The sequence below is a fragment of the Leptosomus discolor genome, chromosome 7 (genome assembly GCF_034619465.1).
Source record: "Leptosomus discolor isolate bLepDis1 chromosome 7, bLepDis1.hap2, whole genome shotgun sequence".
Classification (NCBI taxonomy): domain Eukaryota; kingdom Metazoa; phylum Chordata; class Aves; order Leptosomiformes; family Leptosomidae; genus Leptosomus; species Leptosomus discolor.
This window is the reverse complement of record NC_141397.1, coordinates 26,356,121-26,644,478: the sequence shown is the minus strand read 5'-3', so window position 1 is coordinate 26,644,478 and position 288,358 is coordinate 26,356,121. Positions and strand designations below refer to the sequence as shown.

Here is a 288,358-nt window from a genome sequence, read left to right as displayed (position 1 = left end):
CGTGGCCCATGCACGTCCGCCTGAGCAGCCGGGCTGAACGTGCACCCCAGGGTGCAGAGAGGGCTGGCCACTGTCTTTGCAAAACCACTGTGTGTCACCTTTGGAAGGTCCTGGAGATCAGGGGAGGTCCCAGTGACTGCAGAAAGGCAAATGGCACACCTGGCTTCAAAAAATGCTGAAAGGATCCTTATGCAATTCAGTGAGGACAAGTGCTGCAAGTGGGAAGGATTAACCCCTGACAGTGATGCTGGGGAGCAGCTCTGCAGGAAAGGCCTGGGGGTGGTGGGACAGGAGCTGAGTGTGAGCCCCTGGCGTGTCCTGGCAGCGATGGAGACCAGCAGGATCCCAGCCCTACAGGCAGGATCATGGCCCGTAAGTCAAGGGAAGGGGTTACCTTCCTCCACTCGGCGCTCGCCAGATCACACGTGAATGCTGCGGCCCCCCCAGTACCTGATGGATGTCAATGGACGGCAGCGAGTCCAGGGGAGGCCCCAGGGTGGCTGTGCAGGTTCCCAGGAGCTGCGCGGGCTCCGTCCCTGGAGGTTTTGCAGCCCGGCTGGGTACAGCCCTGAGCACCCTGCTCTGAGCTTTGAGTGGGAGGACAGACCAGAGAACCCTCCACAGTCCCTTCCCACCTGAATCATTCTGTGCCCCTTGGGCAGCTCCAGTGGCAGTGGCAGATTCAGTTTGAATCCACAGCCACGTGGAGCACCCCAGACTGGTGACAGCATCACAAAACACCAAGAAGGGAACACCTGACTGGTGTTGCTGCTGCCCCTGTGTGACTTAAATAAAAACCACGCAGAAAATGTAATTGCCTTATCAAGGTATCTCGCAACTCAGAAACAAGAATTTTTAATGCTGCTTAAATTGCTAATTGAGACCAGCGTCTCCAAAACAACAAGTTGTTCTGTATGTCTTCATTTATATGAGATTTTATGGAGACACTGTGTGCTTATATATGGGATATAAAAAGCTGGCCCTGGTTTTGCACAGTGAATGGGAATGTGACTCGGCAGCCGGTGTCCCCTCTGGCCGTGGGCTCATCCCATGACTGAGATGGGTTTCTTGAGCTCCTGGGGTAGCTCTCAGCCTTTTCGGATAATTGCCTCATTACTGGCAGCTTCTCCTGGTTTCCTGGGGGAGATTTGCTCGATTTCACTGCTGCAATTCCTCCCACGCCGCCACAATGCCTTGCAGGTGACTGGCCCAGCAGCCACCCCTTGGGAAGGCAATGCCCTCTGGGGAGGCCGGGGCTGTGGCCGAGAGAGGAGCGTGGGACGGGTCACCTCAGGCTGCCTCCTCACCGGGCCCTGGAGCAGGCCCTGAGCCCCTTGGCAGCAGCAAGAGCACAGATGTTCAGACCCTACAGTGTCCATGAGCCGCATTTCAGGGTACTTACATCACAGCGTCTGAGCAGCACTTGTGCCTAATCCCCCCGGAAAGGCAGCTACGTTGCCAGATGTTAGAACTCCACTGACCTAATTGGGTATCTGGGGGCTGGCGCCCGCCATCCCTGCAGTGTCTCCCAGAGTCCTGGAGCAGCAGCTGCCGAGGCAGGAGAAACACCTCGTCTTTGGGCCTCTGCAGAGCACCTTGTGGCCAGGCACTGCCGTGCCCAAATTTGCAGCCGGCAGCATCCCGCCTGCGGTGTCAGCTATGGTCTGGCCCTGGCCGAGCACCAGAGAGCAGGCACACGACTTGGTTTTCAGCATGCTGAGCTGATTTGCTTTGTGCTGTGAAAGGATGGCATGCTGGGTTTTCATTGAGGGCTTCTTTCCCAGAGGAGGGTTTGCTGTCAGGGTTATTAAATCCCTGCTAGTTCAAGCTGCGTACTTCGAGTGGCTCTCACTGATGTCTTAAAAATAGGGATATCCTAATGAATGCATCCTAAAGACTGAAAGGTCCTTGTTCTTCAGCAAAATACGTCATCACCCACGCACCAAGCACCATCCTTCCTACCATTTGGCCTTGTCCAAAGGAGAGCCAGGAGGTTGCATCCTCTTCCTCAGAACCATTACTTTGTCAAAGAAGAGTTTGGGCTCTTTGAAAACCCAGGGAATTTCACACACCTTTGGTTTATTTCAATGCCTCTCAAGGAAGACAAGGAGTTACGTCCCTCTGCTCTCCTGTGCATCAGTCAGAATGGGCTGGTGGCCAGCCGGGGCCAGGCAGCACCCATGGGGGTGTGCAGGTGGACTCTCAGACTTGGGCTACTTACAGACAGAAGAAGTGGATGAATAAACTATGCATAAAGCGCTACCTACCTTCTCATGCCCAAATTGCATCCACAATAATCAGTTCAAGCTCTGAGGTGCTGCCAGGGTGCAGTGGGCCCAGGGAGGACTGTCACTGGCACCGAAGGGGCAGAAGTGCCAGTGACATTCAGGTTGCTCCGGACCTTCAGATGTCTCCTCTGACACTGAGCTGAACCAATGCATGGAAATTAAGTCTCTGTCACATGCAAAATCACCTGTTGAGTGAAAAGCTAAAGGCCCTGCTTGCTCTTGCCTCTTATATGACTGCAGTTCATTTAATTTTCTCAGGAGAAAAGAAAGGAACTAGTGCCTTGGCCCAATCGCAGTCTTAACAGTGTCTCTTCTGCCTGTGTAGGGAGTCAGCTGAAGGTATTTTTTCCTTCTGTACTAAGGCAGGATACTGCTGCCATGTGTCTCACTCTGTTTCAATTTCCTCCTTTTCTGTGTCACCAGAGCAAGTTATTTCAGACCAGATTTTCCAGGTCCAGAAAAGCCAGTGGATGAAAACACTCAGTGTGATTTTCACCAAAGGCTTGGCCAAATCAGGTCATGGATTGTCACTGGAAGGTGTAGTAACTTCCACACATGCCCGCCTGCCTCTTCTAGGTATGCAAAACCCTGCTGCCCCCTGAATATTGATGCCAGCATGCCAGGGATGCTCATGGAGATATTTCTGCACGAAAACCGACTTGGACAAGGTAAATGCATGTGAGGGTCCCAGCGGTTGTCTAGGAAAGATTGGTCCTGTAGTGACCCCCCACCCCCAAGGCATGATTTTCTCTGTCATCTGAGGGAGGGCAGCAGCACAGGGACAGGGAGGCTGGGTTCGGGGTGCGGAGCGCAGCCAGAGGTCCATGTCCCTGTCTATCATTCACTGTTTTTTTGGTCGGCTCTGCATCTGGCTGGGTCCTCAAGAGCGCATTTCTGGGTGTGGGGGCTTGGGCATACGTGGGAAAGGGCTCTAGACAGCAGAAGAGCTGTGGCCAGCCTTCACGTACTGTTTATCTGAAAAAAAGCCTCATGATTTTGCATTTTTGCCCTCAATCCACACTTGCTGTCCTTACTAATCTTCTCTGCTGTTTACAGAAGCGCTGGGGGGGCGGTGGAGGGGGGGGGGGGGGGGGGAGGCGTGTGTGGGAGTGGATTTCAAGCACCCAGCTGTGGCTCTGACTCCGAAGACTGAACCCCGTAGAGATACACCGTGGTGGTTCAGCCACGAGGTTCCTGGGCGTCAGGAGCTGGAAATTGGCAATCCTGGCAGCGGGCCCAGCTGCTGTTCCCGGCTCATGGCAGCCCCCAGTGACCTGCTCATGCTGTGGAGGCAGCAGCTATCCTGCCTGGAATGCTGAGGGAGGAAGGTAAAAATACCTCCTTGGTCACATGCTTGCGAGATTCCTGGATAGAAGATGCTAAAAATGGCACGTTGGTTTTTGACAGGTCAGGTTTCTTGGCAATGCTGTTGGCAACTAGTCTGCCTCCTGGCTTTGCACCGAAATGGAGGTGTGGGGTTAGGGCTGGGGGAAAGCAGTGCTGGCCTGGGCCTGTGTGCTGGGACCTGCACGGGGAGATGTACCTTTTTCCAGTTTTCTTCCTGCCGTAACACATTCTGTCAGGAGATCTTTGTGGCCAAAAAGGGTGCCCTGAAATCATGAGGCTGGCTGGGAGCAGAGCAGAGGCAGGCTGGACAAGCTCCTGCTGATCTAGGACACCAATGCTCCACATGAGACAGGGCATTTTAATGGTCAGAAATGGTCTGAACAGACTCGCCCCATATATATAATAAAAGGAAACTACCAAGACAATAATATAGCAGGGAAAAAGCTATTCTTTTTTCCCCACAGGGCAGGGGAGGGAGTCTCTGCCTTCCCAGAGCTGCTGGTGCTTTGCACTTTTCTGAAGCAGCACATCAGCTTGGGAGCCCCCCAGGAGATGCTAGGGAGTGAGGTGGAGCTTGCCCTGCCCCGGAGGAAAGCTGCTTGGCCAACACAGAGGCTGCACATCTCTGGAATTTTCCTTAAAATGAGGAAAAATGAGAGATGCCATGGTCATTATCACAGGCAATCTCAAAGTAAAAGTTTGGACAAATCTTTTACATGGGAAACTGAGAAAGCCATGGAATTTCCTTCCTGTGGTATAAACAGTCTTTTGTAAAACACGAGCTTCATTCATGTCTATTTCTGTTGTGACTCCTTTCTAACAATACTAAAATGAAGATGTCAGGAGAAGGAAAGCCAGTCTGCAAAATAAACAGGGGGTAAGAGCAGGCAGACAGGCTTGCATGATCCCACTCTGATGAGCTGCAGGAGCTGCCGTAGGCAAATGGGCCGTCCCGCAGCCCCCATCCCCAGGCGCAGCTCCTCGGGACCCCCACGCGTGCCTGCGCAGGGGGGCTTGCAGGAGGCTGGCCGTGGGCAGTGCCTCCAGGCAGCTGCCTTCAGGCCCAGGGCTGGACGTGGCGGGGAGGCTGGGCACCTGCGTTGAGTAGGATGAGTCCTGTAAATAAAGCAGAAACCCCATTGTGGCCTTGGCTTTGCTTAACCCCAGCTTCCTGCAAATGCTTCCTCTGGCTGCTCAGAGCCCTGCAGTGGCCGTGTGCTTCTCCCCAGTATAAATGCAAATGGATTCGGTAGGTGCTTGGCCAGATAAGTGCTGAAGCAGTTGGATTGTGCTGAGACCTCAGAGGCTTGGCCGTCAGTGAGAGGCATTGTCTGCCCCAAACCAGTAATGGCTGTTGAACCCCCTCAGTGATGCTTGTGCATCTTCTGTGGTCCCTTCCCCAGGCCCAACAGGGAGCACGAAGCAAAAAGAAGCATTGGGAGGCTGGTTTATTAGTAGTCAGCTTCTCGTTAACTCCTGGAAGAGAAGCTTGGCCCCTTCTGCAGCCAGGGAAGGCAGCAGGGCTGCAGCCAAGGGAACAACACGATGAGCACTGTGTCCTTGGCAGCTCTGGATTATGAGTTACTACCTCAGGGAGGCATCAGCCTGCGAAAACATGTTTGAAATCCAGTCGCCAGATAACCATTGGGCAAAGCAAGACATAGCTTGGGTCGCCTGCCTTGGGCTTGAGCACCAGGGCTGCTCTGCACCGCTGACCCTCACCCAGCAGGCATGCAGCTCCTCTTTGGTGAGCTGGTGGTGTAGCCGGTGCTGCTGCGGGGTGCACAGCTCCCAGCAGCGCTGCTGCTCTCCTGCCTCCACCACCTCCTCATGAGCCAAGCTGGCTGCTCCTCACGCAGGGAAAAAGGTGTCTTCTCCCAGCCAAGGTGGCTGAGATACCCATAATGGGGCAGGGAGGAAGAGAGCACCCCAACCCTGCCGCGTGCTTAGATGTGAGGTCTCTTGGCAGTGCTCGCCCCTGTTATCTTCACTATCATGCAAGGACAGAGAAGCCAAATAACTTCAAAAATATCTGTCTACATGCCGTGCAATGTCAGCTTGCCGCTCTTTGGGAACAGCTGCTGCGGAAAGCTGTCCTTCCCAGGGAGCTGCACTCACAGCGCAGGCGTGAGCCCAGTGGATGGGAAATCACAGGAAGGAATAGTAAATTAGGAACCAGCACCCTTCCCATCTAATTTTAGCAGCAGCCAGTGGTGTTTACAGGAATTTCTTCTTCTTCCTCTGTGTTCCTGTTGACTTCCTTCTTGGTGATGTGACAGCTTTGGTCAGCATGAGCTGTGGGTAGATGAAAAGCAACGAACAAGCCCTTGCCTTGCCATGGGGAGGTGTGGCACAAGGGTCTCTGGTGTGGTTACTCACGTGGGATGCTTTGGTCTTTTGGGTGCTCACACTTAGCCTGAAGGGCTTAATCCTCAGTGAGGCTAATCACAGCTTCCTCAAATCAGACCTCACTAAGAGCTTAAATTGTCCCCCCAAAACTGTAAATGTCCCCAGTTCTTTATCCTCACCTGGCTGTGAGAGGCAGCGAGCCAAAGCAAGTGCTGGCTGCAGGAGCTGGCCCTCGGTCACTGGTGGCAGGCAGCAGCAGGGATGCTCTGTGAGGATGCTCTCTCCAGGCACAAGTGGAAAAGCAATCACAATTTTCTGATGCATTGGGGCTCACCGGAAGGCTATTATGCTGCTCCAGACTGGCCATCTTCATTACCGTTTAATGGCACAGACTGTTTATTAACCTCCCTGCTCAACAGTGGGAAAGGGATGGCATTCCCAAGCCTCATACATTCCTTTTCCCAATCTGAGTGGGGCAGGGGCTCTGCAGAGCCTTCAGACAAAAGAGCTGGCAGTGTCCCACTCTCTGTCCCATGGCAGGATAACGTTCCTGCTTTCCCTTCAGCGGCAGGCAATAGTAAGCCTTGCCTTCCCCCTCTGCCAGCCCCCCCAGCTTCCCCTCTCCCTTCTCTTTCTTGGGAAGCCTTGACCCAATAGAAAACCCCCATACACCCATCCCTGGCACAATAAGGTATTCAAGCCCCTTCTCAGAGTCAGAGGGCACAAACCCTTCAGCAGGGCCACGACAGAGAGGAGGAGGCTGCTCTGGGAGCACACCCAGGGCCGCCCTGTATCTGCCCACAGGCCTGGCTGGTGCAGGCAGGGGCATGGGGCAGCCACTGCATGCAGGCAGGGCGAGGAGGGCAGCACAGCAGCCCTGCTCCCAACCCAGCACGCAGATCTCTGTACAGGGCTGGTCATGATTTGCCATCACATCTACCTTATTTTACAGATCAGCTGACACAGGCTCTTACTTCCTGCTGGGCTTTGCTCCAGGTGCTACAGAGGGGATAGGCAGAGCTACGGCAAGGAGAAATCCCATCCCATCCCACCAGGGTGCTCCCATACTGCTTTCTGGCTCAGAGCATCTCCTCCCGGCAGAGAGATCCCAGCACCTTTCTGGGGTGGTAATTGTGAATTACTGCTGACCTCCATCAGCTGGGACTTAATCTCCAGTAGCTGTCAGTTGTTGGGTCAGGTTATGTGTCTGTATATATATATATATATATATATATATATATATATATATATATATATATATATATATATGGACCTGACAAATCCTCTCTATATATGGACCTGACAAATTCTCTCCCAAGTAAGAGGGAGAGTTGGAAGTTGTTTTAGTGCTATGGGAAAGTTTTCAGTCTGCTCAGCATGCTGTTGTACTGAGAAAGTCAGAAAAGATATCTCAGTATCCAAGAGCAGTGATATCAGGTAAGTCATGCTGCAGCAAGGTGGGAGAGAAGAGGAAGGTTTTAGACCAAAAATGTTTCTCATGTTTTTTCCCTATAGACTAAACCCTAAAATGTTTATGCTCTTGTTTTAAACACTTTTTGTGAAAGATTTGAATCTAAGTTGTTGTGCTAAATCTCCTCATGCAATATATTTTACCTCCTAAATACACCTGGGAGTTGTTATCCTTGCAATAAAAACCAAAACACAAGTAGGTTTTGGGGCTTGGTGGCAAAATGAAGAAGCAAGGTCTAAGGTTTTAAATCCCCTGCCATGCGGTAGCTGGTACATAGCTCTGTGCCTGGCCTGTGGGGAGCAAAAGCGTTTGTCTGGGCACCTATTTGTGGGGAGGGGTGGAGGGTGTGATGGGGTGCTTTGTGGCTCACCAGGAAACCATTTCAGACAGATGTAAAGAGTACCTGCAAGAGGGGCTAAAAAGAATTGCTCAGAAAACAGCCTTTGGGGATGGATGGGAGGTTTCTTCATGTGCCAAACCACCCATAGGAACGCAGTGTGGCTGGAGGAGCATTTGAAGAGGGTTTGGAAGTACTCCCAAGCGAGGGGTGTGCAAGAAACTACATACCTGGATGTATATTGCTGTGCAGCTGAACTTGGGAAGCCACCAGTTCAGCTGCTCTGACAACCTGGCCCAGCTAGTTCATGTGGCTGTGCAAGTTCCTTGTGGCTTTCTGTCCCCTAGAGGCTTCTTTCTTTTTTTTTTTTTCTTGCCACCCCAGTAAAAGAACAGCTTCCAGCATAGTAGTTTGATTAGTGAAAGGTGGGTGAGGGGTCCTAGGTGGGATTTTGGGGTGAAAGTCATCTGTGCTCCTTGTCTCTTATCTCTGGATAGGTTGTATGGGGAAGGCATGGTCATGCCTTCATGCCACGGATGACATGACAGTTGTGTAAATCACAGGGTGTACCTGCAGTGTTCAGCACAAAAGATCCTCTTGCTGATTTGAGCTTTTGAATTCAAGCAGTTGTGTTGGTGTTGACGGCTATTGAGGATTTAATTCATTAGGCTTGCGTACAGCTCCTAGATGCTGGTTTTGGGTAATGGTTTTAAGTTTCTTTTGGAATAGCAACAGCTACCAACTCTTTCGGTATTACGCAGAGTGAAAAAAAAATATCCTATTGCCCAGCCTTCAAGGAGAGAAAAGGGAGCAGCAGTTTGTGTTTTATTCAAATGGCAAAGCTCACCACTGTGGTAGGTGATGCTTGTGTGCCTGGCCTGCTCCCTGGGGGACAAGGGCACATAAGAATTGTTTTGGTGGGACATGTTGGCCAAGATGCTTACATTCCTTAAAGCCGTGTGGGATCATCATGTGGGAAGTTGCTGCTGATTTGAGGATGAGGGATTTTGAAAGCCCCCATGCTGAGATGAGTCCCCTCCTGACCGAGTGGATGATCGAACGAGCTGCCCTCAAGCCTGCTTGGGGGGGCTGTGATCAAACACTGCCTCACCTGCTGTGCCCAGGGGACTGCTGCTGTCCCCCTCCCCACAAAGAAGTGCAGGGCTCCAGGTGACCTCACATCTTTTCTTAGAAACAATAATGGCAAAACAAGCCCTTCTGCCAAAAGTCTTGTCTGAGCAAGAACTGGAGTCTTTCCTCATCTGCCCCGCTCACCAGCTCCTGGCATATTGTCACCTTTCTCTCAAGCGAGCTGCACAGGCTTGTTTTTTGCAAAACACTGGCTTTTTGTAATTTTTTGGCAAGTGAGACAAGTTCTTTGCAGTCGTCTGAACTTTGCACTTGTTTAAGCAATTTACAGCAGTGTCCCTCACAGGGGTCATTTGTCCAAACCTGTGGGGTCAGGGAATAGCTGTTGGCCTCTCCACTTTTGTCTCCACCCGGGTATTGGCTGTCTGTGGGTGATGTGAGATGAGCTTAGCGTCACCCTATTTGCTTAATGAGTCAATGAACCTCATATCTCTCCTGACTTCTGGGGCAACCTTTAAAATGGAGGCTGGTCTCCCCAGCCTGCCATGGCCCCGTGTCCCCCCCTGAAGCAGTGGGGTAAACAGAGAGCTTGGTCCTGTGGTCCCAGGGAGGGACAAGGTTGTGTGATGACCTGTCCCTAGAGGCCCTGTAACAGTTGGTTTTTTTATTCTAAATAAAGCTGCTTTGGAGATGGCAACAAACAACACTGCTGGGCACTTGCAGGCAGAAGAGGCTTGTGCTAGAGCCAGGACCAAAGCATCTTTCTCCTTATTCCCATGGCCATGGCTGCTTTCCTATGGGTCTTGTGACCCTCCTTGTCTCACCCAGCAGCCTTTAAAATCTGGAAGAAATCTCTCTTATCCCATCCTCCAGGACAGAAATAAAACCTCTGCCAAGTGCATAGGGATACTTGGAATGGAGGGCTTTTTCTGAGACCTCGGGTGAGAGACTAGGTGAAACATCTTTATCTGTGAGATGGAAAGATCATCAGCTAGCACAGGGGTGTTCACTATTTATAGATATATAAACAATTGCTAGTCTTGCTGAGCACTATTAGTACTTCCTAGAGGTCAGGCAGCTTTAGGACTGGTGAAGTGTCCTGCTGTTTCACCCCAAAAAGTGCTGCCTGAGCTCAACAGCATCTCTCGGAGCACGCAGGCAAGACTCCAATTTGCTTGCAGTCTACAATTAGTGGAGCGATGATGATGATAACTTCTGGGCTTAAAATAAAAGGGAACCACCTGAAGCTAGCAGGCTGTGCTGGGCGGTGAGCCCTGCAGCTTTGATGGTGCAATATACCTCACTGGCTGGCGAGAGACGAGTTTGCTGGGTTGGCAGCCCCTGTGCACCCAAGCCCCACTGCAGAGCCCGATTTGGGGGTTATGTTCTGTGGCTACAAAGTGAAAGACTGTCCGCCCTGACCATTGCTGGGCTGCTCAGCCGATTTGCATGCCAAGGGGAGGTTGGCCTTCCCAAAAATACCTCCAGTGCATCTCTCAGCAGCCACCGCAGGGAAATGAAACCTTTCTCAGACACCTACGCTTCCACATGTCTGTGTACGCACACACACGTGCATCTCCTGCCTGCCACAACGGTGAGCACCCCAGCAGCCCATGCTGTGTGAAATCTGGAGCTGGGCCTCTTGCTTTCTGCCAGGGAAAGCCCAAATTTCTACTTTGCACCATGTCAGGTAGCACTGCTCCCCACCTGGGGACTCAAATGCTGCAATGCATGGCAGGGGAGAAACAAACCCAAAGCCTGTAAAACCCTTCCAGCTGGCTGACACTTTGCTCACAGTTCAGCTCATTTCTGGGTTCATGAAGTAGCATGGTAGCAGCATCTCTGTAAGTGCCTCTGCTGGGGCTGTGTGCCATCTGCAGTGTTTTTGGTTTCCCACATGAAGCGGCACAAAAGCAGAGGCACAATTTCATTATGGATGTGCTAAAACACAGCAGGAGCAGCACAAGCCATTTTTCTCTCTGTAAGTGCCTGCAAGATGCCTGTGATGGGCAAAGAGGAATTTGGAAGGCGTTGCTGGCTCTTGTGGGATGGTCACAACTGTGCCAGGGAGCAGACAGAGCTCCCCGTGCTGCTGGCAGCAGGATCAGAGCCTCCAGTGTGACTCGGGGCCATGGATATAGCCCAAACCACTGGCTGGGTGGGAGCTCAGACTATGCTGCGTCTTGCTGGGGCAAGAAGGAAACAACATGAATGCTCACCTCATTAAAACCCCCAGAAAAAGTCCCGGACTTTTTTTTTCTAGCAAGACTGAAACCCCAATATGCAGAGCACAACCCCAGCCTGGCATGTTGCCCAGCGGTGCATTTGTGAGCTCTGAACTGGCAGGAGAGCCCCAATCCCCCAAAGCATCTCTCTGTGCAGGGGAGCAGTCCAGCCAGGCAGCCTTTCTGCAGCCTCTGTACCATCGACATCTGCCTGCACCACCTGACTCCAGACCTCCAGCCTCCCACACGCCACAAACAGGAGCCCTTGGCTTTGCCAAAAGAAAAATGATGTTCTGCTTTTGCATGTGGTAAACTGCAGTTTCTGTTCCAGCCCTGATGGGGCTGGTGACTCATGATCCTGCTTTGAAAACTGTGGCTGGATTAGCAGCAACAGGCTGGTCATTCTCACTTGTCCTTTGTGCCTCATTTACCATTTTATTGTCCACCCTAAGGCTTTCTCTCTTTTTTCCCCTACTCTTTTACCCCATCCTGATTCCTGCAGAGCTCTTTGCCCCATCTTCCTGCCTTGGCTTTGCCTTGAACATCTTGTTTACTCCTTTCACTGTCATTTGTTGACTCTTTCACGTCATGCCCTGGATCATTCCGGTCAAAACCCGCTTTTGGGGCTTCTAGAAACCCTTCTAGGAAAAGAGAGAGGGAGCCAGGGTGCATCTGTCCACCTCCAGCCCCATGCAGGGACACCCACACACCACCCCACAGACAGTCCTGGCAGGGAGCGTGGGGCGGTGTATGGGGTGATGTACTGGCAGGGCTCCTGGAGAGGCTGAGGCTGGTTTGCTTGTGTGATCACCACCCTGGTGCCCCCAGAGACAGCAGAAAGAGCCAGGCCACATCGTCCCATCTCTCCAGGACCAAAGCCTCCGCGTGCTGGGGCATGTTCCCTGTCAATGGCTGAGGCAAGGAGCGTGGAGGTGGTTGCTCCGGCTATCATTGAGACCATGGGGCTTGCAGGGAATGTGCTTCCTACCTCGTATGTACCCATGCCTGTGGTCCACTACAGTGACCAGAGAATTGATACACTTTGCAGTAACTTGGGAGGTTCTTGCCCTTGGCCTGAAGCAGAGTCACTGGTCAGCTGCAGATGATGAATGAGTTGTTCAGGAGATAAACATGCCATTTGGTGACTGGCCAGTGTATTATTTAGCATTTATGAGGGGAAAGTTCAGCCCTGCAGAAGGTGGTGCATGACTGGCATAACCAAAAGCACAGGGACAGCCAGACCTGAAAATCATGGCTGCTGGCTCTGTCTGCAGGAGGGTTTTCTCCGAGTGCAGCTGGCAGAGCTCAGACAGCTCATGCTTCCTGAAGGACTGGATCAGAAGTGGTGAGAGACTGGATCTGCAAACATGAAAGCAGGAGGGCTGGTGCTCAAGGGTCGCTAAACTCATCCCTTCTATGTCTGTATCCTCTGCTCTGCCTGATGGGCCCCTTTGCTGGCTGCTGCTCCAAAGCAAGAGCAGCTGTTGCCTGTCATGGGAGCAGGAAAGTGGGGCAGGGTATTGATGCTTCTTAATTAACAGAATTGTCAGAGTTTCTTTGCTGGCATTGGAATTTATTCTTCACATAGCTGTGCTCTCTGCATTGCAAGATGGTCGCTGCAGATATTTTTATATCTGTTTTCCCAACTGTTCTTCATTTTTCTGTGCATCTGCTTATCACCTGATCTTGCTGGGTAGCCAGGAGCAAGGATGAAGTAAGAAAAGTGAAAGTGCTGCAGTTTTCCATTTGGGCAGCTGTCTGCTGGCTTTCTCAAAACATTAGTCACTCCCTGAAACTTTGATTATTTTTTTTTTGCAGCGTTTATGGTGGGCACCCCCCAAAATGGCATCACCTTAACTCATGGCTCTCTTTAGAAAGTGAAGGCCAAGCTGTGGTGTCTAGCAGAGGTGGCTGGCAGCAGGCACGGTAACAGCACAAACTTCCCTCCAGAGCCCCCACTGCCCCTCTGCTTCTCCCACTTTCTCCTTGCTCTTCTCTATCAGCTGCTGCATGGACAAGTGGAGGCAGGGGAAATTAGATGTAACCCGTTTAATCTTGCCTTCTTGCTCAGAGTGACTCTCCAATGCAACAACTTGCTCTTGGCAAAAGGAAGAGCTGTGCGATGAAGGGCCTTTCTGTCTGCAAGCTGTTTTCCCTGTAAGGTGGGAACCAGGCTTGTGTCGGGCAGGAGGTGTCACCTTGCAAAGCCCTTGAGCCGTTGCTCATGGGGAAAAGCAGCCCTAGGAGTGAGGCTGTGCTACCTCTTTCATAGCAGAGTGACAAAACCCGGGGCCTTCTCCCTCCCTCTTGTTATTTTTCCTCATAAGGGATTTCGATTTCTTGGGAGCAAACAGTATATGGTATTTCTTCTGTCTAATGGCCCTGATGTGTTTTGTGGCTTGCAAATCTTAACACCTTATATGTGTGAGCGAATCTACCTGTTGCTCATCCCATGCAAACATTTCCCAGTCAAATGTTTTCATCACAGGCTGCCTTCAGGCATGGGACATGCCTGACTTCCCTCTATAGCTGATGGAGAGATGTTCTTCCTGAGCATGATTCCTGCTCAAAATCATGCTCTGATCTTTTTTCCTCTTCACAAATTATCTTTAATAATAATGACTAAAAATAATCTCTAACAAGAATGATTAAATCATTGCCTTGATCTCCTAGGCTAAATTCAGCCTCCATATATCCAGGAGGTGCCCTTTAGTAATCCAGTCCTGACAAAGCGCTGGTGGGAAGCCGTCACAGCAGATGCCGCAGCACAGAGCAGAGCCACTTGGCTCCTTCTGGTACAGGGTGGCAGAGATGCCTATGTGCAGATAAAATGATGTAGCAAAAAAGGCTGATGAAGCTGGAGGTGGAGATTGGTCATGTGGCAGTAGGTAACTCTGAAAATCTGTGGAGTGCAGGGACGCTTTTTTTTAGGCAGCAGTGATGAAACCTGGAAAGAAAGTGCTGGATTCTTCTGTGCAACTCTGTCACTGACATCTGAGGAAGCTATTTCTTCACCCAGCCTATATTAGCATCCAGGATGACTTCAAACTTAATTCAGAGCAAGGAGGAAACATACAAAATGCTGAGAGGCTCCTTAGCATAACCCCTGTCTTGGGCGAGCTCAGAGATGGACTTTTTCACCCTTCTCTGTCTTAGGGCTTTTGTACTCCCTAGGGGCAGAACACCAGCATGCACAGGTTGCATTCTTCCCTTGTCTGTTCAGAGCTGTGCACAAAGCCTGATTTGTTCCTTTCAAAAAAAAAAAAGACAAAGAAACTCAATTTCCTCATCCACAGACCATATATAGTGTCTGTCAAACTCAGCTTTTCCCTTGCTGGTATTTCCAGTACTGGGTTTGGGCTGGTTCACAGCTTTGGCCCACAGGACATCAGCTGTTTAATGTCTCACGGCCTTAGAGGAAGAGAATAAACCACTGTCCCCTGAGTGCCAAGCTGTGCGGAGCTCCCCTTATTTGGGGTGTAAAGACAGGAGGGTAGCACGTTTCTAAACTCAAGGAAGGAGTTTGGAAAGCACAAAGCATTGGTTTGACTCTGATCCCACCAGTCAGGTGTAAAACTCCAGCTGACCTTCCTGGAAATGGTGTTAGGCCAATGCCCAGCAGTTCAGAAAAATCCCACTCCTTTAAAACAGTCTTCACTGTGGGCATCTCTGGTCATCAAAGAAAGTAATTTGAGCCTTTCCAGTCTCAGAGTGGTGAGCAACGTGTCATCCCCATAGCCATGGGAATGCTTGAGGCTGGTGGGCTTATGTGCTTGTCTTCATGCAGCATGGCAAGAGCTCAGCCCTGGATACCACGTGGCTGATGGGGCTGAACGGGCTCTGTACAGAATCGCTGCTGAGGCTTTCTGAGTCCGAAAGGGCATGGAGAGCTTGCTGAATGGTGAAAATGTTCCAAATAAATATCAGGCTCTCATGGTAGTGGGTTGTCCTGCACTGTTGTTGAACTTGCCCGCTTTCACGTGGGACAGGGATGGTCTGAACGTGTCCTTCAACATGGTACTTCTGTTGGTAGCAAACCAACCCAGGAACACAACATCTAGAGCAGGAAGGGGAAAATGAGAAACTCTGCTTATTTGAAAAGAAAGGCAGAGTTTTACAGGGCTTTATTTAATTGGAAATTATTAATATTGCCCTGCTGCTATGGCTCCTCTGGGGCTATTCCTCCCTGCCTTGATTTTTGTTTGGCATGTTTTTAATGCACTCTTTTTATATTTGCTATCCACATCAGAAAGGCACCTCTGCAATATATAACAAACAGGCGACTGAATGAGGAGAGGAGGAGGAGGATGGAGAGGTGTGAGCACAGGTGCCTTTTCAGTGCGCACCAGGTGGCTGGCTCTGCTGGAGAGGACTGGCTGGCAGGTAGAGCTGGGAAGCTGGCAAAAGGCTTGCTGCATGGCACCATGTGCCGTAAGCCAGCAGGCAGGGAACTGGGAGGATGGCAGGCATTTTGGCATGTCCCAGCTGACATCTGGTGCAGGGAAAGAGTGGGAGGGGAGGAGGCAGAAAGGCAGCTTGATTTCTTAGAGTTAGCTGCCGGCAGCTTCTTTGCCTTCGCTGCCTTGCCAGCTCCTAGAATTCAAAGTCATGAGGCAGCCCATCCTTTGCCTGAAACCACGAGATGTTTTTACACCATAAAAACATCCTAATCTCCTCGGGGAAAAAAAAAAATAGTAAATGCTTGGGCCTTTCTGGGGTGGGGGTAAGGGCATGTTTTCAAGTGCTGCTTTGCAAGCAGGATGGCCAAAAATAAAGGGGTGAATAGTGAGAGCTGATGCCCTCCCAGAGCAGTTGTGCGGGCCAAGCCCCTGCTGCCGGGATGCTGCCTGTCAGCTGGGGAGGCAGCACAGATTTAGGCAGAATGTGTTGCACTGGTGTCCAGATCCTCCATATTTCCTTTGTATTGGGTTTGGATAGCCCCAACCCAAAAGTCTGACACAGTAAAACTCCTGTCATGTATAGATGTACTCCAAGCTGGGCTGAGTAGGAGAAATGTGGCCTCACTTCTGTGCTAGTAACACCAATGCAAGTTCTGACTGGATTGGGGGGGGGGGGTTGTATTAAAATTTCTCTTTGCTGTTAATGAAAGCTAAAGAGAAGAGGATTTGGGTTTTCATGTGTTTGGGCCTATCTACCCTGTTGTATTTTGTTTCTTAGTAATAAACACTGTGCTTGGGCCACTGTTCCTGCCTGCCACTGCCGCCTCCTCATCTTATGTTTCTAGCACCTGCCAGCTCAGCCCAAATCTGTCAGCAGAAGTCCAAGTGCATTTCCTGACCCACCAGTCCACCCAAAACATCCTAGCCATGCCAGCTGGCTTTCCTCAGCCTTCACCCAGGGCTTACTGGAGCAGATAAATCTCTCTTCATTGGTCAGGGGGTATCTATGTCTATATGGGATGCCTGTGTGTGCCTTGTATTTTTTTTTTTTTCCCTAATAATTTTATGTTGGCCACAGGGAGAAGAGGGGTTTCTTGGTAGTTCCAGGAACAGTCCAATGTTGCAATGCTCTCCATTTGGAAAAGACATCAATGGTCAAATCTGTGCCCCCAGCACAGGGTTGTTAACAGTGTGTCTCATATCCCTTTCCTACTCCCTGCCAGCAGAGACAAGACAAGATGGTTTTCAAGCCACAAGTGCAATCTAGGTCCCACCTGCACCTACATATTCGTCGATGTTATAGCAGTTTCTCTATGGGTTTTGTTTCTCTATGGGTTTTGTTCCTCTTAACCTCCTACACGTGCTGTCTTTCAGCAGATGCATGTGTATGTTACAGACCACCTTTGTATACAGAACTGAGCTGCAGACAATATAACAGATCCATTATGCAGACGCTCATGCCACTAGAGTATAAGGCAGCTTTTGAGAGGAAAGACATCAAGACTATCTTGGTGATAAACCTATTTTGTAAAGGATTTGCAGCCGCCTGTGAGAAAATCAGTGGCAGCCTTAGATTCCTCATTGATTTCCAGACTGAAATACCAAGAGCAAAGATTTAATTCAAGGGACCATGATGTTTATAGCTGTTGGCTACATACTGAAAAGAAAGCCTATTTGGTAATTCCTTAACTAGAAAGGAGCCAACAAAACAGAAGTTCTTTCATTCAAGAGGTAGTTTATGCTCACAGAGTTGAAGCAAATGTCTTTAATTTTGTGAAGTAATTTTCTAAGCAATTAGTTTCATCCTTAGCCCTTGTAGTCATGATATGCTGACAAATATTTTTTCCACAGCCCAGGTAATAGCAAATGGCTTTTCCATAAAACTCTGCCTGGTCTTCTGGGAATCTTGTTTTGTGAAGAGATGACAGTTGAGAGAAATGTGCTTCCCTGAGCCCCTTTTCCAGTTTCAGCTTGGTTGGACAACATCACTGGAGACAAGGAATTTGTTCATCAGAGTTTTAAGAATCCCTGCAGACACATGAGCCTCTGGGATAATGAGTAATTCCGTTTAATGTGGTTGCACCCACCAGAGCTACCTATTGCTATTCTTGTCAGACCTTTGGGATGTGGGAAAAGATTTGGGGTTTGTTAATCTGTATGTAACTCGTGCACTGAGTAAGGTCTTGGAGCACTGAAGTGCTTGACCACATTCTTTGACCCAAGTCTTATTAGTCAAAATACACAAGGCTGTGTTTAATGTCAAACTGAGCTCCAAGAAACATTTATTTCTAAGAAATCTGATTAGGGACCTTTGGAAACCCAGCGTCCTGGGAGTGTCTACAGGGAGGCCACTGCCGTCCTCTTGGTTTTGCTGTGATCCCAGGCATCCTTAAATGATGTGCTCAAGTGCTGCGTTGGATCAGGGCTCAGGAAAACACAGAAGAAAGAACATTTTTATTACTGAAGACATGTTGCAGTAGCTTTTACAGGGAGGGTGCTTACACTGTGGAATGTGTATTGTACGAAGCTTATGGGTGTGGTAAAGAAAATGTTAGCTCTTGCAGGCCAGACATCAGTGTCACCTATGGTACAGTGGCCTTCTCACAGGCAGTCTGTTGACTATCGATTGTGTCATAGCAGAGGCTTCTTGTAGATCACACATATCTGTCTCTTAAGAAGATTAAGTGTGGGCAACGCTTGACGGAGGAAAGCAGAAGAGAAAGGGTTGGATCCAGCACTAGCAATATTTCACTGTGTAAATTTTGATTTAGTTGATCCTGGGAAACTACCAGTGTTTTAACTGCTGCCTAGAGGCTGGCAAAGATGGTGTTTGTGCCTGAGAGGTTTGCAGGATTCCTGCCTTACTTTTTTTAATGGAGAAAAATTAATGAATAAGAGAGTACCTAGCTATTCCTTAAGTTTGTACTGATATGAGCAGCAGCTGAAGACAAAAGTCTCGGTCTCCTCCTGACATTTGTGGTGACAAGTCACCTAAGGAACAGACCTGCCTTATGTCAGCTAACTCTGCACAGGCAGCCAGGTACTGCTGACCGCTGGGAGCCAGCCAGGATGGGTTTAATCTGAAGGCACAGGGAGGGGAGGTAAGGACCCCCTCCCACACAGGTTGGCTCTGGCTGTGCATCCCCCAGACTTTGCCTTCAGTCCCGCTAACTGTGACCATAGTCACCCATCCCCATGTTCTCCCATGCCCAGCAAGCTGAAATCAGGTGACGATGACTCTGTAAGGGTAACGGAGATCTATTTTGGGGAAGCAGGTCAGATTTGAGTGTGAGTGTGTTGGTTCCCTGCACGCGTCTGCTGCGGCAGAGCCCACGGATGGGCTGACATTTCAGTGCATCCTGTTTACACTGCAGCCCAGACAGCAGGAGGATTATTTTTAAACAAAAATGCAGATCTTGCTGTAATCACCCTGTGTTAAGGAAACAAATAGTTTTGCCACAATGCAAAACCAAACATTTGCTTGACTGAGGATTCCTTTCCCTTAAACTATCTGCAAAACATAAACTATGACTTTTTCCCTCTTCCACTGATTTCCTCACCACAGTCCTATGACACATCTGATGGAGAAATGTTTGCCATAGGTAACAGTTTCAAATATTTGCATTTTATAGCACGCCAGGAATTAGAGCGTTTCTTGTTTTGAAATGTCAGGCATGTCTGTCTGAATCCACTGCTGCTTGCACTGTGAGCAATGCCTGTATTTTGATAACATCTTTACACCAGAAAAGGGGAAAAAAAAAAGGCAGTCTAAAAATGACCCTGGTTGCTAAAAATACTGTGGACAGGAATAGAGAATTCACCACACTGTTTTGCAGACTCACGTGTGCTTTGGGTTTATTATAGGATTAGAGCTGCCAAACTATGCCGAAGGCTGCAGTTGAGTATCCATTATAAGCCTGCTTTTTAGCTTCTCCCCCAAACTGTGAAAGACTTCACAGATGCTGCAAAATCCATAGGTACGCAGCCTTTTGCATGAAGGGGTGGGTATGTGGGAGATGCTTTGCTTTCTGTAGCTAAATTGTGAGGTGCAGTGCCTGGAGCAGCCTGGCTATGGGGAGCATCACACCCTGGTGTGTGCTGGGCTGGGGGCTAACTGCTGCCAGCCACCTTGGCTGGGAAGAGCTGCTTGTCACAGAACAAAGGGTGGGGTTTGCCCATCCCATGTTACACCCCTCACTGTGCAGAACCGCAATGGGAGAAAAACTCTGAAAATTGGGCTTTGTCCTACCAAAGCTTTTTGTTCTACCTTTGTCCTCCTAATGCTGGTGAAGGAGACTAAGAGGCAGGTGGGCCAAAAGACCCTTTTTCAGAAAACACTTAATTGAGAAGTCAATGACAGCATTAGCATTTAATCAAAAGCATAGAGCAAAAAAAACAACTAAACAAAAAAATAAAACCCAAAACCAAACAAAACCCAACCCTTTGTTGCCTTTCATGTGACAGAAAGTTGAAGGAGTAAAAGTTTCAGGACTGCACCTCAGGGTACTGTATTGGGCTGATGCTGCCTCATCATCATTCCTGCTTTCCCTTTTTTTTTAATGTGGTTTTAGTCTTCAACATGCAGAATACATTATTTTGCAAGAGCTTAATCTATAAAAAGCAACAAGTATGCTGAAGCCTTGCCTCAGCTGGGAATGGGTCTGCCACTCCGAGTTATCAAACTCCATTTGCGGAGCATGTGCCAGGAAGGGAAGCAGAAATACCTGAGGGGACTAACCCAGATAATTTGAACAGCACGATCTCTTTTGCTACTGGCAATGAAAAATAGCTGCTGCAGGTCATTACTGTAAAGAGCCAAGCAGGCAGACAGGTGCCATCAGCTTTCCAAGTGCTAAAACTACACAAAGAGGCCAGCTCATCAGCCTTGCTTGCACCATCGTGTCTCTTGGTCAGCCTACATCTGCAATGCACAAGGGATTCGAAACACCTTGCAGTTGGTGGTAACGATAATAAGGCTAATAAATAGACTGGTTGCTTGCGAAATGATCATTTGTTCCAAAATAGTCCTTATTAATAGCACAGGGATGGCAGTGGCCATCTGGGGCCTCAGCTATGCAGACTGCTACAAGAATTTGCTCAGGCTTTGCTTTGCTCTGGGGCTGATAGGGAGCTGCGGCTGCTGCTGGTTTTGTCCTAAGTCAAAGGGGTGCTGAAATTGGGGAATGTTTCCTTGGTGAAATCTATTTCTAGTCAAAACATCTATTTGTTGCTCTGCATATTTCATAACATGACCATGAAAAGCATGAAGGAGAGTATTGACCCCTCGAGTAACACAGCTGACTCCAGGACACTTACCCCCTTGATGAACTTGGCCTGCTTTATTTCTTAAAGGCACTTCAGAGCTAATTAAAACCCTCCCATGCAGATAAGAAAGAAGAAGAAAAAAAAAAAAAAAAAGAAAGAAAAATCCCTCAAGCCTCCCCCAAAGGACGAGAGATGCCACAAGCTGTGATAAATGTGTCCATTTGTCACCTTGGGCACGAGGCTATCCAGAACTGTGACATTTCCTTGGTAAAAGTCAATAGCAAGTCCTAGGTTTTTAATGTAGTGTGCAATTTGCCTGCATTTTCTTTTCCCTTCTCCCATTTCCCCTTCAAGGACTTGGTGGTCTGCAGCAGTCCCTATCTCTGTACCAATGATGTCAGTTGGTCTCGTGTGGGGGGTGCGGAGAGATGCAGGACCATGGCAACGAGACCTGCTCTGTCAGGGAGATGGGGGGTGGGACCCAGGAGCTGGGAGAGAGCAGATCTGTTCCTGCAGTTTAAGTGTGGGTGCAGGCGCTGTTACCTGCCCGTGCTGCTTGTTAGCAACAGGACAGAGCCAGGGCCGCTGACTTTGTGCTTGACTCTCCTTTTCCTGCAGCGCAGAGATGCAAGCCTGAGAGCCAAGGGCTGAACTGCTTTGCCTCCTGCTCGCCCTGTGGTTCAGAGCAGTCGTGTGTTGGGATGCAAGTGCTGGATGTGCCAGTGGGGTGTTTTGGCATACATGACCCAGGCGCCTGGGGAGGAAACCAAACCAGAAACTGCCTCTGTGCACATCAAAATCCATCTGGCCCCAGCTGGGGTGGCCCAGACCAATTCTCAGTCCTTGTGGCAGGGACACCCAGTCTGGGGGACCAGACTGGATCTCATCTGAAATAAAACCTCTGAACCGCTTATAGCATGGGGGCACCAGCTGCTTTGGTCCATTGACCCATTCCTATCATGCTGAAATACTTCCTAATTATAGCTGAGAGGCAGGCCTTTCCCCCCACCCTGGCCCTGCTGAGCTATGCCAGTCCTCCCAGAGAGCCACTGGTCAGGCTTACTAGCATCTGTTTATCACCAAGTGTCAGGACTTCGTCCTAGCACACAGCTGTCTCCAGCTTCACAATGCCAGTGAGGGCCTGTTACACTTAAATCTTGCCAAGTTTTCGTTTCAAAAGCAAAGACTGAGGCTCTGTTGCCTTTCTACATACCCTGCTTCTCCCTGGGATGTGGCTTTCGGGGTGCCTGAAGAGCTTCGCAGGGAAGCGATGGCAGAAGGGTAGACCACATGTGTGCACCCCCACAGGTACAGGAGGGGGCAAGTGAGTCATGTGTGAGCAACTCCAGAGCTGTTTCACTGCCCCCCTTCTCTGCACCCTCGGTGACTGTTTCGCGAGATGTTAAGAAGAGACACAAGCTCTTCTATAGTTGAAGTCAAAGATGCCTGCCAATAATAGACATGTTCTTTTTCTTTAGTTCACCCACGCAGGTTGATCTGTGATTTTTATTAAAAACCATGAAAGGCATTTTAAAGTTACAATGATTGGGGAAAAAAGATATAACTATTCCTTATGTTGTTGTTGGGTTTGGGTTTATTTGGCTTAACAATCGTTTTTGCTTGTCTTAAAGTCCACACTTCTCTGGTCTGCTTTTGTTGGCCTTTTCTGAGACTATATGCTTGGTACACAGGGGGAAAAAATCAATAGCAAAATGTAGTTTTCCCTAGGGTTTCTGAACAAGGCGGGAGAGTCTGTGCTTCAACCTGACTGGGGAGAAGCAGGCTAGCTGCTGCAGTGAGCTGGCAGGAGGCAAGATCTTTATTTATTTTCCTTCCTTCTGTGGCTGCTGCCTCTGCCAGGAGTGTAGGGAGCTGCTTTTGGGCACAAAACATCACTGAGGGTTCTATGCAAAGGGGTACGAGAGGTGAATAGACAGGAGCTTAGGCTGGGATGAAGAGGATGAGAAAAACTGGGGGATGAGGACAGGCAGCTGAAGTAAAAAGGAAGGAGATGTGGGTGGGAGGATAATGAAATGGGAACCTCAGAACTGCATACCACGCTTCTAAGAAAAGGCTAATGGAGGTGCCAAGTAGACAGATATATGCGGATAACTATATATAGACATACCTACAGAGACATGGATAAATATGTCTCTTAAGAGTTTATAAATGATACGAGCAAAATGCAGCTATATACACAATTGCCATCTAACAGCAATGACTTCTGAAATCGGTAGTTGTTAGTGCTTAGTACTGATCTATAAATCCAGCACAACAGATCTGTTGTTCTTTAAATAGCCTCTTACTTTGGCCTTGTATAACGTTTGCAGAAGTGTAACGTAGGTAAGTGAAGCAAATTGCATGGGAAGAGATGAATGATGCCCTACAGGGCACGTGCTGGAGGAAATTCAGCACTTGCAACTCTTTATCTCTGGATGCTCTGAAGATGAGGTCTCTAATTGCACTAAACACTTTGACGGAAGGATCAATTTGGGACATTAGCTGGGCACTTTAGTCTTCCCCACTGAAGTTTGTTCTCTGGCAGCACACCTTGTTCACCTGAGCATGCCCAGGGATTAGACAAATTAATCTGGGGGAAAAATAGCAATAAAAAGAGAAAAGCGTTAAAGTGCTAGCTAGGCTGTATGCACTTTTCACGTATTCTGTTTTTTGCTGGCAAGGAGTTACGTTAGAAAAAGGTGAAACAAGGGGCCCCAATACTGGTGTGGGGCATGTTCTCTGCAGAGAGATCCTGCAGCAGAGGCGAAGGCATCCCTCACAGGCAGACGTGCCGCACACATCCATTTGTAATCAAAGGACAGCAAATGGAGCAGGTTTTGAGGCCTTTTCACAGGATCTGAGGAAACTCCCAAGTCAGTACTAAATTACTACTTAAATATTCAAAGGCTTATTATTTATAAATAATAGGATGTTGGAACTGTGCCAAGGCCCTCAGCAAGCTGAAGAAAAAGATGGCTTATACCTCCAAGAGCTTATCTGGGGGTAAAAAATTATTGGTATATGAGATGTGACCTGCAGAGAGCCATGAACTCCCAGAGAAGTTTAATGCCAGTGTGTACAGAGTAAGATGCTGTAGGAAATGGGAAGTTTTTACATAAGTTTTCTGTAAGTCCCACTTTCTGGACTACGGAAATTACGTGCCTTGGGGACTTGGATGCTTGGTCTTGACCAAATGGTTTCAATAGCAGTGCCTGTAGCAGGGGCTGTGGTGCAGGGGATGCCCCACACCAGGCTCCCCTGCAGAAGAAGCAGCCTGTACCAGGGCACAGGTATCAGCTGCAGCAGAGTATGCACTACAATTTGACTTGTTTTTGCTTTGTCAGCTTTATTTCTTTATGAAGAAATATTCTGATTGAGCACTTTTCTTTTTGTTACAAACCTGGGTTCTGATAATATATTTGCTTCTGCAGAGAAGTATCCCAGTGCTTGGCTGATGCTTTTATCTCTTTACCAGCTGAAGGCAGCAATAAAACATTGAAATTAAACTAGAAATCTCTGGGTAATCCTGACCCAACATCTGCCTGTTTGTCACTGAGATAATACGGAAGCACTTCAATCAACCATAAAAGCCCCCTGGTCTCTTTACTCCAGTAGTGTAAGATTATTTTAAATTATTTTGGTTTTAATGCCTGTCCAAAACAATCTGTCCCTCCTGTTTTTGCTTTTTGGCTATGGGTCAGCATTTCCCTCCTGGCTCGAGAAAGGCTGATAAGACATCAAAAGCTGGGCTCCAGCCAGGTAATCAGGTCACAGAGGCAAAATTCAATCAAATGTCTTTTTGGTCAGTGTCACTCTGGCCCGAACAGCCCCTAGAGCCACAGCTGCCTGGCAGCTCATCCCCCTGATAAGCTCAGGGCTGATCTGCACACAGCTTTAGCATCCATTTAACCATTTATGTCTTGCTGTGTGTGTTTCGGTGACGGGTTTGTCTTGCTGCTCTTGCGCCCACGGCAGTGGCTGGCTGCCAGCATGGTCCCCATTTGCGCTGCTCCATCTCTGGCGTGACTGCCCATCAGCAAGTCTGATAGAGCACGCACAGGCGTTTTCTGTGTAGTTCACAGCTCTTAACTGATCTGTCTCATGGGCTCTCTAGCCACCCCTTGAGTCCTTGATGGGGTCTGTACCCTTAGGCACCAAGAGGCAATGTAGCCTGATGTGGCTTTGCATGAAGGGACCACTGCTTTTTCTTCGTTTTAAACCTGCTACCTTCACTTAACATCCAGAAAAGTAGCAAAGGGGCTGGACGGCTCATGTGGCTCAACAGATTTCAAAGTGATGCTTTCTTCTGCTGTCAGTGACTGACTTTTGCTCTCTAGACTGGCCCTGTCAGGAAAACTAGCTTCTCCTGCTAATGCCTAATTCAGAGCCAAAGCTGAAAGATGAGACAAGTCAATTTTCTGCTGGGTGCATCGTAGTATTTCATTGCCAACACTTCACAAGCCATGCTTCCCTGCATTATAGAATAGCATAAGGATGCAGATCTCAGAAACAGGCGTTGTTAATTTACATCTCACAACTATTGTTTGTTGAATACAACTGTAGTAATTGCTTGTTTTCCATTCCTAAAATGTGCCAGCAATAAACTGAAAATATAATAGGATACACGTATTTGGCAAGCTCTTTCCAAGGTTTTGTATCGGTCCCGCTGCTGCATTCAGTTACAGTCAATTTGAATTTTTCATACAGTGTGCTGCTTCTTAAAAATGTCTCCTTTCAAAATCAAAAACCCCAAAATAATTTGTGAAAACACTCAAGGTGTTTCAAGTTTTCTTCCAAAATTTTTTTATGTAGTGTGAAATTGAATTTTTTTTGGTAAGCAAAAAATGTTGCTCTTGTTGGATTAAAACATCTCCAACATTTCTGGTTAAGCAGATGTATACTGAGCCAGGGCAAAATGGAATTAATTTCTTAACATCCTTCTCCTCTAGTACATTGGAATAAAATAGCCAGTCGGTATCCAGCTGCTCTGCCCATCGCAGCTTGAGCACCATCTAGACAGATACTTTCCCAAATTAATTCTCGCAGCACCCAAAGGTGAAGAGAGAAAACCAGGAGCCTGTGATTAAAGGACAGCTTCTCTAAGGCTTGAGGATCTTGCACTTGCAAAAAAAAAAAAAAAAAAAAGTGGCTGCTGGGATTGTCAAAGGCATTGTAACTTCTACTGAAATACACAGTACCACTGGGAATCATGCACGGGGCCACGTGGCTGTTTACTTCAATTCCCTGAGTGTGGCTTGGAGGATATCACAAGCATTGCGGTCTGCCTATCCTTCTGGTTTTCCTCCTTAGGCTATGAGTTAAATGTCTTTCCTACAAGATGTTGTTTTAAATGAGTGGAGCAGTTGTTGCTCACCCTAATTGATTGTAGCAAAAGTTAACAGTGCTAATTACCTCTCATGCCTCCTTCCTATTTTTATCTGCTGCTGTTGAACACAGTGGAGAAGCCATAGGATGAAAGTGCTGCAACATGGTAGATTTCTCTGCTAAAACCTCTCCTGCGCAGCAAGGGGATTAGTAGTAGGTGATGTTATTAGCTGTGAATCCAGGTCCCTAGGTTGGCTCTGCTTTGATACGTGACTGACTGTTCCTTCTTCCCGCTTGGTAATTTCTGACTAATGCCACCCCACCCATTGCTGATCCTCTTTTATAACGGGCTGTCGATCAAGGCAGGTCTGACTGGCGACCTACATAACGTGGAAGGCAGCGAGGGTGTTTGTACTCTGCACCCTCAGGGTCTGTGTCAGGGTGTCTCTCCAGCTGTTGGCATGCAGCACAGCTGTTCTTATCGCTTATCTTAGCAGCCCTTCCATGCTTGGTCGCCACCATGTATGCCTCACAAAGGTCGTGCTGCTATGAAAATCTGTGCTTAACTTGAACATGTTTCTCCTTTACCTGTTTCCCATCACTGGCAAGTTATATTTTTAAAGGTCATGCAGGCACAGAGTGAAATACGAGCATCCTGCCTATTGCAGCTCTGGGCTGCTGCTGGAGACATGTAATTTCTCTCTGGGAAAGGCAAGAAGAGGTGTGGGCTGGGGGAGGGCTGCAAACTTCCCTGCTAGAAGGACAACTGCTTGGGAGAGAAAATGCAGGAAGACAAAAAGAAAAATAACATCGCAGCATTGAAAAATATAACAGTCCAATAGAGACAGTGACTACTTGTTCAGCCTTCATTTGCTGATTGATTCTATGATATCGCTAGTGCCTCCCTAATGTGATATTTAAGTTTCCTACAGCATTCTACGTTCATATGCCATGCATTTCTTTGGCATTCATCTTCGCAGATGTGGACACAGAAGCAGTAAAAGGTGAAATGCCTTTGCTAAGGTCACAGAGCAGATGTAGGAATAGGGAACAGAAGGCAGTTTCTCTGATACCTTCTCCTTTGAAGTAGGACAAGGCAATGAGTTTTGGCCAAGGCCCTCCAGATGGTTTTAGTGGGGCCAACCCAGCAGCTCCAGCTCTGTTAGATGCTTCCCACTTCCATTGTGCAACTTTCTGAGAGTAATGACAGTCCCACAGACACAAAAAGAGTTATCACATGCATCTGGAAAATATAACCTTGGGACAAATGTTGCAGGGCTTACCGGTCCCACCTGAGCCTTCATGCCAGGCAGGACATAGCATCCCACACAGTACACGGAGTCTCTGGATGTGGGATGCATGCAACATACACCAAAATACTCCAACAGACAGATTTGGAGAGAAAAATCTTTGAGATTTCAGCCTGGTAACAGCAGCAGTTTACCACATCACAGGCTTGGTCCTTGCACTTACTCTCCAGTAATTTGGAAAGTCGGTGCTTTAAGGAGCTAAAGTGTCAGGTGTGATCTTTTTGCTGCCAAAATTCAGGGAGAAGGAGCACTCCATCAGCCCAAACAGGGTAATCTGACAGCTGTTATGAACTGTGGTTGAGGAGAAGGATTCAGGTTTGCTAGGGTGGAAAGTGAGCTGTTATGGGGTGAGCAAGATTAATTAAAAACAAAAAAATAAAATGAGCATGTTTTTTTACAAAATCTTTGAAGAATTGAAGAAAGGTCCTAATGAAAAACAAAACAAGGGAAATGAAAATTAAATATTCAAGGAATTAATAAACATTGAACAAAAATTGAAAGGTCTCTGGTCTTCCTTTAAAAAAAGCACAGATGAGTGTGAGGTGGGCAAAATAAACATGCCCTAAGGGGAGGGAGCCCTAAAGCCTGTCCCCCTGCAGCCCTGGGCAGTGCTGGACCCACCACTGCAGGAGGCTGAGTCGTCTTCCTCTTGCTTTAGCTCGAGAGGGAGGGAAAGGCACCCCAGCACCAGGGTGGCCTGGGATGCCTTTACGGCCAGCTGAATCATGAAATACGCCTTGGTTTTTGCGACAGGGAAATTACTGTTAAAACTTACCTGGCTGACCCACTGGATCAAATCTCTTGTGTACACAGTTACTGTTACTTCAGCTCCAGGGGAGTCTTGTCAGTTTATGCAAGCAATGAATTAGGCTTGAAGTGTGTACTTATTGTGTGCTTTTGTCCCAAGTCCTACACGATCCAAAACTTTTCATCCACTCGTGTTCCATAAGCTTTGCACTTTCTTCCTGGACCTTATCTAGTACATTTCTCAGGTTTCGTCTTCAGAGGGAACTTACATAGGTACCTATGTAGGTTTCTTTGGTATGTAGAGACTGCTTTTTTTTCTGGTCAGTGGTGTTTTGGAAGGGGATTAAGATAAATCAGAACTAGGCTGCTCTAAAACACATAGAATAAGCATTCTTCCACAGTTACACTTTAAGATAAAACTGTAACTTTTATCACTTTTATCCATAAAACTAAACATATTTAATGTGGCAAAACTTTCCCAGAAAGCTGAGCTTTTGGTGTATTCCTCCATGAGTATGCCCTTCAGTTTGGTTGGGGGGGGGGGGTATTTTGTTGGGGTTTGGGGTTTGGTTGTTGGTTTTTTTTTTTAATTCAAAGCTGACACACGAATGTTTTGGGCCACCAGGGAAACTACAATGAAAAGAAGAACATGGAGAAACTCTGTTATCAGACTGACTTTTCCTGGCAGAGACTGAGTGACAGAGGCTGGAAGGACTGACCCATGGCTTTGAGCAGTCAACCTCAACGGCCTGAAACTAGGTTCTTTTTTTGGCACAAATTATAGGAGTAAACTTGAGCACAGGGAAGCTAGCGTTCAGGTGTCCTATTAAGTGCAGGGATATTTTTTGTGTAGTTTCTGTCAGATGTAAGGGAATTTGTAAAATCTAGTTCATGGCTGCACAGGGCAGTACTCAGGAGATTAAAACCCCCCAAAAAATAAAGTAGTCTTCTTGCTCTGCATCTCTTGTGGTTATAAAAATGTTCAAAGGAGAGCAGGGAGAGAGCTGAAAAATGCACCCAGGGCTGTGGGGATGGTCCCACAGCATCCGCCCCACAACATTGACATCAATGACCAAATTACTTTCCCCTTTCTTGTCTGGCTGCTGTAGTTGCACAACAGGACCAGCATCTGCCTGGGACATCACTTGATGTGGCTTCATAGAAAAAGGACTGCAAAGACATCAACGGTGTAGGGCTTTCTACCTTTTGGCATGTTTCTTAGTCTGGTCCTTGGTTGCAGGAGGGAGGGATGTGTGGCTGGAAATCCTAACCTGTCCATATCTCTGGGTTGTCTTTGATTCCTTTAAGATGCACCATGATGTTAAAGTCTACAGGCTGAACATGAGTCTTAAAATGGGCTGAGATTCCATGGTCTGTAGATCAGATTCCCTTTAAAACAGTGTAAGCTATAAAGAGTTTTAAAAAAGGAGAGAATCTACCAGATCAGGCAAAGACAGCACAGATTTATAACCCAGTGATTTTTTTAATTTCCCTTTGTTCCTCTGTTAAACGTTTTCCCTTCCAGCCACTTTCACTGGACTACCAGTGCCAAACAAAAGGAATAGGAGCACTCCACAGGAATAACCGGCAGTGGTTTGGGTATTCTTTCACCTTACACATGCTGAGCTTAAGAAGTGGTGACTTTCCACCATGGACCTCCCGGGTCTTTCAGTTGAGTTCAGAAACGTGTGTAGAGCTCAAAGATGAATGTGGGTCTGGAAAATATAAAGTAGGCTGTGGAAAAATGGGAGTGAGGTGGAAGTTACCCAGCTTCCTATATTTGGAAATCAGAGTATGTGCACTCCCAGCAGCTGTAAGTAATTATATTATAAGGGGGAAAAACCGACCTAATGGGTTCCAGCCTGCCTATGGTGGCACCACACTTTTGAACAGCCAGGGTATGAATCGCAGCAGCTCTGAAATTTCATTCACAGCCCAGGGGCCAGCTGGAAATTCGCAGGATATGCTGATAATGTACAGCCACGTGCTGCCAAAAGTGTCTACCACCCCCACAATGAATCGCTGTCGGAAAGTCTCTGTTCGCCTCTGGAGCAGGGACATTGGCAGCTTTTGCCGCTGCTGGAGTTCTGTGCTGTGCACATTCTCACATCTGCAATTAATGAATTTCAGGACAACTTCAGTGGTGTTGAGTTTTTTCCCCTCTTGGAAAAGCAAGATTTCTGTTCCTGCTGTGAACTGCCATACCTTAAAAGTTCAGGAGGCAAAATACTAACAAGAAAAGGAGCTATGTATATGTTGGAGATGTCAATCTGGCAGGTTGAGGTGCTGCTCGTGGTGCCAGGTCTGCAGTGATCTTGACACCTACTATGCCTGAGATGACAGTGAGCCCTGGGATGCTGAATGGTGTTAGGAGCCCATGACCTCTGAGGAGCCAAACCGTAGTTACAAAGGAATGGTTCTGGGGACAGGAGGAAATCATTTTTAAAAATCCCATCTAGCAGATCACCAGCTGCAAAAAAGTCAGTGCTGAATTTTATAACTGCCTATCAAAAAAATCGCTTAAAACATGATAAATTGTTTGAGTAGGATCTGTATGATGAAAACAATCTGTCCAGTTTGCCCAAAAGCTGGAAGCAAGCCCACGGCCCCATGCAGCAGCAGCCTCTGCTCCTGCTTTTGTGCTCTCCTGCCTTCCCAATCCTGTCATGACAAGTGATGGGCAGCATCAGCCCCATCTCCATCTAGCTACCAGACATCAATAATAAAGGGCTTTATTTTATTTAGTGTGAAGTGAACATTTCTGGCATTGAGGACATTAAAGCAAACTCAAATGTAGCTCATCCCTTGCATAGGGGGATGATGTGCCCTCAGCCTCCATCGGTAATGCTGCCTGCACTTTTTGGACTGCATTATCTGCACAGAGCCTCACATCATCCTTTTGCTCAGAGCTTATCATCATCACAATCCAGGTGATCAGGTGCTGGAGAGAGATGTGCTAACAGATCACCCTGGCCCCAGAGAACCTGGTCCTGCTCTTTGGATCTTTGGTGAGCTCCCCAAGTCTTAATCCAACACCTACAGCCCCTCAGAGCCTGTAGCCAGAGGCAGGTTTTCTTCTTGGACTCCCTGTAGGAGCTGCTGGGCATCATGCCCACATAGGAGGAAGGCAGCCTGTGGTTCTGCTCCATCCCTGGGGCTGGAGCAGTGGTAGGAGCCCTTGGGCCAAGCATAATGCTATGGGTGGCTGCAGGAGGACATTTTTAGCCATCAGAGCACCATGGGTCATTAGAAAAGCAAGTAGGACTTCAAATATAATGGAGCACAAATGTACGGCTTAAAATTAAAAGGTATGTTTTTACCTAGGAAAAGGGTAAGCCCCAGGGAAATTAACTGGGTGAAAAGGGAGGTATTTAGGACAGTCAGTGCTGGGAGGTAATCTGGAGAGGAGAATTTCCTACCTGTCTAATGAAACTTTATACACTGCTATCTGCCTAGGTAGACCCATATTTCAAGGAAGTGTTAGACCAGACAGATCTCCCTTTTAACTTCAATTTCTTTTATCAGACATACAAGTCTCTAACAAAATGTATTTTAGAGAAAAAGATCTCTGGCATGGCAGAACTGAAGCAAAATTACTTCAATTTTTTATGGCTTATGTTTCTAAAAATATAGATGACTAATAGAAATCATAAAATATTCACAAAGTCAGTAATCCATGTTTACAGATAATGCTGAATTACATTCAAAGACACTTTAAAATGGGAATTTAATGGATGTCTTTGAACAGAACGAGCAGGTTTCTTCTCCTCAGCTTCAGTCCTCAGATGAGGAGCTTTGGGGAACTACTAAAGCCCATCGTTGTAACCTCGCTGTAAGCCGCCATGCAGTCCTGAGCAGTGCATCCCACTAGAGCCGTGGAGCATCTCCTGTGACAGGAGCTGGCTGCCTACTTAGCTGGTGCTGTACCACGCTGGTGATTTTGTCAGCGTGTGAATTTCCTACTATCCAGGAATGTAAAACATCATTTTTCTTTTCCGCATCTGTGGATGAGAGGGTCTTTATGCCAGGGTGTCACTGGCTTTGGAAGAGAGAAGCAGCTCTGAGGTCCCTGCATGGGCTGTCCAGGGTATGGTATGAGATGGGAAGGGTCCCAAGCAGAGGGAGGCATGCAGCTGGCTCTCCCAAAGCAAGCTCCATCTCGGAGCAGAAAGCACTGGCCTAGACTTGAAAAGCCTGGGATGTGACATCCAGTTCTGTCCCTGACCAGCTGTGCATCTTTAGGCAAGCGGTTTCACTTCCCCATAACTCAGTTTTCCACCTGCAAAACCTACCTGACAGAGTTTTGCATCCCCTGGTGGGGGTGAAGAACTGCCCAGAAGGTGCCTGCAACTTGAGATCAGCCAAGGACTGATCAGGACACTGTGGGGAAGCAGGCTGGCCCCGGACTACAGGTGTTGCTGGGGAATAGTCTCAGGAAGACTGATTTTAAAATGACGTTAAAAAAGAGGAGTAAGTCTTCTGTGGTGACAGCATGGTTTCATCTGCTGCGGTCTCCCAAAATCCTGGCACTCAATGTAGATATTTAGGAACACAGGGCTTTACAAACTGCTCAATGTGCTTTTTGAAGAAGTTTGCAAATGTACCTAGCTTTCAAAATGTTTTATTTTAGGGTTTCTATGGTGGTCCATTAATCTAGATTGAAAGCGTGCTCTAGCTAGAGGACAGATGATAATCAAGGCACGAAATAACTTTCCTTTTTTCTTCTAGGAGACAATATGTTTCCCACAAAGCACAGGCTGTTGGGGGTTTATTAGGCTGTTTCTCTTTCCCCTCTCGGCTTCCAATTTCACAGTCATTTTTAGATTGTTTTCTTCATAGGCTGAGTACCATTTCCCTCTGCATTCTTCCCTCCTTGTTTACTTTTTTTATTCTGCATCTAGAAATGCAGGAATCTGAGCTGAACTTTCCAATCCATCATACCTGAGGGGACCTGAAATGAGGTCAGACAAGTTCACCCATCCCTACAGGATAATCCTGCTGCTCTACAGCATTGCTGGCTGTACTGCAAATGCTACAGGCTCCTGTGGGAGAGGAGGGACACTGGTAGGACTGACAATTGCGGATGTACTAAACGGAGATAGACCATGCATGGGAAAATCAGCAGCAGTCCTACTGCTGGGGGTGCATGTTTTAGCCATCCTCTCTTTGGGAAAGATGCTGTGTTGGACTTTTCTGATTTCTTTTCAGTACATCTGGAAATGACATTGCTGTAGCAAACTAGTCATCCAAGACTTAATGGTTGTCACACTGCTGCATGCCAAGGTCATTTGGAAAGTCACTGGTGACAGATAGGGAAAGGGAGCTCTCCCTGCTTCAAAGGCACAGGCTGCTGCCATTGGAGCTAGTTTCTTCATGCTGGGCTTCAGTGCTTGCTGCCAAGCATGAAGGAAAATCTGCAAACTAAGTCAGCATTTGTGGTTTCAGAACATGAAGAATAATTTCCTTCACTGTTGCCAAGGCAGGACTGATGGCAAGGAGCTGAATGGCACTGACTGCCCCCAACCAAGGACAGCAGCAGGCTCTTGCCCCTCTTGTTCCTTTGGAAGATAAGCCCTTCCCTTTCCTGATGCTGGGTGTTAACTTCTTCCGGAAATGCAGTGCCAAAGGACCATCACAATACACTAACAAGGTCTAGTCCTTCCCTTAAGAAAATACGTAGCACTGAGGAGCGCTTCATATTGCACCTGAAGCAATGGGCAATAAGACACATTCACTGGCTGGAACAGACCTCGATGTTGGATGCAGATGTGCAGAGTTAGGGCTGAGGCTGTCTCAGAGGGTCCTGGTAGTTTCCAAATACTCTCTTAAAGAGGCATTTCCTTCCCCTTTTGGACACCTCTCCTGGTGGTCCAGCCTGCTTAGGCCAGGATCAGCAGAATCCACCATTCCCACTTCCTCTTCTGGGTTACACTTCCCCCGTGCCCTCTTGGTGGGACTGGTAACACTGCTTGCGAGGATGTGGGTTACCCATTAGTAACAGTGATGGGAGTTAAAAATAACCCCCCAGAAAAGCCTTTGGGGAGAGGGAGGCTAATGGAAGATTTGGCACTGAGACTGATTATTGTAAACCAGTTCTCACTCACTCCTGGGAGCTAGAGAGGCTTCCCAGCCTTCTTTTTTCCCCCCAATTTTCCCCTATCTTTTCCTCCTTCTTCTACCCCTTTGGATCTGGAGTGTTTATGAGAGTTAAGACAGTCACTGTCTGGCAAATCAGAAAGCCTTGATGGGCCACCAAAATGCATGTTCCTGACCCAGTGAGATCAGATAGGAAGTTGCCCCTTCTTGTGCACTTCACAAAACATCCTGGCTTCTCTGAGAAGGGCCATGCTGATGAACAAGGTAAATGCATGGATGTTTTGAGAAACTCAAGTAAAGTTCACAGCGCCTTACATGCAGCTAGTCTGGGTGAAGCCAGAGCTATTTTCCCCATTTTGGAGCTGATCCATGGACCCTGATGCTCTATCTGCGCTGGTGCCTTGCCCTTCGCAGGTTAAATCTCAGCACCTTGCTGTTGTGGTGGGCTCAGGCATGCACAGAGGTCACTGAAGCTTGCCAAAGGGTAACTTAAGTTACACAGATTTTAGCATCAAGCAGAGGAAGGATGGTGGCTGCCATTTGGTTGAAAAAGCAAGATTTTGGCATGGCAGTTCCACAGACGAAGTGTAATTGAGAGTGCACATGTCAAGAGGAGGAATAAACAATTCTTTCCTGAGTAAGAAAAGCTCCTTAAGCTCTGAAATGCACTTCTGGGTCAAGCAGTGGAAGGATTAATAATTTTAGCCTTACAATTGAGCTAAGATACATTCTAAACCAGTTCGGTCCAACATATTCTGGCTGAGGAAATGGCATCAACCAAGTTTAGACTGAAACTTGCTTTTTAAAAAAGGAGGAGCTGTATTTAAACACCCCACACACCCCTTCCTAGTAGCAGTATAAAGTTACCTTTCTTCACCCAAATCTGGTTTTGGATCTGTCAGTAAAACGAGATCCCCTTAGCAAATTAACTGGGTGACATTCAGTCTTTGGAGATGATCCAACTTGGTGAAGCTGAACGGAGAAAAAATGACAGCCTTTTGAGCCTGGGAACGCTGTGGGTGACAGAAAAACACCCTGTTGTGGATGACAACTGTGTTTTCACAACCAAGCCGAAGCCTTGGTGTTATGGGAGAGGATGGCTGAGACATCATGGTGGACCTGCAGTGAAGAAGAGCTCTGTGCTCTCTTCCTCAGAGGTGCCACTGTGGTGGTACCTCTGGTCACAGCAAAACCATGAAGGTGGCAGGTGATGTTTGGCCTAAAAAACTGCACCTCTGTGGAGCAGCCCAGGTTGTCTGTTCATCTCACCCAGTGAGTACAATCCCCAAGTAGAAGGAAGCTGGTCCCATCCAGAAACTCCAGGTGTGAATATTTTGCACCGTTCATACCTCTGACAGGAAGACTTGTACACATGGGATCTACATTTCTGCCTTCTACTTCTATTGCTACAGTTAAGAGCATCAAAAGCTGGTAGATAGTTCAAAGCATTTGCTTTGGTGCAGTCTGGAGTCTTCACAGAATTGGGTATTAAAGTATCTTAGTTTTCAGTAATAGGTCACACCATGTTTACAGACTTTGTTAACTTGAATAAAGTAAGATAAATCTTATTTAGCTTTCACAATGTACCCACTGTGCAAATGCCAAACAATCTGGGTTTAAAAACAACAAAAACCTACAAAAAAGAAAGGAAGATAAGTATTTTTAACTCTGATTCAATGCACAGCAGCAAGCCCCCCAAATACCATAACTAGGAGGGAGGAGTGATGCAGAGGCAGGGATGAACAGCCTGGGAGAAAAGAGCAAAACAGAAAAAAAGAGAAGAGGAACTTCTTAAGCTATTATTACTGCTCCAGTCTTCTTATCTTGAACAGAGTACAAGAAACAATTGAATTACAGTGAAATAATTACTGAGCTAATGAGGGCAGACAGGCAATTGCAGTATTCCCAGAGTTTTCTTCCTTCCCTTTCCTGAAAATACTTACCATAATGGGTAAACAAAGTGGGTTATTTATAAATACAGACAGACTATACAACCCAAACCAAGGAGAATGGAAACAATTATTTGCCTGGGATTTGGAGTCATTTAAAGGAAAATCTTCCCTGATGCTCTATACCATCAGACCTAACTTCACAGCTTGTTGTTAAACACCCAAGCTGCTTTAAAAATCTACTTGAAGATCCTGAATATATAGTTTTAACACCTAATGAGGTGTTAGGTGGCTTAGTAATTTATTTCCTTCCCAGGGGCTAACTATCATGTTAGAAGGGAAAGGGCAGCTACCAGCCTTGACATTTCGGTGATCCCTATCAGGACTGGAAGAGTTATTATCGCCTTGTTTGCCACAAGGCAATGAGCTCTCCTAGAGTCAGCAGCACAGTGGGATCTTTTTTTTTTTTATTCATATGATAGCAGCCTCTGTTATTCCTAGCCAGTGCTAAACACCACAGGAAGGATGACAAAGTAGTCTGTGCTTGGGGAAGTTTGTCAGGCAATTTTGGCAAGATGAGGAGCTCCCAACAAAAGCCAACGCTGTGCCAGCTCATTAGGCACTATGGGAAAACATCTAATGATATGGGATACTAGCTATTGCTGCCTCTTTTAGGCATCAGGTTTCTAACTCAGCACAGGCCATCTCTAATCAATGTGGTTTTTAAGCCTCAGCGGTCAGCTGCTTTTGAGCTGAGCCTTTGAGAGCAAAGCTGGGAATGGTCTGCAAAGGCTGTTTTAGCACAGACTAGACTGAAGTCAGGAGGAGGCAAGTATTTCATTCTGTTTTGTTTGTCTTACGCCTATGTAGGTGCTGCTTTGCTGAGGCACAGTCTATTGTGTCAAGCAGCAGTTTGCAGCCTGGTGTGGCCACAGAGCTCTAGCTTAATTTCTGTGCTAGAGCTGCTCATTTGGCAAGATGAGGCTGAATGTTAACAATTTCCACAATGAGGGCAACACAAGAAGTCAGCCTGTGTGCAAGGTGGGAAGCACTATGAAAAAGTTACTCCTAAAGCAAACTAATAATGATGAAGTACAGACAAGTTCTTTTGGGTATTGCTTGGCTCAGTAAAGATGAGCTGTGTGGGCTATTGTATACTTTCTTCTTCGGTGACAAAGTAAAGGGATGAATGCACCCCATTATGCTGACACCTAATGCCCCATGTGCTCTGAAGATGTGCAGCTGTGTATGGCCAGGCCTGTGGGTGGAATTGTGAAGGGGAATGTGAGAACAGAAGCCAGCCGCCTAGGGCAGACACTTACCGAAAGGTGAATACTTAGATCAGAAATATGTCTTTTTTTTTTCATTGCTTGTGTCTTCTGTTTATAACTGGTTTCTAGGGAATTGCCAGCATGAAACATCACTGCAGTTCTTGAGCCTTACAATGAGGTAGCTTTGGTGGGACTGGTATTAGCTTCAGAGAAAGAAAAATGCAGCCTCCTGATTCCCCTGGGTTAAGTAGGTTTTCTCCATGCTGTGTTGTTTGGCAGAGCCCTGTTTTTCATCCTCTCCTACAACAAAGTCTCCGTCTTGGTGAAGATAACATCACAGTAAAGGCTTGTCATACCTGTTGTCCAATTATGTCAGTCTGCAAAAACAGCTCCAAGTGAACAAAAATAGCTTTGACAGTATGAATTATAGTGCTCTGTTCTATGACTAATTTCAGTGCCTTGGTGTGATAACTTAGATGCTGTCACAGTTAAGACTATACAATGCCTTAATAACAGGTACAAAACTCGGAGTAAGGCCTATCTTAGCTCTTTGTCTCTGTGTTTCTGAAATGGCCTTTGCCAAAAGTCTTTTCCACCCTGCAGTCTAAACTAGAGGAGATTTAACATTTTCCATGCTCTGTCATCATGGCCATTTGAAAACTATTATTTAATTATTTTAATCCATCTGTCCCACAGTTCTCACTGCCTTTTGTAGCTGTAGCATAGACCATCTTTCCCAGAGGACAGTGCTAACAACTGTTGCGTGCATTGCTTGGCTTAAAGTACGCTGGTGAAAATCCCAGCTCCTGCAACTCAGTAGGTCACGCAGCCTCTTAAAATCCAGGCAAATGGAGACATCTGAAGAGGACTTCTTCCAGCAAAAGAAACACAAGTGTGCATACAGGACTACTAAGCCAGTAAAGCCAATGGGACTATGGACATGCTGGAAGATAAGCAGCTGCTTGAAAACTTTATTGCGCGCAGAGTGGTGTCTCATCTAAGACTAGGTCTTCCAACTTATTCAGCTGCACTGCATGATCTTGAGTGACTTCAAGGATAATGGTGCAGGAAGGGAAGGCTGTTGTATAGAGGGTCCCTTTGTGCTGTACAGAAAAATAACCACTGCCACAGAACTACGCCAAAGTTCTCATTTGGATTACCCTCCCCACCCCCCCATGCTCTGCACTATGGTTGAATGTGAACAGCATACTGCATAAATTTCGCTGAGGATGCTGGCATTCACTTGGTTGCTTGCCTACTTAGTCATGGGTTTATAGGGCGCCAACTTCTAGGGGTATATTCCTTTTTTAATTGCCTCTGTGTTACTCAGTTGTACTCTGCCATTTATCACACTGTGGGAGGCCATTTTCCAGTGTTTATGCTCCATTCTGTTGCATGTCACCTAATCTGAAATTAAACTCCAGAATAAAATAAATGTTATCCTATCTGTTAAGCATTAACCATTGAATATGAGTTTTAGCTGAAGAGATGCTACAATTCACTCTGACATAGTGAAGGATAAAAAGGATAATAGGAAGCCCTTGCATAGCTAAGCTCTTTATCTAAGAAGCCTTACAGTACACAGTTTTATCTTGTTAATATATTAATCTAAGAGTCAGGTGGCCAAGATTTCACAGTTCAGAAATAAAAACATCATCATCAGTGATTCAAATGCAATACATGTCCACGCCAAAAGCCATTACAGTACAGTAATGTTTCATTTTCATGCCCATGCAGAAATTCCAGTCTATGGATATTGCCTTGGAAAACTGGGGAGCTGGTAGGAGGGGGTACTGAAGGAAGAAAATATTTGCTTTGACTCATGCAGGATAAATGCAGTGTCTCAATGATGTTTCTCAAAACAGATTACTCTCCCAGTTTTCTGTCCTGTCTGGCTTGACTTTACAGGATCGTCTGTATGTTGCATATGCCATGGAGTTGTTCCAGGGGCAACGAGAAAGCCTGGGACAGATCAGGAGCTACGATTTCAGGCATTTCATTTTATTCCCTAGTTTTTCAATTGTGAAGATAGGTTAATGACACTTCCAGCTGCAACAAAGATGCTATGAGGAAAGATTTCTGTGATGTTCCTGAGGTGTTTTGATTAGAAGACTGGGGAAAGAACCTCAGTAGATAACTTCCAATCCCATATCTTTAGTTTTTAATTTTTCAGACCTGCTTCTTTTAAAATGTGGCAGAGCAAGTATCCCTGAGCTTTTTGTCTGTGGCCTAGGACCAACAGAAGCCTCCAGGGAAATATAATCAATGGTATTTTCCCAAAGAGTTTCCTCCCCACATGTCCTATCCTGGAAGTACAGGAGACTTATGTAGTAGGTCTGATCCTTGCTGTTAGGAGAAAGGAGAGGAGTTGAAATGCTCTGTGTGACACTGTATTTTCAGAGATCCACCATCCCTTGCTACATGTGCCTAACCCACCTGGCCACTGCCCTGCTTGCCACAGTGTGAGAGATCCTTCTTGGGGCTTTCTGTATGGTGAGGAGACTCATCAAAGCCATACAGTCCTCAGCCCTGCTCATACAAACATTTATTCTCAAATCTTCCAGGCAGTTTAGTTTCATTATTATCCATTACTGTCAAATAATTTATGTGAAGAGACTGAAAGACTGGAATCTCGCTAGCAGAGAGACACTGAGACACCTCTGTTCTTCCAAGGCTGGGGGGCTTATTACTGATGCAGTAGGCTGGGCACCGAAGTGAAGAGACAAAGTTCTGAGTGTTTAATGTCTTCATTAAAAATGAATGTATTTTATGAATGTTCTCTTCTATGTGTAATTTCACTTTGCTGTGAAATCCCAAGTTCTCCACAATGTGATTCTGCTGGAGTATCATTGCCCAAGCAACACAAAGGCACAGGCTTTTACTGGGCGTTCTAGGACTGCACAGCTTATACTTTGTAGGAATCCCCACTGAGATTTGAGGGGATAATAATAATTTTTTAAGGAAAAAAAAAAAAACCACAACCAAAAACTTCCTTCAGAAGAGCCATGAAAAATACTCCATCTGGCCTTTATGTAGGAGATAACCCAGGACCAGAGTCTTCTGTACAGCTGCTGCTTGGAGAAGTCTCCCAATTAAAAGGATGACTGCATGTGTCTTCTTCCATTAGCAGCGACTGTCCATGTATCCAGCTTCTGTATTCTCTCAGCTGGATGCACTGACTATATGCCTAGTCTCTCCTCAGCCTGATAGATCACTGGTCTCCTGAAGGTGCAAGTTTCTGAGCTACGTGGCTCAAGAAACAAGGTGCTGAACATGAGCAGCAGCTCTCTAGAGTCGCTCCTTGTTGTGCAGGCACAGCATTTGTTGCTACATCAGCCCCAAGTGCATCTACTCCCCGCAAAAGATTGAAGCTCCTGCTCAGACAAGTGCTAAGTTTAAATAGAGCATGGCTGATAGTCCTGAGACCTTAAAAGAGCATTTATCCCTATTATGATTTTCATTATCAAATAACATTCCAGGAAATAAAATTAATTGGAAGCAGTAGTTAAATTTTGTTAGCTTCAACTAGTTTAGAAAGCTGGTGGTGGGGGCTTTTTAAGATCGAGCACACTAAATTTTTGTTTACAGTATGGCATAAGGCAAGAAAAATGGAGACTGTTCTTCATTGGGAATCCAAATCCAGCATTTAAACTTGTGTGCGTCTCATCTGTCTCTACTCTGAGTTCTGATTTTTTTTTTTCCCCAGTCCTTTCCTGACATTTTTAAGCATTAAATGTTAATGTAATTAAATGCTAATTTGACTGCAGCCTCCAACAAATGCAGCATGCATTTTTCTCATACTCAGAAAGCCTCACAGGCGTGTGGGAGTTTACTTCTTTTCCTTCAATTTCCTCAACTTTTGGAACCTCTGTTTCCAAAACTGATGCCAGGAACCAGTACATGTGTCCCCAGCCCGTGACACGACATAAAAGTGAAGAAGAGCATAGCCATGGAATAAACTGTGGACATTTTAAACCTGAAAACCTGGACAGAGTGTTATATCGTATCATGTGCGTTGATCCCTGGGCTATCCCATTAATGCAGTTAGTCATAATCTGATTATTTATTACAGATGCTACCAAATACAATGACCACAAGCTAGCAAGGACTGTCATTCAGTACTGAGCAAAATCTTAATGTGACTTTAGTATTTGACGTCTGTCTTCTGAGCGATGGCAGATCCAGTTTACTGTGGGAGATGGAGATCCATTTGTGTTACTTTTCTTCTGGGTTGTGCTCCCAAATAAAGAAAGGGTCCCTTTGCTGAAGCAGAGGTAATTGTCCCTTTCTGTGCCAACGTAGTATATCACACAATGACTATGCACACCTCATGGTATCTGTGTTTAGTCCTTAAGAGAAGTTAAGGGAAAACAGTCTTGTTGTCAATTATAGTAATTTTTACAAAGTAGTTGACTGAAGTTAACCTACTATAACTGCTAGGACTCCTAAGCACACACATCCAATTTGCATAGTAATCATAGCAACAAAACTCCTCTCAAACTTTTTAGTAAGGAAATGTTCTATTGTTTCAACTTGCTGTAATTAAAGCCTGTTCTTTGCATTAGAAAATCAAATTCCATTTACAAGATTTATAATTCCTTTGAGTTCTCTTTGCTTCCATTGTTCTGAGGTGATCGAACTTCTCCCTATTTGGCAAAAAAAAGCTCACCAGTTTTTTCTCTCTTAAAATTAACTCCATATATCATGCACAGTGACAGCAGAATAAAAGCTCTGTTGAATATTGCTGGTTGAAAGCTGCCTTGTTTCTCCTTCTCCAGAGAAGGCACCTCTCCTTGACTAGGGAGTCTCTCTGCTAGACCATTTCAACAGAGCTTTGACTCAGGACTCGTGGATTTACTTGTGCAGTATTAACGAACCACTATCTCCATTCCTGCGGAATCAGAAAAAAAATCTTAATTATTTGAGAGCAGATGGATGAGGATTTTTTGTTTGGTTGGTTGGATTTTTAATCTACTTCAGATCACATATCTTCTTTAACTACCAAAAATAACATACAACTGTAAGCTACTTCAACAGTTTAAAATGGGATGGTTATTGCCACAGGTCTGCCAAGAATGGATATGAAACTACTAGTCCCATACTACCCATCCTCTATTCTCTTTCTCTCCCTCTCATAGCTGTGCTATTTGCAGCTCACCAAATCCTCCCCCAGCTGCTGTTTACCAAGGCAACAAGTCCAAGACCACCATCTCCTAGAAAGCTGCAGAACAATTTAGATTGGAAGGGAGATCATGTAGTCTGACCTCATGGTCAAAGTTGCTCAAGACCGCATACACATGAGTGTTAAACACCTCCAAGAACAACTATTCCTCAGCTTCTCTGGACTCCTGCCCCAGGGCTGCTCCAATCTCATGGGGATATTTAGGGGGAAAGATTGCTCAGAATTTTCTGCTGAAAATGAATACGTCTCAAGAGTTTATTAAAATTAGTTTTACTAGTGTTAATAATAATAAGGCCATGGTTAGGAATGACAGATTTTCTCAAATCCAGATGTGAGTGTCCCTCTTCTATCTTGGCAATCCTAGAACTGAGTTCGCCTCTTCACACAGCTTTAACATTTCAGAGGCATGGGCAAGGGTCTCTTGGTTGATAGGGAGAACAAAAAAATCCACAGCAGTGGGCTGGCAGAGCCTTTCAAGCAGAGCTGTGAAGAATAGATAAAACTGTGAGGATGCTGGGCTGCTGAGAGAAACCCTTGTGCCATCCTGTGCTTCGTCACTCAGCTCAGCCTTTGCTGCTGCTCCTCTGCCACTGCTAGCTCCAAGTCATAAACAGCTCTGAAGAGCAGGAGTGGACGGCAAGAGAAAGGCAAGTAGGTGTCACAGAAGGTGGGAAGCAAAGAAAATAGCTTATCCTGAATATTTTGCTCCTGGATCTTAAATGCCTCTCAGCGGGCCTGACTATAAGCCTCTTGCAATGGCATCATATGAGTCAGGGAGCTGTTAAGTGAAGCCGTAGGCAACTTAGAAGACAGCACGGAGTGTTAGATATCTTACCTGTGGGCAGCCCCCATGCTTTATCCAAAAATTAAAATATGAGAGCACTAAATATCTGATCCTACAAAGTGACACAGTATAGTGAGGTGAACTCCTTTACAGCTGGTTCCTTCAACAACGTAGATCAGTCAAATATTTCAGATTTTTCAAGCCTTTTTGAAAAAAAATCCTTAAAAGCTTGGGGGTTGGTTTGGTTTGGTTTGGTTTTGACTGAGCTTGTAATAATTGTTTGGCATCACAAATGTCTAAAACTTTTAGCAAGAGAGCCTTTTCTAACCAAGGAAATTTTGTGGGATATTCCATTTTTCTAAGAATTTTTTTCAAAGCTTAATTCAACATTTAAAATCAATATTATAGTTGGCTTTTTATTGAATGTTCCAGTTCTGGAAAGTGAAACTACTTGATACAATATTTTTGAACATTTTGATTTAAAAATGTGAGCTAGAGAATGCACTGAGAACTTCCTGCATCATGGGAGAGAGACCTGTTTTGGTCTTCATATAACCAGATGTTGGGTTTTTGGTTTTTTTTTTTTTGGTTGTTTTTTTTTTCCCCACTTGATATGCCTTTTTGTTTTCATGCAGCACACCTAGCCTGGTCTCCTGGGAATCTCTAACCCTTCCTGAAATCCCAGGGGAAGAACGCTCTTGGCACTGCTGAGGGACTCGCAAACACCTTGGAGAACTTGTCTCTGAGTATTTACTTTGGCTTATGATCCTGCAGTACGTTGGTGGAATGTTTCTGCTGGGCAGTGCACCCCACGTTACACCAGCCAGAGCCTCTGCCTGTCAAAACTAAATTAAATTCAGAGCTTAATGAAGGAGAAAATACAGTGCCTTCCCTGATTCGAGGGATTTCTTCTCTAACAATGTATCTTTCATGATTTGTGATACAGAGTCATCGTTGTGCCTTAAACAATTAGCAGCTTAAATCCAAAGGGAATCTGCAAATTTCTGTCACCTTATCTAAAAGCAGTGAGAACAAAAGAATACAGATGGAGCAAAACTCCTTCACTGCTTCTTTTTAATCTACCTCAAAGACAGCAAGAACCCTTGAGTGTTTGCCTTTGGCAGAATTAGCCCTTTTGGAACCAGATGGTATCAAGATCAATTGATGTGAACGCAATTTAGTGTCCCTGCCAACTGTGAGTGTGCATGGCTGCCTATCTCAAACGCACCCTGTGAAGGCCACATGCTGATACCTTTCCTCATGTTGGGCAATCCCCTAGTCTCCAGCTAGTCGTAATCACTCTGGAGAAACTGGATTCAATGAAGGCAGTGCAGACGGCAGATCCTCATGCACGGCATGCAATGGCAGGCTCAGATCCAAATACCTTGCAGAGCTGGGCCAGCCACCATTAGAAACCTGCAAACCCTTATTGATATGATAATGACTATATTGAAGTTATCTAAAATAAATGGAGACCATTCTGGGTTCTCTTTTAACCTGCCTCTCTAAAACCCTATGCTATTAGGAGTAATGTCTCCAAGCAGTGAAACCCACTGGAAAAAGCTGCAGGGAATAAAGATAAATAGTATGAGTGATGCCTTTGTTTGCTGAAAATCAGTGTCTCCCTCCCTGTGCAGCATGAAGGTGATAGTGCACCTAATAACAACTGCTTGCTTAGTTTGGGTAATTCATACCTGGCAAATCTAACAGTCTGAGAGCTGAACTGTGGGCAGCCTGACGACTTTGCCTAGGAGTGCTGGATATCAGGCAGGCATACGCAAAAGAGCTACCTGACACCCTGAAACCCAAGGCACAAAAGTCACCATGTAGTCAGCCCTATATTAAGTGTGAAGTGAGTTCACATCCAGTTTGGGATGGCACTATGGTATCTGTACTGAAGGAGCAGCGTTTGTCTTCCCAGAGGTATTTGACTGCCACAACTTGCATGTGTGTGCACATGAGAAACAGTCAGATTCAACAGTCACCTTTGGGATGGGTCCTTAGTCAGTTTAAGTGAGTCACATATCCAACCATTTCTCTGAGCTTATTGTCCCCACTGAGTGTCCCATCTTCCTTCTGTCCTATCTTAGGAGTCATGCCGGTGAGACGCCAGCATCCCCTGACATCACTTGGTAGGTGGCAGGATAGGGACGCCTGGCACCTTGCAGCATCAGGAGACAAGACCGCCTCCCAAATCATGGGAGGAGCACCCTGTGTCCCATAATTGTCTGCCACTGTGTAGGTTAAAGGCAGACAGGCTCCGTGACTAACATGGGAAGAATGTGGCTTGTGTATTGGCTGGCAAGGGTGTGTGTGCGTGTGACATGTCTATCTGTGGCATGAAATCAGAATTAATCAACTGTATGCTTCAGGACACTTGGGAGATGGATTAAAACCTGATTTCAGGATACGTAGTGGGATTGTCTTTGAAGTAGGAGCCATTCCTGAACCACAGCAAAGTCTGAGAATCCGTCACAAGAAAAACAGAAGTTCCACAATATTCAGGACAATGTTTGTATAGAAATTACAGCCAACCAATATCTGCTGTATTGTTTTCGTGTTGAGTCATGGTAACAAACACACCAGGTGAACAGGAATGAACATCCTGCAGAGCGCGGGGAGCTCGTGCTGCTGACATCACACAAAAGCTTGTGTAAGATGGTGACAGCTATTTTTCCCCATGGTTCTTCAAACTTTGGAAAAGCCTCTGCAAAGCAGATGATATTTGGCTAGAATAAGGTTTGGAGCTGTGGATATGACCTCAGCCATAACGTCACATACAGTAAAAAGAACACTCTGGTATCTTATGTAATTTAAGAATTTATTTAGGCAGCAAACTCTTCACCCCAGGCTATGCAAGCTTTATTCCTGTCCAACAGTACTTCATAGTCCCTGTGATTCCAGCTAGGCTGTTTCTCAGAGCGTATATTACTTGGCATAAGCAAGGACTAGGATCTAGGCTTAAAACAGTAAGCACTTCAGAGATGTGGGGTTTGTTTTGAGGGAACTGTTTGGTTCTTGCAACTTGTACAACATCTGGCAGTAATTCATCAATACTTTGGTATGATGGCTCGAAGCATCATGTTCTTAACTGTAATTGTGTCATTGCATAGCTATCTTCCTAATCATGTTGTTAGGATTCATGACATCAGCTAGAAACAGGCTTTGGTCTCTACCTAATGGGTCACTCTGCTCATTCCTGTTTACGTTGTTGAGCCTCTCCTGAACCATCTGTGGCTCAGTTATTCCTCAGTTTGAATGGATGCTGTGGGCTTCTCCTCCCTAGGTCTCTACCAAAACTCACCTTGTCAGTTTTGGAATGTCCCTCTGATCTACGAAGACTAATTTGAATTTTGATCTCACCCGCCCAAGTCCTTGCAGGCCCTCCAGCTCAGTGCCACCCACAAGCTTTGTAAGTATACTCTGTTCCACGCCCTCTGTCATTAATCAGCTGTTTCTGTCCTATCCCTCAAGCCAGTCTGCCTATCAAAGAAAAAAGTGAGTTTAGTAAAGTCGGTGGTGGTGGGTGGGTTTGGCTGGTGGGTTTTTTGAACTCCTAAATATCTTCCAAGAACTTAAATCCCTTATTTACACCAGGGTCTTTCCAGGGATCAAAGCTAGGTTTAATGTGTCCTTCATTTTCAGTTTTAAATAGCTCAGTGCTGTTCATCTCCAGGCTCTTAGGGACTTGCCTGTCCTCCGCTGGCCCAGTATTGCTCAGATGTTCTGCTGCCCATTTGCTCAGATGCTGCTGACTTGAGCTTGCCTTTCTCCTCCAAGCAGCCATCCTACAGGACATGGTTCTAGAGGAAGACCTCTAGACTGTCTTGCTTTCCTACCTCCTTTATGCTTTCATTTGAACAAACCTGGCTTTCAGATGGACAACCATGCAAGGCAATTCCATCAACAGCACAGGTCTGCCTGCTCGCATAAATCAGAAGAGCACCCTTTCAAATCATTCTGGACATCCTTCCTCTGTCTTTATGGGAATTGAAACAAACTCTCACAGAAGATGTTGTAATAATTAGGCTGCCAGGTGTTGCTTCTCAAGGAGGTTCCTCAGAAAAGTTCAAAGTCTGCTAGGAGTGGTTGAGGTCATGAAACCATTTTAATCGTTGGTGCAGGACTTGAAACGTGAGAGACAGATTTTCTCAAGAGAGTAGTGCAGAGATGCTCATTTATGCAAGATGCTATGTTTTGTGTGAAAAGTCTTAAACAAAACATTGTTTCATAAACCAATGACCTGATCCTCTACAGAGCTCTGGCTTTATACTGAGGCTCTGTCCTCTGCAGATCTCCTCTGTGAATTTGAGGCTAAGGGAAAATTTGACTCTACTTTGTGGTTTATTTTCTTCTTAACAAACAGAAGTTTATACATGAAGAGGAAATGAACGAACCTCAGCATAAGTCAACAATGCAGAGACCTGACTGACCTCTCCTTACATCTGATAAAATTAGGAAAACTGAGTCCAGGTCTTGCTTCTTTGAATAATTTCAGGTTCTAAAGCACAACTGTTCATATGAATGAGAAGTAGAGATGGAGCTCTTAAGTTTTAATACCAAAAAAACCCCAAAAGCAAAACCCCCAAATAGTAGAAGTTGTAAGTAATATATAAGTTGGGGCAGAATTGCATTGGCTGCTACAGTAACTGCAGAATCACTTTGAGTTAAAAAGCTGTATGCGTGAGTTAACTAATGTTCATGAAACTCTTTGAAAAGTCAAAAGTAAACATGAAATTATGTTTTTTTAACATTTCTTTAAAATTTGTTAACAAGAATATTAATTATGTTTAACTCTTCATGTAGTACAAGGTAACCTAATAACTACATGTAAGGTATAAATGACAAGCAATGCAAAATAATAATTTATTCAGTGAAACACCAGAATGATCAGGAGATAGGCCTCAATATTTATTTCTGGAACTAAACATCAATAAGTTATACTGCTTTTGAAAAGCATATGTTGAGAAAGGACTAAAGAAACACACTCCCTGTGAAGTCCATGGTTCACTATAAATTAGCAAGCTGACTTGCTTGCATTTTAAAACCCTATCTGCCACTAAGAGGGACATTTGAAAGGTAAGAGGTCTATATGAGAGGCAATGTTTGAGGCTGGCTGCCCAAATGTTGATAACCAAAGCACTGTGTCAAGTGCTGAATGCTATATTGAACTTTCCAGCACATTGGCTTACCTTCCCTCTCCTCTTGTGTGGCTCTCAAGGTGCCTAAAATCTCATTGCCTGTACGTTTTTCACAAAAATCCACTTGATACTTGCTTCTGGGTGGAACCACAGAAAGCCTGCCCAGGGCGGGAGCTTAGACACCCAGCTCACAAGTCACAAACTCTGACTCTCTCCCACTGCTTACTAGAGGCTTGCCAGACTAGGCCTCAACAGAAATATGAGTTGTGACACAGGTCCACTGTATCCCATGTTTCTCATCTGAGATGTTCAGGAGGTGCCACCACTGGAGGCCTGGAGCAGGCAAGCTTCTGTAAGCATGGCCTCAGTGACTCTGGCTGGGGTGAAGGAAGGACTAGATTTTTTAATTCCTTTCCAGCCCTGTGACCCAAGGGATATCCGAGTAATTAAGTGTCACCTCAGATGAGAATTAAATCCCCCTGCTGTCTAAGGAAACTGGAAACCACATCCCAAGCTCTGCTGAAGGACATCTTCTGCGGTGTGAGTTCCTCTCGTTTCCCTCCAGGATGAGCTGTCCCACCACGCACTGATGAGAGAGAATGGTGGAACAGTGGTTGGGATCTCCTGTGGGTGGTAGAGGTCTGGGTTTCAGACCCAACATCAACCAAAATCAAGGTATAAGGATGAGTCACTTCTGCTCACCCTTCTGACTGTATTTTTCTGTAGGATGTGACGCTTGTAACTTGGCAACCCAGCACCGGTGACATCACTTGATCTTTTTGCAACAAGTTTGGCAGCCATATAAAATGCCTTACAGGAAAAAGAGCTCGCACAATAGACATTAGATTCCTAAGAAAAAACTCATGCAATTGTGTGCTCTGCTGTTCTGCTCATCATCCCCTCCCCAGGGACTTTATTAGTGTGTGGGCTAATTTCAAGTAAATTTGACAGAGGTTAAATATCTTAAAAATACAGAGTTCCTACGAGTGCCGCAAAAAATGATGGCCATGTAGAACAGAGACATCCAAATTAATGACCCCACTGAGAAACTAATGGATACTCAGCATTATTATTATACATTAGAAAATCAACAGAGGAAAGAGCCATCAGAAATCAGACTTCGTATGTCCCACCGCTCATGAAATTACTAACTCCTACTTGTTATTACTTGTCTTCATAAAAACACTGCCTGTCTTCTGCCTCAGGCATCTGTTACAAGTGTTACTGAAGATGTCCTCTCAGAAGGAAAACAATTATTTTAGTAGCTCCTTTAAATAAAAATACAGGCACTGCAGTTAATCAGCTGCCTCTTTGAGTCCTTGCCCATTAAGAGCCCAGCGCAGCAGGTCTGAAAAGGTAGTCTCCAGGACCGTGACTGCTCCTTAGTGCCAAGACCCCTGCTCCCAAAGGCTGTGTAAGCGACAGCTGGGAAAGGTGCTGCTGTCACATGGTGGGCTGGTAGGAATTGCAATTGCTGCCTTCAGCCTGAAGACTGAAGGCAAACTCTGTGGTATTCTGTTGAGCAACATCTCCTGGCTCCTTCCAGCCCTCATCATGAAACAGAGTTTATTTTTTTAGAGTCTCTGCAATGTAGTTGGTGCATTTTGGAAAATGTGAAAATAGATTAATAGATTGTTTTAAAGACCATCTCAAAATGCTGAGAAGTTATACCCTTAAAATGTAGCGGCTTCTAGGCTGATTCTTTGCATGAATTAAGCCAAAAGACATTGCTCAGCAGTATTGGCATCCATGCCGTTTTGACCGGTTCAAGCATTCCATACCATCCTTAAACATTGTATTTCAAGGCTTTAAGTGCTGCAGAATCTCCTTCCTATGGAAAAAGCTTAGTTTTGTTCTTTCCTCTTTAAACAATTCCCCCAGGGAAGAAAGGTTCAAGACTTCCAGAGCTGGCAAGCAGATGACACTACCCAACCCCTGCATTTCTCCTATGGCCGGCTGCTTGTCCTGGTGCCACTCAGCTGTCCAGGAACCTGTTTCGCTAGCTATTTAGAGGGGCAGGGTGTGAGTTATTCAGCCCAGGAGGGCTCTAGACAGTGACAAAGCAAGTCCAAGCTCAACAAATGGCTGCTAGGCAGTGATAAAACCATTGTTCCCTAGTTGCTTGCTTCGAAACGCTATCCAGTGATACAAAAAAACCACTGCATGATGGGCAATGGCTGTTCCCGAGGGCCTTTTGCAAGTGTCCTCTCTTTTCTTCTCGCCGCTGAAGCCTGACTGGCCCTGTGAGGTCCTCCCCAGATTCACAGCCTCAGAGCAGCAAACCTCAATTTTGCCTTTGCTGAGAGGCTTTTAAGCCAGCTGTGGCAGGCAGCCAGCTGCTCAGTAGGCAGAGAGCTGCAGATCCTGAGGAATAAGCCACCCACAGTGTCTCAGAGCCCTCTAACCTGTTGGGGCTGATGGAGATCCAGGAATCCCAGATTTGTGGCCACTTGCCACATTAGGTGTTGAGCAGCCCAGGGAGGCTACCTGCCAGTCAGTGAGCACCAGCAGATCACAATCAGTCACTTCTTGGATAAATGTAAATACGCTGAGCTTGGGACCAGATGGAAGATAAAATCTAGTATCTACCTGGGTTTCACAAGATTTATTTTCTTTTGCCTACACGAGCTGTCAATAATTTTGCCATTGTTTTTTCAATCCTTTACTGACTGCACCCCATTTTTAGCTTTCTCATGTTAATAGATGCCCAACACTGATGTAAAACCAGCTGACTCATCTTTTTTTTTTTTTTTTAACTTTTAAAAGTGTAAACCAAACCTGTACCTTTTCACATCTCTTGGCATTTCCCAATAATACCAAGATGTGTCAAAAGTTGACCCACAGCTCAATAGGTTCCCTGTAACTGTCATTTTCAGTGTTACCAAAAAAAAATAAGGGCAAGAGGCTAATGGAGTGATAACCCCTCTTCTTCACCCTGCACCTCACATTAGCATGAGTCATACTTGGGATTAGGTGATGCGACACTTATTGCATCCCTCTGAGCTCTGCCTCCTCAGCTGCATCGAGTCTCACAAGTTATCTTGGAGCTGCAGATTCAAAAAATGTTGAGTAGTTGCTGACATTAGAAAGTGCTGGATGAGAGGGACATCTGTTATTTTCTTTCTGGAGATGCTCCTGCCTTCTCCCTGACACATGGAAAACCTAGGGCTGCCTGCAACGTAGATGATGCCTCAGACAGATTTTGGTGCTTTTCAGCTTCAAAACTTATTTAATAAGCCTGGATCAGTTTGAAACAACCTGCTGTAGAAAGCAGAAGAGTATGTTCTCCATTGAGATAACAGCTTGTGGAGCTATTACCATAATAATATCGCCTCGCAAAGAATACTCGTTTCAATGGTTAATTGTTTCCAGCTCTGAGCTGGTATCATCCCAGCAGGATTAGGCCCAGCATGACTCCTGCTGCATTGGCCGCTGATATTGCAGGGCACAGAGCACTTTCCAGTAGACGTGGAAGCATTTAATCATCTAAGTGAGCACTTTCTCCACTCCAACAGTCAGCAAAGAGCCAATACCCTAATGCAGCCAGTACTCATTCCCGTAATGATAATTTGCTAACTCTATCGCTCAGGCGAACAGAAGAGAAATGTGTGATCCGCAGCAGATGTTAAAGCTGCAGTGCCCCTGTGCAATCTGAAAGCCCGGTGCAGCCTGCACTCCCTTACGCACATCACATTCTCCTTTCCCAAGAAGCTGAACAAATTCAACCTTTTATTTTAGGTGAACTCAAATAATTTCCATTAACTTGTCATGAAAAATTCATGTATAAGCCAGTATTACAAGCTGTTTCATTTTCATTAGAGGGCTAACCAAGAGTCTTGATGTTCAAAATACATGTGCACCATGTTCTGTCTGGCTAAAAAAAATGTATGTATACTGTCAGCATCAGGGTGCGTAGCTGGCATCTGCAAGCATATGTTGCTCTTTCTTTCACTTTTCCTCCCCCTTCCTTTCAATTACACCCACCAATTATATTTTGGATTCATTGACATTGCAGTCACTTCTGTGTGGGCACAGTCGAACTAGTCGCAAATGAGCTAATTTGGCTACAGATAGCATTGCAGACAGAGCAGCATGGGACTCGATGCAGTAGAAGCCGGGTAAATACTTCAGCAGCTCTACCAACATGGACTGCGGTGGGCTGGTGTGGCTCTCAGGACACGAACAAACTCTGTTAAAGCCAGCTCAGGCACACGGGTGACACACAGCCACGATTTCAGTGCAGAATGGTGGTACACTGTCTTAGGGAAAGGCTATGTGTGCAGTAGGCCAGGGGCCATGGGCCGAGGCAGACCCAGGATGCAGATCTAATAGGTCCAAAAGCGTCGTTCTGTGGGGAGTTTCAGCTTGCTGAGCGTGCTCACGATTGCTTGAGATGTGAAAAGAAAAAAAAAAAAAAAAAAAAGCCGACTTTACCTAGATGTATGAAAGCACAGTGCCTGCAACAGCAAAAAAAAAGCCAGTGGAGATGACTGATGAGGCTTTCATGGAGTCTGAAAACACAGTTATGCCCTGCCAGCTGCGGAGAGGCGAGCCCAGGGAACTTCAGGGATGGGAATGCTGCAGAGAGCGTCTGAGCACCTGAGGCCCTGGCGTCCCGTTCACACGGAGGAAGAGGAAAGCCTGTCCTTAACGGCAAGATGACAGCAGTGGGGCCATTTTGGGTCCCCCTGGGCCCTGCGAGCCCGACCCCGCCTTTCGGGGTTGAGTGCCCGTGCGGGGAAGGAGCAGGCCACCCCTCCTCACCCTCCGCCGCCCCGTGCAGGCGCTCGGGCCGGAGCCAGGGCCAGGATCCCGCCGGCAGCCTGCCCGGGCTCACGCCCCTCCCTCCGTCCCGGCCGGTCCCCGCGGCCGCCGGGCGGGCGGCGGGCGCGGCCCGAGTGACGCCCCGGGAGGCGGTGCGGCGGCGCCCGGCCCCGCCTCGCCCGGCTGAGGGGGCGGGAGCTCCCGCCGAGCTACTACTACCGCCGGCGGGGCGCGGGGCAGCGGCAGGAACTGCCGTGAGTGCCGGGGGCTGGAGCGGAGCGGCGGGCTGGGACCGGGACCGGGCGGGCAGCGTCTGCGGCGCCGAGGGAGCGGCGGTGCCCCCCGGACGGAGGGCGGGAAGGAGGAGGAAGGGCGCGGGGGGCCCCTCCGCGGTGGTGCCGGGGTCCAGCTGATCGAGCGTGTGGTGTCGGGTCTGTCCGCAGGGTGCCCTGCAGCCGCCGCGGTCCGTCGTCCCCTGGCGCGGAGCCGCGGGGCGTCGCCGGCCTCCCGCGGGGGTCCATGAGTCGCGGGCGGGCAGCCCCGGCAGCGCCCCTCGCCCGCTCCCCCGGCTCCGGCGGCGGCCCCGCCCGGCGGCGGTGAGATGGGGGGCAGCCTGGGCTGCCACCGCTCCATCCCCCGCGACCCGGCGGACCTGTGCCACAGCCGCAAGTTCAGCGCGGCGTGCAACTTCAGCAACATCCTCGTCAACCAGGAGAGGCTCAACATCAACACGGCCACAGAGGAGGAGCTGATGACCCTCCCCGGGGTCACCCGAGTGGTGGCCCAGAACATCGTGGAGTACCGGGAGTACATCGGCGGCTTCAAGAAAGTGGAGGACCTGGCGCTGGTGAGCGGGGTGGGGGCGGCCAAGCTGGAGCAGGTGAAGTTCGAGATCTGCGTGAGCAGCAAGGGCAGCTCAGCGCAGCACTCGCCCAGCTCCCTGCGCAAGGACCCGGCCTCTGAGCACCACCTCTCCGCCACCAAGATCAACATTAACACTGCCACGCCAGCCCAGCTCATGAGCATCCGTGGCATCACTGAGAAGATCGCCAACAGCATCGTGGAGTACCGGAAAGAGCATGGGCCCTTCAAAAGTATCGAGGACTTGGTGAGGATGGACTGTATCAATTCCTCCTTTCTAGACAAAATCAGGCATCAGATTTTTGCGGAGCGGTCCCGGCCCCCTTCGACGAATACCAATGGTGGCCTCAACTTCACTGCCAAGCCTCACCCCAGCCCCACTTCTCTAAGCCTCCAGAGCGAGGACTTGGACTTTCCTCCTGGGGGTCCAACCCAAATCATATCCACTCGCCCCTCAGTGGAGATGTTCGGGGGGGTGAGAGATGGCAGACCCGTCCTGAGGGTGGCTACCTGGAACCTGCAAAGCTGCTCCACTGAGAAAGCCAACAACCCAGGCGTGCGGGAGGTCGTGTGTATGACGCTGCTGGAGAACAGGTAAGAGGCAGCACTTGAGCTGTAGGCCCAGCTCCATGGAAGATTGCAGTTTAATGCCTTTGGGGTTTGGGGGCTCTAGATGTGATCCTAGTGGGAGTTGCTCCTTCCCAGGATTATTAAATGTTTCCCACTTCTTGCACAGAACCCTGATTGAGTCTTAACACTGGGACTGTAGTGACTGTCCCTCAATAAAGCTGCTATAGTCCTTGAAATGTGGTGGACCTCCTGAGGAGGTATGTGTGTACATGTGTGTACATGTGTGCGGGGATGACCGAGTCATGTTTGGCCTGTTAATAGTTGGTCAAGGATTGTTTCTCCATCAAGAGCCTTTTGAAGAAGTCACAGAGGACCGTCTTTTCTGCCAGAAGCTGTGGGGAATAGCAGGGGAAGGTCTGCTCTGTATGTACCCTGTTTCTTACCCTGTTCCCCAGAGCATCTTACTGCCACATTGGGAGGCAGGATGCAGTGCTACATCCACGTCTTGGAGCTGCTAAGCTGAGACCTGCTAGTACCTCTTCTCAAAGTCTTGTTTGGGTGGCGACCTCCTTAATGTCAGCATTAGGGCTGTAGTCTGCTCTCCCTCAGATCTACTCTTCAAATCAAAAAGGCTTGAGAGCACAGTCAGGATGGTTTGGGCTGTGTAAGAAGCATGGAATGCCATGGCTTGTCCCGCAGGGGTGACACAGCTCGTTGATGAGTGGTCATGGGGCATCTGCTGAGCTGGAGGGACTGCTCATCCTTGGGGGTGCGAGACGTGGAGGCAGCTACCTGGAGAGGTTGTGGTGTCCCTGTGCTAGGCAGGCACCTGATTTCACTGAGCTACTGGACGTGGAGCAAGATCTGTTTGTGGTGTGGTTAAGTGGGATGGTGCTGCTGGTTTTAAAGCCTGAGAAGCTGAGAGATGTGAGGTTGTTTTGGTTTTTTTGTTTGTTTTCTTTTTTGGAGTAAGGTAATCAGGCAACAGTGCTGGAGATATCTCTCTTGCTAAACTTTCTGCTTGGTACAGAAATATAAGAATGCAGGAAGGATTTTGAAATAACCCTTGCCCTTTCCTTTCCACATGTGAAACTTATCTCAGCTGATCTGGCAGTTAGTTTACAGCACTGGGAAACTAACTTTTCTCTCTGGCTGCCACTCAGTCTTCCAGCTGAAAATGAATAAGGGCAGGGGACTCCTGGACTTCTGCAAAAGGGATATGGTGGGGAGGGGAAGTGCTCTCTGGTAGTGCCAAGAGCGCTGTCCTTTTCCAGTAATATGCTGAATAATGGCTCTTGCTGGTGCGGTTGCATAGGTCAGGCGTGCTAGAAGGACGGTGACAGCGATGAGGCATCCTGCGCTGCGGTGCAGTATTTGTGGTTGAGGATACCTCTGCTGTGCACTGCTTGGGAGCCTGATGTTCCCACATAGGAAACATCTCTTGTCTCACAGCCATCGCTGTTTGATAGCCAAAATGGAGATGATAGCCCAGCGGGGGTATTCAGATGTTACACTGATGGCTTCAGCCTAACATCTTTCAGTATTCCTTGGCTACTGTGCTAGTTCAGGTATCCTGTGCCTCTGCCTTCACCACTGCTTTCATGAGCAGTTGGTTCGCTGGAGCAGGATGAAGACTGGTGGGGTTGGGCATCAGGGTAGGGGGTAGAGGTGGACAGACCTGCTGAGGAAGGAAACATCTCTGACTATCACTAGCCTTAGGATTGTTCTAATAATCCAATTTTGGAAGAAAAGTCACTTTGGTGATTTATTTTTCTTTATTTGCATATATATATATATATTTTTTTTAAAAGGACCTCATCCAGTAGAGTGTTAACTATCTGTCACTTCTTCATCATTTTAGGGGAAAAAAACAAACAACCCAACAAAACAGTCCACCTATTAAAAAAAGCTAGGCAGATAAAATGACTTAGAAATAAGCCTCTGTTAGCCCAATTTGGCCACTATGTATTGCAGAGACCGGTCCTAGCAGTTTGTTTTATTTTTGCTCTTAAACTGCATGGTACTTTGTTTCCATCTGGCTTAGCAAACAGTTCTCAGTTGTACTGAGTGGTGTGAAACGTTTGTCTGATACTTTGAAATTTAAAAGGAGCATGATATAAGTACTTGTTTTTGTTCTGTTTTATTGCACGTATGTGTGCCATCGATCACACAGGGAGAGTACGATGCAATTGTTTTCTGTACTTGATCCTATTTGTGATAACATGAGAAGCTGGAAAGTAATGAGAGTAATGTGCATCCACAGGCAAGCCTTTCCTGGGAAAATAAATGTGATAACAGAAAAAAAATCAACATGATGCAGGAAAAAAGTGTACATTGGGAAAAGTCATACTCAGCACCTCAGGGAGGGATTTCCTCTTGCTTGTGCTAGCATTGCTGAGGCCAGTAGAGCTTTGCAGCTGTAAAACAGCCTCAGCTGAGGCTAGAAACTGCCTTATTTCTGTGTGTGAACTCCATGGTCTCCCTTCTGGCTCTGGTCATGTACCCTGGGAACTGATAACATGCCTTGCAACCTAATCTTTGCCCAGGTAAATCAACTTCAGTTGATAATCAGCTGGAGAAATTATTCACTTGCTTCTGCAAGCAAGAATACACTGCTGCATGGGGCTTACCAGTGCTTCAGCCTCACGAAATCTGTGGGGTGTGTTTTCAAGGCACACTGCGTGCTCAGTGGATGTCCTGCATGTGTTTCTGATGTCTCCAGCTATGACCCAAGCTGTTGCTCGGTGGATCTGAAGGCTATTTAGTCCAACAGTAGGCAGATGCTCTCATGAGCTACTATGATGGGCACCTGCTTGCTGATGTACTTTAAGCACAGCCACTCTCATGTACATAAGTGTGCTCCTGCATGCCTGTCCCTTGTAGTCCGTGGTGGTCTCTGGTAGTCTGGGGTGTTCTGAGGAGCCGAAGTACTGCCTTGTTGCAGTACTCCTGTGGTGTTGGAGGACCTGCCTTACCTAGCTTTTTAAGTCCGGGAATAAAGCACAGCAAGTCAAGACAACTGTATTAAAACTGTGTAAAGAGCACTAAAGAGTCTTAATTTGAGATCTGGGGGACTTTGATACCAGTTGAAGGGCTGGTTTGGGGTTTGCTTTGGATTTTGGTTTGTTGGTGTTTTTGTTTTTTTTTTTTCATGACCAGTTCACAGCAAGCAGCTTTGAGACCCCTTGTGCCTGTTCTTTCAGGCATTAACAACGGGGAAAATTACTGCTCATTTCCAGGTAAGGCTAGAAGATGAAGGTCCTCCTGTCTTCCAGCACTGCATAGCCTTTGCACTGAAGGAGCAGTTGTGCAGGAAGGAAAGAGGACCATACCTTCATTCAAAACAAACAAAAAGCAAGAAAATGTCATCTTGTGGAGTAATCTGCTGAAGGAGGGAGGTTAAAAAACAACCTAAAACCTTCATACTCATGCCCAGAAGTGATAAATTTCTGAAAAGCAGCATGATATGTATCTCTCTATATATATATACCAAATCAGTAAGTATGACTACTACTGCTAAGCTATTTTGGAATTCATCGCTGCAGTACAAAAATAATGAAATACAGCAAGGTCCTCACCCTCCTTCTCGTATTACAAGGATCTATGTTTATCACAGTGTTTGGAGTGGAGGAGCGAGGTGTTTTCATTCAGACTAGAGGGTAATTTTAGAAGAGATTAACATGATGAACGTGGAGGCGAGTGTGATGCTTAATTAGATTAAAGTATCAAATGCGGGGTGAATTTGCCCAAACCTGAGATTTTTCTTGCAGGCATGGTTTGGAAAATCTGGTTTTTGTTCACGGGGGGTCAGAGCTGGCCTGTCTCTGGGTATGCAGGTCATGGAGCTGTTTTCCATGTCCTCCCCATTCTTGGGGGGATGAAGAAACCAAGAGCTGCTTCTCACAAAAAAAAAAAAAAAAAAGAAAAGTGTAGGGTTAGGGTATTATGATTGAAAGGGTGAGCAGGTTCAGGTCAAAACCTCAAGTGTTTTTATGGGAAGGAGAAGTAGCCCCAGTGGAGATGTTTCCTCTGGCCAAGGTCGGTGGAGGTACCCAAGAACTGTCCCATACCCCAGGTCTGTAGGGAAGGCCACTCTTTCCACTCCCCATCCATACCTGCCTCAGGCCTGTCCCTCTTGGCCATAAACCGAGCTCATGACTCCCAGGACACACCATAACCGCTCTCTCTGACTGTTTTGTGCTGGGGCGCCCACTGGGTGACCACATCAAGAACCGTAACGCAGGTGTGTGCAACACTGGTGGATGCACAGAGCGTGCTAAAGGTGCATCCTCTAGTTTAATTGCTTGCTTGAGAGTTTGCCAGTAGCCGAGGGCAGTGATGAGTTGTCTACCTTTCCCAGCACGGTTTGCAGTGGAGGTTTTCCAATTGGTTTTTGTTATGCTTTACAATACTGAGCAGTAACTTTGTGAGTATCTCTCAATATTTTTTTTTTTTCTTGTAAGCTCACTTTGCAGTTGAGTAAATGAAAATTGATAGAGGGTCTGAAAGCCAGAACTTGCACTCTCAAAAAAAAAAAAAAAAATTAAAAAAAAAAAAAGGGAGGGAGGGAAGAGATGTGTGGCAGTACGATGGTGGGGTACCAAGGCTGAGGCTCAGGTCCACAAAGCCTAGCTGTGGACCTGATGTCAAGCAGTTCAGGCTGCCCTTTTCCCTTTGCTCCTTGCTTTGGTCAGCTTCTTGGTGCAGTTATATCTTCTAGATGCAAAAAGTGTAAGTAATACAGCCTTAACACCTGTTGCAAAAATCACAGAAGTATAGAAGAGCCCAGGTTGTCAGGGAACCCAGAAGATCATCTGGCCCAACCTTTCATGGGAAAGGGAGCCTAGATGAAATTATCTAGCACCCTGTCCAGTCGCACCTTGAAAACCTCCAGCAGTGGGGGCTCTTCAGCATCCCTGGGGAGGTTGTTCCAATGATTGACTGTTCTCAATGTAAAAAAAATTCTCTTGCACATCTGTACAGTAACAAATACAAGTACCAATATAAGGTTTGTACTTAGTACTGATGAATTTTTGTGTCTTCTTGGCCTAGTTTCTCGGGCAGCAAGTCTCTGTGCTTACCCTTTAGGAGCATGCCAGCCCTTCTTCCTCCTCCAGCTTTGTAACCGATTAGCTGTTTTCACTTTGGTTAGAAAGAAGCTTAGAGGTTTCTCAAAGGTAAGAAGTTAACCTCCATTTCTGTGGCTCAGAGACCCAAATCAGTGTTCCTGCTTGGGGAAGGATAGGTAAGTCTCTGACCAAAATTGCCTCCTGGGAGGAAGTGGGTGGACAGGCAGTCCCTGGGTAACCCTCACTGTGCCACCATACTTGGAAGGAAGGTCTTCTTCCTAGTCCTACCTATGCTGGGTGGGTGTCCCAGGGGAGCGGTCACCCTAAGCGCATCCTCTTGTCAATGGAGGAAAAAAAAAAAAGGCAAGCTCCTGAACCACCCTCTGGAGGAGCCTCTTTCTATTAAGAGGTGAGGAAAAAACATCTCATTCAGGTCCCTGCATTAGGCGCTGGAGGCAGGAGAACCACTTTCCCATTGCTCCCCTATGTTAAATAATAGGGTGGGAGTTTTGTTTTCCTCTCCAGTCTGTTAGTCTGGACTAAGAGGTGGCATCATTGCAAGGGGCAATTATTTACCACTGGGGCTTGATGCTTTGTTTGAGAAGGAGTGTGCTGTTGTACCTTGCCTACTGGCTTGTAGCTGTGCTTCCTGGCAGGACAACAGAAAAGGATTGCATCCCCCAAAATGGACATCGTAGTAGTGTATCGTAGTAGTAGTGATGGTTGTACTTGCATGCTTTGGAGGCTCAGCACCAGCTTATATTTGTTATTTCTACTCTGTTGCTGCAGCTTTCGGTGGCCTGGCAAAGCCCAGAGGTGTGTCTGTTTTATGTCTCTTTCTTTAGAGAGCCACTTGATTTTTCTCCATTGGGTTAATACTAGGCTGGAGTCTTGCCAAGAATAATTCCCCTGAAAGAAAAGATCAGGAAAGAGGGCCTGGCTCGAGTAACCTGACCGTGCTAATAAGTCTTAAATGGCAAAAGAACAAATACACCCTCATCTCCTTATGTAATAGGGAGGAAATCCTGCCTTCTGCGACTTCAGGAAAAACTTGAGAAAAAAGGAATTGTTAGATGATATCTTCTATATGCGCTTCACAAAGGGATTTTTATGAGTAATAGAAATATGGATGCATGTAAAGTCACCATTAATTTGCACTTTCTACTACCTCTGAGGACAAAAAAATGGGGTGATGGAAGAGCTGTTGTGTCTGGGATTTATGGGGTTGGCTTTTTAATGTTTTTTTTGCAGGGTATTTTTTGACCTCCGCCTATATAAGATCAACAATATTTCACTTGCTGGAGATTAGTGGAAGACCAAAACTGCCTTCTGCATACCATCTGGCAGGGAAAAGCAGCAAGATCTTCTCAGGTCAGACCTGAGTTACAGCATTTTCCAGTGAAATGAAACTCTACTGATTTACTCCTGTTCAGGATTTGGCCCATTCCTTTGTCTATGTCAAATCACATGAAGGCTGCAGAGCTCAGTGCTAAAATGCACAACTGTGTCCCTGGGGGTTAGGGCTCCTCTGCAGTACTGCTTCCATCTTTCAGGATTGCTGCTGGGGGAACAGGTGATTTCAATTAATTAAATTAAATTAATTTAATTGCCTTTCCAAACCTCTGCTTCATGTGGATGCAGTACTGAGACCCTTTATATGGGCATAGCCTGCTCTTCCTGTAGGAGGTGGGTTGCTCGCTCAAAATACTTTGCTACTTCAGAGTCTTTGCAGGAGAGACCAAAAGCAGTGGGTGGACTTTGAGCAAAATCATGAATGGTGTACACCATCCCTCTGTCCAGAGTCTTGGAGAAGGCATCTGGAACCATGCGCCCAACTAGAGATCTCAGAGGTGGATGCAGTGAGCTGTCTGATCCTGCTTGGTCTCTGTCAAAAGCTGTGGATTGGGTGGGTTTGCCACAGCCCCCACAGCTTTCTTCCCTTGGATGTGACACAGTAATGTAGGACAGGCCCTTGACATCACCCATGAGTAATTTTTCCAGGGATTTTCTCTTTTAAAGGTAGATCTGGTTATCTTGTTGGCTTTGAACAACTGCCTCAGTGTATTCCTTGAACATCTGAGAGGCTGTATCTAACAAGCCATTTTTACCTGCTTTGAAGTTGAGAATGTGACTGGAAAAATGGTGTAGTTAAAGGCCAGTTTATCCAGATAAAATAAACCTTATTTTTCTCCTTTTAAAAATTATAATCATAGCCTGCCATTCTTACTTGTGCCATAAAGCCTGACTGAAATGGAACAGATCAGTGGGGAAAGAGTTTGTTCATATATTATTTTTTCTCCCAACATGCATACTTGATACATCTGGCAGCACTTAATGGCTGCGTAGTTTCAATCCATGCCTTCTGGGCATTTTTTTCATGTCACTGGATTCATGTTGCAGATCACAGATATTTTGGTAAACCAGAGCTGCCGGTTTACTCCTGTGGATCCTGCAGGTTTTGCTGTATTCTACATGGCAAAGATTAAATGGGTTGGCTGATTTATGGTAATAAATTGGAGAATTAGTAAGTGATGCTTTACTGCCTGCTCCTGAATCATGAGCAGAGGCCACAAGGCTATAACCTCATCCTGCTAGACTTCTCAGAAAGCTTGTGCCACATGACTAGGTATCTACGCATAGGGCTCCATCCTGTAAACAGTAGTCTGTAATGCTCTGTGATTCTTCTGTGGTTTGGGAGCTCACAGTACAGCTGCAGGAAGGGTGGTTTTTTAGCTTTGGCTTTAAAAAGAGCAATAGGACTGTTCCTGAAGACAAAAGATGCTGCTGCTGCTGTTCTCATCAGGAAAGAAAGACCAAGGGACTATAAACGTGGGAATTAAATAATCCAAGTTCCTGAGAAGCTGTATGCGGATATTTGGTCAGTCCCTCATAACCAGAGGAAAACACTGTCTCTGCAAGCAAGTGCTGGTCTGGCTCATTGTGAACACAGGTCTCCAGCTGTGTTAAACAAGGACATTTAAGGGAGAATCTGGTTTTACAGATTTACTCCATGCACCCTTCTTGATGAGGTTGGTCTTCAGTGTGTTTGCTGCAGCTGTGTTGTTACGAGGACCCTGCTTCTTCAGTCTCTAATTAGTGTTTCTCTGGGAGTCTTGCCCAAGTAATGATTTCAAGGCTTGGCTGGATGAGCAGAGAAAAGTTGATATGACACAGGCTACAGCGTGCATGTAACTTATTTTTATAAGTCGCATTGTTCTTCACTGTGATGCAGGTGTAAGCTGACAGACAGAGACACAGTGTCCTTACTGAAATAATTACAATATGCTGCAGTAATTTCTCAACACTATTGTATGGTGTGGTGATGGAGACAAGAACCATGGCAAATTATTAATAACAGTGCTTAAAAAATAGGACCTCGGTAGCTTCTTCATTTCAAGATTCTTTATTATCTATTATTTTAAATGAGGGACTTGGCTTTGTTTGAATAGTAGCTGGCAATCCCCACCAATTTATTGGAGAATAAAAGTGCATGGTGGCTTTGCTGAGGGGAGGATGAGACCTACTGGAGACCTCCTCTCCTTTGTTGGAGATGTGGATGTGCTGTCCACCAGGCTTTGGTCTGGTCCCCTCCCTTGTCTGGGGCCTGGGTGATTCATGGTGGGTTCTGAACTGCCCCATAAGGTGCTGAGAGGAGGAGGGTGGGCATCATGTCAACAGCAGGTGAACATCAAAGGGAATATATAGCTGTGGTGAAATGGATGTTTTCTGTTGAGAAACCGTTTCATCTCGCCCTCGGCATGTGCAGCATATCCACATCCCAGTCAAGCTATGTGGCATTTTCAAATGGCACGAGTGTTTTAAACTGCTCGGTCACCGTCGGGGAGGATCCATGCTGCTGACCTCCTTTCCATCCCTGCTTCTGGGGGTTTGTGCAGGCAGGAGCCTGGTGTCAGTGCCAGGCTGTTATTTTCAGTGCCTGTGGTAAAATTATCGGAGGCCAGTGAGTAAGAGAAATACATTTATCCTGCTTGTGCTCCACACACGTACATGTTCTAGAAGTTGAACTGTGTAAAAAAATATAATATAAAAAAAATTAATTCCTATGGGAAAATACATTTGGGATTATATTGTGATCTATGCTAAGGATGGCTGGGAATACTGTGGTTACTAAATGCGCTGTGTTTGCAGTGGAATAAGTGCAGCCAGCTTGTGCAGAGTGGGTTGGAATCCCTCTGTCTGATGCTGCCTGGCACCTCCTGGTCTGGAAGGGAGCCTCATGCCTGTGCAGGCTGTCTGTCCGTCCTGTCTCTGTGCCTGTCACAGAGTGGCAGGGAGAGCACAGGAATGCTCTCCTGCTCTTTGTGGGGAACATCCCACGGGGCAAAGCTATTCCTGGGAGCCGTTCATGCTGTAGGTTTACAGATACGGATGAGGAGGAACTGGAAGATTTCCTTTTCCTTCTGCATGGCTATTTTTTGATGTGTTTTTACAGGCGTTTCAGGTAACGTGCTGGAGCTCCTGTGCAAATTTAGCTACGACAGCTGTCCAAGCTGTTCACAGCTGAACGGGTTTTTAATGGGTTACTGAACAGCTAATTGATCAACAAGGCTTTTGCTGTGTGCTGTGGCAGCAGCCTTTCTGCCCTAAATCCTTTGTGCTCGCGACACGCAGCCAGTCCTGCAAAACCGTCGTGCCCTTTGCTTAACAAGGGGGGGACAGCATAAACCTTGTCCAGCTACAGCATAAAGAGGCCATTGCTTTTGTTTTCAGACTTATCCTTTGATTCCTTTATATTTATAGCTCTGTTTTTCCCCTCCACTTCCTTGTTGGTCCACCCGTCGCAAGCCTGTGGGTGCGGAGGCGCAGGCGCTGGCCTGTGGGCTGCCAAGGGCTTGCTCCAGCCTTGCTCAGGGTAATTGCCGGTCAGTGCCCTCCTTTCCTCCCTCCCTCACCCAGGCTTGGCTGGCATAAAGGTTAGCCAGCTTTCTGTCGAAGTGGAACCGGCATGCTGTTGGATATGCACTGGATGTTAACTTAGAAATCTTGTGTTTGTTTTCTTTATTCATTCTCTTTAAGCAAATAAGACCAAGTGTGGCTCCAGCTCAATGCCACTGAATTGCAGGGTGTTGTGGCAGAAGCAACTTAAATTTGGTATTCAAAAATGAACTGGAAAATAGGAAAGTTTCTTGCTGTTATACATGCAAGGTCAGTTCCATAGGTTTGCTGTCAAACCTCTACTGCTCATAGCGTGGAAAATGATTACCTTACTCTTCTTTTCTCTCCTCCTAAGCAGATGAAAATATGGAAAAGTGTGAACCCCTATCAGGGAGGATATTCTTAACTGGGAAGGACCCATATTACTTGATTTAATACAGTCTGCTTTTTAAATAAGGAAGCAATTTTCCAGTGGTAATACCATTTTAAGCCTATGTGGCTCTTCCACTGGAGGCAGTGATGGGGTCCCACCTGCATGAGGATCAACGCGGGGAAATCTTTGAGTTGTTCCCCTCTCATGGCATATGTGGCTGGTGGTGGTGAGGCACATACTGGCACCACAGCACATGGGAGAGGAAGTACACTGTGTCTGCAAGAGATCCCCACCACATGTAAAACGTCAGAGCTGCCACTGAATTGTTAAACTAAATGTTATTGGCAGGGAAATGCCGCAGCATTAACTACGCTTTGCAACCTTTATACTGACCAGCCCAAGTTTACCTATGGTTTTGGTGGCAGTGGTAGTGCAATTTTTGGCTATCTATCTGTCCATCTCTATCTTCCTGGTAGTCCTTTGTACAGCTCCTTCCCTTATCTCTAGCTGTGTTTACACTCCTCGTTCATAATCAATGGAGACTGTGCTACCAGCGCTGCCTGGTGTCCTCCGGCTAGCCCCCCTCCTGAAAACACAGCATTGACCATGTGTCCTGGCTGAGAGCGAAGGTATTGGTACTACTGGCACATAGCTCAGCCTTATTTCCAACACACGTCAGAGGGATCTTTTGGTAAAGATTACCCTTTGGTTACCAAAATAACCCCCATGATTTCTTGTTGTAATTGCTTCTGAGTTCTCTAGTGCAAAGCAGCACCACAGAAAAGGAAACTGTGGCTTAAAGGACAAGATAAAGATTCAGTGACTGAACAGTCCTCAGTCAGCAGCTCATGGATTTAATAGGTATTTGGACAATTTCCATGCAGAGCTGTTGGCATTAAAAATTCTGAAAGCATTGCTGGTAGATGAAGGTTGTGCTGCACAAGCAAAAGCCACCTCTAAGCATGTGGTGTTTCCTATTTCTTTTTTAAAGCAAGACCACTTGTAGTTGGTTGTGGCTTGACTTGCTTCTTCATTTTTGACTTTTTTTGTGTGTGTGTGTAGAATACAGCAGCTCTTTTTGGTGACCTGTGTGCAAAGTTGATGGTGGCCCTCTATATTGCCCAGCTGTGCGCTCAGATTTGGCAAAAAGAAAGTGCAAGTAAGAAGACTGGCAGATTCCTGTATATTGATTATCCATAGGTTCAAAGGAAATTGCCTGATAAACCTGCCTCTATCTTTGATCTGGCCTTTGAAGCTTGCTCTCATAACCTGAACATGACCCCCATCCTTGTCCTCTTTCCAGTTCTACGGAACCTAAAGCCTTTTCACTGGCTTTGCTTGGCTTTTAAATTGTCATGCCACACCTTGAGCACTTCCAATTGTTGCATGTGCTTCTTGATCAAGCCTTTGCTTTCACACCGTGAGGGTTGAATGGTATCAACTCCCACCTACAAGGCTGAGGACTTCAGTTTCCTTGGATAATCTGTGATATTTCCCCCAAAATTATTGTAATGTTTTCTTCTCGTTCTAAGGTGTGCTGCAGCATTTCTTTCTCCTCCACTGAAGCCTCTTGCCAGCCAGTTTGAAAATCAGTACATTTTAAGATATGTCAAGTTTCAGGCAAAACTTGCTTGAAAATTTTAGCCTTGCTTTTTATTTCAGGGGGTGTTATGAATTCTTGCAAATAGAGGAGGCTCCTGTACCGTTGCTTTAAAGGAAAAAAAGTATTTATGTTTTTGATTTTTGTTCCTCAGAGGTACTTAAAACTCTGCAGAAAAATACCTTGTTAACTTCCTGATGTGTTGGATGTGGAATTACTTTTAACTTGCAAGAGCAGTTAAAAGGCGTTTGTATGTATGTTAGGAGCTTAGCAGCACAAGCGCTCAGCATTTTTTTCCTATTTCAGTTGAGCCTATCTGATTATTCTGTACGGGTGCATGCTGCACTGACAGTTTAGGATTCCTCTTCCATATGCATCTGGTCTTCCTAAAGATAGCGTCTGGAGACATCAGCTTTGTAAGGAAAGACTGATGAATTTGTATCAGAGGAATCTTTTTGCGTAGCAGCTCTTCAACACAGTATGCTGTTCAGAATGTCTCTTAAACAGAAAGTACTGGAGGAATATCAGCTTTGTCATGGTGGTGGTGTTTGCCTTTAGTGCCTAGGTGCAGCTTGATTTGGCTAAACCCTGGTATTTGTAGGAGAAAGCCTGAGTTTTCCATGCAAGACCCCCTGTGCCCCAGTTTTTAAAGTACTTAGTGGTACATTTTGGGAGATTGTTTGGAGTCTACAGCCGGATCAGCACTAAGAGTGGGTACTCTTCTAGTACATAAGTGTGTGTTTTCTCTAGGAATGTAAGTATGATGGTCTGAAAACTTTAGTTCTTCTGGAGCAGAGATTTGTCAGATGACTACACTGACATTCTGAGGTTTTGAGGATTTTTTTTTTTTCATTTTTTTTCCTGCTCATGAGATCTTCCTAGGGTCATTATAACCTAAAGACTTGATTAAATATTGTCCACAAACTTTGCACATGTATTTATCTGCTGCAGGGCAATTTCATGTTATTGAGGAGCAAGGGTCATACAACAGCTTGAATCTACCACCCAAAGAAAGTGCAGATTGTTGCTTCCATTTTTTTATTATTCCCAGTGCTTGGCTCAAGTTTCACCTCCCAGGTCTGCTCCTCAAAACTGGGGTGCTCTTGGAAATGCTGCCAAATCCAGAAGTTTGTTCCTATTGAGTTGATGCTTAAATTTGGGGCAGTTTGCTTCCTTGTTTCCATCCTCCTGGATGCTGCATCCAATCAAACACTTCTGCATGTTTCCCTGTGAGCCTATTTTTACATCCTGTTTTCCATACTGCCATTATGCCTTATGGGTGCAATGAATGGCAAGCTTGATATTTTAGTATTGTATTATTGTCTAGAGGTATTAAATCATTGGTTTGATTGTTTTTATAGATTGTTTCTTCAGCACAACTGGAGGCAGTCGTGCTAACAAAACCTGTGTGAGGCACACCTCTTCAAATAATCTGAAATGCTTTCCATGGAGCGATGATTACTTTATCCTTAGACTAATCAAGAAATGGGAATGAGATCAGTGTTGTGAAAGGGTTGTAATTTCTGCACCATGGACTTTGTAGGCCTGCACGGGCATAAGCACAATTGAGAAGAATCACTGGAGCCCTCTCTATGTTGTTTTATGTCCAATATTGAAGCCAATAAAATAGTCACCAGGACTCAGAATGCAGTATTCTCGCTCCTGCTCCCTGGGGGTGCCTGCATTTCCACGTTCACAGTTTCTCCACTGTTTGGGGGGGGGGGTGTATCACCTGTTCAAGCTGGAGAAGGTCTGTGGCAGACTGGAGGAAGGCACAGCATCGCAGTGGCTGGCAGGGCATCAGGGCGAACCGATGGGGAACGTCTTCATGAGCAGCTGCATGATCCTGTTTCATGTCCTGCATGTCGTTTAAGAGCTACTTTATCTGCCTTGGAGCTTGTTACAAAACGTATGAATCATGTGTAAAGCTGGACGAGGCCTAATTTTGTACTACTATGTGTGGCCCATCAAACACGATCTCCTCCTGTCATCCCTTTCTAACATACAATTGCACTTCAGCTCCAATATTTGGAGAGCTCTGGGTCTGGACAAGCAGGCTTTCTCATTCCCACAGAGGACTGGCATTTCTAAGACTGTTTTGTGTTGAAGCCTCTGACCCACATAAGGTTAAGGATCTGGACTACACAATTACCCCCCAAATGCCAGGAAAAAAAAAAAAAGCTAAGCTCGAGCCACTATTCCCCCCTTTGCCAGAGCCAGTCTGCATGCAGGGCTCTGCAGTCCTCTTGCATCCTTATGCTTTAAAGGCCATTCTTATGTCCAGACATCTCTGAGGCTGGCACGCAAGGATACTCTGTGACTGGGAAGCTTTCAAAACTCCTTCCTGTGTGTCATTGTGCAGCTGGAAGCTGGGATTGCTTCCAGCTCACTGAAGACACTCTGACATTGTTCCCTCCTAATCCCCTCCTCCTTGCAGAGTATGTTTTTTTGGGAAGCTAGCATGTTCCCTTCTTGGCTTTCCATGCAGGAAGACAAGCAGCGGTTCATGGGAACAACGTAACCCTGAATTAGCGATGAGCCAAGGCGGAGGGCAGCTATATGGCGTGATAGTGGTGCGAGTGCTCAGCTCTATGGTGCACTGGCGAGGATGCTTAGCTAGCCAGGCTGGCTCATGGCGGTGCTTGCTGGCCTGCTGTCAAGAAGCACAAGTGTTCAGCGCGGTGGGGCTCCCAGGTTTCAGCAGGAAGAAACGATGCCTCCCTCTCGACCCTGCTTGCAGTCACTGGGGGGGTGATTTGCTACTGGTTTGCTGTAGCAAAAATTCTTTTTATGTGTAGGTAGCCAGGGGAAATAAAAGCAGGTTAATGGGACGGGGAGGAGGGTACTTTCTACTGAACTGGCCTTTTTTCTTCCCAAACCCAGGTAACAAGGATAGAGAGATACAGTAATGAATATATTCAAATGCCTTTACAAGGACATCTTTCAGTGCAGGGATTTGACCTTGGAGGTTTGAATTGCATCATTTATAAGATGGTGGCCTTGAGGTCAACCCACCTGATACCTGAAGGTGCTGCTCCAGAAGGCTTTGTGCAGCTCTTGGGGCATTTGCAGACCTAAGGAGACAGAGCAAATAAAGAACAAAAAGGAAATTTATTCTGGCTAAGTTATTTCACCTTTTCCTGCTTTCTAGCAGGTGAGGAGCTCAGGTGAAGTGAGAACTTCTCCCGGTACACCCAACTGTGCTTCTCTTTGCTCTGCTGCCTCTTCTGACATTATTAGCTGTGGGTGTTTGGAGTGCTAAAGAAGTTGGCTTGGGAAGTGGGAAGCTGGGGCAGAATTAAAGCTCTGGTCTGAGGTGTGCAGAGGTGTGCTAGAGGAGCTCATATGCACAGTTTTATAGCTTGATTTTTCTCCTTCTAATTATGAGAACCTGTAAACAGCTTTACCCGTGAGTACCAGCCAGCTCAACTGGGATCCCTAAATTGATGGCATATAGATGTAGGAGTCCCCTTTGCAGGGTCAAGTCCTACCTTCAAGTGTTGTCTGTTCTGAATGTTCAAAAAATCATGAAGATAGTCTCTAAAAAAATAACAGGATTAACTCTGAGCTACGCTTATAAATTTTGTAATCCATAATCTCACATCTTTTGCATTCATCCTTCAGAGCTGTGCTTTGTGGCAAAGGCTGCATTCTGAACAGGAGAAAGGAAAGCTAAAGTGGGAGATGGGTAGTACGCTTCACAGCCAGGTCCCACCTTAGTGTGCAAGATCTGCTGCTGTCTGCTGTGAGCTTTGGGGCACGTCCTGGTGCGATTTGAGGGGCACAGCAGTTGGAGGAGTGTTGATGCACCTCCTCCAGCTAACCCACATCCCTTTCACCTCTCACATCCTGTAGACGCGATGGGTGTTCCCCTTCTTGAAAGAGCATTTTGGGGCGTTATTGTGTTTTGGGATGGGGGTGGGGGAGAGAGGAAAGGAAAAGTTCAATAGCCTGGCTCTGCTGGCTTAGGAAATCAGATGGTTTTCCTGCCACGTGAGAGATTTCTTCAGCGTGGAGCTGGCGGTGAGGTGGTTTGTGGCAATGTTGACTAATTTGTGATAGCAGTGTTTTCCTGCTGCGGGGGCGTTTGATCCCAACAAAGTATTGGCTGATCTCGTGGTGTTACCCAACTCCCTTTGCGCGCTGTCTTTGTGTCTGTGTAGGCACGTGTCAGCCCCACTTCCTCGTCGGAAGAGGTTGTCTCCCTGGCACTAGCTTTCTTGGTATGTGTCAGGGTAACGTGCATTTATTTGGGTGTTTTGTGACTGAGCAGAAATTCTACCATCGTTACCATGTATACACGTGGACAATAGTTTCTTACAGGGCTGGAAAAAAAAACAGGTTGTCTTTTTCTTTCATAAAGTATCAACTGATATCCAATAGCCTGGGTTTCTTTGCATGGGCAGAAGGTATGCCATTTACTGATAATTCTGTGTGTCTGCTCCTCCTGCATGGTCTGTCAGTCTTCAGACTTTGACCAGTGGGAGGGTGGGAGGTTTTGTAGTGATCATCGCTCTGCTTTTCTGGGCTATGGGAAAGGAGGACCCTGCCAGACAGCCCAGGGCCCTCCCTTTGCAGTGAAGGGGGGAGCTTCTCTGCTGAGGATCTGCTCCAGCGATCGCTCATCCTCTTTTTCCGTGCACTGCTCTATCTGTCCATCCTGAATATTAAATTGTGCTTCAGCCATAACAGTACAGTTTTTGCCTGAATTGTTCATGCTCTTCTCTGAAGAAGGGAAGGAAAATTTGAAATTCTCCTTTCTGCTCCTTTATTTAACCCTGCGTTTCTGGGAACGCTCTCCTTAGCATTTTTCTGTGTGGTTGTGTCATGCGATGTTACATATGTTGTTGTCCCCCTCCTGTGCTCTCCTAAGAGAGACCCACCTGGCATAGTGCAGCTTGTGCGAATGACCATGTAATGACAAGGAGGATGAGGAAAGCGGTATACTTGGAGAGGGAAGGCTACAAACAGGAAGAGGTAGCAGTCATCCCTTCCTCTTTTAAGAGAGCATGGGGAGGAGATGACAATGTTTGTAACACCTCATGACACAACCACACAGAAAAATGCTAAGGAGAGCGTTCCCAGAAATGCAGGGTAGAAGAAAAGAGCAGAAAGGAGAATTTCAAATTTTCCTTCCCTTCTTCAGAGAAGAGCATGAACAATTCAGGCAAACTATACTGTTAGGGCTGAAGCACAATTTAATAGTCAGGATGGACAGATAGAGCAGTGCATGGAAAAAGAGAATGAGCAATTGCCGGATCGCCCAGGCTCATGCATGGCCAGGGAGCTTACTTTCGTGGCCTCCCTGAGCACCCTGGAGACTTGATAACAGATTGACTTTGCTCTGCAGTGTCACCCAGAGACCAGTCATACTCCTCCACTCTGTTAGGACTCCCTTTTTCTTTTCTTGAGCTCATTCCCTTGAGGATGCTGCTGCTTCACAGTGACCTTATTGAGCGTGAGATACCAAATTGCAATCTTGCACTAGCTTTTTCTTCAGTGAAGTGCTGGTTAATACTGCTGTACCTGCTTTCTTTTCATCATCTGCAACATGGCTGGTCTTTTACTGAGTATTGGGGTTTGAGGCATAGAGGAGGGGATGATTTTCTTTGTCTTGTATGTATATGCCATAGTAGAGGTGTTATTTGAACAGCATTTGATTGCTTAAACTAGTGAAAGATTGATGGGCATCCAAGGGGCCATAGGCAGGTCTGTTGTAGGACAAAGCTGCTTCCGTGTTCTGGAAGACCCAGATGCCTGGCTGACACCATGCTGGGAAAGCAGCCAGCCTGGCCAGGAGGGACAGGCGCCTTCTGAGATGCTGCTTCATGGACTCCCCTTCATCAGGAGAAGGTGTGGAGGCCAGCCTTCTCACTGGATATCCTGGCCACCTGGATTGCAAGCCAGAATCAGTCCCATTGGAGGAATTAATGTGGTGCTATATCTATAAGCTCCAATAGTACCCTTATGTGTGCTGCACAACTGCCTAAAACCGCTCCCCTTTGCCAGGACAAATGGCGAGGGGTATTGGACATTGGCTCAGAAAGGAGAATGGGCTTGGAGCGAAAGGCCTTGAGTTTAGTCATGGAGGAATAAACAAGAAAACAAATTAAATCACCTTTTTGATGCACATGGGCTGTGAAGAAATGCTAGAGTTATCACCTATTAGAAGTCCAATAAACTCTATTAACCTTTCTTACACTGCTAGGACTTGCATAATGTTAGGGACTTTTTCTTTTCCCCTTTTACACTGGTACAGAGGCTGTGTGGTGGTGCTATTTTTCTCTTTTCTCTGTAAAGCTGAAAAGACTTTTTTTTTTGCCTAACCAAGGCAGATAAGAGAACTTCCTCTTATTAAATGCAATCCCAACCACATAATATCCGACTGAATTTAAGCACGCAGAGACATCTGCCTTTGGCAATTTTTATTTTTATTAGCGAGAGAGAGAGTCAGTGTTTCTCCTCTTTAAACGTGAATCCTAGTAACCCCTGAGAAGTCTGGCTGGATCCCTGCCCGCACAGGGTTACTTCAGTTCAGGAGTTCACGCTGCCCGCAGCTCGTGCCAGGCTGCGTCCACTCGCAGGCAAAGCACCTTAAATCTTCGCCCTACTCACACTGTGCAGCACAAATAAGAAGGTGGTGAAAATCATGTGTTTAACAAAATCTCCTTTTTATGGCTCTTTAAAAGGCTTTTAAGTTTGTTTGTTTGTTGGTTTTTTGTGTTGTTTTTTTTTTAAATCCTGAACAAGCTTATAGTCTTTTAAAATTAGAAGGATTTGGGGTTTTGCTTTTAAGTTTACCTGTGTCCTCGCTAAAGGAAAACCTTTGGTGACAGAGCTGACACAGCAGAATGTTGTTTATTGTCCCCTATTATGCATCTGATGAAGCAGAGATAACAAGTCCTCCTTGCTTTAGACCTTAAATCTTGCTTTAGAGCTTAGTGGATACTAGCAGGCTCGTTAAAGAAGGTTCTTCCATAGATGCAGCCCTCTGCAATTTATGTAATGGTCATTTCTATAACTTTCTGTAGTAACTGGTTACGTACTTGTGTGCTGGCTGTGTGCTGCAATGGTTGTGGCAGTTTGCAGACATCTGTGTTTAATGAGAGCTGTGTAATGAAGTTCATGTCCCTTTCCATCCTCCCAGCCTGTGCTGTTCTTTAGGTGCTCTGCTTTTGGTTTGAATTTATTACTTTATATATATTTTTTTTTTTAAATAGCATATGGTCTTTTAAGACTAAGCTGTAGCTGTTCAGTGTTTGGGGATTTATTTGATGTGCTTTGAGAAAGAGGCAGCTTAAAGCTTCTGCTGCTTGACAGAGTCTTGATGAGAAGACAACCATGACACTTCCCATTGCTGTCCTGAGCTTCTAAACTAGCACTGGCATCCACCATTCTTCTGCCTCCACCACCATAATTTATCCTCCACAAACCATTGTTTGCAATTGTGATCAAAATTATAGCTAGGAACTATTTGGCCAAATGGAGGGGAGGAAAAAAAAAAGGGTGTGTGTACTATAAAAACCAGAGCAGTAATCCAAAGAGCAGAGAGTAAATTCTGAAGTAATGAATAATGCATTAATCTCTTCCTTAAATCTGAAGTAGGAGCCCTTTACACTATATAATTAGCACTTATATAATGTGTATGCTTTCGTACACTGTAAAATGTCTAAATAAGGCCTGAAAAAGTGAGGTGGTCTAAGAGGAGACAGCTATGCCTGGGACTATAGGCACCACGACTCTGTCTCATCTCCACCTCTGCCATCATGTCCGATGAGTGTCATCAGTTCTCTGCAGCTTCAAGTGCATTCTCATCGCTGCTTAGGAAGCACGCGTTTCTGAGATCCTCCCACTAGCTGCTTGTTACTGTTTCTTAGCACCCAGAGCTGATCCAGGTTAATCTGGGAGCTTCTTGTCTGCCAAGTAAATTGGCTTCGCTTAAACAGCTATTGAACACAGCTTGCTGAATGGGAACAGTAACTGCTCAAACCACTTTATCTGCAGTTGCAAGAGAAAGCCAAACTGTGCCCTGGCTGTACATGTTGTGGGCAGCGCCACCTGCCACCTCTGTAAACCGTGTGGAGGTTCGCAGGGAATACTGTATAAAGACAGCAACTTTAGAACACATGGGCAGGAGAGCTGCTGTGTGGTGGGGACGTGGCATGAGGAGAGGTCCACCAGGTGGTCACTGCTGGCATCTGGTCAGCACTGCCGCCTGTTGTGTGAGACGGAGCTCTGTCACGCCAGCCATCCCAGAAAGGGTGGATGTGGTCAGCACAGTTGTGGTGCCGGCACTGGGAGCAGTGTGCTTGGGCAGTGCTGTCGTGCTTCAGCATGATGATGCTCTGCCTGATGATGTCCAGCCATGCTGCACTATTCCTTACCAAATCGGAGCACTTGGAGACTGACACTACATTTGCTTTTTTATTACTCTGACATAAAGAAGTGGGAAAGTCATGACTGATGCGCTTGAACTTGAAGGATTTGTTCTAGAAATGACATGGGGTCCTGGCTTCGTGGCTGTTTTGCCCATTTGTCTGGAGGTTCAGGAGGCTCCGCTTTGATGGCAGTCATCTTTAGCTTCCACAGAGCATTACTTTTCCTTGTGATCGAGGAGGAACTGTGAGCTGCCTTGCTCCCATGTTCAGTCCTCAGCTGCAGAGAAGCATTTACTAGATGTCCTGTTGTACACGGGATTTTTGCAGACACTGACTGAAAGATGGTTAATCTGCTTTTGTAATGGTGCCCATTATTGCTAGTGACATAAGCTTCTGTGTATGTACCCATTCAACACTCTTGATTTGAAACTTGTTATTCTACGTACGAGTATACCACAATTTAAAACTGTCAGTGATACCTTCCATGATAGAAAATTCAGATTCCTTTTCTTCTGTAGAAGAAATAGATAATTTTAATGAGGTTCCTTAACTGATGAGGTTTATTCTGATCTCAAAGTCATGAGGTGCTAGAACAAAAAGGCTGCTGTGGTGAGTGAATGTAAAATAACTCAACTGTGCTGTTTTCTAAGTACATATTAGAACAAGGGAAAAACCTTCTGCTGTGCTTGCTTCAAGGGAGTTTTTAACCTGGCACATTAATAAGCTGATGCCAGAAAATGCCACTCTGGTTAGGAGCTCAGCAGGAGCTCAAATAAAGGATTGGTCACCCTCTGCCCCCCCCCCCCCCCCCCCTTCCTGAGGTGTGACTGACGTGACTGTGGTTTCGTGGTGGGTGAGACATTCCTTCTGTAGTATCTTTTGGTCAAATGTTAAACAGTGTGTAAACCTCTGTGGATAGTAGCTTCAATCTTGACAGCAGCCTGCAGCCCAGCAAGCTGGGGAACTGCCAGATGAGGTGCTTATATGGACAGTGGTGACATCCCGTTATGTGAGATGAGAGTGGGCGGGAAAGCAGAGAAGCTGTTTGTGTCTTGCTCTGTCCTCTGAAGAGTCTGGCACATGATGTTGTTGGGGTGGGAGAAAGAAAACGTTACTTGACCCATATGTCTACTCAGGTAATCCTATTCCTATGTCAGCGAAGACCATTGTGGTAGTATGTGTTTGCTACATAGAGTAATTATCCTTTATGATTGGTAATAAGTTATGATGCTGTATAACAGTACATCATTTGGGGGAGTGTCTGCCATTACAGATGGTAGCCCTTCAGTCCAGAAGATCCTGCAGAAACTCAGCTGGTTGAACAGAAGCCTTATGAAGTTCAAAAGGAAGTAGGTAGCCTAGCAGTGCAGGTGAAATAACCCATTGCTTTAGTACAAGTGGGTAATTGGCTGGTTCAGAATCCTCAGAACAGACATTAGAAGAAGATTCCTCACTCAGAAGCTGATGCAGCACTGGAAGAGGTTATCTAGAGGCCATGGAGTCTTAGAGTTTTGGAGGTTTTTAAGTCTCAGCTGGGTGAAGCCACAGCTGATCTCAGGATAGTCCTGTGTTGAGATGATTGTTGCATCAGATGGTCTCTTTTGACCAACGTTTCTGTGTTTTGGTTCTGTTGTACTCCTGGAGGCAGACACCCAGGATTTGGTTGATGGAGGATTCTTCTTTACCCACACAGTCTCTAGGAATTTTGGGGGATAAAATAGAAAAAGTGAATGGTAGCAGCCTGTGGAAATAGGCTGTGGTCTGCTCTGTTATGTGTTTGTGTTGCATACTTTATTTTTGAGTGGTCTGTCCCTTCTGCTTAGTATAGCTCTGCTGGAAAACTCTGCCAGCAAACCAAGCAGAGGCTGGTTTGAAGACAGCAGTTGGCTGGGAAAGTGCCGACTCAGCCAGTTTTTCTGACTTTGAGAACTGAGGAAGGATTACATTCTCTCCCAGATTAGAGTTGCAGCTATGTGATGCATCCGCTGGAGGTTTAAATCAAAACCTTTCCGTGTTACTCTGATACTCAGAGCAAAGGCTATATGAGGTCGTGGCTTTTGGCTAACCAGAGGCTTAAGCTTCGTGCAGCCCCCATCACCCTTCAAAGTCATTATTAAAGTAAAAAACCAACTGGACTGATAGAAAGACCATCTGATCTGCTATTTAAAGTTATATAAATGGCACTCCAAATGCCCCATAAGCTAAATTCCCTATTCTAATGCAGTATCATGTGATGTTGTAGATGAAGCTGGTAGGATACTTTTGTAATTGGCTCTTGGAAAGGAGGCTTTTAGCTTCTTATGCTTACATGACAGGTGGTTTTCTTATCTAATTTGTCCTTTCTGTGGGCTCTTGCAGATGTGGCCTCAGTATTGGCTGATTGTTTTTTTTCTGACTACAATATTCTTTGCATTTCTGGTGAACTAAGAGTGTAGCACCAGTGTAAACAAAATTCCTTATGGCTTGACATCAACTCCACTTGTGAGTAGCCTTACTCAGTTCTTCAGTGATGTTTCTGACAGTTGAAGGCTCAAGTGCGTGCAAGGCAGAGGAGTGCCATCTTCACTGGTATGTGAAACTCGGGTTTTCTGCCTTTGCTACCTCTGGCCTGCTTCTTTTCACAGTTTTCTATTTTTTTACTTCAAATTTTGGAATGTGCAATTGACCTCAGTTTTAGGAGGATGGGTGTATGTTCATATTCCTTCAAAGCTTGGGTACCAAATTGTTCTGTTTTCTGTAATCTTTAAGTGGGTTAGCCAAGTGACAGCTTTGAGGAAGTCTTATCTGTTCTGGCCTTTCCTTCACCATATGGTATCAATGCTATGAAGAAAACGGCATGGTTGTTGGCAGTTGATCCTGCCACCATTCCTGTTTGTGGTGCAGTAGGTGGTTGTGCTGACTGACATGCTCAGCTCTATTGACCTGCAGTCTGGATTGTGTTAGGCTAGGCCTGCACTGGAGGCTCTTGCTAGAGTAGTAATGCAGGAGTGTTATCTTGTCATGGTGACAAGACCTCAGTCACCTTGGCAAAGTCTTTTCTTTGTCCTTTGACGCCTGCCCCTTGCTTTTGCAGGGCACTGCAGCATCAAGGTCTTGTCACCAGCTGCCTGAGCTCCACTCTAGAAACACAGTTGGGCTGGCTTTTAGCTACACAGTGGATAGTCCTTACAACGTACGGGCTGTCTGCTAATACAGTTTCTACTTTATTCTCTACCTGTTGTAATGATGCACTTAATTTTATCCTTTCTGTCGAAATGTCTTTGAATTCATAAGACAGCATAAGCTGCTTGTGAAAGAGCCATAGAGAAAATTACACTTGACCAAAGCACTGCTCTTGATTTCTGTAGTGCTCCTTTCCCCTCATTATAGTGCCTGTCTCTCCAAGCACCTCTGTGTATGTTCTCCTATTTTAATCCCCAACGTTCGGCCTCCTCCACCATTTAAACAATTCCACTTTGGCATGAAGTCTTCCTCAGAGGATGCTCATACGAAACGCACAATTCCTGAGGCATTCTGCCAGCCTCTTCAAAGTAGGAGCCAACTTCTGAGGGTCAATTTCTTTGTTAAGAGCATGCTATAAAAGACTTTGAAATTTTGTATCCAGATTCAGCCAGGAAGCTTCAATACTCTTTGCATAATGCCAGGCTAAATTTTACTGGCACGCAGATGCCACCAGCTGATTGTGGTTCTCTTGACACCAAACTGCAGTGTTGCTCTTGGGCCTGTATTTAACAAAATGGACTGGCTTCCACTGTATTCCTTTGTAAGGTTTTCATCTGAGCAAACCCGTTTCTCTGAGAGGAGAATGTGCGAGTCCCTATGAATCGCTTTGCCTCCCAAGGCCCCGTAACTCGCTTGGTAGCTTTGTTCTTCATGAGGGAATGATAGTGTGGTGATGTGCCCTTTCCCAAACATGTCCACTTGATTTAATTAAGGACTACTCAGTTTTTCCAGTGCTGCAGTAGGGCAGGGTTGGATTGGAGAAGATGCCGTTTCTTGATCTAAGAAGCTGTACCCCAGCAGGGAATGATTCAGAAAATCCAGAAAAAGAGCCAAATGCCAGAGACTACTTACACTATAACATAATGTCTATATTTGGAAGCTCTAAGTCACCTTTGATTTTTATGAGCTTCTAAATTTTTGTTTTCAATCTTCGTCTCCTCCCTTGTTGGACAGATTTGAATAATTCAGTGCAAGTTAAATAACTTGCCCATGTCCAGCTTTAATGACTCAGAAGAAATCAATGTTGCTGCAAACACAACACTCTTTGAGATCCTCTCTCTTCCTGCAGAGTTATAAGGAAACAGGCATCTGTTGAAAAATTTTTTAAAACCCCAAATCCTAAGACTGTGAACATTATACAGAGCATTTTCCCTAATTTCAAAACTAGTGGACATAAGGTGAACTGGTTTGAAGGGAGACATTATTACTCTTAGCTAAATATAGTAAGAAATGCAATATGGAAGAAGGAAAATACAGTTTATCATGATATAAATTAAACTAAAGTTCAACTCCCCCGTTTTTTTTAATATGGGCAACTGGTTTTGGTTTGCTTTTGGTCAGAAGTGAGTTGAAACAACTCGTGGTTTTTGTGAGTAAATATAACTGTCATCAGATTATTCTCCCCACCTTGCAGTAGTATTCTCTTCTGCTGCATGAATTATCATGTAGTGAAGTGTTTGGCACAGAAGTAATCGGTGAAGGGGTAGGTGAAAGTGATGACAGGGAAGCCTCCTGGGTTGTCACCTCAAGTTTTGAACCATGTTGGAAGTTAAGCTGCATGGCCACTGCCTGTACCTGGTCCCCATTACAGAGTCACAGAATGGTAGGAGTTGGAAGTACATGCAGATGAGATTGCTGTATTCAATATAACTTAATATAGGTATTTGATGTGCTGCTTCTTTATTCATTAGGCTACTGTTCTGTAATCATTATGTTGCTGGCAGTCTCAGGCCTTCCGTGGTTTCATCTCATGCATTTTGGAATTTAAGGGTAATTTTCAGCTGTCTAGTCTATTTCAAACTCTCTTTTAAAATTAAAAAAAAAAAAAAAAAATCAACAAATAATGAGTTAGAACAGATTGATCCTTTTGAGCCATTTGTCTAATTAACCTTTGCCTCTCAGGAATCAGCTTTGGTTCTGTTCAATCAAGTACAATATATCCCAGTCCTTAGTAACCAACATTTCTTCTGAGGATCTTGGAAGTCTTCCATGACTCTTACTTCTGTAACTGCTGCCACCCTCTTGGCATTGCACCAGTTTGCAGAGATAGAGCTGGAGAAAGATAGGAAAGAATAATAAGAGGACAGCAGGAGAAAAGGCCATAGAATGTCCTATAACTTAGCATTTAGCTTACGGCTCATGTCTTCAGTACTCTGCACCCCAAATTGAGATGGGTTAGAAAATCTGTATGAACATAATAATGAATGAAAGTATGTATGTTCACACTGCATGCACCCAAAAGGATGCCCCTTCTGCGATTTCCTCTGGTTTAAAAGTTTGAGGAAGTCTTCAGAAAGGGAGACTTTATGCAAGTGGAAATGAGTAGATGATGTCCAGTCTCCTTCCCCCTTACCTGAAAAAGGAAAGAATTAAGCATGAGACATGATTCTCTAAGTGGAGGAGGAGACAAATAGGATGCTTCCCTGCTGCTCTTAATCCTGTCAATGATAGAAACCCCCAGAATGTGCAGAAGTGTCCTGTTGAGCATCAGTGCCTCACAACTCAGGAGACACCTTCTCTAGGTGGACAAGAAAAGAATGGTGTTTCTTTAGCATCGCAGAGAGTCCGGGACTTTTGAGCAGCTCTCTTCTTAATTTCGACATGCGTGACCTGCTCTCCTTGCTGACTGTATGCAGAGCAGCGTGGATTTCATCCCTTTGGAAAGAGCTTGGAATGGGTGCTCCCAAAGAGGAAGACAAAGAGGCTTTCAGGTCTCGTTATACACAGGCATTCACATGCTTTCTTCTGCTTATCTTACTCCCTTCCAGAGTGCTAGGAAAAAGTTTGCTGTTCTTGCAAACCTACCTTTTTGATTTTGCACTCATGCATTGGGAATACACAATGTCTGGGGGTTATGAATCATCATTCTTGTTCCTGCAATGATACAGCTTTGCTGAAACCACGGCATCTGTTAAACATAAATCAGACCCTCAATGCAAAGTTCGTAGGTTCTGCAAAATGATGGCTTTGCTGCAGGTGTAGGAGAGAGAACAGCAAGGAGAGAGCTGTGTGCAAGAGAGGATTGAGGGAGCATCCCTGGACCCAGGGAACCGCTGAAATAGAAAAAGAAAGGAGTGAACTACTTCAGTTGCCTCCTGCCTGTTAGCTTGGGTAATGCTGCTGTTTTCCCCTTTCATCTCTCAATAGTAACCATCCATAATTCATGCTTTCCCCCTTTTAGTTCCATTACAGTTTCCTTTCTCCCCATGACAAATACTCCAGTCGCTCACATAATGTAATAGGATCCGTGAGTGCAAACACCGGGGGAATAGTGTTTGTCCAGCCTGCGCTACAGCACCAATTTGCTTGATAGGTTTCAACTTCTCTGCGCCTTCCATTTGCTCCTGGTTCCTTTCCCAGCTGCAGTGTCTTGATCTGCTTTTTGGTTTCAAACTGTTCTGCAGGCACATCAATGACATCAAAGAACCGCTGCTTTCATCCAAACTAGGAAACTGCAGAAAAGTAGCCCTAAATAATTTTTTGTGTATATAGTTATATATATATAAAATATGTTTATAAAATTATATATAAAATTTATAACAGGTATTTAATATATAGGTATATATACTGTATTTATATAAATACATACTATACTATAATATATATATAAAGTAAATATAAATATATTTTCTTTTAAGGAAATGCAGCTCCCTGGTTTTATCCTAATTTCTACTTACTGTAGATATATTTTTCCTGAAAATCTTCCAAATCATTTTGTTGTGTCATTAGCTGGCAGCTAGTCCCAAAGCAATACAGCATGGTATTCCCATCCAAGCCTGTCGGCTTACTTCATAAGCTCTCCGGTGGCTTCCAGCAGCCGTTAAGATGTGGCAGCAGACATGATTTTTCCTTCCATTTAAGGAGTGATTGAGAAGACACAGATGCTTTTAGTAGAAAAGGAGAAACCGATTTTATTTCCTTGTCAGACTTTGCAGGGGTAGATGGAGGAAGTTTATGAGGCTGAAAGTCGTTAAGCATGCTTTTTTTTCTTTCTTCCGTCTGCTTTTGTTTTTACTGGGGTTTGAATGAACAGGGTCTTGGAGTGAAGGACAACTTTGTAAATGGGGTATGCTAGCAAAAATGAGATGTTTTTTACACAGTGCATGCATTGATGAACATCTTAAAGGTTACTCTTTCACTGTAAAGGCACCCCAGTTTGGTCACCCGTTGCCCTGGTTGGTGTGGGCAGTGCCAAGGAGAGAGCAGCACAGATCTCTTTGCAGCCCCCCAGGGCTGAAGCTTGAGTTGGTGCTCAGAGAATTGCTCCTCAGTCATCTCACCATGTTAAGTGTAGTCCACCATGCTGCGGGTGGGAGCCCACCATTCTTTCACCTGCGTTTGTGCAAGGCAGTCATCGCTGAGGTAGGCAGAATCAAGAAACCAAGCCTTGGGTCTCATTAGACATTAGCAGGGGGACAACTCCAAATATGTCAGCAGCAGATCTATACTTAAAACAAACAAACAAACAAAATAAACCCCCAAACCCACAACCCCCCCACCCTAAGTACCCACCCTCCCATTTGCTTAAGCAGTAAGGTAGGTGTTTTTCTGTGTTTGTCGCTTTTTGGCTGTTATCTTTCCCCACCCTCCATGTACTTCCCAAAGCAGCTCATGCTTGGTGCTTAAGCTTCTGCCTGCGCTTAAAACAGTTAGAAAACAGTTAGTTGCAGCCCTTAACCTCAGACTGTTGACAGCTGGCTGCAGCAGGGACATGTCACAGCCCTCACAGTGAACACGTACCCACGACGGCCACTTCCCCATCCTTATCGTTCCTCACCCTGTTATCTGGCAAACACCAAAGGGAAAATAGGGGCCGCAAGCTGCGATGTGGATGGTGATGAAACAGAGCGTGCACTTCTGGCGGGATTGCTGGGGACTGAGGTCAGGTATGGGGAGAGCTGGCAGCTGATGGGGAGTGCTCCCTCCCAGGTATCAAGGGCCGTTAGCACAGCTCAGCTGCACCTCTTTTTTTATTTGGCTTTTTTTATTCCAACACTCATGTTTCATGCCCATCTCTTAGAACAGAACTGATTTATGAGGTCAGCTTGTGTAGACGTGCAAATACAATTTTAGCATACAAATTTGATGACCCAAGGGGTCTTTTTGTTAACTAACCCCAACGTGAGTCTGTCATCAAGCAATTCTGTTATGTGCATCCATACTCTACTCTGGCATATGTAAGTCATCCATAAAACTTCACCATGGGCCATGACATGGTTATGGATCTTATCTCAAGAACAACGGGGAAAAGTTTATGGACTGAAAGGGAGAGAGGAGGGAATGATTTAATGATGCTCAAAATAACAGTTTAGGGTTGAGTGGTTTTTGCACAGGCTATTTATAATGTCCGTGAGTCTAGCTGAAGCATGATTCAGTACAGCTGTATGCTAAAGAAGGAGCCAGAAAACTAAGAGAAGTCAAATGGCATTTCTTGATGTTGTTAACTTCAGTCAGGCTTATGCACTGACTAATAGATAGCATGAGGTTTTTGGAAAAACTCAGGCCCCAAGCAAAGATGTATAAGCTTGTAAAGCAAATTGAGGCCAGTCCTCAGTTCACATTGCTGCTGGATGACAAACTCAGGTTGGTGATGACTGCCTATGAGCCATGTATCATACTGACCCGCAGGTAGGGGACAGGCAGTGCTGGTTGTCTAGGGAGCCCTGCTCTTCCAGGCTGAGGAGGGAGGATGTCTTCCAGGAAGGAAAAGCAAAGTGGCAGTTAATCCAGCTCTGCTGGCGTGCCTTCAGACTCTCTGTGCATGAGCTGTTTGCAGACTAACAAGGTGTGGAGAGCTAAGGCACGAGCACTGGGAGTGCTAGCTTCCAGCCGGGGTCTTGCTGCTCTACCTTCGCAGCCACGCTGCATCACAGCACTAGCAGCTTCTGTAGGACACCGTCATGAGGCCAAGAGTTTGCTTAATAGCTTCGCTGACTCTCTGATCACTGCACTTAATGCTTCACATCTTCCTCACTTCCTCCTCTTTCCCTTGTTCTCAAAATTGCCAACTTCTACACTGAATGGGAACCTCAGCTCCACTCTGGGGTCAGCTCAGCCGAGGCAGGTCACTGTGCTTGTTGGTGAAGGGCTCTGCTCTGGAGACCTTCTCCTTGATAGTGGCAGCCAAGTGACCTGTGTCCGTAATGGCTGCAATTCTAGCGCTGTGCAGGGATGATCCAGAAACTGACTGTAATCCTAAATCTCTCTACCCCTGTATTAGAGCACCTTTCAAGCTGGTGTTGGAGGAAGCAGCTTCTCTTCCTCAGGTGAAAACCACAGGTGCATTTGGCACGGATGGATCTTGGATCTGCCTTGCGCAGCAGTTTCTGTCTATCCCATCTGCCTTGCTGCAGAGCCATAGGTTTGCTGGTTTGCAGGCAGATGACCCTGTGGTTGTTCTTAGGGAGGTCCCGACATCCCTTAATGAAAGAGCAGATGGGATTTTGTGGGCAATGCAAACTCACTTCACTGGGAAGTGAAGCTCAATGCAGATAAAACGCGATGGTGGCTCATGATGAACAGAAATGCACCAGCCAGCAATGGACCTATCGGCAAGTTTGCAGCATTGCAAAAGGTTCTCAAAAAGGCTTAAATTATTCCTGGGTATGTGGGATTAGAGAGAGGAACACAATGCTATGTGGTTTTAAGTAAGAAGACTGAGGAAAGAATTGCAACGCTACCCTGAGGAGTAGAAGTGTGCTGTAGCTATAGGCATTTGCTCAGTACTGTGACTAATCTCCTGGAAACCAAAAGGAATTCCCTTAGAGGAGAATGCCGTGTGTCACCCATAGCCAAAAAAAGAGGCAGTCATGTTTCCTTGACAGCACATCATGTTTGCATATTTTTACTGCTGGAAGAGAGTCCTTCATCCTGATAGCTGCATGTTTTCAAGTATTTCAAGTGTGCCTGGGGTGTGAGGATATTAATTTCAATAGCTGTGTTTAAATAGATTGTGTAAGTAATTGAGTCAGTGAGTATTTTTAATAGGGTTTCAGATACAAGCAGGGCCGTTTTCATCAAGTTGGTGCAGTTACTAGCATTACAGGTTTCTTACCAGTATACTTTAAAGCTGATAGATTAGAGCAGGTGCTCCAGGAACCAAAAGGTTTCTTCAGGAAATATGATTTTTCTATGACTTTATGCACTTTGCATACTGTAGGTGAGGATGAAAGAAATCATGCCACAGTATATAAAGAGAGTACTTAAGTGTTGTATTGTAGACAGCAAGAGCTTGGGCTTCAGCATTGGCTTTTGGTAACTCTCTTTGCATTTCTGCTTTATTAAAGATTTTTCCCCCTCTCTCTATTACTGATTATATTCTCATCTACTCTGAAATCCTTGGTGAACACGTAAGCTACAAACAGCGTACGGAGTTATGAGCTGCTTTTGGTGTTTGTACAACTGCTGATGTAGTGTCTGAATAAGCAGCCTGATTTCTTTTCAAAGCATCAAACTCCCAAAGCAGCCACCTTGAAAGAAGCTGCATTTCCAAGCATAAAGTAGCAATACTAATGTTGCTTGGAATTGCTGGAAGAAATAGCAGTGAATAACTGGCTATCGAGCAATTTTCCAGGTAGTGGACTGTAATCCGATGGCCAAAGACAGCATCCGTAATGGTGCTTCAAGGAAAGAAGCATCTTGCAGTTGGTTGTGTGAAGGCTGATACTGCATTTGCTGATTCCTTTTGACCCAGAAAAAATATTTGGTGTCACCTGAGGAGAAAAAAGTAAAGTACTGGGCAAACATTGATCTCTGTAAATTTATAACAGTAGAGGGAAGCCTTTTTCTCACTGAGAGTCAAACCAATATTGTTGCAAATCATGTAACAATGTTGAATTCAGATTTGCTTCTGGCCCTGCATATGCAGGTATCTCTACAGGATGTAAATGTTTTGTATGGTTTCTTCACCTCTGAACAAGAGTACAGCATCACTGTAAGTATAATGAGATAAAGTAAAAAGATTCCTGCTCACTGTTTTATTACTTGCTTCTATGTAACTTGGTATAATGCATACCAGTTGAAGGGGTTCTTGTGGGGCTTTACCAGTGTAAATGGGAAGGAGGGTGGGTCTGTAGAGTAAGATGACGATCTCTAGTGAAAACCGTACTTGCGTTTGGGGCAGTCTACATCTTTCTTCTGCAGCTATTGAATGTGAGATAATCCACAATTAACGTTATAGAAATAAATCAGTCAAATGGTAGAAACATCAGCAGCCTTGATTGATATATTCTACCTTTTGATGATTAAGTGATAGAAAAGGCTTTGCTTCAAAAGGAAAAAGACCAAAGTAATTTGCATAACAAAACCCACATTGTTGTACAGCTGAAGGGAATGGCAAAATATTAGATTTTACTACGTACACGTGGACTGAAAGCAATCTTTGCAAGCAGCCCAGCTGGCTGTGAGCACCCTGGATGCCTCCACGTGCGCATTAGGCTACCTCCCTCTCACCCGTCCTGTGTTTTTCTGAAGTGCACTGCAACAGAGGTGGGTCATCCAAAGCTAAGAGAGGAGCCCTGAACTCAGAGACTTGATTGTGGTTGCATTGCTAGTGCCTATGGAAGGGCCAGGACTAAAGTCACATTTTGCCAGCTGCTGTTACAGGACAGATGTACTCAATTAATATATAAGATGTCAGTGGATGTTCAGGAATTATGCAACATTGCTCTGAGGTTTTGAAAGGCTAATAAAACCTCTTGTAATGCACAGCAAATTATATCCTTTGGCAGACTTCTTTGTTGACCATTCACAGTCTTGAATATGAGCTTTTCACTATACTAACTCTTTGCTGTATCTGTCTACAGAGTTGTGAGAGTCATTTAAACAATATTTATATGCATCATTTGATTCTTCCACTGCCACCAATTTTTTTTTTTATCCCTGGGTAAAGAAAATTACCCTCTGGAGTCCAAGGATAATATATTAAGCAGCTGGTTTTAACACTGGGTAAGGAAAGTGAGCAGTTGGAATTGCAATACTGCTCTGCTCCGTGGGTAAAAAGCCTGCCAGCTTTCTGCAAGCCTGACTTGGGGCAGTGTAGAGTATCAGCAGCTTCTGCTCTTGCGGGAGGTCGTAGGGGATGATACCAGGATAGATGGGTTTACTGTCCTGGGGAAGTGAGGCTCCTCTCTGTACCTCATATATAATTGCATAGTTGCTGTACCTCATACAGAATTTTGTAAATCCCTGGGAATTACTGTCATTGGACTTGGAAACCTATTGATACTGAAGTACAAAGCTTACTAAAAACAACAGAAATGTTTAGAGTCTTTCTCTGTGTTTGTCATTCAGAAGATCCTTCAGTGTTAATTTAGGGTATTAAAAATGTAATTATTAATGCAGTTTCTCTGTAAGGTGAAGTCAGATATGTTTGTAAGTCAGAAACCAGAAAATCTGTTTGGGACAGCTAATTCAAAGCAAATGAAGTAATACTGGTTCTCTCTTGCTTTGGTTTATTGTACCTTGAGCACCTTTTGTATCTATACCTCTCTAGAGTCTTGTGAAGTGGGAAGATAAAAAGAGAGCTTCAGTTTTGCTGTTACTTGTGTTTCTGTAATGCTTGCGAAAGTGTGATTCATTCTTTTTTTCTGTTTGTTTTTTTTTTTTTTTTTCTTTTTTCTTACAGTATCAAGCTTTTGGCTGTGCAGGAGCTGGTTGATAGAGAAGTGGTGGAAAAGGTATTTAAAAATATATCTAATACAATTGTCATAATACATGTAAGCTCTTAAAGCCCTCTGTGTTAGTTTGGCTTCCTAATTTTATGGAAAATCATGCAGCATAAAGTAGGACATCTTCCTAACTACATAGTATTTGAAGTCAGAGGGGCGATGTTTTATCCAAGCTAACTGCATGCTTTTGGTCTTTTCTGATTTTACAATGGACTTGGGGTAAGCAATGCCTCTAGCCTGCCTATATTAGCTTTCCTGAAATCAGTTCCTTGCTAGCAGCTAGGGTAAGTAGATGATCTGAACTGACAAAGATGAATGTCTGAAGCAGAAAGAATGTCTGAGGAGCCCCTTTTGAACATCTAGCTCAGGAGAATGGGAGGAGGTGCCTTGGCAGAAGTGTGGTTTAATTTAGTGATGAAGGGATCAAAGCAGCTAGCTACTCAACATCAACCCTGACAACACCAGCTGAGCTCTTCTCCTGTCTGCCTTGTGCAGGGATAGGCCTGCCTTTAAGCCTAGCCTTTCAGGGAGCTGAGGGATGTGCTGTCCATCGACCGTCCCAGGGATGGTGGGGTTTGCAAACAGCTTGTGCTTGGCTGTGTCGGGGGCAGAGAGGAGGAGCTGTGGGGAGCCAATGGCTTCCTGCATCCAAGCAATGTGGCCCTGTTCAGGGAGTGTATCACCCTGGTCCAGCACCTCAGACCTCCCGTTGGCTTAGCCAAGGCTCCTTGGCAGCCTGAGATCCCACCTGCAGAGCTGCAGCAAAGCCAGTAGCCACAAAAGGCTGGAGGATTTGTAAATAACAACATCCGGTGTTTCTCCTCAGCCAAGGGTATTGCAAACACAGCGATACCTTATAGATCGTTTCCTTCTGTGTGAAGAACCAAATGTCGTATTTACTGGTTTATGATTTTGCTAGCCTGGAGGGTAGGACTGGACTACCAGTGCCCACCCTGGAACTAGTGGGTTCCCTGTGTGTTTTGCGTCAGATCCTTCGTCTGTAAGACCAAGGAGACAGCCAGGAGGCAGCATGGAAATATGAGAGACTTCGTAGGATTCAAAGAAAACAACAGGATTCAGAGCCCTGCTGGGAAAACTGCTGCCTTATGGCAGGATTGAGCTGGTGCTGACCCAAGCAGCCCTGCTGTACCTATAAGTGACCTGGCAAGGCTCGAGGAGGAAGGTTGAAACCTTCTCCTGCCTCAAGCGCATCCTGTCTGTGTGAAGGAGAAGGTCCTGCAGCACTGTGTTAAGGCTGCATCTGCTGTGTGCTCTAGAAGTACTGGGTAAAATGAAATCCAGCGCCAGCAGGTGTTTCGGCCTTGTACTTTGCCACTGACTGGAGATGCATTTCACAGAGGTCCTACATACAACCCACTTAATTCAAGAGGGGAATCTCTTCGTTGGCTTCAGTGAACTCTGATTTTGACCTAAAGAGGTGGATTTTGTTAAAAGACAGGGACAGAGGGCTAGGCAGGTGATACTGTAGTTTTTTGCATGAGGAGAAGACACAGTTCTCAACCACTTATCGTGCAAAACAGGATAATATTCACAAGCTGTCATCTTTTGGAGCAGTCAGCTTCTCTGGCACCTCACACTCTGTACACTTCTCACCTTTCTGTTGGGCCTGCACCTCCCTTTGGCCCAGTGCCTCCTAAAACATGGCTGGGCAAGGGCAAGTGACCTCAGCCTGGTGGGAATGGCTGTTCGAGGCATTGTCTGGAGCTCTGCAGGAAGCTCCTCATAAAGGCTCAGCCTCAGAAAAATGATCTTTCTAAATTGAGCTCTCTGAATATTTGATATCTGCTTTCATACAATGCCAAGCTTAAAGAATTTAAGAGGCTGGTTTAGGCCTCTGGAAAATAACAGGGTGGAATTATGTGAGTTCAAAGAAATTTGCTGTCTTTATTTTTTAAATACAGGAAGAAAAAAGTAGACTAGAACAAAATCCTGTGTCCTGCCTGCTTGCAGAGTGAGGTTTTGAGAACACATGCTGAGTTTTGTATTTGTAAATCATTATTTATATGCCTTATATTGCAGGAATAGAAAATATTATTAAATGATAATTTCATGTTCATTGCAAGATTGATTTTTCTGTTTTTTAAAGGGAAGCTTTCTTTAAGATACTTATGGACATGATAACCTAGAAGTGTTTTTCCTATAGGACACTTTCTAGTCTGTCCTAGATGGTTTTGAACTTTTGTAACCTTATTGTTTCTAAAATTCAATGCTCAGCTTTGAAAGTGTTATTATATATTTTTGACACTTGCATGGAAACCCAGAGTGAGTAGGAGCGTGCTGGTGAACAGCGGTGCCCTCTGAAAAGACTTACAGGCACACACTAGTGTTCATGCTGCAGACTAGCTCCATTAAATGAAATCACATTGAAGTTAAGCTTCAGATGTGTAGTAAGTCTCTTGAGAACCAGGGCCTTGAGACAGTATCAGAAAATTATCTGGCATTGCAAAACACAGTTTACTGTCACCTTTTTGAAACAGGATGATGATCTGGGAGGCAAGGTGCATGAAGCAGCAGGCTGGTAAAGCAGACTGGGAGAACCTGCTTGAGCTGTTGGGGTCTTGAGAAGATGGCAACCCCCTGCGGGTATGTCGCAGAAAGCTTTGCCCTCGTGTAGCAGAGCACTGCTGTTCTTCAAAAGCTGCACATCAGTTATTTACTGACTGCTTACAGCAAAAGGATTTAATGTCATTCTGACTATCTTAGATACTTCATTATCTTTAAATATTTTTCCCACCTTGGCCATTGAAAATAAATTGATCACACTGTGAGAAGCTTTGTGTCATGCAAAGACTCTATTTGTTTAATTTCCTAAATACTAATGTTTTGGCAAATTTGACCAATATGACCCTTTAAGCCAAAGATCTACCACACTTGGCTGCATTTATGCCTGAGGTTGCCAAGACAGAAGGGATGATTGGCTGGGTTTAATTACGGGTCGTCCTGGCTCAGGACAAGCTTGTCTGTCCCTTGGGTGCTGCTCAACAGCACTGTTTCTCTGGGGTGCCACACGTGCCTGTAAACACTGCAGAAGGGGGTGCTGCTTGTGAAGCTGGACCCCAGCACCATGCTTGCTGTCATAAAGAGGAATGGGAAAATAATGTTTTATCTCAGTGAAACAGGACCAGGTCACATAAGAAGGAAAAGAATCTTCACCTGGAGAAAATTCTAGATCAGAGACAGGCTTGTTTGTGTTTGGTTTGGCTGTAGCCCATCAGACCCATTCCAGCATGTGCTCCATGTGAGCAGTCTCACCAGCAGCTTAAAACTAAGCCTGTGCTTACCTGCATTTTGTCTTACCTTGAACCTTCAAATTGATCTCTTTCTCTCCCCTGCCTCCTTGCTGCCATGGGATTGCATTGCTGGTGTGCCTTCGCTTCAGAAGTGCTGCTGCTGTTTGCCAAAGGCAGTAACAAACAAAAGACAGCGAGACGCCAAGGGAGGACTTGCGGTCCTGACAGCCTTATCCCCGTAAGGGTTCAAGGCCACTCAGGTTTTAGAAAAAAGTAGCTCGGGTATGCAGGTTTGTTGACGCTGTGTCTTGTATGAAGCATCTCTTCCGCTTCCAGAAACACAGCTCTGGGAGAGACCCCCAGGGTCACTCTTGCCCCAACGTGTTTTTGAGTACTTTACTCGGTCTAATTTTGGGAAGTCCTTAATTGCAGATGAAGAATTCTACTTGGCAAGTGTTAATTGTATTTATTTGGGGAAGGGGAAAAACAATTCTCCTGAGGAACATTCTGTTTTTATAGTTTAAAAATAAATCTGTTTAAGTAATTAGCAGATGGAACTGCCTAGCTAGGTGACGTTTCATGTTGGCTGCTGTTTTAGCATTTAAATCCATAGTCCTTTTCCATAGGTAATAATAAGTATGCCAAAATGATTGTTCTTATTGGTGCTTGATGCCAGTAGGATGTGCAGGAAGAGTCATGCATGCTGTAAGAAAAATAAAAATATTCTTTGCATTCTGTCAAATGTTTCCACCTGTTCCTTTCAGGTGTTAACACATGCTCTTGAGCTCATTTCTCCTTCAGAGGTAGGTTATTGAGGAAAGTTAAATAATCTGAACAACAGTGTTGTATTTAGTAACCCCCCCGACAGCTTTTTATAAGGTAAGCCTGCTTTGGGAAAAAGCAAGAGTAACTCATTGTTTTCCTATTTGTGTATGAACAAGCAAGTGCGTCTGCTGTTACTTGGAATGAGAAAGCACTGTCCACTTGACTCCTCAGGCTGAGCAGGTTGTTGGCTTCCCATCTAGGAAATGCAAGTCATGTAACTGATCTGCAGTTTGTGAAAGTGTGGAATTAATCTGCAAAGTGTTGATTATTCTGCTTGAAGTTGGAAGTGATCTATTTAGACTGGCATGAGAGATACGCTGGGTGGGCTGAAGCACGGTAGGAGTTGGGGTGAGAATTGTCATTTTGTTCAGGGATGATGTTCTTGAAGTTCATGATAACTTGCAGCTTGAAAATCAGGGTAAGTAATGGAGGTTTCACTGTCAAGATCTGTCTGTGCCAGTGATGGCAGATTTATGCACTGTGAGCTATGTCCAAGAGGTCAGTGAAAAGTGAGAAGAACAAAGTAGTTATCAGTGGCCTTACTTCGTCTATATGGAGATTTTCACTTTCACTGGAGAGGTTTTGGAGGTCACAAATCAAAAGGGATTGAAAATCTTTCACCTAGTGTTCGGAAGTAGAGGTCCTATGGCTGTGAAGCACAGGCTACATTCGCTAGGCACTAGGAGAGACAGCAAAGTAGCTTCTAGCTGTCTTAGTACAGGAAGGGATCTGTTCTGTCTGCTGGCCAAACATTATATGGTCATCCACTGGGCATTTCTGCTGGTGTGAACATGAAGAGTTGAGATGATAGAATGAGAAAACTGATTAGCTTTCTCCTCCAGATACAGTTTTTTTTTTTCCTCTCACATGAAGAGCTATTTCTCTTTCCTCAAAGAGAATATCTTTACTCTGTTAAATAAAATGGAAAGCTTAGCACTGTAAGTAAGCAATCCCTGTGATCTGTGCTTAATTTTTGACTTTTTCCACCTCCCTTAGCAGTAGTAATGGCTGGAGTTGTCTCCCATGATGTAGAATTTGTTTCCTGGTTCACCTCACCCATAGGAAAGACCCTATGTCTGTATTTTGGGAGATGTTCACTAGATGCAACCCCTTCCGTCATGCAGAATTTTCATACTGTGCCAGAGGGATCAGTGAACCACAACTGGGGTGATACTCAGGACGTGGCATTATTTTAGTGAAAGAAATTTAACCTGCCTCTCATCGGTCAGAAGCAGCGTTTTTCTGAGGGAAAATGCAGTGACTAATGTTGCCCACTTTTACAGGGTAGGACCCAGGAGATAAAAGGAAGTGCTAGTTTCTTTCTGGTGGCATCGCTCTAATAGTGCAGTTTCAGCTACAGTCAAAAACAGGTTTGTAAAATGCTGAGCTGCCCTGTGCAATCCCTGCTGTAGCCTTCTCCTTTCTACACAGCACATGGAGAATTTTAACTAGAAATTTGCTTTTGTTTTCTTGATCCAGAGTACTGTTTCCTCCAGATATTATCTGAACATAAAAAGTATGACGTCAATTGAGGTTCCAGAATTTCCACTATGAAATGCATCTGCTGGAGGTTTTTATTTATCTTTTGTCTGCTTTTGAGTAGATCGAGCCAGATCAGTATTTAATCATGATTAAGCCCATTGTAATCTCTGTTCTTCATAAAATCCCTCTCGGAGCAGAGCAGGTTGTTTTTTTGTGAAAGATTATCCCGAGGAGCTTTTTGGTGTTTGAAAGAGAGGTGCTGTTTTCTATTTGCAGAGGTAAACACAGGCACATCGCTTCTTGCTTGCATGGATATAAATATGTTTGTGTGTGCACTTGCTAGGGCAGTTGGAAGTGAGCTATAATATGCCTTGACATGGAGCAGCTGGTCACCTGAGGTCATTTGTCTGGCCCATCACCGTTTCCTTAGTAAAAGCACCAAGTGGCTGGTCATGCAGTCAATGCTGCCCTTGAAGGCAAGCATTATTCCTCACATATAAGCCGGCACTGGTGTGGGAGCTACCATCAATGTCTCCTGAAGGAAAGTAAGGAAGGGCTGTTGACACCCCTCCTTCAGGGCAAGGGTCTACCACTGCTGTCTGAGCTCTGCAGCTACTGGGCTTGGATCACCTGGAATGTGTCTGTTGCCTGTGCAGCCGAAATGTCCTGCACTGTTGCTGCTATTCAGGTTTTTGGAGAGTGCAATCACGCAGCAGTCCTAGAGAGGTAGGGAAGAATTGTTGTTATCCTTGATTTATGGAGGTGTGCTGGAGTTACAAGGAAATCACACCATTTTGACAGAGTCACCTTAAGATGACTGACTCCAAACAGAGTTGGGAAGTGATCCTCGGTCTCCTGAATCCCACTAGGCACTCTTCTAACGCCAAGACAGTCCTTCCTCTTTGATGTGAATTTTTTTTACTGCAGCGGTTGTGCACCCCAGAAATGCAGTTAGTTCAGGACTGAGTCTTTGTGTGCATATTTTTTAATGCCTCAATCCTCCTGTACGGTGTGAACCCTATCTTGCAAGCTTGTTTCACTTTGGAGCTGTTGGTTAAAAAAGATTATAAGGCAATTGGCAACAAATGAATTAATTTCTGTTACTGCCTGTTCTTAGACCTGTCCTTTCCAGAAAGAGGTTGACCCCTTTGAAACTGAAGTACATTTGGATGTTCTCTAGGGTTAGATAAGGAAACAGCAGGCTTGCTTTCAGAGAACAGGAACAGGAGATGTAGGCTTGGCTCCTGACTCATTCGGGACCTTTGATCAGTCTCTTCCAGCCCTGTTGCTGCCTCCTTTCTCTGTTCCTATTTCTAGATAGGAGAGGCGGGGTCAAGTCTCTCACCGTCTCCTTTGCCTGATTCAGCCTTGGGATGGATTTCTGCATAATTCTTTTTCAGGTGAAGTAGGTTCTCATGCCCTGTTCCTTCAAAGCCACCATGGAGTCAATGATTGACCACTCAGAATAAAAGCAGATTATTCCAAATAGTCCAACTGGCTTTATTTAATTCTTTTTCTCACCTTATTCCGTATTACTTAACCTTTTGCTCTGCCACACACTTCCTGTATTTCCCCTTATCTCTTTCCCTTGTCTTGCTTGTCTGAGTGCAGGTAATACTCAGGGTTGCAAAGGCTGTTTTTTCAGACTCCATCCTCTGGGGTCAAGAAATCTCAGGGTGGAGGGAAGTATAGCTGTTATTGTGAAGGAACTGTTTTTGGCTGCGTGGAGCTGGAAACAATATTGACACCATTTCTTACAATATGGGAGGCTTCTTTGGGATTATCCCAACCACTAAATTGACTTAGGAATCCTGAAGCTATACAGCTGTTTGCCTCTGGCCTTTTACTTCTTTTCTTCCTTTCTGTCCTCTAGGAGTGATCTAGATGGCTAGAAGTTTAAGGAGATGTATTTGTGGACCTTATGGCTCTGGCCAGCTCCATGGTGATTTCAGTAGCTCTCTACAGGGAACCTATGACTACTTTGTCTTTCCAGGCCTCTCTACTGCAAATTTGTCATCAAGTGGTCAGCAGCGTTTGAAGCACAGACTCTCATCTACTAGTAGCTCTGGTGTCTTTGATCTTGGCTGGATTTTTTTTTTTCTATTTAGTTGCATTGCTCATGTATTTTCTGATGATCAGTGGACTTCAATAAACAAAACACTAGAAGCCATGCTGTACACATCACAGGGAGCCATGGAGAACACAGGTTGCTCTTAAAATGCTGTCCTTTAGGACATGTTCTCTTCTCCCCTAGAGGTTGTCTGTGCCTCGAAGTGGTGGTATGGAGATTGCTTGTTATGCTAGCTAGGCATTCTTTTGTGAGGCATCTAGTCTTATCCCTGAACAGAAGCCAGAATTACCCATTAGTAAAATCATTCTCTACCTGTCTAGAAGAAGGAGAAATAGAAACAATGTGTTCACAAATGCTAGCATGTGTTTAAGTTTTGTTTGTGGGTGGTAGAAGTAATAGGGGTCCTTAGTGAGTCCTTGTTCCTGGCTTTCTTCTAAAAGATTGTGGAAGGCAAAGCAAGTTCATAGAACAGGACCAGTTCTGAATAGTCAGCAATTTGGGGAAGGCTGCGGGTTTTTTTCCTTTTTACTAGATTGACATAGCATTTTTAATGTCAGCCCAAATCATCTTTTGGTATTTTATGTAGATTAAGTAATACATATGCTCTCTATGGGGAGCCAGAGTCCATTGCATCTGTTAGAGCAGAACTTTGGTCATGGTTGGAGGACAGTCCTGTAGACTCTGTGGAGAGCATGATAGTGGATGAAGACAGAAGACCATCTATTACTCATGCAAACCTTTAAATGAAGAATGTGCTATTTCAGACAGGAATCAGTGTCAAATTGGTCTCTTTAAATTAAGGGCTAAAAGTGTGGAAAAGAATGTTAAGAAGTGCATGAGATTTTTTTTTTCAAAAGGTGAGATGAATGTCCTAATGCTAGCAGCCTGGAAGAGGCCATATTAATAATAAGGATCCAAAAAAAAAAAAAAAAAGTAATGGAATAGAATGCAAGACAGATTCAGATAACTTTACAGAAGGTGGCACAGTGTTCTGTATGGTGGCGTAATCAATGCCTGAAGGAAGAATAAATATTTGAGGCTAGCAATAGTTGTAAGTCATATTACATATTTTTCTCTTCCTTGTTTTTGTCATCTTACGATGGGAAAGACTGCTTGCTCTAAGCAGAGATGTAAATCAGCTGGGGAAAAGAGTAATGATAACAGTAGGAAAGAAACGGATGGAAGTAAAATGCCCAGTGAATAACTATTTTAGATGCAAGACTCTGTAGAGGTGGCCAAACTGTGAACTTGTAATAATGAGGGCTGTGCCTTTTTCCTTGTGTCACAACAGTTTTTTTAACATGCTGCTTTTATTCCTTCTCATGCTACACGTCAACACGGTCCTGTCTGTCTTTACTACGGTGTATATTCCAGACGGGCACAAATTTTTTAAATAAAAACCCCAGCTCTGGAAATGAGTAAATTCTTGTCATGTGAATGGACAAAGACCTAGTTATCTTACGTGCTTAAGCAACTTTGCTTAATTAATAATGTTCAATACTGTGATTTCCCTCTTCCCTTTTGGTTTTACTTGTTTTTCTTTTGTATTAGCACATTTCTTCCCCTCCTCTTTTCCTCTGCCTGAAGGCAATGTGCAGGTGAGGAAATTCAGATCATGGCAAATCGATATAGCTCCCCGGTCGATTTGTTTGGGGTTTTTTTAATTGGTGAACAAGAAACTATGTCTTATCACTTTTGGCTCTCACGTTTCATAGGATGATTTTCTATTTGCTTTCCGTATTAAGGGCTAGGTTCTGATAAACTGATTTTCACCTCATGTAGTCCCGGTGGTTACTGGATGAGTAAGGTTGTACTCACAGTGGTATGGTTTTACAACGCACCACAGAAATTGATTCCTGAGTTTCATGTTTCACGAGAAAGGAATAGGCCCAGGGATTAGACAAAAAAAGTAGAAGTAAGAGGGATTCCCAGGAAGCCACTGACTCCTGGCTGCCCAGTGCCTTATATCTAGTCCAAATGAGCACGCAGCTTAGGTCTCCGACCATCTGCTGCACAGTCCATGGCTGTGCAGAGCTGTGGCCGTAACGGGTCAAAATGAAGTATGTGTGCTCTGGCTAAACGTGCAGTACCTCACTTTGTGCAAGACTTGGACCTCTTTGCGTCGGTCACTGCTTGAAGCAGTAGCTGTAGTAATACACTTACAGTAGTTATTTCTAACTCTCTGATTATTTCTAGTTATTTCTAAAATATCTGATGCTGCATTGCTCTGATAATCTCAGTGATACCTTCCCTAAGCATACACCTGTGTTCCCAGAGAGGTGTATTTCTGGTGGCAGAAGTGGTGGCAAAATGAAACTGATCATCTTCCTTTGGAAATAATGAGCTGGGGGGGAAGAACTTGGAAAAGCACTTGAGTATTTACAGCAGACAACACAGTAATAGGTAAATAATTCAGTTGTGTGGTAGCTAAGATTTTAGCACAGCTAATCAGTTGAGCAGACTGTTTTATGACAATGTAGGGAAATTGTGTGAACTCAACCACTCATCTTCTGTAAAAGCAGCTTGATGAAAAAGATACCCTCATAGTCATGAGGGCTTCTTTTTACTCTTCTTTATATCACAGTGGTTCCCTTAGCATGCCAGTATTGCTATTAATGATTATACTGCCTACTTATGCAGAATAAAACACTCTATTGAAAAAGCTTCAAGAATAAGTTGCAAAGATTTGTGTCCATCCTTGACAACTTCTTGAGCCTTGATTCCCATATTTTGTTTAAAAATAATAATAAAAAAAAAGTCCTTAAGGATATGAAAAGAAGTAGTCAGGAAATGTCTTCTGCAAAATGAGTTTGTCCCGTGAAGTACAAGGAAAAATCTCAGCTTGTGAATGGAAACATGAGAAATTAAGAACCCATGAAACTTCTCCTACATGGAGGCTGGCAAATATGGGTGCTCTCTTCTGTAGGGAAAGGGCACCATAGATTTCCACCAAGCACCAGTGAAGACAACTTCTATTAAATGGCAAATGGGCTGAAAGACATTACATATCCCATTTTGACAATAGGTAGTTGAGAATCCCATAATTCTTCAATAGTGGCCTCAGCACTTAAAATGACCTAGAGGAGTTGTTGCATTGCCTCTTTTCAGTTGTTGTTTTGCTGCTCTGCACCAAAGGTTTCCACGTCTTCCTTTTGAAGATCTATAAAAAGACATTGTTTATACAAATAATCGCTTCTGTTTAGGATGAAGGTAGGAGAACACGCCAGTGAATTATCTGCATTGTTGTCCCAGGAACACTGTGATTAAAGGTGAGCAGAGAACTGGTTTTATGGGCTACAATCTGTTTTCTTAATCATATATTCAAAGATAAAGAAAGTAATTTCCTCTTAGATATTACAAAGAATTAAGCAGTTTGGTGACTGTGGTGAGCTGTAATTCATCTGGGAGGGCCGTGTAGAAGCTCACTGCTAAATTTTTCCAAAATAAGTACTCAGGAAGGAAAGCAAATAACTTGAGAGGGCAAATTTAGGCTCCTACCACTCCCCAACAGATCCTGTAAAGCCTGACTTGAAAAAAAAAAAAAAATCTGATTTGATTCAAACAGGTTCATATTTGGAAACAAATCATTACACACTTTTGATAATTGAGGTAATGTTAAACTTATCAGCATAATTACTTCCCACACATTCATGAAGTATAATGGGTGAGTAACCCAGCAGCAGCGAGAGAGAGGTGTGTGTCCAGCTGGATTCACATCCAAGGGCTGGTTCAAAACAGGGCCAAGCTCATGAAAGGGCTCAGATACCTGACCTGGGAAACGATGCCTTCAGTTTCAAAAACTTTCCAATCCTGCCAAGCATTGTTTAGTTGCTGCATAACCCCAGGAGTGCCTAAATGACAGAGTCCTCTGATGCTTTACTCTCATGCTCCTCAGGTAGGCAGAGGTGTTCCTCTCTGCAGACCCAGAATTACCCCCGTCTGAAGCAGGCAGAGTGGACTTGGACAACTTAGTTTCTAGCCTGTGTATGGTTGGGCTTGAAAAACGAGACTTCTTCGTCCTGTCTCCTCTGAGGAGCTCAGTCCTGGAGATTTCCTTTTTTAAGCATTAAGCTCAGAAGTGGTCTTTGCAGCAAAGCCAGCAATTTGGGTCACCACATGGCTGCTGGGCCTCAAGGCTGCAGTAGTAAATGTTTGCTCTCTGGTCCGTAACATGATGCCTGGAGCACTCATTTAGGAGCTGAGTAAGAATCTGATCCTCAGAGGAAGAATTTTCTTCCTCTATGGGTGTCTGAATTACTGGGGTGCTCCTTAAGAAGCAGAGGCAGCACATTTTCCAGGAAAAATGTGAGTCCTGCTCAAGTTGATGAAAAAGCCATAGGTGCCTCCAGATGGACCAGGACTTGGGACCCCAATACACATGTGCATGAACCTAACAAATGAGCTTTGTATGTCCATAGCACGCAAAAGTACATAGAGGTGATGACTGTGCCTGTAGGTGCTGTATTATTTCTGAAGAAAGACACTGATGGAGGATTTGGCTGTGCTAAAGGGCTCTGCCTCGATTTCGCTGCTTGTAATGAGTTTACAGAGCTCTTTGAAGGATACGTTAGATAATGCTTGTGAAAAACGTGGAGGATGGCAAGGATTTATTTGGTCGTCAACCTGGATGTTTTGGTTTAGCTCTAGGAACAAAAAACTAGTACGTAAAGGATGCCCCAGGTCTCGATGACCCAGTGCAAACAGGACATGCTAGCATGGCAGAAGGGGCAGATAAGCTTTCCAGGAATAATTCTGTGGCTGCTGCACTTTCAGTAGATTGGTTCCTTATATTTTTTTTTATGTGTGTGTCCTAGAATTTTTCTCCTAAACTTTATAATTTTTTAATTATTTCTTCAGCTGTAACTTCATTGTAGAATTATGTACAATTATGTACAAGAGGGAGAAATGGAAAACTTTCTCCAACACAAATGTGTAGATATGGCTGAGACTGAAACCGATTCCCTGGGGGAGGTTGTTCGCCTTTGGAAACACTCATAATTATCTGTCTGTCAGACCCCCATCTGCTAAGTTTTATTTGACTTTATGTAATATCAATAATTGAACAACACAAGCAATAAATATTACGCAATCTTTAATGAAGTCTTCCTAGAAGAGACTAGTTGAATGGGCATATGAAAAATGTATCTTAACATAGGGCCACCCTGACTTTCCCTTGTGTTATTTATATGATTCATCTGAATAGAGTTTGTGAGTGCACCCCCCATGCTGTCGGATGCATCTGATGCTTGTGTGTGTATTTTTTGGCCACTTCTGCAAACAGGAAAGGGATGCACTTGAGAGAAAGGCAAACAAGCAACAAAGGCCTGTGATAACACTGTCCCACTGTCAGTGGGAAATGGGATCCAATGTTGAGTCTCCATTTAAGGCTTTAGCCGTAACAGCACTTCCTTCCCTGCTGTTAAATTTGGTTATAGGAGAATCCAGATGTAACTGAAAGGCCTGATGCTCCTCTGCGTCCCCTTCCTCAGTTGCTCCTGCCCATGGGAAGCGGATGCCGTGTTGTTCGGCTGCAGAAGTGCGCTGAGTGTCCTAGCCCTTCTGTGTCTTGCATCCCCTCTTGACTTGCCTTGCACTGCCATGTGTGGCTGGCTGCACCAGGACAACAGTCCTGAAGCCTTTGGCCTTTCATTACCCCCACCTCAATAGCCAGTTCAGTAAAATACAACACCCACAAATCTCTCCACCCCGTAACTCTGCCTCTTCTTCCTCGCAAACATGATCTAACAAAATACTTTTCTTCTTCTGGAGCATCGGTGTCAAATCAGGATGCTTACTTGAAAACCAAAGGTGTTGATTCCAAGTTCTCAGAAATATTTGTAGCTTTTCTGCTCCCAGCTTTCTAGGTCAGGCTTCATTAGGGTGTAGCTGTGTCCTGTATGTGGTAGATTGGATTAAGGTTACAGGTATTTGGGTCTGCTTTTTCAATTGGAAATAAAAGTACAGTCCACCTGGATGAATAAAGAAAAGAAAGGATGTGCATTTAATTCCAGGCACATGATTTTTAGCTTATACAATACCCAGTGCTGGAGCAGGGAAGGCATATATGTGTATTAAAGGATAGATTAAAACAGAGCAGTGCCAAATGATCTCATGAAGCCACTGTCAATTTTGTTGTCTCTTCTATCAGCAAGACATTATATCATGTTTCAGGATGGGAGTTTCATTGGAGAATGTTGAGGGACTTCTCCTCAAGTGCCACTACACAATTTACAATGCATATCTTAGAGCTCTTCTATTTACCCTTTCCTGAAGCACCCAAGTCCATCAGTGGGAGATGCTCTGTAGCAGAGAACAGCCCTTACTTTGGTGTTTTCTAGCCCATGACTTGCAGATAACTGCGGTCTATGAACTACTACTAAGAGGTCCTCAAAAGTAACAGGAAAGTGAGCCCACTACCAGAAGACTTAAATTTTTCATGCAGAGGTACAGATTTCTACTTCAGGATTTATCCAGGATCTAACAAAACGGTGGTGAATTTTGACCTAATAATATACTTTAACATCTCTTTTTGCTGGTCACGGCCTCCTTTTCAGCTATTGCCAGCTGCCACACTCGAACTCCAAGTCTCTTTCACCATGATGATGTCAAATCTTTACTAATATGACACTTCAACATAGCTGAAATGATAAGGAATTGATAGAAGTTTCATAAGCATCTCCAGTACTCATTAAAGGTGCTCCCTCTAGTGCCTGTTAAAAATAAAGGAACAGTGTATATATGACATTTAGAAATGGAATATTTATTCCCTAGCTCTCATCTCTCGTCCTGGTTAAGAGAACCAAATTCACCTTTGCTTTGATGAAGTTATTTGCCTTTACTGCAGTGCCCTTTTGGCCTCAAAGCTTCTGTGGTGATTAACCCAAATGGCCAATTAATTGCTTTGAGTCCCTTTCTAAAGTGCAGGCAATGATTACTGCACTGAGACATACCACGCAATAACAACAGGGTCACCCTGGAAGCTCCTTCTCACTGGTTCCTTCTCTCCTTGCCCTCCTTACAGCCTCTGCTTTGACTCCACATCTGAAATTAAAGTGTCCTCCAAAGAGGAATCACTAGCTAATAAGAAATGTGTAATTCACTAAGCCATAAGACATTGTTTTCCTGGGTCACATTTAGTTTTCTCTGGGTTTGGGAGCAGTGCACCCTTTTTTTAAGCAAAAGATGCTCACCTCAAGGGAGGTTGCTGGCTCAGTGTGGTCCCCAGTGCTGGTATTACAGCAGTAACACTTGGCAAGCAAAGGTGTTCAGTGCAGCATCGTGTTGTCATCTGGAAAAGATGAGCCTGCTGTGCTTGTTTTGGGACTGGCTGCACAAATAGCACCCCAAAAGAAAACAAAGATTAACTAAGGCATCTTGAACAAGAGGTGGTGACATCTGCTTGTGGGTTTCTGCAGGGTGCTTGCTGTCAGCTCTCCTAGTATGCAAGATTACTGCACTGGAAGAGATTTAACTTAATGCACAGATTAGATGCTCTTGCTGGCAGTGCTTGGAGTGTCTTGGAGAGGCAGATAGGTGTATTAGGGACTCTGTAACTCCCTTATGATCTCCAGGATGTGCCAGCCCAGCATACGCTCTTCTCCCTGCTCCCAAATTTGTCCAAGACCCCTTGCCTTCCCCTCTCAAGTCCCTCCTCAAATGCGTGTTTCCTAGCTTCTTCCACCTGCCCTCTGTTCTTTTCCAGCGTTGGTCATATGCTCATTACTGTACTTGTCTCTGCTTCTGGAGGGGCTAGGACCAACAGGCACCGGCTCCTTATCAGGGTGGACAAAGAGCAATTACGTCTTTGCATCCTCCCTTCTTGGGAAAATGATAAGTTTCTGATCAGCAAAGGCAACAGAGCTTGTCCCAATTCCTGGGGTGGTGGCCCTTGCTGGCACCTTGCACATCAAATGGGGGCAATGGGCAGGTACCTGGCACAAAGGATACCTCTCAGGAGCACAGGCTGCCCTTTGCCTAGAGCATGCCTGGAGCCTGGTGCTGCCGTGTTCCTGCTCCCTGGCAGCACTGCCTATACCACAAAAAAACAGCACCCAGCTGCAAGAGACCACAGCGCAGCATAGATGTGACACAGGGTGTCCTTGTAAATAAACCCTGGTGCTGTTGATGTTATGGTACATGTGTGAGTTTTGACTCGATATGTGTAGGATTTAATGAAGAAGCTGATTGAGTTTCAGGAAACTTGCGGCCTGAAAGGCTCTAGAGAAAAACAAAACTAGAACTTTTTTCCTTAAGAGGATTTCAGAAAAAAAAAAAAGTTCTGATTGACTGAGCTGTTAGAGAGTAGCGTAGGAGAAAGGGACCTGGGGGTCCTGGTGGACAGCAGGATGACCATGAGCCAGCAATGTGCCCTTGTGGCCAAGAAGGCCAATGGCATCCTAGGGTGGATTAGAAGGGGTGTGATCAGCAGGTCAAGAGAGGTTCTCCTCCCCCTCTGCCCTGGTGGGACTGCATCTGGAATATTGTGTCCAGTTCTGGGCCCCTCAGTTCAAGAAGGACAGGGAACTGCTTGAAAGACTCCAGTGCAGAGCCACAAAGATGGTTAAGGGGGTGGAACACCTTCCTTATGGTGAAAGGCTGAGGGAGCTGGAGGAGACTGAGGGGTGACCTCATTAATGTTTATAAATACATAAAGGGTGGGTGTCAGGAGGATGGAGCCAGGCTCTTCTCGGTGATGTCCAATGACAGGACAAGGGGCAAGGGGTGCAAGCTGGAGCATAGGAGGTTCCACATTAACATAAGGGAAAACTTTTTCCCTGTGAGGGTGGCAGAGCACTGGAACAGGCTGCCCAGAGAGGTTGTGGAGTCTCCTTCTGTGGAGACATTCAAAACCTGCCTGGACGCATTCCTGTGTGATCTACTCTAGGTGGTCCTGCTTTGGCAGGGGGGTTGGACTAGATGATCTGTCGAGGTCCCTTCCAACCCCTAACATTCTGTGTGATTTTGTGTGACTGAGATTTTAATTTTCATTTTTCTTTACCACTTGAAGAACTGCTCAAAGGGATTGGCGTAGCTCTAATTTAGTTTTGCAAAGGAGGAAAGGCATTTTTTTCATTCCCAATGTGGGCTAGGAGCTTGTCTGTATATTTTTACTGTATGAGGGAAAGTGTAATGTTTGACGTTGGGTTTTGTGGGCAGAACAACATGATTTGAGAAATGCCCCTCTCACTTCAGCCAAAATACATGACCTAAGCAAGTATGCTGTCACAGCTTTAAAATCTGTGTGCCTGTAATCCCTGGAAAATGGGCACAGATTAAAGTCAGCTGCTGTAGGCCAAGTTCCCCACTGCTGCAACCGTACCCAGAATGGGCTGATGGCTTTTTTCTGAACAAACCGTGTAATCTTATATGTCATCTTTTTGTTTGAGCTCAGTTAAATCAAGGCCTTAAAAAAATCAATTTGGAGGAAACAAAATACTCAAACTAGTTGACTACAGATGCTTTTTTTAGTAAAGTGGTGGTTTCTATAGGTTTTATTCAGCCCTGTCATATGCTTTGTGCTGGCTGGACTTTCTAGGCAGCTGCAAGCCAGAGATAAGTTAACTCTTTTGTTGGTTACGGTTGGACTCCTAACTTCAACAATTTTTGTTGCTAATTTAAGTTATTTAAATGTTAGAAAGCTCATTCACAAAGTTCATGCTGTTTAAAGTCATCAGAATGACAACAGGAAGGAATAATTGTTGCTGCCATGATTTATTGTATTTATTAGGGTAGCAACTGGCAATCAGTTGAGAGCAGAGCTCTGTTCCCAGGCCAGGCAAACACCCTGCATGCCTCCTCCTTTAATAAATCAGCCCAGCCCTAGCACTGCCTGAAGGTGTATAATGGACAATAACACCGTACGTTAATGCGGCATCTTGAATAAGAAGCCCCAGCCGATCTCTGCATTTCAGAAAACTGTTTTAAAAGGTGTGTCAAGCATTTTCGCTTCTGGTGTGTAACCAAAATGACTCTCAGCCTTCCGAGGCAAAAAAGGGTTGCTGGGTTGCCTGTATCTGAGAAGTCAATGCTTATCGCTTCAGCCTCCAGGATGCTGAACTTGCAGACAAGGCAGTTAGTGAAAGAGCAGGGTTTGATTTTTATTTGTGAATCAAAAGATAAAATAAACATGAGAATAACTGTCCCATCATTTTGCTGATACCCATTGCGGTATACCATGATACCACTCATATCCGTGCAGTTTATCACTATAGGTCTTTGAACTGTGTTTGGCATGTCCCCCTGCAAAAAGCCACTGTGTACAGGAGGTTGTTGATTGCCTTGAAAATCCTTCTTTGTTAAATCGCTGCCTGATTTGGAGGGATGTTCTGGATACAAGATTTTGTCTGAGGGTGCTTTCTCACTGTGAAAACCTCTGCGCAGTTTCTCCAGTGTCAGATATAACAAAATGATGTGCAGTGAAAGTCCCTGTTGCTCTTTCACAGCAATCACTTTTTAAGAGCCGCTTGTGTGCGGCCATGTGTTCGGCTGCCTCCTCTCCCTGCCATCCTCCAGCCCAGCTCTGCTTGGACCTGACATCAGCTTTGCAAAGGGCTGTGGCTCCTCCTGTTAAGCTTTATTTTGAAACTTCTGGCAAAAAGTATTCTATGTTGTCCACCTCAAGGAGTTTCGGATTCCAGATTTTCCAGGACATAGAGGTGGAGTTTTTTAATTATTATTTTTTTATTTCAATCTTAAGATGTTACCCAGGTGGACCTGGGGGCTTTCCATAGTGTCTACAATTACAGTATGCCAGATCTCTTGGGCATTAGGGTGCAGCCTCTATAGTTCTGACCCTGTGCCTGGACGTGTAAAGGTGTCCAAGTGCTGTGGCTGTATAGCAGTGTCCAGGAAGACGAACGCCTGTGGGGAGCATCAGAAGGATCTGTGTGCAAGTGTGCAGCAAATCCCTTTGTGCCCAGGGAGACTCAAGCGTGTGTCCCTGGCGTAAAGTCAGAGGAGCCTTAACCCCAAAACACCCACTCTTGAGCTTGGCCTACACCCTTCCTCTTGTGTTGTGCCGGCAGCCTCAGTGTTGGAGTGGAGCCAGCCATGCTACGGAGGCTTCCTGCCCCCTGGGAGGATTTGGCAGCTATTTGTGAAGCCCCTCAGGTGGGTGGGATACAGCACAGTCAGCATCTTTGGAGGCGGCATGGAGGAAAACCCTTTCTAGTCAAACAAGCAGCTTTGGAAGAAAAGTAAGAGTCTGAGGGAGAAACGTGCTACTTGCAGCACTGAGTTATTTTATTTTTTATGTATCTCCAAGTAATATCCAGTCAGGGGTGAGTCAACCTGGGACATGGCCTAGACCACCTCCTTCGTGAGCCTTCGGAGGGGCAGAGAGCACAGCCTGTGCTCCACAGTGTCTCTTACCAATGCCTCGCTACATGCTTTATTTTGCAATTTTTAAAAAAACCTACAAAACTGATCTGGTTTTTTTTGCCTTTCCTCTCTCTCTCTAGTTTTGTATGGAGCTGAACCAGCCGACACTGCCAAATATCCGCAAGTGGAAGGGGCCTAGAGGATGCTGGAAGGGTGTTGTTTCCGAAAAACCCTCAGGCCAGTTACACAAGGTACATTAATACCTAAGTCTGAACTTTGGCTTTGCTTTATTTTCCCCTCTAACCAAGGACATATTTTGAATGTTTAAGGCAAAACATTTTGCAGATCTTTTTTGGCAAGGTTTGCATCTCTTGTTTTTCAGGCTGACTGTTCCTATGGCTTTCAGTTCAACTGTGTGATTGATTTTTTTGAAAAATTGTTTTCCTCAGCCTGTGGCATGCTTGTAAGGAGAAAGGTGTGTGTGTTTGGGGGAGCTATGGTGAATAAAAGCAGTATAGGAATATAGAACAAAGGCTACACCTTAGGACAAGGAAAGAGTCCTTGGTTTTGCTGCTGGCAGGCTGCAGTACTTCTGAATTTTTTTGCGCTGGTCATCTGAGCTTCTTCCCTAGCACAGCACTGGCTGGTGTTTGGAAGGGCTCCCCATTTTCCTAGTTTGCAAGGAAGGACCCCGTAGAGGGCCCATGCAGCCTGCCATCCTCATCTGGAAGAGGAGCTTATCTCCCACGTTCCCCAGAGTGCTCTGCACAGGTATTTAAAATATGCTGCAGACTCCATTTGAAATCAGCACCGTTGTGCACTGTGCTTTTCCCTGCAGCATCTTCTGCTGTGGGAATATATATATGTACTCAGTGAGGTACTAATTTATAAGGTAGCAACAGCTGCACCTGCTACCCTTGACAGTATTCAAGGTATAGCTGCATTGGGCTGGACACCACTAACGGTCCCCAAAAGCTGTCTCTCCCAAGGGAAATCTCTCTTTTTCTCCCTTTAAGGGCGCTAATGAGTTTTCACAGCAAGATTCTCCTTGGGCTCAAGCCTGTTGTTGCTGAACAGGTTCATTCTCATGATGCAGTTACTGCAGCGTGGATGATGTGATGGGGTAGAAGCAGGAACCAAGACCTGTCATGTAATGAATGGTGGCTAGCAGTACACAGGGCTGTCTTCATCTATTCTGAGCACTGTTGTTATTAAATATGTAGCTGCAGTTGTATGCTGTAATCATGCAGCTTAGAATCCACATTTCCTTAATTTGGCTTTTCCAGATTAGGTTGCGTCACCATTGATTGGTTTTGGATTGATGTTTTGGGAGGTGCACCTCCTTTTATTGACCTTCTGAGTAAAACCCACGAATGAGAGGAAAAATTAAAAACAATCAAAGCAAAAACTACAACCTGAGCAGCACAAGGACTCCAGTTACCACTAGAAGGACATGAGGACATGGAGGGTCTGAATGTGTCCAAGGTTTAACACAATTCACATTTCATTTCAATGCAGATGCCCTTCAGGACATTTTTATTCCTGTCTGGAGTTTTCCTTTGGGATCTCTTGTTAAGCCAGATCATTGAAACACTGAATTTAAGAAGTTGTGCAAAGTGGTCCAAGTTGTTTGCTCCACTTCCTCTTTTTTTTCCAAGAATTATTAATAATTGTCTCAGAGTTTCTATGTTAAATCCAGAGTCTTTAGTCAGTTCTTTCTTGAGCTGTATTTCCAAAGATAACAACGAAAGTTTTGACTATGGACTGAGTAAATAAGAATCATCATCTACCTTATTTTACTGATAAGGATGTAAGGATGAATGGTTCCCAAAATTATGGGAGAAATCTGTGGCCAAGCTACGAATAGAAATGTTATCTACTGGCTCTTCCTTTTAGCTGCTTTAACAGAAATCTGGCTGTGCTGAAGAACCCTCCACTAAGCCAAAAAGTCTCTAATACCCGTTGTTAATGAGTCAGTCAGGTTTGAACACTGTGTACGCAAATACAGTACAGTGAAGTAACACAGTGTATGCGAGTATGTAGCGTCTTCAGCACAAGCTGATCTCAGGATGCTCTACGGGGCTAAATAATACAAAATGGTGGATGGTGCTTCAGGCTTGTGCTTCCACACATCCTGGGCATTTGGCCTTCAACCCGGCAATGACTTTTGACCACCGCGTTAATGTGAAATCTGGAGCCAGGAAATAGCCAACAGCTGCTGACAGCAGTGTTATTCTTCCATGTCTTTTCCTATAGCAGTTTTCAGACCTTAGACTTCCGACTGGTGGAATAATTTTGTCAGTATTTTAGAGCTGAGTTATCTAAAGGAGCTACCAAAGGATTTTAGCCAACCTTAATATTTTCTTTCAAGGCTCACTAGAAGTCAGCAGAGCAGATAACACTTGTTTATTGCAGCTGAAATGGAAAAAACTTCACAGAATCACAGAATGGTAGGGGTTGGAAGGGACCTCAAAAGATCATCTAGTCCAACCCCCCTGCTAAAGCAGGTTCACCTAGAGCAGGTTACACAGGATCGCGTCCAGGCAGGTTCTGAATAACTTCAGGGAAGGAAACTCTACAGCCTCCCGGGGCAGCCTGTTCCAGTGCAACAGATTTAACTACTGTTTGCTAAGGGAAGCAGGTTTGACTGTTACTGAGGAAGGTGGTGTCTGGGTGATGGGAGGAGAGGCTGACAGGCTTTGAATTCAATACCACCACTGGTGTGACTGGGGTGGACAGCTTTCTGAAAATGCCAATTCCACGTCCCGAAGCAATCGAAAAAAACCATGCAGGATAATAGAAACAGAGCGGAAAGGAGCAGAGAGCTGAGTGTGAAACGTTAGAGCTGGAAATGAGACAGAGAAGATTGACAGGGCTGAGAGGTCTAGACGAGATTTCATGCCAAAAGACTGAAGGAGCCCAGATATTTTTAGCTTGTGGACGACAGAAGTCTGTGAGATGGCATACGGCGTGGGGAGAAGGAACAACTGTGCGCAGCATCGTCTACCGCAAGCCCTAGCAGTTGCCCTGTGAGACTACGAGGCACTGAGCTCAGGATTAGACAAATCATTCTGTGGGTAACAAACTACCTCATTATTGACTATGCTCAGAAGAATCTGATGCCTTGCCTGGACTAGGAGGAAACAAGGACCGTGTCAGCCCAAACGTGCACGAGAGACAGCATCTTTACCTTTCACCTCTGCGGCGGTTCTGAACGCGCTCCACCTGTATAAGATTAAACAGCTTATCAAATCCTTGGCTGGACTGAGCAGTGCTAAAGTTACCTGGGTGCCTGATAACGTACAGGCACGAGGGGCTGCGAGTAGCACAGCAATGTGTTTTAGTTTTCAGTGGGGCTGCCCAGGGAGCATTCCTCCCACATCTGGTGGGGCTTTTGGCCAGGGTGAGATAAAGAAGCATTTCTACCTGTTTCTTTATCTCCTACTGATAGCCTAGGGTGCTGTTTCTCCTTTACTCTTGAGCACAACAAGTTGGGCTTCCTGCCCTCAGAGGCGCCAAGCCCAGATATAAACCTGCATCGTCTGTTACTGCTGCTCCATATTTTGGGAGCGATATACACCACTGCCAATACCAACAGTGGTGCTGAAATGTGCAGGTTTCACCTAGGGGGCTGGATTTGGGCCTAATGTTTTGGTTTTACCTTCTTACTACTAGCTTTTCTCTTTTCTTTTCTTTTCTTTTTTTTTTTTTAAATTCCAGGGAGTTGAATATTCTGGCTTCCTCTGGGATACAACGGCTGGCATTGAACTGAAAGATGCTTCATCTCAGGAGAGTGCACAGACTAATGGCAATGGAAAGCACTCATATCCTCACCCATATCTTGCACATTTCAAGGTAACTGCTGTTGCACCAACTGACGCTTGCAGAATTGAGCTTTTATGAAAAAAATTTGGAGTAAGAAACTGGAAAGACGCACAGTCTTCTAACGGATAAAAATTTGCATGAGTCCTTAACCAATCTCATCACTTCAGCACTGTCTCATGGCTTGATTACAGGTCAAAGCCATGAGACATACACATATAGGGCCTTTATGGGTATGGTGGATCACCAGAATCGGTCCTTTCGTCGGCCCCTGTCAGAGCAAACCCTGCCATAAGGCAGCATTTGGGCACGTGAGGGTTGGTGGAACTTTGGTGGCATCCACAGCCACTGAGAGAGTGACAGAAGCCACCAGTCACTTTGTTCTGCTTTTACCAAATTAACATGTCAAGAATGAGGTGCATATCCAGCAGCAGCCAGCCACAGGGCTGTGATTCTTGTCAGTGCCACAGATTGTGAGTGGAGAGAGGGGTAAGTGTAGTCAAGACGGATATATGTATATAGAAGGCACAGTGCTCCTGAGAGGCTTGGGCTGATCTCTCACATGTTGCTGGCATACTGCAGAGTTTCCATTTTGAAGCTTTTTCACTAGGCTCAACCCATCTAAAAGAACATCATGCATTTTGGAAACTGTTCTCATACATGTGCTTGAGGGAGCATACGGTCCCCTTCTCCGCACAGGCTGTGATGGAGAGGTCCAGTTTGGGGAACTTGACTTCTCTGGTAATGCTTTGAGAGAACCATTAATAAAATAGTTACATATAACTAAATTATTATTGATAATTAATATTAATTAATTAATAATATAAACAGGTCAATATTAAGAGTAAGTATTACTCGTGCCACGTGACAAAGTGGGTCCCAGAAGGTAAACAGAAGATTGCAGGGAGCCAACAGCCCGTTTCAAGGTACATTAAGTTTCTTGGTTAGTCTCTGTGACGGGCCAGGGCTAATCACAAGAGAGTTGTAATTAGCCCATGTAATGACCATGACATTATTTGTAGCTTATTAACAACTGGTTTTGCATAAACTGATTTTCATAAGCAGCCAGCTTCTTTCTGCAACCGTGGTGGAAAGAAGTTGTTTGCTTATGCAAACCAGTTTCCCCAGAACTGAGAGAGTGTCAGGTTATTGCAAACAAAGCCACAAAACGCCTTCCCCCTCTTCCTCCCCAAAACAAGACCAACCAAAACACACCACACACTTAGGAAGGTGAGTCCTGGTCATCCAGATTTACTACCAAAAGTACTGGGAACAGGCGCGTGGTTTTGCTTTGTGACCTTCCATGCCCTGTCTGCATGGCATTGATTTCTCCTCCTTCCTCCCCCAGGTTGGGATGAATGATCTAACGCTGGTTAACCTTCATCTGGCCTTGTCACCCTCGGCAGGAGACAATACGGGGAAGAACCATGACAGCCACAAACTGGCAGCCTTTGCACAGACTTTGCAGGAAACTCTGAAAGGTGAAGCTTTTTTCTCCTGCCAGCTATCACATGCGTGTTGGTCATCTTATCTAATCAAAAGGAATTTATAAAAAAAAAATCTGTCTCAGTGCAGGTTTCACAAATATCCTCATCAGTTTTGCATTGTTGTTACTGGTATTTGAATTTCAGCATGGCAAATGTGCTTTTCCCCTGCTTGTTGTCTTATAGCCTCTCCTGATTAGCACAAACAGCACAGGCGATCCTTCTGGCTTTGACACCATTTTTTCTAATGAAGTTCCTTCTGATTTTATGCTAGTGTAAGAGTAAGTTCAGGCAACAAAAAACCACTAAAACACCAAGGTTAAGACCCTATTTAAGTACTTTGTGGAAATGACACCTGCGTGATACCACAGAAAGCTTAATGGCTTTTTTCAAAATAAACAGATTCTATATATTTGCTTTTGGATACTTGGAATCACTTTGGAAAGTCCAGTGCAAATCAGGAGAAGGCTGCTAATGGGAAAAGAGACCAGCCACCAAATCCTGCTTTGGTACCTAGGTGTAATATGCAGGATAATTCTGTTGTTTTCGTATAAGTTGCTCTGGTTTCACACCAGGATGAGGGACACCAGAATTTAGACCTGAACTTGAGCAATGTAATAGCCAGCTGAATTTCTTTACCTCACTTCTGAGAATGTTCTTCTTACTTTGAAGCTTGTAAATTACATTGTTTCCTCGAAGCAGAACAGCACATTTCAGATTCTAAATGTTGCTGATCTTGTTATGGGAATAGAAAAATCTGGCCCTTCATTTACTGCTTAACAAAGATGCAAAAGGATTACGAGGTTATATGTGTGATGCTTTTCAGCTTGGCCCAGTTTAGCAACGTTTGTCACTTGGAAGCATTAATATCCCTCTTGTCTAACACAAGAGGTATTTGCAGGTTTTATATGTGTTCTATTGTTTTTCCTCTTGAGCTGCAAGAAGTCAGTCAGAGCTATTTTTAAGTGCTACTAATTTAAGTATTTGTCCATGTACCTTGAAATTGGAAAGGATGGAAGTAAACAAAAGGATTGTTTGTTTAATCCCCGAAGGCTGAACGGAGACACAGATGACTGTGTAGCTCTTCCGAAATCAACGGAGCTGCATTTCCACTGCACCTAAATTTAGACTGTCCGTGTTAGGGCTTCTCTTTATTTCGTGTTTTTATTTTCATATTGAGGCATGTTACTGGAGCGTACTTGTTCTTGGTTTAATCTTTCACAAAAGAAGAGATTCAGATTCCTCCAAACTTGTGGGATGCAGGTCTTGTTTCCTAAAGAAATGGTAATGCACACATGTTACTTTGAAGTGCTGAATTACCCTACCAAAATCAATGTCATGCTTAAAATTACCACCATCCTTCAATTTCCTCCAAATCAATCCCTAAAATATGGGTAATAAAGACTGATTTGTCTGTGGGTACTGCAGTAAATTGGAGTTTCTGCCCCCATTTTGCTAACAGACACCTACCCTGTTATCTTTCATTCTTACAAAGAGACATGTGAGCATCTGGGGAAGTTTGGTTACTATCCACAGTCTCCTGTAATGCAGAGCAGTAGTGTCCCCATATTTCTCCCATCAGACCAGTGGGTCCTGGCTCCTTCTTTTCCCCTCTTTCTTTCCCTTTCAGCAGTACTGGAGAGATGCGTTGGCTATTGGCTGCTCAAGACTAACTCTCTGCAGCAGCCCTTCTGCCTTCTCTCAAGCACTCCACCTGTTCATCTTCAGTGTGTTGACCCAGGGTGGCACACAGACAGTATTCTGGATGTGCTGGTAGTGCTTGGACCCAGAGACCAGGGTGTTGGTTTAGTCATCTTCTCCCATCTGGCTTGGCCATATTCCAGGGGTTACCTGTGCCTCAGGCACTAGGCTTAGCAGACCTTCTATAGGTGGTAGGGAGCCTATGTACCATCACATCCTTCTCATCATCTGCTTCTCACTCTCTCCAGGAAGGATTTGGGGGTTTCAGGGTCTGTTTAATTCATGAGGGGACTCACTCAGGGCATAGGGAAGTGAGGGAGAGTGTCCTACAGATGTCACTTTGGACTGCCACAAACCAAAGGAGGGCTTCCCAGTTCCTGCAGAAAGCAGATTTCAACACTGCAGACTTCCTGAAGGCACTGGCAGTCCCTCAGCTGCTTGCGTTGGCACACAAGTGCTCAGCGTTGCGGCACAGGGCTGAGTTAAGGCAGCGCTTTGCTGGCCGAGAGCCACCCCCAGACACTGCTAAAAGTCACCCGTGCTTCAGGGAATTTGCAGATGCGTTTGCAAACAGACCGGACTTTTTCCTCCCCTAAAGAGTTCTACGTTGACAAGGGCAGGGTTGCCTGAGCCCGATGGTTCTCAATGCGATAGTGTGGGAGCATCCCTGAGAGGCAACGGGAGATGTGCCTGTCTGCCAGAGGCTGTCTGCTGCCCTGTCCCACCAGGTGGAGGCTCTGGGTCCTTGTGGGACAGCATAGTCTGTGGAGGGACCTTTGCAGCAAAAGCTGGGTCGGTGAGGGAGCGTTTGCTGATGTGTCCTTCGAGAGGAGGAGGAGGAGGAGGAGGACTGGATCGCATCAGCTGAGGAGCCTCTGGCTCAGGCAGCCTCTGCTGCCCAGACCTGAGGAGGAGGAGGAACAAGCCCTGCCAGGCTCAAACTCTTGTCTTATCCAAAAGAGGAAAATCACATCAAAGCACTAGGAGCATTATCTCCATTTTCTCTCCCCCCCATCCATCTGATTGTAACTGTGGACATCATGACTGCAGTTTTTGATCAGTTATCATCCCTCATTATGGGCAAGGGTATGAATTGTTCTGGAGCTTTCGCTAAGTCTGGCCAAGAGGAGGTTCCATGAGACCCCTGAGAGCTGCAGCTGCTGCGCAGTGGCTCTGCTCCCTGCCTCTGCTGAGGGACCCAGGGGCGACCGATTAGGTGCAGTCACGCACCCCACGGGGATCCAGGCAGGTTTGCTTCCTTCCCTCCTGCTGCTTGATGTCTGTTGGAGTCTTGGGAGTCAGACAAGACACGAAACTGCTGTGCTGCCACGCATAATGTTGCTGTCACAGGAGCTGGCAGAGGCAGGAGCAGGGCTGAGAGTGAGCCAGGACAAGGGAAAAAGAAGTTGGTGGTTATCTAGAAAATCGGTGTTGCCTGCTTTTTTTGCTTAGCGCAGGGCTGCACAGCCTTTTGCCCAGTGATTTGCAGTCATGGGGAGCCCCAGAAGTTCCTGTGAGAGGGGACCAGAAGCAATCCTTTCCCTCCTCAATGACAAATTTGGATTCAGCTGCTTTGTCATGCCTCAGCCTATTCCGTCTGTCAACTTTACACTGCGTTATGGTTTTGTGCTGAGTTATTCTGCATCCAAAAGTTTAAACAGGTGAAGAATATAGTCATTCCTTCTCTGGGCGTGCTGCAGGCTGACTTCTTACCTCCTTCTGAGCACACATCCAAGTGCTGGGTCTTTTAGCCTCTGCTATTTCTAAACTGTCCAGGACAGTTAGTTAAAATTTTCACTTGTATGTACGTTTTTTCACAAATTTTTCACGTAAGGGAAATAGGCTTGAGGATTTGCTAAAAGAAGTAGGAGTATTTTAAGAAAGCATAGAATATGTTTTGTGGGGGATTGAGATACTGCTGTTAAGATCCCTGCCTCTCATTTTTAAAAACCACCCCACAAGCATGCGCTCCAGAGCTTTCTGTAATGGCCTTTCCCCGCTTGTATGGTTGAGCTGAAAGCAAAGAAGGAGCCGAGTGCTGCCTAGGCCATTAAATAAGCATTAGTCCCAAAGGACCAAGATGGCGTGGTCGCATTTCAGGCTTCCTAGTCCTGCCAAGTGAGAGATCTTGGGTTTTTGCAATGCAAGGCGTGCAAAACCGCCTCCTCCCAGCAAGCACTATCATCCTGTTAGACAAGCACCGATTTCTCTTCTGTGTTCTGACAGAGCTTAAAATAGCTCATGTTCAGATTTGTTGTGTTTTTTTTTTCTTTTAATGGTGGAAAGGCCACTGTCATGAACACTTTGTGGAATAATATTTAAACCTCCTGTCATTTCCAATATGATTTGTGACTTGCAAAGTGTAGAGAAACCAAAGTGTAGAGAAAAAATAGTTTCACTATCTTTTCATCGCCCCTCTGCATCTTAGCAAGCAGCATGTTTTGAAGTATATGTTTTTATAAGTTATGTGCCATCGATCTCGCTGCGCTCCTGCCCTTTCGCAGTTCATCTTTCATGCAGTGCAAGACAGGAGTGGAATAGATTTTGCTGTTGCCCTTGCGCTCCCTCTCCTGGCTAGCTATTTCTACAGCAACAGCACAAAACGAGGGGATTTATCCACGAGCACTAGGTATGGGAGAGCAATACGTCCGTCCACCCACCCCATCTCCTCCCACACTTTAAACCCAGGAAGTAAAAAGCTTGCAGCCTCTCATAGTTCTCTTCTCTGAAGTCAGCTTTGGGATAATTTTTGGTGCATTTTTGCCTCCTTTTTGCACCTTTCTCCTTTTCTAGTACCAAGCTGTAATGCAGCAACATCTCTGATCAGCTATCAGCATTCTTGGGTTTGTCTTATCAGACATTTCTGGCAGTGGTCTGAGGTGGGCACTGGGGCATGTGCATTGTCCCCTTACCTCAATGCACAGCTGGGATGTCTCCGTCTGCAGTTTTGGAACTAGGAGAGCACACATCGTGGGTATGAAATTAGGGTCCAGAGTTTCTCTTTTCACTTCATTAGCATTGGAAATAAAATGTAACCGAAGTCATTTTCTATTCACATGAAGATGGGATTTTTTTTTTTTTTTATGAGCATTTAAAGTCTTTCCCTTCTTTGAAAATTCAGCCCTAGGCAAATCTAAGACATCCCAAGTCCAGTAGTATCCCTTCAGTAGCCAGGCAAAGGAAAGCTGCTGTAGTCAGGGTGTGTCCGTCTGGTTTATGAACTCATCTTCTGCCATTAGGCTTGCAGGCTGCCTCGGGCTTCTTCCTTAAGGTTCTTAAATGCAGAGGGTTAGAACAAGCACTGCAATTTTGGGACTCTGGCGTATACCAGCATAAGTCTGTGTCTGGGTCCTAACAAGTGTCCTTGACTCTTACAGCAAATCTATAAAATGACAATGTCAAGACAAGTTTCCTTGCAGAAAAGGAAAAAAATAAGCTTACAAAGTCACAGATTTGTAAAAACCTCTAAAACCAGAACTGCTTGTCTTTGAGTTTATCACTGTCAGTGATTAGCAACACTGGACAACAGTATGAATGAGATGATACTTAAAAACAAGCATGTAAAGTGTACTGGCTGCATTTCTTTCAGGAGTTCAGAGTGAAGTCAGCCTTGCTACTCAGTATTTGTATTTTTCCTCCCCCCGTTTATCCTTTCTCCCTCTAATACTTAAGCAATGGATGTTCATTCCTCCTATTTGTTTCTATTTTTCCTGTTTTCTAGGAGAAAAAGATGTGATCATCCTCGGAGATTTTAACCAGGCCCCGGACAGTAGCGACCACGACATCCTGAGGAAGGAGAAGTTCCATCACCTGGTCCCTTCCAGCACCTTCACCAACATCAGCACAAAGAACCCACAAGGGTCCAAGTCGCTGGATAACATCTGGATCAGTCGGAGCTTGAAAAAGGTTTTCACAGGTGAAGTTGCTTTTTAGTGAGGTCTTGTAACCTTTAGGTTAGTGGCATGTGTCAAATTTGGGCAATATTACTTACCTTTTTTTCTGTGATTCTTTTTCACACAGGACACTGGGCTGTTGTGCGAGAAGGTCTCACAAACCCATGGATCCCTGATAACTGGTCCTGGGGTGGGGTGGCTTCAGACCACTGCCCCGTGCTTGCTGAATTTTACCTGGAAAAGGACTGGAACAGGAAGGAGGTGACGCGGAACGGGAACGGGGTGACGGTTGAACGCAACGACTCCCACGCTAAGCATGAACGATGACGTGAACTTGAAGGTGCCTCTTCTGCTCCCCAAGGAGCAATCGAAGGCTGTTCACTTGCGGCTCAGCGGTGGAGCAGGACTGCCTCCCCCTCTCCCTCCTTCCCACTCTTTTCCCCACACCTAGAAAGCATCAGCACTTGATCTTGGTGGCCCTGGCTTTGTGCCCTTCCTGGACAGTTGTGGGGTGTCTCACAGCAGCAGAGCAACGTTTTCTGGGGACATAGTGGACATTTCCACACCTGGAGACTTGGATGAGAATTGTACAGAAAATAAAGTGTACTTTTAATACTGTAGAGGGTCTTTGCTAAACACAGCCGAGCAGGGCTTAGCAGTGAGGGTGAGGAGGGCATGATGGTTATTTGCCTTTGCCTCCTTGTAAATTGAAGGAGTAAGAGAGGCCCCAAAAAGAGTCACCATGGAAATTCTTGGCAAGTCACAGATGCCTTTCAGCACTTGCAAAAGCTGATGGAGCTGGTACCTTCATGACCTGAAATGACGCCTGAGTGATGTGGATGTGGGCGCCTCTCATCCTTCCCTTCCTCTCTCCTTGTGCTCCTGGCAGGGTGCATTTTGCCCCAGAAGGGCTTCCTGGAGCTTGGCTTTGGCATTTTGTTGGATGGGGATTCTGTCCCTCTGCAGAACATGGTCCACTTCTGCAGTGCCCTTTGCTTTGCTCCCTGCTGGAGATCTCACAGGAACACCCCTGTCCTCTGGCCCTGCCACTGGCATCAAAGAGGAGATGTAGCCCTGAGTCTTTGTCTAGGAGTTGGTGTTCTGAGCAGGGCCCTACACCAGGAAGAAATAGGTTGTACATCGATGGGAGGTCTACAGGCGAGCCCACATTCATGTGATCACTGCAAAGGCTGATTCACGTGTTGCACCAACCTCTGCCCATTGATTTTTTTAGGGATTTTCAGTTTCTCACTCTGGAAGACGAGGCAGTTACACATCACTTTCCTGAGCTGCATAAGCCTGATCCAGGCACCGCAACAGGGAGTCTGAAAACAGTGTATGGTCATCGTGCATGTGGCAGGGATGGGGTCTACTTCTAAGGAGGTTTGTTTCTATGCAAGTCCTGGGTGGGGAGGACTTCAGTCAGCAAGCTGCCACGACAGCGCTGGGGATGGAGCGTTAAATTTGCCACCTACATAAAGCTTTTCAAGTAGCAATTAATGAACAGTGACCTAGAAGGGAAACATATAAGGACTCGAAAAAGCAATTCAGCATCTGCAAAAGAAATAGGTTGAGTGTGAAAGGCGCTGAGCTGCCCACTAGCCCAGCACCTTCTGCTCTGGGCTGCAGATGACCATACATTTTGCTGCTGAGTGGAAAGGAAAGCTTTCTGGCATGACTCGTTGGGCTGTAAAGGGAAAAATACTCCTGGCAGCGGTGCCACACCAAAGGAGATGTTGTAACTGAGAGGTTTAGAGCATAACAGTATCATGTTCTTGTAGCAATTTCATTACTTTAACTTTCTGAAATATTGTCTCATTTCAGATAGCAACAGCTGAATAAATTCACATGCAAACACATAGTTGAATACTTCAAAAAGCTTTTCTGACTATACACAAAACTAAACCTGGAGGAAGGTGGAATAGTCTGGGTGTGACTCTCAGACTGAGGGAGGTTTCATTGATGTTTCAAGAGGTTAAATGAATGACTAAGTGTTCAGAGCACTAGACCAAAAATAAATCTTCACTTGCTCAGCATTCCCTGTTGAAAATGGGTGGTGCAGGCATTTGTCCCTGGTCATTAAAGAAGCCAGCAGGAGAGCTTGGCTCCAGCTTTCATTCTGGATCCTTGCTGCTGCTTTGTCCTTTTCCTCCAGGCACGATTTTGGTGCCCTCACTTAGTTTGAGCAGAGCAGCTTACACAGATCCCTCAAGCAACTCTCACTGAACCACTGCAAAGTATAGGTGAGGATGCAGTAGAGTTGCCTTAGCCAAATAAATATCACACGAGGTGAGCGGCAGTAAAGTTCCCAAGAACACACTCTCTTGTACCAACTAGTGTTGGGTAGTGTTTCCCTGTTATAAGTATGTTTGGGGGCTGAAATGACTTTATATCTCTAGAAATAAAACTTGAAAGGGCCAGAACCCATTTAACTTGCTGCAGGTGTAAATAAAGGCGGAGGCACCAAAGCCTAGAGAAGCACATGCAGGCTCCTGCGGGTGGTGATCTGCAAGCGGCAGCGCTCGTGGTTGCAGGAGGGGCCCTTGCTTTGGCTGATGAGTTGCCTGTTAGCATGGGCTGCCAGGGGGAAACAAGCCGAGCCCCTCTGGTAAGCCATGGGTGAGCTGTAGGGCAGGTTAATGAGGCTGGTCTGTAGCCTGGAGGTTGCTCAGCCCAGCCTGCTGGGAGGAAGCGGGGAGCTCTGGAAAGGTGGTTATTTGGTGAATAGGAAGATGCCTTGGAGTAAGGTGGGTCCTACAGGGTCAGAGGGAGGGAGATAGAGGAGTTTGAGACCTACTGGTGGAGCTCTGCCTTGCATGGAGCATCAGTACGAGGTACGTGCCTGGTTACTTCGTGTTGGGAATTGGCAGTGCCTGACTGTCTTGATGGTTTCACTGGTATTAAAACACTTGTTTTGCTTTTTGTGTGCGACATCCTTGGAGGATGATGAGGTGGTTGTGAGCCTGGTGGATTTTGGAGTTCCTGAGAGTACTTGTCATGTTATGGGTAGTTCAGAAGCTGAAATGGTGGCTCGCTTCCTCCTGCAACTGCAGGAGCAAACCTGAATAGCAATTTTATTTCAAGGTGCTTATGGTAGAAGCTAGGCTAGCCTAGCTTTCTGTAGCTGTACTGCCGTGGCAGCACCAATGGAGGCAGCAACGATGGAGGCAGCACAAAAACAGTGAGTCTTTCTTGCAAGAGGCCTGATACAGGCTCTACGCCTTGTACTTTTTGGACTCCCCTCAGGAGCCCAAATTTTGTGAGGCTGGGTGCTACTTCATAAGTAATGTCACCCATGGCTACAGACTGATTTGGTCCAGGTTTATTTTTTTCTTAAGTAGAGTCATTTCTGGAAGGCAATTCAGCTCACCTGAGCACAAGAAAGGGTGGTGGAGCTCTGCTCTGCCTGCTGCACTTGGAGCCTGGCCACTTTCTTCCAACTAGGCACTGCCTCTTACCTCCTCCTGACACATGCCAGCCTCAGACCTCCCCTGGCCAGGTGACCTGGTAACAGCTGATGCTCAGCCTATGGTCCCTGCGGTGGCTGTGGCTGGTGAGACCTCACAGTGGTGGCTTCTGCAGGGGAGCTCCATCCTCCTGCTGGCAGCCCATGAAAGGGGAGGCAGCTCCTGGTGGGGCATGGTTGAGTTTTCAAGTTGAGTTTCTACCTTTTAGCCCCTGTTGGAATAACAGCTTAAAGCAGTGCTCTGCTCTGGTGTTTGGCCCCTCCTCTTTTCTCCCTGCGGTGAAGCATTTTTAAATATTCACAGCCAAATTATTCTCCTTTCCTATTTGCTCTGTTTGCTTCAGGGTAAAGCCTCTGCTTTGTGCTGGGGGCTTATTGGGAGGATTTATTTGGCAAACGTCCATTCGGTCGCTTGGCTTTGCAGTGTTGTTTTACCAAGCAGTGCTGCAAACCATCTGAAAAAAGGAGTTGTGATACAGGAGGAATAATTTTGGAGAGCTGCTAAAAACGTCTGAGGAGCAAACACAGCTAAATAAGTGTCCTGGAAATGAACTTCCAAGAACAAGGTCATGGCAGCAGTGAGTTGAATGAATCCTGGTGCAGCAGGGGTGGAAGCTTGATATCACAAGGTAAACAGCCTTGGTCTTGGCAAACTTGATCCTTCACAGGAATCTGCTCTCACTGTTCCCAGAAAAGGACAGAAAAGGGTCGGCCTAGGGGATTTCAAGGCTTTCCTAGACATCTGAATGGCTTCTTTTGGGAACTGAGTTGATTTTTGGTTTTAAAACTGGCGGCTTGAAGGAACAAGCTGGCCACAGGCAGGAGCCAGACACAATGGGAATCAGAGCTCCCAGGGCAGCAGCTGTTGTTCCCTGAGGGCACTTCAGGTCATAAATTGAAGCACTCAGAAACTGGGTGGAAATGTCCTGTATTTAGGTTACGAGTTTTTCCTTAGCTGCAGGAAGGAAGGCAAAGCCACACAGGTATTTCCCAGCCTTTGGCTTTCCAGATTTCACACTTTGGTACAGAGTTTCTAGATGGGTAAACCTTCACAGGAGGCTTGCGTTCATTTGTTTTTCTGAAGTAAGATGCAAAGTTCCCTGCTGTGCGAGGAGCCACATTGCCTGTGACTCTCGTGGGAAACATAGCCTGCAGCAGCTTTTCTCATCCTCAGAAAAGCTGCAGCAACAGCTCTTTGTGAATGCTCTCAGGGCACAACTGAAGCCGCAGTTCTGGGTTGTGTCCCATGTCCTGCAGGACATGACCGCAGTCGCAGATGGAGCCCTTGGCTGCTTACCCCGCCTGTGCCGCTGCCCGGCTCCTCTGCTCATCCACGTGGGGTTGGGTTGGGTTTCCTCCCCACCCTTAAAACGCTTTAGGAGATAATGAGGTTTAACAACTTGTAACTTTGGAGCAACTGAGAACAAACCTTGTCCAAAGGAATGGCAGATACTCTCACAGAGGTGTTGCTACAAACCTTTCGCTGATCCCAGCAACATGTTGGCTGCCGGTTACTTTGGCTATAGCTTTGGCTATAAGTAATGTCAGGAGGCTGCAACTCTGTGATCAAGTGCCTCTTACGAGAGGCCATACGTATACAGGACAGTATATAATACAAAGACATGTCCACATTCAGACAGACTCTCTTCTCATCAGGTTATAATGTAAGATGAGGTTTTTGGTTGGTTGGCTTTTTAGGTTTTTAGGTCTTAAGTCATTTTTACCTCCGCATCTGGAAGTAAAAAAGCTCCTGCATAGAATCAAAGTAGATAAAAGGACTTACTACAGAATACCTGCAGGTTACCTCTACACTTAGGAAATATTTGCTGGGTGACTCTTTGATGACCCATCCTTCTGGCCACCTAGTAACCCTGCATGATGAGATGTTCTCAGCCTGAGGGACATTCAAAAGTGTCTCTTTATCAGCTGTGTGAAAGCACAGGCCTTGTTCAAAAAGAAAATAAAATGGAACGTGCCCAGACCTGAATTGCAATATTGCTCAAACTTTGCGTGAAGAGAGAACACAAGAAGCACCAGCACCGAGCTCTCGGGGCACTTTCCCACCAGTTTTTAGGGAGTGGCCTTCAAGGAAGCTCTCCCTTCTCCAGACCACCCCTTCAGACCTCCTTCATCCCTTGGCATGCTGGTAGACAAAGGGGGCTGCCTTGCAGCTGGACGGTTACTTTATGTCCCCCTTCTCTTATTTCTTGAGGTTATCATGCTGCTCCTACAAAGATCACTCACAGTATATGCCTGGCTGGGCACTCTGGTGTACTCTCGTTTGAGGGAACCTTAACCTGATTCTTTCAACTGCAGGACTATTATTTATTTTCCTAGTAAATTTGTGGTCATGCTACTCTTCCCCTTTGCACGTAAGGTTTCCCCAACTGCTTTAAAGGAGTTTCTCACCCTGTCTTCATCCACCCAAGTGCTTCATTGGGTCAGGAAGGTGCCACAGGAGAAGCACTTGTGCTGGGTTTCCTCCCTGCCTTCTGCCCTGCGCCTGCGGGGATGTCTGGAGCTGTATGTGGAGATCCGAAGGGCAGCAATACTGACCTGCTGATACACACCATGCTTTTCCCTGTCTGACACCTCTAGGACAGAGAGAGTATCATAGTAGTACGTCTGATTGTAACGCCATGCTTTGCTTTATGCTTAGAAATAAGCCTGTCCCACCAGGCTGGGGACCCATCGTTGCTCCTTTCTGTCTCCATCAGGAAGGTAGTGATATAAGAGGCAGGGCTCTGGATAGGGAAAGTGTGACCAGGGCTTCACTTAACCACATTTTTCACTTCAAAATAGAAGGAAAAAGATTTCTTTTGTGCTTGGGATAGTTGAGGACCCATGAAGGAGCCTCAAAGGGTCGGGGGGGGGGTGGGGGGTGGAGGGGATTTGTGAGAGATTGCAAACGCATAGGGAGCAGGGGGAGAGCAGGAGCAGGCCAACAGGCAGACAGGAACAGCGCAGGGGCTTCCTGAAGTGACACATGTCTAGGATGTAGCTGCAATGTGGAAGGTCCTAAGGAGAAGGGTGGAGCAATGTCTAAGCAAGGACGCTGGGAGCTGGGAGGAGTGTGGAGTAGAGGAAGGAGGAAGGATGGAGATGAGAGAGCAGATGGAGAAATGGATCATAGCTGGAGGCTCCTCCGCATGGTCCTGTGTGTTTGGTGACAAATCTTGCCCAAACCTGGTAAAGCTTCTTTTCTGAAAGCTGTAAAGGAACATCAAAAACACAGGGGACCTCAGCTTTGAAATATTGGCAGGGGGGAGAAGAAAAAGAGGTTGACTCATAGATCACCTATGGAATTTTTTGGTGGGTGGGAGTGAATTGACTTACTTTCTAGGCTCACAGAAGGATGATGTGGTAGTGAACATACTCCTGAGAAAACACAGGAGGTGAAGGACTGGGATTAAAAAAAGCCTGAAGGACGAGTGCTAGAGACCAGGACAAAATCCAAGCAGGAGAAATAAGCAAGTAAGCTGGAGGCAACAGCCTGACTGGTCTCTTGTTTGGGATGTGGCATGAGACGGAAATTGGGCCCTGATGTATGTACATGAGACCCTTCAAGTGCAATTTTCAGGGCACTGCTGGGGCAGGGCCTGAACATGAGCCCAGCTCTGCGCAGTATTAGAGTAGCCATGCAGGGGGGCTGCTGTTGGTGTGTGCCCTCTGTTTCCCCTCCAAAGCCCCACAGCATCGCACAGGCCAGCAGAGAGGGTCCCTGCAGGGCGGCATCCACTCTGCTCTGGCCCTGCAGCACAAGAGGAATACCGTGGCCTGGAGCCAGCTGCTCCGGTGTCACCGGCCACATTTCTCCCACCACTGAGTTTTCTTAGGAACTTTCTTCTCTTCCAAACCACGCCTATCCAACCCAGTCCTGCTCACTCGTGTGAGCCCTGGCTGTGTGGTCTCCATCCATGCTCTTTCCTGCTTCGTACGGTGGCCAGCGTAGTTGTAACTTCAACCTTGGTTTCTTCATTATCTAAAGAGCTGAAATAACGCGGTGCTTCACCTTGCGTGTCCGCAGACGCTTCAGGAAAAGGGGGTTAAATTGTCCCAGAGGCACTGTGTGATTGGGAAAGATACAAAATGTTCAGCAGCACCATAAGAAATTAATTTAGACAACTTTAATCGGAAGGGTATGGCTGTGCCTTGAAAGGTAATCCTGATGGCATCTTTTTACTATTGAATCAGCATAAATTAATAGGTTTAAAATTCGATATCCAGATTTTCTGGATTTAGTCTAATACAGACTTTCAGTTGTGAAAGTGCATTGTTCAGCAAAGCCAAAATAGATTCTCCCTTCTGTGTATTAAAGAGACATGACCTCATTTTAAAATGCATACTGAAAAGAACTCAAAGAACTTCTGAATTTGGTGCTAATATATTATGAAAATTACTAAGACACTTTTAAATGAATACTGCCTTAAAAACCCAAAATTGTTCCAGCTGTTTCCTTTTGCTTTTCTCTTGACTTAGACTTCTCTCAACTTCCACCCTGACTCGTGTGTTGTCAGATTTCCATCCTGCTTTCCACCTGGTAAATGACTTCCATCTTTCTCTCCTCACCAGGCAGCCAGGAGCATCACTGAGACACTTGGTGCTCGAGTTGCTCCTGAAACTGCTTGCAGGGCATCCAGCTTCACAAGCACAGCACTCGAGTGCTGGAAGAAGGATTTCAGAGTTGCAGTAGTCCTGCAGATCACCTGTAACAAATGTGGCATTTATTCAGTATTGAACTACACCTGCCCAGCAAAGCTCGAGCGTTGTGTTTCACACTGCTGACACTGGCACTGTAGAAGGGGTATCTGGGAGGCACTGGGCAAGGAGAACAGTGGTGACCTGGGAGCCTGCGGAGGGGGGAGATTTCAGGCTGAGTTTTCCAAACCAGCTAGCAAGGGAGGGGGAATGCAATGCAATATCTAGCTAAGTTGCAAGGCACATCAGCTAATGACTTTTAAAGTATTTCCATTAAAAAGAACCCAAACCCCTTAAATGTTATACATGAGGGAGCTGAACCATAAGGCGATGACAGGACTCTGGAGATAAGCAAGCACATTTTATAACGTGAGCTTGGAAATGAAGCAGCGGGGAGAGGGGCGTGGGCTGAAGTGTTAAAGTGGAGGAGCATTGGGAGTTGCCATTTCCCACATGGATGGTGCTGAGAAACGCATCACAGCAAAGTGGCTCTGATGATGCCTCAGACCATATCCTAGAAAAAGGGAGGGTGTGCAACTCCCTCATGAGCAGCCAGGCCTCCTGACAGAGCAGAGGGAGCTGTACCCGATGTACGACTTCAACAGGCCCTTCGTGACTCCAACCCCAAGTGATGTTTTTCAAAACTGCATCGGAAAGCCATCTCTTCCATGCACAGCTTGGGATGTCCAACTAGTCACAGAGCCAATGCCGTCGAAAGAGAGTGACGCTCTCACACAACACAACACTTCAGTACTCTCATCTCTGTCATTCTTCATTTATCTTTATTTGTAAAAGTGGTATAAAATGCATTTTAAAATTGGTCTGGTGAAACAAGGAGGCTTTTCCAATGTTGACCAGGTTTTTGTATAGGAATAATGTAAAATTAGCGAGACATGGGTACACAGCTGAGCCAGACTGCTAGGAAAGGATGTCATCACATCACTGACATCATGAAACTGTGCAGTGACGTGAGCTCATGTGCACTGCTGTCCATACGCTTTATGACCGAACTTCAGTAGCATGACTTAGTAACCAGCCCCTTCACAGTGTGGAAAAAAAAATAATTCAAGAAAATTCACAAAAGCTACACTTCAAAATTTGAAACACTTTTACAAAGGTGGAAGGACAAACCTGACACTGAAAACATAAGGTGACAGCTTCATCTGTTGCTACAGTATTACCAACTGCTTCTAGGCTCCAACCTTGCCCAAGCCAGATCTATTTCTAGAGTGACAAAGAACAGAAGTTTAACGGCACCAACTGCTTTGAAGAAAATATGATGCAGGTCTTCAAGTCAAGCAAAAAGACCTGTAGTAGCATTAAGGGCTACGGAGGGGTAAAAAGAGTCAACAGGCTGTTGGATGAAGAGCTGTGGGTGTGGTATTCTGTGGCAAAGCAGGGTGACTAGCACACAGACTCCTGGTTTCAAGGACACAATATGTACATACACTTACAACTATAAGACATTACTACTGGGGGAGGAGGAAAAGCACTTTGCTTACATAGAAGTCACTGCAGGATGGCAGGGATCTCTTCTGTAAGAAAAAAGTTGGTTCAAAATTGTCCCTTTCATAAAGGACTGGCCCTTTCACAGGCCCCTGGGTCAGAAAAGTGAGCCAGATTCTTCCATAGTGTAGCTCAAATGATCTCTGCCCAAAGACTTTACTCGAAAGACAGCTTTTGACTGCGATCTTTGACTTGACCTCAGCTGTGTGTGGCTTTCTTGCTGTTTCTGGCAAAGGAGCCAAAACCTGGAGCACATGGGTGCGTGACTGCAAATGTCTACTTGGCACAGCTCTAAAACAAAGCTGGGCAGGCGAAGTCACCAGTGATTGAACTAGACAGCCTGACACGGGCAAGGAGAGAAAAAGGGCTTTCATTTCAACATACAGAGGCTGAAAGGCTTTCAGCTCATGAACAATACTGACAATACAAAATTAAGGCTGTTGCGAGCAGTTCATGGTTGCTGCCTTGAAAATAACCAAATTTAGTAAATTTATGCTTGTTGAGCAGATTTTCTTTTTTGGAAGCAGTCAGCCAGCCAGCCGCTGGAAATACATCTGCCATACTATCTAAAAGGCAGCTGCTTTTATGGGCTTATTTGAAAACCTTCAGCCCTCTTAGCCAACTGAGAGCTTTTCCTCACAGATTTTCCCATGGATCAGAAAATGTGTTCTCAAGATCTTGCTGTCATGGCTGGTCGTGTCCTGGCTGTATAATAAGGTGAGAGGGTTATTCCATCCCTTTCATTAAAGAACAGGATAAGTGGGGGGGAGGGATACCAGGGCTCAGGCCCACACAAATGCGGTGTGGAGGAAACCTTGGCTCCATCTACTCGCCTTATCCAATGCCAGGCCTGTCACCAATGGGCCAAAGCAGAAGGGGAAGAAATGGCAGAAGCTCCATGGCTCTGAGTAGTTCCTGCCCAGCCTTTCCTACCATAGCTGCTTCCTGGGAGTTCAGAGGGGCCCTGGTTAAAATGCCATCTAGTAAAACAAACCCCTTTGTCAGAATACTTATAGGTGCAAAGCTCAATTTGCCTCAGTAATTCCATAATATTCTGGACTCAGAAAATGTAGTTTATGTAGTAAGTCCTCCCCCGTCATCTAAACTATTTATGATGTGACTAGCTGTGCCTTAAAGTAAGGTTCTTTCTCTTCTTGGTTCTGGATATAGCACCAGCAGTTAAAACAGAGGTAAGGTTGCTTCAGAGTGGTGCAGCACTTCTGCTGGAACACAGGAATAGGGCACTTGTGAATCGTCTTTTCCCCCCCCCATTCACGTCTTGTTTCTTCAATGAGCCCTGCAAGGTCAAGCTTGCTGCAGCTTGGAGGTACTGCTCAAAAAGTTGACTTGACCCTCTGCAGGCTCAGGTGACCCAGAGAAGAACTGGGTGCTGCCTGCTGCACTGGCTTGTGTCCCTGTGTTCCTGAATTTATTTAAAACATGTAAGTCATGAAATCACAGTTCTGCCCGATCCTTCTTCCAAAACACTGCCATGCTGAACTTCCTAGACATGCTGTGCTTGTCCTCAAAGGAGGCAGATCCCTTCCAGAATTCAGCTTCCTGAAACATGTGTACAAAGACGTGGAACAGTGTAACTTTCTGAGGGGACAAAGGGGGATAACTTTGCTACCTGCTTACAGTCATTAAAAGAGCAATACCTATTTTTTTTAAATGCTAAGCCTCCCAGTAAAGACAAATAACAAACTTTTTATAGCATTACAGAATTTTGATCCTATGGCACAAAGACCTGCTTCTGTGCACTGTGTTTTTAAACTTTCTTTTTCCATTACAATGATGACCAAATGGTAAAGAGTTATGCAGACAGCGATGTAGCATATCCTACAGCAGCTATGAACTGTGAAAGCTATGACCAAAGACAGCGCAAACACAAGTGAACTAAGGGGGGAATTTCTCCTCTTTCTCCCTTCACCTCTAAACCTGTGTGGGAAAAGGCAGTATATTACAAAAGACAGTGTCAAGCACTATGCCTACTATACAAAACAGAGCAGATTGGACAGATCACGGCAAAGGAATTCCTAAGCCAAATTTTAAAAAATGCACAAAGCCTTTAAAAAATAATCAGTATACAATCACAATGCAAAAGGAACATAAAGGGTCTTTTTCTGAATTCCACATATTCCGGCCACCCTTCCCTCCCACCCCACCCCTCATAAGTCCATTTTTGCACACTCTGGGAAGTCCAGTTCTACATCTTCACAGAATAAGTAAATGGTGGGCCAGTACTGTTAATTTATGAGATCCTGGAGCTCCTCATCAGTCAGCTCATTGACTTCCATGATCTTTTCCAAGTGCTCCATATACCGGGCATGGTCTTGCAAGAAGTGCGGTACCCTCATGTTCTCAATCACGGCTAATCCTTTCAGGCGGTCCACGTCCTCATACGAGATCTGTAAGGAAGGACACGGGTTAATTTTGCACTATAGTCTTGTTTCTTCTCTGCTGCGGCTTCAACTTCTCTCTTGTAGATGAGAAAAGATTTCAGAGCAGGGGGATTTCAAAGCTTGTGAGAATCCTTTGGCAACATGAGTAACTGTGTGCCTCAGTGGAAGATGCAAAAAATTATAATTTTAGCAAAACCCTCCATACTTCCTGATTCTGCTTTTGAGTCAGTGAACAGACTCACAGGAACCTGAATAAGAAAGACCTACAGCAGCTGCAGGAATAGAGAGGAAAGGATAGAGCACATGTGAGTCTTGGAGTCTCTTCTCAAAAAGGTGGAAAGATTGGCATTGAGCATGCAAAAAACACTGTGCCAAAGGTTGAGGAACTAGAAGGGGAGTGCAGGACAGGCATGGCAAAGGAAGCAGGCAGGCTCCAGCTTTGGGAAAGGCATGGTGCCAGCTGACCTGAACTCTGATGTTTTCATTTTCACCAGCAAATGTGCTTACGCAAAGCTAAATTAAAATGCGCCTACAGTAACTAACTACAGCATGGGCAACTCTTAAGCATCCAAATTTTTTTTCTTTTTTTTTCCCTGTTCAATAGAAGGGCAGAGATTGGGTTTGCCTCTTGGCATCAGTGCCTTCTGGGTACAGGCGTGACACTCTCAAAACATTTTCCAGCTACTATAGAGCCTACTAATTTTTTTTTCTAATGAAAGCTGAGATTCTTCTCCATAGTCTTATGATTCTACATAGGAATTCAAGTCTTGAGCTCACAGTAGCTCACCAAGGTGAGTGATGGTCCAGAAAGGATGACTGCTTTGGCTGTGCAACAGCTACATGAGCTGCCCTGCAAGCACAGAACAGGACTCCTTGGGCAGCTATCCAGTGTGATGAAATTTATGTGGTTGCCACCTTGTCTATAAGCTGCATGTTCTGGGCACCCTACAGACAGAAGCATATGTACTGGCAAAACCACAAGCCTGACTGTGCTTACTAACTGGCACATCCTATTTCCTCACAGCAGGTTTGTGCCAGGTGGAGCCTGCTCCTCCCAACCTTTTTAGCCCATGTTTGTTCTAAGGAGCTGAGCACTGGGCGGTCAGGCTTCCCTGGAAACAGCTTGCCCTCTCAGCAGGTGATGGTTTCTATTTGGAAAAGATTGAAGTGAGCATGAATGATCCACTGATGTGTAAGGGGCATGGAAGGGCTCTCTGGAAAGATGGGACGGTGTAATCCAGATTGCTAAACCTGATCCACAGAGGCAGTCAGAGTCAGGTGCGTAGCTTGCTGATGATTTTGGGAACAAAGTCCGCAAAGAGAATGAATTTGCATTGGAGTACACGTGTGCTTTTCTAGCTACAATGACAAGAGGCACCCTGATTAAAAAACCAAGCATACACCCATGCCCAGGCTTACTCAAGTCACTAAGATACTGCTGTTTGAAGATGGTGTGGCGTTACAGCTGATTAACATATTTAGAAGTAGATACAGAGGAGCTATGCGAAATCGTACCACCTCCTCTCAGTCTGGAGACACAGCACCAAATGAGATTAAATACTGACCTCCCCTCCTGTCCCAACTTGAAACTCTACCTCCTTTCATCCCAAACAAAGGAAAGAAAAAGGACCCTTTCCCCCTTATATTTATGTTCAGGGGTTTCTGTTACTGCTGCAACCAAGAAATAAGTATCTGTGATCCTAGGTATGGTTTGAATGGGATGTATTTCCCCAGTCCTTTCAATTGCTAAAAAAAATGACAGAAGCTGACATCCTAAGGGGGATCAAAAACATAATCACATCCTACTGTGGCAACAGGTTGTCTTTGTTACCACATGTAATTAAAATCATTGTACTGGGTAAAAAAAGACTGAGGCTAAAACAGGCTTACTTAGGCTCCTTGTAATGTGTTCACATTCTTGGGAAACACAATAATAGGTGACAATTTTTTGGTTTTGCTTTTTAAAACTCTGGTAGTTATGCTATACTAAAGTGCACCCCATACCTGCATTCTATTTCTCTTTAGTACTACTCGCATGTGATTACTACATGAATGTTTTGCAGTGCTTCCTATATTTGGTTGTTTCCTGCAAAGTTTTAAAACTGCTCCTTCTAAAAAGCATCTTTTCTCAGGCTTCAAGCTCTTTCCTTAGTCACTTCTAGGTATGCTGAACAGCTCGCATGTGTTCTGTTTCCACGTGCCACTCTTTTCTTCACTGTAGGTAATGTCAGAAGCATCAGAAAGGCATGGCTGCCTCCATCAGCCAGATCTCTAGCACTCAGATGAGAACAGAAGACACAGAAACTTCAGCATGGCTCTGTCTGAAATACATTCACACGAGAAAGCAGTGCTCTGATTTTACAACTGTGTTAACTGTCTACTAAAGCACAGAAGCAATTTGTTGTCAGCAGTACAATTTTAATTTCCTATTCTGGTCATACCTTTATTGTATTTGCAATGAAAGATGTCCAAGATAGACATACTGAGAAAGACAAGCTCACTTGTTACAATACAACACAGAGACTCTTCAAAAGGCAATGTGAATTTTCCAGCTAAATGCTGGGCTTCCCCAGTTTAAACCCTGTGCTTTTTCTTCTAACCCAGAAGATAGGCCAGCTGAGCTTAATACTCCCTTTTGAACAACCTGATCCTCCTATTCTACCCTAAGCAAACAAATAAATCACCTTTTAGAGTGGTGATAAACTCGTAATAACCACAAGCTAGATCTCAGTGCAAGTTTCATATTTCTCTCCACTCACACACCTTGTTTTTCCTGAGAGTATATGGAGATACCGGAGCCGGTCCAATGAAGGGTCACTAAGATGCTTAAGGCACTGGAGCATCTCTCCTACAAGGAGAGGCTGAAATAGCTGGGACTGCTCAGCTTGGAGAAGAATAGGCTCTGGGGGATCTTACCAGTGTGTATAAACCCCTCATGGGAAGGAATGACAAGGGAATCAGGCTCTTCTCAGCAGTGCCCGCTGGCAGGGCAAGAGGCAATGGGTACCAGTTAAAATGCACAAAATTCCGTCTGAACACAAAACACTTTTTTATGGAGAGGGTGGTAAAACACTGGCACAAGCTGCCCAGAGAGGTTGTGAAGTCTCCATCAGTCTCCATCAAAGCCCAACTGGACAGGGTCCTGGGCAACCTGCTCTACCTGACCCTGCTTAAGCATGGGGGTTGGACTAGATGATCTTGAGACATCCCTGCAGACCTCAACCAATCTATGATGCTGAGAGCAGGCACTGCTCTTATACACAAATTTCCAGTTTGATTGTAAAGATGTGTGCAGCATAAACATTCATAAGAACCCTTGATGTTAGAAGTTGTAAAGTCAAGCATTTATAAATTATTATATTGCTAGAATTAAATTGCTTGTAGACCCTTAATGTGGATGCCTTGCCATGTGGATTATAGTGGAAACTGTAATTATATGAGGAATGACTTATTATGGCTTTGAAGTGGCTTGACAATCCTGCAGACTCCCTGGAGAGAGAAAGGCATAAAGCAGGGCAGAAACAGTACGTGTTCAGTAGTTTAGCAGGCAGAAGCTGAGTGAAGTTAAGCAGGCTTAAGGCAAAAGGAAGTTTCAGAGAATAAAGTTGCAGAGACTTGTTTGACAGTGCAATTTTATTTTCAGAGCTTCCTAACTTGTTTGGGTTACCTAAATAGCTCTGCTTACCAATACAGACGTTTCTGACACTAAAGGCAAAACTTCTTAAATGTGACCCAAGACCCTCTATCATAATGTGCCACTTCCCTCCGTCACCCAGTGATTGCCAAACAGGCAGAAATGCCGGTATACCAGCTCTAAATGCAAGCATAGCAACCTCAGTTTGAATGTCGTGGTTTATGCGAGTATGAACCCTGCTTTACGAACTGTGGAAACTTAGCAGTCCAAGGATTCGGTTCAGGAAGCGTGACAAAGATTTTGAGAACAAACAAGCAATGGCAGTTAGAATGGAGACAAAATATGTTCTGTGAATGTAGAAATACTATGTATTCCGGGGAAAAAAACCCAGCAACTGATTTTTGAAAAACATCAGAGGTGCCGTCAGTGAGAGAAATTAGAGATGAAAAACTCTTTGTGTCAGAAGGCGATGCGTTAGCATCAGTTGGTTAATTTTGTTTTCTACTAGGACCACCGCCTTATCTAGCAGCTGTACCACTTGCCTGAGGCAGTCCGTTGTACTGCAAGTCAGGTAGTGCCCTGTAAAGGGAGGAAAGGAAAGTCTGAGAAATATGACCATAAAATCTTAATCTGATAAGCAAGGAATGAGGAAAAGCTGGGAGACGTTTTTAGGACCTCAAAATATTTGTAACTTGCACTGTGTAATACAAGGTGCTGTACAGAACAGAGATTTCTAGATCAAAGTAAAACAGCACACAATGACTCATAGCTCTCTACAGGCAGGCTTGCTGAAACGATAAAACTGTACCCTTTGGCAAGAATGAGCCCGCTCACCTTTCCAAGGGCTGTCAGAAGATGGAAATCAATGGACTCCCTGTATCTCAGGATTCGGAGGATGCCATCCAAGTACACCTGATCCTTATTGAAACAGCCTAAAAGGAATCAAGATATACTGCACTCTGTCAGGGTTTGTTCAAGGCATATTCTCAGAAGCCATTATGAGCAGTACAATTTTACTTTTAAAAACTTGATAATTATATCCCAGACTTCGAAAACCTTCCCAGAAACTAACTAGAAGGCTAAAACCACCAGCCAGAGAAAGAAATCAAACACAGAACATGGTGCCTGTGAATATCTACAGCAACATTACATCTCTTGTAATAAACATTAAAGGAGGTCAAACTGTGAGTATGAACCTTTTCACAGTTTTGCAATTTACATTCTCACTTCTAACAACAACAAAAAAATCCATTACCGATTCAGTTTGAAAATCTCACGAATGTGCCTTTTCAGCCTCGCAGAAAATAGCAGAAATCCTGCTGCCTCATTTCAGAAAGCGTGGAGTTCCATTACTCCATTTTGCAAAGGTTTTACTGTGTGACAGAATGAAGGAGCTCTGTGCGTGTTCTGAAAACCTCCGTGAAGTACAAAAATAGAGAAGACAAATAGGGAACCCACCTGGTTGTGATGTGTCAGTCCACCCCCTCTTGGCTCGTACGCAGTAATCCCACCTAGTATTGGGGTCCTTGACAAATTTCCCCACGTCCTGGAAAAGCTGACTGAAGGACATTTGGCTAGCCTGATACACTGTGTAGTAGAGCAGGGCAGCTCTCCAAAGAAAAGGGTCTTTGCGGAACAGGACGCTGTGAATGCTCGCTAGCCCCTCTTCTGTAGGGTTGATTGGCTTTAATCCATGTTTTCTACGTCCTGTCCAGTTGCACCAAGGCTGGCTGTTGTTGTTAAAACCTCGAAAATAATGAGTTCCTGAAAAGAAAGGAATATGGGACTTAGAACAGTGGTATCTAATGATTAAAAACAAAATTACAAAGTCTGGAAGGAGATGCCCAATTCAGAACTCTGAACTAGTAGGACTGGGCACTGGGAAAAGTGCCAACTTCAGCCTTGTCTACAACACGGAATTTTGTCAGAGGTAGATACACGGTGCAACTATTCACCTACTGACTGCAAGTGGGAGTCCTGAAAATGCCTAAGGAATACAAACGTCAGCAGGACTTGAGTTCCCAAATCCGTGGAAAGGAATTTTCAAAAGTGTCTTACATGCTGAATGCCTCTAGCATAGGCTAGGCATTGTAGTGAACAGAAGGAAGGAGAATCAAAGTAAGGGGGCAGAAATCTTGCCTCTTGCAGGTGATTAAACAGCCCTACTGCAACCTTGGAAGAGGCTATGTCCTCTTACAATGTGAGTAACAGTGGTTCAAGGTAATTGCAGGGCCTATTCTTCAGTTGAAATTCAGGCACTAGCCAAGTTTATCCAGCTTTGATGTACTTAATTAAAACAGATTCACTGAAAAGTTTGCAGAGATTTTCCACAGGGCTGGGCCAACTTTGTGTAATGCAAAATCCAGGCAATCTTACACCAGTTTAGGGGTCATTGGGTAAATTTTTTATACCTAAAGCTTGCGTACATTTGCAAGCAGTGCAGCATAACAGAAGCAGATTTGTAAAGTGAAATGGCTGGTGCTGAGGTTGAACGGTCATACTATTTTTGTTTCCCTTTTTTTTACTCCAGACTCATAAGCAAAATGTCCCCGAGCAGTGACAGCACAGAAGGTATGCCCTGGAGCATAGCCTCCGGGCTAGCATCACTTGAAAGGATTACACTTTGCCTGCTCCAAGGTTCCTCTGGCCCGTGAAACTCAGTGCAGTAAGTGGGACTAGCTGGTAGACTCACTTCAAAAGCCCACTCTCCTGATCTGACCTAAAATGCTAATGTAAGTGAGCCCTAGGAATCCTCAAGTGGATTATCTTCCTTTTACTGCATGCTGCAGTGATAAATAGGTTTCTCCTTCCCTACAGCACAGGTTCTTTAGACAGGGATGCTCCCTCCTTCTGCATATGTACAGTGCCTGGCCCATCACGGCAAAATAAATAAGAAGGCATGCAAGTACTCCCCTTTGCCTGAAGAACTGATGTCATGCTCATACCAATTTCATGTCTCAGCATCCCTTCCAGCCAGTGCTCTCGCGCTGTGGAGATATTGATAGTGAGAGTGGGGCGGCCATTCACCACTGTCATTGAGGCTCGAGATAGCAGGTCCTCCGTGAGATGGACCACAATCTGAAGATGAGAGAGTTCAGGTAGCAAAGAGCTCTCTTCTTGCTCCTGTTCCTGCTTTTCCCTTTGGCCCTTCCATTTTTTCATTCCTCTTTGGTCCCTTGCCTTTCAGAAATCTTCCTTGCTACCAGCAGTCACCTGAGAGACACTTCTGACTCCACTCAGTCCTAGTCACCTGTGCTGCCAACAAAACCTCAGACTTTAGTGGGACTCAGCATGAGGGTTAAGATAGACAGACATGAGACTGCAAAATTTAATATGGTAACGTTGGCGAGATTCAGGGGGCGGGGAGCAATCATGTGCAGAGTAAATCAGAGAAAATTCCATTTTTTGAACTCTGTCTTGGTATCACTGAGAACTGAAAAATATTAGATAAGCATACATAAATTGACTAGGTATCTATACACTTGGCTGTCTGAAACCTTTTTAGTTGCAATTCTAAAGCCACATGAATGAGCGGGGGACACACTATGTACTAGGTTTTCTGATACACGATGCAGACTTGGTATTGTTTCGTTTTGTACAGGAATGTAGTTCTTGTTTTCCTTTTTTCTCTTGGAAAATTGGTAATCAAAACAAAAACTGCCAGAGAAGGAAATTAATGCATATTGATATATTTTGTTATTTGAGTTTAAAAAGACTTTTTAAACAAGTGACTGGGAGGGAGAAGGGAATCTCTCTTGATTGAAGACAAAGCACTTTTCCCTTTCCATGTAATGCCTAAAGAAACAGTACTGCTCAGAAGAGCACAAGGGAGAGCACCTACAAGAGAGATCCTTTTTTTTAGCATCAAAGCTAAAAAGGGACCCAGGGAACAAAGGCATTACATGACACTTCCCTGTATTCAAAATCCACCATTCAGCTTCAAGTTCAACAGCAAACAATCAGTCCTGTAAGACTCATACTTCAGACACAGGCCAGATAGGTACATGCCAAAGCATCCAGATTGAAAGCATGGGTACCACTTAGCTTTCTAACACCTCTTCAAATGGAGGAAGTATTTTCATATTATTTCAGACCACACTGAGCATGCTGTATTAACTCTATTTTTGCAGAAAAAGTAAAGAATTTCATTAAGAAGGACATGGGATATTAGATCAGGGTGTAGGATCCTGCTTCCATGAAGACAAACAGAGACAAAAGTGAACGCAAAGAGAGATAAAAGCACAGCAAAGACCAAAAATATGGGTTTTTTTCTGCTTGCTCTAAACTGTAGCTTATAATCTCACTCTTAGAAACACAGGTGAAGTCTGGTACCAGTGTCAAATTATAGTCTCCCAAAAAGGTGTGATGAGTTTAACTGTTTCTCCTAATAATATTATGTTTACTAATTAAATCTAGTTTCTCTGAAACTAATTTTTGTCGCTTGATCTCCCATTCCAGACTCCTCTTGCTCACTGCCAGTGATCTCTTCCAAGTCTTAGACTGTCAGATGGTGTTTTCATTTGGAATAATTCTCTTTTTATACACTCAACCTCATCTGACTCTTCCAAGCAATTCTATGTAACTCAGTTAAACTGGACTTTTAAAATCCTGAATATAAGAAATAAGTTTTTTGCACAGGGCTCTAAAAAATTAGATGATTAGTCAGGGAAAAACAGCACTCACACCAACTCAACAAGCCAACCTCTTTCAGACATTTTTATTCATTTATGACACTTTCATTTGTGTTGCTTCTTATAAATCAGTCTCTTGGGCTGCTGCTTATTTTTCTTGGCCTTTTCTTAACTCTTTCCTTTGGTGTAAATAATTTGATATAAAAGAACAGATGGCAGAACTGATGAATAAATGGAAATGTGCTAGTCTCCAAGTAGTTGAAAAAAGGAGGGAAGGAAGGGTGTCGTTCTTGGGTACTCCCAAAAGAGGTGAATTTAAGAACAAGCATACATGAATCAGAAACAGGCTCAGAGAGGTGGCTGAAGCATTCACAAGGAATGTGCATCATTTCAATTGTTCAAAAATTAGACTGGACACAGCCATGAGAAAAACATGATGTAAGGAATATTCTTGTAATTATGGAGGAAAGGCCTCCCAAGTGGTCTCTCGGGTCCATCCATGTGTAATTTCTAAGATCTACATAAATGTTTCTTTCCTGATCCAGTGTATGACTTACCTCACCAAGACAGCCTTCTTTCACCATGTATTTCCTGACATGATTCCAGATGCGACTTTTGGTCAGCAAGCTGCCTCCGGTGGCCTGCTCAAATTTTTCATAACTCCCGTATTTCTGCAATGTCCGCTCCATAATGTTAATGGACTATAAAATACAAAAGCATAGCGAATATGAATGTAGTAAGACCCCCGTGTCAGACTGGCATGTGTATTCTTACTCTCCCTTTCAATCTCTCTCTTTTTTTTTTTTTTTAAATCTTCCATCTTTCTTCTTTTTTTAACTCATTGAGAGTCATTGCAGTCATGAGATACAGGCTGACACACTGTAATCAATTTATGCCTTCTTCAAACATACATTAATGCCAAAGTACTGAAAAAAGATTCTGATCAACTTGGACCGACATACATCAGCATGACACAGATGACTGATTATCAGTCTAGTGAAATAATACACATTTTCTCTTTAATTTTGGGAATGTTGTACAACCGCCTTGTAAATCAGACACAACAGGTCACAAGGACATTTGCAGTTGTCAGCATGTTTCTTTTTATGGTTTTCCAAAGAATTTTACAAAGATCAACTATTACTGTCATCTCGCTTACTGTCTTGGTATTTTCTAATTTAGAAATACTGAACCATGATTAAGCAGATGCGTAGCTATAATTTTAACAATAATATTTCTAGCAAAAATGGTCCCTTGCAATGAAATCCTCTGTACCATGGGTGTCTGTTTCAGAAAGGAGGAGAGAGTACAGGAACTTTATTCACAGAAGTTTCATTTAAACCTTTCATTTAAATCACAATTCTTCTTTACAACCCCCCAAAATGAAGGAGGCATGTTTCATTTGGCAAAGTGGTATCATCAGTTCTCTTAAGTATTGCTGCAAGAAGTCCCTTGTGGTTAGAAAGCAGAGCATGATGCCTACAACATGATCTGAACTCTGCATGTTGAAGATGTTACCAGTGGGGTGTGAAATGCTCATCCCCAGTAATCTACCTCCCAACATGTCATTTCACACCCTTAAATGAAAATGAGGTATAGAGTAACTTGTTGAGCAGCAATAGCCCAGCTATAGGGAACAGCTTTTTTTCATAGCTATGATAACAGAAGCTCCCAAGAATCTTAAAGAGAAAACTATATTACTGATATTAACTTAAAAAATTAACGTTCTTGCTAAGAAAATACCACTAATGAAGGTGGAAATCTTGCAGACTGAATCTTTTTTTACATTGCACACTTATATCCATGCAAAAAGCTGATAACATGCTTGTTATTTCCAGCTATGTAATTCTGACATTGTCAGATTGGCTTATCATCCACAAAATGGGATTCATTTTGTATCTCTCACAGCTACTAACAACCCTATTCTAATTTTTTCCAGTTGAAACTAAGCAACCCTGAGTAATTGCTACTGAAAGCCATAAATGCTAGCTAGATGTATTCTTAAAGTCCTGTAGCTCTTTGAAGAGAGAAATATCACTTATCTGAATGCCAAAGAAATACTGCACCTAATGTTAGTATTTCTTTGTCTGTTTCTAATAACTTGTTATTGAATTTGTAGGGCCTCCTGGCCAGATCTGAATTTCTTTTTCAGGAATGAAGAAAGCAGCGTAATTTACTACCTTAAAACAGATATTATTTTTTTTTTAAAAAAAGGGAGTTAGCGTAAAGAAGGCTATTGTTTGAGGGGAGGGGGTTAAGCAATCTGTAAGAAAAGAATCTACCTACGGTGTCTCACTGCTGTGATCTCTGTTCCTACCGCACCTGCGCCTCCACAGTAAATTTTTATTTACATGGGAGCAGAGGGCATGTGCTGGAGTCCCTTAACAGCAAATTGGAAAGTGAGGCATAAAGAGAAATCTGTTATAGGTTATTCTGAAATCTATACCACCAGTTCTTCAGCCTAGCAGCACCGCAATATGTTACAGAATTCGGGCAAAAAGTGTGTGTGGCCTCATGAGAATGACTCTGGTAGAAACAGGCTCACTGTAAAGCCACTTGGTGGTGTTATGTGAACTCTGCCTCCTCTCACTGCCTCCTGTGTGGCCAAAACTCCCTAGCCACCATGCTAACTAGCAGTAGTTTCAGGCTTGACAGGGACTTGCACTGGACCCACTGGAGGGCTGGTGACATTTGGCCGGTTCCCAGGATCTGGCCCATTTGGGCAGCTGCGCCCCTGCACTTGCTGAAGCCAGCATGAGTAAGAAACGGATGTTATGGAGAGAGGCACCAACAAGGAACACATTATCTTTTCTTTTTCAAGTTTTCTTTGTAAGATCAGGCGTCAGGATGTCTGCAGAGAGGTATCGTAAAAAGAGGAATGCTGTGCCACCACCTGAGCCACCGCTAACGATTTGGCTTTGCCGCTCCCTGTTACACCACTGCAATGAGCACACATGGCAGGACAGCTCCACGGTGTGTGTTATGCAGCCCTGCTTGTCACCGACACAGGTAACTCCCAGGAGAATCAATAGGCACCTTGGCTTGATTATAGAGAAAATAAATCCTACCAGCTCCTAAAGACAAGAGGCGATGGGACTGCTGCTGTGAAAATTGCAATGTCGTTCTGCAACTTAAAAACAAATAATGTTTTTTCAAGATGAATGTATTAAAAATAGAGGATATACCCTCTTCTGGTGAAAACTCGGTAGCTCTGCCATCATTTTGCTGACCCACTGCTGTAGGTATTTGATAGAGGTTCAGTGCTGCTATTTTTGCTGTTACTCACATTAACTTATGGCACAGAAACATGAGTAAGGAAAACTACACAACTCTACTGGTGACTTACGAGGTAAACGGGATTTTGGTTGCCAGTAACTTCCCCATACATTAGGTCTTGTATAAATGCATAGGTGTGGCTGGGCGTAAAAGTGATTTCTATGTCAGTAAATGGTATTTTTTTCTTGTGAACGGTCAAGTCTTGACTTACTTGTCATTTAAAAATGACCTCAGATAAATGAATCGAGGTTACTGTCTAAGTATTAAAAGAAGGAATACCTATATTCCCTCACACAAGGCCTAATGTTTCTGGAGACTAATGACAATTGCTTTTAGCAAAATTTAGGATCAAGGGCTAAATATAAAGAGCAAATCAGAGCAAAATCTAGGTCTTGTTTAATAGCTTGTATATTTTCCCAAAGGATTTTTTTTCCTTTTTTTTAAATTACATATGAATTTTTAACTTCTAAAAACATTGACTGTTTTATAAGTTTTTCAGTGTCTGCAAATGCTGAGGCATTTTCCTGCCTGACACAAAATCCTTGGTTAAAGAAGCAACCCAAAAATTCCTGCCCACTCTTCCAGGAAGTTTATTCTCAGCTGGCAGCCTGAGTAATTCATGATAACAGTTCTTCAGTTTCCTTTGCAAGGTGCCAGATCCTTAAGATACTTATGTTTCCTTACTAGTTGTTTGGTGTATCTGGTTTCTCTGAACAATTAATTAAATTTATTTGCTCACTCTAAAAGAAGTCATCTCTGAATTAATCTTCTGGCACAAAATTTGTCTTCACAACTTGTTGATATTCAATTTCAATTAAGTCCATTAGATTAAACACATGAAGTACCCACTTAAATTCTTGGACACTTAAGTTCCTTTGAATGTGCACCAGTGACTTCCATTCCTAAAGAGACTTGCTGCCCAGCACCACCATGTTTTGTCTCCTGAACCTCTTCCTTTTCTCCCCATCTCTTCCTGGGGCTAATTCTATCTCTCAGTAATAAATTCTGGAGGAAAAATCATTACAATTAATAGCATTTTATAAAAATTACAAGATGAAGAATGAAGATGCAACAGGACTTGCCAGAGAACCGCAATCCCTGGAGCAGCTACACTATGCGGTGTTCCCCAAACCCTCACTTTCTGAGACAGGTCTTGCTATGTTCAACTGTATGGCGGTACAGAATGGCAATTCCCCTCAAAAGTTTTCAATAATGTGATTAGAACACAGTAGATCACGTGGGCTGAAAGGTTTGGCTTTAAATTCTCTTGAAGTTTTTTACTTCAGGAACAGATGTAGGGATGGATGTTATTCTCAAAAGCCACCAGGATTTGGTCCTTTCCTTTTTAAGGGTTTTTAAGGCATCTTTCAGAAAGTATCCAGCAACATGTCTCTACTATTAAATCAAATGAGACCAGGGTATTGGCTCAAGGGCTGCAAGGGGTCTATCCATTGAGCTGAATGGTTGGTAAGCCCCTAGGGATGATGCTGCCTTAGGAGAACCAGCACTTCTCTCTCCGGCAACACTTGGCCATAGCCAAAGAATCATGTGGCTGTTGGGTTCCCAACAGAAGTGAGAACAAGGCCACTACATTTCGATGCCCATCCTGCCTCTCGGCAAACCAAACATCAGGTCCAGTTCAGCTTCATATCAAACAATGAAAAAAAACCTTTCCAACAATGTGATGGCAAAGCCTTTGGATGGAGAAGAACAAGCAAGGAAGATTCACAGGCTGAAAGAAGCTGATAAAGCTAGCAAAATATAAGAAGTAGCCCCGAAGAATAGCAAAAATACTTTACATACTTTTTGAAAAGAGTAGGACCAATCTAGATTACTGTTCAAAGTCAATAAGGGGTGGATGACAGCAAGTCTGATGAAGCAGAGAACTGCCAAAACCATTTGAGAGCATGGGGGCAGCTTCTTCTCAATGTGAAAGCTCATAAAAATAAGGGTGTTTGAGAAGGGTTTGTAAACTTTATTAACTAGTTCTCTGTTCTGACGTTGCTTATGAAGACATTACAACTATAAGACGCAGCATTATGTAGGTTTACTTGGTGGTGTTATCCCAGAAGACTCTCCCACCTTAGTCAGAGTGCAGGTATTTTCTAAAACCACCTCACAACAGTGAAAAAGAGAGCACTGAAAGTGCATTAAACTTCCTGCTTGGCCATCTGTAACAGCACGATCCCTGGAGCTGAGACCTGTGCAGGCCGAGGGAGGAAGCATGAGTTTGGGAGTCAGGAGGCCCAAGCTCTAGCTCCTCCTGCCTGCCGCAGCCACCCTCCTGAACTCTTCCTGGGCTGTTCAAGGCTTTTCCTGAAATGCTGTGAGATACTTGAATCAGCAGCACAATATGAATAGCAGGTCTTCAGAGATACATCCCCCTGAAGAAGCACAGACCAGCTCTGGCCTCTCCCACCTCAACCCACTGCACAGCCTGCAGCTTCAAGGGGAAGGGTGGGATGCTGAAGGGTGCTTCCTCTACCTTATGTGCCATGCTGAGTAAGTCATATCCTGGCAGTTCAGCCACCTCCAAATAGATGTTGCAAGTTTGAGCTCATGCATATTGAGAAAGTCATTAAGCTTAAGCCTCCTCATTGCTGAACACATATTCTCTTGGTTAGGAAACTACTAAGAGTGCTCACCACTATCACCTCCCTTGACTCAAGGAAAACAGAAGTCCCGATAATTCCTTCCAAGTGGGCAGGCGTGACTCTGGAAGCACTGAAACAACAGAGAGAACCACCTCACACACACACATTGCCACCAGGAGACAAATCTCCTGGGAGTGGCAGATCATCCCAGCACTGAGACAGGCCCCATCCCCAGTGACGCTGCTGGTTTTGACACTTCTTGCCACAAACCACCCTAGCTGGTGGTGGCTCCCGAGGGGAAAATGTTTGGGATATTTTTGGATCCCAGGCACTGAATACAACACGAAGACCTTCATTTGAGGTTCTGCACCCATCTCTGAGGTAAGGTGACTCAAAGTCAGGTGTTGCAAGAACTTGCTGGGAAGGGGGAAAATCCAGACCAGCAGGCCAGCCCTTGCCTATTCCAGTATCCAGCTGTGAGCTTATTTTCCAGCCTCTGGGACAGCAGAAAGCAAGGTACTGATATTGCCAGAGTTCCCAAGGGCAAACTGTAAACTCTTCAGCAACAGGTAAAAAAATGGAAGAAAAGAAGGACTATGTGGCACTACCAGGTTATGGGTTAGGGGTAGTAATTCCTGTTCTTTTATTTATTATTGAAAAGGTCTGGTTTAATCCCTCTTACTGCTACTGAAGAGTGCCAAAAGAAGCAGCAGACCCCAGACTAGTCCCCTTGCACAGCAAACTCTGTTGATGCCCAAGAAAGTAACAACACAGAAGCACTAACAAGAGCAAGGCAAGGCTCTGTTTAACGGACATGCTTAGGTTGAGGCGGTGTTGGCTTTTTAAACAAACGATGTACAGCCAAGTAGGCGTCTGAATCCCATCACCCCTGTGCAGCAAAACATGGTCATGAATCTTTTGAGGCAACCAAGTTAGAATATGCGTTCAGTGACCTAGGAGTCAGGCCCCTGCATCTAGTCAGCTCACCCTACACTCAGAAGTAGCTCTGCTACAAAAGAGTCGCAGTCTCTGTTGAGATTTGCAAGACTGCAAGGCTTGCAGGCACCATCGCTTTCCTCCCTGCATAGTTTATTTGCTGGGGGATTTGGGGGGTGGGGTTGGGGAGAAGCTTCCCAGGTGTGCCTTTAGGTAACACTAAGATGTACCAGATGGAACTTGTTAGTCTAATCAACAGCCATAAAATGGTGGCTGCTCTTGGTTTTGGGTCAAGTGGAAATAAGGGAGAGAGGTAAGAGCCTGTTTTTAAGGCTACTCTACTCAGGCTGTAGAATTTTGTTTTATTCAGAGTTTACAGTGGCTCTTCTTTCGCATGCTTGCTTTCAGTATGATAAAGAGCACGTTTAAGTAATTTAGAGCTGGTAGAAATACATTTAATGAAAAACTTTTCAAGTATTAAGAACAGCAGGTTGGAAAGGGCCTCAAGGATCACCTCGTCCAACCTTTCTTGGGAAAAGCCCAGTCTAGATAAGATGGCCTAGCACCCTGTCCAGCTGAATCTTAAAAGCGTCTGATGTTGGGGAAGCTTTGTAAGAAATTAAAAATTCATATTCACTTGTTTTTTGCATGAGACTGTGCCCTGTAACAAACCTATGCTCCTACTCTAGTATCCCCAGAAGTGACCTACAGTCTCTTCGAATGGAAGGGAGAAGCCTGTGCAGGATTCTGAGAACTTTGGCTACTTGGAAGGCCCGATAAGCTTTGTGTTATATATTAACACACTTTATCTATAAATCTTAGTTTAGGAGGGAATTTGTTACTAGTGGAGAATGAGGTGTTTTACAATTAAGTGCTCTTCACAGCCAGTGATGCATTCTTGAATCTTTGGCGTGCCTAAGCTGTGACAGCACCCAGACATTGCAAAGGATTACTCAGTGTTGAATGTCATGTTGTTTAGCCTTCTAGCTCCACCTATTTTTCCAACATCTGATAAATTTGCTAATTGTAGGCTACTACAGACTTAAAAGCTGTGTAACACAAACACTTGCAACATAGCACAACAGATTTATTTATTAACTCAAAACTGCTGTATTTTTATGAGTACAAGGGAAAAGGATGTACATCTTTTTCACAGGGGGGATTACTCACTCAAAATTATGTTTTTTTTTAAAATGTGTGTATAAAAATAGATTTCCTGCTTTCATGTCCAATTCAAAGAAATGGGTGTTAACACACAGGCTACTTGGAGTTGCAACTTCCCTGCTGGCTTTGGTTCACAAATTGCAGCTGTTAAGTAATTTACTCTGCAAACACTGGGGACGATTACTTCTAGCATCTGTGCAAAATTAACAAACACTTTAAGTGTTAAGAAAACTTAACAATGAAGGACAAGCTGTTTGAGCCAGGAGTGCTAACAAGAAAACTTTCATAGCAGTTAGATCACACAGTTGCTGCACTGACCTTGGAACACAGCAATAAGAGAATTTCTGTAATATTAGATATGTCAATCCATGTGAAAAGCTCCAAATCTGCATGCTATTTTTTATTCTCAAGTTCCCTTCCCTAAAGGCATACTGTGTGACTATGAAAGAACTTTATTATGAAGAAAACAAGATAAAGTAGAAAGAGAGAAACAAAGAAACAGAACAAAGTATGAGAAGACACTAAAAATATTATTTTCAAATGCATTAATAATTCAAAAATATTTACTTTATGTTTGTGAAAAGTCTGTCAGTAAAAGTGTTGGATTGTGCCCAAGGTTTAGAATCTCTGATCTGACTAGAGGCCTGTGGGTGAAGTGGGTGCTCAGAAGCCTGTGCATTCCCCATTGCAGCATTGCTCTGCTAATCGTTTGCAAATCCAGTGTTCTTTACCTTTAAAAAAAATAATAAAATAAATGGGGCAGGGTACAATTCATCTTCCAGATATGTTGCGATAATGCTATATTAACGAATTCCACAGACATACACAAAAGCAGAAAGGGCAATAAGAAAACACAATCTGTTTTCATGTCCTATCAGGCTACGCTGTGCGTAAAAAAAAAAAAAAAAAAAATTAAAAAAAAAAAAAATTAACTATTAAAAAGCCTCTAAATTCTGAAATGTCAGGTTTTGAGCTCATTTCACTGAAGTATCCTGAAAGCACCCTACAAAACTGGTCAGCTCTGTCAATAAAAAGGTGGTTTTACAGGGGCATTAAGCATAGAAAAGCAAGAGTCGGTTGCTGTAAGCACCTTCTATAGAATAAAATACAAATAATTCCACTTCTGTTCACAGAAAGTGAAACTTCCTAAAATAAGTACAGCAACAAATGAAAGCCAAAAATGTTGCAAAAAGCACAATTGAATTTATCCTTGTTGCAGGAAGAAGGATGACTACATGCAGTTGTGTTTTTACTGCAGACCCGAATCTTGACACTGTGAGTACTTTTTTTTGCAACTGAAGTAATTTTTCATGAACTTAACACTTCCTATGAGATATCTATGTGTTTCTTCTGACAAGTAATATCTGCATGCAAAAAACAAAATAGCACTGAGGAAAAGCAAGTGCTCATATAATATTTGCTGATTAAAATTTTGGTTAATGCTGCTTTTTCTGGATAGCAAATTTGCATGAAATGAAATCTAAATTTGCGTGATGAAAATTTCTAAAGCTACTTGTAGATGATAAAGAGAGAGTGCCACCTGCTGGGCTCGGAGCTGTGTTAAAGCTGCTTTTTTGGTCATTTATATAAAGCACAAGATATTGCTGTTCAGTATTTTTAGGAGCTGAACTTTGAAGAAATGCTTTTCTTGCTAAGAACTTCTGTAACTTAAAATAAATCTTACAAACTAATTTACATCCTCCTTGGTAAATTTCAGTAATATCATACTTCATTGATTATTAAATCCTTCACTGCTTTTTGTAAAGTTGTTACAAAGCCTTTCTTTTTCCATGCTTTGTATGTAAAGGGAAAAAGGTAGAGTCACAAATCGAAATAATGTTGAGGAATCATTCATTATTCACTATTCAGGGGGTTTTAAAAGCAGGGTAAATCAATGACAGGCCTGCTCCATAAAATCATCATGCATCAAATACTTTTTAAGGCTCCGCTACCTCATATTGAAATGGATAATTTGTATTAAATTCAGTTTGGCAAATTACTTACTGTTGATTTGGTGTAATCTATGATTAATGCTGCTAATATTGCTATGAAAAACAAAGGGAAACTTTCTTAAAAGCTCTAGTCAAGGAGTAGTTTTATTTGGTGACAGTGTGATTTACTTGGTTGTTTAGAAGGATGGAAGCTGATTTCAAGAACAACTGCTCTGTGTTGTCTTAAAGAAAATAAATTCTTAATGAAAATCCAGCCGCTGAGTTTTTGAAATACACAGATATTTTTAATGTGAAAATGCAGACCAAGCCTTACGATACAATGACTTAACGGGTAATAACACCTACGTGCATTCTTGGATTTAAAAGGGGAAAAAAAAAAAAGTCAGACTCTTCACAAGTCAAGGCTCCGTTATTAGAATCCATGGTACTTTAATTCATGTATTTTCAGCAGGAATTTTGGGAGGTTTTAAGCGAAGTATTTCTATCACAAAGAAGTGAAACTCATGGAAAGGCAGGATCTCTTCCCAAGTTAAGTATCACTTGAAACACAAGATTCTCTATCTAGAATAGCCTGTCAGACTTTAAGATCTTTCTAAACCATTTTAAAATAGCAAAACTGGGAAGAGGACTGGTTCTGGTATTATATAGATAAGCACTGGTTTTCGTCACTTAGGTCAAAGTTGAAAGCAAGGTTTTTGTTGATTTGATTTTTTTGTAACTCAAAGACAGGCAGGAAGCCAGGGTAGTTACACAGAATGGGGATGTCTGTAGCTGTTACCCATGTAGCTGCATATTATGAGAAGAAAAAAAAAGGGGAGGGGATGAGAGGGTCTTTTTAAATCTTCTGTCTGGAATGGAATTTGTCTGCTGCTTGATTGACCCTAATGTATATGCAAATATATTTTCACAGTTGATTAAAACAAGGAACATCAACATATGCTTATCAAATAACCATGACTTCAAATAATTGCTATCCCCTCCCAATCCCTGTGTCACCAAGAGGATTGGCAGGATTTCTAGGCTGCTTTTTTCCTCTGTTTATTAAAGCGTATTTAGGCATTGTATTTTTCCCAGACTGGACTCTGCTTCATTGCCTAAAAACCTTTCTTGCCTTAAATTATGTTTCATGTAAACCCATTTATATGGAACTGTGCCTTTATCATATAGAATCCTGTAAATATTATGAAGGCTTTCATTCTTTAATCAAAACTATTTTCTTTCAGTTCTACTATTGTATTCTCATCTTTGATGCGTTTTTCAAACAGTAGGGAGGATGATAAGGAGAAACAACTACCTACAAACAAAGCCAAATACCACCTTAATAGGTGTAGGGAAAAATAATTAGTGGAAAAGAAGGAAAAAAAGTAACTATACCTGCTTAAGAAATCTGTCAGATGCATGGCTGTGCTTAGCTAACACATTTGGCAGAGCAGGGTTTGAATACTCAAATTGAGGATTGTATGCGAAATCTGACTTGAAGAATTTCATCTTCTCTTTTTCCACATTGGAAGGCTTGATTGCAGTGAGTAAACAGAGTTTTTGGCCAGAGACATCACCTTCGTTTCCGTGGCTTTTTGAGGACTGGGATTGCTTTGGCTTTGTTAGATTAAAATGCCTCTTCGTTCTACTTCTGGGTCGAGATGGCAGTCCTATGCTGCTCCCTGCAACCGAAATACTGTTTGCAAACTTCATGCTGGTAGACACTGGGCCAGTGACGAGGACAGAGGGCTGTCTGTTTGTGCAGTACCACCCACTGCTGAGCAAGGGTAGCGGGACTTTGATTTTGCGGTGCTCGTTGCTTCGCAAGGTGGTAGTACACTTTGAGGTTTTTCTGTGTTTCTTGTGGTGAGCAGATGACTGCTTTTGAGCGTGGTGTTTCTTCTCCTCTTTGCTCTGCAGAAGGACATTGTAGCTACTGGTTCCTGTTGTGAAAATGTCCTTAAGGATCCCAGAAGGTGGGTGCTGGAGCCTGTTTTCATTATTAATGTTCAGCTTATGTTCTACTGGACTCAGGACTGATTTCTTGGAAAGCTCTGTCTTAGGCCAGTGAAGTTTTTCTGCATTGAGGGGAGGAAAAAAAAAAAAAAGTTGAGAACAAATTTCATTGTTTCACACAGCAACACTAATCTTGACTCAAAATGACAACAAAAATTAAACACAGAACTTGTCTTAACTGCAGTCACATCAAGTTAATCTTGACTTTTAGACATGTGGGAGAATTGTGTGTGTATATAACTTCTGAACAATTAAGTCTGGGGCTTGTAAGATCCAGCTAAACAAGAATTTTATGCTTGCATCTCCATGCACGAGAGCACTGTTTGCAGCTATGAACTAACTTGTTTAATACAAGACTCTGTGCAGGACTTTACAAATGTTTACTGTTACATTAACAAATTTTTAGTTTTGAGCAAAATCTGCTTGACATTCATCATGCAAGGAAGGCTTTCTGTATAGACAAGGAATAACTTAAAAAATAGTAAACTGTATAGGAGTATGTGAGCAGTGTTTACAGTTAAGTCCCACAGGGATCTGTGCTGTGATATATAAGCAGTCTGGTGTGGTCTCATGCAAAATGAGATTCACAGAATTTACTCTCAGAAAGGATGAGAACACGGGAATGGGCCAGCCACTGTGAACAGTTTACTACTCCATATGAATAGTAATATAAATTTAAGACTTCAGTTTCCCATATTCCTTCTTCATATAGCCAGTAAGCTATATTTAAAGCTAGTTGCAAACACACCTCTGAGCATCCTCAAGACAACACTGTTATTTAATCTATTCAAAGTTGTTCTACAATAGCAACTGGCTTTAAGAAAACACTTGAGAAGAAACATTATAAATTAAACTGAAAGCAAGAAGTGAATAAGGTTCCTTTAACGAATGAACTCTCCTTTCTTGCTCTGACCCCTGGCATAGCCTTCAGGGGAGACAGGTCCATGGTGCAGAGCAGCTGCACAGAAAAGTCATTGAGGATTAAAACTATTTAACATTTGTGCTGGCTTGTTAGAGAGAAGTGACTGCTCTTCACTGGTTCTAACCATTCCCTTCTCTCGCCAACCAGTTCGCCCTAGAACATCAGGTGAGCTGAAAGTAAGGACACAAATAAATCCTGCCACAGAGAAATGCTTCCTACTTCTGCACCTAAAATGAAAGGATTCACAGAACAGGAGATATGGCTAGAGCTTGATTAAAGGCCGCAAAAGAGATTTGAGCTTCAGCCCACACTTACACAAAGCTGAGCTGTAATTACTTTACATACAGCAATTATACTCTGAATGGAACATTAGCAAGAGATCATTAAATGCCTCCAGGGGGAAAAAAAATTCTATAGTAGTTTAATTTCAGCTTTATTTTCACAGTAAAATTAGGCTTTGCTCCCAACATAAGCACTATGACAACATATTTCATGCTGTTGGACCTCTGTCAGTTCCATGTCAATCTGTGTTCCTCAGTTCTCCTGAAGATGCTGTTCTACAAAGCAAAAAGACAGAGGTCCTATATGCATGAACATACGATGGGAAATCTGCAGCCTGGGTGTTTCCTCCACTGGAAAGAGAGACACAAGCATTAGATTATTCCCTTCCACTAAAGCATGCGTACCTTAGCAAGCTCAAGTTGGTTTCACAGTAAATTTGTGAATCCTCTTCCTATGCTTGGCACAGGAACGTGCTCCTTGGTGTTCCTGTTCAAATTCTGTCAGATCATTCTCATCACATAGGCGACAGCCTGCCTACCTGGCTTATCTTGCTTTACCATGAGCTGTCATAGTAAGGAACCATAGTTCCCATCACAAGAAAAACAACATCAAATACACATCCAGGACACTGTGCAGTGGGCATTCATTTATGTATGTGCCTGTCTACAAACAACTGCTATAAAATGAGGCAATTTTTGGACAACAGAATAAGATGACAGCTCATACACATTTCTCGGCAAGTGTTTAAAATTGACTTCAGGCCTGTAACAAGTATTACATTATGGGAATCCTTACTTTTAAGAAGGATAAATTAAAAGCAAGGTTTCCAGAATGTCTGAACACAGAAATACTACATTTCTGAGCATGTGACTTTGCTTGTGTAGACAAAATCGAAGTTGGAAATTAAAGAGCTACTTCTTAAAATGCAAGTGAGAGATAATAATGTAACGTGGCAGTAACGTTTCACCTCCTCCATTAATCAATTCTCAAAAGTCACAAAGAACAGAGAAGCCTCAAATTGCTACCACGCAGGGAATAATTTTAATTAATACCACATGTGTATCTGAGAGGTGATAAATAGAAAAGAAAAAGAACCCAGAAACAGAATTCAAAGAAACGACTCAAAAAAGCCTTAACCCTCCCTCTCCGAGCTAGTCTGTCAATTCAGTACCAAAAACTCACGACAGAAAGCTTTCAGAGCTAAGTAGTACAGTTGGCCAGAAATAAATGCATTTATATCTAGATAATTTCTGAACATTACAAGTCAGAATTCTCCTGCAAGTGTCACAAATGGTGGTCAAGTGCTCAACATGCACTGGCAGGTTTCACATGCGCACGGTCAGGAACAAAAATAGTTGTCCCTGATTCTGTAGTTACTCTATATGTGCAATCTCGTAGCAAAGTCATTTTTCAGCTGCCAAATTAAATGTGGCTGTCCTTAAATTTCTCCTGACTAAAGGATACCGTTTGATGCCTATTTGTGCTGGAAACCTAGAATCAACAGGCGATCTAGCAGATTTGAAAGTCATACTTAGATAACACTGACGTTTTCACAGAAGTCATTTAACTGCCATTCTAACTTTTTGGATTGGTCCTGTGAGCATCGTTATTTTACAAAATAAACTAGAAAATAATATTTGAGACTGTCAAAATCATGTTGCAAACCACCACATTTTAAAGTTCTTTCTCTAGTATATTTGTTTAATCTGTAATAGTTATCGTTTTAAACTCACATCTGTATGACAGGCAGCATCAAGCACACTAAAAATACAGTCTTCTAAGAAACTCGACTTACTAAACTGTATCTAAGAGTTTCCAAGGATTAGCAATGCCTGGTGATTGAAACAGAGGTCTAGTATTCTGAATATAAAACCAATTCACGGCACAACCTGTGTTCTGAAAATATGCTACAGTGTTTCAAAAAAGTACCGAAATATACTGCTGTAAAGTAGCCAGTCAGAGAATGGATTATCAGCCCATGTTGGTTACATAGATCAGCTAGCAGTGACTTCCAGCTTTTAAATTCTGGATGCCAGAGGACAAATGTCAACAGATTACTTCTAAAAGGTCTGAAAAAGGCAAACTGAAAGTCACTGTACTAGGGCATAACTCTATCCTGCATATCACGCCACATATCACAGATTTTATCTTTTGTATCTCATCCACGTTACATGTGTTGCAAGAACTGCAAATTTGAATTTCCTGACTTTACATATTTCGGTTTTTGCAACAGAAAACATCCAAAGAACATACGCCCAAGCCTCTAGTTACCTTTGATAACCTCCCTAAAAATATGCAATCTATGTACACAAATTCTTTTCATTGGTCTCGCTTCCAAACACTCCAAGTCACAAACCCTCAAGTCCTTCAACAATAACCAAAAAAAAAAAAAAAAATCACACCCCACCCCCCCCACCCCCCCCTCCCCAAACTAGCATAGTCTCTCCCAAGCAGACTTTACCATCACATTTACTTCCATTTATTGGCATTTTGTTCCTCTCTGCAACAGCACAGTAATAAAAACATAGGTCCTAGAGACACGGTGAATTACTAAATGAAACAATCTGCCAGGTTTGGAGTGGAAGGTGATGTAGAAAGAAGCAAGAAGAAGGAGGAGGGGGCAGAAGAGCTGCCTGCCTCCATTTCGGCATCAGTAGGGTACCAAAGGACAGAAAATCCTCCTGTTCAGTGGAAACTTCATCTGCTTGTCTTGGGCTGGGGTAGAGCTCTGCCCCTATCTGGAGCCGCTGTGTTTGGTTTCTGCTACGTCATGGGGTGGGTTAACAGGGCAGCCAGCCTGCCAGAGGCAGCTCCTCTGTCTGCCTAGAGGATCTCACACGAGAGCGGGTCATGCCCCAGCCAAAATCCCATCACAGCAGTACTGGAGAAGGGATGTAGCCCAAGACTGCTAACAGAGGATACGTGGGAATCACAAACATCATTAGAATTCTGCACTAATGAAATCCTTTCCATGCCTAAGACACACCTCAGCTGCTAGTGTTGAATCTTGTAGCATGGCAGACACTGCCTAATCTTACTAGAGGTTATTTGCTAGAAAAAAATTTGGATTTTATGTTAAATTCAGGAACTAGGTTGTATTATCGGTTTCCAACCTTTAGAAATTGATGTATTGAGCTAATCTTTTATTATATTAATAACACATGTAGTAAAAGCCCAATGCAAGAATTTTTCCAAACTTTGGAGAGTGTTACAGAAAAATCTTCCTCTAGGTTACCAGGTAGCTGCTATCCAAGCAGCTTCTTAAATACCTGTTCTACAGGTGGAACGAGATGAACAATGATAGATATTTGTGGGTACAGACCTTGCTCTGCCCAGCTAGCCTTACTCTAAAAAAGCACAAAGCTCCTGCAGTTTTTGTGCAGCTGCCACTCAGGTTATATATGCATCGTGGACAAATCATTTCCAAACTGCAGGTCTGATTATTGAGGTGCTTAGTGCAGATGTTCTCAGAGCAGTTCCTCCTGTCCTAGGAACGTAATGGTCTGAGCCACCGCTTCTGGTTTTCAATTCAGCATTGCCATTTCAGAATATGCTCAAATTTCTTTTTGTTCAAAATCAGAAACAAATAGCTTGACTTGAATTTTAAAATTTATAGAAATGCAAATAATGTAAGTGATCTATCTACAAGTAACAAGAAGATAGTGGCATTTGAAACTGAAAGATGAGAATATATGGACATGACAAGTAAAATTCCTCCTTTGACACATTCTGCAAACGTACAATTATATTACAATGATTCTTTTTATCTTCAATAATCAGGTAATGTGAATAGATTAACAACTATCTGTAGTTTATGAGCTCTAGGCTGTATGGTTTGCGGGTGCAGAGGGCTGTAGAAAGAATATTCTACAACAAGCAGGCAATGGAGTCGGTTATGTATTAATCTACAACGTTCCACTGCCTCTCAAATACTACAGGCTTATGTTTGTGGTGGTACAGAATCTAACCAGAATCCTGTAGTGTATTTCCTCACCACTATAAACACATTTAAGGCTTACAAACACTCAAGCTTTGAACAAATAGTATCAGTCAACTTGAACTAGATGGTACTGGAAGCTCCTGTAATGACTGAAAATGGTTTTGCTGTAGAATTAGTCAGCGAGCTCCTCTAAAAACACTGATGCTGAGGTATGTTCGATTTTTCATGGCAAGTTAGTTATTAACTAGAGCCCATATGATCTGAGGAACTCTGACATTTATCTTAAGAAAAAAATTTTCCCCCCAAATATCCACCTATTTGCTTTCCTCCTGTAGCAACGTATCTGTCATTGAACTTTAATTCTGAGCTCCAAAACCAAGGGCAAGTTTCAACTATGAGCCAATTTGTACATCTGATTCATTAACCGCCAGAGTTTGTAAATAATTCTGAAATAACCACCATTTACAGGATTCATTGGTATGACTTTAGGCTGTGCAGTTTGGTTTCATCTTTAAAATTGCAATGATACTGAAAAATATACTCTTTCTGCCTTAGAAAAAAGCATAAACTGACATGCATGTTTCTGCACTGAAACATGACATTATGTCACTGACTCTAAATTCAGATCCTTCAAACCAAATTATATAGCACAGTAATAATAAGTAAAAGTGAAGACTTGGCCCTAATGAAATCAAGTAACAAACTCCCATTCATTTAACAGACTCAGGATATAACCACAAAAATTATCTATAGACAGACCTGCACAGGGTGAAACTCCCATTGGAGCAGATCTCTAGCTTACTCTGCTGCAGGACAGGTGTGTTCAGGAATACTTGATGGAGATGTATGGACCCCAAATAACTACCTTCCCTTTTAAGAAATCTTAATCCTTTAAGATTACAGTTCCTGTCGCACATCTCTGGGGATGCTCTGTCTGATTCCATGAACTGTAGTTCTACTCCTCTTACCAGACGTAGCACCCCACTCATATGCATGCACAGATGGAACAGCATATAAATTATGCAGAGGAAGAGTAGCTGTAAGAAATCTTAAAGATGATTGTAACTGTACTGTACGAGGGGACGCTAAGACATCTTCACCAGATCTCTTACGGATGCAGATTTCCTCATGACAAAGTAACATCGGCTTGAAGCAGCTGAAGTAATGACACATGAAATGACGTCAAATTAAAACAAGGAAAACATCCGAGCGAAAAATTTGTTTTGCAGCAGCAATCGTACTGTAGGTTTCCCTACGTACTACATGCATGCACCACTGAAGATAATAGTTCCGTGTGGTATCAAATACTTTTCCACATTATCGTTATATAGTTGCAATACAGGTTTTTACATACAGATATTATAAAGACGTTAACTTCTCTGAAAACACGGCACAGAGGAGAGCCAAAGAGTGAAAGACACCAGATAAAATCAGCAATAGCTTTATTAGCTTTCTTAGCTGCACCTTCTGTCCCCCGCCGCCCTCCAGGCAGGCAGGGTCACCCCCGCGGCCCGGGGCAGGGACGGGCCCGCCGGCGGGACTCCCGCCTCGCCGCCCTTCCTCCCGGCGGGCAGGGGCGCGGCGCCGTCCCCACGGAGCAGGTACGCCCGCGGAAATCCGCGCCTCCTCGGCGGCTTTTCTCCGCGCGGGAGCGGCCGCGGCCGCCGGGGGAACGGCGGGCGCTGCCTGGGCGCTGGGGAAAGCGGCCCCACCCCGGCCCTCCTCCTGCCGCCGCAAGCCCCTCGCCCCGCCGGTGACGCCCCAGCCGCCCCGGGAGGGGCAGCCGGTGCCCGGTCCCGCCTCAGGCTGCCGCTGGGGGCCGGGGGCGGTACTCACCGGTGACACGGATGGACTGCAGCATGGTGCTCCGCCGGGCGGCGGCGCCGCCGCTCTGCCCCGCTGGCTTCCCCCTGCGCGGCGGGCTCGGCCGGGGCGGGCGCCGGGCTTCCGCCTCCTGGGCGGGGGAGGAGCGGGGAGCCCTGAGGGGAGGTGGGGAGGGAGGCGGCGAGCGGCGCCGGGCCCGGCGCGGGCCGTGCGGGCCTCGGCGCCCCACCGAAGCGGGCCCGACCCCGCTGCGGCCGAGGGAGCCCGGCCGGCCCCGGCAGGCGGGAGCCGCGCCAGCGGAGCGCCCGCCCGGCCCTGCCGACTACAAGGCCCGGCGCGCCCTGCGCCGCCCGAGCGCTGGCGCGGCCGGGGCGGGGGCGAGCTGCATCCCGGGAGCTGCAGTGCGGGGGACCGGGCGGTGGCAGGGCGGCCCTGCCGGTGTCCTGGGATGGCCCCGGCGAGGCGGGCACCGAGCCGCTCCCGAAAACACCGCCGGGAGAGCCCGCTTCATCCCACCGGCACGGCTGGGTGCCAGCAACTCCCACGGGTTTTCAGCGTCCTCCTTTGCCGGGGTCTAGCGGGCGTAACTCGCGCTGCATGCAGCGACGCTGATAATTATCAGCTATCATCGTTGCTGTCATTGACTATAATTGGTACGATCGATAATTACGTGCTGGGCCTGCGGCAGGCAGAGAAAGGGCAGCATGGGCCGAGGTGTGCCACGCTGGGGCAGCACGGCAAGGAGCTGCTGTCTCTCGCTGAAGAGAGTGGAGGAACTGCATCAGAGCAACAGTTCGGGGCAGTAACTGATTGTAGTAATCAAGAAGGGTATCATACGTTGATAAGTAATAAATAGAATTTAAAGCAGAAGATAAGACGTTATATTGCGCCCTTCTGTCACTTTACTTGTGCAATCTGTCACTTTGCTTGTGAAAGCTTTCACTTCTTGACATGTAACCCACAGGTTTTAAAATGCCTATCGAACACTGAATAGGAACAAGTTAATCTACCTTAGCAATTACAGTTGTGTAACCAATTAATGTAGGCATGGTGTAGGAAGATTTTGTACTCTTCATGCACACTTAAAGGCATTGCTGAAGTCAGATTACACAAGAATACAGTTTAGCATTTACTTTACTAAACGGTCAACACTTAACGGAGAAAGAAGTTGAAAGTGACTTAACAGCACAATAGTGTTCAGCCTTACGTGAATGATTTGCCAGGGACAGGAGAGCTGGGAAGTTGCGCGCTGCTTTGGTTGAATACCTTGGATGTCTGCCGCCTTCCATCAAAAAATTCATACCTGCAATGCACTGTACACACCGATTCTCTCCATAACATCGTCCTATAACGTGTAAGATCTGGCTCCATCATCACGTAGCAGGGATGGGAATTCCACAGATCATAGCTCTAAGTACACTTTTCTGTGTCCCACCTGGAAAAGTTTTACTGAACTACATGAATACTTCTTATAGACACTTGCATGTATGCAATCATACAACTGAGTGGACACTGATCAGGTAGTTGTCTCTGCTTTCATATCACTCTTCACAGGCAATAATTTTTTTAAAAGTGTTCAAAGCACGTATTTTCATTTTATTTACTACTGCTTCACACACTTTCAGACAGGCACTCTTAAGACCAGCTATGAAAAGACCAAGGTGTCATTTTTCTCAGTCTGCTAATGAAGAGCTAGTGCTGAAACACCCTTTTACCTAGCTGACAAATTTGATGTCCCTTTTAACTTGAATTCTTTGAGGAACAGAGAAGATCTATGCTCTGTCAACATGTCCAAGTTTAACCTAATATACCCTCTAAAGTACATTGCTAACAGTGTAGTGTCTGGAACCCACAGGCTTATCTCCAAATCTCAAATTGCAGGAACTGAATATGCAGTTTTAAATTTAGAGAGACAAAGCTATCACGAATGGATTACAGTCTGCCTGTGATATGTGGCAATTACAAAAACAAACCCCTTAAAACAGTGAATTGGTTCAAGCACTGTAAATAATCAGCACAGCAGATGAAGGAACAATAGATGGCTGCTATGATGTAAAGTCAACATACCATTTTACCGTAACTCCCAATGGTTTTGCTGTGTAGCCCCTAAACTCTCCTCTTAGAGATGATACTTTATGTATGCTTGGAAGCCATAGCAATGAAATCGGCAACTCCAGCTTTTGACATGTATTTTACACATTTATCCCCTCCCCTTGCTCCCTCTGGTATTTGCCTTCTCTCCATGTTTCCCATCTACTGCCTACTTCTCCCGGTGTCTGTGAGTCCTTTTTTTGCCAGGTGCTTGGGCATTCAGTCACCCCTGAATCTGCTGCCTCCCTCTTATTTTTTCTTTTCCTGCTAGCCTCTTTCCTTTGCAGGGTGGCTTAAAGGTTTTGTTAGGTCATGCTAGCTCCTGGCTCTAGCAGGAGGATGCCAAAGGCAGTAACAGAAGGCACTGAGGAGGGGTGCTAAAAGGCCACCCGTCCCTGTTTTCTGCTTTGGTTCTGAGCAAGCTTTGTCAACATTTGTTGGTTAAAAGTGTAACGCAGAAAGTTCAGTCAAGAAAAACACTACTAAGTATCTCAATATGAGAAGAATTATATGTATATATTTAATGTACCTCTCGCAGTTCTGACCTCAAAGGCATCTTAGCTTTGAAGTCTGTCCAGACGGACACTGTGAAAAAGACAAGCTACTCTGTCATGAAAAAATTCCTGGAGGCTATCAGTGCAGCTGGCATAGATCGCATTATAGCGAGCTGAGGGGGACATGAGGACAAACGGTATGGTTTGGAGGAGCCACACTATGGAATACAGCTTAAATAATACAGTTCCACAACACAAATAGATCTGTATCTTGGTATTATGTATCCATTGTTAGGAGACAGAATTTAAGCTGATGTGCACTTTGTATTTCAGCTTCAACATAACATTACTTCCCTAGATAATTTCAGATTTACCTGGCCATGCCTTCAGAGGTAATTTCATATTCATCTGTTCAAAAATACTCCAGTGTCTTGCACGTAGAAAAGTATCTTTATGGGAATATTAGCATCAGTAAGCTCTGCAACATGTACAGTCTGGAAGAGCAGTGATACATTTTCTTGATCTCTACATCTGTCACAAGCTAACACTGCAAAATTCACACACACACACACACACACACACACGCATATATAAATATGTATGTGTATATGTGCATTTGGATTTTAACTATGCACATATATACATATACTCACACTTCTTTTAACGTTGGTTTTATTTGGTTCCTCCCTCATATTCACACCAATATCTTTCTTTTGCTTCCCTGTGCTGACAAGAAAGAATCCCCAAGGAACGAGGAAAGCTGAGAACAAGAGTCCTTAGCTAACTCTGCATAATTTGGCACAGCTTCAGGACCATTAGAGTGCAAGGTTAGCCTCTCCTCCCTGAATTAATGACTCTTAGCTGGCTGAATATCTTCTGACCAAACAATTTCGTTGACCAAGTGACTCCAACTGACCGTCCTTCCAGACATATTCTTTCTAGAAACTCCTTCTGAAATGTCTAACAATGTCGCCTGATTCCAGCTGGGTCCTACATTTTTAGTACACAGCAAAGGCAGCACATGCTTGTGGGAGCTGCTTGCTCACAGTCTTATTCAATGGGACTACTATTTTAAGATGCCTTGAAGAGCACATTTTGATCCAGCTTCAATATTTAGATTGACTTATCCACTGAATTTGTTCCCACTTTACACTAAGGAGGCTCAATACTGTAAACCCAGCCCAACAAGGGGAAACAGAATGCGGGCAAACCTTGCAGTAAAGTCCAGAGAATTGAGAGCAATGTAAGATCCTCATGATGTGAACCTACAAATGTAGCTGACTGTTGTGCGTTATCATATGAGGAAAAATATCAGAAATGTCTGTTGTACGCTGACAAATGCACTACAAAAAAAGAGGCTGCTTTCCTATGACAGAGAACTGGGTTATATAAATACGTTAGTGACAGTCAAGCATGGACCTGCTTACAGTATGAACTGATAGACCAATACACCCCTCATGACCTTTCCTCCTCTAACCATCTGCCCATGTCTGCAGCAATGCCTTGTCACTGCAGGGGTCCTTCTGAGAAAGGCAGGATGTTGCCTTTGGCAGTGGCAGGCAGGACCAGGATGGGCAGACGGGCAGGCAGGACTGGCAGGCAGCCCGAGCGCAGGCTGCCTGCTGAACCACAAATACCTGCAGATGAGTCACAGATACCTTGCTGTGGCAACACAAATACCAGGTCAGGCAGCACAGGACTAACGACAATCTGCCCCCAAATAATGAGAATTTTTTAAATGTTTGTACTTTGTCTTTGGGCCTTTTGAAGTCTGTCAACTCTTTTGTGGTGCTGGGACCATTTCAGTGAAAAGCAAATGTTTTCACAGTAATTCATTGCCCTTTTTGGCTGATCGGGTGGGGACTTCACTTGTTTCTTAACCAAGATGAGAAAAGCACCATGTTGCACTCCCTACTGCCATTTATTTCCTTGTACCTTCCTCTTCCACACCGCCTACCTGATCCCCTATTTTGCTGATCCAGGTTGTACAGCAGACTTAGAAAATGAAAAGGGGATATCCAAGAAACACAAAGCACTGTCTGAGCAGCTTTTTACAAGATGCAACTTGTGCGGTCATACGTAGGACTACATGGTGCTTTGGAGAAAGAGGCCCCACCTGTGTGGCTGGGCCAGTGCTCTCCTACAGCTGGAGCATCAGCGCTGGGAGCAGGGGACCCTTCGCAGTTGCCCTCAGTGGGCAAAGACCCAGCAGCTGGGGAAAGAGCAATGATCTACTGCTTCATCAAAGCATTTCATTTCGTGGGACATCCAGATCCTCTCACTTAGGACAGGATAAGTAGAGCAGAAGGGGCTTTGCCTGGCCCGCAGAAGGTGGTCTTCTGGTAAGTCCCATTTTCAAGGAGAAGCACTGGGCTCAATATGGGGCAGAACCAAGGTGTAAGCCCACTCTCTTTTTCCAGTTTCCAAGTACATGCCTGGCACTGCTTCCTAGCTTTACCTTGCAGGTTCCTGCATAGTTTGTGGCGTTAGATGGTGCTATAAAACAGCTGGGGCTACTTTATTTACTCCATGGTGAATAATCCCTTTCAAGTGGTACCAGTGACAAATTCAGCTGATGGAAATAGTGTTCAAGCTTGGGAGAAGACAGAGTTCTTTTCAGACTTTACTCTCCTCCGTCTCACATCTGCTTTTGGAGATTCCCTGAGTACTACTTTATCACGGTGTTACTAGAGTCCCAGAGTTGGAGCTCCCGAGTCTCTGAGTGGGGCACAGTGCAGGGCTCATTCCTTCTTGCCTTCTTACAGATCCACTGATTTCAAAAGAGGTTTTTTGATTAGATGTATAAGAAGACAAGCTGCCCACACCAAGCCACTTGCAAACTACTGCCAGGGAGCAGCAGCTCTCTCCATGGCTCAAGACCTCCACCATCTCCATGTGGGCCCTGACTCCAGGCAGCTAAAGACCCTCGAGATGTGGAGAGACATGTTCATGGCTCTGATAATCCTCACCAGCACAGGAAGGACGAGGGAAGAATTATTTAAAATAACCTCTTGGCCATTTCCATTCCCTTTGCCTTCTTTCATGCTTTATTGCAAGGTGAGGCAACCGTCCATCATATCGCACCCAGCCACCCAGTGACACTGTATTTGTACTATAGACTGCTACTTTATGTTTTACTCTGTCAGATGGTTCTGTCCCTGTCGTTAATGACACGCCATGACCTTATTTTCATATTCCTTTAGTTAATCTATTTTCCACAATAGTTTTTTTTTTAAGCAAAAGCAGACTGAAATATTAGGGATATTTACTAATTTCTAACACAGCCTCAGTGTAATTATATATGTAGTTTCCACTGAAGTTGTGATGACTGTATTACCAGTCTCCCTCATGGGTATGTGTGTGGAAAGTATCACCACCGTTACATTTTAATTGTGTTTGTTCAAATTTCAGTAGAATTTTTCCCTCTAAAACCAGCTGCTTCTTATTTCAGATTTCTTCCATTTTTTTTCCAAATATCAAAAGAGATTTTCGAAGCGAAACACTAACCAGCCTAAAATCCTGTCTAAGTAGCACCCTCTAGTGTAAACATGACACTATTGCAGAAAAGATTTCATGTTACTGTTGGATATTTTTCAGAAGAATGACATGGAAAGAGAAAAAAAAAATCATGAACTCATGTAAAACCCATTTCATATCCTTATGTCTTTCCTTGTTTAGCAAAACATACAGGCTATGCTTAATGTCGAGCACCTACTTTAGTTTCAAAAGCTTTAAGGTAACATTCTTGCCCTTCCTTATGCATCATTTATGTTTTATTTTATGTATGTCCTATAGTATCATTTATTTATTTAAAATACGAGAATAAGATGGCAAGAATGAGGTCAGAAAATTATCACCTGTTGACCTTACAGCATACTGAGTCTTCAAATAAAGGAACTAGAGCAGATAGAACATGCTTTTTTTTTGTTTTGTTTTTTTTTTTGTGGAAAAAAAATGTTTTTTCACCAAGAACCTCCTAATTTTTCCATCTTTCAGAAAATTATTTCACGAATATAAAATGTGATACAATTTGGCTGGTGAAATTGCTAATTATGTGATTATGTGATTACTCCATTTGCACTATGCTGCAGAGTTGCAAGCAAGTCTCAGGTACTGTAAATTAACATCATGATCTAAATTAACATAACGGCACTTAAGTACTCTCAGGCCCTCTGCTTTGTCTCAGAATTTCTGTGTCACCAAATGGTACAGCTGCACCATATGGATAAAGAAAGAAAAGTGAGTATTTTATAACTGAGACACAAAAGAATGAAGTCAAATTCCCCTCCTCTTGTGTAATTCAGTCAGGAGACCTAAATGAAAGGTGCTGAGAAATTTTATGTGATTTAGTGACATAAATGCAATATTATACTAAGAAAACTGTGACCACAATAAATCTGTTCAGAGTGTATGACAGGCAAATCTTTCTTAACTCCCACAGCCTTGTAAAAATGCAGAGTTCAACCACCCAGAGATTTTTTTCTGAAATGGAGTCCACTTAACAACGGTCTCTTGATGTTAATAAGAGTTTTGTCTCATTCCTTTTTCACTATTTTTCCATTTTAATATATTTTCTCTTCTGTCTTTTCCTCCTGTTTTCTTTGTTATCCCCCCTTGTTATTTGCTGATCTCCACTCTTCTCTTTTTTTATTCATTTTCCCCACAATGGTTTTGCTTTTCCCTCCAGCTTCAATTTCTGTGTGATTTTCCATCCGTTGCTCCTCGTATGAGATGGTGCATTTCAGCTCTGACAACAGTTAACATTAATCCATCCGTGTCATCATACGGTAATTTAGTGTAGAATATAAATGACAGTGTGTTTTTCCAGCCTTTAATATAAATGGCATCTTCAGCAAGCCAGCATTTTCTTGAGAATCTCATATATTTTGCAAATGACAAATAAAATTCACAGAGTTCGAAATTCATTCTGTACGCTCTGAAAATGCAGCACACTTCCCCCCCAGCAAATGTCCAGTTTAAAGGATTCTCCCCCCCCCCCCACTTCACTTACTAAGGCAGAGTAGTAAATGAAGCCTTTTGGTACAATAAAGCACAGGCCCAGCTGAAAGTTAGACTGCAATGGCTACATCCTTTTAGTTATCAGTTTCCTACTCGGCCTACTAGAAGAGTGCTCTGAACATTGCTAATTTAAATCCATGTCATGCATTGGGTTACTTACTCACAAAACCTGTCTCGCTCCTGACATTAATATATTCCTTTACTGGATAATGTCAGGCTAAGTTGCCTCTGTGATTATTACAGGAGCTGACAAAATCAGTGTGATCACCTTTGGCTTGGCACAGAGAACAGATCCTGAATGCTGCCCATCAAAATGTTTCTGATTATGCAATATTTGCAATAGAAAATACACATTAATCCAAACTGCAGTGTTTTGCCATACTATGGACCAGCCCTTCTATTCATTGTTTGGGGCTGAAATTGCCTTTTCACAGACCAAGTCTCTGGCATGCTAGGATATTCAACAGGATCCAAGGGCACAATTTGGTCTTCATTTCAGAATCACTAAGGAAAGGATGGATATTATATTCTTACTGCTCTTCCATAGTGCAGGATTCCCTTGTACAGGGGTCCTGGTGTGGGGCTTGTGAAGAGGGGAATTTCTTACAGCCTGGCTTCATCTTAGGCACTGAGACATGGAGAGTCAGACTGGCCAACCTACATCCTCCAGGATCGACTGGAGGCAAAAAGACAGTGGGCTAGGGGAAAGGGATACCTGTGCTGGTGGCACAATCCTCAAGGAGCTCTGCAAGGGCTGTCTCCTTGACTATTCCTCAAGGTTAAAACCTTTGTCTGAAGTCACTGGGAAGAATTAATTGTAATGGGACTACCATTCAGAAATAATGACGCACAAGGCTGCGTACCAGACTGTGCATTTGCTTCTCCTCTCCATGGCATCCTATGCAATCATACTGCCAGTGTGGAATGAGAATCAGAAACACGACAGCTCTCCAACTGACTAGTGCAAGAGCAAACTTTCCGGTAAAAAAATGCCTTTTCAAGGTAAATCTAACCTGCAGCAATACTACAATGTATTGTGTTATAATGCACTGTATTACCATGCAATAGAATGAATCTGCTGCGAAGGCAAGATAAGTGAGCATCAATTTTCACTTTGAGTTATTTAACTGTGAATAAAATGAAATTACAAGTTGGAAAATAATATTTTTCTCTAAATGACAGGATTACTGAGATTTTTCTGTGAATCATAGGCAGCATCTTGCTCATCTTTTCTTGGGAATCAGAATCGTGCGTTCAATATCTCAGCAGAAAGAAAGTTTTAGGAACTACTCGCTGAGGATTACAGAATGGAGCTACACAGTGGACTACACTGGGATCAGCATTTTCGCCTTCAATATTTTACATTTATGATTGTATTGGTATTGTAAGGAAGCCAGAGCTACAGAAACTTTGGTTAGTGCTCTCCTTATTAGTTAGAAAGTGCTCCATTCTTATTAAAGTGCTAATGCAAACTTCTATAACCTTCTGAAAATGAAAATACATCCCTAAAAACAGTAGATATGCTTTAAAAAAAATCTGAAGAAAAACTTGGGAAAGCAAAACTGTTTTTCTTGACATGTTAAAAGACAAATGACTGGCTTCCATGCCCATGCTCTTGATTCCCATGAAAACTGCAAGCCAGCAAAAGCCATTCCCCAAGTGCTTTGTATTGTGTTATTTATTGTTACAGAAAGGATTACTTTTCATTAGCCTACCCTTGGCGAGAAGAAATCTTAAACCATATCACGTGGGGTGAGGAGACAGTGAAGGGTGTGATTCATAATTTTTGAATGCAAAAGGCTGGCATAAAAAAAAATGCTGTTCAGCAGGCAGAGCCAGCTCATTGTTCTGCTGGTTTCAACATGGCATTCCTTTCTTTCCCTCTCTTCTCTTTATGCCTTCAGATTGTGAAGTTCATTTTTTCCATAAATTGCAAATAGTTTTATTAAGAAAAAAATAGCCATGACTGGAAATTCTATTGCTACGGGCCGTACCTGCCACCATTATGCAGATAACATATCTCATACCCATTTTATAGCACCATATCTGAAAAAGACTGACTTTCTTCGGTTCTTTGGAGCAACAAAAGGATCAGATATATTTACTGTCCATTGCTTTCCTGGAAGGCAGACGTAACCCCTTGAGAAGATGAGAAACTGAGTATTCTGTTTAATTCTAGCAGGGACCCATTGAGTCTGGATCAAAATGACGAAGAAATTATTGGCTCTGTAGAGACCAGAAGGAAAGGACATTTATCACATACACGTTGCATTGACATTTTAAGCAGTTATACACTCCTAGGAATCTCAACTTCATTTTTCAGAATATATTTTGTAGAAATATTTTTTACAATAAATTTATTTTACAGAAAAAAGCATTATTATTTCCCTCTTTTTTAATATTAAATAGCAGATGAGATTATTCTGTACACCAACAGCGCCGCTAACACCATGTTGGCTGGCCCGCAGGCTGAGCACCATGCGCTGTGCCGTATCACTTGAAAGACGACAGCAATGGGTGGAGCCATGTTTGGAAATGCTCCAACAGCAGCTGGAGCTGCGCTGTATGAATCTCACAGATCCACATGTAAACCAGCAAGCATGTTTAAATTGCAAGAATTCTGTTACATTTAAAGGGCTCAAATTGTGCATTACTTCTTCCTTTGGAATGGCAGGGGAATGACAAGAGTTGATAACTCTCTTTTTATTTTCTGCCGATGACTTTGAGCTCCATATTGGCTATTTTGTCTTCTGGTATTTGCCTGCATTGATTCACTACTGCTCCATTGAAGGAATGTTTCTGTCATTTCCCAGTGACAGCTACACCTAGTTTCTCTTGAAGGAAATAAAGCCTGTTCTTAGTTATCACTGTACAGGCTGGTTCATAGATTATGAACGAGTGATAAGTCCCGTCTAGTAAGTCCCAATTTTCAGCCTGATATGTGGACTTAGGCTGCTCCAACCCACGCTTATGTGAGAACAGTGCAGGGACATTTGTTGGCCAGGCTGTCCAGCCTTCAGGATTTCTTCAGAAAAGGATTATTTGATACTGTATTTTTTTAGATTCTGCTGCATGATGATGCCATGCTGTTTGCAAATAAGGCATTGGAAAGATTTTCTGATGCAGGACGATGAGAAGAATGTGGTGTGTTTAGCAAGGCAAAGTAAAGGTTGGAAAGACAAATGACTGCTGCCTATAAATAATCCAAGAAGCAAGAAGCACAGCACTAGGGAAGGAGGGCATTCATGCAAGGTAACAAACGCTATTTGTGTATGAGCAATAATGTATAAAGGGGTGCCAATATATATGGACAGACTGGAAATTTGACTAGGTTTAGTCATTTGGGCAGTCAGGCCTATAGCAGCCTCCCAGGGGGAACAGCAGGGACAGAAAATCAAGCTGCGTTTGCAATTGCGTTCAACACATTTACAGGAGGGGAAGTTTGAGACGGTGTTTGGATAGCAAGGACTGGATCTCTGCCAATTCAGAGTCCCTAACACTTGCACATTAAGAAAGGTCTATCAGTGAACTGGAGAAGGGGACAGAGGGAGGAACTTGTGGGTGAGGTTTGATGAGACCGCGGCTGTAACACAAGGAGAAACGTAAAAGCTGTGAGAAGGAGCTGTGACTCACAGCCGCACTGGGGTATTTTCGCCATTCACAGAGTAACGTTAATGGCACGCTCTCCTGTCAATGCCACCTGAAAAAGGAAAAGGGTCCAAGGGACGCTCCTACTGAGCAGCTGCACCAAGATGTGGGGTCAACCAGGCAGTTTGTCTCTAACTGCCTGTTTTCTTTAAAAAAACAAAACATTTTGCGCCCGGCTGGGCTGACCAGGAGGAGGAGGAGGAGGAGGGAAGGTGACAGGGCCGCTCCCTGCCCACAACACACGGAAATCCGGGGCGGCAGGACCACACGCAGGGGTCAGACCCAGAGCCCAAGGGTGCAGCAGGCGAAGCCAGGCCCGCTCCCAGACCCGACCAAGGCAGGCCTTGCCCCAAGGGCAGCCCGGCCGGACCAGGGCCCCGCGCACATCGCTCACCCCCGTCTTCTGCCTCACAAGGCAGCCAGCCCGCGAGGGGAACGGACAGCAGGGCGGGCTGCTGTCGGATTGGATAGCACTCCTGTCAATCAATGCCCGCTCCGGCGCCAGGCGGAACCTCATGCGCACGCGCGCGCCTCCCGCCGCGCCTGCCCGGGTGTCACGTGACTGCGGGGCGGGCGTGGGAGAGCGGCCGGGCGTGCGCGCCGCCTCGCGCATGCGCAGGCGAGACGGGCGCTGAAATTCAAATCTGAGGAGCGGTTGGGAAGGTGGTTTTGTCACTGTCGGGCGGCCTGAGGGAGCGGGCGGCGGCGGCGGCAGTAGTAGCAGCAGCAATGGACCCGTTCACTGAGGTGAGGGCACGGCGTGGGCCGGCCCCCGGGCTGTGGAGGGAGCGCACCTGGGGCTCGATCCCGGGAGCGGGCGGGGACGAGCTGTCAGCAGTGGGGTCCGCAGGGCGGCAGGGTCCGCAGGGCGGCGGGGGCCGGTCGGGGCCGCAGAGGAGCTGCTCCTTGTGGTTGGAGTTGTTTCTCCCGGCCCTGGCTCCTGGCTAAGGCTTGTCACCGCCCCTCGTCCACAGGTTACGTTACTCCCGGGGTTTCTGGGCTTGTAGCGAGGCTCTTTCTCTGCAGCGGGGAGACTCTCTCTGCCCCCTCGTCTTGCTCGTGCTGGTACCTCTAATACTGTAGCCGTCCAGGCGTTTGTGGAGCGTCAGATCTCTTCCAGGAGGGGACAGAGGGGTTATTCATGCAAGGGTTTGCGAAGGAGAGGACCTTTTCTAAACGGGGCCGATACCTGACTGCGTTTCCTAGCGCTTTAGTGTTTGCCTTTCACGGGCGTCTGACAGATAAGATTTGCGCCTGAAACAGAAGGGACCCTGGAAGCTAATGGGAGTGGTATTGACACACACTGTGCCTAACATATCTCAAAGTTGAGTGTGAAGTTTGCCCAAAGCAGCGACCATCTGATTAAAAATGCGTCTGATTTGATATTATTGCCACTAGTGATTGGCCACTTTCATTGGCACTGTTCCTCTTTTTTTTTTAAAAAAAAAAAAAGTCAGCAGTTAGAGTGTATTTACATGTGTGTGTTTGAGTTTTACAGAGGCGTAATTGTTACAAAATGAGTGGAATTGACTGACTTGAATCTGTATGAAGGTTGGAGATTTTGTAAAGGTGCTGTACTGTACTCTGATTTTATGTGTGACAGTTGCAAAGCTGTGAAGCTGTGTTGTGACTGCTTTGAGAAGTGTTAGTAAAAATGGCCTTCAATCCACAGCCTGCCTAAACAAAAAACCTGAACTACTTTAAAAAAGAAATCCAAATCAAATAAGTTGGTGAAATACTCTCTCCTCCCCTTGAAAGCAATCTGTTTATCAAATTGACATACTTTAAATAAATTGAGGGCCCGCAAAGGCGACTGCACAGATCCAGTTTTAAAAACTGAACAGAAGTAATTGATCTGAACATACTCACTAAATGAGCTATGCCGCGGCAGATTTGCCCTACCCCCATGTAACGGCTTGCTAAGTATAAACATCTAAAACCTCCTTCCTTAATTGGTAGTGAGTGACATGATCCAACTAGTCTTAAATAATCTTCAAGTCCAGACTACTGAATCCAGTTTAAAATGGTTTTGCATGCTGGGAGATATTCCAACCTCAACACACCCTTCTTGTAGATAACCAACTTTGAAAAGCTATGGCCAACTGTGAGGCCACTCCTCAGAGTAAACTTCATTCAAACGTTAGCTAGTATTGCAGAGTGCCTGAACTGTTGCCTTAGCAAGAATGTTTATGCTGTGGAGGACATTCCACTGTTACGTAAAAATCTGACCAATATGAGTGTGTTAGTATTGAAGTTTAATAACTTTCCTCAAAAGTCTTCTGAAAAGGAAGCTTTTACCACCTACTATGAAATATTTATGTTCTTTTTGTTTTGTTTTGTTTCTTTTAATATAAGCTTTTCATAGCTTAAGTATTGTCAGTTAATCTTTGTCTACAAATTACCATGCTCTGTTGCAGGGCACTAGTGAGGCATTGTAAGTGTTGATTACTCAAAGCAGTGTAATTCGAAACTTAATTGGCCAAAGCATGCTGTTAATTCAGTGTTTGCTGATCACTTTATGGTAACAAATTTTCTCCTGGTCTCACTGAACTTAAGCTCAAATAAATCTTGCTGTAAGATTCAGTGGAATGCTTTCAAATCAGACAGTTCTTAAATAATATTTCTTTTGATTAATCTTACGAGAAAAAACTAATAACCTTCTGAATCTCAAGCAAATTATTAATGCAGAATGCACTGAGGAGGAGATGATGCAGTAGACACTTTTTCAGGATCACGATGCACATACTAGTTGTGACTTTCAGTTTATAGCTGATTGTGTAATTCACCTTACTTGCATGAAAGGCTTTATGTTTGGTACTACAGAATGTTAGAAATAGTCTAGGTTATTTTGTACTTTGAAGTACTCATTAACATTCATAGAGCAAAGCATGATTTCCCAGCATGGAGAATGGCCAAAGAGAAATAAGTGATGCAGTTGCTCAGGGGAGAATTTGTGTATGTGAAGTTTGAAGTTAGCTGTTTGTTCAATGTCACGGATAAATTTGCTCCCTTTGCTGCATTCTGCTGGCAAAGCAGAGTAGTTAGAACAAATTCTTGTAATCACATGTGGTCCTGAGTATCCTCTCTAATGCTGCTAAATACGTACTTTAAAAAATACTTTAAGATCAAGATTGCCCATTCACATTTAAAGTGGGAAGGCTTTTTCTGGTTTTTACAAGGTATTTTTGCAACACAAACTATGATCCTATAACTGTGACTTGGTAATTCTCGGGTTCCTAATGTAATGAAATAGGTATGTCCTACTCTGAAACTTTGTCTATCATCAGAATACTTGGAGAATGTGCTTGTAGCAAATACCCCAATGATGAGTTTGGGAAGTAAGTCTCAAGTTCTGATGAGTGGCTTACTCATCGTGTGTGATAGCAGAGTTTGAATTATGGCAGTTGCATGGAAAACTTGAGCTACAAGAAGCCAATAGGAGCTGGAGTTCAGCAGCAGAGGCGTGCATTCTTGGGAAGTGACATCCTATTTGTAACAACTGAAACTCCATTTTACTGAGCTAACATAACAGAAAGGAATGTGACTGCATTTGAATAGAATTGTAGGAATAGTGTTGAGGAAGACGCTGTTCTTGCGAGAAGTTGTGTGTTAATTTATGTAGCCTTGAAGATTTTGTTTATGTGGGTATTACCTGCACTCTTTAGCTCTGGCTTTTGGAGGTTGAAATAGTGAGACTTGACTTGTGGACACAACTAGCATGGAACTTGCACTGAAGGCACTCCTGGCATTTCATGAGTCCCTTTTCCCACCCTCCCACCCCCAAAAAGCCTGTTCTATGGGAGTTAGAGAAGCTCATTTTTGCCTTCACAAAAAACTGTTGAGATTGACATTCCATTTGTCCTGTGTTGCCCTACAATGGATCATTGTTTAAGACTTCAGCCTTAGACAGTTAAAAATGTGAAATGTGTATTTAATTGCTGTGCAACAGGACAGATAATGGCTGGCACAGTTCTCACAATAATTTATGTGCCACCAAACAAGTGCAGTTTATATGCTTCCCTTTGAAGGCCATTAATTCAATCACACAATTTCTCCTCTCTAAGTACCTTAAAACCTAGATCAAAGGAGTAATTAAGTAACCTTTGGATGTGATCAAACTGACTGATAAAGACTTATGAATGCCGTATTTAAAACCAAAAAACAACACAGCCTATTTCAAACTGGGATGCTCTAAGGAATCACTTTCTACTAGTGTGGAACATTTACTAAAACAGCTGTTTTGTGTGGAATATGATCATAGTACTCAAATTTCCAGTGGGTAGGGAATGAAAGAGAATGTTGTTAAGTAGCTTAATTGGTATCTCTTTATGTTCTTCTGTGTACACATACACTGTGCTAAATAGCTTGTTTATTAAGACAACTAGTTACAACATCAGTCTATTCTTAAAATTTCAGCTAGAGGGAGAGAAATTCACCTTTTGATTTTGAAGGTCTAATAGCACTATTTTTTTTAATATTAACAGCCACACATTTGTGGATTTTTTTTTATATGACCACTTGGCAACCACTTCGATGTTGTTTATTTTGTTAGAGGGTTTGTACCCCTCAGGTAACTTGGCCATATGCCTTAGCAACATGTCAAAAAAAACCTACGAGCAAGACGTGACTGTTCAAGGCTGTCATGTGGTGAATCAGTAAAAAAAGGTAATTCCTTTCAAACATTTGTGACTACTTCAGGCTCTGTAGAAGTTTCTCTTTATTTTAGTTTTGCCATTGCTCATGTCTCTTTAGCCTGCTTTTGTTTGAAAGCGCAGCTAATGGGAGACACTAGTTGATTTAATGACTGGAAATTTGCAACCTACTGACTAGCTTCACCTCTTCTTAGTAGAAGAACAGATGTCTCAAACATAACTGCTTCTGCAATTTTCATGAGAGTTTGTGGCTAGGTGAAAAGACCCAAACCATTGCCTCTGAAGAACATGCTGCTATTGGTTGTCTGGTAGGCCAAAACTTCAGGCAACCTGCAAACGTGTACTGACCAGCCAGATAGCAAGCAGGTGACTTGGGATATGCTACAATGTAAGCTACCTTTTATCTAACAGATACTTGCTGAAAATGGGAGGCGCTGTGGGTATTCCAATGGTGAAATCAAAGTTTGGAGATCGAGGTTATCACAGTGAGAAAAAGGAGGTAGACGGATAATCACGTAGTCGCCAGTACAGAAAACGTGTTTTGTTCGTTCTGCTTTGGGAGGGGATAGCCAGTCAGAAAACCAGACTTTGAATATTTCTATTGCGTTGCATTACAGTAGATTCAATAGCAACATCTGAGAGCTGTGTTTGTGTTAATGTAGCCTTCACTATAAATTTCTGGTATTGTGGATCTTGGTATATGCTGTATAAAATTCAAACATTTTTAATTTGAGCTATTGCTAGTTAACACACTTATTGCAATGTATAGTAACACATGATTTATTGTCTATTCAGAAACTCCTTGAAAGGACCCGTGCCAGGCGAGAGAACCTGCAGAAGAAAATGGCTGAGCGGCCCAAGATGGGAGTGAGACCCACAATGCAGACCAAGAGGGTCAGAGAGCCTTTGTTAGAAACTGGTAACCAGGCACCTCTTCCTGGTGAAGAAGGTATTTTGCAACACGTTTAATAAAGATTGTCTTTTGATACAAAGGGCAAGTGAAAACCCTTAGTGTTTATCTCAAACTAAACAGTGATGGATGCAGTTACCTGACCACTAGGACTGAATACGGCTAATGTTTAGCTTAACCTGAGAGCAGATGCTCTCAGTATTTAGTAAGCTATTGAAAACCAATTGTATAATGCCACAGATAATGCATTGGAATTTGGGAAGGGCAGTTTTTTGGGAGGCGTATCAGGGTATTCATGGGTCTTAGCTTTATTTACATTACAGTTTTGTACTGTCTTTGAAAATATTTTAGATTGTTTGAATAATAATTTGCTTGAATACTCTGCCCTGTACAGTGAAACCTGGTACAAAGCCGTCACCATCAAAGAGGCTCTGCTCTAATAATATGGAGACTCAAGCTTCCAGTTCAGAGAACATACAGCCAGTTCCTTCAAGTTCCACAAGCCATTGTTCTCCTGAGACTACTTCGGAGCTGCACGTATCTGCTTCTAACAGGGCTTCATTGGCTCAACTTCTTGAGAAAGGAAAAACAAACACCAAGTCAGAAGCTCCTGCAGCCCTTTCAGTCAAAACACGTATGCAGAAGTTGGCAGAGCAGCGACGCTGCTGGGATAGTGAGGGTACATTCCGCTTGCTAAGCAACATCGGTGTTTTTCAGTGTTTGCGTTGATGATTATGTTTGCTAGCAGAAGATAATTTTATGTGTGTGAATGCTAGTGTTTTCATAGAGAATTCTGAGACGGCACTGGGGAAGGCCTAAAATAATGAAACTGTTGACTACAGCTTAATGTTATATGTTTGGAGGTTTTTTCCCTTAATAGTGCGATGTCTTGCTCATCAGAACAGTGACATGAAACTAGTAAAGTACTTGGTTAAAAATGTATTGGCTTTTCAGTGAGCTTTAATTTAACTTTGTTAGTCTCAAGGCCTTCAGAGCAGTAGCTTGATTCTGTTGATGGCAAGAACATCTAACTGTTGATAAACTCAATATATAGCAAAATGCAAAAGATGTAGATATATATCAATGTATTTTATTAGCAAAATAAATGTGTATTCTTTTTTTCCAGATCCCTCTGAATGTGTTGCTCTGTCGCCCCTCCAGTCAAAAGATCTGTCTGTTTCTCCACCTAAGCAGCCATCCAATGCCCTGGCAAACGACACCCCGATTGGGAGAAGAGGCCGTTTAGCTAACCTTGCTGCTACAATTGGCTCCTGGGAAGATGACCTAAGTCATCCATCTGCAAAGCAAAACAATGCACAAGAACAGCCTGGCACTACTTGTTTATCCAAATTGTCCACTACAAGTGGAGCATCTGCTAGAATCAATAGTAGCAGTGTAAAGCAGGAAGCTGCATCCTGTTCTCAAAGGCTTGTTGAGGCTTCTATTAATAAACCAGCAAACTCAAAGATAGCGGTGAGTGTCTGATTTAGTTGCTGATGAAAAATTGATTTGAGTATCGGGGGGCAAATGAAACTCATAACTGTTTAATCTGCATTTAAAGATTTGGTGTGAGCAATCTTAGTCTGTTTATAGCTTTTGCTTTATTGCAATCTCATATGCCCTTTTTCTAATAGCGGACCTGAACCAGCTTAAAATCCCTTTTGTTGAGACTTAAAGATGAGTGTACTTAAGTCTTGTAAAAGCTGATGTCAAAGTAATTGATGGCTGCACTTTTGACCATCAGAAGGGGGCTTCTTGCAGAGATACTGTGTTTCACTCTAACTTCATATAGTCGATTCACTTAAATTGTAAATATTACTTCTGTAAATATTACTGCTGTAAATATTACTGCTGCATTCAATCAGAATGCTGAAATCAGTAGTACCAGATACCTATTGTTCAGTTTTTGCCATTTGCACATGGCAGATATTGTCATTTCATAATCTTGTGTGGGGAAATATGAGAAATGCCTGAAGTGGCTGGCAAAAGCATCTGGAATCAAATGCTGAAACAATTTGCCATACTGGATAAAAAAAAATCTACAAAAAGCTTATACACTTGTTCTCAGCTTTTTCTGTTGTTGATGGAATGGTGTGTTATGTTATAGTATGCTATGCAGAATGCTTTCATTCTTTTTCCACTTGAGAGAATAAGAAGGTACAGTTTCTTCTTAATGTTATTCCTTTTTCTCTTGCTAAGGATCCGAACAATTTTTTAACACAAGCCTCAAGAGTCACTGTTCCCTGTTCTAAAGAACCTGAAGTACAACAGCTAACAGAGAATCCCTGCAGCCCTCAGAAGACTGAAGAGCATACACAAACGGCAAAATCAACTTTGCCTCAACCAGTTCAGTCCAAAGAAGAGCCAGTCAAAGGAACACATGTGCAACTTGAACCTAAGGGTAAACCCACAACACCAGGTAAGCTGTTTTTTGGCTTCAATAAATGTCCATTCAACTTAGACTTGTGTCCTGTGTTGGAAACTAGATATTATTTAAGAATTTATGGTAACATTTCAGATAATGCCTATTTCCTGCCGTAACTTGAGAAAGTCCTGAAGAGTTCTGTGATAATTATCATAAATTGTACAGCTTCCATATTTTGCAAGGTTTTTTCTTGGGCATGGTTTTAATAACTCTTGAGAGCAAAATCAATCAAACTTTTCTCTCCATGTAAAAAATGTATCCTGCTAACATCACTTAATTGAGACTATTCAAAGTGACTTTCAAATTGTTGGGTACTATTTATATCCAATCAATACAAGGTAAAGAGTCTGCATATGTTAGAAGAAGTCAAAGAAATGCTGCAAAGGTGCTCTAACTTTGCATGGCTTTTGCGTAGTGTCTTTCTTTCCAGTGGTAGCATTGATGTCAAAACAAGTGATCATCTCTAGTTTTAAATTCAACTACTTATTGGGTCAGAAACTTGGACTAACAGCTTGAACTTTTTGAAATGATAGTCAGTAGAGCAAGTGTGTGTCTCTAGATATGCTGACAATAAAAGACAAGCTCAGTAAAGTGGGGCGGGTGCCAAACAATGTATCCCCATTTTGTACTAGAATACTTATTTACATGAAGGATGCAAGTGAGGCTGGTTGTAGAGGAAATGTTGAAAAAGCAAACCAATTTAAATAACTGGTGATCACACGTGAACTTTAAGTGAAGGATGTCTATTTGCTCTGATTTGCTCCTTTAACTTCAGTGTTCTGTTACCATGGTGATTTGCACTTCAGGTTTAGTTTGTGTGAAGTATAAAAGAGTAAGAGCTGTAGACAGCTTTATTGCTTCACTCAGAACCTTAAGCAGGATGCGGAAGTGCAGTGATTTCTTTCTGTGTTTTGAGAGCTTCTTTCAAGGCAAAACAATTGTTCTTGTAGGGGGATCAGGAATTAAGCCCTTCCTGGAACGCTTTGGAGAGCGCTGTCAAGAGCGTAGTGCACGGACTCCTGCTACGAATACTCCAGGGTGCAGAACACCCGTCATTACCCCAAATACAAGGACAATCCAGGAAAAGCTTCTCAAACAAAATGAAAATTCCTCTACTGCCAGTTTAGCCCTTCAGCTTAAGCAGGTATAACTTGGTACATTCACAGCTTGCTTATAAGCTTGGAGAAGATTCTTACTATTCCACATCTACCTGAGGAATCTGAAATGTTTTGACATCTTAAAGCTGTCAACTTTTCACCCCATTCTCCTTTGTTTGCTTAGGAACGTGAACGAGAACTTGCTTGCCTTCGTGGCCGGTTTGATAGGGGCAATTTGTGGAGTGCAGAGAAAAGTGAAAGTTCAAAGAGAAAACTTCCAGAAGCTAAAATGGTAACGTGTTACCTCCGTGTATCAAAAGAGTATAGTCTGTGAATTGCTTTAATGTGTTCTGAACACAAGGATAGGTGTGCATATGTAAATAAAAGATAAAAACCTATGCTTTGTGAGTACCCAGGCTGTGCAAGACCGCTTGTCAGGTGGTTTGTATGATTACTGTATGTAACAAATTTTTAGATTTTTTTTTCCCTGCAGCAGAATCAGCTAAGGAGAGAGATGTTACTTCTTTAAGCCAATTGACTTTTTTATAAGTGTGGGTTTTCTAGTATTCTGTAACTAAACCAAAAGAAAGCTCCTCACATAAACACTGAATTTAGTACTTCAGCTGAATTTTTTTACGTAAGGAAGCAACGTCTTTTTCGTAGCAGAAGTTAAAATATATTTCTTTCTGGCAGTTTTTCTAGTCACTTTGAACATTACCTCCTGAAGGTACTGTGCTTTTATTTTTGCCAGGAAAGCCAACCTCAGGCTAGTCCAAAACGACCTCCTAGTTCAGATGCCAGCGCTTCTGGATCAGCAGAAGACACACCAGCAGGTGACAGGCCAGCAAAGTCTCCCAGTGTGGAGTCTTCAGGTAAGAACTGTCAACTCTGTGCCTGTGGCCAATACTGGACTGAAGCACTGCCCTAGGTGTTCATGAGCAGAAGGAGGCTAGCAGCACTGACCTAGAGAACAGGACTTCTTATTGGTTACTGGCTTGTCTAAATCTTCTCGTGTGATAATAATACTCTGCGCTCCTATACTACTTCAAAGATTGACAAGGCAAGACCGCCTTTTTGTTTCTCAGTGGGTTTACTTATGTTTCATACTTTCATGTATGTTGAGTGTAGGGAGAGTGAATGAGAATCGCCAGTTACAGGTTTAATCTATACTGTACATGAGTATTGGAATTTCCACAATAATCTAGTGGGAGGGAACTCTTCCCTTGTTGGTATTCCCTCACGGTATTAATTCTTATAGTAGGGAGTGTGAAAAGAATTCTGAGATGCCTGTGCCATCCTTTCTGGTGTTTATTGAGTGAAAGAGCCTCCAGTTCTCTGTGAAAAAAGAGTGAACTTAGTTGGCGCTTCTTGTGGACATTGTGGGCAAACAGGCTATCAAATGTACTCCTAGAAAACCAGGATGATATGCTGTTCTTGGGTTGGGTTTGTGTGTGGTCGGTTTTGTATGGTGGGGTTTTTTTGTTTGTTTCTTAAATTTTCCCACTTTGCTCTGGAGTGGCTTCAGCACTGTTTCTTGTGCTTTCAGTTTTCTGATTATAAGGTGAAAGTCTATCTGTACAGGCTGTGGAGAGTATTCTAATGCTTTGGGTTTTTTTTGAACGGCAAGATAACCAGAATACTTAATCTCGTGGGCTCTTTGTAAGTTGACAGCTATGTTATCAAACTTCTGAAATTCTAGAACTTTAAAAGAAAAAAATTAAAGGCTAGACATAATGTTCAGTGTCTTCTTCTTTTTATAAACTACTTAGATACTCCTAAATGTGAAGAGACTGGTAAACCAAGTCCTCTGAAGATCGCTGAGCCAAAGAGCCCTGTGAAAGTAATGTCTGTCTCAAGACTTGAACAACTTGCTGAGAAACCAAAAGGTTTGTATTGAGTGGATGTGTACTAATGCAATGAACTGTCTGTTGCCACTTGTCCGCCTGAGTGTTAATAGCCTTCAAATCTGAACAATGAATTAGCCATACATCTGCTGACTCTTGTGTGTGTTTTGTAATGAAGTTGATATAAAACAAATCAGAAAACTTCTTTTATCATAACCCTTCTCTCTTGACATTCAAGTCCTCAAGGAATATTAAACCACTGATATTAAGTTTATTGGGAGAGGATAGAAATGACTGCTCTACGGTGGGACTTGCAGTTAAGTTTCAAGCTTGTTTGAACTAAGATGTTGAAACTTGTCCAACAAGTACATCTTTTTATTCCTCTCTATCAGTTATGCAGTGTATGTGATAACAGTATATTAAAATAAGGATGGCAGTATACTTTAGGGTTCTATATGCCTGACTATAAGAAGTGCTTTTTAATCAAGCTTACTTGAAAAGAAAAAATAGTTAGCTTATCTGTTTATATTTTTCTGTTCATTTAATGAGAATGAAGATTTTTAGCCTTGATTCTACTAATATTTCTCAAACATCACCCTTCAGATGAAGTATACGAAATCGAAATGAGTGTGGATGATGAGATGAATAGCTCAAAAGTGATAAATGCAATTTTTGAAGTTCTTCAAGAGGATGGTCCAGACATAGAAAAGCTGAAGAAGGAAATGAGTATGAGCCTCGAAGGTGAAAGTGATGAGGATGAGCAGGAAGAGTCACTAAATATTTCATCAATGTCTTTGTTAACCCCTCTAGTGGAATCTGTTGGTCCAGAGGTGAGAGCTCTTATGAGGCTGGGAAGGGCTCGTTTATCACACAGAGATGTACAATTTGCTTGTGAACAGTGATATTTTGTTGTATTGTGATACCTGGGCAAATAGAGAAGTTACAAATGACATTTTGCTAATGAAAACATAATGAGGGAAAGTTCTTTTCACAGAATATTAGGGGTTGGAAGGGACCTTGAAAAATCATCTAGTCCAACCCCCCTGCCAGAGCAGGACCACCTAAAGTAGATCACACACTTTTCCTCTGAAAATAGCAGAGCACACTGGATGTTCTGCTAAACAAGTCATTTAACTTCTGCTAATCAAGCTTGAGTATATACATCTATTACTAGTGCTGGAATTCCAGTGGTATACATGTATTCAATGAAGTGGTTACTGATGAAAATCTGAAAAGAAGTAATTAAGTAACTGTAGCAGTTTGGAAACTAAGGGTGAAATCTTGAGTTCAATGATCTGTTGGTGTCTTTAAAATAAATAAATAAATTAGCTTGCTCTGTGTCCTAGGAAATATTTGTAAAATGTCTGTCAAATAGCATTAAGCAGCCTCCAAATTTGCTGTTTATACGCAAACAAGTAAAGGTGAGAGAAAACAAAGAATGATTAATGTGGACAGATATATGTAACACAACCTTTTCTTCTCCCTAGGCCTTTGTTTCTCCTTGTAAGTCAACTGGTGAAGGCAGCAGTATCAGCGATGTAAGTCTCAAGTCTGAAAAGTTCCAAAGGACTAAAGTTCCCAGGGCAGAATCCGCAGACAGTATTGGCTCTATGTCAGAAGATCGTAACCTTCCGTATAGGTAATAAACACAAAACCCCACACCTGATTCTGTAAGCGTGTAGATTAAGACCCCGGATTTAACTCTGTTTAATGAGGCATACTGCTTAAACTACAGATGAAGGTTTTCCCAGGATCTCAGCCCTCATCAAAGATTGCATCTGTGTAGTCTTTGTTGCTTAAACTTAATATGAGCTGATAGAATGCTTTTTTAAAGCCATTTTGGCAAGTTGGAAAACATAAATACCAGATACATATGTATGTTAAAAAAAAAAGCTTGGTACACCTGTGAAACATTTAATGGTGTTTCCTCTTTTAAAAGTGTTGATGCGTATAGATCTCAAAGATTTAAAGAAACTGATCGTCCTTCAATAAAGCAAATCATTGTTCGCAAAGAAGATGTTACTTCCAAACTAGAAATGAAAAAGAACGGCCCATCTGATCAAGTCAATATCAAAAAGAAAATGCAGGTATTTGACATACTTCTTAAAACCCTTTTTCTAATTTAGTATTTCCTCGCTTAATTTCCCCTCTGAAAGTCCAGGACATTAACATACTGCATAGAACTGCAAAATTAGGTTGTTTAGCATAAATATCTAATGGTAGGGAATGATACCACATAATTTGAAATGCTATTGCATTGCTTAGAAGGATCATGCTATAATATAAGTCTAGAGAGAACAAGACACTGTTTTGAGAAAGGACAGGGAATCTGTATATTATTGCTGCCTTAGAATTAGGCAGGATTCATAACTACATACTTTCAATATGCAATATTCTGATCTTTACTGGTGCCTCGTTCACCTACATTGCTGAATTTCTGGTTAACTGGTGAAGAGAAGGCTAGACTGGATATGGAGCATACAAACATTTGAAGTCTCACTCTCCACCATATTTAAATTATCTCTGAGGTAAAAAGAAGTTGTGCTGCAATATTCTTTTGCAGAAGTAACTATAAACTGCAAGATTTGTGTAGTTTACTGTTTAAATGGTCTGCTTTTTCTGAAGCACAGCCTCAAAAATGCTAATCTCAAGACATTTCCTTGTTGGAATGTAACACTAAATCTTTCTTGCCAATTATTTTTACTACTGTTTTACTCTAGGAGCTGAATAATGAGATCAACATGCAGCAGACAGTGATTCATCAAGCCAGTCAAGCTCTGAACTGCTGTTTTGATGAGGAACATGGAAAAGGGTCACAAGAAGAAGCAGAGGCAGAGAGGCTGCTTCTTCTTGCAAGTAGGTTTTTAGACTCAAGTTCAATTCTTTTTCATTAACATTTTGGGAAGAATTGATGAACTCTGGCAATGCATTTACTAAGCTGCCTTGTAGCTGCTTATTTATGGTTCTTTACCTGGAAAACGGGAGAGGATAATATCTGTTCTGTCTCAGCTGCTTCTGTAGGCAAGAGGACATTTTTGGTATCTTTCTTGTCCCTAATATTCCTGCTATTCTGCAAGATGATTAATGTTTCTGTTGCATTTTGCATACTTACAGGGGGAAAAAAATGTTCAGCACTACTTTTTCCTCTGTTACAACTATAATTCATTAATTTCTCTATGTAGCTGAGAAGAGAACTGCTTTATTGGAAGAACTGAATAAACTGAAGAGTGAAGGACCTCATAGTAAAAGAAATAAAGCTGCTTCTACATCCACTGAATTTGCTCCATCCAGGGGATCTGTTTCTATTTCAGAAATGCGTCTGCCTCTAAAAGCAGACTTCGTATGTGGTACAGTTCAAAAGCCAGGTAAAACTAGCAACTGAAAGCTTTGCCTCTCCCCTACCCTTTCCCTCATCCTCCCTACATATATTTCCAGTTCATTCTCCTTGGCTTTTTGTCATCTGCATTGGTGTGTCTCGGAACTCTGGGGCAATGAAAATTTAGCAATTCCATTTAATTGATCTGCTTTTTGGCTAAGTTTTCAATATTTTCCATGGTTGTTTTAATTGCATCCTTTTCTGGCTTGTGGGGTTCAAGAAACTTATCAAGACTCTCCCAGCCAGTCTTTAAAGATCTTTGTGGTCCTCTGTAACCTGTTGGGGAGGAAGTAGAATTTGTATCTCAGGTTGTCTTCTCTCTTGCTGCCTTGGAATTTTTTTGTTGGATGCAAGTCTCTAGTACTAAGTATTATGTAAATTCTGACCTCTGTGTTTGTGTGAAGTGCTCATTAAGCCTCTAGGGTTTTTTGTCCTTCTGTTAACATCCAAAAATTACTTAATTTACAAAGACTAGTCTTCCATTATCTTGTCATATTTAAGTCATTAAAGCATTAAAATGGGGATTTGTTGTTTCTTTTGTTCCAGAAGAATATCTGACAATATCTTTCTGTAGGTCTAGAGGCTTATCTTGGAGCATAGTAAGCTTCTGTCATGCAGTTGTTTAAAGAATCTGCAAGCCCACAGTAACCAGTGCCGTTTTATATAATTCCACAGAATATGATTGTAGCTGGACAAGTTACTAATTACCTCCCTGAAAGTTGAGGACAAAAGTCATTGGAGAAAGTCTTGTTTAATACTGCTTGCAAAATTTCTACTAATGAATTCATCTGTATTCTTTCTTGTTTAACTGCCCTATGAAATGCAAAGTGTGGGTTTTATATCTTCAAATAAAACCACAGCTAAGAATATAAATTTAAATATCTGACCTAATTTGCCACCCCCTGCCCACTCCCAACATGTTACAGTTCTTGTTGCTTGAGACAATTCATCTCTCCTATAAGAAAGCCTCTCTAATGGTTACAAATCTCTAAGTTTAGTTTCTATCCATAATTCTCAAAACCAAATTGTCGAAACAACTGTGAACTATTTGTCATTAAAATTTTATTTGGGAAATGCAGTATTTGCTATACATTGTGTACCAGAAGCTCTATTAATCACTTTCACCTCTGAAGAGAACATCAAATATAAAGAGTACAAATCAGTGTGCTGGCTTCTGCAACAGATGTTCTGAAAGCTGTGACTTGTCCTATACAACAGAGCACTCAAACCAGTTGTTAATCTTGTGGAGACAGTCTTACTAGTGGACACAGTAGGGGAAAAAAAAACTTGTTTGGAAAGTTCATAAGCAAATCTTGACTGTAACCAAGTGCTTAAGTGGGGTTATATGTTTAACGGCAATGCAGTACTTGAGGGGTTTTATACACTTGGACACCTTTGGCTAACAAAACCATCTAATATGTATTTACAGAAGCAGCAAATTACTACTATGTAATAATACTGAGATCTGGAGCAGAAAACATGGTTGCAACTCCATTAGCAAGTACTGCCAGCTCCCTGAATGGAGATGCTCTTACTTTTAGTACAACATTTACTATGTAAGTATAAAGACACTGTTTTGGAACCATTTTCAACTCTGATGGTGGAGCATGCATAAAAACGTTTAAAGTCTTCCTGTAAGGATGTCATGTTCTGCAAACAAATCTGGTGAGATCTTGCAGTATGGGTATTTCCTGCTTCAAGAAATAGGTGGAATGTGCTTCTCTCAAAAGAGCAATCTAGACTTATTCTGCCATCCATCAGCTAATTTATCTCTAAGCTTTTTTTTTTGCTTTTGTTCTCTCCTGCAACACCTGCAATGACAGATGGATAGCTCTGAGATGATGTGTTTCTCTTTTGCAGCAACTAACATTTTGTATAGCTATTTGGTTTTGGTATCTGGAAAAATAGTACTCATAAAACTAAAACTTCAACTCCCATATGTTAGCTAAAAAGGTATTGTGAGTTCAAACAGATGTTAGCAAAAGTCTTCCAAAATGAATATGCAAACTCCCTTTTTAAAGGCTTAAAACCAGCAATGCTGCTTGCACTGAAGAGTACTGTTGTAGAAGTGAAAGGATCTTAAACAGCCCTATTGGCTTGCAAGATCGAACTATGACTTACTAGTAAAAGATTAGCTATTAGTCAGCACTAGGGCTAAGCTTCTCTTTTGTAGAACCTAGCTGCTCCCCGCACAGTTTTAAGGAGCGGAAGGAGGGAAGTAATAAAGAGCAACTTTGAAAAACAAACAAACAAAAACAACAACCAAAAAAACCCAAACAAAAAACTCTTTTTGTTTTAGTCTGTGTTTAACTTATTTTTTTCCCTCTCCTCCCTTTTAGGCACGACGTGTCAAATGACTTTGAAATAAATATAGAAGTTTACAGTTTGGTATGTATTAGTTCCTGTCAAGAGGACATGTAAGGGAGAATGTGTTGTACTTTCTTAATAACTTCTTGCCTTACAGGTACAGAGAAAAGAAGTTACAAGCACTGATAAAAGGAAAAAGACAAATAAATCTAAGGTAAATGAAACGTGAAAATATGTTGTATTTCAACAGAAGGTACATTGGGAAGACTGCAGTGTTCAGGGAGAACTGACTAATAGTCTTGGACAATCTGTTGCTTGCTTTTGCTCTTGTTCTTTCTTGGAACATCTGCAATGACAGATGACTTATTGAGTACTGCAGCTATTACTAGATTAGACCTGCAGCACTTGGTTGAGTTTGAATTATTTGAGGCCAAGGAGAAGTCTTATTACTAGTTCTGCAAAAATTCTATGCTTTGCAAAATTATTTGTTAGGCATGGTGCCTCTGATAGTGACTTAGTGCCCTTATTCTCCACTTTGCTTAAACTACACCAGTCAATATGCCCTACCCTGCAGTTGGATTTGTCTTAGAGGTTCTATTAATCAACTGCAACACTTTTATTTCTTCCCAGTGTTAAGTTAAAAGCACTAGATGCTTATTTTTTAAAGGTAATATTGTTTTAATAACTCCTTGGGTATAAACATTTCAGCTTGGATAGGGTGCACATTTCAAATGTTTGTGCTTTAAGGCTTTGTAACCTCAAACAAGCCAGAGGCTTTCTGGAGGTGTTTGGGTGTTTTCTTTTTTTTCTTTCTCTTGTCGTTCCAATAGCTGAGCACACAGTGTATTAATGATTTTAGGTCTGATTTCCTCCTTGTCAAGGTATCTGCACTTAATAAAAACAAGAAACTTGGAGGTCTTTCAAACCATGAGAACTTAAGTCTTGTCTCTGCAAACAGAAATAGGAACTTTCTTTAACCTTTACTTTCATCTGGCACAGTGAAAGTATGCTTCCACCTATCCACCAATAAAACCAGTTTGAAGTCCAGGGTTTCTTTCTCTTCTGTGCTGTAGTTTAGAGGAATCTTTACTTAAAACTGAATGTTTTTGTGCCACTGCAGGTAAAGTTGCTGATGTGGGGTTATAGGTTTCTGATGGCAAACCTATAACTTGTATCTGCTTTTTGACAAGCTTCTTACACTTGTCTTTCAGCTTCAAGGATAGATGAGTACATAATTGAGTACATAATTCCAGTTCATGTTTAATATACAGTCTTACTTAAACTTTGAGATTTTTTCACCTGAGAATGGAGCTAACGTACAACAGTAGCACATTGAACATCTCTGTGCTTGTATTGTTAACTCTTATCTTTAATAAGTAAATGTAGCTTTGAAACACTATGACACGAAGGAAAAAGGTCTAGTAAGATTGTTTTTTTCAAATGCATGCTGTCCATCCCAAGATAATACATACTTAAATTTTTCTACAGTAAATATTTGATATGTAGCATTTCTTCCACCAAAATAAGTTACATTCAGTCAAAAACTGAGACTTTCTTGTTACAACGACTAGTATCCGTTCAAAATTTTAGATAAGCCATCAGTAGTTTTATTGTCTAATTTTCATGCTAATGCAATGGACAAATTCGGTAGCGAATGCATTTATCTTGTATTCTTTTGTAGGTTATCACTCCTAAGAGATTATTAACTTCTATTACCTCTGTAAGTATAAATGTAATATTATAACAAGATCTGGTTATGACCACTTCCAAGGGCCACGCACTCACACTGAATAAGGCTGTGCTCGTAGTAGGCATTTTGTGTCCTTTACTTGAAATGCTATAAAATGTCCAGCCTTCTACCAAACTCTCCAGCCATCAGCTCAAGAAATAGGTAACAGCTCTAAATGTGTAATGCTGGAAATATGCAGGTTTTTACTACCCATTTATTTGGACGTTCTTTTCAAGATTTGGTTGGTTGGTTGTTCTGGGTTTTTTTTTAAGTACTTGAGATCTAGCTTCTTTCTAACCTGGCTTAGTCTTCTCTAGAGAATATCAGAAATTACTTTTGTACTAATTTTTTTTTTAATTTCTCTCTCTTTCTAGAAAAGCAGCCTTCTTACTCCGGGTAAGTAAAATCTGAACATGCCAAGATGAATAATCTACATTGGGTGGCTAAAGCAGTATATCAATAAACAATACTTGTAACAGATGATAGTTTGGGAGTCATAAACAGAATTTTGTCAGTTTGCCAGCCCAGAAACTGGCCATATGTTTATATCTGGGTTACCATTATATTTAATGGAAGGTCTCTTCACAAAATCAAACTAGTGTCTGGTATCAGATGCCTGTGATTTACATTCTTTTCCTGAAAAAGTGAACTCAGACGAACTTTAAGATCTTAAACTGGAGTCTGATGGCAACAACATAATACAGAGTAAACTTGAAAATATGAACAGATTCTGAAGTATTGCTTGTGTGAACTGTTTTTAACATGTTTATGTATTTCTGACTCTTGGGGGAGAAGAAAAGCATCTCTGAGTGTTTCTAACTACATAAAAACATGTTATACACTTGCCCAACTACAGTTTGAGGTATTTGAGCTAGCTTTAGTACAAATTGCAGCAGTAAGGAGCTCATGAACTAACTGTGGAATGTATACTATGCTGCTGCAACCAGGCAGTTTCCTGTGCCTGAGCTACAGTGCTTGTTTCTATTGATATAAGTGCAAAGAGGAATACAAGCGTACAAATTCTGGAAGACTGCAGTGTATCAGTTGAGAAGAGGTTAAGAGGTTTGAAAGTCAAGTTCCTACTGCAGAGCATGTGTGCTTTGTAGTACCCTAGAGCGCTCTGTCCCCCTGAGACTTTAAATGCTTTGGCTTCTCCTTTGTGAATATTTCAAAACTTCTTTCTGAAAGTAAAGATCTACTGAGGAGGAACGGTGTGCACCAAGATCCTGTCTGAATGGTCTGCTGGGCTGCGCTGCAGAGAGTGCTTCTGCTGAGTAGGGTGTGCATACAGTAGTCAAATTAAGCCTTTTTAAATCTTTCAGCAGCCTGATTGTGTGATGTGTTACATCTTGACTTTAACGTCTTGATTTTAACTTCTTTCCCCACAGCCATGGCCAGTCCAGGTGGCCCTAATGCTGTACGTACTACTAGTTTCATCCTTGTTGGATCCCATAAGCTATCGCTGTCTTCTGTAGGAAATGCCAAATTTGCGCTGGACAAGGTAATGGAAATTATTGGTTACTAATCCAAAGGTAATTCCATACTACTAAAAAACCGAATGAGTCTGGGTTTATTGTTTTCAGGTGAAATTAACATCCTAGGAATGAAACATGTAGGTGTTTATATATGTGTGTGTGTGTGTAAAAAAAAAAAAAAAAAAACAAACAAAAAAACCCAAACAAAACAAACAAACAAAAAAAAAAAAAAACCAAAAAAACCCCACATTATGCATGGCTGTTGCTACTCTTATTTAATTTCATATGACTGAAATGTGATTTTGAGATGCACCAGAAAGACTTCCATTATTATGCCAGATGTTCTTTCTTTTCTGTAGCTCAATGCAGAGTATGGTTATGCAAAAATAATGAAGTCATTTGGTTACTGATTTGCTTTCATGACAAAAAAAAATGATGTATGCAGTTGGCATCTCTGTACCTGGTCTTCATATTATTTGTTGCTCCTTACGGTCTTGCAGTTATCACTAAATAAGACATTAAGTGTGTTTTAATGATAATGAAGTATTTGAAATTTTCTGCATTTAACTTAAAAATTGCCCTTTGGATATAATTAGGAGTATGAGTTTCCTTTCATATCCCAATTAAATTCATAGAAGCAAATGATCTTAAGATTTGTTTGAAGGAGAGCTATTATTGAGTTTTATACCATTAGTTCCTTGTCTAAACAGAATGTTTATTGGCTTTTAACAATAGAATTTAAAAAGTACATTTTTACATTCATTGTAATCTCTAACCTTGTAACACCTTATACCCAAAACCTATTTTAATAGGTGTTTATGCTAGCAGCTATCCTAAGCTAACGGAAATTAATTCAGAAGTTGCTACGATTTATGATAGTACTAAATTAAGCTTTTATCTGTCCAAACAGCAGCATAAGAATAAATTTTCTTCTTGGCTAATTAAATCTTATTGTGATGGTAGCAGTATTGCAGTTATAGCTTCTGATGAGAGATCTCAAGAATTGATGGTGTTCATGCATAAGATTAAAACCAAAGTATTGCAATTATCCCAACTTACTTTTTAGAAGTTTTACTTTTTGCAGATAGAAGCAGACTCCTGTACTCAAACAGCTCATGGAACTTAATGGTTGAATTGCACTGCTGTTACTGACAGTGCGGACTTCAGAAGTACCAGATTTGGTTCTTCACCATAAAATGTTCCTCTTAACCAGAACTATGTGTAGAAATCTTACTTCTATGGCTTGGCTGCTGGAAGCCCCTTGTTCTTGGAGTTTTGGAAACCAGCTTTTACATTATATTCAGCAATCTGGATTTGAAATATTTTAGTTTACTCTTTAGGACAGGACACTGGACTGGACTAGTAAACTGTAGCACAAGCACGGGGTCCAAATAAAATTCCAGAGAAACCATCACTTGGTTGATTCTTTCCAGATACAAACTTCAACAGTTGTGAATAAGAATTCCCCTTTTCATCAGATAATTTAACAGACACAAAAAAGAAGTTAGCATCTCTGTAGAGCTTCAGTTTTGACTTTGTCTGTGGCTGAACCAAATAGCTGCTTTTTAACTTGCTCCAGGCGTTTCTAATACAGAACAAACTGCTGCCACAGTGGGTTTTTTGAGTTTCATTTCTCCCTTTTACGTGCACTGTTAAAATTCGGGGTAGAAAGGACAAAAATGTACTTACATATAATTCTGTCCTTTTTTTATAAACCTTAACTTTACACTAACTGCATTGAGCGTGTTTCTTTTTTCCCCAGATAAATTTTGAAGGGGAGGAAAAAGAGCTGTTGGGATGTATGTTCCAGGACAAGGTTGCTATGATCCTTTAAGTTTTTAACTTAAAATGAGAAACTCCTTCCTACTGCGTGTTGCTCATGTCTGTCTGGCCTTTTTGCGGTATTTTTTTTTAATTTTTCGAAGAAAATGCTGATAGAGAGTTACTAAGTACGGGATGTTAGGAGCCTTTGAGACTTGCAGAATTGGACTTACTGTCTTTTACAATAATAAGCGTGCTGCTGGAACTCAAAGTTATTTAGGCCACCTAGAGTTTTTCCTTAACTAGCATGTGTCACTTGTCTTCCTAGATTGCTAGAGGAGGGTTTCTCTTACTTCAAAACAAATAGACGCATCTCTTAAGGATTGCTAGTCAGGAAATTTGAGCTGACTTCTTGATGAGCTGCACAGAACATAGAACCAGCTACTCTGCAGAGGGCCAGGGAAAAATGATTGGCCGCCTAAATGTTGGTTTAACTTGACTTGTTGCCACTGAAGAAAATTGAAATCTCTCAGGAACTAAACATCTTGTTTCTTATTCTATTAAGACCTTGTTCTGTCCAGACCTATCAAGACCTTTGTTTTTTAAGCAAAAAGCAATCATAAAGAACTGAAGTTTTAAAAGTACTAAACATATTAAAACTTGAGGTTCTTATTTGTACACAAATGTGCAATTAAAATATTTTGTTTGTTGTATACATTTTTGGCTTTAAGAATTATGTAAATTGATATACTTAAAAAGTGATTGGTCTTTAATATCTGAAAATAGTTTTGTTTTAGTTAATAGCTAACTCAGATCCCTCAGAAGAGTTTTGGATAACTTTATGTTTTTTCTCAAAATTAAACAGGTAATAATTTTAGTACTTATCATCTATTTGTAATAAAAAGTCTCCTAAGAAACCAATTTTTTGCAAATTCTTCAGAGTTATCTTGGGTATCTTTAAAGATAATCTTCTGTGACAGTAAGCCAACTTCCTATGGTAGGTATCTGAATGACTACACTAGAATGCAAGCTAGCCTAGTCATGGGCTTTAGTTTTTTTTCCATATAGCTGGATATTCAACAAATTGCTTTCTTTCCACCACCTCCACTCCACTTGCCTTTGAAAGGGATATATTGTTGACAAGAATGTGGTATATTCTTGTTATGTGCATAGGAGGGTTTTTCCAGACTTGCTTTAGTAATCAGTAACGGTGGTGTAGGCTCTGCATAGCCGATATGTTCTGTTTGTTATACAGCCTTTTGGCTTTGCTGTCACAGGGCTCTTCACTGGTAAACTTTGTAATCCACAAAGCAGAGTCTTCTGTCCTGATGTAAATTAGAAAGGAATGCAAAAACCACAAACTTGAAGTGGGGAATTGGCCAAACTTCCTTGAGGCCCTCATTCGGAAGTGGATTTTACTGTGGTTTGGTAGTATGTAAGCCAATGTTCCCTGGTGTAGCATGTAGGGTTATAGTTGTCTTTGATAAAAATCCAGGACTGATGCCATTAATTTCATGATGTGGAAACATTTTACTATTTTTGCTTCTCAAATGGTCATGCAGACTCTTGCCTGGTGCTCAAAATTTTGCTGTGCTACACTGTAGGGCCAAGGACACGAACAGGCCATGCACGCTGTCCTAGTTGAGTAGATCTAACATATAAAAATGATTTAATCATCTGCTTGTGCACATGTGTATCGTGTCTGGGAGGAAGCTGCAGTATTCCTACCATTCAAAGACCATCTATTTCTAACCCTAACATCTGTTTCAGTGTTCTACAGGGTTCACTGAGGCCTACAGATGTACACTTTTAACTGCTGAGGGTTGCTTTTTTTTCATCTTAACTACTAGCAAAATTTAATTCTGTTTGATAGACATCCCATTACTCTAAAAGCTTCTTCATTGTTGTATACACACATCTGTTCCTTGGCAAACGGTTCTTTCTTTGTGTTTGAGAACCACCATCAACTTTTCTGTTTTTTTTTTTTTTTTCCCTAGTGAGACAAAGCACTGATGTTTCTGATTTTTTTTTTTTGCAAGATTCTCAGTATTTCTTATTCAGATTAGCAACAAAATATGGTATGTAGAATGCCCTGCAGATCACTACTGGCTTGTTGAATTAGCAATTTGTCTCTTAGTTTCCATCTGGAAAAAAAAAAGGGATGTGATTTCTTGACAGTAGTAGTGGGAGCACTTGATGTAATGGGGTGCTATGTGTGGAGGGATTGGGGGAAGTCCAAAGGCAGTCCTTGTTGCAGGCTCTTCCTCAAAACTCTTGAATATTGAATAACCATTTAACCAATCCCTGGTACAGTAGTTAAGCTGCTTTTCCTTTCAGTGGTAGGAGATAGGGCTTGGAACCTCTTTTGTTAAAATGACTTATCACTGTTCTTCAACACCTTGAGTGCCAGCTGAGAAGAACGGCTTTCATTTTTTTTCCCCTTCTATTTTTCTTCCACAAATATTTATCTGAGTAGGCACTACTACATCAGTATCTGCTAAAAATGCCTGTGGCATCATAGTACCAATCCTGTTTAAGCCCACTTTGATATTTTCCAAACAACTTAATGTCAGACTGAGGCAGAAGCTTACAGGATGTGGACTGGTGTCTCGTATTGTTTTTAACCATGCTTGGAGAGCCTGTTTTTCTAGATAGAAGCATATCTGTGCATACATCCTGAGCAAACTAATAAGCAAATAAGTCTTGAAAAGCTTCTAAATGAACTTGAAACAAAAAGTGATTATTGCTGTCTTGCTTGAGACTGATCACTTCTTTGCGGCTGAAGATCCTAAGAACAAGACAGTGCTAACATCCTTGTGCAGGTGGCCTGCTTGAACTGTTAGTTGAGAGGTGTCAAAATTAAATGACTAATTGTTTTACTTTTTGCAGGTTCCTTTTTTGTCTCCTTTGGAAGGTCATATATATCTGAAGTTAAAATGTCAGGTGGACTCCTCTGTGGAAGAGAAAGGGTTCTTGGTAAGCTATTCACTTCAGATTCCTTTCTTGGAAATTACAGATCCCATTAGATGTAGTCACTTTTATAACTTCACACATGTATTCGTAGTGATTGTGAAGCTAAAAACTGGCTTGATTTTCCCCCCCTGCCCCCCTCTGAACTAGACCTCAAAACTTTCCTAGTTTATCTTCTAAACATGCCTAAATTAAAGCTACCTTTTAGGAGTTTGTATATCTTTTTCTTCTAAACACTGTTCACTTGTTGTTCTAAACTTCAGTTAATATTCTCTTCCTATAATCTGTAATGTGAGATGAGAAGATGAGATTCTAATTTCTCTGCCAGAAACCTTTACCAGGATGACTTGGATCTTGGTTTTGTCTAGTAAAAACAAATTCTCCCTAGAAAACGATTCCCCTCTGATGATGTTCACAGACTTTGACTTACAAAGAAGTGACAGTATTTTTTGAGAAACATCTTGAGCACTTCTCTCTCTAAAACTGGACTTAAAAAACGCAGCTGATACTTGGGCCTAATAGATGGAGCTGGTGAGGTCGTGTCCAGCAGATGGCAGTCAATGTGCTGTGAAAATACTTCAGCAAAATGTTAACATTTGCTGTTATTTTGGTGGTTTTGGAAACCCATGACAGAATTTCTTTAGTCGCTCTTCAAGCAGTTCTTTCTGTCTCCTTTCCTTTTACTTAATTGAAGTTGAACAGATTTCATTAGATGCAAACATTTCACATGCTTAGGGTATTTGCTATCCCATGTTTTTGTGTACTAATTTAAGAAAGTCCTTGTTTACTTCTACTATGCAATATGTAAAAACCTGAAGAATGGTGCACATCCATATTAAATGTTTTCAGAGTAAGGGTTTGGAAACTCCCTGCACCATTAAAAATTCTAATCTGAATTGTGAAGAGTGAAAAACACAACACAAAAATTAACTGGAAAAAAAAAGTTCTGTACAAGTTCAAGAAGGATCAGGAACAGAAGTCAGATACTGAACTTTCCATCCCAGTACTAAGGAAATGGAGCTTGAAATTGGCATAATCCTGCATCCAGCAAAATAACTGCCAACACAAACATTTAAAAATCAATTTCTAATTTCTTTTAAACTGACTGGACTCCTGAGTGTAGCCTGTAGAGCAGCCAAACATTTTGTAATCCTGAATGGTAAATCAAAGATGACTTAAATACCTAATCATAATAAATTAGGTTAGATGAATACATGTTTTGTGAACCGTTCATCCTGTATCTGGTGTAAGTAACCCTCCATTATCTTAAAATAATGGGAATGCTTACGACTGTCAACATGAAAATGTGGTAATTTGAAAGAGCAGTGATAGGTGCGTTTTGAGCGAAAGGCTGCAAGCTTGAGATTGACGGCATAAGTCCATTTTCTATGCTATCTGGAAAATAAATATATTGTACTAATAGAAGTCTCTCCTAATATATATTTTTTTATTTCTCTTATATTTACTCCTATGAAGGACTGTACTTGCAGAACCATTTTGGTAGAAAAATAGTTGAGTACAGACCAAGCTCAAAGTATAATGCTACCTCAGTCTAATTTTTTTAAATTTATTTTTATTTTAAAGACTATGTTCGAAGATGTTAGTGGATTCGGAGCATGGCATAGGCGCTGGTGTGTGCTGTCTGGAAATTGTATATCTTACTGGACATACCCGGATGATGAAAAACGAAAGGTAATGCTGTTTTATAAAGCTCAAGTCTCAAGTTCTGTAGTACCCTACAGAACTAGCTGTTCACTTTTAATGACAGTAACATTTAGGCTTAAAACAGGTAAGTATATTCACAGCATGAGATTCAAGCTCATAAAGTTTCTTGGGGAATGAAGGGGATTTGTCTTCATAAATATGACCTAAATCAGGGCAAACTTAGAAACTGACAATTTCATCTAATGGGAAAGGGGAAAAGTGGAGGAAGATCCATATTTAATTTCCCCTCTAGTCTTAAGGCTTTCCATTGTGCTTGTCAAATGACTAATTACTTAGTTGAAATTGATCAGACTTGTACAGCTTAATAAGCAGACTGTATCTAGTTGCCTTAAGTCTTAGACGAAATAATGATTTTAACACTTAGTATGGTAAAGAATTGGAGTGGGCAATCCTTCTGTATTGCAGAAGCATAGCTGTAATTATGGACTATCTTATTTGCAGTCATTGTTTTCTTGCAGCTCCACATTAGAGCTGAAACTGGTGCTTTTTAAATGGTTCTCACAGGAACCTAAGTTATTGTCTGGCTAATGAGACAAATTGGAGGCTCATCTGTCACTGGGGTGAACCTTCTTGTGTCCTTAGCTTGTTCTTGTAGTGTGTACTGAAATATTTCCAGGTCCCTTTAAAGGCTGCTTTCAAGACGTTTTTTCTGACTCACTTAAGCAATTTACCATTAAACACTTGCTTGTTTATTGGCAGAGCACTTTTTTTTTTTTCCCAAACTCTGGTCCTTTTGGGTCTTCTGTGCCAATCCAGATGCCTGAGTTTAGTTTCTTCCCTGCTAACAGAAGACGACCATATGCTGATAGTTGACATTGCCAAAATATATCAATGTACTTTCTTTCCCTGCCAGGAGAGAGGGGAAAAATCTCTGCCTAGTGTAATGGAAGATAGGCAAAAAAATTGAGTTAAGCAAGAAAAAGGTTCCTATTCTGCTTTTGTCTGCAAGAAAGCAGCTTTGGTTTGTTTGCCAGGTTCTGCCCTTGAAAAGCTTCTAGACTTGTTTCACTGTCATTCTGAGAAAGGGTCAGCTATATTCTTTTGATACATTATCATCTTCAGCAATGTTAAACTCTATCGTTATGAAATGCCTCCCCTTACCCCTACTATAGACGTTCTATCATGCAGAGATAGATGTAGCTCAGAAATGTTGTTATTGGGCAATGATTGCTTTAAATTGTGGAATTTTTTTAAAAATAAATTTCCCATGGCTGTACGTACATCGCCAACATGCAGCCTGTTTCTTAATGGCCTTTGAAAGGGAGCTATCCTTTTTCCTGTAACTTAGGTTATTTTAACTATTTATGGAATAATATAGTGAACGTGCCCAATAAATAGCAAATCCTTCTCCAAGCCAAGAGCAGCTAGGGGTTTCCCTGATGAGGTATTCTGTAAGTGTGAAGATTCAGAGGCAAGCTCTGTAACTAACTTTAGGTGTACAGCTGAGCCTCTCTAGTCAGCAGAAAGAGAACTGCCTTGAAATTTGAAATGGTCTTTGAAGGGGCCTAGCTATCAACTATAGAGGGAGCTAAAGCAGCTGGACTTGGCACTTGGGTGCCTCAGTTGCATGTTTGAAAATGCATCCATATGCTTATAGGCTTTGATAAGAATGATGCAAGTGCCTCTAAGTGCTTGTTTTCTGTAAGCTTTGACAGGGTTTACTCTTATCAGTTTGGATTTTATTATAAAGTTCTCTTGAATTTAAGAGTTAAGGCTTTTTTTTAAGGAGTAAAGAAAAGGAGGGGTTTATCTTTCTAGAGCCTAAGCCTTTGGTAAGGGATGGATTTGTTAGCTGTATTGCACCTGGTTGAGCAGGGCATGTTCTATTGTCTATATTATCTTGCTTCAGCTATAGGCCTTGAAGACAAAAAGTGAAATCAGTCTTTTTGTATGGAGTACTTGATTTGGGGGATTTCAATATGGCAAAAATTGTCAAAGCATATGTTGTTCAGAATTACTCAATTGCAGTGTTCTTGACTGATGAACTGACTTCGCTTTCAGCATCCTTTGGGCCGGATAAACTTGGCGAACTGCACTAATCATCAGATTGAACCTGCCAACAGGGAGTTCTGTGCCCGTCCCAACACTTTTGAGCTAATAACTGTCCGACCTCAGAGGGAAGATGACAGAGAGACTCTGGTCAGCCAATGCAGAGACACGCTCTGTGTTACAAAGTGAGTAGATAAAATCATGCAGGCTGTGGAAGGTTATGGGATGTGTGTGTGAGGTGAGGGGTGTTTTGCTTCAAGTGATAGTTTTAATAACGTAGGAGCTTTACAACTTCGATAAGCCAGTGCAAAGCTCATTTAAATGTTAAGGCTTTGGGATGACACTTGAACTGTTTGGTTCGCTTTTAGTCACATTTTGTCTTGCTGTCCCATTTTGGTCTCCTGAGGACAAAGAACTCAACTTTTCCAGAAGTGGAAATGCCAGGTAGCTTGGTAGCAGGATTGTGGAATACAATCCACATTATTTTTTCCCCTGCTATTTGGGCTTCCGTGGATGATCAGCTTGACGTTTTTCAGAATAAGTAAGTAGAGGCAGAGAAAGACGTATCTAATCCATTGGATTCTTTGCCTTTTAGGAACTGGCTGTCTGCCGATACTAAAGAAGAGCGTAACCTTTGGATGCAAAAGCTCAACCAAGTCCTTGTTGACCTCCGCATGTGGCAGCCTGATGCCTGCTACAAACCTATTGGAAAGCTTTAAACTCTGAAAGGGAAATACGAATAAAATATGTATGCAAAAACTTGCATAAACTACACACAAAAAAAAACCCTTGAATGAAAATGTGGGAAGTCCTCTGGGTCACTTATGCTTTAAATTTGAGAGAGTATTTAACATTATACAGGACTATGTTATGCAGTATTTTTATTTCACTTTAAGAATTTTGAAACTCTTTACTTCCAAGCTTTGGAGTATGGTAGGAAGCAATTAGCTGTTTCTAAATGTGCTAAATATTTATGTAACTCCTTTTTTGGAAGTCTTTTTTAGCTAAGTACGTTCTCTTCTTTAAACAACTAAATTATTGCAGGAAATCACACTTCAGGGCAGGAAGGGGGAGGAAAGCTAGCAAAAAACCAAGCTTACTAGCTAACTCAGCTCCCTGAAACACAACAGCTCAGAGTTCTCTAACAAGGATGGTGCTGAAGCACAAGATTTAATATTAAAGGGTTAGTTGTTTTTTTTTGTAATGATCGGGCGTAGAACTTACTTGTAAATTTTATTCTGCAACATGCAATATAGGTATTTCTTGCTGGCACAGTGTCCTTGTGGTCAGAACAAGAGACATGCACAATATATTCATACTTCTTTTGCAATTTCTCATACAAACTGGTATGGATAAGTGCATGGCATGTATACTATGTGGTTTACAGGTGTGGAATTATGTATGAAATATATTGCACTTTGATAGAAAGGAAAGGTCTGGCATATTTTTGTTAGGACTGCTATATAAAGAAAAAAAAAAGGAAAAAAAAAAGAGGTTTAGGGTTGTATATGTCAGTATTTCCTGGGTCTCATGTTTTCCATTTGAAAGCTCCATTTGAAAATCAGGAATAGGTTGTAAAAGTGCGTGTTTGGTTGTTTTTTTTTAAAGACTACGAAGCTGCTATGTACCAACTAATACTCCGCTGGCCAAAACTATGGGTCTTCCTCCCTCTCATAGACATGTCTGTAAACGCAGATAAAAGCAGTACTTCAGACCCATCATTAAAATGGCAAAACTTTTCAGTTAAAACTTGCAATTTTCACAGCTTTTCACTGGGCTTAGTGAAATGCTATCTCATTACTTCACTATTGTGAATGCAATAGCAGAATACTTAAAATTGCTATTGCTGTTCTTTCTTCACACTTGAAACACTAAATTCTGTTAGCTTATACTGTTTTCATCCTGCCACTTTTGTACTTCCCTTTAAATCTAGTTTTCTTTTTCAGATGTCTTTAAATATTTACAAACTATGTATTGAGATTTATTTTATTCATTTAAAATAAAGAATACAACACTTTCTGCTTTTTTCGCGATGTCATCCATGCGTTTGAGATACTAGTTTGTAGGCTGAAGAAAAGCTGGACTCCACACAGCGTTTAAGAAAGGATTCTATTCAATACGTGTATCCCAAAATACCACTTGATTTGGGAAGATAATGTGATGCCTCAGGGGTAGCTAGCACCAAATTTTGTAGTGGCCAGATTGTCCATGGGCAGCCACCATGAAGGGCTTGGAACATACATGAACATACAGAAGCCGCTAGAGACCAGCGGTTCATCAAATAGGGAGAGGAGAGATGGTTCTTTTCTCTTGTGACAGACACGGCAGCAGAGTAGCAATACAAGACGGGCAGTGGAAGAGCAAGCTTGAGCTGTGGACACACGATAGGCTGTCTACTTAAACTTCCGAGTGGATGTTCTTAACAATTGTTAAATATAAAATCGTGAAACAAGTCCATAGAAAGGTGTTAAGAATGGAACTGGATGTATCTGAGGGAATGACTTATTTTTGTTTAGGCTAATTGGGCTGTTACTCAGTGTAGAAACTGATCTGTGCTGCTGCTTTGCCCAAGATGAACAATTGTCCTCATCAAGGAAAGGTGTAAAGTGTAGCAGGTGATGTAAGTTAGAAAAACTGACCTGGGTGGCAAGCCCCAGGCACAAGCTGTCAGTGGCAATGACGTGTGCTACTGCAGCCAGCGCAGTGTGTGACGCCAGCTTAGCAGCAAGCCTGCAGTTACAGCTTCACTGACTGGTGCTGCTGTGTACCTCCTCCCCTCCTGCCTTCCCCTGCTCTTGTAAGGGAGAGCTGGGAAAATTTTTCAAAAACATTGGCAAATATATTTTTTCCATGTTTGTAGCAGATCCTTTTTGAACTGGCCAGACCGTGTGAATTTAAACAGCTTCAGGTAGCTATAGATGTTCTATGCCTTGAGAATAGTTCCTGCTGTCTGATTTCAAACAAAGTTTTCTAAAAACAGTTTATGAACAGAATAACATCAAAAAAACCCTTCCCATCTGCAGTGCATTGGAACTAGCCAGTGACATAATCCCTCCCCTATTCACATGCTCACGCTCTCCAGCTCTCCTCCAAAAAGACTTTGATAGACCGTTCCTTCTAGAAATTTGTACTGCCATAAAGTTTGAGTTTCATGGAGCTGTACTTAGCTTTCCAAGAGCAATTTTTTTTCCTGTTTATTTCTCTTTCCCCATGCATTTGTCACCTTCAACCAATTTAAGCACCGGGAGACAATTAAACTGATGGAATAGGCTAAGATTCGTTGTTCGTTACTGCTCTAGAATAAGTAAAGTTTTTTCAGCAGCATTTCTTTAAATATAGGACATTTATTTTTAGTGGTACTGGTAAGTGACTGATGGTTGGGGGTGCAGATCTTCAGCTGGTGTTTGCATTTGTTGAAATAATGGAGAGACATAGTGGTTGTAAAAGCTGACTGCTTAATAGGCCCAAAATTCATCTTTATTTGCATAGTTACTGTGTTAGTTACAAATCAAGTTCCTGCATACAACCTAAATGTGAACTGCAGCGCTCCTCTCAGAGGCACGAGGGCATGCGGTTGGGTTACTGCTCCTTCAGCCAGTGGTGAGCCCATTCCATGGAGTCCCTCAGAGACCCCATATCAAGCATGGAGCAATTATACTGGGCAAATCAGAGAGCTTTGCTTTGGGATTCAGCTATGGGGTTTCAGGTTGTCTTTGAGAAGATGCTGTCCTAATTTTATAAGAAAGCTCATTTTCCATTGTTCAGAAATTCAAGATGTTCACTAATAAGAAAGTCTATAAATGGGAAATGCTTTGCTCTGGGCAATGAAGCTTATTTTAGCTGAGGAAATTTCAGTTTTACTAGCTTGTAAAACTCCTAATTGGCGTTATTAAATCCCAACCTCAAATGAAATACACTAATTTGCAATAAGATTGCCTGAAAATTTGGCTTCTAAACACATACTGTTCCCTTCCCCCATGTAATTGCTACATTTCCGTATTTTGGTGTAGAGAAAATTATCTGATATTCTGTAATTATTGACTGTGCTGTACTTGTTCTATAGTAAAACCGCGTGGATGCACTTGTTTCTGTCCTTGTGTTTTTAATGAGAGACAGGAACCCTGAATAGGTAATACAAAATAGCAGGTGTTCTACTTGGCCAGTGTGCATTGAATGTTAGGCGGTTTGGTGGGGAGCGTTTGCACAGGAAGCAGGTACATTTCCTTTTCCTTTGAATGCCAAATGGTCTTCCTCAGTCACGCCTCTGTGGAGCCGAAACTGTTTCTTGGGAGACTGGGTGGTTTGGTAACATCTGAACGCCTTGAATGAATTGGAGCCCTATTAGTATCATTCAATTAGGGAATGTATTCCCCTTTGGTTTCCTAAAGTAGGTAACTTGAATATTTACTTAAATGTTAGCAGTTGTCCCAAAGGAATTTCCATCTTGAAAAGATGCGACACTGACTGTACTCTTAAGAAACCGAAGAGGATCTAGGATAGCAATAGTACGTGCTTCAGTCAGAACAGCATTAGCCGAGTCATCCGCTGCCTGTTCCGAATGCTGAGCCGATGTGTCTCCTACAGCCACGGCCAGCGTGCGAAGGTCCACGCCCAGCCGGGCCACCCACCTCCTCTAGTCTGGACCGCAGCCTAAGAGCTGGCTCGTGGGTGACGCAGCCTTGCACGAGGGACGTGTTCAGGGCAGAGCAAGTCTGCTGCAGCTTTGGCCAGTTTGGGTGGGTTTTAGTTATGCCAAATTAACACTTTCTGTTTGCCAGTTTTTTTTTTTCTGCCGGTAATTAATGCCATTTTATGCTGTCTGATCCCTTCATCGCCAGTAAGGCTGTGAGTAGGGTAGAGCTGTCTCTAATTTTTTGATATTTACTTATGTATTCTGCTAAGAGCATTGGATAAGCTGGTGAAAAAACTGTAGAAATTCTCAACCTTCAAGTCTGTGTGTGAAGTAGAGCAGGTAAAGACTGCCCAGTATCTTCAGTGATTCCCCTTAAAAGATACAGGACTGGGAATATCGTATTTGTTAGAAAGCGAAAGAGCAAAGACGTATTAAAGGTTGAAAAAAACCCCAACCTGTTTTAAATACATGAAGGGTTGTCAAGTTGCTGTCTTGTTAACGGGGAGGAAGAGAACCTGTGTTCAGTCAGCCTGTGCTAATGCTGCCAGGCAAATCAAAATTCTAGTGCTTTGTTATTCCTGGCACATTTTAATAAGCAAATAGGGGCTAAATAATGTATTGACAGTCAGGGCAATTACATACACACAATTTATAGCAATAATGAGTTTGGGATCCCCCCCTCTTTTGGGATCAGATTAACTGTTGAAAGAGTACAAATGGAACGCACAGAAATAATGTTCTGCAGGGAAGAAAAAAGGAGGTAGAACTAAGAGTTCGCTATATATGGAAAAAAAAATCACAGGGATTTGCAAACCAGTACAATAAATGGTCTAGCTAGCAGGTATTCTTTGATTTTTATTTTTGTAGCTCCACAGAAAAAGCATAACCTACTTGTGCAGGTGAGATACAAACTGATAAGAATGCTGTTGTGTTATGTCCACTGCTACTGGCTCTGATAAGCTGCCCTCCCCCTTTTATTGTGTGTGTCTTTAATCATCTGGTTTCATGGAATGCACTGGAAAGCGTCACCATATACTCCATCAGGGCTCTGGCAGTTTGGAAGTCAGTGTCCGCCTTGATCTTTGAATATAGCTTCAATCTGGTCGTTGAATGGATTCTCCTTCCCAAGCACTTGAGGCCATTCACGTAGTGCCTTCTGCCAGGTAATGCTTGTTCCAAGGGCTGCAGCAATCTGCAAACAGCACAAATACCGTCAGTTTCTTGTGCCTCTAATGTAGTTGTTTCATGCCAGCATCTAGGACACCCACCATAAAGAAGACCCCCCTGTATAAGGACGTGATGGACCATAACCTCTAACCAAAGAAAATACCCCATTCCAGCTGCTTGAACAGGGGAAAATCCTTCTGAAGAGTAAAAAATACAGTGACGACCATATATATGCACCTCCCTCATCAGTCATTTGGTCTAATGATGGTCTCCAGCTGCTTCTTGACTGTCTGGTCCATGAACTTCTATTCAAAAACTCTAGTCTGATTTTTTTTTTTTTTTTTTCACCCCAAAATTTTGAAAGTATTTCAAAAGCACTGCTTGGATATAATCTATAAAACTTTTCCAAATCCGAAGGAATTAATGCTCCTAAATGCCTCTGATACTTCTAATGAATATTCTCTCTGCTAGGAAACCATGGGTGTTGAGGAAAAAGAGACCAATTATATCTAGGTGCAAAACTTCCCAGCTCCGATGCTCTAAGTTTGCACCTGCTGCTGGTTGTCTTCAGAGCTTTTTTCCATGAGACCTGCAGAAGTGGTAAAGTAGCTTTTCTCCTTGATATCAGAACCACTCCAGCTTTCACAGGGAGTTTTTGCCCCAAAAGTTAGGCATGAAAGAGAAATTGTTTCTGCTGTATTGCCAGGCTGAAAAACATCACGGGTAGAGAGGGGGGAAGAGAGAACAGCCTTCTCCTTTAACCAACATTTCACACCCTGCTAATGTGTGTTTATTTTAACTTCTGACCTACAATTATATTTTGTTTGTATGGTAACTTTACTTTCAACCCTAAAACTCACTCTGGCATTGGTTGTAATTATGAGGTTTAAACAGGGCTAATGAAATTTTTTTTTTTTTAAGGGCCAAGATGGGTTTATAGAATCAAACTAAATACCATTATTTGGGAACAGACTGGAGCCTTTGGGGAATTTTTATGCTGCTCTTCTTAAATCCTGTTTTTGAAAGAAGCTGTAATGATGGGTCGGGGGACAAAAAACTTTCTTTTATTCAGAGCTCATGTACAAAGAGACACATTTGTGGGGTGGAAGCTCTTAGACTGTGGTCACTCGAGGTCCTGTTAAGCTAATGGAGGATTTGGGGCAGGGGAGAGGGACAGGGGAGATCGTGCAATTGCGTGTTTTCTCCTGGTCACAATCTCTAATGTGACCAAACATGGTTGTTCTGGGACAACCTATGGCTGCCACAGGACTGAGACCCGTCTCTGTCAGAGTGGTCCATTCTGTCATGGTAGTCTCCAAAACTCCTTCACAAGTTCCTAAGACTTCCATATGTTTTTTAGCAGGGCTGGTCAGTTGGTTGGTTTGTTTAATAAAACTGTTGTCTTTGCATGGTGCACCCTCTGCAAAGGTGTCACTGGAGGTATGCTCTACAGTGTCCAGACTGAAGTTCACTGCAATTTAAGGCATATGGGCTTAGACTGCCCTATAATTATGTAGGTCCTGCTCAGATATTGTTTCATGTGGTCCTGATGATTTCTGGTTTTTATTCGGTATGAGTAGCGTGGCCCAGAGAAGGGTTCACAATTACTAGAAATCACTTGCCTTATAGGCCTTTTTTAAATTTTGAAGCTCTTGTGCTTTGAAATCTGGTACAATTCCTATGCTTTTTGCAATTAATTTTTTGTGGATATGACAAATCCTAAGCAATTTTTTTAAAGGAAATATTACCCATTCCTCATAGAGCTCTGAGTGATGGCGACTGGGAGGTGGCTGTGTCATTTCAGCAGCTTCTGGCTATCTGTTTTCTCATTCCGCACCACACTGGCGATGGGCATGCTTCTCAGCAAAGTGTAAATACCCAACTCATCTGATATGCGTCACTTCAGCTTTTTCTCTCTTTTTTAAATTTTTTCCTGGCTGGAATGTTCTTTGCTATGACTTAAGGGGGAAAAAAAAAAGAAGGGATAAGCTAATCATGCTCAAGCTGTGCTTTCCTGCCTGTACATAATCTTTAAGAATCTTCCAAGCATCTCAGGTTCCTGTTTGTGACACTCAGGGCTTTCGCATTCTCCCTGATAATGTCATAAAAGCAAGAAATGAAGCCATTTGTGCAGGGTCTTGTTGAAGTGCATAGCCCTGTCATCCAAACAAAGTAATCAGCTGTTCTAGAGAGAAGGGATGTCCTTGAAGCCATCTGGCATTCACAAGGATTTGCAGTGAAATTTTGTAGTAAGGAAGAGATGCTGAAGAAAATCCCTGGGCTCGCTCTATAGTCAATGGGAAGAGAAAGTCAGATTTCTTCAAAGGACAACATAGCTGGACTTTGGAGAATGGGAACTTAGGACAACAGAGTGATGCACTTTGCTTTTAGGTGTCAAAAGTAAATTTTTTCCTCCACCTATGTCTGGAGCTGGGTGGTTTGGAAAAAAACCTCATGGAGCTCAATTTTAGCTTTGAAACTTGAGAGGAGTGCAGTTATGCCAAGAACAAACGTTTTGTAACTTAATAAAAACATGCAGGAAACCTCTCTCCCCCCCCCCCCCCCCCCGCCCCTCAGAAATTTGCAGTAAGGGGACGTGGTTCTGGGCCTGACTAAATGAATGAGCGCTTCGTGTTCTTTCAAGAAGTTTTAAAATATAAAATACTGCCTGGAGTGGGGACTATGGGGGCTTCTTTTTCCTGCCTCAGTGTCCTAACCTAGCCTTTTTCCATTGCATGAAAAAACAGAATACTTCTAATGGGACAGGGGCAGTGTTGCCTTTTTTCATATTTTCTTTTCGTTCTTGCAATGATAAGCACACAAGCCTCAGTTAGGAAGGTGAAATTCCCTCCCACATCCCTCCTGCATAACTGGACTGCTGGACTACTGGATATATGTTCTGACACTTGCTTCTGCCATGTTTATATCAGATTTATTTTTTTTTTTAATTAAAGAGACAGCAGATGAATGACAGGTGAAATCCAGGGGCTGACATCAGACATTGGCTGCTGCCCACTGCTAGGGACACAGCACATTCCCAGTTCAGCCTTGGCAGAGAGCAGCACTGTGATTCTTGTATGCCAAACTCCAAAGTTTCTCTGCACCTGAAGGCAAGAACTAAAATGTTTATGCTTTCTTTGGAGCGCTGCTCAATTCAAAAATTTGTGAGTATTTGTCAAGTGTTTTGAGACCTTCAGAGAGAAAATTCAGTAGAAATGCCCAGGCTGGGTCTTATCTGTTGTATTTATTGGTCAAGCTGTACATGAGGAGTGGGGAATAGCTGCAGAGATTGAAGTAAGAGCCCCCATTCTCTTGATGAGCTGCATGGCATCAATCCTCTCCCTCTAGGGAGCTCTATATGGTATGAAACCGTACCTGGCCAGAAGCATTCACATTGGTAGAAAGTAAAACTTTAAATAAAACTAGTATGAGGAGTGAGATAATTGTTTATCATCTCTCTCAAGTGTACTCTTAAACATCATCTCTGCTCACACTTCCCCTTCTTTTTATTAAGAGAGCCATTCTTTTGGAGCAGAGTGCTACCTCTCAGTCCAAATACTGGTATACTGATAGCAGACTGCTGTATACTAGCAGGAAAAGAAAAATGGATTTAAAGCGACGGATGTTTGGATAAGGCTAATTAATAAATCCTAGAAGGGCAATAACTCACTTGAAGTGAGGCATATCTACAGCTGGCACCTTGACTGTAATGGAAAATGTACCTATAAAAGCATTAATGTCATCCTAACAGCAGGACAGGGAGATTATACTACTGCAGGATGCCAGGTCCAGAGGGAGTGAAATATGGCAGCGCTTGGCCAGATCCTGCATCTCAGCACTCTGGGGGCTGTGTGTAGGTTTGCAGCTGCCCTTCAATGCCCTTTTGTAATTTTCTTTTGGCTTAGGCAGGATCCCTTTAAGATAAATACTTGCTGCCTTCAGCTCTGTGCTGCCTTCCACTTGCTGGTGGGCTATGGGACCTGGGCAAGAGCCTGAATGAAAAGCTGTGATCTGGCGAGCTCGGTTCCCATGGTGGCCTGTTGCTGGGGCCAGACTCGGGCCAGCCTCAGGCCAGCCACAGGGTAAGACATAAAAATAACATGAAGACCTTTTCTTCTTCAGTCCAGACTCTTCATATTGCACAGTTTCCCCAGATGGCAGGGTTAGGAATGGGGTTCATTTCATCACTGTTTTCACTCCCATTTCATTTGCCAAGTTTTCTCTACTTGCTTCCTTGCAAAAGGCCTGCAGCAAAAAATGCGGACACGTTTTGTTGATGTCCCTAGACTGCGAGCTCATACTTTCATGCAGCTGTCTCCTCATACTGAGTAGTAGCCAGGCAGGAATTTCTACTATGAAGGAGTCCCTCTTCAAACAGGAGGCTCTTTTGACTTGGCAAGGCTAAGCAAGCCACTGTATTGCTCCAGCTGACCAGCATGGGTGTAAAAGATAGAAACTAAAGCACATATTTTACTTTTGGACTTCCCCCTGCAGGTCTTCCCTGGCTGAACTGAGCACAGTCAATGAGGATGCTGCCAAAATGTTGGAATCCATTAGTGCTTGCAACGCACTCCTGTTAAAGTGCTTCTCCACGGACGCTCTTTCCTAGCGTGCAAGACAGCATTGCGTTGGGTTATTTGGTGATGAGGGTGTGGGAGTCAATATACGTAGGGTCTTAGCTCACATTTGTAAAACCAGTGCATAAATTCACCTTGTGCTGCTGAGCAGGGGGAGCCACCAAACAGGACTGATGGTGGCTGGGCATCCCGGTGGGGTTTGCTTACATGGCTCAGTTGTGCTGGGGTGGAAGAGGACACGCAGCCAGGCAGCAGTGACCTAGACAACAGCTTTATCCAAACTGCTCTCATCATGGCACAAAGCTGGTACCATGCACCACCAAAACATCACCCAGGAACATCACTCCTCCTTCTCCCAGCTGCCACCCGGACCTGTGCCCCTGGGCAGGGCAGGGGTGTTGGGAATGGAGCTGGCTGCTTGGAGGCCACATTTCCCTCACAGCAGCAGGTAGCAAGAAAGTTCCAAACCCATTGCTAAATATATGGGAGGGACAGCAGCCACTACCAGGGAGGGGAAAACCAGCTCTGCTGTTCCTGTCCATCACTCACCTCCTGCAATTTGTCCCCTTGTAATTTAGCCCAGCCTAATTTTTGCTCCAAAGAGTCAAGATTGAAAAGCATGGGAAACAGGAGTGGTCTTTGTTTTCGGGACCTGCCTACCGCCCCGTGTTGGCTTAGCGGCTGGGAGTGATGGTGTTGCGGCTGGCAGGAGAGCCCCAGCCCACTGTGCCCGCTGGTGCAAGCTGTTGCTGCTGGAGGCGGGATTTTAGCTCGCACGCAGCTTTTTGCAGAGCAGTCAGGGGAAGACTGGCTGCTGCTTTGCTTCACATATGTGTTTGAAATCTGAACCTAGAATATAGAAAACCAATTGGCTTTGTTTGTTGCTTATTGTAGAACGTGGTCTCTCCATGCTTTTTCGAGCGTCAGAAAAAACTAATTTGAAGTGAATATGGGAACCAGGCAACCTCACATTAGGTTATCAAACCCAGGCAAGGACTTACAGCAGATCAGCTGCTTCTCCTTCCCTTTCATTTATTTCTAACTGTAAACCTTCTCCTGACACCTGTCCTTGGAGACTAAGCAAGTGGGAGAAAACTTCGTAATATGTAGCTGCAGAGCATAAAGCAATTTAAATGTATAGCTTCAAAAAGAAAGCTTTGTTTCAGGCTGCAATGGGGAAACAGGTAGCCTTGGAGGCTGCAAGGCAGGGGCAGGGCTGGAGAGGGCCTTAGGTTGTTGCAGTGCTGCGTCGCTGCCCTGATCCTGCAAAACTCCTGTGGGTGTTTGAGCAGGCAGGTAGTTAGCCTATGTGGCAAGGATCTGGTTTTGTGGGTTAAGAGCTGTTTGGCCAGAGTATTGGTCAATGAGCAAAAGAAAGCGGCAGAAGACCTTGCAGGAGTTAGAGCAGAGTGCAGCCAGCCAAAGTGGAGGTCTCTGCTCTGGGGCTAAAGCCATCATCCCTTTTAAAAGAGAAATCCCCCAAACCTGCTGGGCAGCAACAGGCGCTGGCATCCTGCCTGCTGCCGCTCAGCTCCTGGGGCTGGGTTTTTACCTGGCTGGGGTGGAAGCCATCGACGGGCTCAATCAGCTGCCAGGGCTCGCCTCCCATCTTGTGCCACTCCTCAGCCGCTGCGAACAACGTAAGCAGAGGGTTATCACTGCTGAGCACGTAGGCGCCTGCCTGGAGGGGTACCCCCCTCTTCCTCAAAGCGCCGTTGGTATTTTTAAGCACACAACAGCTCTGCATGAAGATTATGATAATTCATATAAAGTTGTCAGAGCCAATATTGTGTACAATCCCCTCTCCTCGGGGCAGTATTATTTAAGCCTTTATTGTTTTTTTTTTCTCTGCGCTATTTATTCGAGGAAGCGCTTTGAACATAAATGATCATAAAACAATTCACTTTCCCTCCCAACTAAGATGGATACTGTAGCAAGTAAAGCTGTAAATTATTTAATACTGATTTAATACTTTTGTATTTCCCATTTTTAGTTGCATCTTCAGCAGTGCAAAAAATAAGGGGATAAAGAAAACAGTGCTTTTTAGAGAAAGAAATGCTAACACAATATTCGCATGGGCTGATGTCTGCAGGAACAGACTGTCATTTTCAGTTACTTCTCTTCTGAGCGGTCTTTTTCAACTCCAACGAAATAACCTTTTGAATTACATAAGCATGACATTCAATGCAAATGATGCTGCACGGTAAGCCCCAGAGCCATTAGAGGAGTAAAAAGCTTTCTCTCTTCAAAAGGGCTGTGGAGCGATCAAACATGGGACTAGTGGGTATGGCATTAACAGACTGTAAATTCAATAATTTCTTTTATAATGACAGATTAAGAATTCTTAATAGCATTATGCAGGCATCCTGTCAGGAGGAAAATGTTCTCTGTTCAAGCACCACAGTTTTGACTTAGACTCACCATTGTTTGTTGGACCCTGGCTATTGTGCCAAAAAGTGCTGTCTGAGTCCCCATACCAACTTTGAATTCACAGAAGGGCGATATTCCCACTTTGACTATAGAAACCTTGTTGAGATGCTTTGGTCAACACCCACAGTGACCTGTTTCAAGACACGGGGCTTGGAGCTTTGTTTCAAATTTGCTAAATGTTAGGCACCACACAGATTTGCCTTAGATTACACCACGGAGCGCTCATAGATGCACAGAGTGAGAGTGCCTAATTATATCTGATGTTATACATTGAGTACAAGGCTGTGTGTTGTGTTTTACTTTGCAGAGGGACTACTGTTCCAGTGCCAGAAATAGAAGAGGAGTAAGTAAGATAAGTAAGGTTTATATCAAGATAGGTGAATTCAGACCATTGTATATGACTTCCAAAAATCCTAGAGCAGTTGAACAAATACCCACCAAGTATGTCCAGAGTTTGTCTTAAAAGTGCCTATTGCCTTGGCTAGACTAGACTAGAGCTTGCTCCCATCACACCAAGAAAAATCCAAAACAAGCAAACCCTATCCTCCCGTCTATTGCACTTCTTCTTAAAGGAACCACCAAATTCTTCAGCTTGAATGTGAGCTTGAATGTCTGTCTAAATCTAGAATAAATGCTAGTGTACTCAAATTTTACTCCAAGAAAGCTGGGAGCTGCTATGTGTATATATGCCCAGGCCAGCCTGAAATCAACGTACTCATCACAGTGGGCAACCACTGCTAAATATTTGATGTCTGGAGAGTTTAGGGCAGAATTTGCGCTTGCTTCAGAAAGAGACCAGAAAAGTAGGTCAGCAGCCTTAGCTGGCTTTTGAGCACGCTCTCGAACTGACAGCTTTCCTGATGGCAAGCTCAGATCGTTTGCTCCAGGGCTGCAGGAAACTCTGCAAAGTGTCTTTCAGAGCTGATGTTTGTATGTGCATGTGTGATTTTGTTTACTTCATTTAATTCAATGTAATCAAGAACAGCAAATTATATTAAGAAGTTTCTTTTCGTGAAAGCAAATAAATTACCTAAAGTTAGTCATTTAACTCATTAAAGTAATTTGCCTACCCAGCAGGTATCGTTAGGACGATTTGTTAAATATTAAGAAGCTGAGGCAAAAGCCACAAGGAGTCTTGGACATCCTGAAACTCTGTACTACAATATCAAACTTGACAGTGGAGCCCATCTCTCTGAGATAAAGTTTCAGACAGATAGACTCCTTCTCCCATCATCCCTTCTTTACCTCCTCCTCCGTATGGTCTGCATGAGGCCCAGAACCAGCTTCCTGAATTGGGTCATGTAGGATAAAATAAGTCTGTGATTTTTTGATAGGATTTGGCTGCAAAAATGAGATTTTTGTAATAATCTGAGGTGCCTCAGCAGCTTTGTGCTTCCAAGGACAGCCAGGCACTGATTGGGGGAGGTGTTAGAGATGCACACTTTGAAGAATTGTCAAGGGTGCTTCTGTCCATTCACAGCTCTGGTTTCAGCTGTCTGCATGCTGGGCTTTAAAATGTAGTCCCCAGGCAAAATTTTTCAAGAAGGACCAACATGGAACTACCTCTCTATGTAAATATAAAAACAATGAAATGCAGATCAGGGCTTTTTTCCAATTATTATATACTATTTTTGGAACATAGAAGTTCGTGCTATCAGGGAGAGATCTGAGGCGGCCAGGGCTGGAGCTCCTGCCCCACGAATGGAGACTGCAGGATGGGCATGTTCCACCCTGGGGAAGAGCCTACAGGGAGGTGATGAGGATGGGTCCAGTCTCTTCAAAGCAGTGCACACTGGGAGGGGGAGAGACAACGGATGTAAGTTGAAACATGGGAGATTCGGGCTGGATACAGGGAAAAAGCTGTTTTCTTACTTTCCTGTCACTATCTAACTACCTGAACATGTTGCCCACCTCAATTCCTCACCCCATGCTGATTCTTCTTTTTAAAAAGAAAGAGTAAATGTGTTTCTTCTTGCAACAGAGCTGGGCTGATGCTGGGTGATGCCTCAAGCTGGACCCATGTGCATCTCGTGAGGGAAACAGAGCTGAAAGGGATCCAGAGACAAACGTCTGTCCCCAGCCCTGCAAGGATGCTGTCCTGCCATGGTCATAGTAACGAGGAAAAGTTTCTGGTTCTTTTAATTTTCTTTTTTTTTTAAGTATCTGTTGCAGAAGGAAGTGGTTTAAGTAATGTGCTTACCTAATGTCACTTAAGATCACAGAAGGATGAATTTTGTAAGCTCTCGGAGTCAAAAGTTACGGTAGTATGTAGGTTCTTAAGGAAGCATAGAAAAGGAGCCAGTTCTTCCTGGGAAAGGCACTTCTACTTTCGCAAACAGTGAGTTAAGAGAGGGCGACTGTATTATTCTGGTGGGAAAACTGGCTGAGAAAAGTTCTCCTTCCTGAGGCACTGCTCATCCCAGAGGAGGCAACATGAAGCCTGGTCAGTGATGTAGTGATTCAAGGCCAGGCTAGATGGGACTTGGAGCAACCTGGCCTAGTGGAAGGTGTCTCTGCCCATGGAGGGAGGAGGGTTGGAACTAGATGATCTTTAAGGTCCCTTCCAATTGAAACCATCCTATGATTCTCTGTAGTACACTACAGCTCATAAAGACCACCTTCAACAGTACAGACATGCCGTCTCCAGCCTAGATGACCTGCTATGAAAGCAATGATCAAAAATAAAACCAAATCTTATGGACCAAGATAGGTTTGAGATTTCTTTTTTCTTCATCAGCCTGAGAAGCTGCACTGGACAAGCAGGAGGCATTTTTAGTGCAGGTTCATCTGCTGCCCCTGTTGCCTTGCCGCCAACACCCCCTGCCACCCAAGTGCATGTGGCCAGTGTGCTGCACACTGGGGTTGTGGGTGCTGGTGACTGGGAGCAGCGCAGAGATTGTGGTCCCCAGGCTGGTGGAGGGGTCTTACCTCGGCAGAGATCCACAATTACACCATCCAGGGAAGCCGGGAGGTGGCATTAAGGGTTGCCCCTTTGCCCCAGCCCTACCAGCAAGGTCACCTAGGCTGGCTGGCTATGCTGCCCTTTTCCCAGTACAGAGCTAAAATATGAGTAGCCTATTAGCAGCCCAGCACTGGACCAAACGCTTCTTGAGAAAGACAGGAAAAAAGCAACTTACTTTGTCTCAGTGGGAAATCCATGTAGAAAATATCAAAGTTGGCATATTTCTCAGATCTTGCTATTTCTTTCAGGACATTGGAAAGTTGTAAAGCTCTCTGCAAAAATCAAGCAATTTAATGATGATTCATTGCTAGTCATGCTGCTTGGTGTGGATTCAGCTTTTGTCATCAATGTGTGGTCAGGAATTTGAAAGCTAATGTTACATTTTTAGCTGGGGGAAAGGAGGTGAAATGGGTTCTTTATCATAACATAGACTTGAATGAGCACCACCAGCCTCTGGGCTCCCCCGCTCACCATGCAATACGTCATTGCAGGTTGCACTGAGGCCTCAGCTGCTGTAATAAGTTTAATACAGCATATGGTTATTTTACTGGTGACCTCTTTTAGCAGTGTCTCTGCACCTATGTGTGTATATATATATATATATATATATATATATATTTTCTGAATTTCTTGGTTTTGGAGGCCTCTTGATAAGTGTCAGCCAAGTCATTTCCATCCCTTTTAAAGAAAAATGAAACTTTTCTACAGAAAAAAGTGTTCTCCTTTCCCATTATCCTTCCCACTACTGTGTTGTGGGTGCTTATCTATCCAGACCAGATTCTGCCCTCACTTTCAGCAGAGTAAATTACCTCTATAGAGATAACTGATATATCCAGTGTGATTTCTACAGCTGTAATAGAGATCAGGATCTCCTAAATATTTAAATTGTGCAGTTTGGATAATAACACAGACAATTAGTTTCAGACAGGGGCTCAGAAAGAAGATTAATTCATACCCTGCAGACATATGAATTGTTCATGGACAGAAGTTACGTGTACTGTATGTTCTGTATTGTTGGTATGAATATATAAGCTGCAATCCTGCAAAGATTTAGGAATGTGCTTAATTGCTTTCGCTGAAGTCGAGAGGGACAGGACATAAAATGAAAAACATATGTAAGCCTTTGTGAAATTAACGCCATATTTTTTGTTTAGCGAATGCAAACATTAATATAACTATACACAGAGATGAGACCTTTGACGATATTTGGTTACTGGCTCTTTTACATGGCTGCAGAGGGGTGTTGGGATTAAAAATCAGCTTGTACCATAAGCGAGTAAGTGGCTGATATTATGTGACATTCACTTCTGCAGCCAGATTTTTAGGGTGAGTTTTAAGACATCTCTGTTCTGTCTGTTCCCATTGCTGCACTGAGCCCGGATGCTCCTTGGTCACACCATCTGGTGATTAAGTCCACAGAAATGTGTCTGAGGAAGATTAGCACAAATCCCAAATGGAGACAGGGTAAGGCTCTTGCTCTCGGGGCCTGCTCCTGCTGCCAGCAAAATCTATGCAGTTGGCTTTTCATACTCACAGCTACTTGATTCACAAGCCTTTTCTTTCTTATCAGGTACATTTTCTCCTTAAAGAACATGATCCTTAACAGTTTTGTCTCAGGGAGTTCACATCCCTTGAGAATAAATTTGGGCAGCTGAAGAGGTTGGAAAGGGAGTACACTTACAAATCCCTCAACTTAACCATGCTGCCTCCCAAAACCTGAGAGGCATTTGAAAGGATGGGTATGCATGTTTCCACATTTTCTCCCCACCTTTGGAAGAAAAAAGTGTGCTGATATCTTGCCTTTGGGATATCAGGCTTATATCCTCAGACACAGGGATAAACTGGAAGACAATCTGTGCAAGAGGGTGGTCCCGTTGCAGCCTTGTCAAGACTTACCTCCGAAGTCAAATTCCTGAGGGTCTCATTGGAGGTCAGCCAGCCGCTGCAGGGGCTCACCTGGGCAGGCATGGGCAGTGAGGCTGTAGCAGTGGGCCAAGAGGAAAGGGGCGGCTCATAAGCTACAGCCAGAGACTTTACCTGGAGGCAGTCGAGGAAGGAGTAAAGTTGACTGTAGGTGATGTCCCTGTTCAGCTGCCCTGCAAAGCACAGAGAGGGAAACTTCATGTGCCTGATGGCCAAATTAGCTTCATTTTGCAGGTCTGTGTGTTGCCACACATTAGATCCCCTCGGTGGAGTGAGGCGCCTCAGAAGCCCCAACCTCCCTCCCCCTCCGGTTGCCCTTCCATAACCAGAGCTAGGGTGCAAGAGAGGTGGCACTGATGCATCCTTTCCACTAAGGCGCCCATGTCCTCACAGCATGCAGAGCCACTTTCACTCCTCCTGCATCCCTCTCCAGCCTTTCACGGGTGATTCGTCTCGCACACGGGGTTACTCATCACAGCCTGTGCCAATCTCTGAAATGCGTGACTGATATTTTATCCATTAACAAGTCCCTCACCCTCCAAACAAATGCAGGGGTTGCAAAGCTGAAGGGAAGCTTGAAGATGCCTGTGTATACTCTGAGTTTCCATTTTCCTTGGAGAGGTTAGCCTTAAAAGTGAGGAACAATTTTGCTGTCACAGAGGGAAGTGGATATGCTTGTGTGGGTGAGGAAATCTAAGCACCAAATAAAACACCCAGCTGACATTCCGTAAAAGTCACTGTGCTAGCCTGGCTTGCCGAGAGAATTTCTTGGTTTCTTGACCTTTTTTTCTTTGGTAGCTACAATCAAGATATAGAAATTAAATGGCTACTTAGTTCTCTAAGTAAGTTTGCAGCACACTGATCAACCCATCAGTCTTTGTTATTTTTGCAGTGCTGAAATATGCAATTTTTGTTGTTGTTTTGGAAACTACAAAGTATGATCTCTCCCAGGTAAAATGGGCTCCTCAGGTTGCTTTGCAGCAGCTCCCTCATATAGATGTGATTCCTGCTTATCTCATGGCTGCCCATCACCCAGCAGCAGTATCAGCTGCCTGGGGAGAAAAAGATGGGGAGCTCAAAGGTCTAGTGTCACTTCCAGATATTGAGGATGTCCCAGACCCACATAGCCTGAAAGCATCGGGCCCTGGTATGGGCTGTCAGGGGGACCAGGAATTCGGCAGAAAGCCAGATCGACATCTGGTCGTGCCTGACTGGCAGCCAAGCAGGGAAACCCTCTCGCAACCTGTCGGAGGATCTGACAGAAGTGATCTCTTGCTGCAAAACGTGTTGCTTAAGATTATTTGGGTCCCTCCAAGGCAAATCAGCCCCTCTGAAAAATTTCCAACTGGTCCTATAGCTAATCACTCCTGATTTGGCTTAGGCCAAATGCCATGTGTTGTCTCTGATAATTAGATACCCAGTAGAGGAACCGTCCCTGTGAAAAAAAAATGCACTCAAGGAAAGAAATGTGTTTATGTAACTAAAAAATAATTATCACAGGCTCTCCCTGCCCTGAAACGGACAAGATTTCTCTTTTATTTTTCTTTTTTTTTCTGTTTAGATTTGTAGTAGTATAGTGCCTATTAGAGAAAAATGTAACAAGGTATCATCAGGACTAGAAATGGAGACCTCAGACTTCCTAAGAAGAGGCCAGTACTTTTGAAGTGTAAACTAACCTGTAGTAGATAATGCAGAAGCTGTGGGGCCACTGGCAATGATTGGGGAAACCATGGCACAGAGTCTGTTGAAAGCTCTAGTACCCAGTGGCTGCCAAAATAATCTGAAGATGTAATATCTACTGTTTCAATGATGTGATTTAACTTCTCTCTCTCTTTGTTGATGAGAGCTAAGATGACAACTTTCCACTTGTTCAGATGCAAAAGAGATTCCTTTACCCAAATACAAATAAGAACATGCTTTTGGTCTAAAATTTGGCAGCAGAGTGTCCACGATGGTTCCTTGTACGTACTTTTGACTGGAGAACAAGTGACTTACTGTAGCTCTTTGCATAAAAACTTTATTCGCTACCTGTATGAAGTATTTCATACTCTTTATCCACTGCAGAGTATTATGAACTTGTAGAGAAGGGCTTCTACAACCAGCTTCCAAGCTTCTCCACCCCACAACCTCCCATATGCCCAGGGAAATGTTTCCACACTGACCCCAGAGACACAGCTGTTGGCCTAACCAAGGATGGACATCACACGTCCTTGCAATGAATGCGGCCCCTTGTGCTGATGTTCCTCCTTGTTGCTTGGCATAGCAAGGTTAATGGTCAGAGGTACAGTTTCATGCACGTTTGGAGATGCCAGGCTCCCAAAGGTAGCCTCCAAATCTCTGAAAACACTGCTCCAAAGCACCTTATGGCAACTGCACTCTGAGGAAACACCCCAAAGCATGCTTGCACATGGTGTGAGGTTTCAATTGTCACACCTGTAAGTAGCATAGGAGGTGGCAGGCACCCAGCGCTTATTTCTCTAAGTTCTAACCAGTGTTTCACAACCCTCTGACTCAATCTGCTGTCCTAGTCTACATCCAGTTTTACCAAGACATCCACCAGTCAGTGAGTGGAGGTGTTCAACAAATGTCCAGCCCCACTCGTAAAAACAAGCAGGAGGAAGTGCAGGCAGGCCGGATGCAATTTTGGGCCAAGGCTGAGGTAAAACAGCTTGTTTTCACATCCACAGCATGTATTGTGCATGCTTTGGAGTTGAGTGGGTCTGGCTGGCAGGAGAACCAGGCAGGACAGGCATCTGCCCTTTAGTTGCCCTGTCCTGCACTGAGGATGGTAAGTTGGCTCTTCTACTGCACAGCCAGTATTTGCCTCATATTTCTCAGATCTCCTCCACTCTGTCAGGTTTGCTTTAAGTTGTCAATAGATTCAGAAATCAATTAGGGAGAGAAGGCAGCATGAGCAGGCAGGTAACTAGGAGGAACCTCACAACATCTCATGTTTACCTAGAGGATGGTATCTGTCATGCAGGTTATCCCAGAGAAAGCGGCCATCTACCAAGCCTGTTAAAATCACGTGGCTGCCATTGGGAAGTCGGGAGTCCAGGTATTGCAGAGCTTGCATCACATTGGAGAACATTTCTTTGGGTGTAGTCATGTGAGCCAGTGTGTCACGGTCCCTGCAGAAGAAGCAGATGCCAACAGGACATTGTGGCAGGTAATACTGTGCCCCCCAAAAGGCACCTGAAAGAGCGGCATTTTCTTCTTTGTTGCTCTTCCAAATTGTTAGCTAAATAAAACACTACAAAAATGATGCTATGTGTTTCAGACTCTCATTGTTATTGCCAAAATCGGAAGTGATATAGGAACCTCTCTTGGTATAACCCTTCTCTCTGCTAAAAACAGACAGATGCATCCCTTTTTTATCGGGTGGCCTCTTGTTGTGGGTTAACCCCGGTGGGCAGCTAAGCAGCACACAGCCACTCATTCACTTCCCCCCACCCCCTCAGTGAGATGAGGGAAGAGGAAAGGAAGAGTAAAAGCAAGAAAACCTGGGGGTCAAGATTAAAAAAAAAAAGTTACTGTCCAATAAGCAAAGGAGAAGAGGAGAAGTAGGAGAGAAAGCAAGCAAAAGAAATGATGCAAAGGCAATCACTCCTCACCTCCCATGGGCAGATCAATGTCCAGCCAGTTCCTGAGCAAAAGATGGCTAACCCCCCAAAAAATCCCCTTCTCTCCCTTTTTACTGCTGAGCACGACGTTACACAGCACGGACTACCCCTTTGGTCAGTTTGGGTCAACTGCCTGGTTGTGTCCCCTCCCAACCCTTGTGCACCCCCATCTACTCACTGGGGGGACAGAGTGAGGAGCAGAGAAGGCCCCAGTGCTGTGCAAACATTGCTCAGTAACAGTTAAATGTTATCATTTATCATGTTATCAGCCTTGTTTTGATCACAAATCTAAAACGCAGCACCATAGGAGCTGCTATGAAGAAAATTAACTCTACCCTAGCCAGGCTCAGCAGAAAAGACAAGAAAGAAAAAAGCCTTAGGTTCCCTACAGGTTTTATTCCATAATTTGCAAATGAGTTAATCTTTATTTACAGTGTAGTGAGTTGAATCAGAGCCATGAAGCAGACTATGACCACAGTGGTTTCCTGTGGTGCTAAAAAATCTGTGTAAAACTACTCTAGTAAACCTCACTGTAGCTGTTGCAGGCATCTTAAGTCACTTGATATAAACCCAGAAATTTGCTGACCTATAGTCCTTAAAAGTCCATGCTGCTTTTAGTGTCCGCAAAGACACTGTCCTTTGTGTATTTATCAAAGTCCAGTCTGCGATCGACATTCGCCTGATCTAGTGTCTACCTCAAGTTTCAGCAGAAAAAGGATCTGTTGCCCTAAGGGCATGTAGGGTGCTGCTGCACCTGGTTAAGAGCCTCTATGGTTCTGCTCTGAACTGGGGAAATGGTGCTGCTCCACACACAAGGCTTCAGGGCATGGGATGCCCTGCAGGCAGGTGAAAGGAGGGCTTCTTTCCACACGTCCTTCTGCACGTAGCTTACATTCATCACGCTCTTTGATTATGCCAGGTAGAAATATCTAAGGTAGCTTTGTTGCTCAGGTGTCTGTGCCTCTTACTACAGCTCTGCAGGAGGGCAGTAAGGGTTCTGGACAAACGTGGGAGACAGGAGGGAGGAGGCTGGAGGGAAGAGGAGGAGGTATTTAAGATAAAATAGTCCTCAGAAATGTTCATTGGGGTAACAGGAGCTGTGTCAATGTCCCACAGGTACTGAACGCCCACATTTTGTGGCTCACTGGCAGGCCTCAACCGCTTTGAGCCAGAGTCCAAGGCTCAGGTTTATCCTTCCCCTCTTGCATTTAGCTGTAAATGCTGCAGGAGGGGGAAATAAAATCCTGAAGTTGAAATAAATTTCAATTTATATAAGAAAAATAAACAAGCAAAACCACCCCAGGCTGCCTAGAGAACACTGCTCTAGTTATGTTATTAAAACAACCACTTTATTACAGAAAAATCGTTCACCCGCTCTACCGCTGAGAGCTATGGCCGTGCTCTCATGGTGCATGAGTCCATAACAGAGACTATGAGGAAGCAGGTGATCACAGCCCCAAGAAGGCTGTTCCATCTGAGCAAGAGAGGATCCACGGATCCCTGGCATGGGCAAGACCCCAGCTATGTGAGACACCACTCCAGCAACACCTGGGAGGCAGAGCAGGGACAGCTCTGGGTAAAAGCCTCTCGTTGTCCGGAGATGTCCCATTGCCCTCTCTCAGAGCAAGGAGTCAGTGGGACAGAAAGAAGGATGCCATTATGTGCTTCCACAAACCCCAGGCAGCTCCAGGGTGGCTTGGGCCCCCTTGGGGCACGCAGAGCAGAGTGTGTAAGTTGCCTTTTTTGAATTGGGAAAGACAATAAAGGCATGATTTGCAACAGCTCTTAAAAAAGCCCCCCGAAATACCATCCGGGATTTGGAGCACATCAACATGTGCAGCCTGGCATGGCACAGACCATGCATCTTGGGAAGCAGGTTCTCATGACAGTTCTGGTCTTGCCTTAGCGGTGCAGCTCAGCTGGACCAAGGCTTTCAGAGACAAAGCCTGAACACCCACTGAAGAGCTAGTCTTGTTGCTTAAGAAGAAAGACAGGGGACATCCTTCCAAGTAGTGCATAAGGTTGCACTAAGATCCATCCTTATTGTTTTAGCGGTTCCCACGTTTTCTCTCGTGGGCTTGTAGAGAAGCTATCAGCTTAGCAGCCAGGAGGCTCTATCCAGGTCCTTTCCCTGGGAAAGTCCTTTAATCTCTTTCATGGCTTCCCAGGGGTAAGAGAAGGGCAAACTTGTTGCTTGCAGTGTTGAGTGAGCTGCTGGGGAATCAGGTAGGATTTCTTGTCAGTGAACACCATAGAAGCAGGAGCTTTCAGAAGCATTGTTGTTCTGTCTTGAAGCACTAGAAACGTTTGTGCTCGGGGGTGGTGGTAGTGTGTGCTGAGTCACATTTGGGAGAACCGTGTTGCCTAACAGGGATTTGGAGATCTTCAGTGAGCTGCGTTTTGCACACAAAATGATCATTACATGAGTTCCCTGGACCCAGAAATTTATCTTAATGTAGTATGTGCTGCTGAAGCGTTTAAGGCTCTCTGGGTAGGGAGAACTGAAAAACAGTGTTAAGATTCAGGCTTATCCTTGTGACAGCCACCCAAGCAAGGTACTTCTGAGATAAGACTGTGGCTTTGCCCTTAAATTACTTCATTTCGCCTACAGGTGTTGCAGCACTTGATTTCAAAATACTTGCTCTACCACAAGTAAACACATCAGTGTGAGCTGAGATTAATATGACATTCGTAACTCCACTTTCTCTTGTCATTCTGTGCTGAAGTCATGCAGGTATTTCAGAGCATTTCTTCACATTTCCTTTCTGTGCCAGGCTATGAAATTAAAACAAACCCAGAAGCAAGTCATCTTGCAGGCACATTCGTTTTGGGCTCTGCTGTAAAGACTTCAAGGTGTCTGCGTGAGCACGAGGGGCTGTTGTGGTACCCTCCCATGATCCCCCTGGGAGGCAACAGCCAGTGATAGCCTCTGACCACCTGGGACCTCTGGAAGCTAATTTTGGCCACGGTTCATTGTGTCAGAGCATAGCAAGCGGACATTAATGGTAGGATTCTTGCTGCATTGGATCTAGGTATTTTAGGGAGCATTCCCTGCATCCCTACAACACACAAATACACAGTAATATCCTTGGATGCGCCCACAGCTCCTGGATGTCTTAACACCATGGGTACCCTGGCTGTGCACACATGTAACACAGGGACCAGAGAGCCTCGTGCAATCTGTGCAAAGCTTTTCCAGCTCTCCTCTGCCACAGAGACCTCCTCCAGTCCCTTATAACAGGGTCTAGCATAGTTCAAACACAGCTGTCCATCCCCCTTCTGCATGGGGTTCATTGGCCTGGCCTGCCATGTCCTGCAGGGCAGTGATTGCCCCTTCCCCGTGACCCCAGCCCAAATAAGTATCCCCCCAGCCAATGTTTCAGCCACACATCTGCTTTCCAGCCACATGCAGTTACGCGCCCAGGGTTTGGGCCGGTGGCACACGGGGCCAGCTGGTTAGCGAGCACACCACATGCACACACTCACACATGCCATACATGCAGAGCTGGCTCCACAGTGCAGGAGTTCAGCTCCAGCTCACCTCAGAGGGGTGGTATGCCCAGGACGCGAGGGCTAGAGGTGTTGCATGCTCACATACTATTTTTAGGGCCAGAGGTTTGCAGCAGTGCTTTGTTGAGAGTAACCTTACAATAAGGGAGTGCCATGCTCTTGCTGGCGCCAGTGCTGCCTTGTACAAGTTCTCTTCCTGGTGGCTGCCTGCTCACCCCGCTTTGCTGCTGTCACCCTTCTGTTTGTTGCAGATGCCATAACTGCAAAGCTGGGAAAGAGAGGCTGGAGAAATGGTGCCTTACCCCAAATGCAACTAAAATGTGCGATAATTATACAGAATTTGAGACTGCTGGCACTCATTATTTTCTTGTCTGAAGTTTTTTTTGTTCCTGGTCTGTGTGTCCCACACTGTGTCCCACATTTACACCTCAGTGGGCTGAGAGATACCATTGCCATCTGTCTTTATTTTTCTAACCCCCCCTGTTTGGACACCACAGCGTGGAGACTACTGGGAACATGTAACACAGGCTGCCAATTTCATTATATTTCTTCTTTACAGACATCCATATTACTCATTGCACACTCTTCGCACGGGATGAAATACTGGAATTTTAACAATGCTTTGGCTAAGAGCTATGTCTCCACTGTGCTCAGCACACTCCTGTCTTTCGAAGGTACAGGATAAGGCCAGAAAGGCTCTATTACTGCAGTTTAAACCTGGCCTTGAAGAGGTTTTCATTTGTCAAGACCTAGGTTTGAAGTCAAGCCCATCGGATGCTCTGCATCCTCCATAACCTCTGTGGGTACATCAGAGCCAGGGCAGCTACACATAGTGACTGGACACTGAAAAAATCTCTCTCCGCTGTACATCCCACTCGATGGAAACAGCATGGAAACAGCTTGTTGCTACAGAAGCTGCAGCACCTTTCTTTGTTGTAGTCACAGGGATGACTGCAGCCTGTAGCCTCTTTGTTGTTGCAAATGTTTTGGAAGAAACAGACAGTAGAGAGAATTTGAGCAGACAAAATTGTGTCTGCCAGGTAATGGACGCTGGGATAAAAAGCAGAGTTTCAAGTAATAAATACTGTTTTGGAACACACAAATGGGTAAGGCAAGGCTAAAATGGTTTAAGAAAAGGCAAGAATAGAGAGTAGTGTTAGAGACAGGGGAAGCGAAAGGACTAACCTGCAGAACAAGGAATAAAACAACAGAAAGAGGTGCTTTTAGCAAAGCTGGGGAAACAGCAGAATTGAAATAGGTACATGACAGATCCTGGGCCAAGCCTGGGAGAAAACACCTTGAAAGTCTCTGCAGCAGAAGCGACAGACTTCAGCAAAGGTGCTATCTGCTGTAGGGGGGGGGGGGCTGGGGCTAATCACCCTGGGGGTGGTTGTAAAGACACCTCCATACGCTTCTCAATAAACAGATGCCCAGAACATTCTTGTCAGCAAGTAGCACAGCAAGTAGCAGAAGGTCTGTGACTGCTTCTCCGACTCAGTTGAAGGGTGGAGGCATTACTTTTGAGGATTTGTGCATCCTTCTCGTAACCAGGGGGTGGTGCTGAGGGCAGATTTGGCAGTTTTGTGTAGGAAGGCAGAGACCACGAGCACCAGAGGGAGATGCCAAGGGTGAAGGTTTCATGGGAGGTTATTTCTGCATGCTGCCTGCACATGTCCAGAGAGATGGTGGTGCCAGTGAAGGACCTAAAACATGGCCCCCATGGTCTTGCTACTGCCCTAGCTGAGGGCTCCCAGGCACTGTGGTGGCAGGGAAAGCCATGCCTGGCCTTTGGCTGTCCCCATATGGAGCACAACACCCAGCGTGCAAAGTTTCAATCCAAGCACTTGCTGTTAAGCCAAGTTTTAGGATACCAAACCCAGGATATTTTAATGTCAAAGTCTGACAGCCTACGTAATAGGTCCAACTTCATTATACCACCTGCAGGTGAGACTTTTCAAAAGCTGCAGAAGGGGACTTAGCTGAGCGTGTGCATTTATTAAAATGAATGTTGTGAAAGTCTCTGCATAAGTCAGATTTATTTCTTCCTCTTTAAAGAAAACCCGAAGATTCATCATGGTGAAAATAACGTTACATTGACAACAGCACTCGGATCACCTGCAAAACCAAAACTGCGGTATGGATGTGCTGTGCATTGGCCTGGTTGCAAGGTGTTTTCTGCTTTCCCGCTACTGGGAGGGAGGGAAGCATCCAACCAGCGACCTCTTGGCATCCCTGCGAGCTTTGCTAATGGATAATGCCAGAAGTATTAGTTTTGAAAGCTTCAGTTCGTTCTCCTGCTGAGCTTATGACGTGAGTAGAGCCAGAAAGACAAAACACCTCGTCAGGAGAGCACAGCAAAGACTGCAGGCAGCATGCAGCAGAGGCAGGGTGAAAACACACCTTGACAGGGGACTATGTTGTCATTCTTCAGAAAAGGTAAACCAGTCACACTCTCCCTCCCGACACGGGCTAAGATGGATATACATGCTTTTAAACTCTTTTTTTTTTTTCCTCCTGTTGTTATACTTCATTTCATCTGCTAAGTTAGAAATATTCTACTTCAGACATGCCATTGCTCACTTTATCATCAGCTTGTAAAAGAAACAAAGAAAGACAAGCTCTAAATGAGGACTGGTATGACAAATACAGGTAAGGCAACAACCAGTATTTTCAGCAGAAAAATACGAATGAAGCACAGACAATAGCAAAGAAAAACATCATCACAGTGAAGTGCAAAGCAACGAGACATAAATGTCCAAGCAGCCAGCAGTACTCTAAAGAAGTCAAATTTATGACACTATAATTCAATTTACACCTTACCCATTGCAGACATCATTCCCAATCGTAGCGTAGATAACTATGGCTGGATTGTCCAACAGCTGGTTTCTGGCCAAGCTAAGAGATAAATACGCAGCTATATTAATGGGGAGATATATTATCAGTGTCTGAATCACACACCATGCTTGTATGAGATCACATTTAGAAGTAGTCTGTTTAGATTTGGCCAATGCTCAGATGACTATGCTTCTACATTTGGGAAAGGGGTTTTTTGGGGGGTGTTTCATTATAATTTTCAATTTTAGTAAAGTTTCTTAAACATAGTTTTTTTTGCTTCTCCCTTTTGCCCCTCGTGGACTTGTCTTTTTCACTGCTGGCTTTTCCTGCTGGCTTTCTATCTTCTTCGTATCATTCAGAAGCAAAATGAAGTAGTTTCATTTCGGGACAAAGGTGTAAATCAAGATGGGATGTTTTTAATCAGAGATGGAAGAGGAAGACTAAGTTTGGCTGACAACTAAATTTATGTATAGAATTGGTCTCAAGATCAAATCAGGATGTGGTCTGAAGTTCAGTGCTAGAGGGCAAGGATTCATTTACTACTTTTTCCTGAGGAGAGAAAAATAAATCCCTTAGGATGTGAACTATATCAGCATCAAGCAAACTATATCAAACCCAACTGCCCCACAGCCCACCCACATTCATCTGAAAAGGAGAGTTGCTGCCTCTCGCTACCCAGTAGCTCCTCAATCATATCGATATGGAGATAACACAGGGGACCTGCCCTGTCTATCTACATGGCTACAAATCAGCAGTAACGCGGTTAGTGGGACACAAAGCACAGATTTAGGGAAAGGCTTAGTCTCTTCCTTAAAATCTCTGGAAATGCTCTGTTGGATTAACTGGGCCAAGATCAAGACCCTGGAGATGGTGACATCCACACTTTAAAACAGTGTTTGTTCTGTTGATGAATGTTCATACCAGAGAAGAAACAGCCAGCACCTCAGAGCACAGTGGCCAAGGGAAGTTGTACTTTTTAGGATACTTGTGGATAATAAATTCCTTACAGTGCTTTGCTTGTTTCTTTTGAAGAAGTAGGACTCCAGCAATGTTTCTGTACCCTCAGTCAGCATTTGAATCCCATCAAACACTCACCTTTTTATTAAATAGAGGAGGTTTCCTGAAGAACCACCTGATCTCACATAGCAGGAATAAGAGAAATAGTACATCATCATTATAGTGACAAACAAAATGAAGGGCAAAACCCAACTTCATTGCATATTTCCAAGAATGTAGAAGCATTAAAAATAAAAATGGAACAACAAGCCATCTCTAACCTTTTAGGGTGCCAGCATTAGGAAGTAAAGCTATATCCAGGGACCTGCTGCCTCTTACCTGAGTCCCACAATTCAGACTGTAGAAAATTAAATACTTTTAAGTGCTGGGTTGTTAGGATCTGGCTTTTAATCCAGATTTGCCAGCTTCTCCCCATCTGTTGAACAGAGTAGTCTCTTGTAAACCAGCCAACCTGACTTGTCAACAGTCAATCTACTTTTAACTTTCCCTATAAATTGCAAAGGAAACGGTTCTCACTCTTCTGAGAGAGTAAGCGTCTCACAGCTATATCACGTTGGGACTGATTCAGGTCCTAAACATAGGCACCAAGTGCCATTTTTGACATCCCATAGTATTCAAGACACCTGCAGCAGGGCTGGCAGATAAAACACGGGATGCCTGAGAGATTGTGCACTTCTGGAGAAGCAGCTGGAGCTGTGGAAGATACTGTAAAGCATCTTAAATAGCACTAGACACCAACGTTTGTGTGTCTGCATTGCTCTCCCCATGAGTGGCAGAGTTATGAAAAACAGTATCAGGCCAGCTGCACCCCTCCCAAGAAGCTCTGCATTTGAAAGGCAATTCACTCAAATGGTTGGATGCAAATCTTTCCTCCTCCACAAAAGATCTAGCTACACCTAATCCTCTGTGATCCTCTATAGTCTTTCATTTACATCTTGAATGAGAAAAGCATTCTCAATTAGGAAAGCTTTTACACATAAAACTTACTAGCAGGTCTTTAAAGACTATGCTTACATCTCCCAACTATCCACGGTACACAAATCAAACTCTCACCTGCAGTGCAAGAGTGATAGCAAACAAGGAGCCAAAAAAGGCTTTATGCTTTGTTCAAGATTAGACTAGGACTGTGATTGCAAGAAGCTCACCTCACAGCAATGCACAGAAGCATAAACTTCAGAGAAGTGGGCCCTACAGGTTGTATTGCTTTTATTTTGCAGTATCTTCACTCTCTCCTCTTTTCTCGCTCCTTCTCCTCTTGTATTACAGTCCCTCTATTCTTTGCTCTGCTCTTCCCCAGTCTCTTTCTTTTCCTCTTTTCTGCATTATGCCTCTGAAGCTTGCTTTGAGGAGCAAATCCTGTCCTCCCCGCAGCTCTTGGGGGGAAACTTGTGGACAGAACATCATTAAATCCCTGCTGGATTGGTATAGGGGAAAGATCTAAGAGATAAACCCCTAAGGTAGCAATAATACACTTTGCATTTTAATAGTGGTGCCTTTGTTATTATCACTCACAGTGATGCCAACTGCATGTATCAAGGAAACCTTTATGTTTTAAATAATCCAGTTCTTCCAAGCTAAAAATGAATATATCTCTCTGCTGCTTCTCTGAGGGTTGCTGGTCCATTCGAAATCCAGTTCTTCTGTTGAGAAGCTCTTTTCAGCAGAATAAGAGCCCCACAAAATCCTTAGAAAATATGGCTTGGAACATAACTACCTCCAGCTGATATTTTTTCTATTTAATAGCCCTTCTTTCAGCTAGAGTTCAACAGCCCTCTGTTAAGCCATTCTGCCACATGGCTTCCCAGACTGGGGCTGCAGTTCCAGCACAAATAAACTATTCTGTTCTCTAGAAATTAAAAAAAGTATTTATAAAAAAGTAAGAAGCTGTTCTTGTGTATGTATTAGCTCCACAAGCATAGGTAGTTATAAGCAGCTCTGTGGAAAGCATTAGCACTGTTACAAGTCAAGTAAAAACATCAAGAAAATGAAGGGGTGTTTTCAAAAACTGTTTTCACGGGTAAATTGAGTCTTCAAGGAAGTTTTTGTGATACAGGATGCAATCTGTGGTGAAAACATTCAAGAGAGAAAAAGAGATGAGGCAGAACAGTTACCCTTACACCATTGAATGTCCTGGCAGATATCCCTGCCCCCCTCTCTGTTGCTTACCAAACAATTTCAGACTGGTGGGGTTTTTTAGTTTTGGTTGAGGAGTCAGAGTTAGGTTTGCTTCCTCTTGTGAGCAATCCCAAATTTCATAAACCTTGGAATATTTGACCTGCACTTCTTGATTTTCTTGCTCTAGACTTTGTGTGGCTGACAAGGAGCAGCACTAATCTGCAGTGAAAGAGCCTGGGTCCAGATAGTGCCAAAAGTGCTGTGTGGCCAAGAATGGCTTATTGCCTTCTAATCTTTTCCTCCCTTATACTGTAAAAGCAATTGGAAACGTAGCTTTGCAAAGAAAAGTCTCTGGTTTTCTCCAAATGAACTCCAGGTGGATTAGAATTTCCAAGCGAGCTGAAGAAAGAAAAAAAAATTGTTTCTTAACTGATTTTGAAGGCACTGTGAAATATCTGGTGCCTGATGGCTCAGTGGGCCAAAGCATGGGTTAACAAGCCCCAATTTTTCTAGTCAAAGGCAAGAATCCCAAAGAGACAGATCAGACTACAAACGGCAAAGGAATATAAAATACTCATGTTTTGAAATGGCATACATTATCCAAGTATCTCATGCAAAACATGGATGACAATCACAAGATTGTTCTGTAATTATTTAGAAATTCTGAGGATATTCACTTTCCCCATGTTTATCTAACAATGTTTTGGAACATTTTAGCAAACGATTTTATTATCAGGATGCTTCTGTCGAAACAAGGGATCTTCAACAAGTGCTGGAGAACATTTAGAAGAGCTTTCTAACTCCACATCTGAGCTCTCATGCCCAGCCCTCACACCTGAGGATCCCACTCACCAAGTCAAAAACCAGAAATAGCATAGGCCTACAAACCTGTGTAAAGTTGCTGGAAGGCAAGACACCAAAACCATATTGAAAACAATGAACCAATAAAAATTATCTGTAGAAAACTGTTCAGCAAGACACTTCGATGGAAAACATTGATTAGGACTGAGAGCTGCTTCTTGTGTAACCACAAGCTGAAAGCAGTAACAGTGGCATAGAAAAGATTTGTTATGAATTATTAACCTGTACCTCATACACCAAGCATCTTGTGGGGTGCCTGGTGAGTGAAGCTGGTCACCCAAAACGAATGGCAGCAATTCTGATGTGAATGTATTCATGGGCCAGGGGTAACATAAACGGAGAGCTGAGGGGTACCCTCCCTGGCCCTGGCTGAGCACCCTACCCCACAGCCTGCTGCAGGGGAGGGAAGGGTCCACCATCTCCATGGGATAATGCTATTTTTTAAAAAAGGGAAGGCAGAAATCTCACTAGCATGGAGGTTGGAGAAGCCTTCCTTCAGGGTGAACATGCATGTCCTGAGAAGGCAGTGGGGGAAAGTCCCTCCATGCTGCCCTCTGACACAGCACTGGTGCTTCTGTAGAGGGGCTGTGGACAAGCATTGCTTGGCTTGCCATCCCTGGGCTCTGGCTCTCAGCTGCACACCTTCCCCATCAGAACTGCATCTCTAGTGTCTTGTCCTCTCATTGCATATATGTGGGGCATATATGTGGAGCATCATTTTCAGAGGAAGGTTAAGTTGTCCCAGGTGAGGCTAGCTTTTTTCTTTACTGACACTGAGAGCGGCTGTTTAAAGCCTCCTATTTGGGAAAACTATTACACCAAATGAGGCAATAAAAGCAAACCTTTACAATGCTGTGTCAGTGCAATCATTAAGAGAAGATACTAAGGGAAGATATCCTGGGATTTTTCTATCACTTGTAATTTTTCCCTTTTTAAAATTCTCTTCTCAATTTTCTTCAGAGTCTTTTGCCCTGACACAGGCTCACCTCCTTTTGTATCCTGCAGGTGTCTGTACTGTAAGTGGAAAGGAGATATGTGAAGTCAAGAGAAAAAAAGAACAATGTACACAGTGAGAGACTTCTTTTTTTTTAAAGTCTATCAGGGGATTGGGAAAAAGGAAGATCAGAAAGTACAATCCCGATCAGCGTAAAGAGAGCAGAAAAGGTAATAGGGTATCAGGTACTGAGATGAACTGGTTGTAAATGAGAAGAACCATTGACACATAGTCATCAATTGGCCATCTAGTTTGGCCCTTTTTTTGTTCTCTCACCAGAAAGCACGTCTGGGGGACAGCAATAATGGTAGCCACAAACTCTGGTGCCCTGTGACTTACAGACGAGAAAGTCAGGAGTGCCTGAGACATGGTGCTAAACACACTGTAAAAGACTTGTGCAGAAGACCCGAAGCTTCAGGAGCATCACATGTGCCACAGGAAGGAGGAAAGCGTATGAGAGTTATCGCCAGTGGCATAAGTGCTGGCACCAGAAGGCAATTTTTTAAGGTTCAAATGCCCACCTGAGCCTGGAAGTGATCCTTGCATCCCACTACCTGTCTGTGCAACCTCTTCTGCTGGTAAGATCCCTGTCTGTTGGAGTTAGGGGGCTGCGGCAGACCCTTTCTGATCCTTAAACTCGCAGGAAATCCTAAACATTTAACAAGTTTATAAGTAGCACTAGGGGCAGCAGCGCTCCTCACTTGCAGCCGACATGACTCATCTGTTGGAGAGGAAGGGCATCCCATAAAGCCAAATTATCTACCTGAGGAGAATAAATTTTCCCAAGCTTCTGCAGCCAGTTTCCTGAAGCATGAAAATTAATTAAATACAATAGAAACACAATGTGATAATCACAGAATAATCAAGTACCTTTTAAACCTGCTGTTGGGGACATCACCTAATCCAACACAGAAAAGCTAACATCATAAACCTTAATTTCTAAGGGAGATTACTCTCATCGCCTTTTAGCGTCATCGCTACTAGTGACATCCCTCTAAATCCTCCCTTTGGGCCATGGCCAAAAACCTGCCCCATAGAGTTACAGTGGCGTACACCAGGTTTTTAGCCCAGTGGAAATTCTTAGTCAGTGCGCAGATAAAAGTGATCAAGCCACACACCTCCCTACTCAGAGCCAGAAGAAAAGACGCTGAGTTAAATTAAGTGTTGTTGCCTATTTTTCCATAAGAAACTCATTGGCAGTTAAAAAGGGGTTTCTCTTTGTTTCTGAAAGACGTTCATTAATGCAGCATCAAGTATCAGACTAGTAAGGTTAAAAAAAGAAAAGCAAAAAATGAACATACCATTTTGGGAAATGTTCTGTAAGTCTCTGTGATTGCAGCGATTTCTCCTGCGTAAACGTAGATACAGAGAGTCTGTCCAGCCTCTGAAATAAATTGAGAAAATGCAAGCTGCTAAACTCATATGCTACTGATGAAAATACATCTGATATTAAAAATGAAGTATGTTCTCATCTCTGAAAAAATCTGTGCCCCATTTATTCTATCTCACCATCTCTTTTTTGTGGCCATATATCTTTTTTGTCTTGAACAAGGTGGCCTAAAATGGAATCCAAGATATCCTCTCAGAAACTGAAATTGATGGAGACTTTGAAATTATTCCATCCAGGATGCTTTTATCCTGGTCTTTCAGAAAAGGTGATTAAAACACTTTTTTGTTATACATCATTTTTCAAAACAATCCTGTTGATAGCTCACTAATTGACTTTTCAATTGCTTGTTATAGAACAGTAGATAAAAGAGAAGAAGTATTAGCAGGGCATTCATTTCCCAATGCTGTAAATCTTGGACGGATTGACTTGAAAACAGGTTATTCTTGATTGTGATTAGTTCTCTTCTTTACTTTGCACTGTTCAGAAAAGTGAAAATGCAAATGAAGAAGATAACAGCCCAAAGGGAAGCTGATGAGAAGACTACACTCCCAGGCACGATTACATGGCTACCTCTATCAGGGCTGCTGATTTTGCATTTGAACTTCGACACCAAAGGAATCCGATAACTTAAATACCGTGGCTTAAGAACAGTAAACTTTGATAAATGCAGAGAAACAAAGGACAAGTTTTGAAACCAGCAATAAAAAGTAACTACCTGCACAGAAACACATGATAACATCAACTGGTCACCATGCAATGGGCTACAGAAGAAACACCCAGGCTCTTTGGGTTTCAGCATAGCAGGCAGGTGGATGAGGAGAAGCAAACAGTCCTTCTTCGTCAGAGGATATTAGTTAAAATGTGATGTCCCTGTTCACCCATCAAGGGAGGGGAAAGATGGGCATGGACTGCATCAGTTTGTGTTTCTCTTTCTGCAGGCTTGGAGTAAATGGGAGCCTCCCACTGCACATTTCCAACCAGTCTCCACCACTCTTAGTCATTGTAGCGTGGGATTTTGAGCTACTTCTCTTAAAAATGCCCTGAAGTCCCAAACAGTCTTTCTTTTTTTTTTTCTTCCAGACATGGAAGTGATTAAAAAAGAGATTAAAAACTGAACACTGAACCAAGGCCTATCACTGACAGCTTCAGGGTCAATACTAAGCTCTGATCACTTGTGAACTTTGGATTTTTTGGAGCCCAGTTAAATACTGTGTACTGAGTAGCTGGACATTGTAATAGATTTTTAAAGGTCAGGTTTGCTGCTGACTCTGAAAGAGAAGGCTGCAGAGATCTTCTCTGTTGGCTTGTCAAGTAGTACATCCCCTTAAACCACATGCTTTGTGAATGTAGCTGAGGCTAGGAGCCTGGTTTTCACACAGGGAGAAAAAAGGAAGCAAAAAATACCAGTGTATGCTGCAACAGATATTTTTCCTGGAAAATAACATGTTCTGCCAACTTCTTAATTCTGTTCTGGCAGGAGTCAAGGGCTTCTTAATGCTGGCCAGAAAGATGATTTCAAAAATTATTAATAATTTTTTTTTAACTTCACAGTCAAAACTGAAGTAATTTCAAGGTGTTTTCTTTGTGTTTGGGCTTTATTTTCCTTCCCTTCTGGTAGAGGCTTTTTTTTTTCCTTTCTATCCCTGCATCTTTCCCCATCCACAAGAGCCAATGTAATATAGCAAATTAGGTCACAGGTGCTTCCAAATTCTTCTTTTGCTACTTACCTCTAAATGTGAAAAAAAAAAGGGGGGGAAGAAAGATTGCCCAAAGAAAGGAAACACCATGAAATAATCCTGGCGTTACCATTTATTCCACTGTTTCAGCAGCAAAAAAAGGAAACAGGAAGAAGAGGGAAAGAGAAAAAAAAAATAAGAAAAGGAAAACGTGGATTTTTGTTAGTTTCAGCAATGCTCCCCTTCTCCCTGTCCCAGAACTTTGAGAAAAGCAATTTGTGGTTTATTTCTTCATTTTTTTTCTCCTTCTATATTGTAATGTGACCAGCTCTAAAACCTACCCTGAATTTCAGGAGGACTGGGATAGAGTATTGTGGATTGTCTCTATATTTAAAAGACTTTTAAAAATCCCTAGATCCACGGTCGATTTTTATTCTGGAAAGAGCAGAAGCAGCGCTCACTAACATTTTTATCGTTCCTTTCAAGCACTGTTGTTCTTTTTTTCTTGTGGTGCTCTGAGGGACACTGAACTTGCTACAACTTGGCCACCCCTCCTGTTGGCTTACCCGATGGTGGAGTTCAGAAATCCAGTGATCTCTGAGAACTGAGGCCAATCAAGCTCGTCAGTGAAAGCCATTGGGAGATTAGCAAATGATTTCTGAAAGAGAAATTTTAAAATCAACATGGTTTCACCCTTACAGACAAAACATCTTTTCAGCAAACTCGAGCAGTTCTTAGCTGGAGCATTAGCTGGACACCAGCAATTACAACTATAGCTGTAGCAGTAATTATTTATGCATATATTTAAAAAGTTGACTCTTGTAAGACGAGCATATCAAGAGATGGAGGAAGGAAAAGCAGAAGAGATATCTCAATTGCATCTCCTGGCAATAATTCTGGAAGAGTGCAAAACTCCCAAAGAGCACATAGTGCAGGTGCAGACCACCAAGGCAGCAGCCATTTGCTGCAGCAGCCATCCTGTCCAAAGGCGGGTCTCTTTGGACACTGGAAGAGATGACAGTGTGATGTCCTCACTCTGTATGGCAGAGGGGTAATGTTAAATTCACTCAAAGCCCACTTGTCCTCTCCAGCAGGATGAACTGGCCAATGTGTGGGGAAGATCAAGGACTGGTTAGAAACGGAGAAGTTTGCTGCTTTCCTTTGCAGAAAGGGTGACTCCAGGTTAGAGCCAGTGCCCTGCACTGGAGCAAGGAGGGGCAAAGAGAGATGTGTTACTCTCTGTCCTTTTGTACTCACTCCACTCAGAGCATACAAAATAAAAGGAGTTGAGACAACACTGGAATTGGAGAAGCTAAATACAGCATGAGTAAGTAAAAATAGAAGCCTGGATTTCACACACAGGCCCAGAGCTGACCCCCTAAAAACCTCTGCCTGGTCCTCACTGCAAATTTTGGGGACAGCACTGAAGCAACAGTCAGAAAGGCCCCTGAGCATGGAAGTGACCAGGGAGAAAAACACATGATCTGCCATAACCTTCCCACACAAATAGATGCAACCTTTACCCTTCTCTGCTTTTGCTGGTATTAGTCCCTAACACTTTTTTTTTTAAGCAACTGCCTCTGAGAAAACCTCTAGCAGATGCAAGCCGTGTTGCACATGCAAAACACAGTGCTCTGTTCATTTCCACTTTGATTTCTGAATGTGTCAAAAATCATGAAAGGCAAGAAAAATGGCCTCGAGAAATGGCGCCACCTCAGAAGGACAAGAACATGGAGTAAATTTTCAGCTTCTCCTAGTCCAGGGTACACTCGCAAAGACAAATTCATACATCCAGTGTGCTCATACTGAAAAACTGCTGATGAAAAAGTTAATAACCGAAAGATGGCCAAAATATAAAACCAGCAAAGTTAACAGGCTGGTTTAATCTGAGTAATTTATTAGCTTCATTTTCTTTTGAAGCAATTGTGGGGTTTCCTTAAACCCTCACTGCTATAAAAAGCAAGCAGGTGGGTAATTTTTTCTCCAGTGGGGTCAGAGGAAACTGAGGAGCTGTGGAAGAGCTAAATCTTGCAGTCCCCACCAAATCTTCATTCCCAGAAAATTATCATTTAAGTTGAATGGAAGCTACGTCTGAGTGTATGCCTATGGGTTTTGATTGTAAGAGGATGGGAGAGATTCCGGGAAAGGGGAGGAGAGGAGAGAAGAGGGGGGTTGTGGGTGAGAAGAAATCCTGAAGCCAAGCTTTGAGCAGCCTAATGCACAGCAGATGCCAGTTTAAAGCATGTAACAGCATATTTGACCTACTTACAGTAGATCTGCATTAGTTACCAAGGTGAAAATGGGTCTGGCTTGATTGTCTTTCAGTTGGTTCTCTCTTTCACATATACACGTATCCTTGTGTGTGTCTGTGCATACATATACATATATATATATATATATAAAAATTATTATTTTTTAAGACTGGAGGGAACTTCCAAATCTGCCTTTTTCAAATCTGACAATTTTCTGTGCAAACAAGCACTTAATCCAAGGGCACGGTTATGAGCATAAGTGGAGGGGTACAGTGTCACTTGGCCATTTGCAATATTTGCTTCCTTGTAGCTTTGCAGAAATGTGACATAAATATTGAAATAGAAACTAACAGAACAAATTATAGATATGATCTCTTATAAGTCACAGCACATAAGAGTATAAAAAGAGCTCAAAAGTGATCAAATATTTTTAAAGCAAATCCTTCTATGACCAATTCTCTCATTATTTCCCATTAGAACACCAAAATAATATTTTAATTAGACAAGTTCCAATAATTTTCAACTGGTTTTTTTCCCTGAAAACTTAGCTTAAATATGAATTAGCCAGAACCTAATTGAGTTGCAAATTGGTTAGGAAAGGAACATTTGAGACCAGAATTATAGTTACATTTGAAAATTATATATGTTTAGCATTGACACTGTTCCAGCAAAGCACTTAAAGGCAGACTTTTGAAGGTATTTCAGGACCAAAGGGTGAAGATGAGTAGTTAATGGAAGTTTCAGAAGAATGCTAGACCTTGAACTCTGCAGGGATGTAGTTTGGAAAGCATGGTCAAACAGACTGCGTTTCAGTTAGTCTCAGATGAAAATGTGTTCCACTCTAGAGGTGGATCTATTGACTTTTAGCTTAAAACTCTTATGAGCACAGCCTTGTTTAAGTACCATCCTCTAAACTATTCTGGCTGAGAAACCACACGTCAACCTATGTGCCAGATTTTAGCAGAGAATGATCAGAAAGTTATTTCAGCCTAGATTCAAATGCCGTATTTTAGCCTCACATGCTCTAGATGAGACTCCATTTCAAAGGAACATCCTGACCTTGTGTCCTACCTTGAAATACATCTCCCCAAATCCTCCTGCTTCTCTTGCACTGGACAGCCAAAGCCATGGCTGATGCTAAATGTACACACACCAAGCTGGACTGGACCAAGTTAGCTTAAATGGAGGAAGGTTCAGAGTTGCTGTGGTAGGAGATTTTCAAAATCAGGACACAAAAGGGCATTGGAAATCGAACCCTCATAATACAGCTTTAGAAATGGCAGTTGCAGAAATCCTGAAAGCATTAAGATATCCCTTAATTTGAAGGAGAACTGAATATTTGTTTTTATATTGACTTTAATGATGTTCAAATACTTGTGACAGCATTACGTACCGCAGATGACTTTCTTATTATAAGTATTCAAATAAGCAAGCCTTGGAGCTCTTGAGGAATGCACAGCCTATCTTTTTAAAAAGCATATATGGCATTTCTACTCTGCAAGGGACAAAGGTTTGAAATTAGCAGAATTACTACCTTATTTCCCCCAAAACGCAGCACCTTAGTCATCACAGTTCTAGCTGGGAGAAGCTTGCCTGCAATTCACTGGATTTAGAGGTAAGCTAGAGAATGTTTTTAATAAGATTTTCACAGATCAAACTCCTGTTTTTTCTAGTGGCCCAAAAAAAAAGAAGTCAGCAGGACAAGTGTTTGGGACATCCTGAACCTGCATTTAAAGAAATGCTGAATTGTTTTAATAGGAAATAAATAGTATGAATCAGTTACTTTAATGAAACCTGAGAACCCCTCGAGTCTATGGGCAAATAAATATTTACTGGATTACAAACAGATGTGGGATTTATTCTTCCCTTTATTCAGCATGAAATAGAAATCCAAGAGTTCTAAATTGCATCTTCCTAGAAAGGGTGTAATTTCCAGCACATTTATAAATACAGTTCTTTTATCTCCAGATAAAATTGTCTCTAAAATGAGATTTAAAAGTAAGCTTCTATCCCAGACACATAACAGAAAAATGCTGCATTTAGTAGCTATTTGGAAGTCAATTGTAAGCAGATGGACAGAGCAGCAGGAGCACAATATCCATCGCTAGACACACCAGTGTTTTCAACATTAGCTTTCTGCAAAAACCATCCATCGTATTTCTTCTGCTTTGCTAAACCTCATCAAGTGCATGACTACTGCACTACACTTAATTTTTAGTGTTCAAATTTTCAGGTCAGAGGAATGACCATTCAGCTCATTTCTTGCTGAACCTTTTAAAAGAAGAAAAGCCTGGTAAACCCAAAACTTATTGGCAAGTAGAAGCCAAAATAAAGTTGACTTATCCCCTTCCTACAGCTGTATAATTTGCTTCATATAATTGCACTCTGGGTGTTTGGGGATTTACTGGAGTGACAGCAGGTTAAAGACAGAACCACATGCTCAGCTGCCTCTTCAGGAACAGGCAGACAGGTATCCTTAGTGATGACCCCAACACCATTTTCTCTGGGATGCTGCACCTCAGCTAGATCCCTGTAGGGTAGACTTTGAGACTCAGCAGTACCACGTTGGTCAAAAACTTCAAAATCAAGGTAACTGCGATTTGCCCTAGTGCTACACAGGATGGGGTGCTTTTACATCGTGTCGGGTTTTTTTTTAAGCAGAGAAATAACATGCCTGAGCTATAGTTTTCGAAGATGTGTCCACCTTGTGATGGAGGTTTTCCACATCAAGTAGTTGATGCAGGCTCGTTGTGGGCAGAATGTACTCTAAGAGGGATGATAACTGTATTTGTGACTGGCTCCTAGGTAAAAGCTTTGGAAATAGCACTGGAAAACCTAAGTCCCCACTCTGATAGAGCACATGTCTCAAGCTGCAGTCAGGGAGTGCCTGCAGCTGCATCAGTGTGGGCAGGCCGGTGCTCAGCTGCTTGCAAGTTTCCTCCTTCCCCTAAACAGCCTCCTTGACAAATGCAGGAACACGATTCAGATCTCTGCATTTGGTCTTTTAGGTTTAAGAAAACAGGAAGACCAGGAAGACACTAGGGGACTTGATATGGGACAAGTGCAACTTGATGTGTTCCTTGACATGGAATGTATGACAGAAGCATGTCTCCCTGCACTGGATTACATGAGGGCATTATTACCCCGTGAGAGGTCAATGCTAAGAGGGCAGTAAATTCCTGATTAGACTGGGAAATCCAAAATCCAGTATACAACAGCTTCCCAACAATGGTCTTCAAGACGATGGCATGGGCATCTGTGTTCCAAAGCTGTTCAGTCCAAATACCCAACTGGTCATCTCCGTGCTAATCATCCAGTTACCCAAATGATATCCTGACCCTGCTTCAGTGAGGAAATTTCTCATCCACATTGTCTTTCTTCCCTCATTCATCGTTTCTGCTTCTTTGCATGGTAGACTATGTGCCGCATAATCAGGGAAAGCAAGCACTCTGCAGAGCCTCTTAACTAAATTCTCAACATCTCTCCTGAAAACATATTTCCCCACCTAATTAGCTTTAAAACAGGAATTAACAGCTGCCACTGATGTGATGCTTATTAATAGAGGAGCCCACAGCATTGTTACCAAATGTAAATTTTACTTTACACTTGTATATGTAAACTCTTGTATATGTAAACTCTTGTATATGTGAACATGCATATGAAATATATAAAGTATATAAAATAGAGACATATAGAAAAGCATTAAAATAATAAAATAATACACTTAAATCTGAATTATGAGGCAGGAAACTTTTTTCCTTGTACACATGATGAAAGTCCTGGATAGGGTGGGGAACACTATTTGGAATTCCATGTAGAGGGTTGAGGTTCCATTGAAATGGAAATAAAAGCTTTGAACTGACTCTAGTATTGACTGTAGAGAAAACAATTTGATAAACTCATTTTTCTATGTGTCTTATCAAAGAAATTTTGGCAGAATCAAAGTGAATGGTGTAAGTTTGACAGCAGAGGGGAACAGCAGGTACACAAAGCTAATGCCTTATCCTCCCCTCTCAGGCTCCTAACTTCAAGTTCTTGCTGTGGTCCCAGATTAAGGATATTTTCTGTGATATTAGGACATAGACTCTCCTCACTCTCTCTGTTCAAATAACCACCCCTGGATGTGCTTAGAAATTCTCCTCAAGAAAGGCCTTGCACTGAAAAAAGGATTGAAGCCAGTTAATTTGTTGATTAAACCTAGACATGAAGTATATGTGCCAGTGGTATTTAATACTACACATCAAGAGACAACAGTATTGCACCTTCACAATCCCAAGGCAGCTAAATTGCTGCTATTGCCATTCTATGCACAGAAAGCAACACAGAGGACAAGTAAGAGGAAGAGACAGTGACAAAGTCTGGATTAGCTCAGAAATTTTTTTTTGCTAGCAGTTTTGTGCTCAGCCAACAACTTTCTTACTTAAAGTGAGCTGCAAATTAATTTTTTACTATTGCTAGAGTTCAAACACAGATACTATCTTTTTTTTTTTTTTTTTAATGACTGATCTCTCTGTATCTCTGTATTTTTTTTCTGATGTATTTTTGCCAGGTCAGTAGAAAAGCTTGCAGATAGTCCTAGAAAAGAACCTGTTCTTTCCTATCCCAAATCTCACATATCCCAGACACCTGGGCTGCTGTGCAGTGCAATACCGTACAGCTCAGCTAGCTGTGGGAGGGCTGCATTTCCTGCAAGGTAATCAGCCTAGCACTGCTCTGTCCCGAGTAGCTATAACTGACTTTTCCAAGTTCCTCTACACTACCAACACACCATGTTGTAGCCCTGTCAGAGGTCTGTCTGATGCTGCCCAGCTCCAGGTGCCCAGCATCTGAAGGGACGTAAGGTTATCTATACTACCCTCTTTTACCTTCTGCTAGCTCCAATACTTGGTATTTTAAGCAATACCTTAATGCACTCCCTTTCTTGCTGAGCTCAGAACAGACATTAGCCCTGCTGCCTTGTACTGGTGCATGAGACATCTCCTGGGACTGGCTTGTGGCGGCTCTGGGTCTGTGGGTGAAGTCCAGGCTTCTATTTTACTTACTCATATACTGTATTTAGCTTCTCCGATTCCAGTGATGTCTTAACTTCTTTTATTTTATATGCTGTGAGTGGAGTTACTACAAAAGGACAGAGGGTAACACATCTCTCTTTGCCCCAGTGACCTGGAGTCACCCTTTCTGCAAAGGAAAGCAGCTGACTTCTCCCTTTCCAACCAGTCCTTGATCTTTCCCACACACTGGCCAGATGGAGTTGAGCACTAGGAGCATATATTTGTTGGGCCTTACACAGAGAACACCAGTTCCCTTCCCATACAAGTTGCTCTACAGCCATCAGACAGTAATAAGGTGCCATCAAATCTCACTTTATAATTGGCACTCCAGCTGCAGACCTTGAAGCTTCTGCCTCTGCATGCCATTACTGGCTCTTGACCCATCCAGCTAGTGGACCAGCAAGCTTCAAGCAAGAGAAATGCTTCCTAAACCTTCATCATGGTGATAATAAAATGTTGATGTAGTCTAGAACTATTCTTGCCTACATAGCTCTGCTACCAGTGTTACTGCCAGAATCATCATCACCATCAGTAGTATTACCATCTTTATTAGACAAGATAATCTCAATTATCATTAGTGCTAATTTATTATGCTCATCATCAGCTCTGTCATCAGTGTCATTTGTCTAATGATTGCTCATAAACGTTTAACAAAGAAAAACAACTGCTAATCTGCAACATTTAAATCAGCTCAGCTCAGCTCTGGAGCAAAAGTGGGAAAAACGCAAAACTCTCGGACCTCTAACAGCAGTGTAACTACTGATATTTTGGAATAAGTATAGTTATCCAGAAAATGTCTATATCCTTCTTCCACAGAAGCCAGTAGAAGAGTAGCAGCTTTTCACCAAGGAAAATGGGCAATGACAATCCACTTACCACTGTGCAAGAGACCCTTGGTGCAGAGAAGGACAATACACAGTCCTCCCTGGCTAGGCAATGACTTCAGCTCAGGCTAGGAAACAACAGCTAAGGACAGGAGCACACCTGTGCATTTATCTCCACCCCCTAATTGCACTTTGCTGGGATGATCTTTTTGCCTCAAATATTACATTCCACTCCAATGAACTGCAGCAGCTGAGGCTCAGTATAATTCACAGTCAGGCCCATTTTGTTGTTGTTTGAAAATGGGAAATAGCCCAAAGACAGACATCAGTGTGGTAGTGATATTTTACAGTCACTATGAAAACTCTTCCCTTTAGGACAAGTCCATTGTAAACCCTTGGATGACCCTCAAACACCTGCAGATGTATTTGTTCAACAAGCCTCAGACTGAACACTGGAGCTACTAGACCTATTTCACATATGCCACCGATGAGGGAAAACAATCCAGGACACATCATTTCAAAGCCAGATGCCTAAAACAGAAGTTCCTGGACCATCAGCAGGGTCACTTCTGCAACACTTGCACAACAAGGAGCCCTACCAACAAGCCTGCTAACAGCCGGACTGATCCCACAGACAGCATGGGTCCCCTTGAGCCGCAGGCACGCATGTGGAAAGCCAGATGTCCTGGTTTGTGTCTCTGGCACAGCACTGGGCCACCAAAGCCAAACTCTTCCCTGACCCAATTGCACAGATGTCAGAGGAGTGGCGGTAGCAGAGGGCTATGCTTTTTCAGCTTCAGAAGAGCAGCCGCAGGAGGCGACTGACACACGTGAGATCTTAACTACAAATTCCAGTGCAACGAGGCATTTTGCATTTGTTTCCCTTTGGCAAGCTGTGGCACAGGGGAGAAAGCAAATGGCAACCATCAGTGGAGTGGTTTTGGCAACCCAAACATGATTCCTCACCGCTGACATCTGCGTGACGGTCATCCACTCAGGAGGGATGTGGAAGTGAGCGCCAGCTGAGTCTCCCAACAACAGGACCCCTTGAGAGTCTGCACCTAATTAACACATTTTATTAGTTGCAGGAGCAGAAAGAGCAAAATGAAACAGAGCATGGAGAACAACACTTAAAGAGCAACAGCAATGCAGCTGATAGAGTCACGGGAAACTGGCTACATCATCCTTCATATAGCTGAAATGTTCAGACCCTGCAACAGGATTTTTGCTCCATCTGCAGCAAAAACTGACTAACAGGCACGTGCCAACAATCCTGGAGAAACAACTGGGGACTTGGCTTGAAAAACAGGGAGAGGTCTTGCTAATCAGAAAAAATCCTGGTTGTTTTCAAGGATGGCTGTGTTATTTCAGCAGAGGTTCTTGTGTGCAGCCAACATTTATTTTTACTAGCCATAGAATTTGCATTAAAAAGTAATTAAACTTTTAGGGAAATCGGATTACTCAGGAAATTGCTCAAAGCTCCTTATTGCAGAACTGGGTGGTGGATGCGCTACTCGTATGAGTATTTCTGCTGTTACAATCTGGCTGGTTTATAATTAATGTTACTCAGCATTTGTAGATTGACTCTCATCTAAAAATATTGAAAAGTCTTGCCAGGTAATGGTTATCCCCAGGATGATGATTTAAATGTAAGGCAAGGTGAGCAGCCACTGGTAATCACAGCTGTTTAGTAGGGGTGTTATTTGTGTATGTGTACACATAGGCACCCGCATCGCTGTCAGGGAGATCAGCCGATGCCATCAGCTCACCTTCAGGCCTTCTCCAGAAAAGAATTAGCATCACTGCCGGCATCAAACTGGGATGACAAACATGCTGGCACTGCTGGGACAAACTGGACACACACAGAGATTTAACTGCTCTCCTGAATCCTCTGGATTAGGCTTCAGAAGATGCAGAGGTGATGTCTCTGCTGCTGTCCCCGATCTGTGTATTTCAACTTAATAACTGAGCTGGCTTTTAACCAGAAATTACCAGCAGCCCGTGCTTTTCACATTTCATCTTTGTCCATCCTCAAGATTAAAAAAAAAAAAATAAAATTTTTGCCATTTTGCCTTTCTCATGAAGTTGTAAAGCCCATTGTCTTTCCCCTGCATTGGCAATGACTGTGAAAATATTAAAATATTTATTAAATGAATACAAAAGACACATTATTTTATGTATTCACTGTAATTATTTACCTTTGCAAAATTTCTCCTCATAGGGAATTCCGTCTTTTGGATCCACACCCTGTTGGAGGAGAGAAAGGGCAGATGATAGTGCCTATCTAGCACCTGAAAAATGGCAGTGCAAAACAGGCTGAGAATTTAGTTCTTGGATGTTTGCCTGCAGGAAGTACTGCATCACAATAATGACGCTTTCCATTACATTATTTTAATAAGTATATGTACATTCAAATTAATTATAATAGCTATAATTTAAATAATCATAAGCATCAACAAACAAACTTCACTCATAACTTCTTCCCCTATGTTTCCTTAGTTTTTAATAAATACACTTTTATCGCTTGGAATATCAAAGGCAGCAAATAAATAGGAGTAATCCAAATCAGTTAATAAACCAGAATAAATAAAAAAGGAACATTTGCAGACTAAATAAAAAGGATGAAAAAAAGAGAAGCAGCAATCAGGAAGGAAGTATAAAATGCAACTTTATTTACTTACCCATATGCCATTGCAGTTAGAGTCACTTTTCACATCCCAATTATCAGGACTAAAACAGAGTTACAAAAGGATATACAGTGTTACAGAAAACAAAGCAAAAGGTGCTTTTGAGGAAATCAGATCCTTTGTGCTATTTTTCACTAGGAATATAAAGTAATTAGAAAGTCCTTTGTGCACAGGAGGGTGGGTTTTCCCCCCTTCGAATCCAGGAAAGGTAATTTTTCCTAGCAAAATAAAATATTAATTTAAAGTTAATATTTGAAGTAGCCAAATTAAACTTATCATTTTGGTCTGTCTGCATACTCACTTAGGTGAAGTGAATGGGGATAATTTTTGCAGAAGACAGACCCTTTTCCCTGCCCTTTTCCTTGCTTTTAAATGTTCACGGAAATCCAGCAAGACCCTCACTCCAAACTCAGTGTGGGGTAATGAGGATTTGCTCTGGCCCATAACACAGTATAATTAGCTCAGGCTTCTTTTACAGGGAGGCTGCATCTATTCAGTCTGGCACTACACACGGACTCCGTAAGCCCAGTTCTGCTAACGCAGGTGTGCTGGCCAGGCTGATGGCACGTAATCCTTCCAAGCTCATGCCCTTAAACTCAGCTTATCTAGTCACAAGCTGATTAACACCTAGGCTTTAAAAGCAGTCCTGGTTAACAACTGCTTAACAAACTCATGCTAGAGGGGAGCTCTATTTTTGAAAGAATATTTTGAACACAGGGTAAAATAGCAATAGCAAGAGACCAAGGCCATGCTGTTATGACTGGCTGTGCTCTCTGTTTCAGGTGTGCATGAAAGTCCATGCTCAGGCGGCTGAGAGGTATTCACCTAGAAGATACTCACTTAGAAGGGCACATATTTAGCTCTACGTTTCCGCCAACATAACATGAGGATTGGATACTGGAGCTCAGCAGCCAGCCATCAGCAACACTCCCAACCTGCCGCTCCCTAATGTAGGCACAGCCCGCATTAGCTCAAGAGGCATAAGGTTTGTAAGCCTTAGCGGCTTGGTTTTCTTCCCCACCTTTGGTCTGTCTGACCAATTTTGGCTGCAGGTGCTTCAGAGAAAGGAAAGAAGCCTGTGCACCGTGCCTGCTAATGCGCCCCATCCCGGGTCTTGATTGTCCCTTCTTGTCTCCATAACAGTGAAATCAAGCAACAAGCTCTCTTAGGGTACAGTCAAAACCAAACATGGAGCTTGTTCTTCCAGAAGCCACAATGATTAGGAAGCCTTTAAAATAATTAAAAGCTTTACCGTCTGCCAGGGTACACAGTGGTGTTTTTGTCGTTGCAGTCTCTGCCTCGCCAGTGATAGCCTCTCAATGTCTAAAAGCCAGAAAAAGCACACAGATAGGAGGGTTGTTGTTACTCTTGCTCTTTTAATTTAAAATATCTAAAATGAGAATCTAACTCAAGGCGTAGAATAAAACCCAGTAAACGGATTGTATTCCAGAGTCCCTTTGCTAAGCTTTAATAAATGACACCTTGCACATTTTAGTGCAGAAATAAGACAAGCTGGCAATTTAATTTGGTTTTTTATATGACTTTGCCTCTTACTAATTCAGTAAACAGACCATTCAGCAGCAGAGCAATTTGCTTCTGCAGGGAGCACAGCTTTATGTGTGCATCTCCCCAGGTGGCATAAATGAATGATTGTTTTTTCATCCAGAAAAAAAACCCCACCTTTTATGACAAAAAAAACCCCTCCATTCACTTAATTCCTATACTTATTTTCACATGAATGAATAAGGCTTTGCAGAAAGTAGGAGGAATCCCATAGACATTCTCATTATCAAGGGATTACTGCACCAAAGGAAAGACTTTGCTTACCGGGAAAGTACTAAATTTGTCTCCATCAAAATCTTCAAAAGGCAGTTTATTTCTTATGACGCTGTAAAAAACAAAAGCAACAAACACAGCTTTAACATATGGAAGGGAACATATTCAGAAAGAAAAAAACGCAGTAAAGCATACAGAATAGATAATAGCTGGCATGTTGTTCATGGCTGCATATTCAGTTTTATCTCCATCCTTGTACTTCAGCAAAGTGATTCTGTCTGAAGGAGCAAATTCTGATACTTGCTGACTGAGCTCTGGAGGTGAGGCTGATAGACTCCCATATGGCTGCAATGTCAAACTTTCATCTCTAAAACAAACTAGGACATCAAATCTGCGGTAAAAGTAACTACAATTTTTTGGAAATAAATACTACACTCATCCTGGTAGATCTTGCAAATCTGCCAGATATGAAATAATAATGGAAGTCCTTCTACCTGGGAAAGAGCTGCAGAATGAGGCCTCATGGTAATAGAGACTAACCTCTTTCTTTTGCTAAAAACAAACGGCAAATACCCTTTCTCATATTCTTCCTTCAAGTCTTTACACCATCTCTCTCCTGTTATATTCAGTCTAGAAGACTAGCAGTTTGCATACCAGGATGCAGCTACACACACACACACACAAAATGCTTGTTTTATAGGGTAAAAGTGGATTTAATATGAAGAAGGACCACACATGCTGAATTCACAGGTGGCCTTATGCTTTAAGGGAGGATCAGAGTCTCATCTCGCAATTTCTGTATCTAGTCCCGCGAACTTCTGGCCATGCTCAAACATATTTGAGAAAGGTATTTTACCTTGATTTGAGCACCTCACAGTGCTTAATTACATTAACCCTTGAAAATTACATCTTTTTTTCTTCATTATGACTTTTGTTTCCAGCAACCCTATAAGTCTTAGCAGTCCCTGAAGTAGGTGTTAAATGATGGTGTCAGCTCTGTCAGCTTTCTTTTTAGCTTGGACACATGCTGGCTTTCACACAGTACTGCCCAAGCATGGCACCTCTCTTTGGCTACACAGCACAGCTTAGCTCACCTACATTGAGCAACCTTTCATATTTGGCCCAGCAGACAGCACTCTTTGAATTATATGCTAGTCAGCCTTTCCTTGCAAAGTTTTCTTTCTGAGTTTTTCCAGCCTCTTGAACTCATAATAGATGTTGAACCTGGCTCAGAAAGCAAACAGGTGCAATGAGAGTGGATTCCTCAGACTGAATGAGCATCAGGATAAGAAAAAATACAGAGGAGACAGGCGACATGCACTCCTGGTGGTGCTCATAACCCTTATTCTGTCTGTAATCAATTATTGCCACATGCTGCTTTGGGCTACTTCTTCTCTGCAGTAAGGTTCAGTTGCAAGGAATTGGCACAGATCCAGACCAGCTAAAAAAGTCCAACTGCCAAACATAGTTTTTGTAGCTACACAAAGAAGAAAGAAAAAAAACAAGGAGAATGAGAGAGAGAGTGCATAAGAGAGATATCAGAAGAGCTGAACACGTTTGATCCAACACATGATACACAATTTGATTCCTGTTTCCACTGTCTGAACTCACAGGGCTCAAACTCTGAGTATTTGTCCTGACTTACATTTCAAAGGCACTTAGGAGATGTTTCATGTTAATCAATCCATTCCAAATAAACTCCTGATATTTGCAGTTTCAATTAAATGAGCAGAAATAGGTGAGGAAGTTAGTCTTGCCAGTCAAATCAGTCAAAATATACTGCTGATAATACTGATTTATTTGTAGATTTGTTTGACTCCTCCAACTCATTGGAGTACATGGACAAATATGCTTTAGGACTAATAGCCCAGCTGATGTCCTCAGCCTTTCTCAGAAGCTGCCTCAAAGTCAGCACTGCCATAAGCTGTTTTTCCTGTCTGCCATCCACCCAGCTTTCTTAAATACCTTGAGATTCTCCTACACTTTGAAACTGCCACTTAATTTGTGTTCCTGACAGAGTTATACAGCTGCAGGTGGCCTTCCTGCACTGAGCCATGGGCACCACAACTGGATGAGCAAATGAAATGGAGAAGTCTCTTGGGCTCAGGAAAACTCAGGAGAAAAATTGCTCCCTCTTGGAGGTGTCATACCTTTGAGTGTGTCATATATTTGACCTCTGGGACTTGTAAATCTTGTGCAAATATTTAAAGTACTGGCGAAGCACAGGCATCTCTCTGAGGAATCTTACTTACCTAAATTCTGTTCAACCTCCTTCTATGCTACCTGGACAGAGGTTTTATGAAGGAAATCAACAGAAGTAAAGTATAGGAAGTTTTATTAACTGGGGACGATTTTTGAAAGAAACAAATGTATCATATTCTGGTTTTGGTTAAGGACTGAAAACTTTATACATACTATTTAATCTTCTCACACAGATCAGCCAGAAGAGGAAATGCACATAGACTTGAAAACCCCATGAAGCTTTTCTGCAGGGGAAGAAAATAAAAGAAGATGGATATGTTAGTTCACAGAGGTGGCATGGCTTGGGATATTCAGTCAGTAAAGTCCAGAGCTAAATAATGCATTTTCTGCCTAGAAACATATGAAAACTCCAATGATGCCATTAAAGATGTTACATGCCAGAGGATTTAGACCTGACACAGCAGTCAACTTAAGGATTTCGACTGAACATTTTACAAACCGACTACTCTTGCTTTCAAAGAGCTGTAAAATTAAAAAGGAAGAAACTCCTGTGAAACCGTCTCCTCTCATGTGCCCAAGTTCTTTTTTTCATTCTTTGTAAAAATTACTGTTGTCATGTTCAATAAACATGATGGTATCTGAAACTTAGCGCAAAACTAGTGAACGCCACACATTGTGGGCCATAAGGCTGGTTTCCTCACACTCGGGGATGGGTGGATAAGCTGAAGGTCAGGAACAACCCCACAGACAGGAGAAATGGGAGGATCCCGCATGTGCATAGAATGCCCTTGATTTTTTAATGAGATTCTTACCTGGATATCTCATAGCTAGATTTTATCTTGGCCAGACCTGCAAGCTGTGAAAGAAATGCTGCAGGATAAACTCTTTCAGCACTAGTGGACTATAGCCATGGGCCAATTCAGTTAAGGTTCTAGGTAGCTAGGAGGCTTCGGAAGCTGAATGAGACTTTCCTAGTGAGCGCTCAAGTCATGGAAACATTGCACTGCATCAGTAACCAGTCCCACAAACAGGCTGCTCATGTGGCTTCACTGTAAGATCGGGTGGTCTTTAAACATGGAGGGCATTCAAATGGTCTATAAATACAGAGGGCTACTCAGTGCACAGTCTAATGAACTGTATTCACTAAGATTGCATTCAGCATGTAAATACAGAGCAGATGTGCATACTCATAATTTTATGCAAAACCCAGTAATTATTTATATGGCCACAGCACTTAAGAGCTCTGTCCTTGGACCAACTGCCTTGTGTTACATACTTTATATATACAGAAAAAAAAATAAGATGGTCCTTGCCCTAATGAGATTACAACCCAAATCTAACATAAAACAGAAGTTAAAGGTTGGATACAGCTCAGGAGAGGACAATAAAAGGCTATTAATCACTGTGAGGGGCAGTAACCCAAGCGTATAAAGCTCTGAGTGACAAAGGAGAACTCTGAAGCAGCACTGCAGGGCAGTGAGGCAGTGGTGTCATGCTGCATAGGACATTGCCCTGCAGCTCTAGGGAAGGCAGGAAGGTGTTTGTTTGGACAGGTAACAAGGGGTGATGGAGATGAGGGTCTCGCACAGAGCAGGAGGACAGGCACAGCGATATGTCATGGCCAGGATCTCAATATGGAGAAGAGGTCTGGGGTAGTGGAGAGGGGATAGAGCCCCTAGTACAAAGATGGTAGCCAACATTTGCACTGGTGGATGAAGTGACCAAGCATCAAGGTGAAGATGAAAAAGAGTGGTACCTTGTTGGGGACACCTGCAGTGGAGGTGGAGCTGTAACAGTGCGCTTGCTGAAGGATGCAATAGAGAAATCAAAGGAGAAAAAAAAGGAGGAAAGTTGGGGAGACAAGAAACAAGCAACTTGCAAAAACCCTCACCATTTAACTCTTCATCTCTGTCCAACAGACTCAAATGACAAGGTTTGTCATTCGAGTCACACTGGCTTGGAGGGGGCCATGAGGTGGAGGGTTGTTGGAGGAGTCAAAGGAGAAACCAGAACATAATCACAGAAGTGGCTAGAAATGGCCAAAAGCAGCCAGGGAGTGGAGCCTTTCCTTGACCTGAAAGACCAACCTCGTCCCACTGCTGTGGCTCCAGCCACCCTGCACTTTTCCCCATCCCTCTGCACCTCTGTATTTAAGCTCCCTGCCAGCCTGGCTGGCTTGGGGCTATGTCTTGCAGCACAGCAGGGACGCATACCTTCTCTTAGCTCTCTGTGTGTGCATATGCATGTATGGCCAGGTAGGCAGAGAGCTGAGGTGCACAAGCTTTTCTCCAAGAGCTTTGCAAGCCTATGTACGCCTTCCCGGAAAGAGGAAAGAAACCACTTTCCCCACCTCCTCCACGTAGGACTAACCCCAGCTCTGCTTACAAAAGCACTAGAGGCTCTTAAAGCTTTCTGTCAGGCTAAGATTTGCAGTGTCTTTGAGCTGTCACCTTTTCACTTAGCCTAAGTCACAGCATGCAAAGCCTTTGAAGTTAAGGCATGAGGAGCTGAAACTGCACCAGAAAGCCAAACTACAGGGCTTGCAAGAAATAAATACATAAATAAAACCTCCTTTCATTCTGCTCGCAGGCTGTGTTTAAAGTCTACCCTTTGCCATAAACAGAATAAAATCTTTCCTGCCTTTTTTTCAGCTCATTGTTTGAAAATTGTTGCTAACGGGATCTCTGTTAGTTTGAATGGAAGACTATCCTGCAGCCCCAGACACTGCCTAACTTTGGTGGGAATGGTTGGCATGATGGTGCCCTGGAAGTGGTATGGGTGATGTCTAGCTGGGCTTTGAGGACCAGCTGCAGCAGCGTCCCAGAGCACAGCAGCCTCTGGCTCCCCAGCTGACATCCCCACAGCATATGGGACAGTGAGGTCTGGATGTAATACTTTGGCTCTGCTTGGGGTTATGCAGGAGAGCAGCTCATCTGCTTTTTGAGGGTGTCTTGGGCTACTCTTAAAAGGCAGCAAGAAGCACAGGGTTAAAAAAAGGGATAATCTTTTCATGTACCTATGTAAGCGAGAGAGTGGGAGAGTACAGGTAAGCGGGCACTACAGGGCCCTTCCCAGCAGAGCCAGGCTATGATTGCATATGTGGTTTTGGGAAGAGATGGGTTACTTGCCCCTACATAACATCGTTGGGTGGGCAGGAGAGTGGTGCATACCCACCTCTGCCTTGCAATTCCCTTTTGGCTCCCTCCATGGCTCCCCACTTCTGCTGCTGGGCTGTGATTTGCAGGCACCGTGTAGTCACAACAGGATTGTATGCATGGAGAATGCTCTTATTAAATGCTACAGCCACGACTATTCATCATTGTTTACTGCTATTGCTCAAAGATGCCTCCTAATATTTTCTCCACCCATAAGAAAAGTTGGCGCTAGAGGTGCTCACAGTGATTGATAACACCAATATTTTATGCATTGCCCGTTAACATTCCCTAATGACATTTCTGTAATTATTTTAATTAGTTTTACAAAAAAGAATAATGATGAGCCCCTAATGCTTGTTGGTGTTTGGTTTAAGCCAGTCACTCACAGATGGCTCACTACTTTTAATGAATGGAGACATTTATTAGATATTTTTGGGTTGTAGCCACTTTCACGGCATCTCTACATCTGCAAAATACCTTTTCTTTTTCCCAAATCTACAATGATCTTAAGAAATACCCAGTAAATACAAACCCCCTGGAAGCCAGACAGACCTCCCATTCTCATTATCAACAGCCATAATCACATGTCTTTTTTGTGCACGGTCACACACAACTGCCAAGCAAAGATAGGGAGAGCTAACTTGTAAGAACCTCTTCAGAAGGCTTTCCCCAAACATGCAGTGGGGCAAAAGCAACCCAAATAGCAGATATGGGAAGAACAGGCAGATATAATTTGACGTTTCCCTCCAGCATGAACCATATCATAAAAAAGACCAGGTGAATGTTTTCCTCTCTCCGCTGATGTAGATGCAGGGATGTCCTATGACAGACAGGGTGTTTCTGGATCCTCATCCACACATTCAGCCAGGCAATCCTCTCCCCAAGCAGTGAGAGCACCTCAGCTGTTTTGGCCCTTGCTCACTGGCACATTTATGTACCTGGGCAGGTGAACAGACTATGATTTGGCAGCGTTCAGTTTGTGTAGGTGATTTTCTTACCATTTCAACACATGCTGCAGCTCCGGGATATGGGACTTATGCAGGCATGATACATGCTGTGCTTTCTCCTGGAGATCTTCCTTTGTGCTTCTTACTACATTGTTTTTCTGGATTTGAAATGAAATTAATTGCAACCCAGCTGAAGGAGAAGTTGCGAGAGACAGTATTGCCTCTAGAAATGTTATTTTTCATTTTCTGGCTTTAAAATAAGTTTCAGCAAGGGTCATTACAGGGAACATACTAGGAATAAGTGCAGAGGAGGCCCAGCCAACCATATTGTGGTTAAATTAAATTTGTAAATTAAAACAAACTTGTTTTAATTTGAGCTGACCTTGTATTGTGGGTTTAGAAATATATTGACTGGAGAAACCCAACTATAACTAAGGCTGTGCTGCTTCTGAGACACTGTCTGCTTGTCCCTCCTGCTGCTAAGTGAGCAAGTAGGAGAAGGAAGAGGCCAAGGGCATCGTGACAGAGAGCAAGGGCGATATAGGGGCATCAGGGCATCAAACAGATTTGAGGATGTGGGAGAGTAGAGGCAAGCTGGAAGGAGATGCCATTGCACCCAACCATGCCACCCTACCCAGGACAGCCTGAAAGGACACGGTGTGCATGGACCTTAGAGGCCAGACAGGGCTGGCCACACAAGGGACACAGCTTGATATGCCAAGGGTAGAAGCAGAGGGGTCCTGTGTCGTGGGAGGCAGTGGCTGCACGCTGATCTCTCTCCATCCCTGCACCTGTGCCCGGGCTCTGGCTAACAGAGAGGACCTCCTTGACTCACAGCATCTTGCTGCAGGTGTTAACGTGGGGACTTGCACACGTTAGGCAAGGGGATTAGAAATTTCATGTAGTTTGAGCGGAAATCTCAGGCCATCAGTAGCACAGCTCTGAACAGGAAGGAAAATGAATAAGATCCTGCTGGTTGCTGTTCTGCAGGAGCTGAGACCCGTCTCTCCAGTGCATTGTTTATTACCTTGTCTTGGCAATTTGGCAATCGCTGAAAGGCTAATTAGGCACCTCAATTTTCAGTTTTGTGAGTAGCATCACAGTGAGGATTCAGGAAGAAGCAATATCAAAAATTTCTTCACAAACAGCAAAAACATTTGCTCTGCCTTAAGTACTGGAGACAACTGGAAGCAAATACTATGGCTGAGCTGACTCACATAAGTGAACCCAGAAGAATAAAAGCTGCCCTTCAACTTCTCTGCTACCCTTTAGAGATCCTCTATAAATCTGAAAACTGGTGAAGGTGGAAAGATTTTAAATCCCAGTTTTCAAGTTTAGAGGCAAAAGCAGACTCTCAAAAATAAAGGAAAAATATTCAGAATTTGCTCCAGTTTCAGGCAACCCCAAAGTGCAGTGAGTCACTGCTCTGAGGCAGTGGCTCTCCCTCTTACATGTGGCTACAAAGGTGAGACAGGGATGCAAGGGACAAAGAAGCAGCATGAAAAGAGGAGGAGCAAGGATTTTGAAGGAAGGAAGGAAAAGCACAGGGCAAGGCTGAGTGGTAAATTCCTGCTTTTGTAAAAAAATCTAAACAAAATCTATATCTGCTTGTATTTTGTTTTAAGGCTGGCTGCCCCACCAAAGGTGAGTTGGGCTAGTACAAGTGAGTGTCTCAGCATGGAGCTGCACTATGGTGCTCAGAGATCATATCCTCAGCTGCTGCATGAATTTCAGACACAAATTTATGTCTTGGGTGGATATAGACAGTTATCCCTACTCTATAAGCACTCTGCATTTTTTCAAGTTTTTTTTCTGTTCTCCCCATACTGTCATATTTTCTTTCTATTATCTCCCTCTTCTTATTCCCAGAGACACCTGATAGAGCAGATTCTATACCGGGTAGGAGTGAATCAGCATTCAATTCAATAATGATCAGTTAGGTTCACAACTAAGCAAAATAAAGGAAGACTCACTCCTGATAAAACGCAAGTACAGTGTAAAACAACTTAATGCCACTGATTTCTTACCAGATCCTTGGAAGTCATAATCCTTTTCGCTTTCCTTATTGCAGTACTCAGCCCCACCTAGGAGAGCAAGAACAAAATTTTAAAAAAAAGCAGATCAGCCTTACAGTATCCTACCAATTTTTCTCCCTGTTTTGTACCCCCTTTTTTTTTTAATATATCAGTCACAGCACAAAAATGATGTATGAGTCCACAAACTCATCATCAGTTACTTTTTATTGGACTAACAATCAATTATCCAGTCACCCCCTGTGAAACTCCAGTTGCAAAAGTTCATTTATTTTGCTCAAGGGCATCATTTATTTCCTGAGGAAAAATGCAGATCAGTTGAAGAGCTGAAATTCATACCCTGACTGCACTGCATGAGCTACAGAGGACAGACTTCGTAGATTAATGGAATCACAGAATGGTTTGGGTTAGAGGGCACCTCAAATATTACCTAGTTCCAACCCCCCTGGCATGACGGGGACACCTTCCACTAGACCAGGTTGCTCAAGGCTCCATCCAGCCTGGTCTTGAACTTCTTCAATGACTTCTAATGAAGAACAACACATCCATTAGATGGCAAATAGAGGGTCACACTTGCAATGTTGGCCTGACTTGCTGTGGAAGGGTACAGGGGAAACATTTGGTCTTGCACAGATAAGGGTTATACTCGGCTGAGGTTCATCCCAGTAGGGGAACAGCTGGAGCGTGGGAAGGTACAAAGCAGGGAATAGAGTTTGGAAGGCAAATCTCCTGCTTAGGATCTAGGAAGGTTAGCTTTTTATTCTGGAATAAAAACTTGCCCTGGAGGGCAAATTCTTGCTGACAGTGGCAAGATTGTTTTTCTGTTGGGTCCATGCAAACTGGTGCTGAAGAAGCATTTTGGGATTCCTCCACAATGAGGATACTTACACGTAAATAGAAAGGAGGAGTGGGAGAACTATTGCAAGAAATGACCTTGGAAAGGCATCCTTATCACAGGGGAACAGGCTGGCCATCATAATGGCATGGGTTACAAAGAAATCAACTACTGGTGATACCCCAGTAATTCCTCAAATCCCTTTACACACATGGTCCTCAAAGAAGGAGAGGAAATTTTGTGCATGGGGCACCATCTGTGAGTATGAGTCACAGCCAGGGACGAGCACTGCTGGCAGCAGGATGGATGTGCCATGCGTGGTGCAGCAGGGCTGTGGTTGAACACACACCAATGGCTGCTTACCATGACCAGCAACTGCTAAAGTCCTGCTCTTGAGCCTTCCTCAAGGCTCAAGTCTTATCTCTGAGGCAGTATCTGTGTGATGGCCTCTGTCCTTCCCCTCAGCCTTCAGCACGAAGAAGGCTGAATGTACTGATCATTTATCCTCTTTCAGAAGGAATAACTGCTTTTGTTCTGTAGGTTTTTGAGGATCGGTTAAAAAAAAGTAAAATAAAAAAAAAGAGATAAAAATCAATTACATTTGAAAATGTTTCAAATGGAAAGAAAAATCTGGTGAATCACAAACATATTAGCAGTCTGCTTCTGATCAAAATTGTTAGTGAGGACAAACTTCTGTCTGACAATGACCTGCCATCAGTCCCTCCTATAGCTCAGCCTAAGGACATAACTGCCAGCTCAAGACTAACCAGGTCTGAGGGCTCCGAGGTAAGGTTCAGCACAAGTTTATATTTATCTGTCTAGAGCTACAGGAACTCAACATGAGGTAAAAAGTATGCTTTGCCAACTGGTAGTATTAAAGCATTTGGAAAAAAAGAAAATATCCCTCGAGTGATGGCACCTTACTGAACAGCGGGCACGCCAGCTTGGAATATTAAAGCAGCATACATTTGCATTTAGAACAACCATTACCAGCATTTTTTTACTGGGGATAAAATTTAGCATGTCATTATAATTGATTTAGGCAGTGATCAAAGAAAATTAATTAACTGTGATATTCAAGGGTCAAAAATTTATAGTGAACAATATAAAGGATAAGGAAGAATAAGCATAAGCAGCAAGGAACACAGACTTCTAAGTTATTGGTTTTTAATATATGTGTCACATTAATATATGTGCTTAATATATGTTTAATTCATTGTGTCTATAGTCTTATAAAAATCTAGGTATGTCACAAATAGATGAGAGATGCTAGGAATAAGTCAAGACACTGTTTCCTAGTTTCTTCCCCCTGGGCAGCTGCTGTCCCCAAAACGAAACATGTATCTTATATTTGCCATAGTTATGTTACCAGCTGCTGTTATTTCTGCAATAAAATAACCTGAGAGACAGATGAGAAAAATGGCTTAAAATTGAGTATGATAGATGAAAAATTTCTAGAGAGGTAGGATTTATCAATCCCTTTCTGCTGGGCAGGGGGGGAGAGACCTTTCTTGCTCTCAGCAGCAGAGCATGAGAAACGCACGCTTCAGACAGCTACAGTGATATGGCACACAGAAAGCAGAAAAAAGGGACGAAAGGCTGAATTGCCCCCACATGTAGAAAACACTCTCTCTGAAATGCTAAGGAGGAGATCTTCTCCCACTGCAGAAGCTACTTCAGTCAGGTGGGCGTGGAGGACTGGCAGCCGAAACACCCATCTGGGAGAAAACACTCTTTGTTTCATGGGTCATCTGTAATCTGTGGTTGACAACAGCATGTCAAGCCTGCCACTGAGGCCATATAGCCCATACAACCACTGTTGCTGCAACCTGGCTAGTAAGCAGCCTCCTCTCTCCCATGAAAACACCACCAAGGAAGGAGATCCCTAGGTTCCAGCAGCTGATGGATGAACTTGCAGCCACTGCCTGAAGGGTGTATGGAGGTTCTGGGGAGCAGCCAGCTCCATCCACTCAAATTGGTGCAGCCCTGCCATTCGGCATGCGCAAGATATCCACACCATGGATGGGGCTGAGGGCAGGGTGGTCACTGGGATTTCATTCACTGCCTTCTTTCAATGCTCTCCACAGAGCCCCTCTATTCCCAGTAATGAATTTTTTGCAAACAGATGTATTTCTCATCATAAACAAATGCATGAACCAACTCTAATTTTCTCTCATTTATCACCCTTGTTAGCCAGCTCTTTCCCAGGAGAGTGGATATTTACAAAACACTCCAAGTTTCCCTTCTAACTCATTTGCATCATCCTTTTACCAGAAGTACACACACCAAGGTACCAAAACGCTGCAAAGCTTGTTAAACAGCACCGATAAAACTGCTATTTGTTCTACAACTCCAACCTTTCATCCTGCAGAGGCTTTAGGGGGAATCTTTAGAATTTCACAGGACAGCCAAACCAAAGATATGTGCTCTGGACACAAAACAGGGACATTCTCTGCAAGCCCAGATCTAAACCACATGAAGCCTGACTCAGTCCTTTCTCCTCCCATGGCACTTACTCTGACTTCTGCTCATTTTAAGCCACTTGTTTCTTTTGAACTTGGACTCTCTGTGCTCAGGATGAAACATTTTGATTCGCTTTTCCTAGCTGGCCTCTGCAAAATACAGTCAGCATCCATAAGCAACGCTTCCCTGTCCTTACACTTTCGTCTGCCAGACTCCCACCCCAAATGCTGCTGTGCCCATGGGTCGCCCAAGACTTCTTTCTAGGGGTCCTGCCTGGGGCAGCTTCTGCATCGGTATGACACGGCTGCACGCAGCACCCTGCAAACCCCATGCCACCCTGTTTTCTTTGGGGTTATTTGATGGAAGGTTGGGATTGTGTGGTTTGATTTTTTTGGGTTTGTTTGGTTTTTGGTTGGGGTTTTTTACATTTTATTTTCTGCCAATGAAGAGGAGCAGGGGAAATGGTGAGAAACATGCAAAAGAAGAACTAGTGCTCGAACTGTACCTTCTGCTATTGCTCGTCTATAGGTTGTTTCTTCAGGGCTGCAGCAGAAACAACTCACATTTCAGTAGATTTCACCTATTTCCAAAAAAGAAAGGCTAAAAGGAGGGCATCTTTCTCACCAGGACCTAGCCTGACTCCCAGATGCTTTCTTTATGGTCTGTGTTCTCAAAAGAAGGAAATCGGTCCCAGCCACAAGGTCTTCGTTTGGCTGGCAGCCTGCTCTTTCCAGGAATGCAGAAGCACTCCCACCCCAGAATTTGGTTCTGCCTTACCTCCTGGGAAGCAGTTCATATTTTCACTGAAAGAGAGAGAGGAATAAGATAAAATAGGGGGAGTACTTTCATGTTACGAAAATCCAAAGGGCTTCTTTTTTCCAGCCAGAATTGGTTGGCTCCTCTTTGTCAAAGAGCAGGGTGGCCACAGTAATGTCCATGAGGGATGTGGCTTTTGCTTTTTACAAAGCCAGTGAAAGATCTGATAGAGGGGACGTGAACCAACATGAGTGCTTGTGGCAATTAAGTTATTCAGCTAAGATAAAATGACATTAGCATAAATATATGTATTTCTGCTGATGTAAGATGACTCCCAGCAAAACCCTACTACTGCAGATTAAGCTAAAATCTGCAGCCACAAGGGCTCTTATAGTTTGAAGCAGAAAAGGGATGGGGAGCAGAAGAGGCACTCTGAAAGCCCAAAAGAAGAGTTTAAGCTCCTTCCAACACAGACTGTTTAAGAGATTGCCAGCAGTAGGACTCCAATGCTGAAGTCCAGCCATTATTCTGGCCCCAGCAAAATCAATTAAAGTATTGCCATTTAACTGAACAGGCCGGCTGGCTTAAAACAATCTAGAGGCAAGCTGAGAATAATTTCCTGCAAGCCTCCTCACTCCCAGGCCCAGCTTGGTAGGCATTTAGGTAGTGCCTAAAACCCCTCACCCAATTTCAGCCCTTTTTGCTTGCTAGCTGAACGTTCCTGTATCACAGGACCTGGTGTAGAAAGTCCTCCACCATGTGAGTTAATAAACTTTTTTGACTAAAAAAATATCCAGTCATCCTAAAGCAGCTAGCTTGGACACCTATGCTCACTGTCAGCGTTTTGGAGTGGTGCTGCAGCCAACATTAGAGTACCTGCTGTTCATGTAGCTTAAACCACAGGGCATATTACAGCAGCTTTAGATTCTGGCCAGTTTTCAGCTACCTATGACAAGCCTACACTTCTGATGCATCATCCTGTGCTGTCTCTTGACTTGAAGGAGTCCCCAGTGTTGCTACCCTCCTACTAAGGGTAGAGGAGAACTTCTCATTGGGCAAGAAATGTTCAGTGAGAGAGCCTATGCATGCACATCTATCTGCACTTCCAGCGCTGGCCCGGGCTCTGCTCTTTCGGCCACTGGTGGCAACTAGGGACTCACAGGACTCCATTACGAGTGACGTGCCTGCACAGTTGTGCTGGTGATCCAGGAGCCACAAGCACCCCCTCCAATCTTCCCCACCAACATCAGGGTCTGCTCCTGAAACTGTCCACCACTGGGGCAGCCGACCTTGTTCAGGCCTCCAGGTAACCCCCACAACTGAGCCACCCTCACCCAGGTTAGATGCTCTCCTCCAGCTCTGCTCTGTGCGAACAGAGCCGTACTTTTTATTCATAATTAGAGCCAAGTCTCCTAGAATAATCACAGAGTGCTAATAGCAAAAAAATTAATTTGGGCTAATTTGTCAGAGACCAGGGAAGTGTGTAATATAATGCATGTATCATTTACTCAGCTTGCAGTGTCTCCTTTATGTAGATAGTTTGCAAGGCCTCTGAAGCAGGGTCTCTTCCTTCCTCAAGACACACAATCTCACTAGAGCAACATCACAGAATCAGAACAAAATGAACTATTGACTGAAAAAGCAGCTACATGTTAATATTTTCCACCTTAAACGCAATTAAAACCTGAACATTATACTGCCTTATTAGGGCAACTAACTCTGTATTTATTTTACTCCCTTCACCAGTGCAAGTATGATACTAATTCTGGGAAAATGGGCATCCAAAAGTCTAAATGAATAAATGAAGTACCTGAAAATCAATAGAGTTGAACAAAACAGTTATTAGTATTAAAGTCTTGTTCAAACACTTGGCAGGGGACTGAGCCAACATTTGCAGGTTCATATAACTGAAGTGATCAATCAAATTACAAACCAAAGAACCAAATGTGAGGTAAAATGCATTTTATGCATCCATGTCTCTGACTGAGTATAATTGTTTTTCACCCATAATCTATCTTTACTCAGTCTGACTTGTCACAGAATTACTGTGGGCAATTTATCAACCACTTGAGCATGAACTCTAAGCACTGCTCTTCTCCCATCTCCCCCAGCCTCCTCATGCTGTCTCAGGGCACCGGGCAAGCTAAAAAGGAGGGCACAATCAGGGTGGAAAAATTGTTTTGTTGGTAGAGTTCCCTTATACCTGGTGAGAAACAAATACACCTTCACAGAAAGGGGTTTAACTACCACTTGGAAGGGAGAGGGTTTGCTTGAGCCACTCACTCAGAGGGACAGTCTCCAGACCATGCAAATGACAGTCCAAATTTTGTTTAAAAACAAAATTAAAAAAAAAAAAATCATCTTCAGTTGTTTTCTTTGCAGAAAGTGCAGTTGCTGGAGCTGTCGCTGGAGGTGGAAAGAGAGTCAGCTTGGTCCCACAACTGCTCTTAGAGATGGGAAGAGTTAACCAAAGATTTGACAGCAACAGCAATGAGTGGCAGCCTGTCCCTTCTGGTTGATAGGTCAAGTATTTCACCACACGTCTTCTGATTTCTGCATGGGATCCACCTCGGTTTAAACAGTCCCTCTCTCCAGACTCGTTAGCCTAGATCACTGCAGCCACAGAGAGTCTGTCCCTCTCTTTAAGTGTAGTTTGTTGCCTGCATCCTCTTTCACTCCAAGAGGTACCTTGCACTTCTGCCACTGAGTGCAGGGTGGTTTACACTTCTCTTTATTTCCCCACACAAGCAAATAAATCCATATAAAAATCTAACTCTCGGGCTATCAGTGTGGCGCACGTGCAGCCACCATTGCTACAGCTCCTGCTGTCCTCCTGGGTGACCTGCTACACTGGGGGCTGGGGGAGCCTGCCAGCCTTTGCTGTACTCTCACCTTTACCTTCAGGACTCCTAATTTAAAGGGAAAAAAAAAAAAAAAGCACCAGAGTCACTGTCAGGGTCTCTGCTGCTGTTACAAGTGCAGGAGAAGGGAAAACCACGCAATTACCAGGGTAGACAGAAAGTGTTGGAGACTCACAAATGTTTGTGGGCTGATTAGAGAGCTGGTAATTATTGAGGGAGAGCTTGTAATAGGGTAGATCTGATGTATCTTGGGTCATGGGTGAAAGGATCCATGAACTGTTTTACCGGTTCAGATGCAGAATTTCTGAAGGAACCCATTTGATGAAGTTTAGGCAACATCTTGGTTGAGTCAAGTTAGTGTGGGCCCTCTCTGGTGCCTGCACTCATCTTCTTCCACCCCTGCCTGCTTGCACATTCATATACCTCTATGTTGGTATAGCATGGAGCATAGTAGTCATATGGGACACACGCCTGCTATAAAACAAATGTTACTGCCATTCTTGGAATGCAAGTGTTTCTCCAGCTCTTAATGTTGGCAGAACTAAATCCATCTTGGAGATGAACCACAGCTCACCAAAGCCCATAAAAAGGCTCTGATGGATTTCAATGGCTGTTGGATGAGGCTCTATGTAAAACATCTTATGCAAACCTTTAGAAACTAAACATGTCTTTATCCATCCAGATGCAAGGAAAAAGATTTCCAAAAATAGATTCCTAAGTGAATCACTTGCTTTTTGACACTGCCAAACAACCACAATCCCTCACAGGTTTTAGTGTGACCCAGGCTGCGTGATGACTGGGAAAAAAAAAAAAACAACAAACCACAACAAAAAAAAAATCCCAAACAAACTGTATCTGTTTAGACACCTATGCAGATATGTAGGTGTCTGAGTAGCAAAGGTCCAGGACATGCTATCAAGACACTGTGGTGTAGCAAGTAACTGTACATCACAAAAGCGGTGGTAACTAAAATTGTTTCCAGCCTGCGGCAAAAGATTAGGCACAGTAGCTTAAATCTCTTGCACTGCAGACTAATCCAAGTGAAATAGCCCTGCTTTTGCAGCAGGTAACTAGTACCTACACAGGCTGCCACAGCAGATCAGGCAACGTGGGGATAATGTGTCATGCCGTGGTAACACAGTGGTATAGATGAACCTCAGCTGAGTGTCTGGCTTGGGGTTATTGTACTGCTTAACAATAAAGTCTGGAGAAATTTTCTTTTCCCTACTCTTCTTCTCTGACTCAGACTGGTACAAGAGAATATGGCCCTGTAATTCCTGCTCTCCAACACCCATGTTGTTGATGCTCCACACAGCTAAAGTGTGTTATGTACCTTTCATTCAAACAGGCATTTTCTAAAACTGTCCACACTCAAAACGTTGAAGTTTATTTCCCAGATAATGCACGTGCACTGGAAGCCTCCATACTGTTCAGTTTCAGCTTAAAAGACATTCCACAATGCCTATAGCTTTGAAAATAGTGGAAAACCAGCTCACCTTTGGAGGACGGTAGAGATGACAAAGCGGTTGTCCTGGATCCTGTTTACACAGCTTCAAGGAATGGCAGACTACATCGGCATTCATTTCCCTGTCTATGCTGAAGGAAATGGCGTGAAAACAAAGACTATTATGTTCTTCTGTGTGCTTGGAAGTAGAAGCTATTTCCATGGGAAGCTAAATCTCCCCAGTGCCAAACAATAACCTCAGCTCGCTTCACTGTGGCCCGTAATTGCTGCTCAGTACAGTGTTGGGTCCTAACGATTTTCTGCCACGGCATCCTATTCAGCATTTAAAATTGGATCCCAGGATGATGAAAAACCACTGTGCTTTCTATGCAGCACCTTAATCAAATACATTATGACTGTTCTGTTTTTTAATCAATCATAAGTCTGACAAAGACTTAAAGGTTAAAGTTAATGCATATGCAATTTGGCACATATGAATGTTCAATCATTAACTCAAGAAAATAACCAGAAATCCTTCAAAGATCCTTAACCTTTAATCTCCAAGCACAAATACTAGGATTGTTTCTTTCTTTTTAGGATACACCTCTGGGCTAACCAGAAATTAAATTAAAATGTTTGATTACAGCTCTTCTTAGTCCTGTAAGAAATTTGCAGTCCCTTGGCTAGTTTTAAAAATAAAAATAAAAACCCTAGGGAGGAAGAAAGTCTAGCAAAAGCTCTGTTAATTAAACTAAGAACTTTCAAAGAGGACTAAAATGACCTACATTTTATTTTTTTAATCACTTACATTACTTAGTAGGCTTCCCCAAGAGTGTGTATCAAGGTCAGCGCTGAGAACATGTAGGGGCTGACAATTAGAAAGCTTGATTAAAGGTAGAAAGGAAAGTAAGAGCCAGGTATTACAGTGGTGTGACTCCATAGAACCTCTTGCACACACGGGTTATTCAAATTCCTCCCTCAGCCAAACAAGCTGAATTTCAAGATGTAATTACATCAGGTGGGCCTGATCTGAGATTCAAATGGAGTGTGAAAATAGTTACCAGTGGCAGGCTGCGTTTACTCACTCAGGAATAGCTGTGCCAAATGCCAAACCAGAATAAATCTCAAGCATCTCTGCTTTAATAATAATGTGATTTTAAGAATGAAGCTCCTACACTTCAATCCAACAGCACATATCAAGAACAAACTAAGCAAAGACCTGAGAGGACACAGCAATACTTACAGTTCAGCTATGTGTGGTCCGTAAAGTTCAGCAAGTACGTAACAGAAACCTTGCAGTTTTTCTAGAAAACATGAATTTTTTTTAAGTAGTTGAGCGTGGTGAAATTGGTTTTGTAACAGTCAAAATACAGCAGGAGTTGGTTCATTAAGGTGAATGCTGATTTATCCTAGGGGAAGGTGTGTGAATCTATGATCTCAGCACAACACCAGAGAACCGGAAAACCTGAATTTCTAACCTTGCCTAAAGCCGTTCTCTGGCTTTAGGCAAGCCACATGATGAAAACTAAAAAGGATAACTAGCATTTGTTAAACGTTCCAAGTATGGCATCATGGAAAAGTCAAAAGAAATCACACATGCCGCAGCATCTTCTAGGGAGTTTAAACAAACAGCTCGCTAGGTTTGCAAGAAGAAAGAAAAGAAATATATAAATCAAAGTGCAGAAAGTGATGCAGGGCTTGTTGCTACTGCTAGAGCTGTCTTGGAGCTTCTTGGGGTTGTGCAAATTAAAAGAATATGTTCTATGTAGAGCAGGAGTTGTGCAGGAATAATTGCATTCAGACAAATATTTGACACTTTTTGTTTGGTTTCCTTTCACAGTTTGCAGTCGTGTGCCTTTTTGGGATGCTGGCTCAGGTGGCTTTCTTTAATCAGGGTGAAGCATGCGCTCCATGCCCTCCAGGAGATAGCTCATCTGAGACTTCTTGAAGGCACTGTTGTGAAAAAAATTAGTCCTTGCACCCTAGCAAAGACACTTGCAGGAGAGATTGGGGGTTTGAATACAGGTAGGGCATGATGGTAGCACTGGTCTGATAGTTCCCAGGAAGGAAAATGGATTGTTTCTTGGCCCGAGCAGATGAGAGCTGGTTAACCATGCACGTATCCTGCAAAGGAGGCGTCAGGCCTTGTTTTGGCAGGGGTGGTGTTGTGAAAAGTCATGAAGAGGCAGGTTCATATAAATGCAGTGACGACAAACTTGCAGCTCCTGAAATTCCTGAGAGATATTGTTTTCTCTTACACCTCCATTACCCAGACAGATAAGTATCTGTACTTGGGAAAGAAAATATACAGTATCCTCATCTTTCCCAAAGAAAAGCCTCAGAAACCCCCAAAGCAGCTGCTTCCCTCCAACTTCGGGCTGAATATTCAATTTTAACCAGCATCAGGCTGGATATGCCCAGGGCTGGTGGTCTGCTGCATACAAGGCGGGTGGTTTTGCTCCAGGAAGGGTACAAAATCTCACAGCTCTGACTCCATCAGTGGGCACAGGTGTGTTCTTATTCCCATGAGAGCCAGAGAAGGTCACTGCTCTCCTGCCAGGACTGCAGACACCCCAGCTGGCAACCTGTGCCCAAGAAAGGAGGACTGGAATCAAAAAGGCGTAGCAGGGAATGAAAAGATAATTTCCCCAATACCCTCCTACACATACAGTGTTGCAGGCACCTTGTATAACTATGATAGCTGATTTTTCTTATCCCATGTCAGGTGTTTTGTTTCAATCAAGTTATTAGTTTCATTTCTTTGCCTCCTTCACCACATAACTCCTCTCTATTGGCTCTTTAGAAGAAATCTGCAAGTTAAAAATTGGTCTCCTGGCTAGCATTAGATTTTATTCTTGCTCACCTAAAAGGAAAGATATCACGAACATCAATAACCCTGCATTTAGTATCATCACTGATTAAAACATCCTCTGATGAGGCTTGCCAGTGGAGCACTTGGCTCCCTATAGTAGCCTGCAGGAGAAGGTGCCTGGCTTCTCCAACACCTCCCTGTAGCCTCATAGGCAAAGGTCTCCTTAAGAGTTTCCCAAACCAGCTGTTTTCCAAAATGTTTCTGGCCCTGGAGGAGTCAGCTGGCTGCTGTAACCCATACTGATGGCTGCGAGGAGGTGAGGGTTTGGCTGGCCGTCAGCACTAGGAAACTGATGTTGGGGGTCTGCTGGTCACACTGATGTCTAGGTGCTGATTTCTTTATGTGTCTAGGAAGCTTGACTTGTAATTACCCCGTGACATAACAAATGATGGGTGGTAAAAAGAACAGCAATAACATAAAATTATTGTTGATTATGTGGAGTCCTCTTGGAAGATAGAGAAGCCATTCAGGCTTTTGCTTCCAGCAAAACAGACCCAAAGCACAGGCAATGTTTATAGGACTTGCCCTCCAAGCCAGCCTGCATTCATATGTTTGAAAATCTTCAGCTCTGCTAACACACACAAGGAGAGGATATTGCAGAGAGAAAGCTCTGTTAGGAAGAAGCTGTGCAAGGCAGAAGGGGGGGGGGGGGGGGGGGGGGAGAAAATTATTAATAATTTTGAGTGTTCAGGGGCAAGAAAAGAGCTTAAGCCAAACTAAACGCTGGAAAAGTTAGAGAAAGTTTACAGTATACTTGCTTTTACTCTACATCAGGTAGAAGAGATCCCCTAAATTGCCTTGTTCGCATGTGATAAAGAACTAGAAGGTTTTCCTCTATAGCTCCATAGTCCTAGAAACACAAATTCTAGCTGAATCCCAGAGGATAAATATTTGCAAGAAAGATGGTATCAATCATCTTGCCATTTCCACTTGAGCTCTAAGGTGTTTACACAGCAGTGTCCGACACAGAAGCAGACCATGACTCAGAGGCAACGCTGGAGGGAGATGGTCTCAAAGCACATTTCAGGTACCAGACACCTTTGTTTCATCAGGCAGACAGCCAATATCCAGGTAAACTTACATTCTTGCTAACCACTTCCCTTACACTGTAAATACTGCCCATTTCTGCAGACCTGGCATTTCTGTCTGCTCAAGAGTCTCCTTCACTCATGGTGTTGCTGTTCTGATTTTCATAGGTTTATTGGCCATGTCGCTTGAATCACACACATTGCAAATATTTCCATATAAATAAGGTTGGAACTGTGTTTTCTACATAGCCTATGGGATTGAGTGGGATTGACAGGTACCAAATTTTTCTTCTCATTTTCTCTAAATATTTTTTGTTCTTGAACATCATATAACTTCACTGAAAGCTTGATGCAATCCTAACTTGATTGTAATCGAAATGATAGGAGGCTTTTAAGAAACCCACGAGTTCTTGCTCCCTTTTTGGCCCTAGGAAAAGCCCCATTGCCATTAATTTTTGCTGTTATTCTTGCAATCAGCTGTAGGTCAGTGTATAATAATGAAATTGTTCCTTCAGGTGAAATGGCATGGCCTGCTTTAGTAGGTTTACTCCTTGTGAGCGTCCAAAGCTTTTCGATTGTTTCAGGCAGCAAGAGGAAGCTGTTGATTCCTGCTGGGCTGCAGCGTTCACCTCCTGGGAGAGGATAAATTTGGTTACACAGTAGCTCCCACACAATCCATAGGATTTTTCACTCCTTTCAAGTTCAGGGTCAGTTTTTTTCTATCAGGTGTATCCATGCATCTCATAGAAGGTAACTGGATTATATAGATTTAACTAAAGGGGTAATAGGATTTTATATGTGTTAAGAATGGCAGCTGAAAAGAAATATCTTGACATGTCAGCGGAACAAGGTTCACTGAGTGAATCATGAACGCAGAGTTAGCATGTCATATTTTAAAGAAGAAAATGGTATTTTAATGGCAGAATCAGTGTTTCTAATTGTAACTTCATGGTTATGTGCCTGTAATTTAAAACACTAAGGATATGACTTATGGAATAGAAATCAGATAAGTGTCACTGTATCAATGAATGAATCCCAGCAATTTACCTCCCTGCCCCTCCTGCATCAGGAAATCCTCTCTTGGAAAGGAAGGAATTAATATTCTACACGCATCTTCTGTGAAACTAGGGTCTACAGACCAAGATGTTTTCTCAGAGATACAATTCATGAAATTCCATATAAACAACCTTTTAATGAAGAATCCTAAGCCATCTTTTTACATTCATAATGTTAAAAAGATATAAATGTGATATCTAGCTACTTAAATAGTTATAGGATTGGTCTGTGAGGCACAAAGCTATTCTGGCATTCAAATGGTTCTCTTTTTAGGAATGTGCATTCAGACAGCTAAACTCCTTTGGGCAGAAAAAATAAGGGGCAGAAAAAGGGGAGTCTATATATATTTTCATATGGAATAGCTATCAGTTTTGAAATTTATATCATCAGTTACATGTCAATATCTTTTCTGTGCAGACAAAATGCTCACATCTTACACCCGTCAACCTCAGCTCCTTTTTGAGATTTTTACAATAGCAGCTTCCTATACCTGCTGAAAACATTTTCATCTTCACAGTTGCTATAAAGACCCATATCAACAAGAAAGAGGCATGGTTGGGCATACAGTGAATCTATTCTTAAGCTGTTAACAAAGAGACGAAGTGGAGAAAAAAAGAGGGAAGAGGGTCTGCATGTGTTGGTGCTCACACACATGTGGGCCTAATACAACCCCATTCACCCCAACTTTGGGACAAAATCCCATCTCTGAAGCCAAGTGAGCCACGCCACTGACTTCCCTGCAGACAGCACCTTGCTATCTTTCAGCTACATTCATTTGAAATGCTGCTGAGAAGTGGATAGTTCTTTTTAGACTCCATGTGTGGATTTTTAATTAACAGAGAAATATGGCAGTACCAACATAACATATGGCATATTATTTGGTACTTACCAGGTATGTAGTTGCACAGTCTTTCCATGGCTGCCTTTACTGTACTGTTGTGCCACTGTGCAAGCTGTTCAATTACAGACACCACAAGCACGCATCCTTCAAACAAACAAATAAAAAGAGTGAATACAGTTATCTGTGAAGTGAGATGAAGCACCCTGCACCGTAGAAGTATTTCAGGCATTGTTGGGCATTTCATTTCTTGAGATGCTCCATGACAGATGAGTGTTGAAGGGGAAAAATATCTGTGAATTTCTGTCTTTATTCAAAACCTGTAAGTTATCACAGAGAGGATCCAATGCCAGAGGAGGGCACAGAACAACCTAGCTTTTATAGCACTGGACGTTGCTCCCGAAGAAACAATTTCCCATCCTTTGAAGGATGAAAATCAAGGAGCCGGGGGACAGCCACTGTAACAACTGCCTGCTTGGCCACCTACTCTCTCATTATTTCTCACAAGAAAAAAGGCACAGGTCTGTACTTCTATATCTGAACTTCTATATCTCACCACACAAATCACACAGAGAGCTACCGAAACTGAAGAACAAATGGGTGTGACTTCCTGCAGAAGAGATGTCACGAAGCAAAGGTATGTGCTAACCAGCACAGAGCATCCATGGAATCATTTCGTCACAGACTTTCCTCTGAAGCCCAGCAGTGCTTGGCATCACGGGTCTGCTGGGCCCAGCTACACATTTGCTAAAGCCAAGATGTCTTCAGAGCTCATTCTGCTCTCCTTCTGTGGTTGGAAAGAAACCACTTCCTATAACCTACTAAGCTGGTTATGTCTCATCGCCAATCTGTGTGTGAGCAGGGCTAAAGCCTAGTTGCTTCTTGGACTAGCTGTGGCTGAGACCCAAGAATTTGCACACTGTAGCAAAGCATTTCTTGAGATGTACTTTTTTTCTGATATTTTTGGGATGAAGCAAGTTCAATGTGATCCCCACCTAGCAATCATTCAAAATGGTTAATTTCAAGTCAATTGTAAATTGCTGCAGGCTAGCATTGTGCTCTCTCTTTCTGCAGTGGCTTCACCATTTTATAAAAAAGCCACATTTGATGATGTAAAGTCTGATCAATATAGTCAGACCTGGCAGCCAGAGTCATGTCCCTGCCTGGATTCAGAGCCAGTGCAACAGAGGTGGGTTTCCCAGGCAGCCAGGAGACAAGGAGTCATGATGCCTGAATAAAGATTTTTCTTTGAAATCCCCGTAGCTGAACTCTATTTCCTCCCCTCTGCAAGAAATCTCAACTCTCAAGACTTGCTCTGACACAGCCTAGAAATGGAGGTGAGCTGCAGCATTTGGATGTGGCTTCAGATCCACCATTTTCCAAAGCTCAAGAGCATTAAGGTTCAGGTTTTCAGACTGGCACAACTCTTCAAAGTGAGCTTTTAAATTCCTTCCAAGTACCCCTGCCTATGTGCTATTAAATCAAAGTGCTATTTTTCAATGTAAATAACTTTGATACTCCTATGGATCAAGTAGCAAGTCAAGGAGGAGGTAATACAATTGGAACTTGCTGTAAGACCAATATCTTTGAGTCTTTTACTACTTCTTCTACCCCAAATACAATAATCCAGTGGAAATCACAGTGAACTTGTCACCTCTTTTGCAGGGATAAAAGCCCACTTCTCCATACTTATTAAATAAAATGCTCACTCGAAGTCCTCTGTGGAATGATTTATAAAGCATGCTAAGAGCCATTACCTCCAGTCAGCCTAAAAGAATAGGAGAATAAATGGAGACAGATACAACCAAGAAAAAACCTTGAAGCAAGTCATTCTTTCTTTCTTCTCCAGCCCAAAAAATAGCCAAGGGCAAGCCCAAGGAATTAACATTTAATTAAAACATAATAGCTCATAAATTAAAAAAAAAAAAAAAGTTAGAATAATAAAGACCCAAACGAAAACCAAAGGGGACATCCAACCTAGAGGGTATAGCATGCTCAGGAGTTGGTCTCAAAGAACAGCCCAGGGCCATCTGGTCCCTGTTTAACCACTAGTATGTGCCTCAGCACAGCCTTATACTGTGCCGTGCCCCAGGTAATGCTTGTGCTAGCGACCAGTCCCCAGAGCACGTTTGGACAAGGACACCTGGTCCAGGTTGGGAGGAGTTGACGGGTGCAAGAGACTTCAGCTCCTTGGGTGCAAGCCATGCCCTGCACTGGCCCCAGAGACAGACCCTGGCTTATTTGCAAGGGTAGCATGGGCATAGCCGCACTGGACTGAAACACCCTGGAAACACACCTAAAAGGCACTGCATAACTTGATTCTCAGAAGGCCATATTATTAACACACATGAGCAACCTACAGACAAGCAAAACTAACCCAAAATTACCAAAATGATGCCTTAAGCAGAAAACCACATATTCTTTCCTTGCCTTCCTTTCTCCTCTTACCAAGGTCAGGCTTTCATTTAATAATCTTGCTGTCCAGAAGTCAGAAAGAAAAAAAGGTACCCAAGTAGAAAGATGGGAAGGAGTTAGTCCTTTGATATCTCCTTAAGGAGACAGTTTTTGTTGCTTTACTCCTCATTCTTTTGCACCAGGAGCTTGAGGAAACTACAAATGAGGATGTGCCAGTGCTTAGCAGACATGGGTCCAGGAGTCCGTGAGGGGTGAAGATAAGGAGGGGAGAAGGAAACTCAGGAGACACTGGAGTTACCAGTGTTAACAGAGGAAAATACTTCAGTGGGCAGAGGAGCTGGGAGAGCACACAGTTCCCAAAACACAGGCTGAAACATAACTGAGCACAGGGGCAAGTGGGCAACAGCAATGGAGCAGACACCAACGCAGCTTGAGGAGTAGGACAGCCTGGATGGACTGCAAGTCTGGCAATTCCATTGTCAGGGAAAGCCCCCACTGTGAGCACAGGCGTGAGCTCAGACACCAGGCAGGCACGTGAAAACCAGAGGGATGTCATGTCCTGGAGGCTCAGTAACCTGTCAGTCCAGGGAGCTGACAGTGTCACCGACTGCAGCAGAGAGAAACAATGCCCATTTTGCCTGTGCTATGTAACCCAGCGCTCCCACACCTCCAGTTGGGGCCTGCCAGCTCACTTTGAAGAGAGGACAGTCTTTCTCTCTTGATCCCCAGCTCCTCCATCTTCCTCCAGCTGCCCCTTCCACCTGCCCCACTTGCTGGGCATCCCCACCTGCTGGGCATCCCCACCAAGCGGCACAGGAATGGAGGTCTCCAGCTGGATCCAGCTTTCTAAAAGTCTGTCTCCTGCCACTGGCAGTCTCTCATCCTCTGTGGGACCAGAGGGTGCCGCACATCGCCGCCATGAAGCTTGCAAACTGGTGCCGGTGGGAGTGTGACGCTGCCCGCCTCCCCCCGCCACCCATGCCATGGCCCGTGCTTCCTGTGCCGCGGTGGGCCTGCTCTGGCTGCAAGCAGAGACCAACCTCTGCAGCTCCTCAGCTTTCGGTTACAGCACCCTCGGATGCTAAAACATTGGTGCCAGCAATGCAAGGAGAGATTTTATTTTGGTGTAAAAGCCAGCCTGGTAAAAACATCGATACAAGAAGTCAACCCTCTTGCAATGGGAGAGACCAGCTCACGGCGTGGCCCCATGCCTTCCCTGGCAGACGCCTCTGGCTGCAGCACTCAGCTCTGCCGCATGCCCATGCACCGCTTTTATACCAAAATAGAGTTATTCACCCCAAGCGCAGGCTCAGCAGCCTGCCTGGTGATTCGTCTCAGGGTGGCAGTGGAAAAAAGCTCAGAAGTTGCCCCCATGACTCTCATTTTCATCGTCACAGCAAGATCTCTCCTCCCATAGGCTTGTAAAAAACAACCTAAGTGCTTGAAATCCAAAAAGTTGGGCTGAGGATAAGGATACCCCTGGTGTTTCCACTCCCTCTGTTATACAAGAAGACAGTCTCTACTGAAAATGTGAGTTTCTCTCTCATGTTTGTCCAAGTACCACAGAGGGGGCGGGGGGGGGGGGGGGAGGCGGGGGGAAGACAGGTATTTTTGGTTCAGCTCTGCAGAATACAAACAGAATTCTTAATCACAAACACAATCAAGCAGGTAGTCCTACTCATGGAGTAGTCTCCCAGAAATTAAATTGAAATTTTTCATGTTGATTAAGTCAGTTAGACACTTTTGTGTCTATCGAACCAAGCCCAAAGGGAGATTTGCTCCGCATGAGAATTAACAGAGCCATCACTGAGTTTGTGCAGTACTTAATGCAGTACCTTAGGCTACTAGATGCTATATGAATATAAATAACAACAATAATATCCTGACTACTTGGGGAAAACCCACACAGCTGAGTTTTAAAATGTTTGCTCTCATAAACTAGTCTTTACTATCACAGAAAGGATGCTTCTGGTCATGCTATTACACTCTCCCTGCCTCAGGCACCCACAGACCACACCTTGGTTATTCAAATGCTCCCCCGCAAATACAGAATTTCTTCTTATTCCCGAAGAAATGCTATGCCTCTTGGAACAAGCTAGTAAAGAAAGTCTTGACTGATTTTCAAAGGGGTCTGCAGTTCCAGTTGGGGCATCCTCAGCCTCAGGCACCGTGGCTGAAGACTCTGGACCCAAATTTAAGGAGTATTCCTGCACTCCAGTAGGAAAGGTGCTCCCTGGGAACGCGTGCCATCAGCTGACCTGCTCTCTGTTTTCCCCATCTACCTGGGCTTTTATCAGGTGTCCTTGTTCCACCTCTCTTTACTCCTCACGGTCTGCTGCACCTCTTACTGCTCTGCCTTGGGTCGTGCCCCAGGGGGCACCCGCTTACGTTCAGGCTTTGCTGGCCTCAAAGCCTTTCATTCATCCTAATGTCATCAGGAGCAGCTTTTGGGCTGGACATTGAAAATTACTCAGGAAAAGAGTTGAACCCTGGGAGGAGGGAGGAGGAATGTCAAAGGGGACTCATTGCAGTCCAGGGAGTCTAACCCAGCAGGCTCCCAGGTTTTTTGGGTAAAAACATGCTCTCCCCAGTAATTCAGATTTATCTCCTAGGAGAACCTATCTCCTGTATTGGGCTACAGGTAGAACCTCTAGAGGTTAGTGTCTATAAATTAAACTTAACTCAGGCTATCCTTGCTCCTGCTAGAAATCTGCTCTCTTTTTAATCATACACATCATCTTCCTCTGGATTTAACGGCAGAAAAGAATTCACTGCTGGCTGCAGCGTAAGAAGCCACTATCCTCTAACAAAGTCAATAGAAATCTCCCTGCACAGTGAAAATCATCAGAAATGCTAACCAGTTAGCCTAGCCTTTAATAGGTCTTAATTCTTCTGGCTAAAAAAGGAAAATATTTAGTTAGCTAAAAAAGACAGGGGGAAATCAGCTGTCTCCAACTGTAGAAATCTCACTGCTTTAATTACTTATGGTGTGTGCAAGAATATAAACTTTTTAATGCTCTGGCATTAGTAGAAAAGCACTTCCAAATCTGGACAGTCACTAGCAACTATTGCTTGCTTTTAATTTAGTAGATATTTAGATGTGATTTATTTCTCCTCATGAGCTGGGCACATACAGGGGAATGCAGATAGGCTTCATAATTGAAGGTTAAAATAAGCTCTAAAGATTTTCTTTAGAAACAAGTTTCAAGAAATTGACTCTGCTGTCGCACTTCAATAATAGGTTTCAATGCCTTGACAGGCTGAAGGATGTTTTCTCTGGAAGAAATTCATTGGTATCATAATGCTTTCCAGCCATTAGAAACTAGACTCGGGTATTAATAAAATGCCTGTCTCTTTTAGCGATAGTTTGTCCCATCTGCTATTAGTTTCTGAAGAGATAAGAGAAAACCATAACCGTTTTGCTCAGCAGCAGTAATCTGAAAACTCACACGTCAGGAAGTACTTCTCTCCATGTATTTGAAAATAGCGTGTAATAATAAAATTATATTTCCAATAAGCTCGTGGGGAAAAAAAAATCATACCCCAATAATAAAAATCAGAGCTAGAGAAATTCATTTCTTAGCTGTGAAGCCTCTGGCAGCTTGAGCAGACTATTTAACTTAATCCACTTCTGCCGCACATGTTTGAAAGGCTCTATAATTAGAATTATACCCGGGGATGTCAAGAAGTGTCCGGATAGTGAAAGCTGCCTCTCTAAGTTTCAGATTTGTAGATATGTTTGTCTGAGTAAAACTCTGTTAAATGGATTTCTGGCACCTGGCACATCCTCCTTTGCCATCCTTTGCTCATGTTCCTGGGTGCTGGAGATCTTTCTCGTCCCTCCAGCCATATTGCTGTTCCACCGCCATAAATTAAACATACTCCCTGGAGCACAAAGAGGAAATAAGCCCAAAAAAATGGCCTTGGACACAAATAGCTCTCTGCAAATCCTGCTGGCCAGGCTGCGGTCACCCTGCTTGCTTCCAGTGGAGCAGGAGACTTGCTTGGTGAAGCAGCAAACCGCTGCCCCAAATACCTGTCTGCAGCAGCAAGCCCCTGTATAAACGAACCCATCTATCATGTTCCTGGTTTTATACAGAAGATGGAGGTTTTCCCAGAACACTGTCTTTGCTTCTTCCATGTATAGATGATCATAGGCTCCAATCCATCTCTTAAAGCCTGCAGATGAGGAGTTCCCAGAGCCTGTCTACAAAAGACCTACTACTCCTCATGCAGATGGTGTTGGTTTGGCATAAAACCACCTCTTTTCAAATTAATCTAATCCAGTTCCAGTTCAACCTGGAACGAGACATTCCTGTTTGAAATAACAGCATTCACATGGGGAAACTAATAAGAAACAAGGTTTTCTCCTTTGAGGTGGGGACATGCACGTGGGTGTTCTAGGTGCAGGTAGACCATGGATATGCAAAGTTACAATCCAGGGATGTTTCTTTTTCACTACATATTCCTTTCCTAATACTTCCCAATGCCCATTTTGCCTTCTTTTGCTGCTACTCAGCACTGAGCTGATACTTTCAAAGAACAGCCCCTTATAATCTCAAGATTTCATTCTGGCGTGGAAATATTCAGCTCAAATGAAGTAACTGTACATGCAAAGTTAGGATAGTTATTTTCCCATATACAGCCAGAGGATTTGTTGCTTTGAAAGATAATTTAGAAAGGGATCTGAGTGCAAAAAAGTCTTTTAAATCAGACTTTGCTTCCTATTCTATTTACAGTGTTAATGTATTTCATAGAGATCCTGAAGTGATGGAATATAATTATAGGTATCCATATTCAAATTTGTTGGCATATACAAGACCTTTTCCCCCTAAATTTGCTAAGTGTCATAAAATACCTTGGAAATGCTAAATGATACACTATTACCAAACTTGTCACTGCACATAAAAATTACACGTAGTATACTGGCAAAAGACATTTTTGAAATATTAATATAAATATAGCAGTATTTTGAGTGCATTGTAGCTATGTAATAAAACCAGCAAACCACTATTATTTCTGTTGCATAGCAGTGAGCCGCTTCAGAACCCTAACTTCAGAGCTCTGTTCTTTCATTGTTTCCTTAAGACACCCAATGAGGACTCTGATACAGCTATGCCAGTACAGAAAATTCAGTTTTCATTTAGTGGAAGAGTCTGGTGTCCGTACCTACCAGCAACATATATCCCTACATTACACTTGAAAGAGCCCTATTTAACAGAATCTATAACTCCGGGCATTTCCAATGGAAATGCTTTCTTCATTAATTAATAAGAAAAAAATTGTATGCATGTGTGCCATTAACGTATTTCTCTTTTCCAAATCAGGAAAGGGTATTAAGAAATTACTGAAGCCTGAATGGTGGCAGAGGCAGTTAATGTAACAGTATAACTTCAACCTTGTTGCAAAGGTTTGACCATTTTAAGATTCTGAATGCATGAAACTTGTTTCAGATAAACAGTTCCTAAAACCCCTGAAAATGATTGCCTTTAAACGTAAGCAGAAGTTTTGTATAGGGCTAACATACAAACAAGAGTGGGAGGCACACATGTTGTGGCAATCAGCAACAGATTGCCATTGCTATACTGAATGAATAAGATTATCAAAGAATACTTATACTAAAGGCAAGCATCAGTAATGTAAAATGTACAAGACTACACATGCCTACAAATGCACATATAAATATATATAATTGTGTATTCACACACACATACATGCATATATGTTGGTGTGCTAAGCACACCTTTTTATTGTGATCAATATATATATTTGCAATTTACAGCCACAAACTTTCAGTAAGACTTGGGATGATTTTGAAAATGAATTTTTACTATCTGTTGCTGAAAAATACGAATCCCTGTAGAAAATATTCCTATTTTAATAGTTGCTTTAGTATCTCTACAGTACTACTCACATGTCTGTGGTTTTTCTATCCAAAGTATAATCATAGGAAAAAATGTTATGGTCAAATTTGGTATTTATTACTGCTCATCAGGCCAAATGTTGCCACTGAATAAACAGCAATGTCAGTGAAATGAACAGAGGTGCTGTGGCTTGGCACTGGTTTAGCTGTAATCAAAGTCAATTCCCAGCCTTTCAGAGTAAAATACATTGTGGTGCTACACTGATACTGGGCATGGCCTTTTTACAGAACTCATTGAGCTGTAAATTATACATTCTGTCATGGTGCCTCCCCAGACAATATGTGTACAGCCACTTTGTCTGAGCGCAGTTATTAAAAGCCTCCAACTCCATTTGGCATGTTCCATTGTGCGAAGTTATTGGGAACTCCAAACGCCACCGATCCTGCTGTCGCTCCAGGGGGCATATTTCATCCCTGCACTCATGCATAGCTAGACAGGGGCAAACTGTTGAGGACACTGGCTATCAACAGATCAACACAGGTAGAGGTTGGTGTTTTACTCTGCTGGGAAGCTCAGAAACATCCTTTCTCTAATGTAATCAGACCTGAAAATACGTTTCAAAAACATGCTTCTTCGTATGCTAGGAATTATGTGCTCATGGGTGAATGGAAGAGGTGACCCGCAAAGGTTGCTGAGAATGGCATTGTATTGAGCACAAAGATGGGGAAATTTGCTTCCCCGGCTGCTGACGCACTGGATCTCCACTCGCTAGTAAAGAAGATGGAAAGCACTGCTGTCTGTCTATATTGAGCGCTCCCTGACTAATTGCCTCGTTCCAAAAAGGGCAGCCAAAGTTAATCACCAAAAGAGCAGGGCAGCCTGCTGCTGGGGAGAAAATAAATAAACCCTGCTATTTGCAAATGATTCTCATGGTCACAGAGCAGAACCCCTGAAAAGCTGGCCTGGAAAAAGTCATTTTACACGAGCCTCCACCCTAGCAGCAGATCTGTGGCATCTATGCCTTTCTGATGGGACAGGGTAGACACAGATCTGGTAAGATCTCTAATGAGGTCTTCTAAAGCCTTCTCAGGAGCTGATGACAGTGCTCACTTATCACTATCATTAGAAAATTTTACTCCTAACCCGAGTGTCCCTACTGGTGTCCATTTCTGTTATTTCTTGCCATAGCTGTTATGAATATGGAGAACAGATCATGCCTTTAATGTTTTTGAGAACAGTATCAGGTCTTTTCTCAAGTTTTTCTTCTCTAGACTAATTAACTCTAATATATTCAGTCTTTCAAAACAAGCTCATGTTTGTTTTTCTCTGAAACCTCCTGTCATTTTTCATCATTCTTGATGCACAGCCCCAAAAGGGAAGGCAGAAATTCCTCTGAGGCTTTGTCAATGCTGAGGAAGGTAGCGGGTTACTTCACATGTCTTGCAAGCTAACTTCTGTTCACACATCTCAGTGTACGCAGTGTGTGCGTTCTTCATGACAGCATGCCATCGTTGTGCCACTACAAGCCCAGATGATCTTTCCTGGGGATGCTACCCAGCCGGTCATTCCTCATCCCTTCAACATACCCATACTGAAATGTTCTTTTCTGGGGGCAAGTACCCCAAGTTTTCAAGATTGTTTTCAGTTTATCCTGCCCTCCATCGTACTTGCAAACTTTTCCAGCTTTATATAGGCTGCTAATTTAATTGCACACTATTTCATTATCTTGGCTAATGAAAATATAGAATGGTACTATGTTCAAAACAGAGGTCCAAGAAAGACCTCATTTTGTACATCTTTCTGCTTAGGGAGTGAGCCACCCGTAATTACTGTCTGAACAAGGCCACCCACGAGTTTTGTCCTGCCCTATAGAAGCTTAATCAATGTCACATATCTCTCAGCCATTAGATTAGTGCTGAGGTGGTGCCAAAAGCCTTGCTAAAGTCCAGCTGTAACATCTACTACTTCTTATGTGTCTGCATGCCATTACCCCATCAGCAAAGAAAATCAGATTGATCTGACACTGTTTCTCCTTGACAAATCCAGTGAGGACTTTTTACTTTTGAAAGGTGCCTTTATAAAGTTCTGTTAACTACTGCAGGATTTTTCTAGGAATTTATGGTTAGATGACCGATTCACAATTCCCCAGATTTTCTTTCTTTACTGTGTTGAAGAAAGATGAATACAGCAGTTCCCTCCTGCTTTTCATTGTTTCCCCTGCTCTCTGCATCCTCCAGGGCAGCTTCTGCCTTTCCTGAGGTTGCTTTAGATGCTTCTGGATAAGTCACCTTTGCTCCTTAAGGTCTCCCTTAAGCCATACTGCCAGTAAGTAACAAACCCAGAAATGAAAACCAGACCTAGCATCTAGCTCTTAAACCAGTGCACAGAGCAAAACCTCATTGTCTTTACATGAATAAAAAAATCTTCACAGGTCTTCATATATAGAAAAACTTACTTAAAGCCCTTTTATCTAACGTAAGGAAAAAGCAGAGGAACATATCACATGCAAAGCACGCAAGAGGCCCAGAGGAAGGACCTGAGCTGATTTCACGATATGCAAAAAGGGGAACATTTTTCCAGCTTGGGAAGGCAGGAAACACTGATGGAGAAAAGATTCTGTCAGATGTTGGGAAAATTCTTCTAGTGACAGGGCCAAAGAAAGACAGTGCATCTATTTAAGAGCAGGTTGGAGATGGTTAGGAACTGTTTAGGTATACTACATCTGATTTGTGCTTGGGAGGAATATCATCAGGTCCTTTCCTCCTCTTTTCCATAATTCTAAAAGGAGTAGTATTAAATTGCTTTTGAGGTGCAAACACTTTCCGGATGCTTTATTTTTACACCAAGTCAATTATGAAAATACTTTCTCTGAATGAAGCAGCCAAATTTTTCAAGAAAATGCAGCAAGAATCATGTGACTTTTTCTATAGTTACTGAGGCTGAATAAAACTTCTGTCTAAATGTTTTCTAATACAATTATGTTTGCTGTAAAAAAGTCACCTTCTTTTCAGATAACAATCTGAAAGCAGAAATGTTTTGGCCAGCCTCCCCCTATGAGCCATCTGAATTGTTCAGCCTGCTGTGGCGCCTCACTGGACACATACCCTCCTCTTCTCCAGTTCAATTCTGTATCAGCATACAGATGCCAACCCAAAATACATTTCTCAGGATGTGCTAAGTGCAGGGGAGTCCCTTGAAGCTGCTTTCCCAGTATGACCAGAATATACTGGGGCAGATAGTGCTAACCCAGCAAGTGCTGCTAGCAAGGGGAACAGAAGGAAGCAACCAAGTTGTATTGCATTCAACAGAGGTACTGGAGCTGCATTTTGCTCTCCTGTCATACAATCTCTATGTATTTCTTCACGAAGTGTGATACTTTCAGTAAAAAGGCTTAATGGAAAAAACTTTCTTGGTTTTATCACTGAAAGAGCACCCATTTTCTGACCAGCTTTGGCTACTAACCTAGCAATCTCGATCATGCAGGTGGTACACACACAGGAGCAATCAGAAATGATTATTCAATGTGCAGCCGCCTCATTTCCCTCAGAAAAGAGAGGCAAATAACTTTGAAAGATTAGACACCTGACCACACATTTAACTTGCATGGAAAAGTTAATTTCTTCAAGAAACTGTACATTTGGCAGCCGGCATTTCTCATGTTAAAAATGCTGCCTCGATCTATAAAGCCAAGAAGACACATGTGAAGTTCTCATGGCTCATTCCCAGTGCCTTCCTAAACGGCAAACTGAGCTAGCAGGGTCTGGGTTCGAGCTGTTGAGAGGAAATCACAATCCTCCTCGTACAGATGAAGCTGATCTCAGCTATATTCTTGCTCCTAAGGGGGCTGGTCATGGAATTAGCTGCAAGAACTGACGTTACCCCCGCTCCACACCATGGCAAGTGTAACCATCAGCTCCTCCATGCACTCACTTTCCTGCTTGTGAAGAGACCGAGACAGCTTGTCCGTGTTTTCAAGGGCTAGTTGAAAGAACAGCTAACCTGTGAAACCCCAGAGGTGGCTGTCTGGGCTAGCAGGCAGCAGCCTGCCTGCACGCAGTCAGCAGCCCTCCCTGCCAGGCCCAGCCCATGCACTTGTAATGCTCTGCACACTTCATTTTTAGCTTGTGGTTTACAGAGGTGTGAGCAGTCTGTTCTGGTCCTGGGTTGAGCTCATGCGGATGCTTTCAGCTGAAAGGACACCTCAGATCGAGCAACTGGTGTGGGAGGCAGGCTTTTTGGTGTCTCCTCACTGAACAAAAATGGTGGGGAGATGCTTGGTGGTCCCAGCATCGGGCTCATGCAGCTTTCCTCCCTTTGGGAGGAAAAAAAAAGCACAATTTATCTTGTGTAAGGCAACTTCAAAGCAATATGCAGTCACTTCAGGAATTTAGAGCCTTGCTGAGTCAATAGGACAGAAAGTGCAGACCATGCTCACACATAACATTTAAAAAACACCAGTGTAAAAACCCTACAGGCACGCACACCCACCGCCTTTCCTGTGCCATCAAAACCATAGCTGCCTAAAGATCTCACCATTGAAAACCACCACCTCTCTCTCTGTTGTCAGCTGCTCAGTCACTGTTTGTGTGGCTGCTGGCCCAAACAAGGCCAGTCCCTGACAGCCATTTCTGCTTTTCACAACTTGCTCTCATTTTCTAGCTGGTGGCTAAACCCTGGCAGAGGCTGTGCAAGCCTCACTGCCCCCGACTTCACCCAGCCTCGCCAGTTCCAAAATCTGCAAGGGCACTGTGAATGGCTCAGAAGGGAGGCAAAAACCTGGTTTTATCAAGCTTAGGATTATTATTTCTAATTGTGTTCCTTGAACAACAGTGAAAATAATTCTGGGCTGAAAGGAAGTATTTCCTTCTGAAAGATGGAAAACATGGCAGGGTTTATGTTTACAGTGCAAAAGCTAAAAGAAGATAAAATAAAATATTTGATCATAATGCATAAGACATATCCATCATTTAACACATAAAGAATATAAGTTACTGTGTCTCTAAGTATACAGAGTCTCATAAAAAGGGTGTTTCTGGTTAAGAGATACCCACAGTTCACATTGACTTTGGTGTCGCTTGTCTTTCTTTGGGAATCACTTAGTCAGCGGAGGCTACAGGATACCCCCAGCTATAGGTCTTGTGAAGATCACCACAGTCACCAAAGTCACACAGAGTGGGGTTGCCGAAACATGCCTCCCCCTCGCACTTTAGTACAGCTCATGCAGACGCGTGAGCCTACAAAAAGGAAAGGGAACATGAGGAAACAGCCCTTGCAACTCGGCTATCCAGAGATGACCATCCTGACCACAAAGATCTCTTAAGAACTATTCTTAAGAATAGCTTCCCAGGCAATGAAATCAATGAGGAGCCCCTGGGCGACTCTGAGTGAAACCGTGCCTTCCTGCAGCTAAGCAAAATGCATCGTGAACCCTAACAAATACTAGGACTCCATAACACCTTGTTTCCAGGTCCCAGACCCATAGACGTTAAAGACAGCTTTTCAGATGCTGTTCCCTGCAGAGCGAAAACATGAACTTTGGGAAGCAGCCACTCAAAAACAAAATCATAAAATAACTCCAGACCCCATGCTGGCCTTGCAAAATCTTCAGTGATTATTTCGCCAAAGACTAAGAGTATTTTGCAGTACAGCTGTTGAAATAGATAAAGGAGTGATTTATGATGTTCATAGCAATTCTCAGCTCGCTGGTGGAGTAACAAATGAACTAGTTCAGCAGGCAAACAAAACCTGAATACATACCGACGCAGGTGTGTCCTTTGTACAGCCCGGAGGGGAGCGAAGAGGGTGGTGGGTCATTTCCATGGAGGAGAGGGGAGGAAGAAGTGGCCTTCAGCAGAAGCAGGAGCCAGAGGACACAGAATAAATGAAGGAATGTTTGCCTAGACGCTCTCATCCTGAGAAAAGAAAAAAAGGAAGAAATCAGGTTGGAAGGGTGCACATGCACCTGTATTCCCTTAATGCTCAGGCAGCATCCTGCACCCTTGTCTTATTAGCAGCTTGAGGCAAAAGGAGAAAGGAGACTCGAGTGCCTGTGTAGCTATATGTAATGCAGGAACTGCTTCCCAGGCGGGGACACACACGTCTGCCCTCTCAAGGGGTGCATGGAGGATCCTGCACTCACACATCGCAGGTGGTCTCCCAGCCCCTGTCCTTCACACACCCCTCAGCCCCTCTCGGGCCATTCGGGGTGGCTGTGCAGCCACCGACCACAACCCAGCAAGTCCCATACACGTGGGCACACCATGACCGGGCTGGGAGGATGCCCGGTCATCCCCGGGCCGCTCTCCACTCCCCCACGCGCCCCTGATGCCCCATTTGCGGCTCTTCCCAACCTGCTGGCCTGGGAGGACCAAGAGGCTTGCATGAACTGCTCTGGCTCAGCGCTCCCGTGTCTCCTGCGATAGCAGCGGATGACTAACGACCTTAAACCGCAGTAGTTGCCAGAGCCACTCAGCATTAATAACGCAAGACACTCCCCTGAACAACTAGTGTTGCAAAAAGAAAAAAAAAAACCTCCGCAAACCCTTCCCCCTCACTGTTGCTCCTCTGCCCTCCTCTGCAGACAAGAAAAAAAATACATCTCTGTCTGCTTCTGTAAGATTTTCAACCAGTGTTTCCGTTCAGAAGGACCGGGTGTGAAAAATAAAAGAAAGAGGACGCTGCGGCCAGAGCCACAGGGGGTGGGAGGGACAAGGTTCCCACACCAGTGTTCTGCCAGGGCTTTAGTTCTGTGTGGGTTGAGCCGGGGGGATGGGAGGCAGCTGCTGGTGTAAGGGCAGCAGTGGGAGCTGAACCCCTCTTCTCATCAGCTTTGAGCACATTTGTTTGCAGACCCCAGCTGCCTTCAAGGCTTGAAAAATCCTGAGCTCTTCCTGCTTGGGCAGTCGCAACAGCTAAAGGTTTCCCTGTCTCTTCTTTTTTTTTTTTTATTCCCTCAGATAAGACAAAAACCAGTTGTCCTCCAGCCTGAAGGAAAAGCAGAGAATAAAACATGTCTAAATGACGTCGCTTTGGAGGTGGAACAAGTCCAAACAGCTACATCCCAGACACTGTGAATGCAAGGATGGCTATAAGGATACTACCTAGGACTGAGGCACTGGAGGGCTAAAGCTACATCCCACTTCTGCCTCTGTCACTTTGTATAACCCTGGGCAAGTCTCTTACCCCCCCAGCAGGCTGTGGGTACCCGTCTTTCCTTTCCATTCCTTGCTTGGTTCTTTCAGAAGCAGGCAGGCTGTTGACTTGGGTTACTAAAGGGCAATGAGGAGCCTGTCTCATTTGGCATCCCTACATGCTTCCTGGGCATAATTAAAGGAGACTCGTAAATAGCGTTGTAAAAGGAAAACCACAGAATATATTAAAATCAGCGACTCCCTGCCAAATCTTCAGACATTCCTGCAGATCAGCATGGCCACACAGGAATCAGGTCAGCTTTAGTATTTAATGCAGTTTTTGCAAACCACTTATTTTCTGTGGGAGCCTGACCTATGACAGTTTTAAAGACAGCCCCGGAAAGTTTGCTTCAACTTTGATAAGCAGGATTTGCCTTGTGATAATGATAATATAATCCAGTGGTTCTGGGGAAAAAAAAAAAAAAAGACACTGGTAAAAGCTTCAGTGTGAATACAAATCATTCCATATCTCCATTCCAAGCTATTGGCTTCCAAATGTATGCTTCTTCTAAAAAGGAAAAAAAAACCCTTAAACCCAAAATAGAGGTAATAGCTGTTGCCTGAGTTTTGCAGACCTATTCCTGCTTATCATTCTCCCTATAGCTAGCAATGCTGGGTTTCTTTTTTTTAATAGCAGATAAACAAAAATCATAGTGCAAAGTACCTTATCCATATGCCAATCCTACTGAAATCTGCAGGATGTTTTTCTTAATGCTGTAAAAACTTGCTATAAAAAGACACTGTGCTACAGTGACTGCAGCTCCATTAAACCCTTTTTAACACACATATCACTTGGTTCCCAATGACACTTTGAAGTCCTTTAAAACTCTGCATATTGGCTCATGAGCACTTGCTGCAAAAGCAGAGTGCTAATAATAGGCAAGAAAAATCTTCCTAGCAAAGAAGTCTTTGGAATCGTTTCCACTTTATATCTATAGCAATATACAAATCTAAACAACAGCACTTATAAAGTATATAGATAGATCCCAAGCTGCTTCCAGGCGTGTAAACCTGCAAAGCACACAGCCCTAGCCTGTAATCGGCTGTGGTGTTTTCTTTCATTTCAGCTTGTGGAAAGAGTGGTGAGATAACCCAGAATTATGTGTAGCAGAGCTGGTTCTCACTATACCTTATGCATTAGCCAAGCTCTTAAACCAATTAAAGAAAAACCCCAAAGCTTTTAAAATATGCAGTCTGGTCAGACAAATGAGGGATTTGCATGTGTAGATTTAGAGGCAGCTGGGAAGGTGATCCCCCCACCCCTCGGCGTGAAAACTTTCTCCTTCCCACTCAAATCAGATAGCAAGCCCTGCCTTTTGCCAAGTAGATTTTATATTGCTTCCAAGTCGCTAAGACAGTAAGATCTAAAGCTGTCTTGGTACAGCAGTGAAGAAGCACACGACTTTGTCTCTTAATCCTAATAAGTGCATGAATGATGTTAATGGGAGGTAAGAGACACATTAGATCTGTCCCAAAGGAAGGAACTTGATCATAAATGCTTCTGTTAGGCTTGTGCAACATCTAAGCCAGGGAAGCAGACCTGCAACAAGAGTGACTCATGAGGTGCCACCCACCTAGAAATAAAGAGTGCAGCAGTAGGAGCAATGGGACAACAGAGCTCTGCCCTCTGCAAAGCGCCAGGGCACAAGGGTGATGCCTGCCATGTCCCCTGCCCAAAATGGTCTGGCAGGGTCACCCTACAGCTTGCGAGCATTTTTGTCTCCCCAGCTCTCTTGTTTCTCACTATGTTGGCAATGACGGCTTGCACCAGGCCCAGCTGGGAGGCAGGGGAGTGTAGCTCCGGTGGAGACTGGGTGCGCAGGACTGAGCTGCAACAGAGCTCCTGGGCCCCTGGGCAGGGTGCCTGGCTGGACGTCCCAGGTGGGGCTGCTCAGGGCTGTTATGGCCCACAGGTGCCCCAGGGCCCTGACGCTTGCCTTGGGGGACCACGAGAGCTAGGTCTCCGCAGAGATGCTCTTGGAAGCCCCACTAAGGACCTGTCTGCAGCATTACACACCTAAATAGAGTAGAGAATGCAATTGCTTTGTCTTTTTCTGGGCCTCCATGTGTTGCTTCTGAAGAGCGGGCAAGCCAGAGGTATGGTGAGGACACCACCGCCTGCAGACGGGAAACCCCTGGCAATGACCCATCTCTGCAGACACACAGGTCATTTGCACACTGCTAGACAGACGACATAGAGTCAATTGAATTTTTTCAAGGCTGAATTTGGACTAGTGATAATAAATATATAAATAAAAAAATGTGCGCATATACATCATATACAGCTCTCCACACACACTGCTGCTTCCTACCAACAAAATGGGGGGGCCTGCAGCCCATCCCATTCAGCACACAGATGAGGAGACATGTGTATTACATTCTCTGTAGGGTTTTTGTAAAATACTACTCTGAAGAAAAATCCTGCAGCTCTCTGCAATTTGCTTTCAGGATGCCAGGGCACACTGAGGAGCTTGCTCGTCTCACCCTGACTGATGCAAGAGATTATTACATCCTTCCAGTTTACGTTTCCTGGGGGGTTTTACTGCATGTGAGGGTCCACAGAGTTAAACATCAGTGATCCTATTCCCACATGCCGGTCAGCAGCACGTGTGATGTGTGGGGGACACACCACATAAGAAAGGGCTTTGGTTGGGGTCACAAGAGAGGGCTGCAGGGGCTAATGGACCATGACGTGCCCCACTCGGTTACTCCCAACTCAAGAGCTCCAGCCACACCCTCAAGCCTCTCTCAATTTAGGCAGAACTGAGAGAAATTTGCACACATGCAGGGCTGCCAAAAACCTGAGGCAAAGTGGACAAAGCCAAGCAGAGCCTAACCTGAATTTCCTTGAAGGCAGAGTGGACAGTGGCAGGGCACATGCATAGCTAGTGAAGAAACACAATCTCTGCAGCTGATCCCAAGAGGAGGAGTGTGGTTGCTGGAGTTTGAAGGACCCACAACACTCCTCCATTTCTTGTACTTCCATATTGGTTCAGACACCTAATGTAAGTTGACTTGGGCGTTGGTGACAAATAAGCTAGGGGACAGGTAAGGTTTCAGCCTCCACCTTTGCTGCCCCTGATAGAGATGCAATGGAACCGAGTTAGGGTTTCTGATTTTCTGAAAAAGGGCTTAAACACAATTTAAGAGTCACCCTTTCCCCAAAGAGGACATTTGCATGTGATTGCCACTAGAAGTGTGAAATGAGATGCTGCGAGGATGGAGTGATTCTCAACACTGCTTTCTATAATGTGTCCATAAAGACCTGTTTATGTATACAGCACATACATTGAAAAAAGCCCTCAAAAAGAAAAGAGGACTGAAAATGCTTGCATGAAGCCCCGAAACGGGACATGTAAGCATCGATGTGTCATCTGTCAGGATTAGGGACCACTTGGTTGAAAAAGGGAGACACTCCCTTAAAATATGGAATAGTCAGTCATCTTATGAAAGGAGATCAGCTGGCAGCATATATTTATCTATCCTATTCTGTCCAAGTCACTGCACACATTACTGCACTTTTTTTTTTTTTTCCTATTTGGTTAGATTTCTGTTACATATTTATTTTTCAGATATATGCCATTTTTTTCTCTTTGTCACATTCATGCAGGCATTTTTATGATGATTAAATGCTATCTTGGAAGGCCTTCCCTCCCTCCCTCTCTCTCCTCTTTGACGCGTTGTTCAGTTCTTAAGGGAATAGACATAAGCCTTGTATTTATGTGTCTGGAGAGATAAAACCTGCAGGAAGAAGCCTTTAGATCAAAGATCCTCTCAGTCCCGTTTCTTCCTTTTATTTTCAAAATGCTGTCCTTTGTGCCCTTTGACTCTGAAGTTCCCACTGGTTCATTACGTGGTTGTTTTTCATTACTGCTCTCCAAATTTCTCTGGCTGTCATAATCATCTCTGCGGTTGGTGCATTATCACTGGCATGGATGAACATTTCCAAAGCCCCATGTGGATTTGCTACTGCACCACAGCCAACTGAGTCATTCCCTCTGCCCCAGTTTCCTTATCAGTTCTTGCTTTCCGTTCAAGTTATGCATCTATTTCAGACTCTCTCTCCATCTCATTGTCATTCAAAGCTGCAGGGAAAGCATTTAAACCAATATTTTCCTATGCTCATATCTGAAAATTTGTTCCAAGCTATTGACAAGCTATAGCTGAGATGATTATCCTTTATTCTGCAACCTTTAATGAAATTAACTGTCCCAGCTTGCGAGAGCTGGTGACATCTGCACTCCTGGAAACATAAATCACTGACACAACCTACTTCAGTTTTGGGTACAACAAAACATGGGAACTCTTAGGGCTTTCAGATAGGGAACCCGTGACAAATACAGCTGCATCAATGGCGACACAGTACATTTCCTTAGTTGATCAGTTTTAGTGCAGTTAAACAAACCTGGCTGTTGTGTTCTTACTGCGTGCAGATGACACTACAACTTCAGAAGTAACCTTACCAATACAGATTTTGCAGTTTGAGTGGTGTGGGCTCAGCTGTGGGCCTTTTCAGATCTAAAGAAGACCTAATTCTTGCTATTATCTAGACAAAAGAAACAACTCCGGCAATTAAGGAGCAAGAGGGTGTGGCAATATTACTGAGAAAGGACTAATTAGAAAGGCTTAGTTAGAGCCCTTAGATAACAGAGTCACTCAGAGCCAGCTGCAAACACAAGTCAGGAAGCCTGGGACAGACTCCGCACTGCCCTGCAGTGTGGGTACTCATTTAAACCCCAAAGAAGTAAGAGCCAAGCATTACCAACTGAGCGTGATGGTATTTTTCTCCCATTATTGCCTTGCCATAAATAGCTAGTAGTCTGCTAGGCAAGCCAAAAGCGGGTTTACTGCATTGGTCCCTGTGGAGCTATTGCTATTGTGTCAGGTCTTCATCAGAAATGTAACCCCCTGTTAGGTTCCCGGTTTAACGCTGGTGGAAGCTATGGTGGAGGGGGAAAAGTTTGCCCCAGATGTTGTCAGGTAATAAGTGTTTACAAGGGGAGCACTATGACATCAAAAGAGAAGAAAAAGAAATGTTTGATTACATTTGTTCCATTTGATCTTTCCTCCAGTAATGCAAATAAAAGAAATGCAGCTTGACAGCCTCTTGATCTCAACACCGAACATGTGTCAGTAAAAGGTAATTATTCCCAGTGCTTGGGTTAGGGAACAGTAGTAAATGTCATCAGTGGCATTTTTCGCACATACCAAAGTTCACAAGATTAATTAAACATATTGTTTGAGGCTTGTGCTCGAACTTCTGTGCTCAGAATTGGGACCTGTACATGTACTGTTGATGACACTTTACAGTTCAGTAATGGGGCGGGGATTTTTTTTTTCTCTTCTCAAAGAGACATTTCACTGATTTGCTTTGATAATAAATGACCTGCAGGTGAGCTGGACAGTTTCCATCAGCAAAATGACTCCGCAGGAATACCATCCATCGTCCATAGATGAATATGCAAAGGATGGTTTTTCAAACATTAATTAAGCAAGTCACTGGTCAGCCAGGCATGTATAGAGTTTTCATCTCTATGGGGAAGCCAGGCTATATGAAAGTGGTCAAGGAGGACTATATATCCACTAACTCAAACAAG

The 288,358-nt window shown here is 43.6% G+C and overlaps 4 protein-coding genes across 5 annotated transcripts; 2 read left to right on the top strand and 2 right to left on the bottom strand.

The window, feature by feature from the left end:
- Nucleotides 1-53,881: 53,881 nt before the first annotated feature.
- On the top strand, nt 53,882-118,092 carry EEPD1 (endonuclease/exonuclease/phosphatase family domain containing 1). The gene is made up of 7 exons (XM_009961483.2): nt 53,882-54,735; nt 87,875-87,926; nt 107,006-107,116; nt 110,586-110,720; nt 112,036-112,168; nt 117,594-117,788; nt 117,893-118,092. The coding sequence occupies exons 1-7, from the start codon at nt 53,882-53,884 to the stop codon at nt 118,090-118,092; spliced, it is 1,680 nt and encodes a 559-aa protein (XP_009959785.2).
- An 11,589-nt stretch (nt 118,093-129,681) lies between these two features.
- On the bottom strand, nt 129,682-157,024 carry MATCAP2 (microtubule associated tyrosine carboxypeptidase 2). 2 transcript variants are annotated; one of them, XM_086468164.1, is made up of 8 exons: nt 157,000-157,024; nt 149,727-150,081; nt 149,399-149,681; nt 138,660-138,803; nt 136,417-136,549; nt 134,930-135,235; nt 134,306-134,403; nt 129,682-129,843 (listed from the first exon to the last, which is right to left on the bottom strand). In XM_086468164.1, exons 1-8 carry the CDS (start codon nt 157,022-157,024, stop codon nt 129,682-129,684), a joined length of 1,506 nt encoding a protein of 501 aa, XP_086324290.1. The 2 variants fall into 2 exon arrangements, with proteins under 2 accessions (XP_086324290.1, XP_086324289.1); XM_086468163.1 differs by having other exon boundaries at nt 149,399-150,081.
- An 11,944-nt stretch (nt 157,025-168,968) lies between these two features.
- ANLN (anillin, actin binding protein) lies at nt 168,969-197,218 on the top strand. Its single transcript, XM_086468013.1, has 25 exons — nt 168,969-168,986; nt 173,687-173,840; nt 174,196-174,480; nt 174,928-175,274; nt 176,001-176,220; nt 177,177-177,370; nt 177,508-177,615; nt 178,075-178,195; nt 179,093-179,209; nt 179,771-179,997; nt 180,655-180,806; nt 181,107-181,254; nt 181,888-182,023; nt 182,350-182,532; nt 183,973-184,099; nt 184,883-184,931; nt 185,008-185,064; nt 186,532-186,570; nt 186,954-186,975; nt 187,968-188,080; nt 189,817-189,870; nt 192,705-192,791; nt 194,370-194,477; nt 196,512-196,684; nt 197,095-197,218. The coding sequence occupies exons 1-25, from the start codon at nt 168,969-168,971 to the stop codon at nt 197,216-197,218; spliced, it is 3,363 nt and encodes a 1,120-aa protein (XP_086324139.1).
- Nucleotides 197,219-202,064: 4,846 nt separating this feature from the next.
- Nucleotides 202,065-281,950, bottom strand: AOAH (acyloxyacyl hydrolase). The gene is made up of 22 exons (XM_086467873.1): nt 281,922-281,950; nt 281,329-281,483; nt 267,344-267,439; nt 262,742-262,802; nt 261,551-261,650; nt 253,134-253,190; nt 247,218-247,288; nt 244,854-244,914; nt 244,279-244,349; nt 243,021-243,069; nt 242,538-242,586; nt 241,306-241,400; nt 232,779-232,870; nt 230,448-230,530; nt 225,255-225,291; nt 224,145-224,219; nt 217,150-217,322; nt 214,306-214,364; nt 214,165-214,224; nt 212,444-212,540; nt 208,429-208,505; nt 202,065-202,324 (listed from the first exon to the last, which is right to left on the bottom strand). Exons 2-22 carry the CDS (start codon nt 281,480-281,482, stop codon nt 202,196-202,198), a joined length of 1,746 nt encoding a protein of 581 aa, XP_086323999.1. The 5' UTR covers nt 281,483; nt 281,922-281,950; the 3' UTR covers nt 202,065-202,195.
- Between the last annotated feature and the right edge of the window lie 6,408 nt (nt 281,951-288,358).

What these genes read in the sequence shown, in the direction of transcription:
- EEPD1 (XM_009961483.2), top strand. Translation starts at nt 53,882, where the DNA reads ATGGGGGGCAGCCTGGGCTGCCACCGCTCCATCCCCCGCGACCCGGCG. An exon ending in CCTCAGGCCAGTTACACAAG is followed by an intron (nt 107,117 to 110,585) that starts GTACATTAATAC and finishes TTTAAATTCCAG; the next exon opens with GGAGTTGAATATTCTGGCTT. An exon ending in CATATCTTGCACATTTCAAG is followed by an intron (nt 110,721 to 112,035) that starts GTAACTGCTGTT and finishes TTCCTCCCCCAG; the next exon opens with GTTGGGATGAATGATCTAAC.
- MATCAP2 (XM_086468163.1), bottom strand. Translation starts at nt 157,024, where the DNA reads ATGCTGCAGTCCATCCGTGTCACCG. An exon ending in GCAGTCCATCCGTGTCACCG is followed by an intron (nt 150,082 to 156,999) that starts GTGAGTACCGCC and finishes CCCTCAATGCAG; the next exon opens with AAAAACTTCACTGGCCTAAG. An exon ending in AAGAAGGCTGTCTTGGTGAG is followed by an intron (nt 136,550 to 138,659) that starts GTAAGTCATACA and finishes TCTCATCTTCAG; the next exon opens with ATTGTGGTCCATCTCACGGA.
- ANLN (XM_086468013.1), top strand. An exon ending in TTTAGTACAACATTTACTAT is followed by an intron (nt 184,100 to 184,882) that starts GTAAGTATAAAG and finishes CCTCCCTTTTAG; the next exon opens with GCACGACGTGTCAAATGACT. An exon ending in CGGATGATGAAAAACGAAAG is followed by an intron (nt 194,478 to 196,511) that starts GTAATGCTGTTT and finishes CTTCGCTTTCAG; the next exon opens with CATCCTTTGGGCCGGATAAA.
- AOAH (XM_086467873.1), bottom strand. Translation starts at nt 281,482, where the DNA reads ATGAGAGCGTCTAGGCAAACATTCCTTCATTTATTCTGTGTCCTCTGG. An exon ending in ACAAATTTAGTACTTTCCCG is followed by an intron (nt 244,350 to 244,853) that starts GTAAGCAAAGTC and finishes TCTGGCTTTTAG; the next exon opens with ACATTGAGAGGCTATCACTG. An exon ending in ACTGTGTACCCTGGCAGACG is followed by an intron (nt 243,070 to 244,278) that starts GTAAAGCTTTTA and finishes ACTCTGTTTTAG; the next exon opens with TCCTGATAATTGGGATGTGA.